Source organism: Sminthopsis crassicaudata, chromosome 4 (genome assembly GCF_048593235.1).
Source record: "Sminthopsis crassicaudata isolate SCR6 chromosome 4, ASM4859323v1, whole genome shotgun sequence".
Classification (NCBI taxonomy): Eukaryota; Metazoa; Chordata; class Mammalia; order Dasyuromorphia; family Dasyuridae; genus Sminthopsis; species Sminthopsis crassicaudata.
The window spans coordinates 322,608,641-322,896,998 of NC_133620.1; the positions used below are offsets into that span (position 1 = coordinate 322,608,641).

At 34.2% G+C, this 288,358-nt stretch overlaps 2 protein-coding genes and 1 non-coding gene across 12 annotated transcripts; all 3 read right to left on the reverse strand.

The window, feature by feature from the left end:
• Window positions 1-14,906: 14,906 nt before the first annotated feature.
• On the reverse strand, window positions 14,907-27,052 carry C4H17orf58 (chromosome 4 C17orf58 homolog). Of its 2 annotated transcripts, none has more exons than XM_074260548.1 (5): window positions 26,918-27,052; window positions 19,895-20,335; window positions 17,988-18,071; window positions 17,405-17,504; window positions 14,907-16,203 (listed from the first exon to the last, which is right to left on the reverse strand). In XM_074260548.1, the coding sequence occupies exons 1-5, from the start codon at window positions 26,994-26,996 to the stop codon at window positions 16,065-16,067; spliced, it is 843 nt and encodes a 280-aa protein (XP_074116649.1). In that variant the 5' UTR covers window positions 26,997-27,052; the 3' UTR covers window positions 14,907-16,064. The 2 variants fall into 2 exon arrangements, with proteins under 2 accessions (XP_074116649.1, XP_074116648.1); XM_074260547.1 differs by having other exon boundaries at window positions 17,313-17,504.
• A 9,404-nt stretch (window positions 27,053-36,456) lies between these two features.
• TRNAR-CCG (transfer RNA arginine (anticodon CCG)) lies at window positions 36,457-36,529 on the reverse strand. The gene has a single exon. It is a non-coding gene; the product is annotated as a tRNA-Arg (tRNA).
• A 31,378-nt stretch (window positions 36,530-67,907) lies between these two features.
• BPTF (bromodomain PHD finger transcription factor) lies at window positions 67,908-237,877 on the reverse strand. Of its 9 annotated transcripts, none has more exons than XM_074260550.1 (32): window positions 236,968-237,877; window positions 178,866-179,688; window positions 169,918-170,141; window positions 162,887-163,102; window positions 162,260-162,448; window positions 150,544-150,729; window positions 146,097-146,281; window positions 143,838-144,193; window positions 143,245-143,376; window positions 138,445-138,574; window positions 137,220-137,355; window positions 133,955-134,221; window positions 130,880-133,229; window positions 125,045-125,169; window positions 123,527-123,655; window positions 122,569-122,719; window positions 121,881-122,004; window positions 120,196-120,448; window positions 115,961-116,122; window positions 115,617-115,768; window positions 114,386-114,509; window positions 103,237-103,460; window positions 101,146-101,365; window positions 100,024-100,970; window positions 92,735-92,817; window positions 92,106-92,331; window positions 85,114-85,454; window positions 81,619-81,792; window positions 80,667-80,859; window positions 79,294-79,378; window positions 70,673-70,859; window positions 67,908-68,844 (listed from the first exon to the last, which is right to left on the reverse strand). In XM_074260550.1, exons 1-32 carry the CDS (start codon window positions 237,659-237,661, stop codon window positions 68,808-68,810), a joined length of 9,825 nt encoding a protein of 3,274 aa, XP_074116651.1. In that variant the 5' UTR covers window positions 237,662-237,877; the 3' UTR covers window positions 67,908-68,807. The 9 variants fall into 9 exon arrangements, with proteins under 9 accessions (XP_074116651.1, XP_074116650.1, XP_074116652.1 ...); XM_074260549.1 differs by having other exon boundaries at window positions 146,097-146,284; XM_074260551.1 differs by having other exon boundaries at window positions 67,908-69,643; window positions 146,097-146,284.
• Between the last annotated feature and the right edge of the window lie 50,481 nt (window positions 237,878-288,358).

Below are 288,358 nucleotides of genomic sequence, written 5' to 3' on the forward strand. Positions count from 1 at the left end.
AAATGGAGGTAACAATAGCACCTATTTAGTCCATTTGCCCCAGTTTTCTCAGCTGTAACATGAGGAAAATAGTAACACCTACTTCCCAGGGTTGATGAATCAAACAAGATAATCACAAGATAATTGATAATTGTCAGCACAGTAATCAGCATATCATAAGTGCTTTATAATTATTACTACTACCACCACTATCATCACAATCATCATCATCACCACCATCCCTACCATCATTACCATTATCATCATTCTCATTATCATCTTATCATAGTCATGCTATCCTATACATTTTAAGCCTTTTTCTTCCATTACTAAGGCTCAATTCTTATTTAACACAATTCAAGTACTTCCTACTAGAAAGCAGTTGTGTATAATTTTTTAGGCTTCTTGAATTTAAAATGATCCTTAAGTAGCAGAATTAGAGAAAGGTCAGTTTAGAAATTTAATTTAGAAGAAATTTAAATGTGATACTCCCTAGCTGTATGATCCTAGCAAGCTTCTTAACCTTTCTTTCCCTCAGTTTCCTCAGTTGGAAACTGGGAATAAAAATAGCACCTACATTTTAGAGTTATTGTAAGGATCAAATGAGATAATGCTTGCAAAGTGGTCCACAAGTTGCAGGCACATAATAAGCATTCTATAAATGCCATTTCTCTTCTCCCACTCCTATTTTATAGGCAGTTGCTTTAATTTTCCTATATCATGAAGAACAAAAGTAGAATTGAAAAAAAGAAATAGCAAGTATTTGAAATTATATTATTTTAAAGTTGAAAAGGACTTTGTTTCCTTTCATTGAAATTTTTGTTGTAATTATGGATTGATTTTCCATAGCTGCTACCTGCTGATATTCTTTCCTTCCCCTTTTTCACATATAATATTCAGCATTAAGTGTTGGCACATTATTTTCATTTATTGTATTCTGTTAGTTATACTTCATTATTTGCAACATCATTCTCTTTTTTATTTTATTAATTTTATAATTATACATTTTTGACAGTATATATGCATGAGTAATTTTTTTTATAACATTATCCCTTGTATTCATTTTTCCAGATTTTCCCTTCCCTCCCTCAACTCCCTCCCCTAGATGACAGGCAATCCCATACATTTTACATGTTGCAACATCATTCTCAAAGTGAGACTTTCAAACTTCAAGGATTCCCCTCTCAGAGGATCCTGGAGGTAAAATCTTTTAATGCTAATTTTGTTGTTTAATCTTTTCAGACTCTTTGTGACCCTATTTGGAATTTTCTTAGCAAAGAAACTGGATTGGATTGCCATTTCCTTTTCCAGCTCATTTTATGGATGAGGAAACTGATGCAAACAGGGTTAATAGACTTGTCCAGAATCACACAGCTAGTAAGTGTCTAAGGATGGATTGAATTTAGGTGGTATTAACTGCAGATCCAAGACTCTACCTGTTGCACCACTTACCTGCTTTTTATGCTAATACAGCTTTAATGCTGTATTTGGCTTTAATTCCAAAGGCCTTATTTGTCTATTAAAATACTCCTGTTGCCAGCTATCTAAATATGAAGCCAGATTTTCTTTATATACTTAAAATAGCATGATAACAGATTGAATGCAAAAGCAAATCTAAGAATCCAGCTGTCTTCTATTAAGCCAAATATTATAAAGATACTTACAAAAATATATTATTGTCTTATTAATTTAATAGTTTTAATTTTGTTTCATTAAAATTTATTGATATTTTATAATTTTATGTAAATTATAAATTAATATTTCTATTTAATTTTCATTTAATATTTATTTTTAATTCAGTAGGCTAAAAAATTATTGTAAAAATAATGCCACTCCTCACTTTTTTGTTTTGTTTTGCCATTTTATCAAATTAGTAAGTATTTTAAATTTTAATCAAATTTAATTTTGAACATAATAATATCAATTGATATAACCCACATAAATAAAAGCTCTTTTTGGTCTCAGTAATTTTTAAGACAATAAAAGGATCTTGAGACCAAGAACTCTGAGAACTGCCAATTGATACTATCCACTTTCTTTTTTTTTCTTATAGATTGAGATATCTTCAGCCTGAATTTTTTAACTGGAATCAGAACTGGATGTTAAAATCATTTATTCTTCATGTATTTAATTAGTTACTTAATTTAAACTCTGACTTCAGAAAATTGAGATTAGTTAACAGAATTTTAAAAATTGCTTGAATATGTTTACCAATAAACAATCATGTCCCAGCAACTACACTGAAGAGTACATTAAGAACATTATTGAAAGTTCTGGCAACACTATTTAAAAAAGCATAAAGCTGTTCTAAGTTCTTGATATGAAAAATTCCTTATAATATTTTCATCATAATAAGTACAGTTGTAAATAAAATTATAAATTTTAGAAAGCAAATTGTCTGAATTTTATTAGAATAAATGTGCTTTTAATTATTCTTAAATATTGCTTTTTTATGAATCAAAGTTCCCTCATCCCTTCCATATCAATTAGTTTGTATGTAGTTTTCATCACAATGGTGATGCTTCTATAAATGTCTTTTCCCCTGTAGCTAAAATTTTCATAATCTTTATTTGTAAAATATATTTTCAATCTTTAAGAATTTTCTAGAAAAATCATATTTATTATACAGTGAAGATTTTTAATTCAGTAGGCTAAAAAAAAAAAAGCATTTCTGAATGTCAAAAATAATTGTCTTCATAGTATTGGCTGCTTTCCCTCTGACTACTTGTCCTTGGTTGCTATCTACTTAGAGCTTCATCATTCTCCAAAATGTTCCTTTTTTTTTTTTTTTTTTTTTTTTTTTCTGTATTCTGAAGTTCTCATAACAATAAACTTCACTCTACAGCTTCTTGGAATTCAGTGTGTTAACCTATTGCAAAACAAAGCAAGAATCTGGTTATCTGAAAAGTTTAAATAAAATTAAGATGCCAAATGATTTTAGTCAGATTCTGTTGATAAGATTTAACATAAATTTCAGTCTTATTTGATCACAAATATATTCCAGGGGGCAAAAAGGAAACAAAATGAGCTCCCTTAATCAACATCAGATTATTTTATTATTGTGGCAGAACCAAGAAAACTTTATTGAAAGAGAGAAAAGTAATACTAGAATAAAGATAAATGGAGATAAGTTTTAACTCCATGGAAATGGCATATCTGCTTTTTAGTGAAAAAGTTGGTTTAAAATCACACAGAAAACTTTGGTTATATTTATTTATTGTTGAAAAAAAAAGACACTGTTATTGCTGCCTGCATTTTTCAGCTAATGATTTTTTTCTTAAAGAAAAAAATCCAGCCCTGGTTACATCTTATCTATTCTGTATCTTACTTATCATGAATTCTGTAAAGAAAAGTACAAGATCTCTAGATTGTCTTTTCTTTCAATGAAAGAAACTATTATGTATACATGGGCTTATAGAAATACACACATGTAAGAAACAAAATATCTTACCAAGAACTCCACTGACTCACTGATGAATGCAAGAAAAATTTTTCTTTTTACATTCTTGCAAGAATGGGTATATCCCAATTCCATAGAATGGAATTTATAGATTATAAATTAATTACATTTATAGAGGCCAGGTCAAGCCTTTTTATGGGGTTTAGTTAATCCTGCTTCTTCCTTCAGATTCCTGATTGGTCAGGATCCTTTCCAGATTACATTCTCCCTTATAAGGTATGTAACATACCCAATTCTAAGCAAGATATGACCAGAGCAGTTCTTCCTTTGCATCTTTGAATTCCTGCTTTTGATCAAGTCTCCACTCTGCCATTCATTCTTGTCTAAGAGGGAAGCTCCCTCTCCTTATGACATAGACAATTCCTGCCCCCAAGGAATTTACATCCTTACATTCTTTTGGGAAAAGAAACTGAAGGAGGGCAAAGGAAACCAAAAGTCCATCCATTTCTCACGGTTCCCCCCTTAATTTGTTTTCCACATCCTTTTCTAACCCCTCAAATTTGGCTACTACTTTTTACATCCCACTTCATAAAACTCTATTAACCTTTGCACATATCCTCTTACACAGAATGGATAATTAATCCCTCAATTCTCTGCTAATTCTTCTGACAGAGCTATCTTCAATCATAACATAGCTCCTTTTTTTTTTTTTTTTGCCAACAACTTGTCCAGAGTCATTTCATTTTCCCATGCTGTAATGTTCTCTTCTCTAAAATGTCATCGTTCTCTGGGAGCAAATTTTTTGGGGGAGCTTCTAGAGGCAGCCTTAGTTTCAGTTAAGTTCAATAATCCCAAATGCAGCCAGGAGTTAAAGTCCAAATTCTTTATTTTCTCCTTCAAAGTCTTGAATCTTTTCTTGGGGCCTGGTTAGCTTTCTTAGAAGCCTATCTCTCTCCTTGGTTCCAAGAGCTCTCTCAGAATGTCTCCAAATCCAAAAGTTTGTCCTTTAGCCTCCAGACAACTTCAGCCTCTCATCCTCCCAATGTCTCCAACCAGCACAAAGGTGGAAGTTGGAATGACTCTTGACTCCTTTTCCCAGAGAGTGGGCTTGTGGGTTTCTGTGGGCTTAGCCCTGAGAGCTTTTTATTTATATTTCTGCCTGACTTGTGAATCTCCTTGTTATATATGCTCTCTAAAGGTGTGAAGTCTAATAAATACTAAGTACATAATCACTTAGCACCTCATTTCAAGTTCTGGCCCATAACACCATGCTATTCTGCTAGTGGCATCTAATTGCAACTCTGGTATAATTTATCCAATAATAGTTACTCATCAGAATAGGAATGATCCAAGGTATTACCTGGTCTTCTTCCTTATTTGGTCTTATTTTCTTCTTCAAATGCCAGGGTAGAAAAGATAGCCAGATGTTCACTCAGTTCCCAGACAAAACAAGTTTGAATTGCTGCCTCTACAGTATGGCAAACAAAGGTTTGCTTGGGATATACTCATTTCTGAGAAATTGTGAGAGCTACCTGTAGTTACATTCCAGAATTGCCATGAGAGGCAAGCTGAGTGATTTTCAGAGCTGGGAAAAGGGACTAATGTAGCTTAGGTTATTCCCTCACAGAAGGGAAAGCAACAAAGCACTACAGTTTTCCCCAAGGGTATTATTTTAGGAACAGGAGAACCATGCACTTGAATTCCCTCTTATATTTTCTTATACCCAAAGGAAATGGTACTATCCAGGTATGGGACAACCTATAGCATAGGCATAGAAATTGCTTTTTTGTTGAAACTCTTTACAGAATACTTTACCAATCCTACCCAGGCATTGGTGTCTATCCTTATGCCTTAAGTCTTTGAATTGATTCTAAATTTTCCTAAGAGATCCATACTTACCATATCTATTCCCCAACTATGTTTGACTTATTTTTTGATCTGCACTTTCTTAATGTCCAGCCCTCCTAACAAACCAAACATTATTCCAAACTGGACAGACACATCCATAAAATCCTTTGGGGTATGGGGTGATGATCTCATTTTCTGAAACTACTTTCTGCTGAGAATGGGCATTGAGCTGGGTCATCTTATAGGGTCCAGTTTTGAAGGGTTGCTAAGCTGGAGCTGATTGAAGCATCCAATGGCTTGAGTCAGATCCCTGAAGCTAATTGAGACATCTATAATTGACTATTACCTAGAATAAAATAAACCTAAAGAGCAGGGGTTAGGGTAGCTTGAGATAGCAATATCAGTCTACAATAAGATGGATTGGAGAAGCCAATATAGATTGGCCAGCAGCTTTTCATATCAAAAGTTAGTTATTTATAAGAAAATATATTTGTGCCACTAAGCATATAAGACAAATGTGCTGTTCCTGCATTAGTAACAAACTTAAATAAGGTTGACTTTTCCATTGATGTAACAAAATATTATTTAAGTTATATCCTTTTTAGAAAACTTGAATACACTAATATTCTCTCCTCCAAACTGCACTAAAGATGTTTCAACTTTAGTTTCAATACTCAGTAACAGTTGGGTCCCACAAAAAGATGCATTAGTAACTAACTGTTTTTACATTTGAAAGATCTGAAGATGTACTTTATACATTTACATAAGACTTTATACAAATATACTTCTAGTAATATATATCTTTAGTAACAGGTAGATGATTAGGCTAAATATTCACTTACTCAATCATGGAAAACACTCATTTACCTAATGACTAAACATTTACAGTTATAAAATAGCAAGATTCTACACTTGAACTTTGCTCATAGTTTTTAAGTTGACCACTTGCTCTCAATAAAGAAATTTACTGGATTCAAACTCGAGAAATAATATTAATTATGGAATAACCAGCAGAGAGTACCAAAAGAGGGGAGGTGGGCAAATAATTAGTATATAGTTTTCAGTCCTAAATGCAAATATTTTCAGAAATTTCAAAACTATTTCACCTGCACAAGGGAATTTTATATCTAAGCAAGCTTTTTCTCTTAGAGTTGATAGCTTTGTTAGTAAAATGATTTCAAGAAACCTGGTAAGTTTATAAATTAGGGAACCTAGAAGAGGGGCTGAGTTTGTTTTCCCTGCCTGTTCAACCTCATCTTCCTTAGAATTGCTGTAGACTTTTCCCCACACATAGTAATTATCATTTTTAGGTTTCAATATTATGACAATAACACCAAATAATTTAATTAACAATCTCACACTTTTCATAAGTAAGTCAAATAGTCTTAAAATTCAGAAATAGCAAAATCTATCACAAAAATGGATAGGAATATCATGTAACTTACATGTAATTACACACACCACACATTTTAAAGTCAACTAGCACTTTTGCTTGTGAGCTTCCCTAAATTCTGTTCCATTCAAACTCAATTATCTCTTTGGTTGTTTCCAGATTCACACAAACTTTTTGAAAGAAATAAAAGAGTAAAGTGCCTATTTCCACCTCAAGAATGCAGGCCTTTGCACTTTGATATAGTCATCAACACAGTCCCACAAACTTGCCTTCTATTAATGCCAATACAAGCTTCTTGTTGCTCTTTTAATCTTATCAATTGCTTTTACAATCAAACTTTCTTTTCCCTTCTTTTTAAACCACTCTTCTTCTTTCTGTAAACTTCAACCCTTTAACTATATTTCTTTATTAAAGGGAAAAAGCAAGACAAACCTTAAGAATCATTATATAGGTAATATCTTAATAACTCCAGATGAAATTTCATAAAATTTATATCACATGTCCAGCAGGGCTGACAGAATTTTAAAGCATAGTTCATACAATTTTTACAAATCACCCAATATACAATTTAGAAAGCAACATAATATCTTTAATATATTTCATCTAACTAGGAGATACAAACACGTGACTTCTTTATGTAAGTTACCAGAGAACTTTGTTTTAATACCCTTTTTTTGGAGGGGAAGACTTCAAATCAAATACAGATTTACTTTTTTAGCAGCAATACTTCAATGTTAATACACACATATTTTTATTAATGCTTTTCTATTTTCAAAGCATATGAAAAGATAATTTTCAACATTCACCCTTGCAAAACCTTGTGTTCCCAATTTTTCCCTCCCTTCCCCCACTCCCTCCCCTAGATGGCAAGTAATGCAATATATGTTAAACATGTGCAATTCTTCTCTACATATTTCCACAATTATTGTGCTGCACAAGAAAAATAAGATCAAAAAGGAAAAAAATGATAAAGAAAACAAAATACAAGTGTTGGGGGATGAGACACCTTAACAGTGTTTGGGTGTCCAGGTCAGTGTCACAGGTTTTGCTAAAGAATTTGCAGTCCCAGTCTCCAAGTTAAGTTAGCAAAAAAAAAAAAAAAAAAGGTTTATTTTGACACTGAGAATTCTCAGCAGACTGGATTCCTGATTGGAATAGCAGCTGACTGAAAGACATAGTACAATTTTATTTAGTCTTCTGTAGCCTGAGGCTAAGGAACAATTTCTTGATGAATTAAGGATGGGGGGTGGTGGGCTGAGGAGTAATTTTCAGGTGAATTAAGGATAGAAGATGGTGAGTCAAAGGCAGAAGATTCAAGGTTCCTGACCCAGCCCCCCCCAAAGATCAGGGGACCAAAAAGTCCTATTACATTTTCCCCCCTTAAGCAGTCCCCCCAAAATTCATTTGAGGCATAGGAATGGAGGTCATCTTTTGGAGCTGCTTCAAGCTGACGAGGGTCATAGAGCTCTCCCTATACTCAATGGGGGTTCAGGCCAATAGGGGAAATGCGTGATTTGAAGATAGCAGCAGCAAAATCTAGGAGATGTGGACTGTCCAAGTCAGTTGTCCCATGATCTTCAGACTGAACCATTGAAAGTTCATAGTTTGGACCCTGGAGGAAACAAATTTCACAAGCAGGTTAAAAATGGGGTGGCATCCCAGAGATAGTGACATTTGGGAATGGGGCCTTGAAAATAAAGCATCAGGCCCTATCTATGGACCTGAGGATGCTGATGACCCATACAACAATTCTGAATGCCCCCATTGCCCATGGAGCTCCCTAGCCTCAAAGGTTGAGGAGTTACCACCAGCTAGGAGCCACAGAGTAAGATCAAGAAAGCTGGGGAGAAAATGCTAGGAGCAAAGTTCTCATCCTTGAAGTGGAAAATAGCAAGAAAGAAGATTAGAGTGAGAGAAAAAAAGGACACAGACAATTTTATCCTTCTTTCTCCAGAGTGTTTTCAGGGGTCCTGCAGAAAAGTAGTTTCAGGTCCTCTATGGATTCACAGGAATATTCTGAAATATATGAAGAAGAGATAACAGATGCAGTATTTTTAATCCTAGAAATGAGTCCATATAATCCCTTCCAATTTAAATGACATTGGATTAGTCGGAATGACCTTCTATTGTCCTTTCCATTTTATACTTAGAGGGTCAGTACCTTGAGGTTTCCAAGATTTCAAATGTCCATTTTTCCATGTCTCCTGGATTTACAGGGGTGGCAGTCTGAGTATAGGCACCTGTAGATTTAGGGATATGTTCATTTGTGTACTCAGAAAGGACTTTCTGGACTGCACCAAGCTGTGTGGCAAACTGAGTGGCAAGATGTTGTTCTGGATCTACAAGAATGTCAGAGGTTAAGAAGGGCCTCCCATACAGAAGTTCAAAGGGGCTCAGCTTAAAGACTTAAACAAAGACCAAAAGCAACTTGAAACCCCTGCAAGGGGGCATATGTGTAAAATCTTTTTGCCAATCTTCCCCTGGATATGTGCCCTTTCTCTGAACAGGCTTCAGGAGAGGGGAAGGTTTAACAGCTCTTTCAGGATTTATTTAGGCCCAAACTGGGTAGGCCTGGCAGACCCCTCTGATTGTTTCTCTCAGCTTGTGACCAGTAAAAATACTTTCTTCCCAAGTGGGTAGCTTAGTGAAAACCCAAAATAAGTTTCCACTGACTCGTCTCTGGGATTAAAAGTTGGCTTGAGAGTGTTTGAAACCAGCCAGAAGGAGAAAGAGTGTATCCCCTTTCTTCTGCAAGGGCTTATTCCTGTGAGCTATATGAAGGGGTGTAAGAATTAAGGAGCTGGGGAATTAAAGGTGCCATAGTCAGGGGTAAATGGGCAGCAGCTCCACCAGCTGAATCTGCAAATCTATTCTCCTTGACCTGAAGTGAATCTCTCTTCTGGGGTTCTTTACAAAATATGACTGAAACCTCTCTAGGTTCATGGACAATTTGTAATAATTGTAAAATTTCCCCTGCATATTTAATAGGACTTTTTGCTGTCCACAGTCCCTTTTCTTTCCATATAGCCCCATAATTATGCAAAATATGAAAAGCATATTTGGAGTTGGTGTAGATGTTCACTCTCCTTCCCTTCCCCTGTTCCAAACCTCTGGTCAGGGTGATGGGGGTTGAAGTCCCTTTAAGAATATCCAGGCCCAGCCTCACTATCAGCTCAGCTTCCCCTAGCCCTTACCTGATCTGAGCTAACTGAAAAGCCCGCCAGCCAACACATGGTATCCTTCCAACCATGTAAGCTTCCTGCCCGCTCAGCAGCCACCTTCAGCCCTGGGGTCTTTCTAACTGAGCTTTACTTCCAATTTCTACAATAAATCTTTTATTTATCAATCTAGGTTTTCCTGCCTGTAAATTCATTTTACAGGGGACACTGCGCCTCATGGGATTATCTATGCGCCGAGAAATGGGGTTCCCTCTTTCCTTTCCCTCATTAAGGGCAATGAGTTCAGCTTTCTGGGCAGAAGTCCCAGGTGGTAGTGGCTTAGCCTCCAGAATGCTATTGAGAGTCACTCCAGAATGCTATTGAGAGTCACTACAGAATAACTTGCCTTTCCCCATTTCAAGTAAGTCTCTCCAGGCCTTTCTGAAATCATTCTGCTGATTGTTTCTTATAAAACAATAATGTTCCATAACATTCATATACCATAACTCATGCAGCCATTCTCCAATTGATGGGCATCCACTCAGTTTCCAGTTTCTTGCCACTACAAAGAGGGCCGCCACAAACATTTTTTGCACATGTGAGTTCCTTTCTCTTCTTTAAGATCTTTTTGGGATATAAGCCCAGTAGTAACACTGCTGGGTCTTTGGATATGCATGGTTTCATAACTTTTTGAACATAGTTCCAAATTACTCTCCAGAATGGCTGGATCCATTCACAATTCCATCAACAATGTATTAGTGTCCCACTTTTCCCATACCCCTCCAACATTCATCATTATCTTTTAGGAATATAATTTTAGCAGCTATGTAAAAGATGGATTGGAGACTGAAAGCAGGAAAAATCAATTAGGAAGCAGGTCTAGATTAAAGCCATGTGAAAAGAGGAGAGAAGTTAGAGATGCTGAGGTGGAAAAAGTGGGCTTGGGAATGGAATAGAAATGGGGCAGCTAGATGGTGCAGTGGATAAAGCACTGACTCTGAAGTCAGTAGGACCTGAGTTCAAATCTGGTCTCAGATACCTAAGAGTATTGTGTGACCCTAGAAAAGTCACTAAAATCCAATTGCCTTGCTAATAAACAAACAAAAACAATTTAGAAATGGATCAGGAGGGAGAGAGAAATGTCAAAAATGAATCTCGTAGAACACTCAACAAAAACAATTTGAAGGAAAGACTGATTTGGGGGGGAAATCTAATGCATTCTGGTTCATTTGGCTTTAAGAGAGCAAGTATTTGATGCTTCCAGGAAAAAAAATTCAGAAGAAATATGAGCTTGGATATTTGTATATTTCAAGCTTCTAGAGGGCTAAAAAGATAGGAGTTTGCTGTGGTCTTCCAACTTCTCATCCATATTGGGATAGTAGTGTGGGGGTTGCCAAAATGCTTTTCCAGCTTTCTCCTTTTGAGGCAAAATGTCCCACCTTTTCAGGTTTCTAGGATGGTGATTGGAGAGGAAGGAACAAGGGTGTTATTTGTTCTTTCTGGTTGCATATCTGTGCTTTGGGATCATGGAACAATTACTGGTTGAGGGAAGTTAACATGAGAGTGGAATGTTTCCCAGTCTACTCCAGGTTGACTACAAGAGGAATGTAGAAGCTTTTAACTATCATACTAGATGTCCTGGGTCTCTTTGAGATCAGATGGACACATCTATGAAATTATATAACTGGGGAAACAGGGAAGGAAACCTCTTCTGCTGGTCAAGGAAGAATTTAAATAGCATAAGTATATAGGATAGTAACTAATTAATGGGAGTAGAGTCTTTCTAGGATAGGACTCCTTAAACTTTTTCTACTTATGACTGCTTTCTTGCCCAAAAAAATTTCACACTATTCTGGGTATATTTGCTTATAGCTACAATTTCATGACCCCTTCATTCATTTATATGACCCCCACGTGGGGTTTACAGTTTAAGAAGCTTTGGTCTAAGAGATATAGGAATGAGAATGGCTTTTAGTTGTTTGAATGACAGGCTCTCTGCTGTTGGTGCTTATGACTTTTTCCCTTTGGGATTCTATACATGAATTCTTTTTTTTTTAATTTAGTATTTTATTTTTCCCCAATTGCATATAAAAACAATTTTCAACATTCATTTTAAAATTGAGTTTCAAATTCTCTCCCTTCCTCCTTCATTGAGAAGACAAGCAATTTGATATAAGTTATGACATGTATAGTCATGCAAAACATATTTCCATATTTGTCATTGCCTGTGAATTCTACTCCTTTTATAATGAAGAAAAAAATAATCTTCTAAAACATAAAGAACCTAGGGAGAAAGGTGTCAGTGTTCAGTCCCTTTTAATTCTAGTGCCTTCCCTCTGTAAATTATTTCCTATTTATTCTTTATATAGCTTATTTGTACATAATTGTTAGCTTGTTGTTTCCTCCATCAAATTGTAAGCTCCTTTGAGGACAAGCACTGTCTTTGCCTCTTCTTCTATCCCCATCATTTAGCACAGTGCCTGGCACATCATAGGCACTAAATAAGTGTTTGTTGACTATGTATAAATGTATATATGTATATGGGTGTATATCTATATATACACACACATGTAACATATGTGTGTATATATACACGTATATATGTATACACACACATTTTACCCTAGCTATATCAATTACTGTATGTTCCCTAGGATGGCGAATTTCTACTTAGCAAATTCTACGTAGCAAACCTTTCTTTACATCAAAAAAAGGCCTTAGGAACCTCAAACCAAATCAATCAATCACCAATAAACCTTTTCTACTTTATGCCAAGTACAGTGTTAGAAGTCAAGGACAAGAAGACAAAAAATGAAACAGTTCCTGCCCTGAAGGAGCTTACATTTTCTGTATGTATATATGTCAGCATATACGTACAGACTATGAAATGAATTGCATCAATCTTGTTTTAAAGGCCCCTACAACACAATCCAGCAAAGCAGACCAAGGAGCCTGAGAGGAGGAATACCTGGAGAGACCAGTGTCACAAAAATTAAGAGAAAAAACATACCTAGTAAGAGAAATGATCAATAATGCCAAAAACTGCAGATAGTTGGTCAAGAAGTATGAGAACTCAGAAAAAGGTCATTAGATTTAGCAATTTAGATCATCAGAGGAGACAAAATAGTTTCAGTTAAGTGTTGGAACTAGAAACGAGAAGCCAGATTTTCAGAGATCTAGAACAGATTCTTTGAGGGGTATGCTAGAGTCGTTAGAGAAGAATAAGTTAACCATGCCCCAAATCACTTTGCTTATTGTGTATGATGAAAAGAAACCCAGACATCCCTACTACCAACCAGGGTTATTTCCACTTTCTCTTTTGCTAATATTTGCATTGGGCAATTTTGCTAGAGTGCTTAAAGGATCAGTCTGTTCATGTTTTCTAGTATTTTCCAACCTCCTCTGCAAGTCTTTCAGAAGGAATAAGTAATAGCAAATATTGTTCATTAGTTTAATGCTCCACTATGACTTTAAAAAAATCTATGATATTTCAACTCTGCACCAAGGCAAATCAACATTCTTCCAATACAATATAGACTCATTGAGGATTATAACTGTTTTCTTGGCAAAGATAATGGAGTGGGTTTGCTACTTATTTCTCCAGCTCATTTTACAGGTGAGGGAACTGAAGCAAACAACAAATATCTCTCATCTTCTCTCTTTTGACACTGCCACCACCCTGGTGTAAGCCCTCACATCTTGTCTGTTGAAATTATCATCAGTGAAAGGCAAAAGTTCATCAGGATATCTTTGTTATTATTATTTATACAATCTTAATATACTGTCATATTCAATCCAGGTATCTGATGTAAAGTGAGTTGCTTTTATCTAGACAGTTTTATACAGTCAAATAATATTCATCAAACGCCTTTTATGCTAGATACTATTGTATTTCTTGCAGAAGGTAGGACTTCAGCTGAAACTTCAAGGAAGCCATGAGGCAGAGATGAGAAGGGAGAGAGTCCCTTGCATGGGGAATAACCAATGAAAATATTCAGTCAGAAAGATGGAGTGTTTTGTATGGAGGTCATTAAGGAGGGTATTGTCATTAGATTGAAGAATAAATCAAAACTTGAAGAGCCAGGTTATAAAGGGCTTTAAAAATCAAGTAGAAGACCTTATATTTGATTTATATCTGTAGGTGATAGGGAGGCACTGGGGTAATTTATTGACTAGGGAAATGACCTTGTTAAATCTGCATTTTAGAAAAAAAAGGATAGCGAGGTAGTACGTTAGAGAGACCTGAAGTCACCTTTCTGAGTTTGAATCTAGCCTCAGACACTTATTAGCTTGCTCACTTACCTACTTGCTCTTACCTGAGCAAGAAACTTAACTCTGCCTCAATTTCCTCATTTGTAAAAGGAACTGGAGAAGGAAAAAAGGCAAACCCCTACTGTATCTTTGTCAAGAAATCCTCAAGTGGGGTCATGAAGACAATTGAAAAATGACTGAACTACAAACTAGGAAAATCACTTGATATCTGAGTGGTGGGTGGGCTGGAGTGATGACATCTGAGGCAGGGAGATTAACCAAAAAGTAATTTCAACAGACTAGGTATGAGGTGGTGAGAGCTTACACCAGGATGATGGCAATGTCACAAAGTAGAAGAGAGTATATCTCTCATACATAGAGATATCTATTTAATTAGAGATATTTATCTCATTAAATAAAGGTGGTAATGAGAGAAAGTGAGGAGTTAACAATGATCCCCTAGGTTAATGGGGGGATGATGACAGTAATAGGGAAGATGATGGGGAGGATGGTGACAGTAATAGGGAAATTAGGGAGAATTTGAAGGGGCAAATAATTAGTTCAGTATGGGACATGTTGATTTTAATATTGGCAGAAGGCTTCTGATTAATGTGAGTTGAAGAACAGAATAGTAATTTTTAAAAAATTGCCTTCAAATGATCCAATTGTTCTGGAGAGTAATTTGAACTATGCCCAAAGGGCTAAAAAAAAAAAAAAAAACTATGTATACCCTTTGATCCATCAGTCTCACCACAGAGTCTATCCCAAAGTCAAAGATGGAAAAGGACCCATCTGTGCAAAAATGTTTATAGTAGCCATTTTTGTAGTGTGATGTTTTACAATCATTAATGTAACACTATGTTTTTATTTAAATTTCTTTAATTATATTTAATACACTCAGAATTAATTTTTACCACTTTTGGAAAATCCGTTTAGCACAGATATAAATTATCAAAAGTAACCAAGTATGAAAATAAATCCGGTATGTTTTTCTTATCAGAAATGTTCAGGTAGATAAAATTCGTTTTTAAGTAAATCTTTCAGTAATCTCAAAGGGAAAAACGGGTGAAATTTAAATACTTATCCTAAGCACCAATTTCTTTGTACTTCTATCCCCAGAACCTAGGACATTTCTGGAACATGGCTGGTTATTAAGAAATACTTGATTGCTTGATTTTGGGATCTATAAAATCTAAAAAAATTCATATTTGCATTTCTTCACATATTTATTAATTAGAGAAGCAGGTTGGTAGAATGGTTAGAAGATCAGCCTTGGAGTTAGGAAAAAAAAACTAAGCTTCAGCTCTGCTTTTGAAAATCCTGTTTTTGTAATCAAGAATAAGTAATTTAACCTCTCAATGTCCCAGAAAACTCTTTAGAACTATAGAACTGCCTATCAATCAATACTGGTAGAAAAACTTCTACACTAGGAATTTCTCATACAGATCAAAACATAGAGATGAGTCTCACTCTCCCCAAAAAATATATTTTTAAGTGATGTTTTGGATAGAAAACTTGATAAGTTTAAGGGATTTACATAAGTTATGTCAAGAAAAAGAGCTAAACTTCGAGAATTCAAAAAAAATTTTTTCTGTGAATTATTTTTTCCTAGACAATCATGTTTAATTTAAAGCAGCAGAGCACATAATAAAAAAAATTAACCCTTAAAAATAAAGTGAATATGAAACAGTAACCCATGGATTGAGGAGACCAATAATCACAGATCTGTGAACCACTGCCTTGTACTATATTTGAATATCTGCATTCGAACTTAAAAAAATTTAGAGGCATTTAATATATTCAGAAATGACAATATCCTTAGCATTAGCAGGGCTGAAAAGAACCCTCTATTGACTCATAAGATCTGAGCTCAAAGGTTTCCAAGGAAGCATCGTGGACCCAGTCTAGTGAAAGGCAGATAGAGGTCCTTCAAGTCAATGACTCCTAACAGAGCTAGACCTCTGAAAAGCTCTGGAAGGGGGTTCAGATACACTTGGTATGAGCTGCCCTTTGGATTTTCTCCTCCCTTTTGCGGTTAAATCTTTTCACGTAACTGCTGCTGCTTCTGAGCAATCCATCTCCAGGCCTTAGGCGCCCTTGTAACATTTGCAGCAAAGCTGTGGAGAGCTGCCTTCTCTTGTGGTAGATGTGACCCATTACTATATACCTGCTGCCTGGAAAACAAAAAAAACAAACAAACAAACAAACAAAAAAAACAGCAAATGAGTCAGGCCATATATCAGCCAAATGAAAGATTGTGGGAAAGAGAAGGGAATATTGTAAAACAAGCTAATAACATGATGACTGATTTGTACTATATCAGTTGACTTCTCTAGTTTGTGAAGATCTCAAAAGGAAAAGACCTGCTTGAAACTCAATTTTGACCCCATCCCAATAGATTTTCTTTTGCTAGCAATGCTAGGAAGGGTGTTTTTTTTCATCTGTGGATTTACCAACTGTAAGAAAAAGAAACATTTGTCCAGATGATTTTTAAATGACACATACTTTCAAGCATATTGTATTTTATGAAGAAACTGCCCATTTCCCCATAACCATGTAGTAAGGGAGATAGTTTTCACTACTTGGAAATGTGGCTGTTCAAATCTTTTTCTCCCCACATTTCTTTATTTTACTTTTAACATATGGAATGAAGCAAGGATTTCTATAACATAATATAATTTTTTAAAAAGATGATTGCATATTTTTAATGCTAATATTGTACTGGAGTAGTATGGTGGCTAGACATTCAGCATAGCAGACTTTGATGAACTGAAAATGAATTCTTATACATAGAGGAATGGTGAAATCAGTGGTAGGGGTGAGAAAATTGTTACACATAACAAGTAAAAAAAAAACTTCTAAGAAAAATCAGAGTAAAATTCAAATCCAACTCTTGCCAACTTAGAAATGTGTGACCACTGGCAAGTCACTGAGTCTCTCTGTGGCAATCCTCAAAGTTCTATATGTGGATTTACTTCTATATGTGCTCTCAGTGGACACACAGTAAGAAAATTCTGAAGTTTCTCTCTTTCTGAATAATAAAATCCTGACATAAAGGAAAGTTTGGGCAGGAGGTGGCCAAGTGGATAGAACACTGGATCTAAAGTCAGGAAGTCTCATCTTTCTGAGTTCAAATGTAGTGTCAGATCCTTACTAGCTGTGTGACTTTGGCAAATCACTTAACCCCTCTAGAGCCTTTGCCAAGAAATCTCCAAAAGGGGTCTCACTTGATTGAAGCCATTCACACATATACACAAGGTCACCTTTAGGGGAGCCTTATTACCAAATTTAAAATCTGCATATGGTTTATTGCAGCTGGAGGAATCCAATACAAGCACATGTATTCGGAAGAAGAAGCCATCTGGGGTGACATACAGGCGGTTTGTCTTGTACAGCCCATGACTATTGACCAGCAGAGAGACCAGCCGGATGCCTTCACCAATTACTTCTACATCATGAACGATTCCATTCACTGCTACTTCCAAAAAAAAAAAAAAAAAAAAAAGTTTTAAGAGGTTAAAAAAAAGAAAAGCACAAAACTAATTTCTTCTTGCATTCCCAGATTTTGCAATGGCCTCAATTGACCTTTCTGATAGTTGCCTCTTTTCCCCTTGGTTCTGTTGGAAGACTAGACTATCTTAGGCTCTCTCCACTTAAGCATTCACTTTCTCATACTGGGAGGAACAGCGACTGAACTTACTTGAATCCCTCCTCTCACAGTGACTAATTAGCTCTGTTATGGTGGACAAACCACTTAACTTCCCTAAACTTCAGTTTCCTGTTCTAAAAAAGAGGGAAAATGCTGCTCCCACACTTTGTACACTTTAAAGTTCAATGTAAATGTCAATTACTATCACACCTAAAAGCAAGGTAACACTAGCTATAAGTTAACCTACTACCAAGTGCCATTTAGTGTAGGACCCTATACTGAAATCCTAGATGGGAGTAAACAGGTTACCAAATTCACTCATGCAATAAAATTCCTTTTCATCCATATCCCACTTGCATTCAGTCTCACAGATCTTCTCCATGTGACCAATACCTAAAAAGGAAAGAAGAGAAAGAATATAAAAACAAAGGTGGATGCAATTCTAGGCAGCTGAGTATTGAAAGAGTTATAATAAGTATGGGACGTAAAGTGAGAAAGTCCTAAGTACAAATCTCACCCCAGCTGTCCCATTTGCTGTGTGATCTGGGACAAGTACTTTAACTTCACTTTCTTTATCTGTCAAATAGGGCTTCCTCATTAGATACTTGTGATACTGAGATAATACATGTAAAGCACTGTGTGAAACATTTTTTAAATCATTTTTTATCATCCTTTTACTTATTATCATGCTTGTCTTCCCAAAATTGTATTCCATTTATATTTTAATCTGAAAAGTTTCCAGTTAGGTCATAATTAAATTTAAGAGGATGCTTCCAAAATGAATTTTAGATTCCTATAGTTTTAACTGCATGTAGGTCATAGAAGGATGAGAGCTTAGGGATTTACAACAGTAGGGATAAAAAGGATTTTTAAGCATCTCTAAACTCACAGATCACCACAAGTGCTGGTAATGAAGCAGCATTTGGAAGCAAAGGTGGGGGGAGAGACTTTATGGATGAATTTGATAGTAGATAAGAATAGGAAAAAAAATTATCCTTACAAACCATATAAAAACAGCAAGATATTGAAAAAACCCCTCAAAACAATTAGGGCCTGAAAATGAGAGAGAACTTTGCCACTTACTAATCATGTGGACCTTAAACTTAACCTAGAAGTTATATTGGACCTAAAAACCCTTCCAGTCCCTCCCTCTTATCTTACTAAAATGAGGGTCTGAAATGAAAAGTGTCTTGGGCAAGGTCACTTAGTTGGTGAAAGAACCAACACTGGAAACCAGGTCTATTGATTTTTTGGTGTAGAGGGCTTTCCACTAGGTCCTGCTTTCTGATTCATTTCCCCTCACCAAGTAGCACTGTTTGCATAACTTTATAAGATTGAATGAAGTGGAAATGGATCATGATTGTGTTTGTGCTTGTCAATCTATCAAGCAAGTAATAAGCACTTATTTGCTTTGCTTTCAATTGAGGTTAAGTGACTTGGCCAGAGTCACATAGTTCGGGTTAAGTGTTTGAGGTCTGGTGCTCTTTCCACTGCACCATCTAGAAGCTCCCAAGCAACAAACATTTAGTTATTATCTATCAAGTGCAATTACAGAAGTGTAATTAATGATTTCAGCTTCTGGTAATTAATTGGTTTTACTGCCTTGAGTGACCATGACAGAAAAATGGGTGGAATTTGCAAAGAGGTAATGAGATCTGAAAGATGACGGCATAAATGTGGGCTAGAGAAGGGAAGACTATGGAAGTGTACCAGAGTTTTCTTTGAATATCTGAAAGGTTTTTTTTTTAAGCTAAAAGAGTGTTTATCTTTTTCATTTTGGCTCCTGAGAACAAAACTAAGAGTGGGGGGGCATAGGAGAGGGGGCAAAACTGCAGAGAGTCAGATTTAGGCTAGATTTAAAGAAAACAAACAAATAAAAAAAGCTTTTAAACAATAACCAAAATAGAACAGGCTGCCTTAGGGAGAAGTATGCTATCCAGCCCTGGAAGTTTCCAAACATAGCAGTCACTAATGACATATTATCACTAATAAGCTGGATTTAAAAAATTTTTTTAAATAAAATATAAATGGAATACAATTTTAAAAAAGATTTTAAAAGGAATTTTTTTTGTGAGTTCAAGGTGGGCTAGTGATCCCAGAAGGCCCTACCCTCTGAGTCTGTAGGAGTCTGACTTATGGGGGAAGCTTTAGGTTAGATCTTCCTCTCCCCCATTATATGTACTTTGGGATCCTAGTGTAGACAAGGTATAGTTCACCTCTGCTGGGTGGGCGAAGGCGGGCCTGCTGATGGCTGAGCCAGGAAGCTTTTGATCGGTTGCTCAGGGGCACTCCCTCCTGGTCAGGACTAGTTCGTCCAGGAGAGTTGAGGTGCCCCTCAAGGGGTGGGCACTGGTCCTCCACCCATGCAGGCCCAGGACCAGAGAAGGGTGGCCCTTGAGCCCATGGGTACAAGAGCATGGGCCAAGTCACCCGCCGGGACAGGCGCCGCTTGTTCACACTATTGTCCAGTGGTGCAACTGCCATACGAGGTGGCCACGGGCTTCTCAGTTCCAAGGTTATGTCCTTTCGAGCACCTGTGCTGTTCTCCATCCGAGGCCGGGGTCTGGTCTTCCTCCACTTGTCCCTCCAGGTTCCAGGAGTGTGAGCTCCCAGAGATCCCTGAGCCCAGGTCTTCTCTATTGGATATGAGAGTGAATCTGTGGAGAAAGTAGCAAGACACACTGTACCTGAGAAGAGAGAACAGAGAATCAAGAAAGAAACTGTACTGGAGAAAAAAAATTAGTGAGAAAGAAAAAATTAGTGAGAACATGGAACCTGGGGGAGAAAATCAAGAAATTGGTGGAGGATAGAGAACCAAGAAAACCAAGAGTGCTGGGGAAGATCAAAAACTGAGGGGAATATTCTGAAGGAGAGAGAGCACCTGGATATTGTTAGGAAAAAGAAGGCTAAGAAAATAGAGAAGCAGTGTGGAGAACTGAAAACTAGGGGAGGCAGAACCAAAATCAGAGACTGTATTAGAAAAGAGATGACTAAGAGTCTGTAATAGTGAAGAGAGACAACTAGGAACATGTTGAAAAATACATCATTGTTAGTAGAGAGAGAAGAGATCTCTTCCAGGAGAAGGAAGCTAACAGAGGTCTGTTCAGGGAAAGAGAAAACAATCATTGCTGGGAGGCAGGGAAGAACATGGTTTTTGCAGAAAAAGGAAAGATAGGATTCTGTGCTAGGATAAAAAACAATTCTCTGAAGGGAGAGGAAAGGACAGAGAATCTGTCCTATACAATAGTGAGAATAGAAACGCTGTAGTGGAGGAGAGAAAAACTAAACTTCTGTGCTGAAGAGCAAATACAATTTGTGATCCAAGAAGGAAAAAAAAAACAAAAAAACCAGAAAGTATATTTCAGGGAGGGGAAAAAGAAAGAATATTTACTGAAGAAGAGAGAGAACTCAGAGTCTGTGCTGGAGGAGAATCAAGAGTCTTGTTTGATGCTGAGTGAAATGAGTAAGAACAAGAGATCATTATACATTTCAACAACAATACCAGATGATGATCAATTCTGATGGACATGGCCCTCTTCAACACTGAGATGAACCAAATCAGTTCCAATAAAGCAGTAATGAATTGAACCAGCTACACCCAGGGAAAGAACTCTGGGAGATGACTATGAACCACTACATAGAATTCCCAATCCCTCTATTGTTGTCCGCCTGAATTTTTTATTTCCTTCACAGGTTAATTGTACATTATTTCAAAGTCTGTTTCTTCTTGTGCAGCAAAATAACTGTATGGACATGTATACATATATTGTATTTAACATGTACTTTAACATATTTTTTTTAAAAGAGTCTTGTTTGAGAAGAAAGAATCTGGAATAGAGTATGTTGGAAAAGAGAAAGAAGACAGGGTCTCTGAAGGGAGAAGAAAACTACATAAAATCTGTGCTGGAAAAAAAGAAGGAACAAGGAGCTCTTCAAGGAGAAGAATAACCTGAGAATTGATTCAAAAGAAGAGAGAAATAAAAGTCTGGATTCAGGAAAAAAAGAAGCAGAAGATTTCTGAAGGGAGAGGAAAAAACAAAGAATTCTGCAGAATAAACAGAAAATTTGCTATAGAAAATGAAAAATAGAAGATCTGTGATGAAGAAGATAGTGATCATAGAGTCTGTAGGAAGAAGAGAAAATTGTACTGAAAAAAATGGATAACAGAAAAGCAAAAAGAGTTGATCTTTTCAGGAAGAAGAGAGAATAGAGTCTGTGCTGGAGCAGAAAAAGAACAAAGAGTTTGTGTGGAGAAAGAGGAGAGGATGGAATCTAAAGATAAGAGAGAGAGAATTGAGTCTCTATGAGACAGAAGAGGAAAGAATATGAATCTGTGCTGAATTAACTAATCAACAATAAATATTTATGATTGTACCAGACTGTGCTATATGCTGGGGATAAAAGAGAGAGAGAGAGAGAGAGAGAGAGAGAGAGAGAGAGAGAGAGAGAGAGAGAGAGAGAGAGAGAGAGAGAGAGAGAGAGAGAGAGAGACAAAAGACGGCCCAGAACCTGCCTTCAGGGAGCTTCAGTCTAAGAGACAAACAGACACATACTCTCATCTCTGGGCATTTTCTCTGGCTTTCCCCCATGCTTTAGAACTCTACTGACTTCCCTGGCTTCCTTTAAGTCCTCGCTAAAATCCTACCTTCCCTAGAAAGTGTTCCCCAACCCCTCTTATTTTGAGTGCCTTCCTCTTAATTATTTCCTATTTATCCTAAATATAATTCACCTTGTAATTTATTTGCATGTTGTTTGTTCTATTAAATTTCAAGGTCCCTGAAGGCACAAATTGTCTTTTGCCGCTTTTTATTTCCTCAATACTTAGTACAGTGCCTGGCATATAGCAAGTGCTTACTATATGGAGAAATAGAGATGGAGACAGAAACAGAAACAGCAAGAGACACACAGAGAGTCTGTGGAGAGAGGAGAGAATTATTTTAATAGTTGCAGGGAAAAGAGGGGATGGATAATATGTGCAGGGAAATCAGAGGGAACAGACTGTTTTGGAAAAGACAGGGTACAGAACTCTGTTGTATGGAGAAGGAAAAGAACCTAAAGTCTGTTCTATAGAAATGAGAACCTAGAATCTATCCAGGGAGAAGGCAGAGATGGATGTGTCTCCTAGAAAGGGAAGAAGTACCAAAGAGACAGAGTCAGGTATCTGTGGATGGAGAGGAAGAATTAAAGTTTTATGAGAGAAAAGAATGACAATTCAATCTTTATAGGAAAACAGATGGAGAAAGGTCTTTGGGAAAGAAAAGAAAGATCTAAGTTTCTAGTTGGGAATAGAAAAGAGAATCAAGAATCTATACCCAGAGAAATAGAAGCACTAAATCTGCTAGAGGAAAAATAGTGCCCACAAGAGGTTGTGAAGGAAGAAATAGGAGTCTAACCATTTTATCAATCAAAAAATAAGATCACTGAGAACTTTCCATAAACTGACACTACCCTACTCTATGTCATCCCAGCTAGTCAAACCAGACCACTATCTAGTCTCAAAACATATTTCTCCCCCACCTTTTGGACTTTGCATATGTAATATTACCCTGTGAAGAAGCAGCATGGGACAATGGGATTAGAGTTAGAAGCTCTTGGTGTTAGAAGTCCTATCTCTGATGCTCATTGTTTGTGGGACCTTTAATGAATCACTTCACTCTAAGATCCCTTCTAGTTCTAGACCTAGGACTCAATGCATAGAATTTTCTCACTTCACTTTTTAATCTACTCAGTAATATATTCTGATTAAAAGCCTATGTAAAAGGGACTTTAAAAACCTTCTCTGATAGCATCCTTCTTCAGTGCATACAAATCAGGAATGACATTTTCTTCCTTGAACCTCAAATGATATTTGCTGTTCCCCCTCCATCACCTCACCTTCTCATACAATATAAACTCCTCAAGAATATGGTCTATTTTTTTGTCTTTTTATTTTCCCATTGCAATTAATAAGTGTAAGTCAATTGATTCAACCCTCTAATGCAGTTATCATAATATTGTATATTATAGTCTGCCTTGCATATGATATATATATATATATGTGTGTGTGTGTGTGTGTGTGTGTGTGTGTGTGTGTGTGTTGTGTGTGTATATATATATATATATATATATATATATATATATTTGGTTCTCATTCCTGTATTCTTAGAACATAAGTTCCATGAGGGCAAGGACCCCATCTTATCTAACAATTGTATCTCCCTAAGTGCCTAACATAAGCGCTTAATAAATGTTTGTTGAAACACTAAATGAGACTTTCCAGATTCTCCAAAACCAAGAGCATTGTGCTATTACAGACTCCTAGCTCTGAAATTTTTTTTTTAATAAAATCTCACCCTTTTAATGAAAAATCTCACTGCTTTGGGTCCCTTCTTTTATACATTTTAGAACATCTGCCTCTCTTACTTATTGACAGTTTGTCCAGAATGTTCAAAGAATAAATGCCAAGGGCTGGGGGTGGGGAATAGACCTCTGCTGGATGGGCAGCAAACTAATTGTTTAAACACCACTGACAACAGAACTATTTGGTTTTCCCATCCCTGTTGACAAGGTCATTTGGGATTCCACAGTGTCCCATGCCCTCTGAGAAGTACCAAAAGGACCTCTACTGGGATTTTTGTATCTCTCTTATTCATAAACTATAGACCCAGAAAAGACCTACAAATCATGTCTTAACTATCCCTGAGACCTTCTCCCTTTTTTTCTTTCTTTAGTGATTGAGAAAAGGGCCTCCAATCATGTAAAATAAACACCAAAAAAACTAATGATTTTCACCAAACTTCATGAATAGATGGATGAGTAGATAACAGGCCAGCTCTGAAGTTGATAACCTTTCCTTGATTATACAACCTCATCTTCCCATTTTATCTGAGACTAGGCTGACCTAATATAATAAGTACAATAACAAATTTATTTCATTCTTTTTTTCTTTTTCTTTCTCTTCCTTCATTTCCTCCTTCCCTCCCTCCCTCCTTCCTTCCCTTCCTTTCTTTTTTCTCCTTCCTTCCTTCCTTTCTTTGTTTCTTTGTTTCTTCCTTCCTTACTTCCTTCCTTCCTTCCTTCCTTCCTTCCTTCCTTCCTTCCTTCCTTCCTTCCTTCCTTCCTTCCTTTCTTTCTTTCTTTCTTTCTTCTCCTTCCTTCCTTCCTTCCTTCCTTTCTTCTTTCTTTCTTTCTTTCTTTCTTCTTTCTTTCTTTCTTTCTTTCTTTCTTCTTTCTTTCTTTCTTTCCTTTCTTTCTTTCTTTCTTTCTTTCTTTCTTTCTTTCTTTCTTTCTTTCTTTCTTTCTTTCTTTCTTTCTCTCTCTCTCTCTTTCTTCCTTTCTTTCTTTCTCTCTCTCTCCCTTTCTCTTCTTCTTTCTTCCTTCCTTCCTTTCTTTGTTTCTTCCTTCTTTCCTTCCTTCCTTCTTTCCTTCCTTCCTTCCTTCCTTCCTTCCTTCCTTCCTTCCTTCCTTCCTTCCTTCCTTCCTTCCTTCCTTCCTTCCTTCCTTCCTTCCTTCCTTCCTTCCTCCCTCCCTCCCCTCCCTTTCTTCCTCCCTCCCTTTCTTCCTTCCTTCCTTCCTTCCCTTCCTTTTTTTTTCTTTCTTCCTTTCTTCTTTCCTTCCTTCCTTCCTTCCTTCCTTTCTTTCTTTCTTTCTTTCTTTCTTTCTTTCTTTCTTCTTCTTTCTTTCTTCTTTCTTTCTTTCTTTCTTTCTTTCTTTCTTTCTTTCTTTCTTTCTTTCTTTCTTTCTTTCTTTCTTTCTTTCTTTCTTTCTTTCTTTCTCTCTCTCTCTCTCTCTCTTTCTTCCTTTCTCCCTTTCTCTTTTTCTCCCTCCTTTCCCTCTCTCTCTCTCTCTCTCTCTCTCTCTCTCTCTCTCTCTCTCTCTCTCTCTCTCTCTTCTCTCTCTCTACTCTCTCTCCCAACTCCATCTCTCTCTCTCTTCTTTTCCTTTCCTTTCCCCCACTCTCTTTTCCCTTCTTTTTAACTACTATTTTTTTTTTTGTATTTCTTACGCCTTTAGTTTGAAATCTTAAGTGCCAAAGAGCTCCTTTGCAAACCTTGACCGTTTCTTTAAAACTACCTTTTCCCCAGAAATAATACTTGTTATAGTTCCTATTTTCCTAAAGGGTCTATTTTGACTCAGTATGTTAAATATTGTGCTAGGCACAGCTGAATAAAGCTTTGGTCTGTATCCAATTCCTTACTATCAACTATCACCATCTGTCGTCATGAGAAAGATTGATATTTGGGTTAAACGCTCCTGAACTCATTCAATTTCCATGTGGAAAAATAATCTAAAGTAAATTGCCCTGTGCAGTTACAGAAGCTATTTTTCCAGGAGACAGAGAATCAAAGGAAACATCCAAAAGAAAACAAAAACACCTTCCCCCCCAGAGACTGCCTGTGTCTGCCTTTATTGCCTGCATCCCATATTTTCATCTCATCCATGAAATGTGATTTTAAGGAGAGATGGACCCATCTTTTTGTGCCTCGGGTGTTCTCTGAGACCAACGGGAAGCATGAAGATGTTTCCGGATCTCTCGTGACTCTGCTCCCCTCCTGCTCCACTTAACCCCTGCTCCTGCCAGATTCTGCAGACTTTCAGAGGGAATTATTTTCCTCTTCCCCTTGGTAGGATGCTCCAGCTTCAGCCTGCAATCGCAGACACCTCTGAGGAGGCTTCCCTGCAGGCTCAGGTACAGCATCCCATTCTCAAGGCACGCTAGCACCCCGCGGCCAAGTCAGAGCCTGGGAGCTTAGCAGAGAGGCGATTCCGGACAGCTCCCGCAGGGCCACCACAAGCCGCCTGGAATGCCAGTCCTGCGTTTGCATTCTGTGCGCCTAGCCTGTGCAAAGGTCCCGAGAGGCAGCCACTCAGCGATCCCTTTTGATACATCAGCCTGCTGGCTCTCTGCTGATGGAGCAGCTACTTAACATGCAGGCTTTCCTCTAGCTTTCCCCACTGCTCTCTCTTCAGATCATTGTAGTGGCAAGCCTAGAATGAGCATCTCCCTCCTAAGAGGCTGCCGGGGAAAACACACTCAGAACACAGGCTGGGTTTCATTCTCAGAGGAACACAAGCCTGAAGTGAACCTGCCCTTCCTTCACCTCCTCTTAGATCTCCTCTCTCTCTCTCTCTCTCTCTCTCCTCTCTCTCTCTCTCTCCTCTCTCTCTCTCTCTCTCTCTCTCTCTCTCTCTCTCTCCTCTCTCTCTCTCTCTCTCTCTCTCTCTCTCTCCTGTCTCTTTCTGTATTTCACCCTTCTTACCTTTTCTCTCTGTCACTGGAGTTTCTGAGGATGATGAAATGAGCAGGCAGAGAAGCCAGAAAGCTCTCTCTGATGGCATTGTGAAGACCACTTTGGCAGTGTCTAAAGCTGAGCTTTCAGCCCTTGCTTTCCTCTCTCAATTCTCCACCCCCGTTCATGCTAATGAGGGGCAGTCTTTGGGGAAACTAGGAATCACTCACTGAACCGACCACTGGAAGGAGAGCAAAATGGAAAGTGACACCTCTACTTACCCTTTCTCCCCAAAATGATGGGGATGGGATCCTCTTTTCCCCTTTTATTTTCATTTGGAAGAATTAGATCATAGCCATGCTCTGAAGGAAAGAAGTAATCAGCTGGTTCTTTGCTTAGGTCTGAGATCTGCAGTCCCTGCTCCATCTGGAGCAATGTGGTTCTAAACCTCAATATTACACATTGCTCCTGTTCTGACATCTCTTCTACTATTAAACAGATAAACAGAGCCAGAAAAGGACACATGGAAGCTAGGGCAGACACAAGCTTTCTGGTTTCTAGAAATTCAATGGTTTCCAATCTCTCAGGAGTATAGGAACCTATAGATGTTTCTACTAAAAAGCTTCACACATCTTTGATCTGGTTCATGGAACTACAGGATCTCTCTCAGTGGGGAAGGTTCTACTAAATTCTGTGCTGTTCAGATCTCTTTTGTCCCAGGATCAGAGATATAGTGCTAGAAAGGACCAAGTCCAAACCCTCATTTTACGGATGAAAGGATAGGTGCAGAGAGGTTAAGTGATATGCTGAGGTAATATGGGAGAAGAGTTGTTTTAATGATCACCTTTTATCAGAAGTCTGTTGACATACTAGAAGATACCCATATGTCATCACCACAATGGTGAAAGATATTGAAACCTTCTCATAATAGATCAATTAATCGATGAATGAATGAGAAAACATTTGTTAAACTCATACTATGTTCAAGCATTGTGCTAAGCACTAGGGATAGAAATCCAAAATGAAGACATTCCTGGATCCAGAGTAGTCTATATGATTCTAATACAGGAAGATTATATATATATATATATATATATGTGTGTGTGTGTGTGTGTGTGTGTGTGTGTGTGTGTGTGTGTGTATGTGTGTGTGTGTATGTATGTATGTATATATGTATGTATGTATGAAAATGAGGGCCAGAAAGGCATGTTTTGGTTTGGAGGGATAGCAAGTAGAATCACAGGGGAGTCGATTGAAACATCTTTTGCAGTAATAATAATGGCAAACTTGATTTGATTAATGTTCCAGAACTGGAAAATAAAAAGGATGGGGGAAGGAAAGGGTAGGGGGCACTTGAAACACAAGTAGTAGTCAGGCAGATGGGGGCAGCAAATGGGGAGAGGAGAGTTAAAATAAAGCATGGCTGGAAGTTGGATAAAGTGGTGGGTAAATCGAGGTCCCCACCAATCAGTAAAGTACACCCTCCTCATCCTACCCTCAGAGCAGGAGTTCTGGAACTGAAAAGGGTAAGTCATCAGAGTATAATTTCTATTCCAGGTGTAAGAGAAGATAGTTTTGCTTGAAATAGTAAAAAGACTAAGGGAAGGTAGGTTATCTTCTTTTTTAAAAAATAGCTTTTATTTACCAGACATATGCATGGGTAATTTTACAACATTGACAATTGCCAAACCTTTTGTCCTATTTTTCCTTTCCTTCCCCCTCCCAGATGGCAGGTTGACCAATACATGTTAAATATGCTAAAGTATAAGTTAAATACAATATATGCATACATGTTCAAACAGTTGGTTTGCTGTACAAAAAGAATTGGACTTTAAAATAGTATACAATTAGCCTGTGAAGGAAATCAAAAATGCAGGTGGACAAAAATAGAGGGATTGGGAATTCTATGTAGTGACTCATAGTGATCTCCCAGAGTTGTTTCGCTGAGTGTAACTGGTAAAGTTCATTACTGCTCTATTGGAACTGATTTGGTTCATCTCATTGTTGAAAGTGGCCACATCCATCAGAATTAATCATCATACAGTATTGTTGTTGAAGTACACAACGATCTCCTGGTCCTGCTCATTTCACTCAGCATCAGTTCAAGTAAGTCTCTCCAGGCCTTTCTGAAATCATCCTGTTGGTCATTTCTTACAGAACAATAATATTCTATAATATTCGTATACCACAATTTATTCAGCCATTCTCCAACTGATGGGTATCCACTCAGTTTCCAATTTCTGGCCACTACAAAGAGGGCTGCCACAAACATTCTTGCACACACAGGTCCCTTTCCCTTCTTTAGTATTTCTTTGGGATATGAGCCCAGTAGTAACACTGCTGGGTCAAAGGGTATGCACAGCTTGATAACTTTTTGAGCATAGTTCCAAATTGCTCTTCAGAATGGCTGGATGTATTCACAATTCCACCAACAATGTATCAGTGTCCCTGTTTTCCCACATCCCCTCCAACATTCATCATTATTTGTTCCTGTCATCTTAGCCAATCTGAGAGGTGTGTAGTGGTATCTCAGAGTTGTCTTAATTTGCATTTCTCTGATTAATAATGACTTGGAGCATCTTTTCATATGGCTAGAAATAGTTTTAATTTCTTCATCTGAGAATTGTCTATTCATATATTTTGACCATTTATCAATTGGAGAATGGCTTGACTTCTTATAAATTAGAGTCAATTCTCTATATATTTTGGAAGTGAGGTGTTTATTGGAAGAAGGTAGGTTATTTTCATTTTTAAAAATAATTTTATTGTTATTTTTAATTTTCACTTTGTCCACGTCCTCCCTCTCTCCATCTCTCCTTTTCTCTCTCAAGAGTTTTCCCTCCTAACAAAGGTAAAGAAGCCTTTATTAGGAGGGAAAACTCTTGAAGGAAGAAGGAAAAAGTAGCAAAACCAATGAACACATTAAAAAAAACCCCTCAGATTATATAGTGTTTTACATTTAGACCCCTGCAATTATGCAAAAAGAGCACAATATATGTCTTCTCATATTCTTTGAGGCTTGGACTTCATAATTTTGAAATGTTTCATTTTTATTTTAAGGACTGTTTGCACACATGAGGAAGGAATAGACTTTTTTTCTCCCTGTTCCTCTCAAAGAGCAAAATTAGGACCTAATCCTTGAAACACAGAAATTATGTGACCATAGATAAATCTTAGAAGCTTTCAGTCTCAGTTATCTCATTTAAAAATTGGGAATGATAATACTTGTACAACCAGCTCCATAAAAAATTTTCAATTTAAGAAATATTTACTAAGTATCTTTTTTGTGGAAGGCTTTATGGAAGTTCTGGATCTATAAAGATAAAAATGAAACTGTCACAACCCCCAAGTAGCTTAAAAACCATATGTTCACTTGTAAAATGTTATATAAATATGAGTTTTTGTTACTACAAAGGACAGTGACCCTTAAACTCTAAAGAGCTGTGATTCTGCTAACCAGATCTCTGTTACATTTAATAAAACTTTTCTAACAATGTAAATACCTGGCTTCTGTGGTAATAGTGCCCCATCACTTCTGAATAATAAATCTGAAATAAAATGGCTCTGAGACATTTTAGGTGGGATCCCTTTGGAAAGTATAGTGTTGGAATAGATTTACCCTCAAGTCAATTATTCTAATATCTATCTGAGGTAATATTATCTGTTCTCTTTAAAAAAAAAAAAAATATATATATATATATATATATATATATATATATATATATATATATATGTATTTAATCAGTAGGCTGATTTCAGAAAGGCTTGGAGAGACTTATATGAACTAAGTGAAGTGAGTAGAACCAAAAGAACATTGTACACAGCAACAAGAAGATTATGAAATGATCAATTCTGATGGACTTGGTTTTTTTTTTCAACAATGAGGTGATTCAGGTCAATTCCAATAAAGTTGTGATAGAGAGAGCCACATGCATCCAGAAAGAGGACTAAGGGGCTGAATGTGGATCACAATATAGTACTTTTACTTTCTTCTTGTTATTTGATTGCTTGTTGTTTGTTTTTTTTCTCTCGGTTTTTTTTCCTGTTTGATCTGACTTTTCTTGTGCAGCATGATAATTGTGGAAATATGTATAGAAGAATTGCATATGTTTAACCTTTATTGGATTACTTGCTATCTAGGAGAAGGGGGAGAGAAGGAAGGAGGGAGAAAAATATGGAAGACAAGGTTTTGCAAGGATGAATATTGTAGTTGAAAACTTTTTTTGGTGGGGGTAGTTGGTGGTGCAGTGGCTAGAGCACTACCCCAGAAGTCAGGAGGACCTGAGTTCAAATTTGATCTTAGATACTTAACATTTCTTAGCTGTGTGACCTTGGGCAAGTCACTTAACCCTAATTGCCTCAGCAAAAAAAAAAAAAAAAAAAAAAAAAAAAAGAAAACTATCTTTTGCATGTATTTTGAAAAATAAAAATATATTATTAAAAAAATAAAATATATATGTATTTTAAAGTTTCCTGAGCTCATTCTTCATCCACACACATGCATAGTACTATGTACAGAAGCTTTTTGCAAATTATTTGTTTAGATATATTGATATTTTTTTAAAAATCAGCCCACAACTTAAGCTGTTTTATTCTGTTGTATATTTTGAGACTAGAATGGGGAGGCTTGGATGCTACCTTTCTTAGTTCCAGGTACTATTTTGGCACTTTCACACTTTGAAATGAAATGAACAAAAGAATAATGCATTTATTGGATGCTTCTCATGTGCTAATTGCTTCAAATAGTAATAGAGAAATAAGATAGTCCCTTCTTTCAAAGAGCTCACATTCTTTTTGTAAAATGGTATTTTAATTTTCCAAATACATATAAAGATAATTTTAACAGTCATTTCCCCAAAACTTTGTGTTCCAAATTTTTCACCCTCCCTCTCTTATTTCCCCTATCCTCAAGACAACAAGCAATCTGATATAGGTTAAATATGTGCAATCCTTTTTTTTTTAGCTTTTTATTTTCAAAATATATGACAGATAAGTTTTCAACATTCACCCTTGTAAAACCTTGTGCTCCAATTTTTTTTCTCCTTCCCTACTCTCCACCCCTCCCTTAGACAGGAAGTACTCCAATATATATTAAACATGTGCAATTCTTCTATACAAATTTCCACATTAATCATGCTGTACACGAAAAATTAGATGAAAAAGGAAAGAAAATGAAAAGAAAACAAAAAGTAAGAAAATAACAAAAAAAGGTGAAAATACTATATTGTGATCCATATTCAGTCCCCGCAGTCTTCTCTCTGGGTGCAGAGATGGATCTCTCCATCACAAGACCCTTGGAACTGATTGGAATCACTTTGCTGTTGAAACAAACCACATCCATCAGAATTGATAATTGCATAATCTTGTGGTTGCTGTGTACAAAGTTCTCCTGATTCTTCTCATTTCACTTAGCATCAGTTCATGTAAGTCTCTCCAGGCCTTTCTGAAATCATCCTGCTAATCATTTCTTATAGAATGAAAATATTCCATAACATTCATATACCATACTTATTTAAACATTCTTCAACTGATGGACATCCACTACAAAAAGGGCTGTTAACAAACATTTTTGCATGTGGCTCCTTTTCCCTTTGTTATAATTTCTTTGGGATACAGTTCTAGTAGAGACAGTGTTGGATCAAAGGACATGCACAGTTTGATATTAGCTCTATAGTGCAATCCTTTTTTTTTTAATGTAAAAATGTTTTCCAGATTTATTGCTTCCTTTCTGATCTTGTTTGTATTAGGGGTTTTTTTTTTGTTATTTTTTAAATTTTTAAAAAATTTTATAATTATAAAATTTTTTGACAGTATATATGCATGAGTAGTTTTTTTTTTTTTTATAACATTATCCCTTGTATTCATTTTTCCAAATTTTCCCCTCCCTCCCTCTACTCCCTTCCCTAGATTACAGGCAATACCATACATTTTACATGTGTTATAGTATAACCTAGATACAATATATGTGTGTAAATCCAATTTTCTTGTTGCATGTTAAGTATTAGATTCCAAAGGTATACGTAATCTGGGTAGATAGACAGTAGCGCTAACAATTTACATTCACTTCCCAGTGTTCCTTCTCTGGGTGTAGTTGTTTCTGTCCATCATTGATCAACTGGAAGTGAGTTGGATCTTCTTTATGTTGAAGATATCCATTTCCATCAGAATACAGTATTGTTGTTGAAGTGTACAGAGATCTTCTGGTTCTATTCATTTCACTCAGCATCAGTTGATGTAAGTCTCTCCAAGCCTCTCTGTATTCATCCTGTTGGTTATTTCTTACAGAACAATAATATTCCATAACCTTCATATACCATAATTTACCCAACCATTCTCCAATCGATGGACATCCATTCATTTTCCAGTTCCTGGCCACTACAAAAAAGCTGCCACAAACATTTTGCCACATACAGGTCCCTTTCCCCTCTTTCGTATTTCTTTGGGATATAGCAGCAAGTGCAATCCTTTTAAATGTATTTCCATATTTGTTATATTTTGCAAGAAAAATCAGACTACATGGGGGAAAATATGAAAAAGAAAGAAACAAAAAGGTGAAAATATTATGCTTCAATCCACCTTTAGTTTACATAGTTCTCTCTCTAAAATGTGATTGGAATTTTCCATCCCAAATCTAATGTAATTGTCTTAAATTACTGCATTATTGAAAAGAATCAAGTTTATCACCGTTGATCAACACATAAGCTCCTTGTTACTGTGTACAATATTCTCTTGGTACTACTCACTTCACTTAGCACCAGTTCAGATAAGTCTTTTCTGGCTTTTCTGAAATCAGCCTGCTCATCATTTCTTAGAAAAAAATAATATTCCATTACTTCCACATACCATAACTTATTCAGCCATTCCTTAACTGATGGGCATCCACTCAATTTCCTGTTCTTTGCCACTACAAAAAGGGCTGCTATAAACATTTTTGCACATATGGGTCCTTTTCCCTTTTTTATTATCAAAGAGCTCACATTTTTATGACTCAAATAAAAAATTCTCTGACTTTTGTGTTGAGGAGCAAGAGGTATTTTGTCATCCTTAAAGCTGTGGAAATGACCCATTTATATGACAATTTTATTTTTTTCCCAGTTAATTATTTTATGTCCTTAGCAAATCTTGAATGAATTTGGCATATTGGCATATTTGTCCACATTCCCAATTCTGTAAAATTTTCTCAGTTTCTGGGAAGACTAGGAGATTATAATGATCCTCAAATATAAAGTTATGGAAGTTCAAGAACAGGAGGCATTTTACAAAGCTTTTCAGAGGGTATCTATTACTTCATACATTAAAAGGGATTTTCCCAACCAAGCAAATAGAAGGAAAGAAAATAAAGTGAAAATGGGAGTAAAAGGAAATGCAAGTATTTTCACTGAGACCTCCAATCCGTACAACTCTTGATTCATTCCCATGTCATCACCTCTTAATTAATATTACTTTCTTCTCTTTCTCATTTTGATCTCCTGGCAAACTATAAATTCTACCTTGTCCTTTCTTTTCAAATGCCTGGTTTCAATTCTATTATCAATCTTGATCTTCCAAGCCTCTAGGCCTTGTATTACTTCCACCATTCTGTCTTACTTACTGGGTCCACCACATATCTATGTCATATAAACTGTCCACAACTGTTCCCTTATGGAAATAAGGCAACCACTTTACACATCTCTGATTCACTGTCAGATTCCCCAGAGAGGATTATCTAAAATTTTTCAGCTCTCTTCAAATCTCCTATGGCTCTCCCTACCCCAATCCTCTCAGCTGAAAACCTTACCTAATTGAAAAAATTGAGGTCATAAAACTATATTACAAAACATTGATCATTCAAAACCACTTGGTACTGGATAAATAATATTATCCAAATACTGAATAATGGATCAGTGGAATAGGTTAGGTTTATAAGACACAATAGTCAGTGACTATAGTAATCTAGTGTTTGATAAACCCAAAGACTCCAGCTTTTGGGATAAGAACTATTTGACAAAAAATTCTTGGCAGAATGGCAGAAATTAGGCATTGATCAATATCTAACACCCTATACCAAGATGAGGTAGAAATGAATTTGTGATTTAGACATAAAGGATGATACTATAATCAAATTAGGAGAACAAGGGATAGTCTATCTCTCAGATCTGTGGAGAAGGAAGGAATTTATGGCCAAAGAAGAACTAGAGAACATTATGAAATGTAAAATGGGTAATTTTGATTACATTAAATTTAAAAGGTTTTGCACATAAAAATGTTTGTGGCAGCCCTTTTTGTAGAGGCAAGAAACTGCAAACTGAGTGGATGCCCAGCACTTGGGGAATGGTTGAGGAAGTTATGGTATATGAAGGTTATGGAATATTATTGTTTTGTAAGAAATGACCAGCAGGATGAATTCAGAAAGGCCTGGAGAGACTTACATGAACTGATGCTGAGTGAAGTGAGCAGAACCAGGAGATCATTATACACAGTAACAACAAAGATTATGTGATGAACAACTGTGATGGACTTGGCTCTTTTCAACAATGCAGAGATTTAAGATAATTCCACTATCTCAGGTCAGAAAATGCCAAACTCATCCAGAGACAGAACTATGAAAACTGAATGTATATCAAACCATAGTATTTCCACTTATTGTTGTTGTTTGCTTGTGTGTTTTTTCTCATGTTTTTTCCCCTTTTAATTAGATTTTTCTTGTATAACATGACAAATATGAAAAAATATTTTAAAAGATTGTATATATTTAACCTATTTTGCTTGTCTCGGGGAGGGGGAAGGTTAGGGAAGGAGGGAGAAAATTTTAGAACACAAAGTTTGACAAAAATGAATGTTGAAAACGATTTCTTTTTATTTTTTTGACTCTAATAATGTTTTTATTTTATTTTATATTTTATTATAGCTTTTTATTTACAAGATACATGCATGGGTAATTTTTCAGCATTGACAGTTGCAAAACCTTTTGTTCCAATTTTTCCCCTCCTGCCTTTCCCCCCACCCCCCCATGGCAGGTTGAGCAATACATGTTAAATACGTAAAACTGCATTTTGCTGTCATGTCAAGTAGAAAGCAGAAAACTTTTTGTTTTCTTTTCTAGAAATCTTTTCCAGCTGTATTTCTGTTTTTAAGGTGGCACAACTCTCGTAAAAAGTTTAAAATGGAAAGAAATCCTCTGCATACTTGAGCTTCCCTGGAGGAGAAATTGGAAGTCAGATACTAGAAAGTTGGGAAGGTGTGTCTAATGAAATAGCTAAGATTAAAAGTTCACTGGAAAAGATAGGGTCACCTTGAAATAATCAATATCAGGTCCCAATTTAAAAAAAAATATTATGGATTATGTAAAATTCAGTTTCCTGAATCTCAAAGATCTCTTAAAGTCATAAGCTGAATTTTAATCTTTACAGCTAATTGTAGGAAGAAATATAAAAACAGACAGCATCACTGCAGTTTCACAAATCCGTATCTCCGATGACTCGCAGCCTTTCTAAGATGGTAATCGACATTCTAAGAACTCCTAATCTAAATGACATTTTAATCGGCTAAATGACGTTTTAAGAACTCGGACCACAAAGAAAAAGAGAGCGCGACCCAGATGGGACTCGAACCCACAATCCCCAGCTCCGGAGGCTGATGCCTTATCCATTAGGCCACTGGGTCACCACACTGCTTTCGGTCTTGCAGACACCCCTTACGTGACGCCGTCAGTTCTGTCCACGCCTCTTGACGTTTCGTTTCCGTTGGCTCTCAGGCTTTAAGATCTCGGGACCACCCTCCCCCGCAGAAGCAGTCGTGATGGGCGGGCGCTGCTGAGTCCCAGTGGCCCAGAACTACAAAGACCATCAGCCTCTTGTGCTGTCAATCTCTTCCGGGCTTCTAGATAGGACTTTGCCAACCCTTTCTTCCCCGGCTGAAAGCTCTTCTTAGTTGGCCCCGACTTTGTTTTAAAGGCTACAGGAAATGAAATATTGGAAATGTTTTGGCCCTCAAAGGGAAGCCTCGGCTCCCTCAGAGGGCAACGTCCCCTTCCCCGACCCTTCCATATAAGCTAGCCGGAACTCAAACTGTATTTGAGTCATAAAACCTGAGTTCAAATCCTGCTTCTGTCGCCTGGCACTGGGCAATTTACCTGGGAGCTCATTTTCCTCCCGTGTGACAGGGGGTGAGGCTGAGGTGATCTCGACGGGCCTTCCCACGCTAAGCCTAGCGTCCTTTCTCCCTCTTCATTTAAAAAATGGACGCTGATGTGGTTGTTTATTTACATCAGTGTAATTTCCTCTAGTATCCCCGCTTCTCCCGAGAGCCCTATATAAAAAATAGATTTTAAGGCAAAAACCAATGTTTTTTAAAGAAAAAAAGGGGGGACCCGCCTAACTGATGGGAAAAAAGACTGAAAATAATGTGCAGTGTATGTGGCACGTACACTTGCGGCCTCTCACCTCTGCAGAGAGGTCTGCTCCTCTCTCCTCTCCACTCTCCTTTCTTGTGATTGTGCAACATTTCACTTTAGAGCTTTTCTTTTCAATTTTTTTCTGTTTTTTTTTCCAGTTACAATGTTGGAGTTACTGTTTGCATTATTTTCTTGCTTCTCTTTGTATTATGAATTTCCCTCAGTTCCTTACTTTATCGCTTTTGGACAGCGGGCAAAACCTTTTCTGGGGTTCGCCATGGAGTCAATTGTAAGCCCATAGACACCCAGGACAGGTCCAGCTTCCAGAGGAGCAGACCGGACCGGACCAACTGCTGGCGGAGCCTCCGCTTCCCCGGAATTATTGGCTTGGTTTGCTCAGTTTTGGATGTTGGCAAATTTTTCTCACTCGACTCAGACCACGTTTCACATCCCATCCATCACCAATCCAAAAGGCCTGGTACATTGTAAGCATTTAATCAATGCTTATTAATCATCTCAGGCATTTTGCCATCTGTTCTGCAGCCTCTTTCTTCCATTCTCCAACACCCTTTCTACTTTGTTCTCTGAAGACAGTAATCAATAACATAACTATTACTCCTGAAAAGGTGCAAAAATCCGTTGTCTTACAGCTTCTCTCCTGGTGATTCCCAGACCAGATTCTTCCCCCTGCACACGAGATGTTTCTCCCTACAAGAGGTAGATAGTATCTATGGAAAATGCAAACCTTGAGGGCAAAGTCTTACTTAGTATTTTATTCCCAGCCTCTGGCACATTATAGACACTTAATAAGTAGTTTTCATCCAATCATTGTTTCACATTGGCGCCTTCTGTTTTTATAGCACAGGAAGTACCTCTCATCCTGCCTTTATTTCCCCAGCAAGTCATCCAAGCACAAACCCGTTTAGAGTCTGACAGTAGGGGAAATATTCCAGGCCTAGTGTTCCTCCTCTGCCATGTAAAGGGATAGGTGTATTTTCTTAACTCTTTGATTATTATATCATTCATTTTTGTTCTATTTACACTGTTTTAGTTATCTGGCAAATTGCTTTACATTGTCCATCAGTTTATATGTCTTCTCATATTTCTTCCTAAATTGCAGTAAGAAATCCCATTATATTCATGTTTTTCCACTGGATTTTGCTAGGCCTTCATATACAGCCTCTCAATTTTATGCCTAGTATTAATTTTATTTGAAGTGGAGGCTATCTGCCAAAACATACTCACAGACTCTATAGATACAATTATGAAATATTTTTTACACAAAATGGATCCACATAATTGGAGGAATATTAACTATGAAGTCAATTAAGTTACTTATTTAGTGCCATGATAATCAAAGGATTCATCTATTATATAGATCAAAAAGTAACAAAGTTCATCTCAAAAAACAAAATGGTGAAGAATTTCAAAATATGTAATGGGAATAAAGTAGGAAGTAAAGGAATCAAGCAATGCCAGATATCAAACTATAGTGTAAACTATAACAAAACAATTTAGAACTCAATTAGGTGTACAATGTACCAAAGCAAATTAACACAGTGCTGGAACTCGGTCTTCCCAGAAATCAGCGGGAGTCAGGATCACTAAACGTCTTTATTCTAGTTCTTTTACCATCACCTCCAAGGCCAGGTCACGAGTGCGAGAGAGCGTGAGTTCCACCATCCAAGTTTCTCCTCCTCCTCCCACACACGTCACTCCCCCCTCTTTGTCCCACCAATCAAGTCAGCACAGAACAGCTGGGGAGGGTCAACCTTCAAACAAGTTAATAGGGAACCGTCCAATTGGCAATTAGTCTCACGTGCTTCATTATCCAAGTGCATTGCTCAGTTCTAGCCCTTTACAACACAGAAACCGAGAGTTTGATAAAATCCAAAATCCCAGCTACTGGGGCAAGAACTTAGTATTCTGTAACAACTGTTGGGAAAATTAGAAAGTAGTATGGCAGAAACTAACTATAATTCAACATCATTATAGATAAGCTCCAGATGGGTACATGACTTAGTAAGGGTGACCTTATAAATTAGAGGAGCAAGGAAGAAATTACCCATCACATCTATTGATAAGAAAGAGTGTTCTTGACCAATAAAAGATAGAGAACTTTTGATTAGATAAAAAATAAAAATGTTTTTGCAAAGTAAAATCAATGAGACTAAAATTAAAAACAGGTAAATGGATGGAAAAACATTGAAACAAGCTTCTCCTCAAGGTTCTAGTGTACCTTGAGGAATTGTAAGTATTTTTCTTTCATCAGCATCCTAAGCCCCCATTGGCTGTGCTCTCCCTATTTTAGAGGGCAGTAACTAGCACCTCAGTTTCATTTAATTAAACATCAGGTAGCTTTTACAAAGGAACATTTACTTGGCAGATTTAGTAAGAACAAATACATAAATATTTCAATTTAGCTCATCTCTTATTAGTCCATGAACTTCATGTCCAAGGACAGCTTTTGTTGTGCTGGTATCCCAAAGATAATTTCAAATTATTGCTCTGTGTTCCTCACGATCTCGTGCTATGCTGGCTACTTAGTTTTCTGGATTCCCAGATTTCTATACCTCTTACTCCTGACCCTTGAAAATCTCCCAAAATCAGACTCTACTCTGAATCTATAATGGAAAAGAAAGAATGAAAAGGCCAAAGAGGCCTTGGGGGAAGTCGGGGAGGAATATAACTTCCATAGGGAGAGAGGGGGTGTCTCATCTAAAATACAAGTGCCTTTCCCCTAAGTCCTCTAAGATCCCTTCTGTTCTAAAGCAATGATTCTATAACTCAATGAACTCTCTACAGAACTTTCCTGATTTCTACAGCTATCATGCTTTCCCCATAGATCATTAACATTTGCATACATATTATTCACCCTCTCCCCATAAGATGTAAGTTTCTTGAAGACAGAACTGTTTCATTTTTGTCTTTATATTTGCAAAGCATTTTAAAAACCTGCCTTTTGAGTCAAATTAAATATCAAGAAATATTATTTCCCCAGCCTCAAACCTTTCCAGACTTTTCCCTTTAGGAAGGTAAAACAAAACAAAACAAAACAAAACAAAAAAACAATAGCTAAGATCTTCCTTTGACTTGGAGTAAAGGTGATAGCTTTTATCAAGGTGGTGAAGCCTTACCTAGAACAAAGCTTAAACTGTAGTTCACATCCCACAAAGGGTCATATAACTGAAAGTGGGGATTTCAAAGAATTTAGAAACACCAAAAGATATCAAATATTTTGTCAAGATTCAATTCTTTTTTATATATGACTATAAATGTCTTTAACTTCTTCATCTGAAAATGTTTTTCATTTAAAAAATGTAATAACTTTTTATTTTCAAAATACATGCAAAGATAGTTTTCAACATTCACCCTTGTAAAACCTTGTGTTCCAATTTTTTCTCCCTCCCTTCCTCCACCCTCTCCCCTAGATAGCAAGTAATCCAATATAGGTTAAACATATACAATTCTTATAAACATATTTTCACATTTATCATGTTGTACAAGAAAAATTAGATCAAAAAGGGGGGAAATGAGGGAGGGAAAAAAGCAAGCAAACAACAACAAACAAGGTGAAAATACTATGTTGTGATCCACATTTAGTCCCCATGATGCTCTTTCTGGATGGCTCTCTCCATAATAAGTCTATTGAATTTGACCTGAATCACCTTGCTGTTGAAAAGATCCAAGTCTATCACAGTTGATCATTTTGTTGCTGTGTACAATGTTCTCTTGGTTTTACTTAATGCAGTTAGCATCAGTTCATGTAATCTCCCCAGGCCTCTCTGCAATCATCCTGCTGATCGCTTCTTATAGAACAAAAATATTTCATTACATTCATATGCCATAACTTATTCAACCAAATTCCCAACTGAGAGGCATCCACTCAGTTCCTTGCCACCACAAAAAGTGCTGCTTACAAACATCTTTGCACAAATGAGTCCCTTTCCCTTTTTTATAATCTTTTTTGGGATACAGATCTAGTACAGATACTGCTGGATCAAATTTGATAGCTATTTGGGCATAGTTACAAATTGCTCTCCAGAATGGTTGCATCTATTCACAACTTCACCAACAATGTATGTGTCCCAGTTTTCTCATATCCCCTCCAATATTTATCATCTTCTTTTCTTGTCATCTTAGCCAATCTGAGAGATGTGTAGTGGTACCTCAGAGTTCTCTTAATTTGCATTTCTTTGATTAATAGTGATTTAGAGCATTTTTATATGACTATAAATTGTTTTAATTTATTTGTCTGAAAACTGTTCATATCCTTTGATGATTTATCAATTAGAGAATGGTTTTTATTCTTATAAATTTGAGTCAATTCTCTACATATTTTAGAAATGAAATCTTTAGCAGAACTCTCGTATGTAAAATCACCCCCTCCCCAATTTTCTGTTTCCCTTTCAATCTTGATTGCATTGGTTTTGTTTATACAAAACCCTTTCATTTTTATATGATCAGAATCATTCATTTTGCATTTCATAATGTTCTTCAGTTTCTCTTTGGCCATAAATTCCTCTCTTCTCCACAGATCTGAAAGGCAGACTATCCTTTGTTCTCTTAATTTGCTTATAGTATCCCCTTTTATGTCTAAATCATGAACCCATTTTGATCTTATCTTGATATAGGATATTAGGTCAATGCCTAGTTTCTGTCACACAATTTTCCAATTTTCCCAGCAATATTTATCAAATAGTGAGTTCTGATCCCAGAAGTTGAAATCTTTGGGTTTACCAAACACTAGATTACTATAGTCATTGACTATTATGTCCTGTGAACCTAACCTCTTCCACTGATCAACTATTCTATCTTTTAGTCAGTACCAAAATAAGCAAGCACATCTATCTCATGACTATGCAAATTTCCTTTCATCTTTAATAAATGACAAAATCATACATATTCTCTAAAGAATTGTTTTAAAATAAATTTCTTCATGATTTATTTTTGGCAAATGTTTGATTTTATATACCTATATTCCTGAGGTTGAGTAAAAATATCTTGAGCAAAAAAAGGATCATAAGTGAAAAGGTTGAAATTGTCCTGACTTAGAATGATAAAAGCCATGATCTGCCTGAGGAAAATATCTTCTCTTTTGAAAATCAAGCTTAAGATAACAGGAAGAAACTCTTAAGGGTAAGTAGTCCAGGAAGGAACTAAATAGTAACAATTCTGGAATATTAACCCCAAACTTCATTTTAACATATAATGATCTTTTCTTTGAATCTTTTCAAAATTTCATATAAATGTTACCTCAAGTTTTCTTATTGTAGGGTATGGGGAATGATGTCAATTTGTACATCTCTCTCCAAGCTGGAAATGACTTAAAGTTTGATACTATATTAAATAAAATTTAATTTTATTAAATTATTAATTTAATTAATAAAATTTAAAGTTTGGGGCAGACTTAAGCCTAAATCATATTAATATATTTTTTCTTCTTTAGCAGCATCCAGAGTATTAATAAGGTAGCAGAGTATAAAGTATATAGTTGGCATTTGCATCAGGAAGATCTAGATTCAAGTTCTGTCTTTGAAACATACTAATTTATGTGACCCTGGTAAGTGACTTTATCTCTCAGTACTTGAGTCCAGAGAATGTGCCAAACTGCCTTCAGAGAAGAAGTTTCCTTACTGGAAAGTTCCTTTTATAATGGAAACACAAGATTCTTCCCTTTTCCCCTAATACTTACCATAATACCTAGCTAATAAATGCTTAAAATGTTTATTGAATATTTCAAATAAAACATGGGCATGGTGCAATTTCTTCATCTTATTCTCTCCCTTATTCTCCATTCACTTTCCAGATTTGCTATCCAAAACCAGTCTCAATGAAAATGTATTGGTTTATACCAGAAATAGGCAGGGTAAGAAATTAGTTCAAATTTTTATGTTTAATTTAATTTAATTTATTTTAATTAAAGCTTTTTAATTTTCAAAAGATATGCATGGATAATTTTTCAACATTAACCCTTGCAAAATCTTGTGTTCCAATTTTTCTCCCTCTTAGCCTCTATCCCCTGTCCTAGACAGCAAGCAATCCAATATATGTTAAACATGGCAAAAATATATCACATTTTTTAAAAAGCAATTAGATAATTACTTATTTTTCAAAGGCTTTCATTGGTTCTGAATCTATACTTCCTAACATAGTATCTAATCTATACTATCTAACATAGTATTTTTAAACCCATGAAGTCTTTAAGAGTGGGAGATTTAATGCACATGATACAAAACTTCCTAATTAAAAACATAATTGCTATATAAAGGTTTGAAATATGGACAATGCACTGTTTAACATGTTATCTATTATTTCTACATTAGGTATAGTACCTTTTTCTGGAAATCTCATCAGAACAATAGAAATTTGTATTTCAAACACAAATTTATTGCTGAAAAACTTTGTGTTGGTTATGAGTTACTCCAAGATCACATTAGAAATTGAGTTTGAAATCTATGAAGCTAAATTATCAGTAATAGTATCAGTATAGTATGAGGCACTACATGACCACATTTTAAAGGGTGAGAGAAGAAGACAAAAATATAGGCATTGAAAATTTAGGGGAAAAAAGCTTTAATTAAGCCAGTTGTGCCCAGCGCTATTCTGGAATAACTAACTATAGTAAGAGAATGCAATTTAATCAAACATTTAGTAAATATCTACTATGTGTAAAACACTTTACAAGGAATGAAGGAACGATGGAATAGAGGGAAGAAGGGAAAGAAGAATTAGGGAAGGAGAGGAGGGAAGAAAAGAAGAAAGGAAAGAAAATAGGAAAGAAGGGAGGGAAGAAGGAAAGAAATTGTTGTTCACCCTTCATTTTGAAAGAGGACCATTGAAATCACTGGATGATGTCTTAACTTATGTGAATCGAGTTTGAGTGAAGCAGAAAGTTTTTAGCCTCACTTGCCCAGAATCATCAAAGTCAAGTGTCAGGACAAAAGTCAGCATGACTGCACATGGCCCAGAATGCAGTGGATGACCTTGACATCTTCAATGTCTGACCAAGCTCTAAGTGCTCTCAGTACCTGCTTCAGTTACTTTTATGGCTCTTGGAACAAATTGTTTTCCACCAGGGAAAGTCTTCATGTACATGGGAGTAGACATTTTCTTAACTCATATGTGGGCTTGCTTGAGGCTCAGTTATCTTCAATCTGATTTAGCCCATCTGTTGGGACAGTTTTACTGGGGTATGGCTCCTGCATATGCCACAGTTGCTTGGAGCCACAAGTGAGGGATGGGTGAAAGGTGGGCACCAAAGGTAGATGAGCAGTCTTGAAAGGGTTCAGTAAGCCCTCATACCAGAGGGGTTAGTTCTCCCTGAACACCCCACACATCTTGAGGAAAGAAATAAACATTTATGGAGTTCCTGCTATGTGCTGGGCATATATTATTTTTTTGATTGGATTTCTTCAAACATAGTACTATGCATGTTCTGGAACCAGGGACTAAGCATAGAAGGTTAGCTTTAGGAGCTAGCTTCCAAGAACAGAGCAAAGAACTTGGACTGAGGCTGCCAAACAATTATGTAGGACCTGAAGGAAGATATGGAAAAGAGTTAATCTATCCAACTCTTCACCTTCCCTCTGTTGGTTGTAAGAGCTCATATCCCCTCTCACTATGTTTTTGTTTATTTCTATTGACATAGAATTCATGGTCAGTCATAACTGCTTTGATCCAGAAAAGCAATGGTAGCTCTTTAACTTGAAGTTAATGAATTGTTTTGATTTTAGTAGTATCTTAGTAATTGTGTAAATTTCCCCAAAGCAGAATTTAAGTTGGACCCCAGATTTTCCTCTGCCATATACTAAAAGGAAGCTCTTACTTGTGGTGATTTTAATGAAATTAGGGGCCCCAGGCCAAATTCCAGCCTTGAATGGGAAGAGGAAGAAAGGATGAAATAGTGGAGACTAATGGTGGAGTGAGAAAGTCTCAACCTCTTGGACCACCAAATGAGAAGAGAAAAGCTTAGTCTAAGAAGAATCAGTCCCTTCCCTTTTTAAAGGGGAGAGAGAATAGAAGAGCAAGACCTCAGCCAGACCATCTCCACAGAAAAAGATAAGAAATCTGTTTTGAGGTATGTTGAATTTAAGCTACATGTTAGGTATTCAATTCCAGATATCCAAAAGGCAGCTAAAGATGTATGATCATAGTTCAGTAGACTGGCTAGAACTGGATATGTAGATCTGAAAATTATTTGCATAGATGAATTTAATCTCATGGGACTAAATGGGATAATTGAGCATATGAGAACTGATAAGATCACAGAATAAGAGAATAAAGAAACAAAATTAAAGAATTAAAGAAAATTAAAGAAATTAAAAAAGAGACAAAGTTTTGGAAGATGCCTCTGGTAGATGTAGTGTTCTTGTTGGTTTTCTGAAGGTCTCTGGGGCAGCCTTCTTTTCAGTGGAGTAATCACCATGAGAATAGCCAGGTGTTAAAGTCCAAATCCTTTATTTTCTCCTTTGCCTGGTACACAGCTAGCTTTCTCATGGCCTTCAGAGAGGACTTGGTTTCAGTGGAGAAAATGCAGGAGGAGGAAAGCCTGGCAACAAGAAACTGATGATCATATAAGCCCTGCCCGACTTATGTACTCTACACTGAGTATAAACCAATCATTATATCACTAGGAAACCATTATTTGTTGTAAAATTAAATCAATCATACTGAACTTAGAGAACTATTAAGCACCATGCTACACTAGACAACTATTGTCTTTATCAATTCCACTGAGTTAGCACCTTGTAAGAATCCTTGTTTCAAGTTCAGAGTTCTGGCCCATAACAGTTAGGGGTTGTAATGTGATGAAGAACCAGCAAAAGAGCTTGAAGAATAGTCAAACAATTAAGAGAATCAAGAGATATCTGGGCCACAATAACCCAAGAAGAAGGAGTATGCAGAAGAAGATGCAATGAAGGTTTGGCAATGAAGAGATTAGAAATAGCTTTGGAGAAAGCAGTTTCAGCTGTCTGATTAGATTGGTAGCCAGATTGCACAGGATTTAGAAAAAAGGGAGAGGAAGGGGCAGCTAGGTGGCACATTGGATAGAGCACCAGCCTTGAATTCAGGAGGACCTGAGTTCAAATCTGGTCTCAGACACTTAACACTTCTTAGCTGTGTGACCCTGGGCAAGTCACTGAATAAAACAAATCCCCAGGTTGACTAAATCAAAAAAATGCATTTCTTTTGATTTTAATTCTATTACTTTTCTGTGAGGTTGTGAATAGCATTTTTCATCATCAGTTCTGTGAAATCATGTTTTGTCATTACATTGACTTGCATTTTTGTACTATATAAATTGCTTTTCTATTCAGTTCACCATGCATTAATTCATAAATCTCTTCCCCATATGTTTCTCTGAAATCATCCTTTGCAAATTTCCCTCCAGTGTAATAATATTCCATTACTTTCATATGCAATAATTTTTTCAACCATTCCTCAATTGATGTCACTCCTTTAATTTTCAGTTTTTGGATGCAACAATAAATGCTACTATACATTTTTATGCATGTAAGTACTTTCTTATTTAAATTTTATTTTCAAATGAACATCTATATTTCCTTCTTCCCTCCCCCCCCATTACCAAACCCAAACCCTTTTCACAAACATGAATAGTAAAGCAAAAAAATATCTTCTTTGACCATATCCAAAAAATATATCTCAATCTGTACTCTGAGTCCATCACCTCTCTATTGAGAGGTGAGCAGCATGTTTCATCATGAGTCTTCTGATTGTGGTTGGCCATTGTGTTGATCAGAGTTTTCAAATCTTTCAGAAAATCCTATGGACAGCATTAAAATGCTAAAAGATATGACATCAGAAGATGATTCCCTCAGGTCTGAAGGGCCTGGAATTCTATGATCTATGATATCACAAAGAATTAGACATGACTAAACAACAAGAAAAAGTGGTATAGCGGGATCACAAGTTTGTATGTGCAACCCCCTGGTTACAATTCCAAATTGTTTTCCAGAGGTCCTGAACCATTTTATAGCTCTATCAACCACTGTTAATTCTCATTGTGCTTATCCTTTCTCATTCCCTCCAACAATTATTTTCCTTTTTGTTGTGGTTGTTTTTATCTTTGTCAATTGATATTAGGAGTATTAAAATTTTAAATTGCACGAAGATTTTTTTGGGGCATCTTGTATATACTTTATCACAACAAATAATTGTTTCACCAATAAAGGGACAATGTAGCTTTATCTATTTATTTATTTATTTTACAAAATTATTCATTGTAAAAGTGCTTACTATAATAGAGTTTTTTATTTATATATTTATTTTCAGTCTGGTACAGATATCTTTATATTACTTAACTGGTCCAGGAAACTAGCTTCCAAAGTAAGGGGTTGGGTTTAGATGATCTCTAAGAATCTCTTCCAACCAGAAGATGCTTTGTCTCTGTGTATAGTATGAGAATTTTTAATGTAAAGAATTGATAAGAAGACTAATTCATTTATGGAAACAGAAACCTAAAATATAGGGACATCACACACACACACACACACACACACACACACACACACACACACACATACACAAACCTTGAATATATTATATATTATAAAATAATGACATCATCTGGTGAAGTGTGATACTGCAGCCCAGAATCTTACACAAGTAGAGTACAAATTTACAATTATAAAAGGAAGAGAAAGCCTGTGAAATAGAAATGCTGAATCAGTGGATTCCAATGTCTAAAAGAAATTACTAGTTTTAAGTAGGATCTCAAAGAAAGAAGAAAGTTTAGGGAAAACGAATTCTTCAATAGCAACAACACCTACCATTGCTTGTAGATTACTAATGGACAACAGGTCATTGAATTTGTCATTCTCTTAGTTGTTCCTTTATTTTGTAGAAGTTTTTGTCCTAACAAACTTATCTCTAATTTTCTAATTAACCCCAGAGGAAAATAGGACTTGTTTTATACTGAATTAGGTGGAATTATTCTGGAAAGCAAGGAGTACTTGTGTTTAATCTAGAAAGCCCAAAGGCTGCTTTTTCTTTATCCCTTGTTGTATAAATGGTTAGAATGCCAATGCTGGAAGATGTTGAGAGGAGCTATGGGCCCCTAGGTGGCTCAGGGTACTACATCTAAAGTGAAGAAGAATTGAGTTCAAATGTAAACTCAGAGACTCTCTGAATCTATCCAATAAAAGAAAAGGAAACTTATTGTAGGAAATTATCCCTTTGGTATATACCACTCACAATAAGGTGACTTCATTTCAGAACTATTCCTGCCCCAAGCCCAAATTCCCACTAACCACAAATTCATCCCCAGTTAGTCCACAAAGCAGAAATCAAGTAATTTGTTGCTAATCCTTGAGATTCAACCACTCGTCTTTAATTAGGTATGACTGAGTCTCTAAATGCCTATAGTAATTTCTGACATCTTCCCTAGGGAAAGTCAGTCCTGGTCTCAACCTCAACAGTTTGATAGGGAAACCTCTGCTACAGAATTAAGATGTTTCTTCCACAAATATGTGTCCTGATAGAGACACAGATATACTAAACATTAGAGCTGATGATTGTGAATATTTATTTAAAGAGCTGACTCATTTGTTATCCCTTTACAGCTTTTCAATATTCTCTTAGAGAGTTTGTAACCTACTAATAGTGGGTTACAAATCCATCAGCTGAGAATGGGGAAGGGTCCATTTATTGGCCATCACTTTTTCTCAATCCTAATTTCTTCTTGATTTATCTCCTATATTTGACACCTTTGATCACTCCCTTTTCTTAGATATTCTCACCTCGCTGGGCGTTCAGGATACTGATATCTCCTGGTCCTCTCTTGTCTAATCTCAACTCTCCTATCACAAAGCCAAAAAATAGCCTTTTATCTATTTTTAAAAAAATCAATCAGTCTATATATCTGGAAGGAGAAAATCCTCAGAGTTTCTGGCTAAAATAGAAACAATTGCTTTCTGAGTCATCAAGACCTAAATAACGACCAAGGTAAGTTTGGACTGGGACCTATTGTTGGCCAATCAGTGAAAGTCAGAGTGATTTAGGTTTAAGGCATGGTGAAGAAGAAGAAGAAGAAGAAGAAGAAGAAGAAGAAGAAGAAGAAGAAGAAGAAGAAGAAGAAGAAGAAGAAGGAGGAGGAGGAGGAGGAGGAGGAGGAGGAGGAGGAGGAGGAGGAGGAGGAGGAGGAGGAGGAGGAGGAGGAGGAGGAGGAGGAGGAGGAGGAGGAGAAAAAAAGAAAGAAAGAAAGAAAGAAAGAAAGAAAGAAAGAAAGAAAGAAAGAAAGAAAGAAAGAAAGAAAGAAAGAAAGAAAGAAAGAAAGAAAGAAAGAAAGAAAGAAAGTCCATAAACCCCAAGATATCTTTCCAAGTTTTAGTAATCAAAATTTATATCCCTTTGGGCAGAATACCTGAAATTAGTGGTATGGTTTCCTATGTAGAGAGCAGGAGAGGAGAAAGAGAAGGGAAAAGAAAAAGAGGGATGAAGGAAGAAACAATTCTGCCCAACTGGAACTGGCCAGTTGGATCTCCAACGAGGCAACTACTCTTTCTCAGAATTTTTCTTTGTCCTTCATTTTCAAAGAGAACCACAGCATCGGGAAGGCAATGTCATGACTTGAAAGTGAATTGCATTAAAGTGAGGCAGGGCTGTGCAAAATCACCAGTTTCACTCTCCTGCGGGGCCATCTGAGACCAATGGCATAATATAGATTAGGATAACTAGAAGCGGTCCCCAACAGACAGAAAGGTGGAATAAGGTAGAAAACACTGATTTTCCTAATTTCCCCACAAACAATATAAAATAATTCTCCAGAGCAGACTTTAAGTGGAAGAAATAATTAAAAGTCAGAGTAAAGCAGTGTCCACCAAAGACAATTTGGGTGGACCTAGGAAAGACTTCATCTCTAATGCAGGATGAAGATAGAGGGAGGGAAACAGTCTGAAACTAAATGTAACAAACTTTTTTTAAATGTTAAAATTATTTAACTGATTTCTATTTAATAACCATAAAATGTCCTATTTTCAGTTTTTCTGTATTTTTCTTCCCATGTAGATTTTGTTTCCTTCTCACTCCTTTTTGTATCATAGTAATTGGTATTTTTTTGATCAAGTGGGGCATAAAAGCCTGGAGTCAGGAAAACCCAAGTTTAAATCTGAAGTAAGCTGTGTGACTGTAGGTTCTTAATCTTCAGTTGCCTCATTTGTAAAATGAACTGGATTAAGTAAATGGCAAACCATTCCACTATCTCTGTCAAGAAGACCCCAAATAATATCACAAAGAGTCAGACATGACAGAACAACAAATCTAACGAATTCTGGACATGATATATATTTAGATAATCTAATCTCTCATTTTGAGAACAATTTTCCAAAGGTTAAAGGTCATTTAAATTCAATTTAATAAACATTTATTAAATATCTATTTTGTGCTGACAAAAACAAAACAGTCCCTACTCTCAAGGAGCTTATATTATTTGAGAGGAATACAACATGTAAATAGCAAATACAAAGTATAGTCAAAGCAATGAGTACCAGAGCTTTAAGCATGCCCAGAGCGCTTTTTGTAGATTTCTGAAGTCTAGGCTATCTAAAAAAAAAAAAAAATTCCAGGTAGAGAAAGCCTAATTTTATTGAAGACAAGGTCCCACATACGTCAATGACTACTCTGACTTTTTCTACCTAACTCCCACAATTGTGTTCCCTCAATTTTATCCTTTATTATTAATGACAAAAGCACATTTACATATCTAATGAAATGGGTGTACTTGTTTATTTTTACATAAAGAATTAAATCTTGGTGGGTTTTTTTTTTTTTTTTTATATTGTAGGATGTAGAGTTTTCAGAAACCTTTTTAATGTCAATTTTTTTGTGATTCCCCCACATTCAGTTATGCAATCCCTTATGGAATCACAAACCACAACTGAAGAACCTTTGGCATATAGTACCAAGGTCCTACCGAATTTTAAATCCAAAGTTCCCTGAGCTTGTATCCTAGCCATTGGACTTCTCAGGGCTTCCCTGATAGGCTGACTGCAACACTCACCCTGTATATTTGTGCCCCCAAGGTTGCCAAAGCTTGAGTCTGGGTCCAGGGACTCTGCCTGCATTTAACACTAAAAAGGACAAACAAAATGGACCAAAACCTCAAGCCTATTTCTTGGGTCCATAGGTGCCAAGCCAATATGGGAAGTAGAATCAGAAATTAGAGCTTTGTCCATGTCCATGTCCTGTTCAAGTCATATTTACATAAAACAAGTTTACATTTTCTTCTTCTCCTTTCTTTAAATTCAGTTCAATTAACCAAACATTAAGCTCCTACTGTCCATAGAGTACTCTGCCTAAGGATAATGAGCTCAGATTTTATGAACTAGGACATGTAGATCAACTTCTCATTTCTCATGGGAACTCCATGTATTCCTGACAGATGGTAATCCTGATTATGGTTTATTACCCATAGTGACAAAATGTTTATTCCCACATGAGTCAAGTCCTTACACTGCTAGGCAGCCCTACTTTTTAGAAATCTTTCCTATTTGGAGCAAAGATCTGGCCAACAGATCTTTAGCGGTTAGAGGGTCAATCTCATTAATAACAATTCACATTTACAAATCGTTTAAAGGTTGAGCATATGTTTTTAAGCTTTTTAATAGCAGGGGCAGTTTTATCTTTAATAATTGTAGCTCCATTTATAATAATTGTATAATTGTAGCACCACAGTGTTTTGCAGTCAATAACATTTATTGAGAGTCTACTATGTGCTAGACATTGTATTAAGCACGGGGGAAACAAAAAAGGCAAAAGGAAAACAATATATGAAAAGACATTTGTGGGTATGATGAAATCCAGAGACCTTTATTAGTTATATGAGAGTCCATAGACATGAAACTTCATATAAGTCAGATTGTATACATTCAAATATATATATATATATATATATATGTATATTTACACACATACACATATGTATTGGTTTTGCCAATTTTTTTCCTTTTCATTAAAAATTTCTTTTTGATTATATTTTTATTCTTTTTATTATGTTTAATATGTATAATATAAATACTATATAAAAATAATACAAATTAAATATAATATATATTTACATATAAAAAAGGTTCTGAGAGAAGAATACAAGGAGAAATGTAGGTATAGATAAAAATAGATCACAATAAATTATTTTAAAAAAGAGAAACAAACTTTAAGTTATCCCTTGGTCTTCTCTAGGGTCATTTTCTTCTGTTATACTGAATCTAAGATCAGGCCTAATGATTTAATCCTTTCAGTTAAATTCTACCTTCAGAGCTGCTTTTATGATTGATGTGTGCCTCACCTGGTCTACTACTTTACCCAAGTCCCAGCCATATTTCCCTTTAACTATCTTTTCTCCATTTTGCCAGTTGACTTGCTTTGCTTGGATAACAAATCCCCCCTCTCCCCATATACACACCATTTTTTTTTCTTTCCTTGACTCCTTTTCCAGTCTGGAGTTATTCTCAAATCAACACTGCTATTATTATTTTGAAGAATATGTCACTCCATGATTTCATTGATCATATCTCTAGTTCTCCAAATGAACATATCCCTCCCTGGTAGATATGTCACCTACTTCTATTAAATGCTAGATTTTAAAATGTAAACTCCTTGGAGACCAGAACTTTTACCATTAGTATTTGTATCCCAAGCTTGGTACATAAAAAGAACTTGATAATGTTTTCACATTCATGCATTAGTTGATACTGCCTGAGAAGTTTCCATATTCTTTCACCATTCTGTTAATGACTTCTGGGCATTTTAAAATGTGTTCCCTTTTCTTCAGATCATGGGCCATGATCTAATTCTTCCAACTGAAAATAAAAGGGGAAAAGAGGGGAGCCCATCCCCATCATCTTAGGGAAAAAAGAGTAGATAGAGGGTCATTTTGCATTTTGCTCTTTCCAATGATCAGTTCAGTGAGTGATTCCTAGTTTTCCCAAATGCTGCCTCTTATTAACATAAATGGAGGTGGAGAATTGAGAGAGGAAAGCAAAGGCTGAAAGCTCAGCTTTAGAGACTGCCAAAGTAGATGCCATCAGAGAGAGCTTTCTGGCTTCTCTGCCTGCTCAAAAAAGTAGGAAGGGTGAAATGCAGGGGGGGGGGGGGAAGGAAGAGAGAAAAGGTTAAAAAAAAAAAAGGCAAAATGCAGAGAAGAGACAGAAACAGGGAGACAGAGAGAAAGAGAGAGACAGGAGACAGAGACAGAGAGACACAGAGAGAGGAGAGAAAGAGAGAGAAAGAGGAGACAGAAAGAGAAAGACAGAGAGAGAAGACAGAGACACACACACACACACACACACACACACACACACACACACACAGAGACAGAGAGAGAACACAGAGAGAGAGACAGAGAGAGACAGAGAGACAGAGAGAGATTAGAGAGAGAGAGGGGGGGTCAGGGGGAACCAGCAGGCTGATGTATCAAAAGGGATCGCTGAGTGGCTGCCTCTCGGGACCTTTGCACAGGCTAGGCGCACAGAATGCAAACGCAGGACTGGCATTCCAGGCGGCTTGTGGTGGCCCTGCGGGAGCTGTCCGGAATCGCCTCTCTGCTAAGCTCCCAGGCTCTGACTTGGCCGCGGGGTGCTAGCGTGCCTTGAGAACGGGATGCTGTACCTGAGCCTGCAGGGAAGCCTCCTCAGAGGTGTCTGCGATTGCAGGCTGAAGCTGGAGCATCCTACCAAGGGGAAGAGGAAAATAATCCCTCTGAATGTCTGCAGAATCTGGCAGGAGCAGGGGTTAAGTGGAGCAGGAGGGGAGCAGAGTCACGAGAGATCTGGAAACATCTTCATGCTTCCCGTTGGTCTCAGAGAACACCCGAGGCACAAAAAGATGGGTCCATCTCTCCTTAAAATCACATTTCATGGATGAGATGAAAATATGGGATGCAGGCAATAAAGGCAGACACAGGCAGTCTCTGGGGGGAAGGTGTTTTTGTTTTCTTTTGGATGTTTCCTTTGATTCTCTGTCTCCTGAAAAAATAGCTTCTGTAACTGCACAGGGCAATTTACTTTAGATTATTTTTCCACATGGAAATTGAATGAGTTCAGGAGCGTTTAACCCAAATATCAATCTTTCTCATGACGACAGATGGTGATAGTTGATAGTAAGGAATTGGATACAGACCAAAGCTTTATTCAGCTGTGCCTGGCACAATATTTAACATACTGAGTCAAAATAGATCTTTTTTGGAAAACAGGAACTATAACCATTCCTGGGGAAAGGGGGTTTTAAAAAGTAGATCAAGGTTGCAAAGAGGCCTTGTAGCACTAAATACTTAACACTAAGGGGGAGAGAATGCATTTTTTTAAAAGCCAAAAAATTAGTTAAAAGGAAGGGGAAAAAGGAAAAAAAAAAAGAAAGGAAAAGTAAAGGAAAAAAAGAAGAAAAATAAAGGAGCCAGTTCCCAAGACTGTTTGATCAGCCTAATCTCTGACATTAATGGAAAGATGAGATTGAGTAATTAAGGAGGACAAGTTGATCAATTTCATTGCCATCCTGTTGTTTGCTCATCAACTCATTCATAAGATTTGGTGAAAACTGTTAATTTGTTTGTGTTAACATCATTGGAGCCCTTTTTCTAAATAAGTAAAGAAAGAAAAAAAAAATAAGTCAAGGAGATAGATAGCTCAGGATAGCCAGGAGATTTGTGGATCTTCTCTACATCTATAGTTTATGAAGAAGAAGACATGCAAAAAATCTTTCATGCTGTTCAAAAGGCATGAGGGTTTGTAGAGTCCCAGATGACCTGGTCAACAGGGAAGGGAAAATCAAATAGCTCTGCTGTCAGAAGGTATTAGAACAATTAGTTTGCATTTATTATTTGAGTTTTTTAGACAAACTGTCAGTGTATAAGAAGAAATATTCTGCATGTATAAAAGAAGGGGCCCAAAGAAGATTTTTTTTGTACCAAAAAGATTAGAAAAGCAAGGAACTCTCAGAGATGAAAGTCTAGAACAATCTGATGTTCCTGGTTAAGAGAGGTTCCCAGGTTGGAAAGGTTCATTCATTCTTTCAAAAAAAATTATGTTAGGCTCTAAGTATTGAGATTTATCCTCACTAAAGTGGAATAAATTTTTTATGCACCCCGGAAAATTTTTTATGCATTCCCTCCTTAAAGGGAATAAAGTTGTTTTTTGGCTTTTTGTTTTTTGCTTGTAACTACTTGTAGTTTTACTCTTGGTCATTTAGTCAGGGCCAACATACTCTATTCTTATATTCTTTTTTAAAATAAGGCAATTTTATTTTATTTTATTTTGTTGTTTTTTTTATTATAGCTTTTTATTGACAGAGCATATGCATGGGTAATTTTTCAACATTGTCCCTTGCAATCACTTCTGGTCCAACTTTACCTTTCCTTCCCTCCACTCCCTTCCCTAGATAGGAGGCAGTCTCATACATGTTAAATATTATGTTAAATAATATTAAATGTTAAATAAATGTTAAAGATATCTTAAATACAACATATGTGTACATATTTATACAGTTCTCTTGTTGAACAAGAAAAATTGGATTTAGAAAAGTAAAAATAACTTGGGAAGAAAAACAAAAATGCAAACAGTCCACATTCATTTTCCAGTGTTCTTTCTTTGGGTGTTGCTGGTTCTGTTCATCACTGATCAATTGGAACTGAATTGGATCTTCTTATTATCAAAGATATCCACTTCCTTCAGAATTGATCATCATATAGTATTATTGTTGAAATGTATAATGATCTCCTGGTTTTGCTCATTTCACCTGGCATCAATTCATATTGATCTCTCCAAACCTCTCTGTATTCATCCTGCTGGTCATTTCTTACAGAACAATAATATTCCATAACATTCATATTCCACAATTTATTCAGCCATTTTCCAATTGATGGGTATCCATTCAATTTCCAGTTTCTAGACACTATGAAAAGGGCTGCCACAAACATTTTTGCACATACAGGTCCCTTTCCTTTCTTTAATATCTCCTACTGATGGATCAAAGAGTATGCACAGTTTGATAACTTTTTGAGCATAGTTCAAATTGCTCTCCAGAATGGTTGGATCCATTCACAACTCCACCAACAATGCATCAGTGTCCCAGTTTTCCCCACATCCCCTCCAACATTTGTCATTATCTTTTCCTGTCATCTTAGCCAATCTGACAGGTGTGTAGTGGTATCTCAGAGTTGTCTTAATTTGCATTTCTCTGATCAATAGTGATTTGAAACACTCTTTCATATGAGTAAAAATAGTTTCAATTTCATCATCTGAAAATTGTCTGAAAGAGAAAATATCCTTCCTGACTTATAAGCACTGAGGGAAGAGAATTTCAGGGAAGTTTCATGGAGAAAGTCCTTTTTACTTTAGTCTTTAATTGGAACATACTACTGAACAGATAAAGAAGCAAAGGGAGAAAATTCAAGGCATTTGGTTCGTTGATCTAGAGCCAGGAGGTACCTTAGAGGCCACAAAGTCCAACTTTCTCATTTTCAGAGAATAATTGAGTGATTTCTTCAGGGTTATACAGCAAGTAGGGATAAGAGGTAGGACTTGGGCTAAGAACTTCACTGCTTTATCCATTATATCTCATTACCTCCTCACAGAGTTACACAATAAGAAAAAGGGAAAACAGATACTTCCTTGGTGGTTAAAGTATAGCCTGGGTCAGGTGGAGTAATAATATACCATCCCCCTGGAAAGGCTGGGTATGATCAGTCTGTGGAAGGTTCTTAGTGTTCTTTCTTTCTTTCTTTTTTTAATGTTATTTTTTCCTGGTTATATACGTACCTTCATTTTTTAAAAACACATTTCCTTATGAATTATGTGGAGAGAGAAAAATCAGAACAAGAGGAAGAAACCATGAAAGGAAAAAAAAACAGCAAAAAGGGAAAAAAAAAGTGAACATAGCATGTTCATTTACATTCAGTCTCTATATTTCTCTCTCTGGAAGCAAATGGCATTTTCCATCCAAAGTTTATTAGGATTACCTTGGATCACTAAACTGCTGAGAAGAACTAAGTCTTTCATAGTTGATCATTGCACACTCTTGCTATTACCATGTACAATATCTGGTTCTGCTTGTTTCTGTCAATATCAGTTCATGTAAATCTTTCCTGGTCTTTCTAAAATCTAAAAAAAAAAAAATCAATTTTTTTATAGAGCAATAATATTTCATTACCTTCATGTACAACAGCTTATTTAACCATTCCAGAATTGATTTTCCAGTTCTTTGCTACCACAAAAAGAGTTGCTACAAACATTGTGCACATGTGGGTCCTTTTCCCTGCTTTATGATTTTCTTGGGATTTAGACCCAATGATGCGCTCTTATTTCTTATTTGATAGATAAGCTGATTGGTCCTCTATTTCTTTCTTTCTAACCTCTTATGATTCTTATTTTTCCCTTACACACTCTTACTGTTCCTATTTCTCTAGGCAAAAAATCTTAAATTTTTCTTTTCTCTCTAACTGACAAGTGATTCAACTCTCCTGGACAAACCAAGTCCTGACTAGGAGGAAGCACTCCCAAGCAACTGTTCAAAGACTTCATGGTTTAGCAATCAGCAGGCCCACCTTCACTTACCCAGTAGAATTCTGTAAGCTCCATGTAGTCTGCAGAAACTACCCAAGTGCCTAGAATGGCATCTACCTTTGTTTTTATAGTTCTTCTCTTCTTTTCTTTTAGATATTGGCCACATAGGGAAGACCTGTGAGACTGAATGCAAATGAGATATGGATGAAAAGGAATTCTATTGCATGCATGAATTTGGTAACATGGTTACTTCCATTCATATTTGCTCATCCTTAAAGTTATAGAATTACACAAACATCTAGGATTTCAGTGAAGAGTCCTACTTGGCATTTGGTAGTAGGCTAACTTATAGCTAGTGTTATCTTGCAAAGGGATGACAGTAATTGACATTTACATTGAGCTTTAAAGTGTACAAAGTGTTGCGGACGTATTTTCCCTCGTTTTTAGAATAGGAAATTGAAGTTTAGGGAAGTTAAGTGGTTTGCCCACCATCACAGAGCTAATTAGTCACTGTGAGAGGAGGAATTCAAGCAAGTTCAGCCTCTGTTCTTCCTAGTAAGGAAAAGTGAATGCTCAAATAAAGATAACCCAATATTGTTATGGGCCAGAACTTTGAACTTGAAACAACAGATTCTTACAAGGTATTGTCAGTGGAATTGATAAAGACAATAGTTATCTAATTTAGCATGGTTCAGTATGATTGCTCTGATCCTACAAGGAGATGCAATGGGCCAGAACTTGAAACAAGGTACTGAGTGGAATTGAGGAGACAATGATTAAATCTAATTTAGCACTGATTTAATCCTACAACAAATAATGGTTTCCTAATGATGCAATGATTGGTATGTACTCAGTGTGCAGCATATAAGCAAGAAGCTCTCAGGGCCAAAAAGGACAAGTGGACTAGAAGCTCTCGGAGCCTCAGGCAGGATTCAGTTGAGGAGATTCAGAAGCCAGAGCTCAAGCTCTTGGAACCAAGACTACAGAAGGCCTCTAAGAAAGCTAACTGGGCCCCAGGAGACTTGGAAAGAGACAATAAAGGATTTGGACTTTAATATCTGGCTGCATTTGGGGTGATTACTGAACTGAAACTAAGGCTGCCTCCAGAGGAAACCTCAACAAGAGAATATTACATTTTAGAGAAGAATATCACACAATATAGGCTAGTCTTTCAACAGAACCAAGAAAAGAGAAGGAAGGCAACTGTCAAATAGCTCAGGCTGTTTGGGGCCATTTCAAAATCTGGGATTGCAAGGAGAAATCAGTTTTGTGCTTTTTCCCCCTTCAAACTTTTTTTTCCTTCCTTCCTTCCTTCCTTCCTTCCTTCCTTCCTTCCTTCCTTCCTTCCTTCCTTCCTTTTTTTCCTTCCTCTTCCCCTTTTCTTTCCCCTTCTCCCTTCCTCTTTCCCTTCCCTTTTCCTTTTTCTTTCCCTTCCCTTCTTTTCTTTTCTTTCCTTTCTTTTTCTTGAAAGTAGCAGTGAATAGAACTGTCCATGATATAGAAGTGCTTGGCAAAGACATCTACCTAGTCTCCCTGCTGGTCAAGAGTCATGAGCTGTACAAGATAAACTGCCTATATGTCACCCCAGATGACTTCTTCTGAGTCCATGTGCTTGTATTGGATTTCTCCATATGTGTAAATGGCTGAAACTCTTGAGTTAATGCACTGGAGTAAGACAATCGAGCACTCGAGGCTAATTACTGATTAGACAATACTCTATAAGAATATGCTTGGAAAATGGCTCATCTCACTATCCTGTGCTGGCCCAATCATTTGGTGTATATAGAGAATTGTGAGAGAGATGAGGCAGTGAAGTCACAGAGATCCTATGCGTCTGTCCACTCTCTTCATTTCTATCGCTAAAGACCTACAATAAAGATTTTTGCTTATCCTGACTCTGACTGATTCTAAGGCATCCAGGGTCCTAACACGGTCGCCACACATATGCAGATTTTAAATTTGGTAATTAAGCTCCCCAAGGATGATCTCATTTGCATGTGTATCTTACTTCATACATCTTACTTCTCAAAGGGAAAAACTTCAGAATCTTCTTTCTGTTGTGTCTACTGAGAGAACATGCTTGATATAGGAATTCCCTTCACCTAAATCAATATATAGAACTTAGGCGGTTGCTACAGAGAGACGCAGTGACTTGCCAATGATCACACAGTTTCTAAGTTGGTAAGAATTGGATTTGAACAACCACATCTCCTGATTCCAAATAGTGTATGTTAATGACAACTCTGTGTTTTATCATCTAGTTTTTGGTCACTTAAAAATGGGCAAGAGCTTTATAAAATGCAATATAGCGAGAGAATGTGCAATTTAAAGATTTTTTTTTTTATACTTCTTGGATGAGCAACATAAAAATAACACTAATTTGCAGATTTAAAAAAAAAACACCACCATTAAAAAAAAACTTTTTGCTTTTATTTTTTTGAATAATATTCTCCTCCAATTGCATGTGAAAACAAATTTCAACATTCATTTTCTTAAATTTTGAGTTCCAAATTCTTTCCTGTCCTCCCTTCTCTCCTCCTTCTCTGGAATAGTAAGCACTTTGATATAGGTTATACAGGTACAATCATTCAAAACATTTCCATATTAGACATGTTGTGAAAGAAGACAGACCAAAAGGGGAAAAAAACCCATAAAAACCAAATAAAGAATGTGAAAAATAGTAGGCTTGATGTGTATTCAAACTACATCAGTTCTTTCTTTGGAAGTGGATAGTTTTTTTTCATCGTGAGTCCTGTGGAATTGTCTTGGATGACTGTATTGCTGAGAATAACTAAGTCATTCACAGCTGATTATTGGATAATATTGCTGTTACTGGATACAATAGTCTGCTGGTTCTACTCATTTCACTTTGCATCAGTTTATTTAAGTCTTTCTAGGAAAAAGCACCATTGTTAGCAAAAGGAAAATGTATTGGGATGGGTTCAGAATTAAGTTTTAAGAAGTTCTTTTCCTTTTGAGGTCTTCATAAACTAGAGAATACCATTGATCCAGTACAAATCAGTTATCATGTTATTAACCTCTTTTACAATATTTCTTCATCCAAACCCTCATCTTTCATTTAGCTGACATCTGACGTGACTCATTTATATTCTGGTTCTTTTTTAGGCAGCAGGCATTTAATAAGGAGTTACATCTAACACAAGAAAAGTTCTTCACAGCTTTGCTGCAAGTGTTACAAGGTTGCTTAAGGCCTGGAGATAGATTGCTCAGAAGTAGTAGCAGTTATGTGAAAAGATTTAACCACAAAAGGGATGAGGAGAAAATCCATAGGGCAGCTCATACCAAGTGTATCTGAACCTTCTTTCAGTTTTCAGAAATCTTGGCTCTTTGAGTTTCATTGACTTGAAGGACATCTGCCTTCAGGCAGCCTTATCTTTCATTAGACTGGGTTCCCAGTGTTTCCTTGGGAACATTGGCCCTTATGAACCAGCACTGTGAATACTAAGGATGTTGTTGTTTCTAAATATATTAAATACCTCTAAATTTTTAAAAGTTTAATTGCAGATATTCAAATATAGTAGAAGGCAGTGGTTTACAGATTTGTGATAATTAGTTAATTCAGTTCATGGATTGCTGCTTCATACTCTTATTTTTTAGAGTTCATGTTTTTTTACTTTGTGTTCTTTTGCTTTAAATTAAACATTATGATTGTCTAGGAAAAATAATTCATAGAAAATATTTTCTTTTTGTTAAATTTAAAACACATCTATTTTGTGGCATAATTTATATTTATCATTAATATCACATAACATTCCATTTTTGAAGACTGGGCTCTCTCTTGTGTTTTTTTCTGTACAAGGCATTCCCAATATGGGGAAACTTCTGCCAATTTTTATTGATGAGCAGTTCTAAAATCTTAGTGACTTTTCAAGGGCATTGAAAGATTAAGTGACTTACTTGCTCCTGGTCATAAAGCAAATTTTTAAAAAGTAAGATTAGATCTTAGTTCTTTTAACTCCAAGGCTGATCTTCTTCACCACTCTGCCTCTTTAGCATTAAATATATTAGCCAAATTTTTTAAAACATGAAACTTCTTTTAAATTCTGCAGGTTTCCAATTCAAACAATCAGCCAAGTATTTCTTTTCTTTTCTTTTTTTGCTGAGGCAATTGGGGTTAAGTGACTTGCCCAGGATCACACAGCTAGGCATGTTAAGTGGCTGAGACCAGATTTGAACTCAGGTCATCTTGACTTCAGGGTTGGTGCTCTATCCCCTGCGCCACCTAGCTGCCCCTCAAGTATTTCTTAAAGGCCTATCATATGCCGTGTACTGTGTTAGGATCGGGGGAAATGAGTATATATAATTCATTGTTCAAGGTAAGTATTTAACCTTTAAAATTTTGGGGGGGCTACTTACATACATGCTGTCTTATCCCAAATCCCATCTTTGTTTTTGTCATTTCCTACAAATTAATATCCTATATCTTGCCTCCCTTTCTCACTTTCATAGTAAAACACCTAGAAAAAGTCCTCTACATTTATTACCTCGTCTTCTCTCACTTCTCATACTTAAAAGTTCGGTTTCTAATCCTTCCACTTGACTGAAACTGCCTTCTTCAAAGTACCTAACAATCTAAATGGCTAAATCCAATATTTATTATTATTTTTTTCCTTTCTGAGGCCTTACCTTTCTTATGTAATCATTTGCAGCTTTTTCTTCTACTGGGTTTACTTTTTTCTCTTGGTTTTTGTGTCATTGGCCTCTCCCAGAATTTCTCCTGTCTGATCTTTCCTCAATCTCTTTTGCTGAATTGTTTGTAGGGTCCCTAAAACTATACTGCAATTCATTTCATAGCATCTATATACATCCTATTGCAATATGTACATATACATAAAAACATAGTTTACTTTACAAAATGTGATTCCAAAGCACTGACATGGAACTACCAGTAATAGATAATATAAGTATTACAAATTGTATTTTTTCTCTCAAAAGGAGAAAAGCTGGGAAGCCATCTTGGCAGCCACCATTCCATCACCTCAATATGGACAAGGATTTGGAAGACTTCTGAGGCCTATGTAGAGATCACCATGCAGTATATTTTTTAATAAATCCCACTTGGACACAAATACTGAGTAGGATTTTTTTCCTATTCCCTTCACTAGTGCCAGCATGCTGCTTGATTAATCAGGATAGGTCTTTGGAACCAAATATAGAAAATGGACTGAAGTCCCAAACTGCTTCAGTGAATGGCTAATTCAGATCATCATCCATGTCTGCCACCAGAACATGAAAGAAACTAAAATTTTTTCCTGGACTCTCTTTTCTCCTTTGTTTTGATAGGCTAAGCTTCTAGGGGTTCACACATGATGACTCCTCCTATATGTGTGTGTGTGTGTGTGTGTGTGTGTGTGTGTGTGTGTATGTATACATATATATAATATATAAGGAAATTTATTTATATATATATAAATAATATAGTATTATATATATATATATATCTCCCCATATATATGCATATGTATTATCTCCCTAAAGCACAACTCTGACTATATTACTCCCATCTTTACTCAAGAATTTTCAGTGCCTTATTACTACCTTTGGGATAAAATGCAAACCCCTCAGCTTGGTATTTTAAAACTTCCAAGATCTGGCTCCATCAAAGAATTTCACATTTATTTCACATAACTCTGTTAGAAACACCATGCTCTGGTCAAACTTGTGTGACTTGCTGGAAACCAAACTTGGCATTCCATTTCCCATAATTATAACTTTGCATAGGCTTTCTCCCTTACCTTGGGCCCCAGTTGAGTTAGAACAGACTCAGTTAAAAGTCATTCAGTTTAGCCCTTGGTAGTACAGATGAGGAACTCAAATGTCCGAGGAGGTTGTGATTGATTCAAAGCCACATAGGTAGTGGCAGCTAGGATTTGAACCCAGGTTCTCCAGCACTAAACCAACTGAATCTCACTTGAAACATAACTTCCTACCTACTTCTTTTTTTTTCCCCCTGAGGCTGGGGTTAAGTGACTTGCCCAGGGTCACACAGCTAGGAAGTGTTAAGTGTCTGAGACGAGATTTGAACTCTGGTCCTCCTGAATTCAGGGCTGGTGCTCTATCCACTGCGACACCTAGCTGCCCAGTGTCTACCTACTTCTCTTCAAATCTTGATTTTTTTTTTTTTTCTTTCAAGTCAACTCAGGGGCTTCCTTCTCCAGAGGCCTTTCCTGATGCCCTTGGGTTTTAGCCTGCCTTACCTCTATTGATGGATCTTCCTCTTCTATTTACAGATCACATTCCCCAGAAGAATGTAAACTGTGTGACTGCAGGACCCATTTCCCAACTTTCTTTGTATGTGCAGTGCTTGTTGAACTGGACTGTACTTCATTTGGCCTTTCATAAAGCGATCTATAAGGTCAAGCTTGTCTAAATTGCCTGGATCGTTAAGAACTATGCCTCAAGAGTGAGAATATCAATGTATGGGGATCAATTTATTCTATTAAACAGGATGGATCTTGTGATGATATGTAGATACCATGATAAAATGGCAGGATTAATTGTACAGCAACAGGGTTCTGTCAATCTTATTTTAAGTTGGCCTTATCCCATTTTACCAGTGTTTCATCTTATTCCCCTCTGACCTAGCACACAAAGGATGTGGGAAAAGGATGACTAAATCTATTTCTATTCTCAATCCTTTATTTTTGTTTCTATGTTCTTTGAAGCATGTGCTTGTATTCCAAGGACTAAAAAGCATCATCATTAATCACTATTGAAACACTCAATAACCTTCATGTACGTTTTCTCTGTTTTTTGCTTATTTGTTTTGGCTTTTTCTGAGATGCAATTGAGGTTAAGTGACTTGCCCGTCGTCACACAGCCAGTGAGTGTTGTGTTTGAGGCCAGATTTAAACTCAGGTCCTCCTGACTTTAGGCCTGGTGCTCTATCCACTGCACCACCAAGTTGTCCCAGTAGTATTTTCTCAAGATTTAGAATTATGGATCCAGAGTGAGAAGAGAACTGAAGAGGTCATCTAGCCCAATCCTTAGGGCACTATAAAATGAGGAATCTTGAGTTCTAAGGGAGGCTGTGTCTTGCCCAAGATCTCACCGACAATTTCAGAAATGCAATTTAAAACTAGATCTTCTCACTCTGAAGCCAGGACTCTTCCACTATATTAGAAGGTTCCTATATTAACATGTATTTTGCTGGAACTAATTAAACATTTACCTTAAAGTCATTTTTCAATGTGAAATTAACTATGATTAAGCAATAACATAAGGTAAAATATTATGTAATTATATATATACATATGCACACATACACATACAATTATATGTATACATGTGATGTATATACACAGACTACATATTGCATAAAACTAAGAATTTTCTCTTCACCTTTATTATTTGAGATATAGTAAGACAAAATGAGAATGCTTTTTGCATACTGCATTTTATTTCCCATTGATGAAAAATGGTGTAAAGCTTCCTGTCTGAGCACCAGCCCAGCTGGGCTCAGCAAAACTGATTCCCAGGCTGCCTGCAGGATAATTTTTCAGCCACAGAACCTATCAAAGACCAACTATGCATATTAAATAATGGAGTAGCTGCTATGTATTAAATAATAGTGTTAAGGGAAGGTACTGACATTAAATATTGTTCATTTTCAATGGAACACTGTCAAAGTTGCATTCAAATGGTATATATTTGGATATGGTTCTAATTTCCTGTTCATCTCTGGCAAAATTTAGATTTTCCTGTATTATCCTTTTAGCTTATTCTTGGATTATGACATTAAATGGACAATCTGTAGAACTTGTCCATAATCAGTAGAATGATGTTGGACAGAGCCTTTGGGAAACTAGTTTTTCCACTGATTCCATGAAATAAAGTTCTCCTTGAAATAAAAGATAAAATAAACAAATAAAACCACAATCAACAACAAAAAAACCCTCCAAACCCTTAATCTAACATGTCTTCCAAATTATACATCCCCTCCTCAAGGGTTTCAGGATATTCAGACCACTGAAAACACTTTCATATTTAGTATTTTTCATCAAAATACTTAAAATAATCTTTTCTTTGATATATTTGTGCTCCCATTTTAGAGACTATAAACTCAATGTTCACAGACAAAATAGCTTTGGAATCATCTTAATGAGCACACACATTCCAATTCTACAGTACTAACTTTATTAATGCTCAGAAAAATTTAAAATATGGCTATGTTGATTCTGGCACCACAAAGCATATTAAGACCTTGGACTTGCCAAATGGAAAAGGAGAGAAAATGAGGGAAAGAAATTTTATTTTTAGATTCTAGAAGGGCAATACAATAATAACCTCCCCCCCCAAACCCAGTGTAAGTCTAATCCCAGTCCATTTCAAATTAAGTAAAAGTTTTACCTTTAAAAAATTTTTTTTGAAAATTTATAACCTACTCCATTTCTCTCTTTCCCCCAATCTGCTTTTGCCTGGTTTGCAGAAGAAACCTTATCAAAACTGTGAAAATCAACTTTATGAAATGGTTTGAAGATTTTGAACTTGAAAGCTGAGGAAGAAAAATATTTACTGCAAGTATTTAGTTAAGGAACTGTAATCATACAAACTGAATATTCACTATTCCCAAAGTCACAAGTAGAAATATGTCTCACAGGCATAGACTTCTGAGTATACATTATACTAACGTGAAAGATTGAAAACACTTTGTTTTCAAGAACATCTTGTTGCTGAATGGCAGAATACATCCCAGAGTACAATAAGAAAAGTCATTATTGTCACAAGTTCCTTGTGATTCTTTTAGATAACCAAATTTTTCAAAAATTTATTCGAAAAGACTAAAATTCTTGATAAATTCTATATTCTACAAAATGTCCATGTATTCTATGATATAAAAATTTTTAAAAAAGGCATTTAAACCATTAAATACATATTTGCTATTAATATACACCTAGTCCAAGGACTCCTGTGAAAAATTTGTCTACTATATACAATTTTTGGCATTATTGCCAACATCTACATAAACTACAACAGCAATCAATCAACCAGTGTTTCATTAGAAACTGCACCAAATCCAATGTCAAAAACATTACTTTATTTGTCTAGGATGAAATGTCCTATTAAGTACAAAAAATTACTCTTTAGAGTTTGCCACAATTATTAAAAACATAGCAATCTATTGCCTACGGGTAGGAAAGTTCTTTCCGCAACAAGTTTTAAGTGATTAAGTCCATATATATTTGTATATATATGAATAAATAGTACAGAAATACTGTGATGAGATGAGATGCAAAATAATTTCATAACATTAAAAACGTAGGGTTCTTGCATCAGCAAATGCATACAATATGTAGCATTTAAAAAGTCAGACAACATAACCTTAATGCAACTACTTTTTATCTGTTATTTTAAGAATCATAAACTTTGTTTTCACATTGAACAGTTTTCTTTAAGTGACAACATCTGCATAAACAAACAAAAAACAAATGGTCTAATAATCATTAGATAAAATGAACCCCAGAATAATCTGTACACCTGAGCCGGTAATAAGAAAGAATTGTGATCCATAGCTATGTCTTACACTTAGTTTTAGGGGACTAAGAACTGGAAAGGGTCTTGCATAGCGGGAGGGTGATATTAAACCTAAGGAAAGGCTTTTTAAAAAAATTATCAGGCAAACTCCAGATTTTAAGGAGGACAAAGCTAATATGAATTAGTGCAAAATCTAGTAATATTTTTGCAAGGCTGCATAAGCCGAACAGCAGATTTCATTACAGCTGTTAATATAATGTAGAAAAATGCAGTGTAAGCACAGATTATTAAAAGCAAGAAAAACTTGCATGGAGAACTTCTGTTGATTCACTTTCATTCTACCTTTCCTTCTCTGAAGAAAACAAACATAAGCTATTCTAGACTTAAGTAAGCAATCTTTCATTTCTGTGGGCTATTCTGCTTCCCACTATACAGAGCTCAAGCATTCACTGATGCAGCCGGCATGCCATCCCTGATGACTATTTTGAAGTGATAAGAAATTGGGAATGACAAAAGACAGGGCTACTTTCTGGGGAAAATAGTCATATTTAGGTTTTCTATCCTTTATTGCCCTTTTGGAGTCCCCTTCCACCCCACCAAAGCTTACAATCAGTATCACACATTCAAAGACACTTCCATCTGTGGGAGAAAAATTATCTCCATTTATTTTGTTTCATATACATCCATATTTTGAATTTTAATACAAAAAGAAAAAAATTAGAATCTGACAAATGTTTACAAACAAGATACCTTCAAATAGATTTTACTCATTTCAGTCTGGTGCAGAGTAAATGACAAATTGTACTGTTTTATTCAAGGCAACAGAGTCTGTAGTCCATGACCACTTAGCCCAAACCTTTATGCAAGCTTAATTTTTATCTAGCATGAACAATAAACTCATTGTTGATTCCCAGTTTTTTTTTTTTGTGTGTGTGTGTGTGTGTATTTGTGTGTGCACATGTGTACATAGCAGCTCCTTTCATAGAAAGAAAAGACATCTAGAGGTCTCTTGTACTTTTACCTACAGGAATCATGATAAGATACAGAATGGATTACATGTAACCGGGGCTGGATTTTTTTTTTTTTTTTTTAAGAAAAAATAATTAGCTGACAAATGAGGGCAGCAATAAAAAAAGCGTCTTTTTTGCAACAATAAATAAATACAGTCAAAGTTTTCTGTGTGACTTTAAACCAGCTTCTTCACTGAAGAGCAGACGTGGCATTTCCATGGAGTTAAAATTTGACCCCATTTATCTTTATTCTTGCTTTCTTTTTCTCTCTTTCAATAAACAAAGTTTTCTCGCTTCTGCCACAATAGTAAAACAATTTGATCTTGACAAGAAAATGGTGCTGATTTTGTTTTCCTTTGTCCGCTGGACAAAATAGGCCAAGAATATAATTTGACTGCTGTGACCAATAAAAACGAAGTTTAGGTCAAGTCTTGTCAGGAGAACCTGACTAAAAACATCTGGCTTCTTAATTTTAAACTTTTCAGATAACCAGATTCTTGTTGTTTTGCATTAGGTTAACACGCTGAACTCTAAGAAGCTGTAGACTGCAGTTTGTTGTTATGAGACCTGCAGAATACAGAAAAAAGGGAACAATTAAGCACCCTTCATTTTGGAGAACAAAGAGGCTCTAAGCCGATGCCAACCATGGTCAGTCGAAGGGGAAGCAGCCAATACTTTGGAGACAATTATTTTTTGACATAATTTTTTTTAAAGCATACTGAATTAAAATTTTTTACTGTACACTAAACATGATTTTTTTTTAATGGAAAATTCCCCAAGACTTAAAAATATATTTTACTAATAAAAGTTACAAAATTTTTAGCCATAGGGAAAAAGACATTTACAGAAGCATCATGGTTGTAGTTAAAAAATATGTACAAACTAATTTACATTGACATGGGATGTTAGGAATAGGGGAAATCTGAGATGTAAAAAAAAAAAAAAAAAAAAAAAAGAACAACATTTAACAATAATTAAAATCACATTTTTCTAATAAAAATTCAGACAATCTCCTTTCTAAACTTCACAGTTTTATTCACAACTGAAGTTAGTATGATGAAAATACTGTACAGAGTTTCCAGGACTAACTAAGCCAACAGACTTTATGTTGCAAGACTTTTTTTAATACAGTATTCCCAGAATTTACAATAATTTTTTTTTTTAATACATTGTTCAACATGGCTGCTAGGAAATGATTGTTTACTGCTATACATCTTTAAACATTTAAAAAATTCTGCTAACTAATCTGAACTTTCTGGAGGCAGGGTTTGAATTAAGTAAATGACATGGTACAATGAAAGAATGAGTGACCCCCAACATCCAGCTCTGATTCCAGTTAAAAAGTTCAGACTATAGATATCACAATCTGTAAGAAAAGAAAGAACATGGATGGTGTAAATGAAGAAGCATAACAAATAAAATGCAGTAATGAAAATAATGTGTAAACACTTAATGCTGGATACCATAAATGAAAAAAGGGGGGCGGGATGAGGGAATGCAGCAGATGGCAGCTTGGTAAATCACTGAAATCCACAATTAGAGCAAAAGTTTCAACAAATGACTAACTCCTAAAGTCCTTTCCAATTTTAAAATTCTATAATTCTACATATTGGTCATTTGCTTCCAATTTAATTCTGTTCATCCTCATAAAAATTAGATTAGTTGTCTTTAACATGTAATTAAATAGTGCTTGCAACAGGATTTCACATTTAGGTTTTTTTATTTCTGTTATCAGTGTAAAATTTCTCCAAAATTTCTACTAAACTTTTTGCTACTAAAAAATTATTACTAATTTTAAAAACCAGAAAGCACAAATAACTTTCTAATGGAAATGATTAAAACTAAATTGTAAAAATTAGGAACAAAAATAGTATGACTGAAATAATATAATTTTATTTATTTAGGTAGCATAATCATTTGATATAATACATGGTCAATACTAAATAATATCAAACTATGCTTTTACTGAAGGTTTGGAAACTCTTTACAGTTATTACTTTTTCCATTCCAAAAAAAAATACTAGATAAATTTCTCCAAAATAACCAACTCCAAATTTCCCATGAGGTTTTCAATTCTTAAATAAGAGTGCAATGCTAAACAGAAATCAAAATTAGAATAAAAGAGAAGGGACATCCAGGGGGAACACACTCCCAATTTAAAAACGGACCAAATTGAAGCTCTGTAATTTTTCAGCACTAAACTTTTAGGTTTACTAAAATTTAGTAGTTACCTGTATATCTTTAAAAAAAATCTATCTTAACTAAAAAGTATTGTAGGAGCCAATTCTTTTGGGAGGCTAAATTATCGGTTCTAAAGAACTGATTTAATTTTGAGTATGAACAAATCAAAACGGACTTGAAAAACTGTTTTGTTTTGTTTTTTTTTTTTGCTTACCTGCTTGCCTTGAATCCTTTTAATTTCTGTACAAAGAATGATTCAAGAACTTCTGCACATTGGTAAAAAGGGGAGTCACTTGGATTGTAATAACGACAATTATCAAAAATTTTGGTCATATCTGCCACAAATTCTGTCAGCTTTTTATAATAACGCTTCTGTATTCTTTCTTCCATGGTGGCAAGATCTTAAAAACACAAAAATATGAAATATTATTATTTTGAGAATTGAATATAATAGTTTTACAGTATTATCAAATATGGTTCTGAACATTCCTTCCAGATTTAATGTGATACATTTATTGCCTAAGAAGGCATAAGGAAAAAAAAGGGGGCTTCTTTTGTTTCCCCAAAAAATCAACTCCAATTGTTTTCTTGTAGTCTTTAGTGTGCTTTTGTAATACTGATTTCTCAACAGTTCTATTCTCAATAATCACTACCATGATGGCCACTTCCACATCTCCTAACATTCTGAATAAAAGATAAATTTCTGTACCAATGCTAATTTCAGATACTTAAGATTTTTTTCTCTTAAAATTGAGTAAATGAAAGCTCCTTGAGGACATGGATTGTTTCATTGTTTGTCTTTGTCTTCCATGCACCTAGTACACTGTCTCGTAAATAATTTTTACAAGACTTTTTAATGTCTGCTGAATTTAAATAAAATATCACTGCTTCAAACTTCTACACTCCTGGGAGCTTCTGTTTTTAAGATAGATTGTTCTTTCAGAAATTTGTATTGGGCTCAGAATTTAAATTTATTACATTGCAAAGAAGGTTCCTCCAAAATCAACTAGCTAGAGATAGACTCCCATTCTTCCCCTTTTCAACAAGGCTGATGAATAGAACTGATCTGAAAACTGTACTATGGATTTTTATAGCAACAAAGAAAATTAAGTCTTCAAAATTCAAATTGTGGACTATGTGGGAGAAAAGTAAAATCAGGAGGAAAAATTAGGTTTTTTATTCCTTATTCTGGTCAAACTACAAGATTTTAAGAGAAAACATAATTATTTGTACAAACCAAAAGTATTTTGATGCCAAAGATTAATTTGAACCTATTTTTTGTTTTTTTCTTTTTTCATAGCATTTTCCCAATTATACATCAAGCAATTTTTAAAAGATTTTAGATTCTAATTTTTTCTCCCTCTCTCCCCTACCTTATTCCTAAAATAGGTTATATTTGTGCTATCATGTAGAACATATTTTCATATTATTCATAGTTGTGAAAGAAACAGATCAAAAGAAAAAAAAAACATGGAAAAAGAATAAAATAAGTGAAAAAAGTAGACTTCACTTTGCAATCAGAGCCTATCAGTTTTTTAACTGGATATGATAGCATTTTCCCTCTCTAGAGTTTTTTGTACTGTCTTGGATCATTGTGATGCTGAGAAGAGTTGAGTCATTCATAGTTGATTATCACGCAATATTGCTGATACTGTGTATAATGTTTTTCTGGTACTCCTTATTTCACTTTGTATCATATATGTCCTTAGAGGTTTTTCTGCAATCTGCCTGTTCATCATTTCTTACTACACAGTAGTATTCCATTACATTCATATATCACAATTTATTCAGCTACTCCTCCATTGATAGGCATTTCCTCAATTTCCAACATTTTGCCACCACAAATAGGGCTGCTATAAATATTTCTGCATATGTAGGTCCTTTTCCCTTTTTTATGATAAAGTACATATTTTAAAAAACTAATGTGAAGAAAGTCAGAAACCAGAAAGCACAATAATCTTATAATTAGACACACTCTCCCAATATATTTCTACAAGGTCTGATTCTGATACCTCATCAAGATGGTAACTTGGTGCTCTTGAAGGCTAATAAGCACGTAGAGAGCAAGCTCAAATCTGTTTTACTATTCAGAAAAGCTTAAAATTCCTGGCAGAAGGCGATGTCTGTTTTCCAGCAGAGTAGTCTAGCTTCTAGCATGGAATGGTCACCGTTAGGAGGCAGCTGATTTGGTAACAAATTCTATATCTGATGGGCTGCCTTGGCCAAAGAAGAATACTCTCCAGTTTCCAGGTTTATCCATCTTCCCACTACTTCTGCAATGAAGGTGTAAGAATGGCAGGAAAGGAGGCAAAAGTGCTAAAAATCAGAGTTATTAGACTTCATATTTTAATGTTCGTTTGTTGCTGTTTTTGTTGAGTTGTTTTAAGTTTATTTGATTCTTCATGACCCTATTTGGTATTTTCATAGAAGAGGTACTAAGCTGGTTTGGCATTTACTTCTCTAATTCATTTTACAGATGAGGAACTAAGGTAAATAGGATTAAATGACTTGTCCAGAGTCACAGAGTTAGCAAGTGTCTGAAGCCATATTTGAACTTAGGAAACCTGACTTCAGGCTATCTATCCATTGTGGAATCAAGCTGTCACTGTCAATATTCATATATTGGTTTATATTCAACTATTTTTCCCCCTGAGGCAAATGGGGTTAAGTGACTTGTCCAGGATCACACAGCTAGGTGTCTGAGGCCAAATTTGAACTCAGGTCCTCCTGACTTCAGGGCTTTTGCTCTAACCCTGTGCAACCTAGATACCCCTATATTCAACTATTTTAAATAACAAGCAAGAATAAGAGAATTTTAGTGCCTAGATTATCTGAGAAAATTAAAGTCATTTATGGAAAAAGTCCATTTTTCCAATTCTCCCAGCTTCTCAGCATCATCTCCTTTCTGTTCCCCTCTTTTTATACAGAAGAAGAGTAATCCTTATTCTCACTCTTGCTGCCTCGTCCCTAGGTAAATCCTCCTTCCTTCCTGCCCTTGACATCACTCCCTCTCTCCTGCCTTTTCACAAACCTTGATTTAAGAATTTTTCTCTCTTTTCACTGGGCCCTATACATGTGCCTATCAACACCTGCAGAACTCAACACTTAAAAGAACCCTTCCTCCTCTGGCTTTTCTATCTTCCTCTTCACTGTCAAACTTATTTTTAAAAAGGTGAACACACAGCCTCTCCTTTATCTCTTGCATTCTGGCTTACACTCTCATCTTTTGATTGAAATGGTTCCTCCTAAGGTCACGAGTGACCTAATCGCCATAGAATTTTGTCAACATTTAATACCGTTTCCTCATTTTCTGTGTTCTATCTATCTTTTATAAGTTTTTTAAACACTTCGTGCTCTGGGTTTTATGATTAGAATGCTAAAATCCTTTCCTTCTGATGATTGCTTGTATTCTTTAAGTCTCCTTAAAGTAAGGGGCAGCTAGGTGGCACAGTGGATAGAGCACCAGCCCTGAATTCAGGAGAACCATAGTTCAAATCTGACCTCAGACACTTAATAAATACTTCCTAGCTGTGTGACCCTGGGCAAGTCACTTAACCCCAGCCTCAGAGAGAAAACAAAAAACAAAAAACAAAAAACTCCTTAAAGTGGTTCTATCCTTGGCTGCCTTCTCTCTTGGCATTCTTATGCATCAACTATCATACGTACATAGAAGACTTTCTAAAAATCTTGATCTATAGTTAAATTGAGCAAGTCTCCTTTTTAAAAAATCCAATTTTATTTTCAGCTTTGAATTCTCCCTTCTTTTATCTATTGAGAAAGTAGGAAAGACAAAGCCCATTACAAATATGTGCAAAGGAAAATAAATTTCCACATTACTAAATTATTAAAAGAAATGTCACACACACATATGTATGTGTATATATACATATATAAAAAGCTTTAAGGATGTAATAGTGGAGAGTCCTATATATTCAACACAAAATCTTGTAACTGTTTAATGTTATCTTTATGTTCATTTCAGTAAGTGTATTTTTGTTTTGAAGCTGTTTTATTCACTTTGAATGATTTCATGTATCTCCCATAATTCTCTGAATTTTTAACATTTTGATTTTTTCATATCCTATGCTTTATTCAATTAATCTCCAAATGTTGGTTACATATATTATTTTCAGGGTTTTTTTTGGCTTTTTTCCCCTATTAAAAATAAAAATATTTTTGTTCTGTTGAGCCTGACCCCCCCCATCTCCTACCCCCCAGTAAATAATATGCTATAGGTATAAATCTAATAGGATCACAGAGTTGAAAGGCATAGAAAATTTTGTAAATTTTATTTAGTTCCTCATTGTTTTTCAAGATTAAACTGAGTCACTGCTAAATTAATAGTGTAATATATAACCTATATCAGATTGCTCATTGTCTTGGAGAGAGGGGGAAATAAGGAAAGGAGGTAGAAAAATTTTATCATAAAATCTTACAAAAATGATTGCTGCAATTGTTGGTGGAGTTGTGAAAGAATCCAACCATTCTAGACAGCAATCTGGAATTATGCCCCAAAAGTTATCAAACTGTGCATACCCTTTGATCCAGCAGTGCTACTCCTGGGCTTATATCCCCAAGAAGTACTAAAGAAAGGAAAGGGACCTACATGTGCAAAAATGTTTGTGGCAGCCCTTTTTGTAGTGGCTAGAAACTGGAAGATGAATGGATGCCCATCAATTGGAGAATGGTTGGGTAAATTATGGTATATGAATGTTATGGAATATTATTGTTCTGTAAGAAATGACCAGCAGGATGAATACAGAGAGGGTTGGACAGACTTATATCAACTGATGCTGAGTGAAATGAGCAGAACCAGAGATCATTATACACTTCAACAACAATACTGTATGAGGACATATTCTGATGGAAGTAGATTATCTTCAACAAAGAGAAGATCTAATTCAGATCCAATTGATCAATGATGGACAGAATCAACTACACCCAGAGAAGGAGTACTAGAAAATGAGTGTAAACTGTTTGCATTTTTGTTTTTCTTCCCAGGTTATTTTTACCTTCTGAATCCAATTCTTCCTGTGCAACAAAAAATTCAGTTCTGCACACATATATTGTATTTAGGATATACTATAACACATTTAACATGTGTGGGACTGCCTGCCATCTAGGGGAAGGGGTGGAGGGAAAGAGGGGAAAATTCAGAACAGAATTGAGTGCAAGAGATAATGTTGTGAAAAAATTACCCATGCATATATACTGTCAAAAAAAAAGTTATAATTATAAAATTTAAAAAAAATTGCTGAAAAATATCCTTACATGTATTTGGAAAAATACTACTGAAGGAAAAAATTAACAGTGTATTATTAATTTGACATTTTTTTTCAGAGAGACTAACATTTAATTTTGCTATATTTCATTATCTTTGTCAATTTGCTAAGTTCACAGTGATAGTTCTTTCTCAGCAATGTTTAATGCACAAGATTTCCTTTAATCCTTTATCTTTACTCTTTTCCTCTCAATATACTTGAATTCAGATTTTTTTCTCATTTCTCCCATGTCAGAGCTGTTTAAAAAGCCTTTTTTGTACTCACTATCAAAGTTATTCTACTCTCCTCTATTAAAAAAAATTTTCCATTTTTTTACCTTGTTTCTGCTACATCTGCAAATGTCTTCCAGAGGTTTCTCTCATATTCTCCACTAGTACATGTTCAAAACTGAGCTTAGCATTTTTTTTCCCCCAAACCTCCTCCTCCTTTGACTTCATTATTTTATTGGTAGTATTATCACTATTCACACAAGCTTTCATGTAAAAAACTTTGTGGTTACCGCATTCAATTGGTGACTAAATCCCCTCCTGTTTACTTCTGTAATATCTTTTGTATCTACTCAGCAATAAACATCTCCTCTTTCCCTCTTTTCTCAGGAGGTGTTGGCATATATTCAGGGTGCCACTAATGCAATTCCTCATGTAGAAAAGGCAGGGCAGCTTTCTGTTGACTTTTGATGGAAGTATCTCTTTTCCCAAAGGGTGCTGATATATATGCAGGATGCTGCTGATGCAATTGCCCATGTAGAAAAGATAAAGAAGCTTCATGATGATTTTTTTTTTTTTTACGGAAGTGTCTTGGATATACTTTAGAGCACATATAGACATTCTGTAACTGTTTCCAATGTGCTAGCCAGGAGGTGGACACAGAATCTTTGGTTGGTTGCAGAGATAGAACCAGAATTAGGGGGGCTTTCAAAAAGTCATTTATTTTAGGTGTTCTAGGTGAAAAGATGAGGAGTCCTATTCCTTCCTATTGCAATCTTGGTACTTTTTAATATTATCTTCAGAACTAAAGCCATCCTAATTGATCTTTTCACTCTCTCTCTTTCCTTCTATTTATCCTCTACTCCTCTTTCATTCATCTTTCTTACATGAGTCATTCTTGTGCTCAAAAAACAAACAAACAAATAAAAAAACACTTCAGCAGTGCTATACTGCCTGAATAAAAGTCCAGGCTCTCTGTCTGGTATCAAGGGCATTCTGCAATCTGCCATGAGCTCACCTTTCCAACCTTTTCTCCCCCCTCTACACATTTTATGGCTCAGCCAACGTGGAGCACTGTCAACCCTTCAAAATGTCTTGAATTTTTCTAACTCCATGTTTTGGTTCATGCTGATCTCTGGATTTGGAATGTCTCCCCCCCTCACCCTTTAGACTGCTAACTATGATACCATTACCTCACAAGGACACGAGAAGAAAGAAGAGAAAAGAAGAATGTATTCAAGAGACTTTACAAAGGTTTTTCTTCAATGATAAACAACATTTTGGTAACAGATTGTATATGGGAGATAAAAGAATGAGGAGTAGAGGAAGACACCTAAGTTATTAGCTTGGGTAAAAATATGGTGGTACACTCAAGAGTAAAAGGGAAGGTGGTGTGAGAGAAAAGGTAATGGATTTAGTTGTGGACATGTTCAGTTCAAGATGTCTAATAGTCAAACGGATGCAAAACTGGAGTTTAGTAGAGAGCTGGTTAGGTATGGATAAGTAGAACTGAGAATCCTTACTACAGAGATTAGAACTAAATCCATGGAAATTGGTGAGACAATCAAATAAAGTACAATAGAAGAAAAAGGGAAGAGGGTTTCTCCAGAGTCTTGTGGGACACTCATCTATAGCAAAATATGACCTGGATGAAGATCCTGTAAAAGAGACTGAGAAGAGGTCAGACAGGAGGAGAATCAGAAGAGAGTGATGTTCTCTTTAGAGAGAAGAGTATATATCAAGAAGAAAAAGAGTGATTAATGATATTGAATGCTGTGGAATAACAAATAGGATAAGCACTGAGAAAAGGCCATTAGATCTGGCAATTAGATTGTTAATCTGGTGAAAATGGTTTCATTTGAATGATGAGGGCACAAGCCAGACTGTAGTGAGGAAAGAAGAAAATGAAAAGGGAAAAAAATGGAGGTATTTTCTCCAGGAGTTTAACCACAAAAGCAAAGAGAGAAGGGATGTCATTTTATAGGGACAGATGTAAGGAACGTTTCTTTGAGGATAGCATAGATGTGAGCATGTTGGTTGACATTAAAGAAGGGAGTAGAAAGCAAGAGAATGAGGATACGTGAATTGTTGTTAGGGGAGACAATCTGCTGGAGAATACAAGATGGGGATAGATTCCCTTGTGGACACAGAGGACTTGATTTAGCAAGAAAAATAGCCAACTTATATGTGAGACAGGGGAAAGGAGGAGAGAGAGAGAGTAGCAGGAGGGAAGAAGAGGGACATTTCTTGTCTCATAACCTCAGTACAAAGGCAAATTGTCAGCTGAGAGGATGGAGTGGACAGAAGACTGTGGAAGATTTGAGGAGGAATGATATGGTTTGGAAGAGCTGTTCTGGAAAGCAGGACAGTGAAATGTTAAGGGAAGCATTGTAGAGTAGGACTACCTAACATCATCAAGGAGCAAGTAAGGCTATGTAAGATAAATTTATTATGGACTCAATCAGGCATCATCTTAAAATACAAACACCTCTGAAGGGGGCCTGTAAACACATTGGCATAATATCAACTTTTTTTTTGTTTTCCTCGGGTTGAGAAGATATATTATATTGGAAGAAATATTATATTGTATAATCAACTACCTGCTTCTTTGAAGGCGAAAAAACATGAAAGCCTCCTCTTTTATTACATGGAAATGATTACAAACCTGACCATTTCTGAGTATTATTTGCTGGTAAATGTAAATTTCAGGACTTTTGTTGACTTTGAAAATCACTGTGATCTTTACTGAATTTCCCAAATCTATCTGAAATGTCTAATTCAACAATTGATAATATAATTGCATTATTTAAATTTAAGAGTGAATATCTCATCCACAATGATAAGACATATCTTCAGAAAGCTTTTTTTTAATTCTTTTTTCCTGAGGCAATTGGGGTTAAGTGACTTGCCTAGGATCACACAGCTAGAAAATGTTAAGTGTCTGAGGCCAAATTTGAACTCAGGTCCTTCTGACTTCAGGGCTGGCGTTCTATATGCTGTACCCCCTAGCTGCCTCCAAAAAGATCTTTTTTGAAGATGTTTTGTACAACCTTACATAGTGTCCCTGAGGTCTTTTTTTTTTAATTACCAATTTAAAAAAGACAATGGGAAGAAACTGCTATTAGCTATTTTATCTAAAAACAGAAAACAGAGATGAAACCACAGCCATTGCCACTTAAATATTAGGAAAGTTACAATCTATTCTAAATAGGTAGCATTGTATTTATTTAAATATAAATCAGGAGAAATGCTTCAGTTAACAGGAAATGCATGTGATTGATCACTTTTACAAATCAAAACATCTCCTGTAAGGAGTGAGGAAGATATTCATTGTCTGAAGTACTTACCCATTGGTTCCTTGATAACACCATAATAATCTGGTGCATCATTAGGATCCACTGGCTCTAGGAAAGGCCATGCCATCTTGTGAGCCTGGAAGGAAAAAGAGACAATATTATCAGAGGCAAATATTGGCCCCTAATTAAGTGAGAGCACTGCACTTTATAGATTGGATTTAAATTCTCAATTTGGCCAGACCAGAAATGCATTTGACCTGCTTAATTTTTATGATGAAGGATGCTTGTTTTATTCTGATCTTGCTGCCCTTCTACCCACTTTTCAGTTACTAAATAAGTAGGATCTAAAATATAAGTAGTATAAATTTTGAAAGTAAAGAGTTAAAATTGTATATAATGGTAGGGAAAAAAAAGATCCAATAGCTTGAAATATGGCAATCCATACTCTGTAATACATTTACAAATATGCAAGTAAATGTTCATTTTATAGGATACCAAAATTAGTAAGAGTCAATAAGAATATTTCTTAAAAAACAAAAATGATATATACTAATAAAGGTGTATTAGGAAAAGAATTAGTGTATGTTTGTTTCTAGAGAAAATGATTTATAGTTGATGTCATTTTCTGTTAATCTGTAAAAAATTAAATAGCATTAAAATATTTAGTTATTTATTATTTAATTGTTCTAATAAGAATGATCTTGCAAAGAAACTAAAAACTGTAATGTGTGTAAAAAAAAAAAATCAGCCTTGTAGATTTTATCTGGCCATAATATAGAACTCCATTCTTAATTTCTAAATATCTAACTTATTTCTCACTACCATTCAAAGTCATGAAATAATTCCAATTGGTTATGTGAAGCAGGTTTTGAAAAGACTTAAAGCATTCCGTAGTCCAAAGATGTTGAAAACACGAGATCCACAGGCCTTTTTGCCAGTGATTCTACTTAACGAAGCACTGAAAAGGTGTTTTTCCTTAGAGAGATAAATTTAGTTTCTGAATTCTACCCTTAAGCCCCGTTGTCTTCAGTGCTTTGTAAGTATACACTTCCCTAACCCATTATAATGTGCCTGCTTCAGATTATACTTCACATATCATCCATCCTGGACAACTTTCCATTTTAAGGCACATGCTGCATTTCCACCCTGAATATGTAGTCTACTCCCAATTAGGATGTGAGGTTGAAGGTAGAGAAATGTTTCCTTTTTGTATTTTTATCCCCACAGAAGGTCATAGTTGCTTAAAAATGTTCTCATTAATTCTCACTACTTCTATCACCAGCGGTTGGATTTAGTTATGGAGTAGCTTACAAACAAGCTGTGAGTTAAACAGGATGTGAGTGAGCAATATAGCATAGTTCTTTCAAATTGTATCTGTAGAATGAGAGATCTACTCTTGTGTAAATACTGCCTCTATTCCTCACCTGTAAGGAACGTAGCACTCGTTTTAATCCTTCATAATCTTTATCTGTCAACGGACTGAGAACTGTCATGGCATCCTCAGTTGACTGGCATTGTGGACAGACATACTCGTCAATAAGATCTGCTTCACTTTGCAAAATACCAACACAGCGCCCATGATACCAATTTTGACATCGGTCACAACCAATGTAAAATCTGTAAGATGCAAAACAAAAATGTAAATTCTAAGATGAAAAGACTACGCTTTTCACAGTTCATTTAAATGAATGAATAATATATATATATATATATCTGAAGACATACTAAACATTAGAAATATAATATAATTCTAAAATGGTTTTCATATTGGTTGAAGACATATTTAAAAGCATGTTACTTTAGTATTTCCTCTTCTAAAAAAATCAAGTAACTAAATTGTCAGCAAATAGTATTAGTAATATTGCCTTATGTTGAAGAATAGATTTAGAGAAACAATTTTGAATTTAATTGATTTTAAAGTTCAAAGTACAAAAGAAAGCTCAACTCTCTCAATAAGATATCAAATGGGAAGCTACTGCTGGTCGCCCAGCTGGCAGTCAGAAGCCCGTAGTCTAGTAACAGTCTCAAAGACTATGCTCAAATTTTAGTTTTTCTAATCTAGAGTAAAGCACCATTTCAAACACTAATAAATCCAAACTAGGCATTCTTTTTTAGTCTAGTTAATATATATTTAGAAAAATAAAATCTACCTTTTAAACCACATATTCTCAATACATCTCAAACATTCACTATAAAACAACATCAATTTTGAAAGGGGAGGGGAAAGGGAAGAGAAAAAAAAATCGGGAAGGAACTTGTCATAGGTGTATAATATAGGCAAAATATCCTTCTTTTACATTGGAAAATAAACAAATAACCAGTCAGAGCAGTTTGTCTTCCTAAATTATTAAATAAGATGCTCTTATCAGAACTCACTGTGACTCATCATAAGGTGTTCTGCAGATACAGTACAATTCCTCACTGCTGCCCTCTTGTGCCCGTTTACAATCATTACAGATGTACACATCCATTTTCTTAGCCTCCTTTTCTGTGATGCCAACACATTCTCCATGATACCAGTTAGTACAAAGATCACAGCCAATATAGAACCTAAAAGTATTCACAATGAAAATGACAATGTAGCTGTCATTTTGAGCTGCATGGCACTTTTATCCCTGTCTTCCCTGCTGCTGGATGCTTGCTCTAAGAGTCGGACCGAGCTTCCTGCCCTCAACTCTGGCCGCGGCGGGCCCTGCGTCTGGGGTGGAGGAGGCGCCCCCTCGCGGCGGGGAGGCCCGAGGCATGCTTTTCGGTAAGATGCGGGTGCCGGGATGTGGCGGAGAACAAGAACACAACAACGCACGCATGGGGACTCTCCTCGAGGAATGAGCGTGAAACGCTAAGAGCCACAACCCCGAGCCAAAGAATCAAACTTGCATCTCTCAGACCCATGCCACAGACGCCATCGCAAGGAAGGGCTATTTCTTAGACAGTTTGAAAATGTATCTCAAAGTGAAATGTAAAAGAGCAAAGCGCAAACACCACGTAAAAGAGACACTGCTACAGAGAACATGCAGGCAGCCGGCCAGCTGCGGGACGGACAGACAGAACATGACAGGGTGCGGAAAGGGGGACACGCAGCAGGTGAATTTCTGCTAATAATCTAAAGTGCAAAAGGAGTTTCATCTAGGTAGTCTAGGGCTCCTTCCAATAAACCATTCTTTGGAGAGCATTTTTAGATAATGCATGGCATGTAAATAAGTGCAGGTAATTTGCAACAAATGTGTAATGAAAATGAAGAGAATATAACAAAGTAACAGATATCATTTAAAAAACAGACGTGGTCCTTGCATGGAGTGGTGGGGAAGTAGTTATTATTGTAAGGTGTTTCACACTTGTTACAGGTACAGAACAAATTTGCACCTAACGGATGGTTACTATCTATAACTTTTTAGTATATTGATCCTAATAATGTATTGATTAATACTGGTGACTGGCAAGGTGTAGAAAAAAGCACAGCCAAAGGACTAAGTATAATTAAGGGGAGAAGGAGCACTTGCATGCACTGGACAAGAAGCCGGATAGAAACAAGTTTGGCTGAAACCAGTCACTGGCTTTTTTTTTCTTTAGTTGTAAAACAGGGTTAATAATCTCTGTTGTTAACCACTCTACAGGGCTATTGGAAGGAAAGATAAAGATACGATATGGAAAAAATGCCTTGCAAATTTTAAAGAGCTATATACATGTCAGCCAAGATGAGGTAACTAGTTCCTTGGGCACACTGTAACATGCCTTGCACAATATAACTAAAGGAAAGGAACCAGATATCAAACTCTGAAATAAGCTCTTTGTGAACTGAAGACAAAACTAAAAGTTAATTTTCATCCCTCCTTTTTTGGGCTGCTCTTCTCTTTCATTTGTACAAAGACTAACAAAGAATCTTAGGGGAACTGCTGGACAGGTTCTCCAAAAGCTAATTGTGTTGCTTCCTTGATACTTTGAAAAACTTATATTGGAAGCAAATTTATTTTTCAAACTTTTGGTTTAATTTTGCATTAAAATTTCCAATAAGCCTTTTGTCAAAATGATAATAAAAATACAAAATTTAACAGATAATGTTAATCCCACTAAATAAACATACTAACTCATTCTAACTAAAAAACAGCATGAGTGAATTTGGAATAGTTCAATGATCTTAATGACAAAGAAAAATGTGAAGTATACACACAAAATAAATGCAAAATGACCTTAAAGGTCATCATTACATTATTCAGATATACCTCATTTTATGCAATGCAATTCTGCAATTTTAAATTTAAATTGAATATTAAACTAAATATTTAAAATGCACAAAATGCTTTGCATGTATTTTTTGTATTCATTTATTCTTCAAAAGGTACAATAGTCTTACATTTTATATTTTGGAAATTGTTATCTATGGACTCAGCAATTTTACAGAAGACAAAGTTAAGAGCCACATAGGATGAAAAGGCACAATATGTTTGAGTACAGAAAGTACTGACATAAGGAAATCATAAAATGTATAAAAAAATTAAATTTTCATAGTTCATATTAATTGACTGGATTTGTTTAAAAGTGAAGCACATCTATACTGGACCAAAGGGACAAATTCATAGGATTTAATTTCTTACAACATACATCATATATCTAATGAATGAAGATAATAAACAATGAAGATGTCCACCTACTCTCACCTAAACAGAAAAGGGTTTAAATTCCAAACATGCCTAGCCCACAAGAATTTATGGCCTGTTCTACTGGGAAGAAGGGCAGAGGGAAAGAAAAGTGATCTAAAAAAAAGTATTTGTAATGTAGAGCTTTTACCTACTGGAGTAAAATCATTAGAAAGCATTACAAAAACAGCTTTTGTTTTCCATTTAAACATAATACAAAGACAAAACAAGTTGAAAAATTATTCAGCTATAAAAACTCTACTAAAGTAGAAGTTATTAATGTTAACTTGATTCTTAAAACCTAAAATGATTAAAATTTTTAGCATAACCAAATGGATTTGGAAGAAGAATGCTAATTAATTTTTGCTTAATGAGATTTGCTTGACATAATAAATTATTACAGACTTAGCAAAAAAAAAAAAAAAAAAAAAAAAATCTGGTCTACACAGTAGCAATCCTAGAAGAAAATTAAGATGTTTTTCTAAATGATGACAATTTATATTGCAGATATTAAGAACTTCTAAACTCATTCTATGTACCCCAAATTACAAGTTATATCTGTTCCCTTTTTCCTCCACCAACTCCTCCCCTTCCCTCCCCCAAACATCTTCACTGCCATTTTTCCAGTTAGAAATGAGAAATATTCTAGAATCTTTAATTTCATATCTTTGGGAATATAAGAAGGAACCATTTCATATTGTATTTGATAAATAGGAATTTTATAACAAAACAAAATTAAGTTACTAATATTCATTAATAAACAGTACCATTCCCTCAGAACAGTACCATCTTTCAACAACTATACTCTTGATATTAAATAAATATTAACAGACTCAATGCTCTCAATTGTGGGTGATCTCTATGAGGACTTATTGATTAATTGTGGAATTAAAAATTTACTTCAAAGGCAGAGACTTCATTATTTTCTAAAAAAAAAAAAAAAAAAAAAAACTTGATGAGAGAAAAGTAGAAAATAATAGATTGAATAATGTTGTTTTGTTTTTCCCAGAGAATGGAATGTGATGAAAAGACAAACAGGCTAAAAATAAGAATTGTAATATTTGCTTTTTTTTTTTTCCTACAAGATTTTGATCACTAAATGAAAAAAACCATACTGACAATTTCACTCTTTTAAATTGCCTTCAAATATACACTTATACTACTATCCCCAACTTTTAATAACCACAGGTTAAACAGATACTGAAAAAAAAAATTTCAAAGAACTAGACCTACTCACTTAGACTCATCATAAGGCGTTTTACAGATACAGTAAAGCTTTGTGTCCTTCTTAGTTTCCTTTGAGGTAGTGGAAATCATTTTCTTTTTCTTGGATTTGGAAGCTGAAGACTCTTTCTCATCATCTCTTTTTCTTTTCTGGGAAGATACAGGTATGGGCAATGTCGGAGTTGATGTGACATTGACCGAATGCTGTGGTGGAGGTGGTAGTGGAGGAGGTGGTGGAGTTGGTGGTGGAGGTGGTGGTGGTGGGGTTGCTACTGTAGATATAGCTGCAGCTGCTGCAGCTTGTGCTTTCTCCTTTTCTTTCCTAATTTTATTGAGGTCTTTCTTTAGTTCTTCCTATAGAAAATGAAACAGAACAAAAAAGTTATTATGATTATTTGAAAAAGATAAGAGAATACTCCATCCATAATCTTATTTGATTCTAATGTTCAAATGTTTTGGTCCAGGAGGAGGAAAAGTCCCTTTTTTATATCTTCAATGTAATTTAAGTACATTTAAAACTACTGTAAAATCATGAAATCATTAGAAAGAGAAAAATAGTATTAAATAACAAAAAGGTTGTTGGCAACATCTAAATAATATTGTCTATGTCTATATGTCTGGAACTGGATTTACAGGATTCCTAAAGTCTTCATATCCAAGTTTTTGTGAGAAAAATTCTGAATAAACTCCATGCAGCTAGGTCCTGATTTGTGAGAGTAATGAATTCCTTGAAATAGCCATATTATCCTAATTCAAACAGCATATTTTTAATTGGGTTGGAACTAATGGCCTCATTTGACATAATTATGATTTCAAATAGTATAAATTCAAATACAAGCAGGGGATTCATTACTTGTGCCAAGTAGGGACCTAACCCTATGGCTAAGGAAAGAGGAGAATGTAACTTGGCACTATTTTCTCTACTGACATGGTTTTTAGGCAAATATGAGCAGGCTCTGCTTTCTGTTCAGAAGCAATCCTAAAGCAGATAGTGCCTCTTTCCCGAAATTATTCTGTATTTATTTGGTATATCCTTCTATGTATACATGTTATCTCTTCCAATAGAATGCAAATTTTTTAAGGACAGAGAATGTTTCATTTTGGCTTAGTATCTATCTATAGGGTCCTTGATGGTATTTGGCAAATAGTAGGCACTTAATAAATGCTTCATTGATAACAAATCAGGATTATCATTAAATGAATTCAGAGAAACAAGATAAGTGAAGGTTATATTTCTGATCTAGAACTTAGTATTATTAAATAAAGAGGTATGACCAGTAATGTCATAAAAGCCAAGATAGAACTATAAACTTTTATAATTAAATATGTATAATTACTCCAAATCCTAATAAAATGGATATAAATACTATATATATTGATCACATGAATAGTTTCAAGGCATAAAGTACATCAATAGTACATGAACAAAACAAATCAAATGTATCATAAATTTGACCCATCCAAAATAAATATACATCCTAGAACCAATATTAATTTTATTTCTTTGGGCTGGACTTATGTTTTCATCAGAGTTCCCTCTATCTATGCAAATTAGCTGGTAATTTTAGAGTCTTGAGCTGCACTGAAAGGTTCATTTGTTCATGGTTTCCTAACCAGAGACAGGCATTAAACCTAGGTCTTTGTAATTATAAAGCTGGTCCTCTATCCATTACCCTCAAACTACCTTTCACTTATTACTTAAAATGTTTAAATAAAAATCCCCTGAATTTAGAGAAGTAATTTGGATAGCACCTATCATTTAGCAAAGTTTGAACTGATGTCTTATTTGTCTCTATCTGAAAAGTAGAAGAAAATTGAAGCAGCAAAGAACTGGTCAGATGGAGAAGATCAAGGAAAGAACAATGCCTGGGAATGCTAAAGGAGAGGACGGTATTCAGAAGGCAGTTATGAATAATGCCAATTGCTTCTGAAAAGTCAAGAAGGAAAAAAATTCAGCTTTGCAAAACTAAAAAGCAATTTTGGAGAAAGGGGTATCCATAGAGAGGCAGGGATGGAATTTGCAATGGAGAAGGCTGATTAAGTTAATAATAAGCAAGTGTATATTCTTTCTAGACATCTAGCAATGAAAGTGATGAAAGACATGATGAACGATAGCTTAAGGGAATGATAGCATTGAAGAAAAAAAAAAATCTATTTTTAGAATAGTTGAGAATGTTTGTAGACCCAAAATTTTCCCCTGGCTAGAGCCTGATGAAACTATCTCATATAGTAATGTTATTTTTAGTATATTCTATATATCCTCCACTAAAATCTTAGGATAGCAAAGCCATCAAAAGTATGGGCCTGGTGAAGATCTGCATGGATGAGGATCAGCTTACACAAATTGAATCTGCTATAAAGACTTTTTTTTCCTTTCTTTTTTTGGCCACAGCAATAACTAAGTTACTAAAAAGCTTCAATCTGTGTTGATATATATATACTTTTAAAGATCTCATAATAGGGATGTGATTTAATTTGTAAGAGGTCAAAATTTCAAAGGGGTCAAAAAAAGAGATGATATTGATGAGGGCTGAGGGTACCGAAGAAGAGGTTAAGTGGAATGTGTGAGGTTCTGTTTTCACCAAGGCTCCAGTTCACAGTGAAGGAATTTTGCTAAATCCAAAGGCTATGATAAAAGCTTTATTGTTAAAGAAACACCAAGAGGGATTCTTTTGGTGGGAATATCATTCTCAAGAGAGAAGTGATCTGCAAAGGGTCATTTTCTGAAGACCCATTTTATACACGAGTCTAAGAGAAGTCCCAAATGGATGTGAAATCTTGCCAAGGTCATGACTTCCTCTAAAAAAGCTTATCTTGCTTCAGAGGATGCTCTGAGAGACCATTTGGGTTTGTAGATCAAAGGAGACATTTTGTTGATGATTTTACATAATTTTACAGGGCTGACTCAGATCAAGCAGAGTTTTAGGCTCATCAATATGGTAGCTACTTACACCAGATGGCATAGTGGAAAGAATGATGGACCTGGAGTTAAGAAGACTTTAATTCAAATTAGATTCATCATCTTAATAGCTTTGCAATCATGAGCAATTCAATCAATCTTTATTACCATCCTGGATTTTCCAATCCATTAAATGGGGATAATAGTACCTACCTTTAATCACTGTTGTGAGATTAAAATATTTATAAAGTGCTTTGCAACCTTAAAAAAATGCAACATAAATATTACTATATAGAGGATTTGACAAAATAACCATCTTTTTAATTTATCTATTATGTTTCTCTCCTCCTTACCTAGATTAAGAACAGATGATAAGTGCCGAAAGCAAGAGTAACATTGCTTTGGTGACTGAGGGTGTTTATGGGCCTATTGTATTGTGTCAGATGGCATTGTTGATTCCTCTCTCTCATCCTCCACCCCCTCCCCCATACCCTCACTATTCAATCTGCTGCCGAAGGCCTGTTATTTTTTACCTTTGTAAGTCTCTCATATATACCTCTTTCCAGTGACACTGCCAGCACTCTAGTATAGCCCTTAGCACTTCACACCTGGATTTTTACAATAGACTAATGGCGAGTTCTTTTTGCCTCAAGTCTTTCACTATAGTTTATCCTCAATTCAACTATCAAAGTAAGGCATGAAAGACAAATATCTTGATCAACAAACTCCAGACTCACTGTTACCTCCAACATCAAACGTAAAATCCTCAGATTGGTCTTCAAAGCCTTTCATAAACCACCACCTCTTTTGTTCCTTACCCTTTTGACACTGGTAATAACAATAACAATTCCTTGCACAATACTGTACATTTCCCACTGGCTGTTCCTTCTTTCCCTTTCCCTCCTTGTCTCTACTTCCTGGCTTCCTTCAAGTCCCTTATGTTCTGCAAGAAGCCTTTCCTAATCCCCTTTAATACTAGTGTCTTCCCTTTGCCGATTAGCTCCAATGTATCCTGTCTATAACTTATCTATAGAGAATGTGTTTCATGTTATTTCCCAAGACTTTGAAGGACTAACTTGTCTTTCTTTGTATCATCCTAGCCAGATTACCTAGCATATACTAATCATTTAATAAATGTTTGCTAACTGCTTGCTGCTTCAACTTTTTCCTTCTAAGTATGTCCTCAAGATTCTGGTCTTCTGTCCTTTATTCCTTCCCTGTCCCTAGATGGTCTTTTTAGTTTCCATGCATTCAGTTATCATTTCTATACAAACAAGTCTCAGATGTATATTTCTAGCATTATTCTTTTTTTTTTACAAAACTACCAGCTAGAATTCTCTACTTACATGTTCCATCTAGACTTTAAATTCAAAAAGAGCATTCATTATCTTACCCTCTAAAGCTTCTCTTCTTCATAAATTCCCTATTCTATTGCTGATCCCACTATCATCACCTTTCAGTTTTCTTTTCCCCCCATTCTTCATATTCAATGCATTATAAAATCTTAGTGAAAATGATGGGGGCGATAGCCCCTTTAAGATTCCTTGTCTGATTTCCAACTTCCTTTGGGACTGATCTTTGATTTCAAGATCTAGTCAAGCCAGTTTGGGCTGTACCCAGCTCCCACCGGATCTGAGCTGGTTTGGGTTTTCAGCCCCATTCTAGTGATCCGTTTAGATAGCTCAACCCCCATCTGGTGGGTTCTGGCTATTTAGGAATCAACCTGGGCTCCACCCAGATGCCCCTTCAAGCAGATAAAACAGCCAAGGTGGAATCATCCCTTGGTGGAGAGTTGAAAAATGCCAGCAACCAACTCTCCGTCCCGCCACTTGTGGTGTATGCCTTTTACTAACCAGACTTTTTAACCTTGCTTCCAAACACTGCAATAAACCTCTTTTTATCATCTAGGTTTTCGGGCCTGTAAATTCATTTACAGGGGACTCTCGCTGCCACTAGACCTGATTTAACTTTGTATCCTTGTGCCGAATTCTAAGGGGCTGCAAGGGAGCTCCATGTGACTCCCTGTACCCCAATCTTGTCATTAGACCTCAATTAATCCTAATCCTATTGAGATATATATCTCATCATTAGGTATTTACCTCATCAATTCTATCTCCACAATCTCTCTTGAATCAGTTCTCTTTCCTAATTTATCACCTTGTACATGGACTATTGTGATAGCTATCTAACTGGAATCTCTACTTTTAGTCTTTTAATGCTTAATGCTATCTGTTGTATAACTACCAAAATAATCTTCCTAATATACCAGTTTGACTATGTCAGTTTTTTGTTCAAACTCCTTAAATGTTCATAGGATCAAATACAAACTTCTTATCTAAATACTTAAGATCTCTACCATTTAGTTCCAACATAGTTTTTCAGCTTTTCTTTCATGTATTCTAATTTCCAGAATAATACTACTAGCTGATCCCTGAATATGTTCTTACACTGTGCTTATTTATGCAGGACATCCCTCATATTTACAATTATTTCCTCCTTATTTTTACCTATTCCAATACTTTTCTTCTTTCAAGATTCTGCTTAAGTATCATCTCTTCCATGAAATCTATGCTCATCCTCCCAGGTGAAATTGATTTTTCTTTCCTAATTTTTAAAAGTACTTTGTTTATACTTCTCCTTCATTATCACATTCTATCTTGTGTCATAGTTATGTACATGCCATTCCTTCCATTAAATTGTAAGCTTATTAAGGGCAGGAATCAGAAGATTGCTCATTTTTGTATTCCTCATGTTTAGCATACAATAGGCTCAATATCTGCTGACAATAAGAGAAAGGATTCATTCAGTTTCAAAGTAGAAGTGTCAATTTACTTTATACTAAATTGTTTGTCTCTAGACAAACAGAATCTAAGAATATTTTAGAGGTCATAATACACAGACTTGATGAATGAGAAATTTTCTGAAAAGAAAAAAAATTAATTTCAAAGATCTATCTAAAATTAAGGAAGATACTTAGCTGATAAATCTGAGCAATGGCCAAAGACAAAGTGACATTTTTTTGTCCTGTAAATTTTCACCTTGACCTTTCAAGAAAAAAAATTCACTAATAAATAAACTCTTAGAATCATGATAAGGATATGATCTTAGGAACTGCTGATGTATGAGCATTTAAGATGCAAGGCAAATAATCGTATTTCTTTTCTTTTCTGAATCTAGAAAGGAGGTATGTGGTTTAAATGATAGTCAAGGTAGAAAACAATCATTTTTTATCTTTGTGGCAATACCAGGCCAAATATCCCAAAGGCAGGAAAGAAAGTTGTATCAGAACCAGTTCAATTTTCACAATGTATAAGCCAGGGGTTCTCAAACTACGGCCCACGGGCCACATGCGACCCACCAGATTACGGCAAATGGGCTGAGGGGCGGAGAAAGAATGTGAGCTTTTGTTTTTACTATAGTCCGGCCTCCAACAGTCTGAGGGACAGTGAACTGGCCCCTATTTAAAAAGTTTGAGGGCCACTGGTATAAGCTGTTGATATATTGTATTTTGAACACACTGCCATCGACATGTTTAATCAAATGTAATTCCTCAAATTTGATAGAATATATATTCATTCCGATAACATAGCAATTGCTTAAAACATTCTGGAAATGCCTTCAACACTGATATAATAACAATGTAAGAAAAATCAATTTGTTATTTTATAGTCATAACTTGTTTTTCACATTTAATGCTATTACTTACAGCCAACCTAATTTGGTTTCTTTTTGAACAACAGCTTTTGCTTAGTTTAAAAAAATCAAATCCACCATCAAAGAGCAAAGATTTGCCATCAATAAGAATACTGAATAGAATGTGTCAAAGACTCTCAAAAGAATTCAGAATGTTTTGACCACTTCAAACAGAATTTCTTCTGACTTCAATAAAACAAACAAGATAATTTTGCAGAGTGGCTGAAAGTCACTGGAATCCATAAGTTTTGGTTATATTGATTAAAAACATAAAATTATTTATAAATATACCTCTTTAAAGACTTAAAAGTTAATTTAAGGAAACACATGTTAACAAAAAATTCAAGGTAATGATTTACAAAACGTATAGATATCTTAATATAAAAGGAAAATGAAATGAAATCTCTTCCTACCTGCACTTCTATTTGAAGGTCTTTATCTAGTAGTGCTCTCTTTTTCAATATTTCAGCTTTGAGTTGTTCTTTATGTTTGAAGAGCAGAGCGGATAGCTTGGTAGCATTTTGCTTGCTACGCTTCTGTTCCACACTTTCTTCCCGTTTTCGTTTCTTAGCTGCCTGTTTTTCTTCTTTATCTATCTTATCCAAAATAAACTTCATCACCTGGTTACAGACTATCATTCTAAGAAAAAATATACAAGGTACATAATGCTGAACTGATGATCTACTATAGTAAAAATGCCTAAAGTACTTTATGTGCTTATAGATAACATTACCTTAAAAACTAGATATGGAAATATTTTAATATGTCTAAAAATATTCTTCAATAAAGCAAAGTTTATGTTTACTCCAAATATCCAGTCATTTTTTAAAATTATTGCAACATTTGATTTTATTAGTTTATATTTTAAAAAAAAGTTCACAGAGCATAGCAAGAGGAATACAATGAATTTCAGTCCAAATACAGAAAATATTTAAAGACTATGGAATAATCAGTTTATTTCCTGATATGCTAGTTAAAAGGGAATAAAGATGGTTACTTTAAAAGAGTAACCTTTTCTAATATTATAAACATTTCTTCCTACCTCTGATTTTCTTCTCTTTCAGCTGGAGTCATAGTCTTTTTTTGTTTTAAATGTTCTATCACAGCATTATGTTTCATCACCACCTTGAAGACAGCAAAATTCAAAGAAATATTACATAACTTGTACTAGAAAGCTGAAGCACATTCTTTTAAAAAAAACACTGACTTTTGTATAGATATATTTCATGTAAACATTAATTTATAAACATTTAAGCCTCTTCTCACATAAGTAAAGATTAAGGTTTAAAATTTACTTGTTGAATAAAGCTAAAAAATCAAATGGCAGAAAATCTGATACTACTTTTTGAAGAATCATTCTCCAATTTTATGTAAAAAAAAGTTACAATAAAATTTGCATTTAATATGTACCTTTGCAGTAAGAGAAAATGTTTTTTCAAATTAAAAAGATCAAGCTACATAATTAAGCAAGTAAATTATACAAGTAAATACCCCATAAAATGTCTGAAAAGTGAAGGAACAAGTTTCAAAAATACATAGGAAAATGACATATTTGTTTTGTCTAGATATAGGATGCACTTTGTATCCAAAGAATCAGAGTGAGAGGTGATGTAGCATGTATGGATTAGGTCCTGAAGAAGAGCTGGGTTCCAATTTTGCTTCAGCTACTTAGTAGCTGTATGACTCTGAGAAAGTCATGTGCCTTCTCTGTGTCTCTGTAAAATGAGAGGACTGGATTCAAAGGCCTATTCCTAAAGTCTTTCTCAACTCTAAATCTATGACCTCACATTATTTTGAGTGAAATTGATAACTGTATTCTTAGAACCAGGCTCAGCTTAAGCCTCAATGATTTATCTCCCTGATAACTTCTTTGAAGGCTGCAGAAGTCTGGGAAGAGAGAGGAGGAAGAGGAGAGAGAAAAGGAGAAGGAGGAGGAGAAAGAAGAGGAGGAAGGAAGGGGAGGGAAGGAGAGAGAGATGATGATCCGAGGAATAAGATAACTGAGAATAATTCATATATGTTTAGCACGCTCAGTCACAAAATACTCAACTTTCTATTATGTCTACTATCCTCAATTTCCCCACATTCCCATGATTTCCTTTAATTTCTGATACTTTGAATTTTTGTAAGGTGGAAACACATTTCCTAAAAAACTTTTGATTATTTTCCCTTCTTCATAACAAGGTTGTGAGGGAGATAGTACAAGCATGATTATCCATATTTTACAGATGAAAGAGAGTGTGGCTTAGTGGACAGAATGCTAGTCTTGAAGTCAGGAATATCTGTGTTCAAAATCTAACCTTTAACACTACTTGTGATTGTAGGCAAATCGTGAAACTTCTCTGAGACTCAGCCAACTCTAAAATTTGTCTGCCAAAACAATCTGAGAAACAACAGATCCCTGATAAAATGAGCAATAAGGAAACTGACGTTGAGACATTAAGTTGAGACTTGCCTTTGGCCATACAACTATCAGGTGGGGGAGGTGAGATGTGAATCCAGTTTTCACAACCGTTAAGTCCAGTTCTCTTCTCAATGAACCATGGTGTCTCTTTCTCCCAAACAGGTCAATTAAGAGGTTTGATTTAATATATATGTTATAGTTCCCCAGGAGGTTTCATTTTTGGAGTGTAATTTTTTTTAGCTGCACTATTAGCTTGGCTTATACTATAAACTGTTTATAGGAGATAAGGTAGCTTCTGCCAACATATTTACTAAGTTTTAAAAGATTCAGAAATTCTTCTATGAACCATTCTATGATGGTTCAGCATATAATTATTTAAAAATGGGCTTATTTGTCTTTACTTGAATTAACTTTTTAGAGATTGACTTAATATTAATGCTCAAAAGCAAAAAACTTAGAAAAACAACTACCTAAAAAATTTAACCTTAAACATCTTTTAAAGAAACTGACATAAATGAAGAGATATCTACCATAACAAAAGAACCACTTTTTTTTTTTTTTTTAAACTTTTTAACTTTCACTTCAGCCCAAGATCTCCATACTGAATCGGCTTGCCTTTCATTATAATTCTAAATTTTATTCTTGGGAGTGCTCATTAACCAACTTCATCTTAGACCTCTTTTCCTTACATGATTCTTCAATCTTCTGGCATTCAGATATCTGGATTTCCTCAGAACAGTCTGCCTCTCTAGCCATTCTTTCAAGTACTGATTTCACATTCTCTCCTGTCACACTCTCTGAAGTACTTCATCTAATCCCATGAGTTCAATTTATCATATCTAAACAGATAACTCCCAGATCTATATCCTGCCCCCTTCTCTCTCTTTTGCTCCAGTCTTCTATTATCAAGTTTCCTGACTGAGAACACTGAGTGCTTCACTATCCTACACTGTGTCAAGTACAGAGTTTGTTTTTTAATAAATCCTTGATGATTGACTGGGTATTTCTCAAACTCAATCTGTCCAAAATAGAACTCATAAATTATTTCTCTTTTTTAAAAAGTTAAGTAAAAACAATATAGTTTCTTGCCTGTTTTTAGGAAGGAGGTATATTTCTATTACTTATTTTCTATTGCTGAGGAAACTATCTTCTCTTAAAATCCACCTCTTAGAATTCCAGGCTTCCTTCACTCAATTTAAATGTCACTTGATTAATGTAGGATGCTTTTTCCTGATCAAATTTACCTTGTATATAATTTGAATCTACTTTTATAAAAGTGTATTTCCTCAATAGAATGTAAGCTCCTTCAGGGCAGGAATCATTTTCTTTCTTTATCTATATCCCCAGTACTGAATTTATAAGAGTTATTTAAAAAATGCTTATTGACTAACTGAAAGTTAGATCAAGAAGTCAAATAGATCACAGAATTACTGATGTGCCACTGAATGTACAAAATCAAAGGAATGAATTATCTAGAAATATGTTTAAGTGAAATCTTAAAGTAGAAGCCTTTTTACAAAGGAAGGGAGTTGGACTTGAAGAGTGTTAAATTTCTTTTAATGCTAAATCCCATGACATGATCATTCAGATATCAAAAGCCAATAGCAAAGATCTATATAGCTAAACAGAAATCTCATTCATTGAATAAAATGCTGTATAAGATGGGGGGTTCCCTAGTTTTCTGTGATAATGTCTGTGTGTTACAAAGGTTTTGCCCCCACCCAAAATTTATTCCTCTATTTCATCTCTGTTAGTAAATATAGTAGGGGTATTAGTCATACTCTTGAGTTTATTATTATCCATAAGAATTAAAAACTTCTAATTTCTTTATATGATTGCAATATTATCATTCCATTTCTAAGTCTTACTGCCATCCTACACTTAGTCTTCTCCCTCACTTTTATGCTCAGATCACCATATTTAACTTCATTTTACTCCATTCCTTATTTTGATTGGAGAATTAAACAGTTTTATTAGACTATTTTCTACTCTCAAAATTCCCTGCCTTTTTATCTTCATTAAGATTTAATTCTGAATTACATCTATCAATCTCTTTTATTTTCTTCTACACATGTGCTATGAATGAAGCTGGAGGAAATGATGCAACTAAGATGACTTGTCCATTACAAATTTATATTATCTATTCTCAATCAGATTTTCATTATTGAAAAGTAATTTTAAAAATCCTTTCCAAATGATTCTCTATCACATTCCCTATAGAAGCTGTTACAAATCTGCTCCTGTCACAAGCTTCCCATACAATTCCCCCACATATCCCCTAAGCTGAAGACTTTATCTTATACTTTAATCAGAAAAGAATCCATTTCTCTTGTTTTCTCTTTTCCTGTCCCTGTATCTCAAAATCCTTTGACACCAACCTTTGTTCTTTCCTTCTTTCTACACAGAGTCTTCATTGATTATCATCCTTTCTTTTCTAAGGTCAACTCTTTATGTATCTTTGATCCTATCCCATGTATTGTAGCAGATTTCCTTTAAAATTACCAACCCATTCTCATCTTCAAATAATTCCTTCCTTGCTTTCTATAAACATGCTCAAGTCAATCCAATTCTGAAAAAAGACACCATTACTTTATCTTGTCATTCCCTCAAGTTATTGTTTCATGACTTTCTTCCTTCCTAGTCAACCTCCTAGAAAAAGTCATTTCTTTCTTCTCTCTTCATTTCTTGAGCCTCTGCTCATTACTCAACTAATTTCTCTCTCCCACGTATGATGTCTTAAATGCTAAGCCAGATGCTCTTTTCTCAATTCTTCTCAATTGCTAGATGTTATGAATACTCTCCTCTGAGAGAGAGAGAGAGAGAGAGAGAGTGTGTGTGTATACACACACACACACACACTTTTTTTTTTTTAAACCTTTCTTGCTTCTTTTGCTGGCAGCCAAACTTCTGAGTCTTTCTTGCTTCTTTTGCTTGTAAGACTGCCCCTTCTCTTTTTCTTGATTAATCATTCATATCCTATCCATTTAATATGGGTGTACACCAAGCCTTTGTATTGAGCTCTATTTTCTTTTCTCTATAATGATTTTGTAACTTCATCAACTCTCAAGGGCTCAATGATCAATATTATGTAGTTGACTATTACATCTTTATATCTAGTCCTAGTCTTGTTCCTGAGCTTGTTACATATCTCCAAATATTTATTGCACAGAATTCATTATCTTTTCTCCTAAATGCATTCCTTTAAGAGGATTACTTATTTCTGTCTAGGGCACATTCAACCTTCCAGGCACCTAAATCCTAAATCTCAGCATTATCTTCAACAATGTCACATTTCCTCTTAGTTATGTAATATATCTTTTATACCCACTTATATACATACATATTGTGTTCTTTGACAGAATATAAGTTCCCTGACGGCAGGGAACTTATTTCATTTTAGTCTTTGCATTCCCATGGTAAGAATACAGTAAGTCTAAATTTGCCATTTACTTTTGTCTACAATTTTTAGATCTTTATGCTCCCTTATAAAATAAGGAAAACTCCATTAAAGGTTTTTTAGCTTTAAATTACTTGAACTGAGGTAAATTTTATCAGTACTTATAATATGCACATCAGGTTTCTAATTGCTTTGGGAATAGAAAAATACTTTGCAATAGGAGGAAGCAATTCAGTTTGCATTTCACTAATCCACTGAAGAAGAAAACAGCAAACTACTCCAGTATCTTTGCCCATGGGTAATATGGTCTATAGGATAATGAAGAATCAGACATGACTAAAAATGAGTGAACAACTACTAACTTTAGGCAACCATAAAAAGTGATTTGGGATAGGGGGGGAGGAGGTAGAGAGGCCGGGGGTAGGGAAGTTGGGTCTCTTAATTCTCCCAGGCTGGGAGTACAGGGCCACTCATGGGTTTAATCCCATTGATAATTAGTATGGAAACTTTGATTTGCTTTGTTTCTCATGAGGGTCAATTTCCCTCTTTTGTTAGCTTGGTAGCCCACAATTCTCATTTTCAGAGGCTAGATTTAGTGAAGACTTCTGACAGGCTCTAGACCTATTTAGTTCAGAACTCTCAAGCTCAAATGATCCTCAAGCTTCCACTCTCCCCATTAACAAAATTATATGTATGTGCTACTGTCTGGCAATGAATACTAAATTTTGGATTCTTAGGAACAGATTTTTTCAGAAAACAAAATATTTTGAGAGTTGGTTCTCGAAGTTTTTAATGGTTACAAGATAAAGAAAACAAGCCAGGGAGAAGAATGAACTTGAAAATGCTCAGGCAATTCAAGAAGTCATAGATAGGATGCAAAGTATACTATTGAATCAATCCTTTTAAGAGCCATTGAAGAACTGAAACAATGGGGGTTTGGAGATAAAATGGTATTTTCCTCTGTTTTTCAAAAATTCTGTTGGTTCCCACCCATCTTTTTTCTTCCCCTAATTTTAGTTTTTTTTTTTTTTTTAAAGCTTAGTTTAATACTTTGTATCTTTCTATTTACTATCTTCTTATGCTAAATGTTATAAAGATAAAAATCATATGATGAAAAAAAAAATCTGGTCTTACTGCTTTGTTTGCAAGACAACTAGAACTCTGCAAAAATTTTATTTCAATGTCTCATTGAAGTATTTAGGTGACCTTTGATTCTTGAGAGCTAAATCAATAGAGCACAAGTTCTGGTAGTCCCTGATAATCTAGAAAGAATTTTTTTGTATGGGCTTGGAAATAAACTATGCATCTGTTGTCCAATCAAAAACTGCATTTGTTAAGACTCAGAAGTTTAGCTGCCAAGTGATGAATGATTTTTGACCACAATAACTAATGAAGACCAAATAAAATAGAACCAAGAGAACTATCATTAAATATAGAATTTTATTATCTTTCTCTCTATGCATACATACTACAATAATGTAATTGAAAACAATTCTAAAAAATTTTAGAATTCAGATTAAATGCAAAGCCTCTAGGCTTCAGAAGACAAATTATGATATATTCTTGGTAAGGAGGAAGTAGATTAGAAGTATGGAATAAGGCAAACATTTATCATTTGTGGATGACAGAACTGTTTTGTTTTTCTTAGGAAGGATTTTGTGGTGGTGGTGGATTTTTGAGGAAATTAAAAGGATATAAATCAATAAAACATTTTTTAAAGACATGATTAAAAATCTAAGTAACTAATTTTTTTATAAGATGCTTGGTGGAAATATATGCTTCAGCAAGACAAATTTAAACTATTTCAAAATGAAATGAGAGAGGATATGAACTGGTTTCTAGCCACCTAAGCAGTACAATAAACAAAGAATATTGGAGCTGGAGTCAGAAAGACCTAAATTCAAATTCTACTTTAGGCACTTATTAGTTGTATGATATTAAACAAATCACTTAATCGTTGTCTGCCTCAGTTTCCTTTTCTGTAAAATGAGGCTAATAATAGTACCTACTTCTTAAAGTTGTTGTGAGAATAAAATATTTGTAAAGAATTTTAAACCTCTTATGTCTCTTAAAACCAAAATTCAACCTTAAAGTTCTTTATTAATACTAATCAATTAAATGTTATAAATATTGTATAAATCTCTTCTTTCAAATCATCCATCTTCTTAATTCTTAAAAATGAAGCCGTTATTTTCTGATAATACTGAATGTGCATATCTAGGCATGGTTGCAAACAGTAACAGGCATTTGTTCGCTATTTTTAAGTAATTCAGCAGCTCACCCGAGGTTAAAGTATCTTGTATTTCAAAATGTTTTGGGAAAAGTTGATACTAATAACGCTGATACATTTAATCTCAAGAATATAATATTACAGGACTATAATTCATACCAGTTTCTTTGAGAAAGGAAAGAAGGGAGGGAGGGAAGAAGGGAAGGAAGGAGAGAGGAAAGAAAGAAGGGAGGAAGAAAGGAAAGAAGGAAGGAAAGAAGAAAGGAAGGAAGGAAAGCAAGTAAACATTTGTGACTGTACCTGTTTTTGGATAATTTCACTTTGATTAGAAGCTTGGAGGGTATGTTCACGTTTAATTTCTATCTGCTGCTGTTTCTTCTTTTGTTGTTGTTCCCTGAGTTGTTGAACCCTCTGCAACTGTTCTTGTACACTGGCTGCTTGGACGGTGACCACATTCTGGATCTGGTGAGCCTGTACAGGACTGGTTTGCTGAATCTGAATAGGTAACTGAAGTTTGATTTGCCCAGGAACAACACCCTGCTGAGCCTGTATCTGAGCCACAACATGTGATTGAATTTGAGAGAGAACCTGGACTTGTTGTTGTAGCTGAGGCACAGTAATGACTTGTGTTTGTGGCTGTTGGATTTGTAGCTGAGGTCGGGATGGGGAGGTTACAGTAACTTGATTCAAAGTTTGTGTTGTTGGGAGGGTCTGTATGGAAGATTGAAGCTGGGGCTGTGATGGCTGCTGTACTTGGGACTGAATCTGAACCGAAGTATGTGGCTGAATTTGAACTGGCTGTGAAGCTGTTGTCTGCACCGGGGCTTGACATACAGTGGGTCCATTAGATGAAGCTGGTGGAAGTACTCGAGTTTGAGGTGGGCTTTGGACTCGAACTGGAGACTGCCCTTGGACCTGGCTTTGAGACTGACATTGTATTGTGATTTGAGTCTTATTTGAATGTGTTGGGACAGGCTGTGCTTCAGAAGTGACAGGGGATGAAGCTGTTGCTTGGGTTTGGACTTCAGTGTGAGTCTGAGCCTCAGGCTGAACTTGTGGTTGGGGCTGAGCTTGGCTGGGGGACTGGGGCTGAGTCTGAGTTGGGGTCTGGGGCTGAGCTGAAGGTTGAACGGTCTGAGGTGGGGCTTGTGGCTGACTTTGACTTGGTTGCTGAGCTGGTGGTAGGGCTTGGATGGGTTGAGGTTGGGTCTGAGCTGTCTGTGTGGTTTGTTTCTGCTCAGTTGTAGCTGTGAAAAATCAAAGACCAAACATTTCCATTATTCTAGGCCACACATCTGCAGACAATGTTAACTTTAAAAAGGTATTTCTAAGATAAAGCACTCTCAGTTTTGGTTTTAAGAGCTACCATTTTTACTTAATTTGTAAGATGTGCAGGTAGCAATTTTAAATATTTTATGTTACCTGATGTTGAGGTGGAAACTGTCGTGGTGGTGCTTGCTGCTGTAGCTGTTGTAGGCAAAGGGGTGAAAAGAAATCGTTGAATTGTACCATTTGGCATTGCAGCTTGCATTAATTGTTGGCCTGGGCCTGGAATTACTGTTACTCCTTGAGGGATCAGCTGTAGTTGTCCAGTAGTTTGCCCCTGTCCTTGAATTACCACAGTCAAACCCTGACTGCCACCCTATGAAAAAAGTCACCATATAAATGTATATTGTTCCAAGAACAGGTTAACATGTTGATCATTTAGGTTAATGGTATTTTTTGTCATCAAAAATACAAACTGAGGGTAGCTGGGTGGATAATTGTGAGTGTTAGTGGGGAACTTTAAGAGGAAAACAAGATGAACACAAAATGGCTTAAAACTATCAGCATCACACTTCCATACATATACAAATAATATATAAAAATAAATATAAAAATGTTCATACTGGAAAAGCTCAAATAAGATATATCATATGACTCAGATTATAGACATGGAATTCAAAACGTCAAATTCACAAAGAAAGTAAATATACTAGATCCAGCAAGTATTCAATAATGATTATATATCAAGGACTATGGACTAAATAACTCTGTCTTATAACTGTCTCTTTATCCTAAAATTCAGCAGTCTTACATTTTTTTACCTTATTTTACATCACCGAAAAATGAAAAAGAAGAAAGAAGAGGAGGAGGAGGAGGAGGAGGAGGAAGAAGGAAGAAGGAAGAAAGAAGAAAGGACGAAGAAGGGACTCCTGCACAATATAGATGATTATATCTATGCATTAAAGTGCCCAGATTTTACTTGTAAGAGAGCTAAGCAAGTTCTCATTTGGAATCAGTTTAAAAGAATTTTACATACAATTTTTATTAGGTTTACTTAGGTTTTTAAGACCATGATAAATTTTAAACTACAAAGAGAGTGAGGAGAGGGAAAGAACCATGAAAAGTAGATAATGTGATAGCAGCAGAAAGATAGTTGACAGCAGTGGGAAGCAGAAATAATATAAAAAATAGACTTAAGAAATTAAAAAACAGCAGTGGGGACATTAAAATAAAGATAAATGGCCCAGCCCTATAAATTTTTAGTAACATATCACCATTTCAGCAGAATACAATGCTTATAATGACCCAGGATCATAAAGAAAGTGTTAAATTATGTTCAGTATATCATGCTTAAGTATACGGCAAAGAGAACAATGCATTTCAGAAATTTGTTTTTACTAATACCAGAAAAATACTGCTTTGATTCAACCAGCTTTTGCCATGCTCTGATTATTGCTATCAAAACTTGCTTTATCTTCTGGGGCTTTATCTTTTTAACTGATGAGAATACACTCTCTTTACCCAGCCTGGGAGTAAGTAGAATCAATATTCTTCCCTGTAAGAGGCTTTGGGCCAGTACTCCCATGGTTAGCCATCAATCCTTTCTAGGTGTTGTTTCTCTCTTCATAAAAATGTAAAATCATCAAAGTCAAGAACCGATGATTCTCTTTTGTTTTATCATACCCGGTACTTAGTATTGTTCATACATTTCTCTTCAATTATTATATAAAGTGATGATCATAATAAAATTTAGCTAAAATATATAAATTTTGGAGTTTTCAGAACACATGCTGAAAAGTCTATCCTGATGACAAAATGTGGTAACTTTTGAATTAATTATCCGAAGAGGCAAACAACTCAATTATTTCTATTCTAGAATTAGGAATTGTGGGCGAAGGGATTGACATTTTTTGAGGGGATATTCCATATATGTATTTATTTAGTTCCTACATATAAAATTCCCTGGGTTTAAGGAATATACTGTTGTTATCATCATCATCATCATTATCATCATCATTTTACCATATTATACAACTCGAAATGAAATTCTATACCACTTAAAAGGTCCACAAGATCCCACACATACCCTTTTCCTCTCAGACCTTTGATGCAGATACTCTACAAATGAGAAAACCTCAACTTACGGAGGTTGGCATGGTGCGATAAGCATGCAACCTGGGGCTAAGAGTAATAACATATAAGGCACACTTAAAGATTTCATAAAGTCGTTGACTTGACATTATTTACCTGGCCTTGTGTTAATTGAGTGAGCTGAGCCATTGTAAGTTTCACTTGTCCTTGCTGAGGCCGAGGAGGCTGTGGGGTGGAGGATGGAGGTTGTATATGTGGAACAGGGGCTCCTGATGTTACTACCTTTTGTCCTGAGCTTGAAGATGCTGCACTAGGGGTAGACACTGCAGTGGAAACAGGCTGACCCCTGATGATTTGGGTTACTACCTGTTGAGTCTGACCTGTAGAAACAACACAACATTAAGGATGCTAGAAATACACTCTAAGAATTCTATTACTGCAAGACCATTCCACAAATTAGATTACAGGCATTTCAATCTTCAAATAAAATGAATATAGATCATTCGCTAAGAAATGAAAATAGTGTTTTAACTGGATTCCCCTATGCCAACTTCCCCCTTAAATGCCTAATTCATTTAAAGTCTCTCTCTTTCCACCAATTATTGTGTACAACCGGCGTCTATATATTTAGGAATGAGGAAACATTCTCCATTAGTACCATTTAGCCAATTCAAACACATTTTCAATATAACTTTCTTATGGCATCCTAGGCCCCCATTTCTTATTCTTAAAAAAAAAAAAAAAAAAAAAAAAAGTCTTTTGATTGACCTTGTTTTATATTCCACCTTCATATTACCCCCTCTCCAGTTAACCATCTCTTATAACAAAGAATAAGACAAAAAAAATCAGTTCCACCAAACTCATTAGCACAACAAATGTATCTGAAATATGCCATTAGGGTATCCACTTAGGCCCTTTTGCCACCAACACTGTCTTGATACTGAACCATCTGAACCAGCAGATATAGGGGAGTGGACCTCTAGAATTCCTACTCTAGGCCTAGAATCTCTCCAGTGAGTATAAACTTTCATTATTAAAGTTATATAGTTTTTTTCTTTTTTTGTCTTTTCTATTTATATTGTTGTAGTAATTATGCAATGATATTGGCAAGTCACAGGGCATATATACAGTTTAACGATTTGAGTACTGCTTTCCAGAATGGCTGAATTAATTCAAAGTTCTAATAACAATCTATTATTAGTGAGCCTTTTCTTTCACATATCCCTTACACTATTGTCACTTTTCTTTTTTGTTATCTTTGCCAATCAGACAAACTTGAATTTTCATTGTTCGATATAAGTGATATTGCCCACTTTTTCATGATTGCTGAGAACTTGACTTTCATCTTTATGGAACTGCCAGTTTATATTCTCTCACCCTTTAACTAGCAGGGGCTGTTTTTTTTTTTTTTTTTCTCATTAGCACCAATTTCCTATATATCTTAGGTATAAGCCCTTTTTTCAGAGAAATTAACTACAAAATTCTTTCTCTAGTTAACTCCTTTGCCCCCCTTTTAAATTTATGGAATAAAATAAACACTTCCATAACATAGTAGTAGTAATAATAATAATAATAATAATAATAAAAGATTGCACATGAAACTGCAAACCTATTATATGCAACTTGCTATTCCTTTTAAATATATAACAAAATTATTACTTTTTTATCTTCCCCTCTATCTCACCCCCACCCCATCCCTGGCCCTGGAATTGGCTACAATTAGACACATATATATACACAATTATTTTATACCTACTTCTATGTATTGTTCTTTCTCTATATGCAGATAGTATTTCTTCATCTGTTCTTTATTTTTAATTTATTTATAACAGCCAAAATGACCGCGTTGATCAAAGTCATTCTTAGAACAATACTGCTATATACAATGTTCTCTTGGTTCTGCTCACTTCATTCTTCAAGGCCTGATTTTACTTCTGCAGCACTTCTTGAATATCCCCTTCTTTTCTCTGACACTGACACTACTGTACACAGGCCCTCACAATCTCATGCCTTGATTATTCAAATAGCCTGTTGGTGAGTCTGTTTGCTTCAAGTCTCTCCCCTCTCCAATCTATCATCCATTCAAGTCACCAAAGTAATTTTCCTAAAGTGCAGGTCTGATCTTGTCCCCACAAACTCTAATGATACCTTACTGCCTGCAAGAGCAAATACAAAATTCTTTTTGGCATTCAAAGCCCTTCATAATCTAGACCCCTCTAATCTTTCTTATATGTCTCCTTACATGTTATTCCCCAATACATACTCTTTGATGCAGTAATAAGTCTCTTAGCTGTTTCACAAACAAGATACTCCATCTCCTGGTTTCAGATATTTTCACAGCTATCTTCCCTGCCTGGAATGCTCTCATTCCTTCCCTACAAGTACAAACCTTCTAGATTCCTTTAAAGTAAAAGCTTACCTTTCATAGGAAAGCTTCCTTAACATCTTGATTCCAGTGCCCTCCCTTTGTTAATTATTTCCTATTGATTCTATATAAACCCTTGTACAAAAATCCTGCATAAAGTTCCTGCCTTGTACATTATTTGTCTCCCCCATTAGATTGTAATCTCTTTAAGACAAATGCTGTCTTTTGTCTCTTTGTGTGTGTGTATTTTTATATATGTTTATCCTCAGAACTTAGTGCAGTGCCTAGTACCTAGTAGATAATTAATAAGTTTTTATTGCTTTGAGCATTTGAAACAGTGGGAATTCCTGAGTTTTTCAAACATTATCCTTCGTGTTCACTTGCTTCTGGATTTTATATACTTATTCTCTTCAACTGAACTGTTTTTCTAATTTTTTTTCTGTTGTTGCTATTCAGTCATGTCTCACTTTTTGTGACCCCATATGTATATGGGGTTTTTCTTGGCGAAGACATGGAATAGTTTGCCATTTTCTTCTCCAGATTATTTTACAGATAATGAAATGGAGACAAATAGAGTTAAGTGACTTGCCCAGAAGCACAAACTACTAAATGTCTGAGCCTAGCTCTCTATCCATTGTGCCAACTAGTTGGCCCTTTTCTATTTTTAAATGAATACTATATAGTTCTGACGATTACTGTTTTGTAATATAGTTTGAGATATAATACTAGTAGGTCCTGTTAATTTCCACTTTCTAAAGTGGGAATCTCCCCTTGAGATTCTTGATCTTTTGTTCCTCCATATGAACATCATAATTTTTTCTAGTTCTATAGTAACCCCTTCAGTTAGCGTGGCACTGAATGTGTAAATTAATTTGCTTATTACTTCCATTTTTATTATATTAGCATGGTCCTTTAATTAAGTAGGTCAGTATTTCTTCGTGTGTTTTGTAGTTGTATTCATATAATTCCTGTGTGTCTTGCAAGCTGGATTCCCAAATATTTTATATGTTTTACAGATAATGTGAATGGAATTTATTTTTCTTTTCCTGTTGGTAATATACAGAAAAGTTGATTTTTTGGGGGGAAGGAGTAAGTTTATTCTATATCCTACTGTTTCAATTAGTATTTAAGTTAATTTTTTAGTATATTCTCACTAAACATTCATATCATCTGCAAAACTGATAATTCTATTAACTCTTTGTCTTTGCATATTTCCTAAATTTCTTTTAGTTTTCTTAAGACTATAGTATTTCTAGAGCTATAATAACTAATAACTTTTATAATAAGAGTTATAATAAATAATTGTGGCAATAATAGATATCCTTGCTTTACCCACGACCTTACTGTAAAGGTCTCTAGTATTTTTCCATTACAAATAATGCTAGCTCTTGGTTTCAGAGATTTACCATGTTAATGGAGAATCTATTTAATCTTAAATTTCTTTTCTTTTTCTTTTTCTTTTTTTAAATATAAAGGTATATTGCATTTTGTCAAAATGTTTTTTCTTCATCTATTTGATTTTTATGATTTTTATGGCACATGATTTTTATGGTTCTTATTTGTCTTATAAGAGCATTTCTTCATTATGCAAAGACAAGTGGATTGTGAATTCAAATCCTGCCTGACACTTACTGTGTAACCCTGGAGAAGAATTTAATCCTGTTTCTTTATCTGTAAAACAAGTTGGAGAAAGAGATGGCAGATCAGCTCTTAGTTTTTTTGAATCAAATTTGGCTTTCAATTTTATTTTTTCTTTTGATTTTTTTTCAGACTGTTTATTTTGTGGGATTAGTTTTTAGAATCATACATTCTCCTCCTTCTTTCCCAACTCTGGACTGCTTTGGTTACATTCCAAAGTTTTTGTTATGTGGTCTCACTGATGTAATTTATTTTAATAAAATCATGTTGTCTCTATATTTGTTCTTTGTTTTAGGATTATTCAGTTTCCATTTAAATTTCAAAATCTCTTTGCTGGTTCTAATTTTTATTGTTCAGTAAGTGAGGATAAATATTTTTATTATTTCCATCTTTCTGTACTTTGGGGTTTTATGTAGCAAATTTTGTAAATGTACCATGTACAGCTGAGAAATATGTATATTTCATTCAGCAATTACCAAAGAGTTGCCATTTTTAACTTTTCCAAAATCCTATTAGATTTCTAATTAGTTTTTGATTAGATCTGTTTAGGCCTAAAAAAAAAAAAAAAAAAAAAAGCACATCAAGGTTAACCTCTTAATAGTTTTGCTGTCTATTTCTTACTGTAATTTGATTATTTCTCCCTTTTAGTACTTAGTTATTGTCATTTTGTACATATATGTATTGTTAATATTTCATCATCTATGGTACCTTTATGCATAATGTAATTTCCCTTATGTCTTTTAAGGAAGTTATTTTTAATCTTTACTTGTCTGAGATTGTGGTTTCTTTGCTTTTTAAAATTCACTTGACGTATAATGAATTTTGTTCCAGCCTTTTATTTTTAACTGTGAATCTTTATGTTTTAAGTATGTTTTTTGTAAACAAAATATTACTGGATTTTCCTTACTAATACACTGTTATCCTCCTCTGCTTTTTGGCTGAGTTCATCACATTCAAATTTAGTTATGACTGCTAATTGTATATTCTCTTCCCCTCTACCATCATTTCCCATTTTTTCCTCCTACCAGCTTTACAAAGAAAAAAGGGGTATTATGATAAGCACTGTGATTAATAGTAGTAATAGAAGTGGTGTGTTTTTACTTCTCTTGTTTTATTGAACCCAAACCCTGAAATGATTGTTTATTCTGTTTCCATCTCCTTATTTATGACTGATTTGCTTATGACTCCCACCAATATAATCTTTTATATTACCCCTTCCTCTTTTTCTGCAGCCGATTTTGTCTAACATATTTCTGTTTTAAACTGTGTGTGTGTGTGTGTGTGCTCGCACACACGTGCAAGTGCATGTGTAATTCTCCTTACTTGGCTTAACAAAAAGTAAGCTTCTAGGATACCTGTTCCCCTGCCCATTCTTCCATGTTTCTCTATTCTTTTCTCTGGCACTCCATTTATAAATAAAGTAGTCATTTTCTCCTCCTTTCTTCCTTGGTATATTCATTTTACTTTCCCCTTTCTTTTTTTCTTAAAGCCACAACAGAACAAAACCAAACACAAGCCTTTCCATAACCTTGAAGATAATAGGATTTCAAAGAGACACAAATCCCTTCTGCCTCCCATTCTAAATGGAAGCATTTCCTCAATTGGTACTTTGAAACTGTCCAAATGTATTAATATTATTTAGGTTTCTTGATTCTTATGTTTATAATTCAGAATTTTTACTATCATATTTTCAACAAGAATTCTTTAAAGATTTCTATTTTGTTTGGGGTGAATGTTGAAAACTATCTTTGCATGTATTTTGAAAAATAAAAAGCTATTATTATTAAAAAAAAAAAAAAAAAAAAGACTTCTATTTCACTAAAGTTCTATTCCCAGCCTATTCCTATTCCCAGATATTTCCTACCCCCAGTAGAATTATACTTAATTTTTTGAGTAAGTTATTTTTTTTCATATGACTTATCTTTGTAAAATGTTATATTTCAAGATGTTTTTCTCCTTTATTACAGCTGCTGCAAAGGATAATATAATCTGTGATTCCTTTTCACATGAACTCTTCCTAATTGAAGTATTTTTCTTAGAGTGAAGTTCTGGATTTCTGGCTATGAAATTCCTGGGTGTTTTCAGTTTAGTTCTTCGCTTCTTCTCCCAGAAGATAATTGGTAGACTTTATTTTTGATTTGCACTTTGGTTCTAATAGATCTGAGCATTTTTTTCTTTTATGATTTCTAGAAATAACCCATTGAAGTTTTATTTATTTTTTTTAAACCAGGCAAAGAAGTAGAGGATTTTGATGAGTTGGTCACTGTATCCAATGATACTATTTATTCTTCCAATAGTATATTTCCCAACTATGTCATCAATTGTACCCAGCCCTGGACATTTTCTTTGTCTGTTTCCATGTCTGAGACAGAATGCTCTCTTTCTTCAACTCCACTCATTGATCTCCCTGAACTCCTTTTTAAGTACCAACCAAAATCCCATCTTCTAAAGGAAGCTTTCCTTAACCTCTTAATCCCAGTACTTTCCTTCTTATTTCCTACTGCTCCTGTATATAGCTTCCTTTGATATATAATTGGTTGCATGCTGTCTTCTACATTAGATTGTAAAATCCTTAAGGACAGGGACTGTCTTTTGCTTCTTTAGCACAGTACCTGGCACATTAAAGGTACTTAATAAATGCTTATTGATTGATTTTCTGTGGCACGCTCATATCCATGTACACTGTCTTTTTATCTACTAATAATTTTAATTCTTAGATCATATGATTATTAGTCTATTAACATGTCTAGAAGAATACTGTAAATTTAAAAGGATGAGGCTCTGAATCAGGAAGCAACTTGGCCTTTTTGAAAGAGAGTGAAATTTTCCAAAAAATCCAGATTACTCTTGTACTCTCTTAAATTCTGAGCATAGAACATCCTTGATGCATAGTGTTTGTCCAAATGCCTTAAAAGTTACTCTACAATTGCCAGTCACTATCTGGACAATAGGCATTCTTCATCCAATCGATCCTTTGTGGGTTAGGTTCTAGGTTTTAAGTAATGATGGCCTTTACTGAAGAGGACTTTTAAAATACAATCATCCCTATATCATGTGTAAACAGGAACATCTTAAAGACTTTAGCATATATAAAAGAAATCCATTTTCCATCTGGAATCTGTTCAGAACATCTTTTATAATTGTGATGAGTGAACATCTATGATATATGTTTGTCTTTCTATTTTAATGTTTTGCTTAATTAGAAAGGGATCAGTGAACAAAATTTTGGGGTTGCATTTATCAAGGTATCTTATTATTAATGGATACATGGGAGACATTTGTTGTTGGAAAAGACTTTTAAGGCTGAATTTTGCTGTAATGAATCAAATAATACAAAAAGAAAACAACAGATATAGCAGGATACTGTATTTTCTATTCAAGTTCAATTGATGTAAAAAGGACCTGCTCTAGAAAAACTGTGAATGTTACTTCTCATATTTTTATCAAAATCAGGAAGATCTAAGCTTTGAATGTCACTCAATTTGCAAGCTGTGTAATGTTGTGGGGTAAGTTCCACGAACTCCTATCAGTTTTAATATCCTCACCTATAAAATAAAGTTAATAACAGGACCTACCTCACACAAGCTATGAGTATCAAATGCAGTAATATATGTTAAGTGATTTGTAAACCTTCATGAATGTTATGTAAATGTTAGTGATTTAGTTAGTGAATAGTGATTACTATTATTATTATTAAATTTTTTTTTGCTGATACTTTCAAAATCCTTTAGAGATGATCAAGTAAGTCCTTTTCATCACTTCTGGGGTGATGTCTTTTTCATCACATTTCTTTTCCCCACTTGGGTATCCTTCTCTATTACATAATTTGAAATCCTAAGGGTCTAGAAGCAGTCCTTCCCTTTCTATTCCCCACCTACTTCCCAGTTCTCACTAAGTGCTGAATTATCTTTCTCTAGTAGATTCTGTCACTGCTTCTCTTCCATTCTCCTTCCTCACCTTTGTCAATGTCCCATTCTTGCTTGGGGTAACTCAGAGACCTGTTTCATGGCAACTCTTGGGCCTACTTCCCACTTCTCAATAATCACTGCTCACAATATTTGAATGGCATAAAATTAGAATCCTTTCAGTTAAGATGGTGAACACAATTGGCCCTTACCCTATTGCTGTACCTTCTAAACCACTGGACTAGACTCTGTAGCTGAATTCTTCTATATATCTCCTAATTGACACACAAAGGCAAAACCTGTCTTAATTTTTTATTTTTAGTTTTTTAAACACCACTTGGCACAATAGCAAATAGACTTATATGTCATTCCTTCTTTTACATATCTTGAAGAATCAGTCTTTCAATGCTTTAAGAACTATGTATCCTTGCCCATCAATTGGAGAATGGTTGGGTAAATTATGGTATATGAAGGTTATGGAATATTATTGCTCTGTAAGAAATGACCAGCAGAAGGAATACAGAGAGGCTTGGAGAGACTTACATCAACTGATGCTGAGTGAAATGAACAGAACCAGAAGATCGCTGTACACTTCAATGCTGTATGAAGAGGTATTCTGATGGAAGTGGATATCTTCAACATAAAGAAGATCCAACTCACTTCCAGTTGATCAATGATGGACAGAAATAACTACACCCAGAGAAGGAACACTGGGAAGTGAATGTAAATTGTTAGCACTACTGTCTATCTACCCAGGTTACTTATACCTTCGGAAGCTAATACTTAATGTGCAACAAGAAAATGGTATTTACACACATATATTGTATCTAGGTTATATTGTAACACATGTAAAATGTATGGGATTGCCTGTCATCAGGGGGAGGGAGTGGAGGGAGGATAATTTGGAAAAAATGAATACAAGGGATAATATTATTAAAAAAAAACAAACAAAAAAAAAACTATGTATCCTTTAAAATGATCTTCTTTTAATTGTATTTGGCCTGGTCTAGATACATTTCTGATTCTATTTTAGGTGCTCTCCCTCACTCTCAGAATGTAAGCTCCTTAAGAGTACAGATTGTTTCATTTTTTATATTTACATAAATAGCAGCCAACAGAGGACTTAAGATAGTGTGTGCTTAATAAATGCTTGCTGACAGATTAGATCATATAATAACAAAGTACTAAAGTATTAATCTACTAAATATGGTAATTCTGATACCACAAAAATGAAAGGGGTTCATGATGCAGAACTAATCCATTTTTTTGTTTATTTCAATTCTTCCATACAGTTCTACCTATTAGTATTTTTAAGATATGGCTTAACTGGGTCTCAGACCAAGCTTTTTATAGATTATCCCTTGCATCATTTTTTGCTGTTCTGCCAATTATACTACTTATGTATTCTTCCACCATTATCTATTATAATGTTTTGCAAGTTAAGTCTATATTCTAAATGTTTCCTTTTTAACTGCCAAGTCTTTTGCTTGTTTGATGTAGTTGTTTGATAGTAGTGATTACATAGGTTAAACATTTATAGAAAATGGTTATAACTAGTTTCACTGATTTTTCTCTTTAATTCAGGACTTATATTTTCAGCATCAATGTCAAATTAGAGTTATATGCATCATCTTTTCATCTTTACCCTTTTTAAAAAATCTGGATTATGATTCTCACCGGAATAACAAGTATATTTATGAGTACATATAGATACTTGCTTCAGAAATGAAGTATTAATCAACTGTTTTATCACATTGTCAATTTATCATTATGTGTTTGGTGTTGAAACTTCACGTGTACATAGCTTCAAACCTTTGACTTCTTCCTTTTCTTAACTTTAAACCATCTTTTTCAACATTTTCCAGTGTCCTTCCTTGTGACCATCTTTGCTATGAAATGATCAAGTATTACTGTCTACATAAATCTGTTTTGGAGTATCCTGTTAATAAAATTTCTCTACCTCTTCACCCTCTTAAATGGATCACGGAATCATAATTCCAGTACTAAACAGGCTGTCCAGGAGAATCTAGGAATTACTCTTTTACTTAGTGGCAACTTACAGCTATGTTTTCTGGTATCAGAAAGAACAAAAATGCCAAATTGCTATGTTCTACTTTTCCAGTTTTATATAAGCTTGTTGTTAAGCTCTCACTTAAAGTAGCAAAAGAACTTAAGAAATATGAGATTCTTAACTCTTCATGGCTTCTTTCCTGTCACTTACTCTGCCAACACCACTATGAAAAGACTACAGAGGCTAAGCATCATTTTGTGGGTTTTTTTTTTTTTTTTGTGTGTGTGTGCTTCATGGATTCTCAGGACTTATTAATTACCCATTGGTCAATGTGCTAATAACAAAACTCTTTGTAATTTTCTAATTTGGCCTCAGAACACAGCTATATTTATAAAAGTACATTAGGAGCCAAAGTGCTTGGGAAGTAATCTAACCTGATTCCCACTTTATACAATGCACCCAGCCCCCGTTTTATATATAAAAGAATGGAGGCTCAGACTCAGATTAAATGACTTGCCTCAGGAATATAAAATAGTAACTAGCAATCTATCATACTATACATGAATTGAAGGTTTTCCAGTTTGTTAGAACTTGCCAGAAAATGAGCTTTGCTAGTACAGTTTCAAGGATCAAGGGTTAATCAATGATGATTTCAGAGTAAAGAATGTCAGAGAGATGGTGAACCACAGCTGGGGAATAGGGGAAGCATTGGGAAATGATAATGTGAAAAAGGAAAAGACCAAATATACAACATTTAAAAAGGGGAAAAAAAGAACAGCAAAAATGGAACAACAACAAAAAATAATCTAGATTCATGCCCATGCTTCCATGACAAAATAAAGCACTGGAGTAGGACTGTTGTGGAGGCCTCAGGAATAGCTAACTAAACAGATAATTTAATTTTTATAATCAGTTCACACAAACCTTTAAATTTAGCTAGCGTGAGACAGTAGATTAACTAAGTTTAACTGGAAGTTTCTTCTGGTTCTACTGCTACTTTAGCAAACATGAGTTCAATAGGAGTAGTTGCTCAGTATCCTTTCACATATCACTGTTGCCCCGTTCTTTCCTTTTAGCTAGAGGAGATGGCAAGCAGGTAATTTTTTTCCAGCATTGTAATTAATTCTGAAACTATTTTATATTGGTAGATAGTTTATAAATCTTTTAATTCATTACAATTTACAACTTACTAATTATCATTTAACAGTACTTCATTTAATATCAAAATTTTGAAATTTATTAAGTCAACTTTTTTAAAAAAAAAATCACAGTAGAAGCACTTAATAGAGAAATATTAATTCTAACTTGTAATTTTCTATTATGGAAAATGATCAGTAGTACAGAATATGACGGACTTCATATATTTAAAAATAAAAATGAACCTACTGGCTGGAAGAATACCTTGCTGTACCATCAGAGGTGTTCGAATAATTGTCTTTCCTAGGGTTGATTGTTGGAGTGGAGTTCTAATCACTGTCATACCAGGACGGATCTGAGTCCCTGTGATTACCTATCAATGACACAAAGGGGATATGAATTCAAATGTTTTTCAAGACTCAAGTATGTTGATTTTTGAACTCAAGATCTTCAACGTATACTATGTTTGGTAAAATGTGAGAAATCTCTGAAGAAATGTCAGGTGTCTCCAAATATTACATTAATTTTTATTGAATACATTTGAATAACGCTTACATTTTTGAAAAAACAAACAAAAAAGAAACCTCACATTAAAAAAAAAAAAATTCTTCCTGATAATGTGTTTGATTCTGCTGAGGATAATCTCAAATTTCCCAATTAAAAAATATTTCATAGAAAGTTCTTTTGGCACCAAGACACACAATAGTCTAAAGAAAAGTTGCAAGAACCGATGAAGGCACTGCTTAAAACTACTCCTAGCTTTTAGATACTATGGAAAAACAATATGTAGCTCTCATTTTTCCTCTGACCAATTTATAGCTACCAGTTAAAGGAATAAGAGAGTAAATTAAGAAATCAGATGTTCCTTTATAGTATGAAAGAAGAAACCACAGAATGTAGTAATTTGGTTTTGTAGTTAGGTTCAGAGAATTTTTAGACAAGTGTGCCTGATTAACCTTCCTGTCCCATAATTATCACTGTCACAAAAAATGCGCCTGATATGTATGCATAATATATAAATATCTATATATCTGTATACACATTTGTATACATCAATTGCTTAATAAAATATAGAGGTTGTGGGTTATAATTTAAATTGTTTTATTTTTCAGATTCTTACTTGCCCACAGCATGTTTTAAGCACCGAGGGTCCAGTGCAAATTTGCAAGACTATAATAAAAGGAAAATTTTCTTTTAAAAATTCCTTATTTAACACTTACTATTCAGAGGAACATACTTACTGATACTAAATGAAAGTCCATCTGGTCAATTGCTAGTGTTTAACTGTTTAATGATTAATGTCTCACATTTTAGAAATCTAACAAATAGAAGAACAGATTTTTCAGAACAATGTTTTTTCATAGATTAAGTAGTAATAGGTAAGGGAAAATGAAAGCCTGGATTAGGCTACTCTGAAAAACCCAACCCACTGTGCTTGACCACATTTCAAAATGAAGTAACCTCAGAAAAGAAGTCTTACCTGTGAATTACTTGTGGTACCTACAGTGCCTGGGGTGTTTGGTCTAATAGTGACTGTAGCTGTTCTTGGTTGGAATGAAGTAAAGGTTTGCTGACTTGCACCTGTACTTGATGGAATGATACCCAGGACTTTCTGCTGAACCTGAACAACACCTTGAAAAAAATTAAGAATTCATTAACAATGCACTGTTAAATGCTGTTAGGTCTCTCTGGAATAATTACAAATCAGGAAGGTTACGATGGAATACACGATGAGACCCAACAACACAGAACAGAGGGAAGAAAATAAAGGCAAAACTATTTTACAAACACGAATTAAAGGTCTTCATGACTTTTCTTCCTTACCTCCTTGTGTTGTTGGCACATTTACAGCAACAATCTTGCTATTTGCAGGAAGCGGTAGTTTGGTAATTACTTTTCCTGCCATAGTAACTGGACTGCCTGTAATTTGGAACGTCTGACCTGTGCTGGCAATGGTTGTAGCAGATGTAGCAGCTGTGCTGGTGGCTATTAGGGTATAAGACATTCAATAAGTTTTAGATTTAAGACAACCAGCAATATAGTCACTTCTAGGAAGAAGTTCCAAGGCATAAAATGATGTTATTGTATACTTACAAGAATTTCCTGCCCTTTTATCTCTTTAAATATACCTTCTATTTCAATTTTAAATTTCATCTACTTAAATATTCCTTCTATTAAAGGAATCTGGGATTTCAAAGGTTATGCTTGAGAGTAATACTCAAGCATAAGAGCTCATCCCTGGTGATAATTAAAAAACAAACTGATGAAACTGATAAAAATATGGTATGGGATTTGAAATTTTCTTTTTTGATTATTCAGAACTCAGGGCAATTTTTCTTACAAATTTTGGTTAACTCAAAGTCTGCCTCCTGGTAATAGTAACCCTCTCTGAATATAATCTGACTCATGAAATAAGGAAATATGGCTTGACACATCATACTGAAGGCAAACCAATTTAATTATTTCTTAGCCCTTCTAGTTAACTGAGAAAAGGATTTCTCTGACACTGAGTCTTCAGGTTTGGTGACATGTAAATATTCTCTCTTAACCAGTCTATCTGTGAAACTTTAGTTTAGTTTAGTAGTTTAATTTATAGTTTACCTATAAAGTTTGTTAGTTGAAATTTGTTTCCTTAGGGGGCATATGAGATTATAACTTTGTTCCACAAAGTTTGTCCAACTCTTATGACATTGAAGGAAGTACAGAATTATGGATCTTTCTTCTTCTTAACTTTTATAGGCTAAAAGGCCCCTACAAGAGGCAATATGTGAAATAATTATTTCTCTATCATTCTAACCTAACCTTGCCTATAAAAGAACTTATGAGTCTCTTAGAAGTGGTTCAGATTATTTCTGAGGTCTGACCTTATGCTTGAGCATAATAATAAAATCTAGGTTTTTATCTCTATGATTTTTATATTGTGGTAAATATATTTGACAGCAGTTAACTACCACATGAACTTAAATAGAAAAATACTTCTTCCATAACAAATACAAGGCTCCAGATCCCACTTGGCTTCTTTTACTCTTGCAGTGGGATTAATAGCAGAAAGTTTTCTAAGTATCCTACTTTTTAGACAGTTTACAAAAATTAATTCAATTGATAATATTTTTAATTTGACTTTGTGTAACAATGAAAAACCTTATATAAAAGAGAACCAAATCTTATTAGTAACAACATTCTCACAATACATTAAATTAGAAGCTACAAAAAGTTACGATTAAGTGAAAAGATGGCATAGAGGTTTCTCCTGAGAAAAGGGATTATAATAAATTATATGTTTCATCATATGACCAAAGGAACAAGAAACATTATTTCGTGAGAAACTTAAATAATCTCACTTTGCAAGCCGCAATGATTATGAGTGCAAATGACAAGTCACTATAAAGATTACTGCTACTAGAATGTTTGTGGAAGCCCTCTTTGTAGTGGCCAGAAACTGGAAACTGAATGGACGCCCATCAATTGGAGAATGGCTGAGTAAGTTGTGGTATATGAATGTTATGGAATATTACTGTTCTGTAAGAAATAACCAGCAGGATGATTTCAGAAAGGCCTGAGGAGACTTACATGATCTGATGCTGAATAAAATGAGCAGGACCAGGAGATCATTATATACTTCAATAACAATACTATAAGATGATCAATTCTGATGGACGTGGCCCTCTTCAACAATGAGATGAACCAAATCAGTTCCAATAGAGCAATAATGAACTGAACCAGCTACACCCAGCGAAAGAACTCTACAAGATGATTATGAACCACTACACAGAATTCCCATTCCCTCTATTTTTGTCTGCCTGCATTTCTGATTTCCTTCACAGGCTAATTGTACAATATTTCAAAGTCTGATTCTTTTTGTACAGCAAAATAACTATATGGACAAGTATACATATATTGTATTTAACTTATACTTTAACATACTTAACATTTATTGGTCAACCTGCCAATGGGAAGGGGTGGGGGGAAAGTTGGAACAAAAGGTTTTGCAATTGTCAATGCTAAAAAATTACCCATGCATATATCTTGTACATAAAAAGCTATAATTAAAAAAAATTTTTTAAAAAATTACTGCAACTTACATATCAACATATGTGCTGAGAATAAAATGTTATATAGAATATATATAAGAATATAACAAGCTCCCTCCAATTAACTAAACACAAAATTCAATTCTTGGCAACACTGAGTAAGGGCAAAGGGATAGTTGGTAAAAATGTGGTACATATTACTTCAAAATTCACACATGCTCTCTCTCTACACACACACACACACACACACACACACACACACAGACTTTTAAAGAGAACTGAAATGTATTACATGAAGTGAATACAATCTTGATGAAAATGTAAGAAGAGAAGGAGCAGTCTTTCCTAAGATATTCTCTACAGTGGACCACTTTTACAATCACACTCATGACTGAGGTATAGAAAACATCCAGTGATATTTGTTGATTTTAACAGAACGTTTGATTTAGTAGAGCAAGATGCCTCATACACAAAAATCCCTAAGAGATGTAATGACAGAAATTGTCTTTTTCCAACAACACCACACCAGTTCTGCTTGATGGAAACCTGAATGTTCAAAAGCTAGGAAGCTGTCCTCTCAGAAAGTTCAACAAAAGGATCTTTCTTGATGGCAAAGGGTTCTAATATTCTTATTTGTATGAATTAAGACTAAATCTCAAACCCAAAGGAAGGCTCTCCTGGTGAGTGCAAAGAGGACTGCCTACCCTGTTAGTATGTGGATCTTGGCTCTGACATTTCCTATCTACATAACCCTGGGCAAGTTATTGAATTATCCTGTTGCCTTCTGTATCTATGTCTGTAACATAACAAGATTGGGTGGAATGATTCTTGTGTTCCTTTTAATTCTAGAACCATGATGCTATGAATAATCCCAATAGAAAAAGTAGTTGAAAACACAGAGCTATTTTTTAATTGAGATTTTAAAAGTAGTGGGATGGACAGAAGAATATATACTCTGGAAAAGTAATATAGCAGATGATGAGGTAGAAGTGATCAAACTAGTTTGCATAGGGGAAATAAGCATAGCTTGATACTGCAAAAGCCAATTTTTCCTTTTAAGATTGTTATTATTTCAATAATGTGAACCATGGTATGGCACAATCTCAGTAGAAGCAAGACTTCAAATTTTAAAAATCAATGGTACAATGATTATGTAGACAGGCTGCAGCATCTTAACAATGAGGCCCTACATGACACAACTGACTTAAAAGATAGTAAAAAAAAAAAAAAAAGGATATGGATGGGAAGAAAAAGAAATAACTTGATGTAAAGAGAATGAAAAATAACCAATGGAGAACTAACCCTAAAATATCAAAAGAACAAGAGGAAGGCCTTTAGAATACTGGCAGATTCTCCATGGAAAGTTATGAGAAATAAAGAATAGAAATCAGACAGAGTTAAATTGGCTAAAGTCTATATTGCTGCACATAGAATACACACTTCTGAAATCAAAGCTCAGTGAAAACAAATATGTTGGCAATGTTGTCAAGGAGAAAGACCAATGGGGTGAGAGACCAGGAGAAGGTATGGGGGTAGAGTTTTATTTCAATTCTGTCACTGATCAGCAACATAATTGTAAGTACTGACACTTAGTCTAATCAGACTAATTTGAATTAGTCTGAATCAGAATTCAGAAGATACTTCATTCAAAATTGTGTATATATAGACATACAGGCTTAGTTAGGTTAGACTAGTTGAAGGAGAACATTAAGATAAAAGCTCTGGATTAGGAATTAGAAAACTGTTTCTCATTTAGGTTTATAGCTACATAGATGTGTGATCTAGAACCAACTTCTTAAATTCTCTTAAAATTAAATCTCTTAAATTAAAAAATTAAAATCTCTTAAAATTCCCCCCAGATATAACATTAAATGATTCAATGTGTTATGAATAAAACAGTGAAAGGGCAAGAGAATATTTGAGAGATTAATTATGTTGGTAGGATATAAGCTTTAATAGGTGTTAACAAGTTCAGAAACATGTTTTTCTGAATTAAAATCAATTCTTTACATAATGACAATTATTTACCTGAATTTGACTGGCCTTGTTTAACCCAAGTAGCAAATGTCTGATGGAAGTTCTTGTTCTGCTGGAATGTTACTGTAGCTGGAGATCCAACCTTAGTTGTGAGTACCACTTTGGTTCCAGTAGTAACTGGGCCACTTATAGGGGCTACCACAACTTTCTGGGGGGTGGAGACTGTGTTGGTAGTACTGTTTGTTGTGGTAGTAGTAGAGGCTGCAATTACTGCCGGTAGCTGTTTCTGCTGCTCCAATCGTTTCTACAAAAGTTAGCAAAGGAAAAAAAATAAATAAATAAAAGAGTTTTCTAAATTAAATTGGGTTTATGTGTCCCCAAATTAATTTCCTTCTTAAGCTAAGAAATTCAGTTCAAATGCTCCTTTTTTTCCCAAAACATTAAACACCTGAAAATATGACCCATTTCCTATCTGATCCTGGCTATATATCTTGTTTTTAATAAGTAAGGTCTACCTCAAATAGCAAGAAACTCAAATGGCAGAAATTTTCTCTCATGAATAAAATCTTTCAAGTTCTTAGTCTAAAAATACCTATTTAAAATTACAAGTGGCTTTAGTAATCTTATAGTTGACTTTGAACATTCTACTGTTTATTGATGGAATTTATAGAAGGTATCAGATGACTGCAAATCGTATTCATTTAACTTCCATAATAATTTATCCAATCATAAAATCCATAATATCTAGAATTACTAATGCACAGAATAAATATGCACTCAACTTAAGTGAAACATATAAACATCATTTATAGATTTCTTTGTGTTCAAAAATCACTTTTAAAAGTGATTAGAAACACAAATAAATGTCTGTTTGCACTAAATACTGTGGTGGTGCTTACATTCTGATCTTTCAGACTGTTGGATCAACCAAAACAGACTTGTTACATCTTAGTTACAAGGAAATGTTTAAAGTTTCTAACTTTTTGTAAACTGGTTTATGAATTCTTTGTTGATACTTTGTTAAATATAAATGTGTCCATTTTCAAGGTAACTATTGTATATAAACTATTATATTATGATAATTATTTTTAAGGAGATGCTAAATATATACAAAACTAAGAAGTAAAGAAAAGAATGTTTTCATTTCAAAAGACAAAACTTCAAAAGGCCAATAAATTCTGTTGGGATAGGCATATGTATCATTCCTGCTAACAAACACTCTTTGGACATACTGAATATTCTCATAGTACTAATATTGGCTGATCAGTGTTGATAGTGATCTTGTAGTGAGAAAATGTTAACTGATTTAGTAAGATTTTTAAGAAGCTATTTGGCTTACTAATCTAGGATCTCCAATAAACTATAGAATTTTTCAAATCTGGTATGGTAATTTTTGCATGTTCTTTTCAGGCAGAAAAATTACCTTAGAATACTACTAAAAAAGATCTTTATAAAACTAGCAGGTGAAAAAAGAGAATTAAAAAAAATTCTGATTTTGTACGTTATTCAAATAGATGGATATTAGTAAGCCAACAAACTTTAATTCATCCCAAGGACTGTGAATTTCAGACAGTGAATCTGAGTGTTTCATTTGTATAAACAAGTGGCATAATATATAACACTGCTTCAAATCACACACCATAGCTCCAATACTCAATGTTGTAGAATTTGTATGCATGCATTCTGAGTAATGATGCAATTTCGTTGACAGGTGGGACTAGTAACAGCTCCCCCACCTGCTGGGCAGCCAATCGTTGTTGTTTTAGTTGAGCCTCCATTTGGGCCTTGAACTCCTCGGCCTTCTTCTGTTCACTAACCTTAGCTTGCTGCTCAACTGCCTGCGCCTTTTCCTTTTCCACTCTGAAGAAAAAAGGGAAAAAAATATCAGATCATTATATTTGTAGACTTGTAACATTAAGTACTATTTGGATGATCATGGAACAAATTCACCAAACAATAAAGGTTTTTAAAATACTATACAAATTTAAAATAGTACTTTCATCAAAAAAGAAAATTTAAGGGGCAGCTAGGTGGCACAGTGGATAGAGCCAGCTCTGAAGTCAGGAGGACCTGACTTCAAATTTGATCTCAGGCACGTAACACTTCCTAGCTATGTTACCCTAGGCAAGTCACTTAACCCCAGCTGCCTCAGCAAAAACCCCCAAAAATAGAAAATTTAAGACAAGTAGATAACTTGAAAGTATAAGCTCTTAAAAAACTAAATATATGTAAATACCTACTATTTCAAAAATAAATGGAATAAATTAGCAAAAGGTATACTTAATTAAAATTATATATATATATATATATATATATATATATATATATATATATATATATATATATATATATATATATGTTTGCAAAGTGAGAAGATCTTTACATTAAACACATTTTGTGATCAATATGTAGTTATCTATTTACCTTTCAGCAAATGCCCGGATCTCCCATAACTCCAATTCCTCTTCTGCTACCCAAGTTTCAATTATAACAGGGCCTGTCTGCTTAGGTGTTTCTGGTCTCTTTGGTCTCAGTGCACTTGATCGAAGTCCTTTCCTCTGAGGGGTAGGTGTTTCTTTGGATGGAAAAGAAATCAAGACAAATTTAACCATTTAACTTTAAACATTGTTAGTGGATCATTTTTATATTCCTATTGTAATACTTTTGTTCATTTTATTTCAGGTTTTCTCCTGTAATGCCCTCCCAAAATATTTTCAACTACTAAAACCATCCCCAAATGAACTTCTGAAGTCTTCACTTATTACCTCCAAACAGATATGATCTTGTTCTAGTACTTTAATGTTCTTTATTTATTTATATATATAATTTATATAATATATATATATATATATATATATATATATATATATATATATATATATATATATATATATATATAATTTATATAATAATTCTCTTTAATGTTCTTTAGTAAGTATTTCTGTAATGTGACTTTCATCTCTTCTGACAATCCCAAATATATTCCCATCTCTTATAGGTATTAAGATTTGATAAAATTTGACAATGATGCATATTATCTCATCTTTGTTGACTTATTAGTATAGTGAAATTCTCTGTATCTTCCATAGAGCCTGTAAAAGCATTTGTACACAAATGTTCAAAATTGTTGTCTGGCTGATATTCTTCTGTCCTGTTAGGCTCTATACATAATGGGAATTCACTATAAGAATTAAAGCACTTACAGGCATGTAAAATCATTTCTTTTTGTGTAAAATCCTCTTAAGAGTACTTATAAATGAAAGAATTATACAGAAATATTCATAAGAGAGACAGTGGAGAAAAGTAGAAAAAAAAAATTGAGGGAAGTTAGGCTACTCAAGTACTTACGTTCATTTGTTAAAAAAAAAAAAAAATTCCTCACCCTTTGGAGCCTCAGGAACACCAATGGGGCAGATAATTTTCCTGATACAATATTCTGATCGAATACCATATGGACCAACATCTCGCCGTTTAATTATTTCAGTTGTTGTAATTTCTGTGTCTGATGTTTCTATGGAGTGAATGCAGGTAAGATTAATTACAATTTAAAATATATGGAAAGTATTGATTACTAAGAAGTCATCTCTGTCTAGGTTTTGAAATACTGGATTAACTGTCAGGGTTGTTGTGTAAGTTGTTTTTGCTGAGTTCTCTTGGTCTTTGTTACAGGGAAAAGTTCACTAAAGAGGGGACAAATACATCTGGAAATAACTATGATGTAAAAAGACAACACCTATATTTTCTTGTTTTGTTTTTGTTTTTGCTGAGGCAATTGGGGTTAAGTGACTTGCCCAAGGTCACACAGCTAAGAAGTGTTAAGTGAGGCCACATTTGAACTCAGATCCTCCTGAATTCAGGGCTTGTGCTCTAACCACTATGCAACCTAGCTGCCCCAAGGTCTATATTTTCTAAAGAGAAAAAAACAATACAAAGTCCAAAGAAGAGGCATCTACTGTGAAAGAGAGCATTGAAGATCAGGGAAAAGTGGGGATAAGCTAAAATACCTGACAGAGTCATTATATGCTCTTAGTCTACAGATGCTGATGCCATAATAAGGCACTTCAAAGACCCTGAGGAAAAACAATATTTCTGTGAAATGGAACTATCATATATCAGGGAACCCATCAGGTAGTCACATTTGCCTATACATTGAATTCACCTCAGTACTCTATCAATTCTATTATACCAATCAATCAAAAATCATTTATTAAGTGCTTACAATGTGTCAAGGCATTACCTGGCACTGGAAAAAAAAGTTACAAAAACAATCTCTGACTTTCAGGAGATCAATATTTAATAATGGAGATGTATAAATAACTGAGTCTACACGAAAAATATACGGAATCCATGGGAGCTAGTTTAAGAGGGAAGGTACTAGCAGGTGGAGGAATGGGAGAGGATATGAAAAATGCAGTGTTATGTTTAAGGAAAAGCACTGGATAAAGTTTCTCAGGATATTGAAGGGTCAAAAGGAAGACTCTTTTGGAATAGTCATGTGAAATGTTATTCAAAAAAACCTGTGTATTATGAACTACTTGAACAAAGGTACAATGCTACATGCAGACCAGTTCCCAATTCCTCTTTAACGGTGATTGGTAGCACTGAGGGAAGTAATAGAAGACTTTTGGCAAAGTGAGGTCTAAAGTGGGGTATATCCTATTCTATAGACATTTCTCTATTCACATCATTCTGTACATCATAAATGCTTCACATGACAATCTGGATATAGAGAGATCTAGGATCAGATGATACAATGCAAACTTCAGTTTACAAAACTCAAATACTTTTTAAATGAATAAGCATTTTAATTTTTAAAACAAACAATTGACATGTTTAAAATCAAATCACACTGTCATTTAACTTTGATACTAAAGTTTAAGCAAATGTATGAATATACTACCTGTTCGAGTAGTCCCTCCCCCAGGAGGAGTTTTGGCTGCCATATCATCCCACCTTAAACTTGCCCAGAGTAACCGCAACATAAGACTTACTCCAGCCAATGATTTTACTGTTTGAAGTCTATATCTGAAATAAATGCCAAAAAACCCACAATAGGTAAATTTCATAAAACTAAAGAGTTCCAGTTCTTCCTTGTTTCATTTAAGTAACTCTAATATAGCTTCTTAAACATTCTGGGCAGTAAGCTACCCTAGATGGCAAAGAGAATGACTTCTTTGAACTTTAATATATTTAGTGTAATATAAAACACTTTCATACTCGGTATTTTATCTATGCCCTTGTCAAATTCTTTCCTAGGTAATGACTATGAGTTAAAAAAGATAATCTATTATCAGTGACTCATATAAATCAGATGATCAATAAATGTTATCGCAGGCATCAAACTGATCAGGAATAGGCAAAAGGGTTCACGAGAATATACAGATAACTTACATAGATAATTCAAAATGTTAACTACCAATGCCAGAGACTTATGGTCCACATGAATTGATAAATCTGTTGTACAGTTGACATGATAATTTTATTTCATATTAAGATTTTACATATTTAAAATGAATTACAAAAAACTCCAAACTAAGAAACAAGAAGACAGGAAAATTTAGAAGAGCAAACTCAAAGGAAATACATGAATTTAGATTGGACAAAGGTAACTAGAGTGGGAGAATGAAACTCTCATTCAAAAAGGTTGTCCTATACAAATTTCTAAAGCCAATGAATTTCAAAGATCTACAGACATAGAATTGATAGCCCTCTATTACTTATCAACTGTTGGATACGAGAGAATCCTAATACAACATTTATGAAACATTAATGTCTTGAGAGAGGATCATTACAGAAATATTAAACTGGTTACTAATAATGGTGATCCTTATTCAAATTATTATTTGTAAGCAAAATAGCTAAACATTTTAGGAAATTCTAATATGAATATGAATTAAAGTATTTCCTAAAACATTTATTTCAAAATAAATTACTATAATGAGCTTTATATAATGAAGATAAAGAGCTTAAAAGCTGTAAACTGAATTTACAGTGCTAACTTTTGTTCATTTTCTCATTTTATTAAGCCCAATGTTGAATTACTTTGTTGGCTACTGACATGGTACAGCCTTTGGTATAGCCTACCAAAGAAAACACTGGAAGGGAAAAACCCATACTATTTCCATTCCCACTATTAAAAAAGGTAAATTTGGAAAGCTTAAAGAGAGAGATCAGCTCTGTATTAACATAGTTTGTTGGGAATAGAAAAAAATTAAACGATGAATGAATCAACCAACCAATTAACCAACATTTATTAAGTCTACTATCATCTACAAACTGGGCACATTCACTATGTACTGGGAACACCAAGACAAAAGTGAAAGTCTCTGTCCTAAAGGAGCTTTCTTTTAAGAGAAACAAGAACTTATATAAGTGTATGCAAAATAAATATAAGATACATTTATTAAGTCTACTATCATCTACAAACTGGGCACATTCACTATGTACTGGGAACACCAAGACAAAAGTGAAAGTCTCTGTCCTAAAGGAGCTTTCTTTTAAGAGAAACAAGAACTTATATAAGTGTATGCAAAATAAATATAAGGTATATTGGGAAGGAGTGGGTAGGGGAAAGGAGAGAGTAAAAATTAACAAAAGTCTAGTGTAAGATGTGGCATTTTTGAGCTAAGCTTTGAAGAATACCAGAGATTCTAAGAGCCAGAGAACTTAGCAAAGCACTTTGGCAGGTAGTTTGTGCTAACATGTTTGTTGATTGATTGAGATGAGGAGGGAGTGCATTTGAGGCATGGAAGACAGCTTGCGCAAAGACACAAAGAAAGGTATAAATAGGAAAAAAATGCAGTTTAATTTAAATCAGATCTGCCTAGTCTAGTTTCTTTATTTTACAGGAATAACTAGACTAGAATAGTTAACAGTTTTTCATAGATGGCATATTGTCTTCATTTATTCCTTCTTTATCAAGGTGAATGTGTCTGGGAAGTTTCTTTATATAGGGGATAAGAATGGAATTGATCACTTATCAGTGGCACTTTCTTTTCTTCCCTATTAAGAAGCTGCTTCCATGTAAAGCTATTAAAATTCATTAGTAATAATGGTTGATGATGTTTAGGAAAAAGAGGTTTTATTCTTCCTCAGTATTTCCTACAATGCTGTATTATCTGCTCCAAACAGGCCTTTTTAAAATAGAAATACTCCTGTAACTTTAACACCCAGAACTTTAGTGAACAATAGAGAATAGGGATGCGTGTGTGTGTGTGTGTGTGGGGGGGGGATAGATTAGCTATTGACATAAAAAAGGCACACTGGAATGGGAAGCAAAGGATTGAGTCTGCGAAGGAAAAGGGCATTGACAAGCTGATAAGGCATTGATGTTTTATTTGCTCCACCGTTGTGTATAGGTCTATCCTGACTATGCCAATCACAATAACTTTATACGCCAGCACAGATGCTAGAGGTTACTAATGCATATGTATGTGTGTGCTTATATGTATATACTCACATATCAACATAAGGATGAATTTCAAAATCAACTATTATATTTGATTCTGCTTCATCTCTTTGGTACTAATACCTCTTTTAACTTTAGGAAGTGAAATAGTATTTCACAGATTTCATTTGTCACAGAACTTAGGATAGATAGAGACCTCATGGCCACTTAATATACTCTATACTACAAAGAAATCATCACTAAAACCTATCATACAGCCTCTGCTACAAGATCTTTAAGGAAAGTCATTGCCTCTTAAGGCAGTTCTTTCTGTTTTTGGACAGCTTTGATCACTAGCCAATTCTTCTTGACTTCAAATCTTGATTTCTTTGCAACCCACCGCTTCTAATTCTGCTCTCTGGTGTCCAAAACAGCAAGTCATATCCCTTTTCAACATGATAAGCCCTTAAATACTTGAAGATACCTATCATGCTCCCCCAGTAAATCTTCTCTTCTCCAGGCTAAATAAATGTCATTCTTTCCATCAAGCTTCATATGAAATGGACATTAAACCTTTCACTATCTAACATGCTCTTCTGAAAGTCTCCAGCTTACTCATATTCTTTAAAAATCTTTTAACAATATTCCACAGGCAGTTTAACTGGGATAGAATACAGTTTTCCTTATTCATGGATATGGTCTTTATTACTATAGTCCTAAATCAACCACCTCACAGCCCAATCATATCACATATAGACAAATTTCCATTATTTCCTGTTTTTATTATTCTGATTATGGTATTCTAAGCAGCAAAGGTGTATTTTGCTATTCAGCACACGCCTTATACCTTTTCATATTGCTTTCTCCAATTAACTTTCTTAGGAGAGATTTTGAAGAGAAAAAGATTCCCATGTTAAGCTCTTGACAGCCATGTCATGGAGGGTCAGACAGTTATCTTGACTGATAAGTGCACTTTCAGACCACTGAAATACAGAGATGTTTTTTGGACAAATTGCTATCTCTATCACCTTGTAGTAGTGAACTTGATTTTTTTAAATTAGGATATTTATACTTATACAAGTGTAATTTATATTTAATGGATTTCATCTTATGAAATTCATCTAGCCTGCTGGATCTTTTTGGATCCTGATGCTGTCTCCCAGTGTTTTAGTTATCCCTCCCAATTTTGTAACATTTATATATATATATAAAAGCATAAGATTATTCCCTTATCCAAAGCACCTGATGAAAATGTAAGGACAGCACAAGGCCAAGCACAAATCTCACAGTGTATCACTAGAGTTCTCCTGCAAAGATGAAACCAATCCCAAAAGCTATTTGAGTCTAACTATTCAGCTGGTTCACCTAATTATATTTATCAACTGGACCAAATCCTTTTACTATTTCCCCATAAGAATAGCACAAAAAACCATTACCAAATGCTTTGCTAATATCTAAGTAAACTTTATCTACAGATTTCCCTGATTTACCAAGCTTATCAAATATGAAAAAATTAGTCTGGTATAACTTGTTTTTAATTTAGGAAATATTTAAAAGTGTACATGTCTCCTAATCACCTGGAGAGAAAATGTGAAAAAGATTTTCAAAGGTGATAAAACTTGCATAAATGAATATCAATTATCCCCACAATTTGTATTTTAATATAAAATAAGGCTCTCAAAATCTGGCAACTAATGGTACTTATTTTGGGGAACTAAGAGAAATAGCATTCCAGCAGATCCTAATATTCATCTATGAGATTAGTAAGAACAAAGTTTTGCCTTAACAACTGCCAGGTGGTCATTAAAGAAAAAAATTTAAATATTTGTACATTGTAACTTTTCCAGTGGGAAAGAGGTTACCTGCTGGACAGTCAAGGATACATTTTTGAGACCGTTCTCAATGAAGACAGCTGAAAAGTGCAGAGTAATCTTACAAATCCATGAATTGTAATGAAGCTTTCCTTGATTCCCTGCAGGATTCTGCAAATCCTTCACTGCAGGCCCTGCAGAAAAATTGTACTTTTCAGCTGTCTCTATTGAATGTGTAATGGAGTGATGATATTTTAATCCAAATCAAAAGATAAGCTATAAAAAATTTGGTCAAGTATTACCAATTAATAAAAAATATTAATAATGAAATAAACTATAATTGCACTTATAGAGCTCTGATATGCACTTATTTTATGCTACCTCATTTCAAAGATCAGTCAAGTTCCAATGAGAAAGGAAACAATACTTTAACTTCTGAAGGAGAAAAAACATTTTTTATAGATAGGAAGCCTGCCTCTTAACTTAACTCAAGTAACATTTATAATTAATGGGAGCATAGGAGTTATGTACAAAAGCTTCCAAATGGCAACTAATACATATCCTGGCATCCTAGCATGTCTAACTGAACAACCAAAACTACATGAGAGTTTCCATTATTTAGACTCTCTACCCTTCTGATTTTTTAAGAGAAGGGAAAAGGAAAAAAAGCTCAAAGGCATGGTATTTGACAAAGGAAAAAAGCACAGCAGCCAAAGTGAAAGGGAAGAGCAGGTGAAAGGGTAAAAGAAAGCCCTGGACTGGGAGTTAGAAGAAAGGGTAGCTCCAGCTCTACCACTTATTAAACATTTGACTTTAGGCAAATCACCCAAATTGGCCTTAGTTTTCTCATCTTCAAAATGAGGGTATTGAACTAAATGAGGTCATTTAAGATCCCTTTCAGCTCTAACATTTGATGAGTTTATAAACTTCAAAACAATAATGCATGGCATTGGCAAGGCATGCAAAACAAATCTTAAGAGTTGTTTTTGAAAGTAAGTATTGAAAAACCTGAATGAGTGTTTACTGTGCAAAAATCTGGGTCTTACCATTCAGCATACTGATTTTTTTTTTTAATGATTCAAAAACATTTCAATTTACTTTCATCATTTTTTATGCATTACTTAATGGAAATAAAGTAGCAATATTTCAGAAATGTATCATAATCTGATTCCTTAACAATAATTTCATCACAGTGCAAAATAAATGGCAACAACCTGGGAAATTAAACCATGGAAGCAACTTAGCTTGACATTTCTCTTTTACCCTCCAAAAAATGAAGTTGAGATTAAATTTCCATTAGTTCCATGTTCCATTATATCCATAGTTGAAAATATCATGACCCTTCAGTAATTCTTTTCTCTTATAAATGTTAGTAGTTTTTTGGGTTTGAATTCTTTTAAATTACATTACATTAATATTTCTACATTTATTAATTAAAATATAGTTCTGCAGTCTAATTTTAATAATTCATTTATACAAATGCATTTTAAAATCCCCACAATTACCAATTTCTTCAAATGTTTTTTAAAATACATACCTCCATGTGATACCAAAAGTAGGTCTTGGAGATGGATATGGCCATATATCCAAAGCAGGTTTTGCATTATAATTAAAACAAGGCACCTCTCGGATGCCACCTTTTCTGGCCAACTTTTTCAAGTCATCATTAGGTAAAACAAATATGCTCTTTTTGCTGCTCTTGGTAACAAATTTCCTATAGGATGGCAGAGCTGTGCCAGAACGAGTCTTCTTAGGTCTGGAAAATTTCATTAATTTTACTTTGTCTTTTGTAGAATATTCTTTACTCACAGTCATTGATGTTACTAATGTGCCCCCTGGAGTGGTCAGTGAATCAGTGACTGTTGTTGTAACAACAGTTTTACTGTGCTCCTTCACAGAGATGACATCCACATTACTGCCAGTAGTGGGTGTGCTCAGTTTTGTCACAGTAGTAGTGGTGGTGGTTACAGTGGACATTGCACAATTTTCAGTAGAAGAGACAACTGACTGCTGATCACCTTGAGAGGCCAATACTTCTGCAACTTTAAAGACAGTTTTTGATTCTGTGGCCACTGTTGATGTTGTCGTAGTGACTTCTGTGATAACTGTTTTTCTTGTAGCATTTCCATTTTCCATTTTGTTGGCAGGCAGAAAATTCTGATCATTAAAGTCACTACTTAGATTAGACTCTTCACCAGAAGTAATGGGTGAAGGGGGAACTTTTTTAACTTCTGAGGTGTCAACCTCCATATTTTCTACTTGATTAGTTGAGCTGCTTTCTTTACATGATGGTGAAGGTGCTATGGAAGGAACATCAACAGAAGCAGCTTTTTCAACAGAATGCTGTTTTTCAACCAAATGTTGCATACTCTTGGGCCCTTTGAGTGATGTTTCTTTCTCCATGTCACCTTGGTATTTACCATCAATATCTGAAGAACTAAGTAAACATGATTTTGTGTTCAAGTTACTTTTTTCATTGAAATCTTCCATGATGACATCGCCATTCATGAATGGCTTTACAGGAGTTTCCTTAGCAATTAATGGCTTGATCTCATGTTCAGGAATTGTTTTAATACTATTAACCTTTGGTTCAACATTGGTAGTTCCTATTTTACTATCAGAGATCTCTTTCATGTATTCATCTTTTGAAAATACCTTAAATTCATTATCTTTACCATTAATCTGAAATGTAGTTGCTATTTCTTTCTCTCCCTTTTCCTCAGTATCTCCATTTTCACTATTCTTTTTGTCTATTATGTTCTTTAGATGTATTTGATGATGACATTTATTTACTGAACTCTCTAATTTCTGCTCTTGACCTGGTTTTTCACCATTAGTTTCAGTTATTTTATAGTGTAACATGTCACCACCAGCTTTTTCTCTGGGTAAGTGTTCAAGAGTTTGCCTTTCAGAAGACATGTCTGAAACTAACTTTAGACCTTCAAGAACTTGTTCCTGATTCCCTATGGAGCATTTCAGATTACTTTTATGGCTATTCTGAGCAAACACACCATCCTCCTTATTGTCCTGAGTGAATACGGATTCAGAGCTCTTTTCCAAAGTACTATTATTTTCAGAGTCACATGCCTGTTTCCCACATTTTTCTCCCAAAGTTGTTGCTTCAGAGGTAGTTGGAACATCTGTGGCACAGGTACTTTCATGAACCACTGATTCTGAAACACTTTCAGGAAGAGAAAGAGTGGCACTTAATGGTAGGAAATTATTTTCCTTTTTAGCGGCCAACATACTTTTCTCATCTTGACTGACTAGTTGGTCATCCACATTGAGGATATCATGTTCTTTTGTTTTAAGCTTGTTTTGTTCTTGACATTTATCAATAATTGCAGGTTCAGATACATCACTGATAACAGAATTTTGTTTCTGGAAGTTTGGTTCTGGACTCTGATTGGAATGTTTACTTGTATAAGTTACATCACAGCCACTGATCTTAATAGTAGAGTTTTCATTATTTTGTGAATATTCTTGAATCAGATCTTCTGTTCTATTATTATTTGAAACTTGTGTTTTCTCCTGGTCAACCAAGTTGGCTTGACTCCCTTCTTTTGCTTTCATTAATACACGTGATTCAGCCATGCTTTTCAGGGGACCCACAGAAGTCTTTCCTTCCAACTTCATTTTTTCAAGGCGCTGTTTTTCTTCCAATGTAAACTGCTTAACTCTCCTTTCCAGTAGTCCATCTAATTTGGATGATTTTACTTTCTTTTTGTAACTAGTCCTTAGATGAAAACCCTCACTGACATTAATTACATCTGCTTTAAAAGAATTTTCCTCACATCTTGTAGATGAATCTGTTTTTACTTCATCTATCTCCATAGGTTCTTCCTTGATAGACTTATCACTTTCAGAATTAAGTATTCCTTTCTCATCTGTGAACCCAAAAACACATATTAATACAGTTTCAGTATTAAAATGTATAAATAGTGATATTTATGGATACAGTTTATTTTTTTATATTGCCTTTTCATTCTTGTGTGAAATAGGCAACATAAAAACTATACATTTTCAAAATATATATTTCAAGCCTTTGGCATATGAATACAATGTAGAATTTGGAAAAGCAAACTTTCCAATAATTTATTAATCTACAAATATATAACTTTAGTCAAGAATCTCACAGTTTTAAAACTTTACTGATAAATTACTACATCACATATTTGTGGATATAAAGAACTACTGTCACATAATATTTATAAACCAACCTATAAGCAGTTATTAAGAATTTACAATGTATTAGGCATCATACTAGGAGCTGGTTAAAAAGATTCTTTTATCTTAAATTATCTTCAAGATCACATAATACTTTAAGAAAAGCAATATTCTCTCTCTCTATATATATATAAATATATATGCATATATGTGTATGTATGTATTTCACAGACAAAGAACATACACAGCCTCATAGATCTCAAAACAAGGTTGGGTTCATATTTTGGCTAAAGTTACTGAAGACTGACTATTATAAATAACAAAGATAGGATCTGCAATGGTGCAGGAGAATTTGAGGAATAAAATAATATATTCTTGAAATATATTTATGTATGCATGCATACTTAGATGTGAACATTAAAAATATAAACAATCATTGTCATACCTTTTCCTTTTGTAGCAACTACATCTGAAGATGTAATATCAACTTCAGGTTTTTCTTTAAGCATTGTACTTTCTTCCTTAGTTTGGTCTTTCTTCTCAGAAATTTTTGTAGTTTCCATTTCAATTTGGTCTATTTCTTGTAGCATGTCTGAATCATTTGCTTTACATTTCTGAGGACAGGTCTCTAATTTTACTTTTGTTGGACTTCGTGTTAGACTTTTTCTCTTATCTAGTTCACACTCATTTTCACCAGTATCCAGACTTTTGGCTAGAAAGAACCAAATATTAAAATAATGAGATACTACCAGTATTTTAATAATTCTACACATTTGTTTTTGTATAGCTGATATAGTGAAATGTTTCTTTTTCACTGTGAAACAAAACCACTTACGTACTAGGATCTCAGTATTTAATAATACATTAAAATATACTATAATCTTAGTATTAGTTATGGACATGATAAATTTATTTTTATTTTTTTAATTTTAAAAATTTATAGCATTTTATATTGATTAACTTATTTTGCTCAAAAAAAGGGTCAATTTTTCTTTTTTGTTTTTGTTTTTAACCATCTCCACCTCCCCCAAAATCTATGACTCAGGCCAGACTTTAACACAAGAAGAATAGTAGTGACAGACTACTTGGTATCATTTTAGAAATCTTCTTCTGTAGAGTAACTATGGACTGAAACTGTTTAACTACAAATATTTTCAAGATTTTGATCTCCTATTTAAATCGAAACACACTCTAGAATAAAGTGATTAATCATATATGCTGTAGTATAAAAATCCTAATGATATTGTTCAAAGAATAGTAAAGTAAATTTGGATTGTTTGGGGAGAAAGGGGAAAGAGACAAGATAAAGGGCATAGAAGAGAGAGGAGATACCATAAGAACACCAGGAGTAAGGGTAAGGCATTAGTGAAGGGAAGAATGGAGAGAGAAGGAGGAAGATAGGGAGTAACAGCCTTCAGGTAATTTACAATTCTGTGTAAATAACAATTGATTTGCACCAATAATTTATGCTAAAGTGACATATTTGTCATAGGAATATTTTTATTTAATCTTAAATTATTGAAAAACCTCCAAATTTTGTTATAGAGTGAGCTACTTTTGAATCAGACTATCAAAAAATGTCATTCTGGGGGCAACTAGGTGACGTAGTGTATAGAGCACCAGACCTGAGTTCAAATGTGACTTCCGACACAATACTTCCTAGCTGTGTGAGCCTGGGCAAGTCACTTAACTCCAATTGCCTCAGCAAAAGAAAAAAAAAAGAAAAAAGTTATTCTGTCAAATGAATTTATGGTTGGTTGATCAGCATATATAAATTTTTTTTAAAAGTCCCTTCCTAAAATCTAAAAATGAAAGCATATTCTCTCTTTTTTTCCTCCTTGTGTTCTATACACTTAAAAATTATTGATTGCTTTGGCTATGAATAGATAACTTCCCAAACATACAAATAAACTCCATTATAAATATTAAGTAAATCTGTTAGTGTTTATATCATACAGTAATTGACTATCCATCACAATGGAAATTTAATAATATATGACAGAAAAAGGGTACTGCCTCCTTCACCACTGCTACCTCTACAGCAGCTCAGTTTGGTTTGTTCCTTTGAATAGCTTCCACATAATTGATTTATCCAATGATGCTACCCCAGGAGAAGTGGTGCTGGGTCAAAGCATAAATGCAAAGAATGTCAAAATCCAACTAGATAGCACTATTCCACTACTGGTTATGGAAAGTGAAAGAGGGAGAAAAGATATCCTGGACAATCTTGAATAAATAACCAGTTTATTATATAAGTAAAATCTCATTAAACAAATACATTCATAATAAAACATTTCTTTATAACAAAAAAAGAATATTTCCATGTGTTGAGTGACATACTGGAATAGCTATAAAAAATTCCAATATAATAAAAGAATTTGGATTATTCCTTAGACTAATTGATTACAATAAAATATTACACATTCACTACTTAAAAGACTTTTGTGTCATTAAATAAATTATAAAGACAAACAGATTATAATATTTCGAACAATGCTACATATAAAATCAAACTATCCTCACAGTTTCACCATTTGGTCCCTCAGAGCCAATTTAGTAGTTAGAGAATAAACACTGCACTGATAACATCCTACCGGCTGTTACACGCCCAAAAGAACTGAATATCTTGTAAAATATTTTTTATACATAAATATTAGCTAATTACATTACAGAGGCTAACAATTTAGTATAAATCACATTACATAGAAGTGTTTACTAGGCTGCCACTAAAATAGTCACACTTTATTCAGAATGTTTGGAGAAAGAATGGTGATGTATATCAGGTGTCAGAGTGCTACACTTTAGTCATGGAGACCTAAATTCAAATTCTGTTCACTTAGCTGAGTGACCTTGAATAAGCCACTTACAATCTCTCAAAGCCTCAGTTTCTTCATCTGTAAAATGGGAGTATTAATAGGAACTACTTCACAGGGCCATTGTGAGAATCAAATTAAAGCACTAGTTTTAGGTTAAATGTTAATCCTTAAATCTTAGCTATTATTATTAGGCATTACATAATTCTTACTCCATATTCTAGAACTTCATAATTAATTGCTTTGATGGAAATTTTCCTAAAACACTTTAGATACTTACCTTCTACCTAAATATTATTTAATTTTTTCAGTGGCATCATTATAAACGTTTATTACCATACCATGCTACAACATAAGACTAAGGAGGTGTACAGAGATAATGGCTCCTGTCTACATAAATAAACTTCAGGCTCTTGCTTCTCTACTTCACTGTCAGTTGTCCCTTCTTTCCTATTTCTAGCACTCTTCCCTAAAATACATTACAGATTTTGTCTAGAAACAAACAAGCTTGATAGAAATAAATGGGGTCAGTTTTTGATGGGCTCCACTGTAAGTAAAGTAAATAAATGAACTTATGCTATTATAGTGGCATAGTGTTTGAGAAAAACAGCATTGGAATAAAAGAAGTGTTTGGGGAATTTATAAACGTGAACAAATTTTGTTTAGGTGATGTGGTCTCTAGGATACCTACTTATTATGAAGCTGTACTATTTTCTGACTTTCCTTATTTCTTACTTAATAATTTTTTATACTTTATGAATAAAATAAAATACATTATTTAAAATAGGTTTTATTTAGAAAGTAGGAGAAAAAACTTTTTACCTAGGAAATGGCTAATGTAGTTTCAATAAATAAGAAATTAAAAACAGAGGAAAAAAAATAATCTGAGATACTTACTATCCAATATTTTCCTGTAATTCACATTTGTGTTTCCAGGCAATTTAGGGACAAACCTATGAACATGTGTTTTACTAATCCAACTCCAACCACCATAGCCCGTTACTCTATATTCTTCTCCTTTTTGCTTCCAAACCTGTTAAAAAAGGGAATTATTTTAATTAATATTAATGACACATTTTATAAAGTATTTTTATGTTTTATATAAATAAGATCATATTCAGCCAGATAGCTTCATCTAATAGTTCTTTCACTAAGGATAAAAAAGGAAGAATATTACTTAGAAGCCATAGGAAAATGAAAAGGAACAAATTCTTTCTCAATGACAGAAAAATAAAGATACAAGGAAAACAAATAAAAAGTAATCTGCTTCTATCTTTGCCGCAGGCAAAATAAATAAATATATATACTATATATAAAAAACTCTTCCCATATGTAAAATGTTACATTTATAGTTATCCCAACAAGTTAAAGAATTAACTTTTATGAGATTTACAATTTGTTTAGATAAAAAAAATTTAAGTGATCAAACAGCTATATGCAAGATAATTAAAAAGGACAAAATATAGTTATTTCTGTCAGTAAATGAAAGGACATTACAAATTTCTTAAATACTCAAATTACAGAACAGAAGGCTCCTAAACAATTAAAAATTTTTTTACTGACTTTACTATTTATTATTATTGATTTTATAATTTAATAATTGAACTGATTTTCTATTATACTCCAAAGAGGCTGTTCTAAACCTTTTTGCTTTAAGCACTCCTTCTTTCAAAAGAGGACCTCATACAAGACCAAGAAAATGGAGGCCATTTCACCATGAGCTCTTCTTCCCTACTCTATACCTCAAAACCTTTTTGGATACTATTCCCTATTTTTTCTTTTTTATCCAGTCTGATCAACTGTATTTGTACTTTCTTTTTACCTTTTCCACTTACAATTCCTGGTTTCTTTGAAGATTCAGCTACAGTGATAACTCTTCCAGATGATCATTTATTCCTGATCTCTCTCATTGCTAGTGCCTACTCTTAATCCTGATCTACCTTGTATTTACTATTTATAGATTTGAAGATGCATGTGTTGTTCCCTCAGATGTAATGTAAAATTCCTTCATTTTTTTCAAATTTTTTTTTCCCTTCTTTGTATCTCTAACCTTAATAAATTGACTTAGGACAATTAATAAATGCTTATTGACTGATCACTAAAAGACTTTTATGAAGATTACCTGATGCTTGATTGGAAATGTATATTTCACCCATGTGGCTTGCTGCATTGTTTCTTCCTCCTCCTGTTTTCTCTCTTTTTTTTTCACTTTTTCCTTTTCTTCTCTTTCAATGGATGTCATTCTGTGTAATCTAAAAAGAAGTATAGCATTACAAAATACCTTTTGAAAGACTTTGGTAGTTTACATATTTGAATAACAAGAATTTAAAATGAACAATTTATCAGGAATATTATCCCATTAAAATACAATTATTTCTGAATGCATAATATTAACCTCCACTAAAATCATTGTATCATAGAGGTGGCGCTGGGTTCTCAAAGACAATGTTAGTAGACTATTATTTATAGTAAATTCTAACAATCCAGAAACATTTTGGATAAGATCCTCGTTGGTAATAAATTAGACTCTTAATCTAAAGCCTGGTCCTTGTCATAGGACTACTTAACTTTGGAGAGGCTCAAACTTTTGGAGTATAGAATTTCTCAAAGATTAGATTGTAGGAGAATCATAATGTTTCAGAGAAGAAAGTATTACTGTTGGTTAAGTTAGTTCTTGAAGTATTTAAAAATGCTTGAGTAAAATATTTTTCTAAGTTAGAAATAATGGACAGGTACAAGTATTATTATACTTATTTTACAGATGAGGAAATTGAGGCTAAGTGGTTAAGTTATTTTCTTAGGGACACACAGCCAGAAAGTACTGGAGGTAATATTTGAACCTAGATCTCTGGTATTTCCAAGTCACTCTTTATGCTTTTCCAGAGTATTATGATCTCTGAATTTTGACTTGGGGGCCTGACCCTGAGGGCAGAGATAACATCTAGCTGACACTTACACACACACTCTGTCTCTCTCTCCTTCCTATGCCATTTTATAGTTAGCAAGGTATATCATTACCACTTAGTTTCTCTTTTCCCATCTCTGAGGAAAAGACATTATTAATTCTCTGCTAATGCTAATTATTCTAATTGTGCTCTTGATCCCCTCCCTTCCCAAGACATTGCTGTAGGAATTAGAGCCTTTTTAAAATTCTCTACTACCTCACTTACCCATTTGTCTACAAACATACTCAGTTCTTCCCATTCAAAAAACCTCTTTCCTTGATACTGCTATTTTATTTATCATTAATCCATTTTCTTTAAAAGACAAACTTCTTAGATAGATTAGAGATAAATCTAATGAACCTATTTCCTCACTAATCATCATTTCACTGACTTCCCCTACCATATAATCTCCAAAGGCTACTAGTGACTGCATTTACCAAGCCCATCAACCTTTTCTAGGCATTATTCCCTTGATTTTTCTGCAGTATTTGTCACAATTGATAATACACTTGTGCTAGATATGCTAAACTATCTCTTTAGCCATTTCTTTAAGGTCTCATTCACCCTCCTTTCTCCAATTCCTCAGGATAGGCATTCCCCATGGTTTTGTCCTTAAATCTCTGAAGTTTCTTTTGTTAACATATTCTTTTTCCTTAGTAATTTCATTCGTTCCAAAAGCATTAACTCTTAACTGCCCACATCTAAAGATTTTCTAATCTAAATCTCCAGTTCTTATCTTTCTTTTCTTGTTTTTAAAATAACTATCTTTATTATGATGAACCTAATAACTATCAACCAAACATGGATACTTTTATATACATAATAATCATGTGAAATGACAAAATTCTATTGCATAGTTTTTTTTAAAAGGTATATATTAAATTTTATGGGGCAAGCTAGGTAGCACAGTAGATAAAATGCTAGACCTAGAGTCAGAAAGACCAGAGTTTAAATGCTGCCTTAGATACTTACTAGTTTTGTGACCTGACCCTCTTTACCTCAGTTCCCGCATTGATAAAATGAGCTGGAGAAGGAAATGGTAAACCACTTTTTCTTTGCCAAGAAAATCCAAAATGGGATTATAAAGAATTGGAGAAAACTGAACAACAAAAATTAACACAACAGCAATAAAACTATCCTGTTTGTGTTCTTCTATATTTGCATCTCTATCATCATCCACTTAACTCATGCCATTTTCTCCTCACCCTCACCCTCCAACCCCCAAAACAGATTTCCTTTGTAAAAAATAAGCCTTTCTTCTAAGTTCCAAATCTGTATCTCCCAGTGGCTAGAGGAAATCTCCATCTGGATGAGCCAGAGTATCTCAAATTCAGTGTGTCCAAAGTTGTGCTTAATTTTCCCCTTAAATGTCCTCCTTCTGATTTTACTTTTTTTTTTACCAATGGAATCTATATCTATTTGCTCAGTCCATGTTTAAAAATTTAGCATTAGTTTTGATTTCTTTCTCTCCTATCCAATCAATAATTAAATCCAAAAGATTCTATTTTTGTAGTACCTCTTGAATCTATACTCTCCTTTTCATTTTTAGTGCCATCATTTGAATAGTTACAAATTCTCACCTTCTACTCCAGTCTTAACAAAACCATGTTATTCCTCTGCTCAATATCCCTCAATGAGTTTTATATTCACCGGCCATTAAACCTTATATGGCTTAGTCTGATAATATTAAAAGCTCTCCAAAAACTGGCACCACTCTAATAATAAGAATAACTTCATAGTTAATAACTAGTAATACTTTAAAGTCTATTAAATGCTTACAAAGTTCTTTCTTCACCTCGACTTGGGAAAGGTAAGATAATCTCTTTCATTTCCATTTCACAGTTGATAAGAATGAAGCTAAAAAGGATGGAAGACTGCCTAAGGCCACACAGTCAATAATTAGGCGAATGGACACTCAAACTCAAATCTGTGAATTCAAGACTCTTCACGGGTCTATTTTTTGATCCATTTCTCTCCATCTTTCTGTAGTCCTTTCTGTAGTTTCATCCATCTCAAAAGTTGCAATTATATATAGTTACTGTGTCCATGACTCAATTCTATAGTAAACAATTCATTATACTCCCAAACACTCTAGGATTTTATGCTTTGTTTAATCTGTGCCTACAATAACTTTCTCTAAATGTTAAATTCTTATTCATCCCTTAAAATTCAAGGACATGTTAAGGAAGTCTGTTTGATCTCAGTTGGTAAAGAACTTTTTTAACCACAGATCAAAAAAGGATTTAAGAGGGCAGTAATGAATTACAAGTATTACACTGACGTGTTATGTGACTCAATGAGCTTATAGATTGATACCATGTTTTAACTAAACTTTAATCTTCCTCAGAACCTAGAGCAATGTCTCTGAACATAAGATGCTTAATAACTGCTGAATAAGGTTTCCAGAATCACTAGAATGGAAAGGTTTTAAAAACAAAAACAAAAAAACAAAACAAAACAAACAAAAAATAACAAACCTAAGATTCAGGCTAGTTTAAATCAAAGCTTCTTAAATGTAGATTGCAACCCCATATGGGGTCATGAAAAATCTGGCAAAACTAAAAGCTACCAAATATTACACCAGTATTTAATTCTTTATGTAAAAATAAACAAGCATATTCATCTCCTTAGTATGCAAATTTGCTTTTGTCTTTAATAAATAGTAAAGTTTATTATATATATATATATCTATATCTATATACATATATATATATAGATATATATATATACACATACACCAAAGAATTGTTTTAAAATACAATTATTTTTTTTAAATGATGCTTATCAGTAGATATTTGATTTGTATACCTATTTTATATACCTAGAGCCATGTAAAGGATTGCAAATGGAAAAAAATTTTAAAGTCCTGATCTAGATGACACAAACTGAAACTCAACTTCGGTTCTCAAAATAGAGATAAATGTCTGCAGAAGTTTCCTAAGCTCCTCTAAAAGAATTTAAGTTCCTTAAGGGATGAAGCTCTTTTCCATTTTCTTTTCATAGCTCTAAAACATAGCACACAACAATAATTGTTTGCTAGATTAGATCAGCAAAATGATAAAATTCGAGTCATAAGGTCTGAATATGGATTCTGGCTCTGTCATTTTCTACTTAAATAAGTCACTTCCTTAAATAAATTCTATGAACCTCAGAGTTTCATCATTTGTTAAATGAAAAGGCAGCTCCATTTAACTTTTGGAAAATTTTAATTTTTAGTAAGGTTTTCTTCACATAAAGTTTAAATCTGCTCCTCACCAACTTCTACTAATTACTCATTCCTATCCTTTGTTATCAAGAAAAGTAAATGAAAAAAAAAAAAGAAAAGAAAATATAATTTCTTTTTCACATGACTTATCAAATGTAATATTGCATTTCCCCTTCCCTACTAATCTTTCCAATGGAAGAGGTTAAGCATATTGATTTGGTGACCATTTTTATTATGTTTTTGAATTATTTTTAAAATTTTTTTTTTTCTGAGGCTGGGGTTAAGTGATTTGTCCAGGGTCACACAGCTAGGACGTGTTAAGTGTCTGAGACCAGATTTGAACTTGGGTCCTCCTGAATTCAAGGCTGGTGCCCTATCCACTGCGCCACCTAGCTGCCCCTATTTTTTAATCTTTAAATAAAACATAGCACATCCAATTATAAAAATCACTCAAAAAACCCCACATTTAAAATATTATATACATATAAAATAAATTTAAAATCTGAATATTTCATATCACAATAATTTAAATATTTTTTAAAGAGTGCAAAATATTCTGTGGCTACTTGGATTAACAAACAATTTCTATGGGGGCAAAGGGAATGCCAATTTGCTAATAATTTATTAGTCTTAAGCAACTAGCATGATTTAAGTATCCATATAAAGAAGACATTTCCCCCTCTCAATCATATTAATGTCCAATACTGACTTATCAGGATTAAAACAGAGAATAAATTATAATTCACATATGAAGACAGGATTTTTTCCTTACCTGGTATGTCCTAAAGATTCTCGCCAGATTGGCAGCATGACAACTGGTTTAATGGCACATTCCAAAATGGCCAAAGCCAAAGCAAATTCTCTAGGTTTGCTACACATCTGAACTGCTTTTATCCAATTTGACCTATGTTTTATAAATAAGACAAACAGCTGTTATCAGTTGAAATTTTAAATAGCATATTCATAATCTTATATAATGAAATAAGCATACTTCCATTTAAACCTTTCCGTTAAGTTGTGCAAAAATAGTCTCAATGGAAGTTTTGATTATATGACATATTATCTAAAAATTACACTCTGTTGGCAATCTGTTGGCCAATTAAAACTCGGGTAACATTTCTAAGTTCATTTACTAACATTTGCTAAAGATGCTTCATAACCTTTTTGTGTGTCATGGACTCTTCTGGAAGGCCTCAGAATGTTTGCTCTCTATTTCATAACTCAAGTAAATATTAACATTTAATTCAGGTTAGTAAAAATATAAATGATTTTTTTTTTTTCTAGTCCAAGTTTAAAGACTCCCTGAATCTATTCAGACCCCAGGCTTAGTATGGCAGAAAGTTAGTTGACTTGAGTCTTTGTTACCTGTGAGAGGCCCAATTGGGATGCAGGAATGGTGCTGGGATGTTGTTTTCCAGTTGAATGATGGTTAACCTCAGAGTGGATATGGTAAGTACTTTGGACCCATGTACAGAACCATTCCACTTGAATTCTCCCGCTGGAGTCAAGCAAAATTTATGTGAAAGATGCCTTCTCTTATCATGGTCCTCTCTATGCTGGTGTTTATTCAGTGCAAAAGAATTGGTGGTGTACTGATTATGGTAGACACGATACTTCCCCTCTTGACCCAGCTTGAAAAAATTGTTGATATTTCCTTTCATAATTATCTCCTTCTTGGTGCTCAATCGTGAAATTTCTCCTTGTGAGTTAACTACCAGCACCTACTCAAGGAAACAGATATATTAAAAAGATTTAATTAAAGTATACAAAATATCAAGTGAGATTTGACAAACTTTTTTTCCTTAAAAAAGTCATAAATTCCAATCAAATATTAGGTAATAACCTATTTTAAATTAAGCAATAAATATAAAGCAGCATTTTAAACTATTAAATGTGTACTTTAGGTTAGAGGCATCAAGCTGTCTAGGGAAATTTCTCTGTGGTAATTACCACCTATAATTCTTTCTTGGTAAATTACTTTGCCATACCTACACCTGAGAATTACAAAGTCTTAAGAACTAGAGAGTACTGTGGAAGTCATCTAATATAAAATTTTCATTTTATAATAAAGAAACAAAGGCCTACAGAACTAGGTTATTAATTTAGCTGGTTAGCAATAGGGCAGGGACTAGAATACAGGTCTCTTGACTCTTTAATCCACAGCTTCTAAGAGTTCACAGTTTTTAAGAATATATTAGATCAAACTCATAGGGTTGTTAGATAAGAAGAATTTTTTTAAAATATACTAGATCAAATATAATATGACCAGGTGTGGTAGCCCAGCCTGAGAGGCTAAGGCAGTTAGATCACCTCAATTCAAGAGTTATAAGTAGGACTAACAATAATCAGGTGTCTGTACTAATTCCACTATTAATATGGTGAGCTCCATGAGCAAGGGGCTACCAGACTGGGTAAAAATGGGTAAATCCACTGAGATTTGAAAAGGAGCACAGTTGATGCTTCTGTGCTCATTAGCCGTTTGGTAGGGCCTGTGAACAAGTGCTACACTTATAGCTTGGATGATATAGGGAAACTCAAAAAAACAAAACAAAATATTACACACACACACACACACACACACACATTTAAGCAGAGAATCATTACTCTTAATACCATGATGACATCATAGAATGTCACAGTATATATTACTTCAATGGCATGCTGGTAAATATTTTAAAACTGTCTCTTAAAAACAATGTGTGTGACATACTTTTTAAGTTTAATCTGCTTTTATTAACATTTTCTCCATCACTTTAAATCTAGACCATCAACAAAACAATAAATCAAGCCCTGATTTATAGCACTTGCTGTAATTAAAATGTAACAATAGACTTTTATTCCATTTAAAGCTGGATCCAGCACACTCCTAGTTCTATTCTCCAAGTATGTTTTAAGCTACCTTACAATCAATTTCCTCAACTACTTATCCTCTACCTACACAGATCATAATCCTTAATGATTCAGTCATATTTCAGATGCTGCATTAATGGCCCTCTTATTGTACGAATAATTTAGGACAGATTGTTTAACATATGAAGTTTTCTGAACAACATGATGATCATCCCAACTTATTATACTGATGTTTTGTGGCAATTTAAGTCACTAGAAAACCAAAGTAAATTCTAAACCATAAATACTTTAAGTGGAATACGGAAAATTAAACTAATTTGTAAATGAGATGGGATATTGAAAATACAGATGGATTAGAACTATATTTTCACTGAAAAGCTGGAGGTAAGGAAACCTGCTCTACCAATATAAGCTGGCACCTTCTCCACAACTTTCTGTTACAGGATTGCTGAGAGTGCTGAAAAACCTTTCAGCTTGCTCATGGTCACCTAGGCAGCATATGCCATAAGAAAAACCTGAACCTGGTCCTTCCTGATTTCAAAGTTATTTCTCCATCCACCTTGCTAAACTGCCTCTTTTGTACAACAAGTCTTATGATAAACAGCACTTTTAATCTCATAGAAACTGAACTTACTTAAAGGTGGGAAAAACAATTTTAACAATAAATCTATAAAAATCTGCAGAAAATTTTATTGTTCTTCCATTTTTCAAATGATAGCATTAAACTGAGAAATATTTTAAATTACAAAAATAATTTTTTATGAAGATTCACACCTCTCTGCCTTCCTTAAATAACTTATTTGCTTCATGTGCTGCAGCAGCAACCTGTTGGCTCTTCAGCTGACTCAACTTGCTGTCTGGATTTCGTAATCTGGTGACCATCCGTGTTGAGCCAGGTGTTCCTTTCCCTGTTCCAGGGGAATCGCTTCTTTCTCCATTAGATTTTTCTGATTTGAAATCTGCTAATAAAAAAATTAAGTAATTATATCTGATAAAAGTGAAAAGCAGCTGATATTAAAGATAATTAATATAGTAAAACATTACCTATCTAATACTGAACTATCTGACACAAAACTAATAAGAAAGCAAATAAAAAAGAAAAAGTAGCCAAGAAAGGGCATTAAGTCCATACACAAAAACTAAAGGAATTTTTTCACAGGCAAGACCCTTACTCAAAGGCTCTTATTTTATACGCAATTCTAAGAAGCCTGAAGACCTGATTTCCAAGCTGAATGCAGATTAAAAACAATTAGAAATTGTTCAAATTTAGAATTAGAAATTCTAATTTTTATTAGAAAATTAGAAATTAGAAAAGAGGGCATGGAAAGGCATATTGTCAGAAAGCACACCTACAAAAGCAAAAAATGGCAGCTTGAATCAAGAATACGTAGAAAAATCTATAAAGAAGAGGTGAGACATGGCAGAACAGGAGAGCACAGTATAGTGGCAGCATTCCCTACGACTTCTTCAAAGTGATGAATAAAAATGTACCAGACCATGTCCTGACTGAGAAAACCAAGGGGGAAAAATCACAATTAAACACCAAAATAGAAGTTCTTAAAATTAGAGATTTTTTTAAAAGGAAAGAAAAAAATGTTGAACAATTTGACTTTAAAAAAAAAGAGGAGCCAAATTACTATATAAAAAAATGAAAAAGGTAATTTCAGAACAAATGAAGAAGTAAAGAAATAAACAATTTGCCCAATTGTATGTCAATAAAACCAACAATATAAATTAAGCAGATAAACTTTCACAAAGATATAAAATGCTTAGAATAGCACCAGAAACTGAAGAGAATTCAAATAATCTTGGAGGGGAAGAGGAGGAGAATCAACAATCTATTAATGATCTTCCAAAGAAAAAAGCTTTAGGACTAGATGGAATTATAAGAAAATTCAATAAAAATTGTAAAGAAAATTTAATTTCAATATTACATAAGCTGTTTGGAAAGACAGGAAAAAGAAAAATACAGATATAGTCCTGATACTTGACCTAGAGTCAACACAGAAAAAAAACTACAAATCAATATTTCTAACTAATATGGATACATGAATTTTAAATATTAGGAAAGAGGTTAGAGTAACTATGTAACAAAGACTATATACTACAAGCAGGATATATTTATACCAGGAATGCAGGATTGATTCATTATTAGGAATACTATACACCTAAGAGAATATATCAATAACAAGAACAACAATAAATATGATTATTTCAAAAGCTACAGAAAAAGTTTTGGTAAGATACAATACCCATTCCTGTTGCAAAACATTGCAAAGAATAGAAATAAAAAGAATCTTTCATTAACATGAAAAGTAGTATTTATCTAAAACCAAGAACCAGCATTTATATGTAATAGAGACTTTTCTAATAACATCAGGGACAAATAAGGAATGCCCAACACACTACTAAAAATTGATTCTAGCTAGAAATGCTAGATATAGAAATAAGGCAAGAAAATATAGACATGGTCAAAGAAGAAACAAAATAATTGCTTTTTATAAATGACAAAATACAGAGGACTCTAGAAAGTCAACTAAAAATTAATTGAAACAACATCAGCAATGTTGCAGGACATGTTGAAACCATAAAAATTATCAGCATTTCTGTGTATTACTAGCAAAAACACAATAGAAAAAAACAGAAAGGGAAATTCCATTTAAAATAACCAGTGTCTATCTGTCAACATAGAGGAATTGTATGAAAAAATACAACTACAAAACAGTCTTTATGAAAATAAAACCAGATCTAAATAATTGTAGTGTATTATTTTCTTCTGTTTAGGCCAAATCAATATAATATAAATTATAATGCTATCTAAATTAATTTATTATTCATTGGTAGATCAATCAAATTACTAAAGTTTTACTTTATTGAGGAATAAAGAGTCAGAAATCTTAAGGGAAAAAAATGGAAAAAAGTAAAAAAGAAGGGAAGATTAATAATTCTAGATTTCAAATTACAGAAAACTACAAAATTCATCAAAACTATTTGGAATTGGTTAAGTGGTATAATAATAAAACAGATAAGATACACAATATACAGCAACAAATCAGAATGATAGTCTAACATTTTAAAAAACGTAAATTCCAGCCATTGAGGTAAAAACTCACTATTTGAAAGAATTGGTTGGAAAAGTATTCTGGCATAAATTAAGTATACAGTAGTATTTCACACTGCATCCCCAAATAAGTTCCAAATGGGTACATGACTTAACATAAAGGGTAATGCTATAAACAATTTTAGAAGAAAAGAAATTGAGCTTGGATAAGGGGAAGAGTTCATGACTAAACGACGGATAGACAGAATCATAAAATGAAAAGTTGCAAATTTTGATTATATGAAATTAAAAAAAGTTTTACATAAAAACACTAGTGTAGCTAAAATTTAAAAAGCAGGTAAATCAGAAAAATATATGACTTAGACCTCATTTGTAAGAAAATGATTCAAGTTGATGAAAATAATAGCTATTTTGCAGTAGATAAATGATCAAAAAATAAAAGGCAGTTTTCGAAGAAAGGAATCCAAGTAGTCATGAAAAAAATATCACAAATTGCTAATAATTAGAAAAAAAGGCAAACTGAAGCAATTCTCAAGTATTACCATATATCCATGAGATTGGCAAAGCTGACAAAAAAGAAAAATTAGAAATGCTGAAGAAGCTGTGAGAAAATGGGCACATTATGGTGGAGCTGTGAATTATTAGAACCATTGAAAACAATCTGGAATTATATATGAAAATTTATTAAGTTCTGCATAATTTGACCCAGTAATAAATATCACTACCAAATCTATACCCCAAAGAGATCAAAAAAAGATGAAAAGAACCTATATGTAGAAAAGTGTTTATAGAAACTCTATGGCAAAAAACTTGAAATTAATGGAGCACTTGTTAATTGGGAAATGATTACACAAATTAAGGCATATGAATGTACTGAAATTGTCCTAAGTGAAATGATGTAGGGGATATTTTCAGAAAAATCTGGAAAGAGCTGAATTAACAGAAGCAGTGAAATATGAAGAACCAAAACAATTTACATATAATACAAAATAAAAAATTACATGCAATACAAAATATTGTAAAAACAAATAGATTTAAAATATATAAGAACTCTGATGAATGCAATAACCAACTATTATGTAAAGGACTTATAATGAAACATAATACATACTTACTGGCAAAAAGGTGATGGATTCATAATGAAACATTTTTTGGACATGGCTAAGGTAAGAATTTGTTTTGCTAAGCTATGTATGATTGTTACAAATGTTTTGGTTTTTTTCTTCCTTTTTCTTTTCTTTTAAAAACATTTTTACTTTCCCTTTTTTTCTTTTCTCAAGGTGGGGAGAAGAGGGAAGCTTTCATTAACTGAAAAAAATACGATTTTTAAAAAAAGAACAGATAAAAGAACTAAAAACACGACAATAATTGTATAGAGACTCAAGAAGCTCTATATACTTCAAGTGATCCTGAAGGAATCCTGGTATTAAAGCATATGTCATATGTGTTTTACTTATTTAATGGGATAAAGCCCATGAATTATTAAGTAACCTTGTTATGTGCCAGAACTTGAAACAAGGTACTAAGTGGATTTGAGGAGACAATGGTATATCTAGTTTAGCACTGATTTAATCCTACAATAAATAATGGTTTCCTAATGATATAATGATTGGTGTATACTCAGTGTAGAGCATATAAGCTAGAAGCTCTCAGGGCCAAAAAAGACAAGCGCACTAGAAGCTCTTGGAGACTGAGACAGATTTATTCTATTGTCCACCTTTGTGGTGACTGGAGGCTGAAGCACAAACCTTTGGATTCGGAGAGAAGGCAAAGTACTGGCGGTAGGAGCTTAAGCTCTAGGAACCAAGGAGAGAGATAGGCCTCCAAGAAAGCTAACTGGGCCCCAGGAAAGGAGACAAGATTTTGAAAGAGATAATAAAGGATTTGGACTTTGACACCTGGTGATTATTGAATGAAAAGAAGGCTATTCCCAGAGACCTCCAAAGAAACCAAAACAGAGAACATTTCATAACCTAAGGCAATTATTCTTTTCTTTGAAATCCTTACTTCCATATGTCAATTCTTCAGATGATTTCCAATCTCTGTATCATTCTCCAATTAACCCATAAATTAACTATTTTCTACATTCCAAAAAGGGAGATGATGCTGTTAATGACTATCTAAAAGTTTAGAATAAACATGTTAATATACTCTTCTTACCCATTTCTTCTTGAATAGATAAAGGTGTATGAGATTCCCTTTCTCCATTTTCAGGATCGTCAGATGTTTTAGGGAAAGATTCACTCTGGGAGGAATTTAGTTCACTGCTGCTGTTACTGTTTTCAGTGTAAGGTGGGTTGGGGACAGTTGCAGTACTATTGTCATCATTCAACTTGGTTGATTCTTCTAAAAACAGAATAAATAATTTTTAGATTGTGGAATACAGCAACAGTAATACTCAGAAGACACCCTTAAGTTTCTTTTAGGGTCCCACTACAAGAAGATTAAGAAAAGATGATTAAATATGATATAGGTACAGCATTTGAATAGAAACTCTAAAACAAATGATTAACTTAAAATGTTTGCCTAAAAATTCTAATTGTATACAAGGTTAGTTCACTGTAAAATTTTCTTCATAAATGAACAGGTACATGCAATATGAATGTAAAACAGAAAAGCATTCATTCATGAATAATTCTTATTTACAAAAACATGACCAACATTCAGAGAAGCAAGAGTGAGTAAATGCCTAGAGAATTAATTTTGAGCCAATATAACATGCTGGTTTCTTTGCAAAAAATTATACTAACAGTTCCAGGATACTGGAAGTCATTCTATTTGTTAGTTTGCAGCTTGTTAGTAATACTCTAAAATATTTTAAATCAATGCCAGTGATTTAAATTCAGTGATTTTTAAAAGTATGTATATATTTTTCTGTTTTTCTGCAGTATAAGACAAAATAGCCAAGAACTTATTTTGAGATTAAAAAATGACACATGCCACACAATACATAAAATACATGAGGTTCTTCAAAAATGATTTAAGTGCCAATTATAATCCATTAACTGCTAAAAAAATTAATCAGACTTTTCACAGTTTTACTAATCTGACATTATAGGACATACAAGGGCAAAGATTTTTTTCTGGACCAGGCTGATAAATTCCATTCATGTGGATAGTTTTCTTTTCCAATAAAGATCACCCTTGTCCTCTTTAGCAGTCGAAAACCTTTGGGGCACTGGATTAAGTAAGTGCCTCTTCCAAGTTCATATTGTTACTATGTAGTCAGAGGCAAAATTTGAATTCAGATGTTAAGTTTTCTGTGGCCAGCTCTGTCCAGTATTGGATACTGCCCTTCAAGTTTTTCTACTTTCATTTAGTTCAGTCTGGGAATTAGACTGGAGTGGGAGAGATTTAAGTTAGGGAGGCTAATTAGAACACTACTGTAATAATAAAGACAAGAAATGAAGATATGCTAATTACAAGATTTATCAACAGCTATATGAGAGAGTGAGCATTCTATTTCTTAGAAACCTGAGACACTGAAAGGATGGTGGTGACTTATGATAGAAACAGGTAAGTTTAGAAGAGGAAAGATTTTAAAGTGAAAGACAATTGAGTTCAGTTTTAGCCATATTGGGCTTAAGATGTCTTTGGGACATTCAGTTTGAAACATTCAATTTGATGATATGAAACTTAATGAAGATCAAAGGAGAGAGAGGGGCTTGATATATATATCTGAGAATCACTGCCACAGATGACAATTAAAACAATGGGAGCTGATTAAGGAAAAGAAGAAGAGAAGAAAGAGTAAAGATGGAAAAGAAAAAGGCCCCAGATAGAATTTTGAGGAATACCCAAAGTAAGGGATGATGAGCCAGCAAAGAAAAATGAAGAGTAATCAGAGAAAAGGGGAATCAATAGAGTGGTGTTATAAAAACACAATAGTACTTTTTAGATGTACTGTTACTGAAGTTCTTAAATGTCTCTTTGGGAGACATTCTAGTGTCGTAGAAAAAACAATAAATGTGAGGGTAGAAAAAGTATTGTGTTTAGAATCATAGAACTTAGATTCAAATCTTTACGTTATATAATACTACATGTAATACACACACCCAAACATATTGTGTTACTTATTACACATTTTATTTTTTAGGGAAAATCACATAAACACTCTGGGCATCAGATTTCTCACCTGCAAAAAAACCAGGATAGACTAGCTGATCTTCCAACATGAAATCTATGACTTTATGATCATAGGACCCTGAGAACTATGTCCACTTAGGAGCTCTGTGAGACCCAAGACAAGTCATTAACATCTAAATCTGTTTTTGTTTTGTTTTGTTTTTTTTGTCTGAAAAGTAGGATAATACAGTACTCAACTTACAGGGCTGCTATAGGATTCAAATGAAGTTAAGATGTATAAAGTGTTTTTTGCAAATCTTCAAAACCCACATGATGTGCTTAATTTATCAAAGCTTTTTTAAAAATCCCATTTTCCTTGCTATTTAAACAATGAAAGGCTGAGCATTTCTAGCTATATGTTCTTATATTTCACTTTTATAGATGTAGTAATTTTTTAAATGTCCAGAGGACATTTCATGAACATCGAAGGATACTTTGGGGAAATTACATCAGTTTTATTATGCTTCACCTAGTACTCTCAAATCCCACATGAACTTAGAAAATCGACATGCTATATAGTGTGACTGACACCTGGAAAAACTACATATACTTTCATATTTTCTGGGAAATTAAGAAAAACAAAGCTTTTGTTAGTATTTTTAAATATACATCCATCAAAAAAGTTTTTGGTTTAAAAATCTAAAATCCAACATTAAAAGAATAGAACCTGAGTGAGGTCTGTGTTTTTCATTATTATAAACCAGAAGAAATAATTACGCAGTGGGAAGATTTCAGTTCCAGTCTTGCTTCTGATCTACAATGGCTATATAAGCCCTCTCTGCTCTAGGCAACTCTATGAATAGATATGACAGAGAAGGTGCCAACTATATACTGATGGAAGAAAGTTCTTCACACTTAAGAAATCACAGGCCCAGTTCCTGGGTCCTATAAAACTGATGTTACTCAGGTTAATTCTATGCAGAGGTATTTCTCACTTTGTAGTTTAAGTCTCCCTTTCCCCCCAAAAAACTGAGCTTGAATATAAAAAATACAAAATTCAAGTATTGGACATTAGGGAATTAACCATCAAAATATTATATGCTAACTTTCCCCAAAAACATTATTCTAGCTTTCATCTTTAACTCCTATCTTTCAAGAAATATATTTGGTTATAATTTGAAATCTGAAATCAGTTAATTTTTCTTTCCATAAGAGTTTTGTGTCATGATTTCCCAATTTTTTCTTTAGGACAAAAATATGTAATAAGTTATTAAATCCTAACAAATTAAGATTTTAGAAGGTTAATTTTTAAAAAGCCTATTTCAAGAAAATTACTTAAAAATTCAATTATACCATTAAAAGATGCATCAGACCTTTATCAAATTGCTTGCTTTCTCAATGATGGGGGAAGAATAGTGGGAGAAAATTTGGAATTCAAAAGTGTAAAAAGAAAAGGCTAAAATTTGTTTTAGTATATAATTGGGAAAAAATAAAATTTGTAATTTTTTTTTTAAAATGTGTATAACAAACAGGGTTTTTAGAAGTGCCTGAATGATCTAAAATATAAAATTTTGGAACTGCTTACTGGGAAATTTAGATTACCACTAACAGGAGGCATCACTAAGACTATTCTACATAGAAAATATCTTAAGATTCTTGATGCTTTTAAAGATATTTCTAAGAACTTTTGTCTATAAAATTTGTCTAAAAAAATATAAAAATTCACATAAGGATGAACATATTAGAAAGAAACTTGTGTACCTTATAATGGAGGTCTTCTTCGGTCCATTTTACTTAAACATGATGAAAAATTACTACTCCATTCAAATTTGGTAAAAAGTTATTTATAATACAAAAGACTTTTTAAAGGTAGAAGAGAATAAGAAAAAACCTATGCTTTAGCTTGGGAAATGCAGTGAAGAAATTCTAGAGCACAGGAAAAGAATAATTAAGATTATGTAGACATATTGTGCATTCCTTAATAAAAAACAATACAACTATTATACTCAAGAATTTAAGAAAAAGTCACAGAAACACCAATGGTGACAAGGAAGAAGCAGTAATTTGTCATGTACAGAACTAAGTTACTCTGCCCTATGCTTGTTATTACTGCCTGAAAATAAAACAAAATCTCACTCTCTTATGGGAGCAATCACTATTATTATTTTTTACCCTTCACTACCAACCGATCCAGTATGAGTCAATACTAAGCTCCAACACTGGCACCTTCCAGGGACTGCATATGAAGGCTTCTTCCCCCTCCCCATGTCCAGAATCTGGTGCTGCATTGAAGTACAACTTATTCCAGATGGTTTGGGGGAGGGGGGAGGAAGACGGGGAGAGAACAAAAAAAAATTTTAAGCCATTGACATACCCACCAAGAGTCATGCGGTCAAGGACAAATCTAGGACTAGTTTCTCAGACACCAAGTCAAATCCATGCTCCTGTATGTTCTGAATCTGTCAACCCCCCAACATCTTGGTGTGAGGCTAAGGAATTGGCTTCAATGGTACTGGCCATGAAATAGAAGTAGCATATCAGTGAAATAAGTTAGGTACATAAAACATAACAGTCAATGACTATAGTAATCTAGTGTTTGATAAACCCAAAACCTTCAGCTTCTGGAATAAGAACTCACTATTTGACAAAAATTGCTGAGAAATTTGGAATACAGTATGGCAGGAACAAGGCATTGAGTAACATCTCACATACTAGACCAAGAAAAGGTCAAAATGGATTCATTATTTAGACTAAAGGGTGATACTATAAGCAAATTAGTAGAGCAAGGGATAGTCTACCTGTCAGATTTGTGGAGAAGGGAAGAATTTATGGCCAAAGAAGGATTTAAACAACATTATCAAATGCAAAAAGTTATAGGCAGAATATTGAGAGATAAGGAAGTTCAGAAATGACTAGCAACTAGCTGAGAGAATTTTCCCTTATCTTCTTTTCCCTTCCTTCCCAGGTGTTTTGCTCTTCCTCCCTCTTTCCATTTTTATTTTAAGATCATCAAGACATAATAGAATCACTCTCAGGACTTCTAATTAATCTACAACTCCTGACAATAGGGTTCAAAGAGATATATGTATCATCTCCCCACATTAAAGTTTAAGCAGTTTAACTTTACTTAGTCCCTTATAAATATTTACTTATGTCTACCTTTTTGTGTTTCTTTTAACTCCTGTATTAGGACTTCAAATTTTCTACAGAGATCTGATCTTTTCACTAGCACTGCTTTGAAGCCCTTGATTGTTATGGGCCAGAACTTGAAACAAGGTGCTAAGTCAGTGAAATTGATAGAGACAATGGTTATTTAGCATGGTGCTTAACAGTTCTCTAGTTCAGTATGTGTACTTAGTACTTTAGTTCTACAAGATTCACACCTTTGATAAAAGACCATATAAGCTTAGACAAGTTCAGCCAGAATCAGGAGGGAAGATAAAGAAGTGGTGGTGGCAGGCTGTCCTCTTTCCCTTCTCTCCTGAAACCAAGCTCCAGAAGGCCTCCAGCAAAGGATGAGACAGATTCATTCCATCTTCTACCTTTGTTGTGGCTAGAGGCTGAAGTACAAACCCTTAAAAGTCAGGGAAATTCAGAAGCCAGAGAAGGCAGGTTGGGAGCTCAAGCTCTTGGAACCAAGGCCTGACTGAAAGGCTCTCCAGAAAGCTGCCCAGCCTCAGGAAGGAGATAATAAAGGATCTGGACTATAAGAAAGCTAACCGGGCCACAGGAAAGGAGAAAAGACTTGGAAAGAGATAATAAAGGATTTGGACTTTAACCCCTGGCTGTAGTCTTGTGATTAATGAACTGAAACGAAGGCTGCTTCCAGAGACCCCAAGAAAACCCCAACAAGAGAATATTACATTTTACAGAGAATATAACACTTTAATATTTTAAAGTTTCATTTTTTCCACTGTAGAATTATACTCAATTTTGCTAATAATTTTGGTTCTGAAATATCATATGCCAAACTCTCCTTAACCATCATGACTGCTAAATTTTTTATAATCTTACTACTCTTCAACACTTGAATTCTTTCTTTTTTATTGCTTGCAGGTTCTTTTTTGGTCTTTGTACATCCAGAACCTAGCACAACATATCTAGCACATAATGTTTAACTGACTGACTGCTTACAAACAAGTCCAAGTCTCTCCTATTTGTAAACCTGTATTTGACCTGGCTATCTTCTCAAAGTATTCTTTTATATTTCTTTAAAAGACAAACTCTGAGAAAAAGCTGTTTGTACCCATTTCCTACAGTACTTCGTCTCTTATCTTCCAATCCCTTTCAATATGACTTTTGAGCTCAATGAATTGGTTTTGACTTTTTACAAGCCAAGTGACCAAGGCTTATCTTTCTAAGTTCTACTTTCTTATCTGTAAAATGCAGCTAATAGCACCTATAAGACAAATCCTTGTAGGTTGCTGGCTGGAACTATTTTAGAGCATGATATTAATTATTATCATTATTATTTTCCAAATGGACCACTGTAACAAGTTAACTTTGCCTCTAGTCTCCCCCCTCTCTAATACATAGTTTTAATTCTTTCTAAGGCACAAATATTATCATGTTATTCTCTTGTTTAAAAAATTCTCAGGCACATATTACTGTCTCTAAAGGAAAATAAAGATTTCTCAACCTGGAATTTAGAAGCTATATAGCTTAAGCTTTCCTATATATGCTTATATAGGAACTTCATTCCAGAAACTGATTAAAATATCAAACAGGGCCAGAGACAGAATCCTAGGCACATCAATAGAAATGACCATCTGGATTACTTCATCTTTTCAACAGGAATATTATGGAGGAAATTAAATGACTTACTACTATTCATATATACTTTGTCTACTATCATTTTATGATAGTAATATTATCAAGACATGAAATGAGTTTAGCCTGACATGACTTCATGATGGGGAAGCTAAAATGACTCTTAAGAAATTCACCCTTCCTTAAGTGTTCATAAGACAATATGAAAACATTTCAATTACTTTGTGACAAAATTTTTCAGCTCACCAATTTACATTTTTTCAGAATCTATCTTTTCAACTTTTTGAAAACTCAGTTATTTGCTTTTCTCTAGTCTTTTGGAATCTCTCTAGTTTCCCCAAAGACCACTAAAAATACTTCAATGACTACAATGTCAAGTTCTTTTGAAACCCTGGAATATAATTCACTCTGGCCAAGTGACAAACTGAGAACTTTTAAGATGCTCTCACTGCCTCCTCATTTATCTTGGGTTCAACTAACTTTTAAACACACCTTTTTTCCTATCTTTTTTGGTCTAAAGTTTATTTTCTTTGATGAAAGAAATAGAAGTAAAGAGGATACTGAATAAGTCTGCTCTTTCAGTTATGCTTTTAACATACTGGGTCATATATCCCTATATAATAGGCTTATTCATTACAAATGCAACTCAAAAAGTTCTTTCAGAAGTAAAGATGAAAGAGTAATAATAAAGATGTCAATGAAGTTAAACTATTTACATTCCTAGATGAGAAGATAACACATGCAATTCCTAAGAATTTTATCATTACTAGAGCAGTTAGAAGGAATTTACATAGAAATGGGATTATGTTAGAATTATCGCCAAGAAAAATGAAAAAGGGTACACTGAGAGAACAAGGAAGGAACAGCAGAATGGGAGAAGGCGGTGATTAGAAACAAAATAAACTTTTGAGAAGGGACAGGATAAAAAAAAAAGAGAGAGAAAAAAGAAAAAATACAATAAAATGCCATGGAGTGAAATACAGTTAATAATCATACTGTAAATATGAATGGGATGAGCTTACCCATAAAATAGAAACAGAAAGGAGAATGAATTAGGAATCAGAATCTAAGCTGTATGACCCTGGACAAGTCATTTAACCCCAATTGCCTCATGCCCTCTCCCCCCCTCCCTTAAAAAAAAGAATCAGAATCTAACAACATGTTTAAAAGAGACAACACTTGAAATAGAAAGATAAAGGACAGAGTTAAAATAATGGGTTGGAATAGAATAAAAAAGTGAACTTAAGCACTAATTACAAAAGGACTACATTTTGCTAAAAGGTACAAAAAATAAATTTCTACAGCAAGTTTCTCTGATAAAGTTTCGTTTCTCAAATATGTAATGAATATAAAACTGCCTCAAATTTATAAATGGTCAAAAGATATAAATAGGAACTTTCCAGAAGAAGAAACCAAAGCTATTTGTGGTCATAGAAAAAAATGCTCTAAATCACTATTGATTGCAGAAAGATAAATTAAAAAAACCTCTGAACTTACCACCTTTCTATTAGAAATAAAATACTGAAGGGAATGAGGGGAAAATAGGTATGCCAATACACTGCTAATGAAGGAGTAAAGTGGTCTAATTATTCTAGAGAATAATTTGGAACTAGATTGAAAGGGACTAAAACTTTGCATAGTTTGGCCCAGCAATACCATTACTCGGTTGTATCCCAAAGAGATCAAAGAAAATGGAAAAAGACCTCTATATACAAAAAATATTTATAACGGTTCCTTTTTGTTGTTGTTGGCAAAGAATTGGAAATTGAGAAAATGCTCATCAACTGGGGAATGGCTGATCAATTTGTGGCACATAATTGTGATGAAGTACTACTATGACAAATGATGAGTGGGATGGTTTCAGAAAAAATTGGCAAGACCTATTGAAACTGCTGCAGAATAAAAGGAGAAGAAACCGGGAGATCACTGTGCACAGTAACAGCAATGCTGTAATGGTGATCAACTGTGAAAGAACTCATGATGAAACTTCTGGAGAGAGAGAGAACTAATGAATTCTGAATGCAAACTGCAGTATAATTCCCCTCCCACACCTTTACATATATATATTTTTAAATATAGCTAAAATAGAAATATTTTTTACATGATTTCACATATATAACTGACATAGCTTTGCCTTCTCACTGGATGAGGGAGGAGTGAAAGGGAAAAATAATTTGAAACTTAAAAATTAAAAAGAAATAATACTAAAAATAATAATTGGAAGCTGTTTTTTAAAGAAGCCCTTTTTAGAATATTTTATTCGAGTTACTTGCTTATTCAGTGTCTTAGCCTTTGTGTATTTTTATTTAGCTATATGCTTTCTGTCTGCATCTTGTGAACATACATTTCTAGAATATTTAGCTCATGTAAATTGGGAAACTCCTTGTCAAGCTTCTCCTTTTTCACTAGGATAATTGTCAATTGTATTTTTAGAATTATTTTGAGAATTTCTTTCTCATCTTCCTTTCCCAGACCTAAAATACTTTTTTTCTGAAGTTTTAAAAGTCTTCTTTCCTAAGTCTAGTACATACAGCATGTTCCAAAGTCTTAAATAGCCTGAAACTGCATTAAAACTTTGAAGTCATGTATAACCTTTTCCTTTTTTTTATTATTAAGAACTTTAAGAGGACAGTCACTTTCATCCAAGGAGTCTACCATTTTGACTTTACTAATAAGTAAAGTTACTACAACAAAATTAAACTAAACTAAAGTTTACTAATGAGTAAAGTTCCTTGTTATTTGGAATTAAGGTCTGGAGTACACATTTTATTTAGTATCCTATTTAAATTCTGAGAAGGGAAAGTCTCAGTAAAAGTAAAGCAAAGCAAGCATTAACTGATGCTGTTTTTAGTGAAGAATCTCTTGTCATAGATATATGAGGAGCTTATGAGCTTAATTAAGCATCATGGATTTAAATCTGGAATATATCTTCAGTTATCTGATCCAGTTCTTTCATAGAGAAAACTGAGGCTCAGAGAGTGCCAATTTGCTTAGACTGTAGAGGTAGTAAGTAACAGAGCCAGGATTCAAATCCAGTTCTTTGGACTCCAAATTGATTACATTTTCTATATCATGATACTTAATTACTCAGTTTGCTTCCGTGTACATTTTGTTGTCTGTCCCTTCCTCTAGAAAATCAAACACGTTATATAACACCATTTTGACCATTTCCAAGAAAATAAGTAAAAGACTTACTATTTCAAAAAGCTAATTTTAATAAATACTTATTATGTATCTATTATGTAAGCAGTTGACATAGCAGAGAAGACTTGGGTTTAAGCTATGCTTCTGATATAGTACTAGTTCTAATTCCATGACTCTAGGTAATTTTATTAGTTGGGAGAAAAGCTGTTAATCTGCATCAGTAAAGAACAATTCTTGAATGAATTACTTTCTTAAATGAAATCATAGTTTTCAGTTTTTTAAAAAAATGTACAGAATACTATATTAGCAGATACAAAAGAAAAGACACTGGTAGAGAAAACTATTTATAAAGTAAACAAACTGTCTTCTTAATACTGGATATTAATTAAAATTTGTGATCACTTCTTTTTATACATGTCTATTAAGTATGCCCTTATTAATGTTCTATATTTTTTGCCAGAAAAAAAAAAGTCAAGCTTATAATCCTATGGTTTATAGAAAACTTTCATTTTTCTGGAAATTGAGTCATTTGTCTTTTTCAAAGTCCTGTGCTTCTTTCTCATATTACATCATTTTTTCCTATATCACTGAGAAAAGGGCTCCACAACCACCCCTGCCAAATCTTTCAGTACCTTCAGTAGATTATTTAGGCCTAGTCACCTTACCTAAGAAAAATCAACTTTTTCTAACTTCCTATTTATCTCACATTTTAAATTCCTATTTGCCATTTCTGTTTCTATGCTTTCTAGATCAAAAATATTCTGCTTGACAAAGAATTTAGAGGCAAAATAGAGAGATGGTAGATAAGTGAAGTTTCTTATAACTACTCTATCATGTCTCCTAACCAGGCTTACGATATGATTTCTTCTAATTTCTAGTTCTGTCCATTCTAATGACAAAGCTTTTATTACTGCTTCTGTTAATCTTTGACCCAACAATTTCCACCATCCTCTTCTTTTTTCAGGTAATGGATTTCCTTAAACAAATACGGCTTATTAAACAATGCTGTTACTCCCTGTTTTAACTATTCTGTTTCTTTTGTGTAAGGTATACCCTTCTAGAACTTCATTCAAGTCATGGATTTCCCAAGTTTCAGTGATGTCTGAGAGCTAGTTACTTCCAGTTATAATGTCTTTTTACTTGTCCATTTGCTTGTTATTTCTACTTTGTGTATTTGTGCAGCCTAGATTCTATCTAGGCTAATTCTATCAAGTTAATCCTATGAAAATATGTATATCACATTTTCTCCCCCACACTATAAGTACGTTCTATGCTGTCTACTCTGATAGAAATATTTGACAATGAATTTGTGAAAATAAATATTTTAAGTGTGATAATTATATAGCAGCATAATTCCAATGATAAAGGCTTAAAGTAGTGGAAAAGTCATACATCTTTTCCCAGACAGTTAAGGACTCTCTAAAACTTTAAGGTATTTAAAAAAAAAAAAAAAAGTCTGTGATATCTTAGGATTTTTCTACTAGTATCCTGGTTTTAAATCTTAAAAAGAACTGTCTAAGCACATGCAGACACAAAATTTATTAGTATATAAAGAACTAAAAAAATTAAGTTATTTAACATAAAACTATTAGTATGCCAATGACCACTTTGATGATGAAGGAATATGTAAATGATTATAAAATTAAAAATTAAAATCATAACTGTAGTAAACTTTTAAAAAGCATGAATGGCCATAATAAATTTCAAGCACTAATTATAAAGATATTATTAAATTCTAAATGTTAGGTGACAACATAGCAGTCCAGGATGGCACTATAAACAAAGAGCATGAATAAACAAGTTCTATAAGTGCTTTTTAGATGACATTCAAGATGTTTATTAACCAACACCCCTCTCCCCTCCCCTTACAGAGGCACTGATACATTGCCCTCTGTACCTGGTACATCCTGGGGTAGCTCAGGAGCCACCTTCTTCTCTGCCATGTTGTTGCTATCATGAGTTTCTGAGGGGCACCCCACTGTGTTCTTCCCTTCAGGGGGACTAGTCTCTCCTGAAGAAGTATTTGTTGTGTTGTCGCCAGTATTTGTTGACACAGAGTTACCTTTATCCCCAACATCTTTTGGCTCTATAGTAAAATGCACAACAAAACTTTAAAGAAATTCTTTAAAATTCTTTTGGTAGGACTGGCCACACCTAAAGAAAATCAATTGCTGAAAAATGGAATATCAATGATCCACACAATTCACCATTGACCATTTTGTGGCAATTCTGTTGTACAGATTATTCACATAAAAGTCAACATATACAAGAGTAAATCATTAATTCAAGGAATTTTGAGAAGATACATTATTATATTTCTATACTACTCACAACTAAATATTCTACTAGAAAAACTTAAAATCTCTAAATTCCTTCAATATAATTTAATTGGTTATATGCTCTAAAAATAGCAAATTCTTTAAAAATCATTCAGGTTTTTAAAACTATGTATAATTTATTGTTCTAGAGTTTATATATAACACTTTTTGATAGAAAGCTTTTTAAAACCAAGTAGTTTATTTACCCTCAGGTTTTCCTTTCTCAGAATCACCACCAGATGTTTTTTCTTCTTTGTTTTTTTCCTGAGGTTGATCTGAAAGTTCTTCTTTGCTTTTTTCAGAATCTTTTTGGCTATTATTTTCAGATTCATTTTTGTCCTTGTCTGCTTCTTCTGGAACTGGACTTTTAGCATCTTCAATGTCACCTCCTTTTTTGGATTTGTTAGCTTCCAAAATTTCATCTATATAGAAAAGAATTGAAAATTTTAAGCTAGCTATACTAAGCATACATAAAAATCACTGAAGGCTTAGTTGTTGTTTTTAGAAAATGTAAAGAAATCACCATAAGAAAAGCAACTGCTAAAAACTGAAAATCACTGCTACAAATCTGCTTATGCAATATTTAATGAGTGGAAACTCTCATGTAAATTACAGAAAGGGTAAAATAAATACAAAGTCTATTAGTGTTAGGAAATGACAGTAGTTTTCAGTAAAGAAGAAAAAAATATAAATGTCCATATACACAGTGTCCCAGAAAGTCTTAGTACAGCTTAAAGTTTTTAATTTTTTACAAGCTAAAAATTGTACTAAGTTTTTTGGGACACCCTATATGAATGTGTGTGTGTGTGTGTATATACATATATGCACATATACAAACACACATATACATAAAAAACAGTGTTAGTCTTTAAAAGTACAATTTAATTTAGTTAACACCTTTCTGAGAAGATAAAGCATTAATTATAAACCCTATTTGCATTGGGAATAAAATTGTCTGAAGATGACATTACTAATTTCTGAAATTGTGACAAAAGGGTATATTTGAAGGTGTATGTTCAAACTGTCAGAACATAAAGAATAAAGACTGGAACAGGAGTAAACAGACCTTGGTTCCAATTCATCTGTGACCTTATGTAATCAATAATCTCTATTAATGTCACTTTTTGTTTTTTAAATACGTAAAATCAGAAGTTCGGACTAGATCATCTCTAAGGCTCCTGAAGGAATTCTAAGTAACACTCTTAAATGATTTTTCTAAACATTTAAAATATCACTAGTATTATTCTATTATGACAGAGAATTCAGGGGGTGACTAAAAAATTAAAAGCCTTTAAAGTCCTCAAAGTCAGCCCCTTCATTTTTCAGAGAAAGAAACTAAGAACTAGAGAACTCAAGTGACTTACTCAAGATCACATGGCTAGTACATACTGAAGTAGAATCTGAATCTAGGCTGTCTCCATTCCAAACTTCAACTTCATGTATAAAGCCCAGGAAAAGAGAGATGAGTAAGAAAATGGCTAATTATAATTCATTTTTCTTCAATAAAGGTAAAGCAAAGATCATCTAATGAAGTTAGATTGTAAGCTCCCAAAGGCACTGTCTTTTATTGATTGCATTCCCAATATTTAGCATTGTGCCTAGCATAGAGGAGGTGCTTAACAATAAATACTTTTTGGATTGGCTTAGTTTTGATGGAGATAAAGATCTTATTAAATAGAAATTTTTTCGCTTTTAAAGCACAATCCTAGGTTACAATGATTGATTAAAAATTAATGTCCTTTCTGCTTCAGCTATTAGAGAAAACAAAATAAAACTACAAACTATATTCATCTATATTTGTAAGACTATCCTAGAGACCTTACAAATAAATAACCAATAATAATTTTGATAAAACAAGTTAGATTGAAATTTCTATAGAAAATCTGCTGAGGCAGCCTATTTGCTGATTAATCTAGTCACATGTTTCACTCTAGCTTTTCCTAAAAACCTACAGAAATAAAAAGTTCAATGCTATGATATTTAAACTTTATTGTATGTATCTATTACCATTTCCCAAACACTGTAATCTAGGAAAATGTCTACTCAATTCATTCTTTTTGGGAAAGGCGTAGTGAAGAGCAAGTGGGTTAAGTGACTTGTCTAGGATCACATAGCTAGTGTCTGAGGCCAGATTTGAACTGAGTAATATGAGTCTACCTGACTCCTGGATTGGTGCTCCAACCACTGAACCAACTCGTTGTTCCTTAGCGCTGTTTAAATAAATTCTAACACAAATATCTCAATCTGATTGGGGTCTCCTCAAGACATCCTACCATTCTTTACTCTCCCCGAAAAGTTTTTAGCAAGCATGAAAATTGGTAAAAGCACAATTTTTACAAACGAGGCAGATTCTTATTTTAGGATTTTTCCTCTTAGATCGATCAATTTCATCTAATGCTGTTTTACCTTCATTTATATCAATGATTCTGAAACTCAATACAGGTAAAATTCCAAAGGGGTCAGAAGGTCTTTAAAATGACCACCTAAACCTAAAAGCCACCCAAATAAACCTACACCTGATTTTTTTTTTTGACAGTTTCAGTCTCAGAATGTTGATACTCTTTTCTTTCTCTTGCTTCTTCTTACCTTCTGACTTCCTTCTATTTATATTATGCTAGGTTCATGAACAGGCAAGTCATGGTTTCAAACTCAAGGAATTCCACAGAACACTAGAATTCAAACTTAGGAGACTGGTTCTAGTACTAGATCAGCATAATGTTCACATGTGTTTGCTTGGCTTTATTATTCCTCCTGACATCTATCTCACTGTTACTTCTTTTTGTCTTGTCCCTTTATTTTTTTAAATCTAAATACCAGTGGGATCTAGTTATAGATCACTTTGTTTTTTCCTACAATTTAGAGAAATAAATATAGTTCAATGCTACAATGACTAAACTTTACTGTATCTATTACCATTTCCCAATTTTAATAGAAAAATGCCTGTTTGGTTCATTCTTTTTTCAGATTTTTTTTCTTATAACAATCACCATTCCTTTCCCTAATTGATTACCATAGTTAAAGAAAAACTGCAAAGCTACAGAACTTTAAATATGCAGGATATAGGACATAGTGCAAAGAGGTGAAATAGGGTTAAAACTTCTCATATTTCTATGCATACTTATATATTCTGGCTAGAGACTTCCTAATGATGACAACATTTTCTGGATTAAGAGATGTCAAATTAAAAACGTGAAGTTGTATTTTCTTAATCTGTAGCATCTGAATTGCTAAAAATTTCAAGATACTCACTAGTTTTTGAGAGAACATATGAGTCTGAGAAAAAACTTCAGGAATATTATCTGCTAAACCTAAACCAGAACCTAAATGAATACTGTGTTAATAGCCAGTAGTGAAGATGTTAGTGGATACATGGGGGAGGGGAAAAGGGAAGGCAGTAGTTAACACCAAAAGAAAGAGTGGAAGTAAGGACATGACAAATGTTTGTTTTACTGTAAGGTACTGACAGATGGTTGATTATTAAAGAATATAGACTACAATAAAAACTCATTATTTTAGTTAATGCTTCTAAGAGAGTTAATCCTCTCTAAGAGAAGAAGAAAAGTTTAGTAACCAAAGGGCATACCTTGGAGACAAGAAGACCTGGCTTCAAGCTCTGCCAGACCAACACTGGAAACACTGATGGTGTAATCATGGATCAATCACTTTAACACAACAGTATTACAGGCAACCCTCTTACACCATGAATTACAAACAAGTCTTTTATTATTAGTAGTAGTAGTAAAAGGATTCAGATTCTCATATGATTATAGGTCTAGGTGCAAAAAAAAAATTTTAATCACCTGAATAACAATTCCATGTCCCCATTTTCCAATGCTTCACATTTTGTGCATTGAATGATTCCTAAAAAGTACTTATGTTTTTGCTGAGTCAAAGGGATAGTAGTTCATATCAAGTTTCCTTACTTACTGGGACTTCCAACTATTGATTTAAAAAGGTAGTAATTTCAAGCTACACAGGAAGAGAAAAAATTAATATCTGTATTTTGACTTCAACCTGATTTCTAGGAACACATTTTGGTGGAATCTAGAACCACTTTTTTTTTTTTTTTTTACTGTTTCTGAATCTATTTAAATGGCTATTTTCATGAACCTATTCTACATTCAATATTGATTACTGTAACTGAGAAGCCATAATTTAACTTTTTCAGGTTTTTAATAACTTGGTTTCACTAATCTTGTTTTGTTTGTTTTGAAAAATCAATCCCAAGAGTTCTGTATTCTTACTTAAAATCAAAACTCTTCAGAAGTATCCTTTAACACCAAACAACATTTCTTTTAAGTTGCCAAAGCAAAATTTTCAAATATTCTGGTTTGGATCAAAGAATTGTTAATACCAATACAAGTACTTTTTATATCTTCAACTGATTTAGGGAGATCACCATTAGAACTAGGACCTAAAACAACACATGATATAAAACTGGTGGTCAAAAATTTTATCAATAGAGCACCAGCCCTGAAGTCAGGAGGATGTGAGTTCAAAATTCACCTCTACTACTAGTTGTAGGATGCTAGGCAAATTATTTAACACTGATGGCCTGGGGGGAAAAAAATTCAAGGGGCAGCTAAATAGCACAATGCTGATAAAACATCAGCCCTAGAATAAGGAGGATTAGAGCTTGAATTCAAACCCACATACTTAATAACCTGTGTGACCCTGGGTAAGTCACTTCACTCCAACCCTCCCCCCTCCCATAATTCTATCAGTATCGAACCCAAATAAGAAGACTCAATATTTGTGAAAGAGCATGCTTATCTGTAATTCAAAAAAATAATACTCTCTGGTTTTTTAAATATACAAATTATCACAATTATCCAAATTTAGTTGTAAATATGTTCTCAAATGCCAAATCAATTTCTACTTGCTCCTGTGAAGTGAAATGGATGAAATGGAGAAAAGCATTAGTTAAAATTGGAGGCCCCAAAAAGAAAAAATAAGGTAAACATTTGTTTCTTGATGCCTAAATTCTAAAGTCAGAAAGAAAATTTTCATCCTAAAAGCAATGATTATTATCCTCACTTCACCAAAGTAAATTCAAATGTTAAATTATTTGGTTAAAAATAAATATAAAACAAGTTCTAATTCTCAGAATGATATTATGGAGATAAAATTATATCATCACTGAATTTGCTGATGATTCTAAAACTAACCCAATGTGGGTGACTATATCATACAGGGTAAAAGAGAAATTAATCTGGAATTGAGGACCTGGGTTCAAATTCCTCTTCAGACATTTAGTAGCTGTGGAACTTTGAGCAAGATATTTAGCCTCCATGGATTCCTAGGGCTTTATTATTGCATAAAATCAAAAAAATTGGACTATTTGGCCTCTGAGGTTCCTTCCAACTTCTAGGTCTATGACCTAGGATAAAAGCATTTGCAAAAAAACAAAAAACCCCTCAAAATAAACAATAAAAACCCATTTTAAATATTTCACAACAAAACTAGTTTATGTTTGACAATTTTCTTTTGAAAACTACTAGTATAGGGGCAGCTAGTTGGTGTAGTAGATAGAGCACCAGCCCTGAAGTCAGGAGAACCTGAGTTCAAATGTGGCCTCAGTCACTTAACCAGTCTTGGCTGTGTGACTCTGGGGGCAAGTCACTTAAACCCAATTATCTCAGCCAAAAAAAAAATTTTTTTTTTTTAAAGAAAACTACTAGTATACTATCAGCTCTCTCTCTCTCTCTCTCTCTCTCTCTCTCTCTCTCTCTCTCTCTCTCTCTGTCTCTCTCTCTCTCTCTCTCTCTCTCTCTCTCTCTCTCTCTCTCTCTCTCTCTCTCTCTCTGTCTCTCTCTGTCTCTCTTTTTAATAAGCAGAGAAATACTGTCTGGTTACTCTGATAGATGTTCATCCTGAAGGACAACATGGAACGGAGATAGTGTAAGATTTTAAGAGTGTCTGGAGTGCTAAGCTTTCACAACTACCTGACGATGACTTATGGTCATGGGAAAATCATACTGTCCTGAAACCCAGGCTCCATCTGTTAAACAGGAATAACTCCTTGAACTAGTGCAATGCACATTTATATATGTAAATTATCCGTACAATTAAAATTATAGTTTTTTGTTCTTTTCATCAAGGCATGAAACATTATACATGTGACAATCACAACAAGCATTCTTTTAAAGTATCACAAGCAACAGAGTTCTTTCCAGTTAAAAATGTTCACACATCATCTCATACATCACCATAGTCTTGTAAGACAGAATATAAAAATCTGAAAATGTTTCACTTTTTCCTACATCTAGTCTTTTAAAAAATGTAAGGAAGCCTCCTATTACCACTATGATGGAATAATAATCAACTTGACAATCAAAGATAATTTAAAAACTCAGAATAAATCTGTAATACAATAATTTGGCAAAAATGAATTTTCAGGTATGTCCTTGTCTTCTTTTTTTTCCTCCCCTATTTAAAGAAATTTCATTTTACATATATAATATAAATTCAGAGGTAGCCTCTATTTAGAACAATATAGAAGTAAAATATATTTTATAGATTAAAGCTCTTAGAAGTTAAGTTGTTGTTGGTCTCATAACTACTGAATAGCAGAGCTAGAACTTTAATCTGGATCTTCTGACACCAAAGAAATACTGGGAGCAGCTATATGATTCTGGTGATGATATGAAATGAGGAAAAAAAATAATAAAACCACTCAGCAGTAGAAAAAAATTCAGAGATAGTTTCCTTAGAAACATAGTTATTGAAATTCCATATGTAGTCTCTTTGCCCTACCCCCAAAAAAGTCATAATATAACTAAAGAACACTGTAGCTCATTCTACTGAATGAGTAACTAAATAAATTTTAAGAAATAAAAGATCAAACTGTCCCATCATAAAATGTAGTCTAAATATATTATCTAATTTTACAGCAATTTCTATTTATCCCCTAACTAACTCAATGTTAGTTGCTAAGTATACATATGAACAGCTGAATTGAAACAGGTTTTTAAAAAAATAATCTCAATCTTTCACATAACCTTTACCTATATTTTAAAATAATAATTACAATTAGAAACCATTTATAGAGCATCACTAACTACTAAAGCATAACACAAGATACAATTTTATACATCTCTAGTCTACATTGTTAACAAAGGAGAAATGCAGTCATGTGGTGAAACCCTAAGTATTTGGTGTTTCTTATACACTTACAAGTTTTATAATGATATTACATTATTAGTAGGTTTCAAGTGTAACATACAAATTCTCTTACCATTTGCAGCAGCCAAGAATGATTTATTACTTCCACGTGCTTTATTAGTCAAGTCTTCAGTTATATCCATATGTCGATGAATTTCTTCACGCATTTCTTCTAAAGTTTTACAAAGCTCAGCTTCCCAGTAATCTTTATCTAGGCAATCAATTAATTCTGCCAACTGAACTTTTGTGCTATAGTACCAAAGTTTCTTATCCTTTTCATTTTCTGAATCTTCTTCTCTGTAAGGAAAAACGTAAATACTCTCAACATATACATTAACAACATACTTATGTGGTAGTTTACTCAACTAGCAAACTTCATCTATCTTTGGAAAAAGTGGAAAGGAAGCAAAAAAAACAAAAAACAAAAAAAAACAAAGCTGACTCCAGTTCCTTACTCAAAATTTTTTTTTATTTTTACTTTACATACAAATCTAAACAAGCTTGAAAAATACTTTCCAAATCTACACAAAATTAAAGTCAAGAATAAGCAAAAGGAGGGAAGATAGAAGAAAGCAAAGCAAAGCAAGAAGACTGTCAGTCTCTAAAAGCCTGATAAAATCCTAAAGAGATAGACAAAATATGCTCCAAGCCCCCCCCAAAAAAACCAAAAAACCAAATCCCCCACAATAAAAAAAAAGCTCTTAGAAATCTTCTATGTACAAATAACCCTATACATGTCAACAATCTACAATGTTTCTAATAATCCTAAATCATCAAAAATAGTTAAAAGATGATCTGAATAAAAATAATTAAAAATTTTAAGGTTTTGGTAACATAAAGAACAAGGAAAGAGTTATTTGAAAAAAGAAATATAAGTGAAACTCTTCATTCACCAATGATTTTGTATAAATATACATACACACAGTAATATAAAAGGAGGGGTGGCTCTCACCTTGGGATAATAGTATCCATCCCTATAAGCACATACAGACTTTCTTTAACAAAGTAAATTACAGTCTTGTGCCAGATTCAGAGAAGCATTTGCAAAATATTTTCTTCTTTTCTGTGGTAGGAAGGTAGTGAATAAAAGATTATTTAGAAGGTCCTCTAGTTTAGATCACTCAATATTTTTTGGAAATGAAAAATGGATTAAGTCAAACATTAAATGAAGCAGTGTTAAAACTCCAAAAGTGTTAAAATTCATTAGCTTAACATTGTAAATTAGCCAAATTTGTTTTTGGCTAAATCAATACCCTCTGGATTTTCTCCTGTTTTCCAAATTCAGTTTTTTTTTTCAGTTAAAAAAAATTCTTTTTTCTCCAACTGAAAAGACCCTTGGCTTAAGGGTCTTTTTAAAGGTTGTTTTTTGTTTGTTTGTTTGTTTTTTTAAGAGTTGAGAAAATGTGCTTTCCTTCTCTTCAGTGCAGAGGTGAGGACCAAGGATATAGAACCCTACATATATTGGACAATATATTGTGGTTGGTTTTGCTAAGTTGTTTTTCTTCCTTTTAGAATCTTTATTATAAGAGAATACTTGATGGGTTAAAGGACAGAAGAGAGAAATCTAGAAATAAACGTGATAAATAAAAAAAAAAAAAGAAACAAAAGCCATCAATGACTAAAAATGTATTATTCTAACCTTCTGCTCTGTCTCCCCCCCCCCCCCCCTTATTTATCATTCTATTTCCTGACAGGTATTCCCAACAAGCTCTTTACAACTTAGGTGGGATTGACAATAAGGTTAATAGAGTGACTAGTCATTCTTATATTACCATTAGTAATCAATTACACAAGAATAATTTTATTCCTATCCTAACTATTAGCTCATGACCAGCCCTTTTAATCATTTAGATATACTTCAAGATTTAAAAAAGTAATATCTGCAGTTTTGCCAAGTTGTCCTTATCAATCATAGAATTATTCAATTTATTATGTTTCGCATACGGTTCCAAGACCTAGTTTTTAAAGTAAATAAGGAAGCCAAGGATAAAACAATATATTCTATACTTAAAGCCTTGCTTATAGAAAATCAAAAATATTCAAAAAATAATTAGAGTGAGTGCAGTGTAGTGGGGAAAGCACTGCAGCTGAAGAGAGAGGGCTAGGATGGGAATGCCAGCTATATCATTTACCACCTACCTGTGTGACCCTGGGCAAATCATTTACTGAGCCTCAGCTGTCTCATCTGTAATATGAGATGGCTAGAATGGGATCATCTCTAAAGTCCCTTCCAATTCTAATTCTATGATACTATGAATCAAAAAAAAAAAGAGTATGTAGGTAAGTGGCCAACAACATTAAATAATTATTTGTTGAAAATCTAATCTACAGCACCGCATCAAAAAAAAAAAAAAAAAAAAAAAAAAAAAAAAAAAAAAAGGAAAGAAAAGAAAAGAAAAAAAAGAAAGAAAGAAAAAGAAAAGAAAAGAAAAAAAACAGCCAACCAATATACAACTAAAATCACAAGGTTTAGCCTGATTTATTTTAACATTCAAAGACAGAAAATTACTAAATACTATGTGGAAAGAAAAGTGTCATTGAATTAAGGATGAGAAGGTCTAAGCTCTAGTCCGTACAAGCTATATATTTGGGTAACTCATTTAATCTGAGACCTAGTTTCTTTATTTATAAAATAGATAATATCAACCAAATCAAGTTTAAAAACATATACAAAAGAGTTTAGGAAATTTGAAATTGCCATGAAAAGTAAAATTAAGCATCAAGTATAACACTCTGCACACTCTATGCACTTAATAATGTTTACTCATTTGAATTTAATGAATGATATAATTAGGTAAACTATATTTTCTCAAAGTTCCATATTTTTCCAGTATTAAAAGGGGGGAGGGGAGAGGTACACAGACTTCAAAGAAACAAGTCCAAAAAAACCTTTAAAAATCAAGAAAAAATTCCGATAGAGTATTGGCAATAATCATGGTTTTATCTTGTGAAAGACAATTTTCAAAAAAAACTTTTAATTTTCTTCAGACTAGGCATTCAGTATAATCCTATCACTAAATTTTTAAAGGTCTAAATATAGATATGTGGCCTTTAAAATATATTTGGAGACAGAAAAGAGAAAACTATGTTTAAGTATGTTTTTAACTTTAAGCATTCTTTAAGTTGTAAAATGATCCTGCAGCATGAATTTATTCATAAGTTTTTTATTTCCACAGTTTATAAAAATCTATTGAAGAGAATATGACTACTATTAATGGAATGTCTAAATATCAGGATCATAGAGGAAAAAAAACACTCAATAAAAGCATTAAATAAACATTTGATCAATGCTTTCTAGACAAAAATTAGTAGGAATATTGTTTCTGCCTTTAAGATTACTAACTGTATTGAATGGTCAAGGGGAAAGAGATATATGAGATTACATTAAAGTTGCCTGGAAAAATGATACTACCAGTAATAGAAAAAAAGAAATGGGGAAGGAAAGCAAGTTTGGGAGAAAAAGTTCCGTATTAGATATTCTGATTTTGAGAAGAATGCAGGACACATCCAGATGGAGATATCTAAAGAAGACCTGAGTACATTTATAGGTAAAAGGGAAGAAACAGTATAACAAAGAAAAGGAGAATGGACTTGGAATCAGAAGACATGACATGACCTTGAGGAAATCATTTCATCTTTATTGATGCTAGAAGGAATAACTGCTGGGGTTCCTTTTAGTTTCTAATAGCTCTATTTTATTTTCCATATTACAGATGATTGCCAGCAAAGGGAACTGGAAGGTGAAAGAAAGACAAGCGATAACTCACAGGAGTTCTTAAGAAAGGAAAAAGGAAGGCATCAGGGGCACAAGTACTAATTGACAACAAAGAAAGATGCAAAAATATTAACAAAGGAGACCTGAAACACTTATTTCAAAGTTAAGTTGCCTCTTCAAAAAACCCAAAAGTACCTCAAATGCCTTTAATCAAATATTTCTAACAAAAAGGTTAAGGTTTGTAACTTTATTATAAATGCTTCAAGGGTCAGGACTTTATCAACTTTTGTACACCAAACTATTTACAGATTTAGTATTACTTAAAACAGAAAGAAACAAAATTGTGGATACCTAATTATACCAGAAAAACAGAATTATTCTTCAGATGTTCCATGTATACATTTTGTATAATTTAGTCAAATTGTCAAAGGATGATAGATTTTTTTACTTCATGCCTACTACAATTCTGCATCCAAAAGTAGATGTATTTTAACAAAGTTGTAGAATAGCATAAAGAATAAATTGGAGAATATTAAGCACAGTAAGGAAATTTAAAGATCCACTCCTTAATTTTACAGATGAAAGACCAAAAGTCCAGAATTTAAGAAATTTGCCAAAAGCCACAATATTTATTTTATTTTATCTTACTAGATAGGCTCTCCTATCTCCCAGGCCAATGTCCTTTCAACTGAATTAAGTAGCAACAATGGATAACTTTACTAGCTTTACATTTACAATATTATCCTCATGCACTACTGTGTTCCATGTAGTCATATCTTCTGTAATATTATTATAAAAAGTTCTGGAATCCTATGGATTTGAATATTTCTTCCAATAATAAAGATCTCAATCCATCCCTGTCTTTCTATCCTGTGGAACTATTGCCTCTGTCCTCTCTTAAATTCAACATTAGGATCCACCAATATGGCAGGGGCTCTCTTGCTTTCTCCTAATACCAAAATGATATGGGGCAGGTAGGTGGTGCTGTGGATAGAACACCAGCTCTAAAGTCCTAAAGTTAGACCTAAGTTCAAATCTAGCCTCAGACATTTAACACTTCCTAGCTGTGTGATCCTGGGCAAGTCACTTAACCCCAAATGCCTCAGGGGGGAGAAATACTAGCAACTTAATCTTGTGATTAGTCTTTTTTTGCGAATACATTTCCTAGATGACATATTTTATTCTGTTTTCCTTTGAGTTCTTCACTTCTTTTATAGTTTAATCAAATTTACTATGTTTCCTCAATATTTAACTTCCTCAGAGTTTACTATGTGTTTCATATCTTATAAGAAAAGTAGGAAACTTGTGCCAAAAAGGAATTATCAAGGGAGTTTTGCAATTTCATCCTCCTACTAAGTTTTTCGCTCAACTCAGCCATTCATATGAGACATGACTGATTGACAAACTGTACAAATTATATATTTAAATGCATACATCACAACCTAGGCAATAAACCTTTTTCAACTATTCAGTTCTCCCTGGGTGGATAGTAAGGCCAAACTTTATTATGGTGATTATGGATCTCTTCCAGGAGGTAGCAATTAGATTTGACTAAGTATAGATAAATGAGATCCATGAGAGAAACAAAACAACTTGGAGGTAGGGGAGGAGGGAGGCATTGAGAGACTGAATTCACAAGGAGAATATAAAAGGGGGTGGTGAAAAAGTTAATGGAAAAAATATTAGGCTTTAATACCAATAAACTTTTTCAAGAAAATACCAATGACTACCAATAGGAAACAGGAAGGTTTTCACAAGAGATATTTAACATGGGATCACATCTTTACCATCACACAATTCCCTAAAAGATTATTAAAGAATTCTACCACTTCTTAATTATTTAAAAAAAAAAAATCACCAAAACATTTGATTTGGTTGAGCAAAACGCTTATTTTAAAGGTCCTCTTCCAACAGGATGGCTCTCATTCATGATTATTAAAATGATCTAGCAAGATAATCTTCAACAGATTTCAGATACTAAAAATCAGGTGAGGCCAAAGAGTTTGAAAAAATAATGGAAAAAATCTTAAGTTGAAGAGAGATTTTCAGTTCTGGGTGGTACAGTGGGTAGAGCACTGGCCTTAGAGTCAGGATGACCCGATTTCAAATGCTGCTTCAAACATGTACTAGCTGTGTAATCCTGGCAAGTCACTTAATCCCAAATGCCTCCAAAAAAAAAAAAAAAAAAAAAAAGAGATTTCTTATGAATTGTGAGATCCTCCAACCAACCAACAAGGGCCTATGTGCCAAGCATGATACAAAAAAAAAAAAAAAAAAAAAAATGTTGTAGAAGATGCTGTGCTACTTTCAAACAAGTTCCAGAACAAAAGGAAGAATTATTAATTCAGTCAAGTTTATTTCATTTTAGACAGATTGGACCTATACTTGCATCACAAATTTTTATTTTTTGCTTTGGGCTTTATAGAACTCTTAGACTATGACATAAACTTGTTTGTATACAGATACTAAAGAAGAAAAGTATCCAATGTGCTTCCCCACAGTGATGGCAAATATCCTAAATAATTCCGTTTTAAAAAATATTTACCCTAAGGGTATTTAGGGTGCAATTTTTAGTTTTAATTGTTATTTTGTAAAACATTCAAAATCCATCAATCTGGGCATTAACTATCACAGAATTAAAACTGGGTTATTTGATGCCACATAGTTAATAGACTATTCAACACAATACCTAAACAAAGAGAAATAGTAAACTGAAAATTATACAATTTTTTTATTGTATGGTTAGAAAACTATTTTTAAAAATCAATATCTACATTTTAGACACAAATTTCTCTTCCTAAAAACAGAACATAAAGAACCTTTCTAAAAATAGGAGACAAAATTTGAATTTAAAATATTAGCTAGCATATAAATGAATTCTTTACTAGTTTCTTCTACAATCCAATAATCTCTACCAGGTTAACTTCAATAAATGGTTATCATAAATTAATTTAAAGCTGCTTAGGTATATTTATTATTAATATATTATTGTTATGCAGGTATATATTATATAGCTGCTATAGGTAACTTTTTTAAGCCTATATGAATTATATAATCACAAAAGTCTGAATTTACCTATTCAGTTGAAATGTTTCATTATTTCATTTCTCTTGCTTTGTTTAGGGATGGTTCATTTTTTGGTTTTATAAAGGAAGTGTCATTTTCCTGAAAAGTCTTTTAGTTCATTTTTGCTTTCTAAATATATTTTAATTGAAAATTTGAAATATAATGCTAATATGAAAAGAATTAAGAGTACAAACCTTACTTTCTAATTTGTAAGAAATGTTCCTTTTAAATTATTTTAAGTTTTGAGCAATCAATCTACTACATAAGCAATAAGCCATGAAGAATGGAAGATGAAAAATATTAGGCTGGATTCCTTAACAAGAAAATTACTGGGGCTCCATATGTACTCCATTTTAATCATCCTTCCCAGCCTTTTCCAATTCCCTTAGTGGTTTCTAGCAAACTGCAATGGGCATTCTTTTAGAGTACTACTATTTTAAACATTATTTGCATTCTACCCCTTGAAATGCCTTAGAGTATAATGTTTAATAGCTATTGACTCCAAGACAAACAGAATCATAGAATTCTAGAACTAAAAGAAACCCTTAGATACCATTTGGTCTAACCCCCTCATTTTATAAAGGAAAGTAGCCCAGTAGCAAAGAGACTTTATGGAAAGTAACAAAAGTTACTAAATTAAGCACTTTATTTATCCTTAATTATCCTCCAGGGTAATGGAGACAAAAGGAGAACACAGAAAAGGGACATTTGGGACAAGACACAAACTTGAACTACTTCAAAAATTTGCTTCAGGTCAGCTTGTATACTTGCAGCTTTCTGTAGAGATGATGAGTATGCATGGAGAGAAACATTCAAAACTTAACAATTGGCTTTTTTAGTAATCTCCCCTCCCCCCACACACATATACACAGAAATCAGGAAGATTAAAAAGGATTAAGCATACTTTTCTTGCCATTTGTAATAACATGGCCATATACCTATAATGAAAATTTTATTTCCATTTTCTCTATGCTTTCATTTTTAATCTATATTGGTTTCTGTTATTAGTAGCTTTAGCTAAATAAATGTGGATCAAGTGATATTAATATAATTTTCAGATGAAGAAATTAAAACCATTTTATAGTCATACAAAAAATGCTCACTATTGATTAGAGAAATGAAAATTGAAACAACTCTGAGGAACCACCTCACAACCTTATCAGATGGGCTAAGATGACAGGAAAATATAAATATTGAGAACGATGGGGGGAAAACTGGAACACTAACGTACTGATACGTGAGTTGTAAACTGGTTCAACCATGCTGGAGAACAATAGAAAACTATGCCCAAAGAGCTATCAAATTGTGCATACCCTTTGATCCAACAGTATCACTATTGAGTCTGTATCCCAAAGAAATCATGAAAGAGGAAAAAGGACCTACATGTGCAAAAAAAATTGTAGCAGCTCTCTTTGTAGTGGCAAAGAATTGGAAAATTAATAGATTCCTATCAGTTGAGGAATGGCTGAATAAATTATGATATATAAAAGTAATGGCATATTATTGTTCTATAAAAAATGTTGAACAGGCTGATTTTAAAAATGCTTAGAAGATTTACATAAACTGATGCTTAGTGAAGCAAGCAGAACCAGAAAAACATTGTACACAGCAACAGCAGGATTGTGTAATGATACATTTGGTTCTTTTAAACAGTTCAGTGATCCAAGGCAATCCCAATAAATTTTGAATGGAAATCCAGAGAAAGAATTATGGAGACAGAATGTAAATTAACAAATTTTACGTTAATTTTTTTTTTTTTGTCCTTTTTTCTCATGGTTTTTCCCCTTTGTTCTGATTTTCTTTCACAACATGATTCATATGAAAAAATGTAAAATTTTGTTTTACATGTACCAGGGGAAAATTTTAACAATTAAAAAATATAAATAAATGAAAAATTAATAGATATGAAGACTGAACCAAGAACATCTTTTTGTCACTCATTTTTTTCTTCACTCCAAAAGGAAAAAAACAAAACGGAATATTTTTTATTGTTGAGAAAATTAAATACAACTAAAAAAAGTCAAACAAAATAAACACATAAAATTATTAGCTACAAAAACTACCATTAAAAATCCGCATAGCCCTTGTAAATTAGAAAACATTTAAAATAATACTAATGATTATTATACATTATACCACAACTTTGAGTCAAAAAGGAAAATGTAATTTTATACCAAAGCCTCTTATACAAAAACAGCACTATTGTAATTCAGACTACACCTACATAGAAATATACTTACATAATGAGTCTTCTGTTTAGAAACCAGTATTTCCTCCGACTTCTGTCATATCCAATAGGTTCATGTCGAATATATGGTTTATTTTTTTGGATTTCAGCAACACAGTCAGTTACACCAGGTACCTTGTGTGCCACACAGACCTCACACTGCCATTCATCCTCTGGTACCTCCTCAAGAGGTGGTTTCACACATTCTAAATGGTATACAGCTGAGCAAGTTTCACAGCAAAGCAAATCCCCAAGTTTGTGACAAACCCTACAGTGGTCATCATATTGTATAACCCCTTCAGACATCAATTCTTCACGAGCAATGTTCGTTGTAAGAAACTGATCCACTAAAAACTGCAGAACTTTGATTTTATTTTGTACTGGTCCGTAAGGATAGTCCTCTGCTTCTTGATAAGGAAGAACATGATGGTATTCCTTGTCACTCTCACAATACACCCGCAAAACCTCTGGCCATGTCATTCCATCTATGAAATATAGTGTGGAATTGACACTATCTTTCAGGTCAGCAGGTCCAAAGGTAGTATTTGAAGTGTCTTCTTCACGTAAAACTGCTTTCAAAAGCACTACATGCATCTCTGCCATAAGAGTGCACTGCTCTTGACTTACAAGAGCAGCACAGAAGTCCTCAAAACGAAAAGGAGATAAGCGTAAAACGGTGCCAAAGTTCCGCAGGACTTCATAGATGGCTATAACATTCATTATATGCTCATTAGGCACCATTAAGTCCTCAGAGGATTTAGGAAATTCAAGAGGTGGGATATCTTTTTCTTCTAATATTGGAGAACGAGGGCGATGTACTTTCTGTCTTCTTCTACCTGTAAAAAAAATTTGTATAGTTACAACTCAATGTATTATACATAACCTAAGAGCTAAGGATCTTCCAGGTTCCAAGTTATTACACTGAAAACAAATTAGCTTTCTATTTTCTAGTAACTTCAATATTATAAATAAGCAATAATTTATTACTCTAACTTGAAAATAATATTTATTAAAAATCTAAAATCAGAATTTACAGATCCAACTTAGAAATAAAAATTTTAATTAACAAGCAAATGGTGCTATGTAGGCACCTTTTATAGCTCACCATTATCTCCTAGCCCCACTTCCCTCCCTCCTTTCTGGTGCCTTCTCTCTGATATTACTTCCCATATATTTTGTATGCACATAATTGTCTCCCCATTAAACTGTAAACTCCTTGAAAGTGTAGACAGTCTTTTGCTTTCCTTTCTGTTCCCAATTCTGAGCACAATGTTTGGCACATAATAAGTACTTAATAAATGTTTAATGATTCAGTGAATATGATAAAATAAAACTATAATCAAAATTATTTTTAGATGAGAAAATGTAAATTATTTCCTGCACCAAAACAATGTGTCACGAGATAGTCTTCTATGAAAGGATTGATGTTTAATAGATATAATCATTTTCCCATCAATCATAAAGTATGTAGGGGAAAAGTCCTCATTTGATAAAACTTGCTGAGAAAACTGGAAAGCCAGCCCCAAACTGGACTTAGACTATTACACTATTTTCTACAATACTGTCTAAATGGATATGAGATCTTAATATTAAAGATCATATCACAAAAAAAAAAAAAAAAATCAAGAGAAACAGGTCATATACCTCTCACTTCTGTGGGTAAGAAGTATTCTTAACCAACAATAGAGGTAATTACAAAAGATAAAATAGATAACTTTGATTATACAAAACAAAAAAACTTTCTATAGGTAAAATTAAGGTACCTCAGATATAGAGAAAAATGGTTGAATAGGAAAAAAATCTTTTCTATAATACTTCTCTGATAAGGGGTGTGTGTGTGTGTGTGTGTGTGTGTGTGTGTGTGTGTGTGTGTGTGTAAGAGAGAGAGGGAAACATACACATATCCACATATGACTTAATAGCTATTCTCTAATAGATGGGATTTGAACAATTATCAAAAGAAAAAATTTTACGTACTTGTAACTAAATGAAAAAATGTTTTAAGTCACTATTAACAACAGAAATACAAATTAAAACAATTCTGCAAGTTGTTTTACTGCTTACCCTGCAAATTGGCAAAATTAACAAAAAAATGGCACTAACATGTTAGAGGGGTCATATGATTACAGGTACATTAATACATTTGTTGTTAGGGCTGTGAAATACTCCAATCATTTTGAAAAGCAATTTTAAATTATGAAAATAAAATGCCTAAAATGTCCATATTCTTGGAACTAGAGGCTTCATTACTGGGCTTCTAGCTCAAGGAAACTAATAAAAAAAAAGAAAATACCCATGTATACCAAAATATTTATGACAGCACTATTTGTGATAGCAAAGAATTGGAAACATAGCAGTTATTTGGAAATAAAGATTGTAGATTGCTAAGTGAATTGTGGTACATGAATGAAGTTAAGTATTACTTTGTTGTAAGAAATTATGTATATGGATGAATACTGAGAAGCACTTAAAGACCTACATGAACTGATACAGTTAAGTAAATGAACTCCCCTTCCTCACAATAAATACAACAGTATAAATGCAAAGAACAGTCACACTTCAAAAAATGAAAAGTGAATACAACAAAACTATAAAAATAAAGCAAGACTTAAATGAAAGTAGATGAAAGAACATTCCCAGTCCATTTTTTCATGGAGGTGAGAGAACCACAAGTATTGAACATTGCACATGTTTTCAAATTTTTTCAATGTATTGATTAGGTGTTGATTTTTTTTCCCTCCTTTTTTTTTCTTTAAAAAATACTATTTGTTACAGTGGGTAGTTCTTTTAGAGGGTTAAAAAACATATAGTAGGAAAAATTGAAGATTTTATATAATTTTATATATATATACATATATGTATTTATATATATTTATAATTCTACATGTGTGTATACACTTACACATACCACATATAGATGGTTATTTATAAAGTTATCTTACTTTCCTTTTGCTAAAGGTTGGACCAATGTATATAGTTACAATTTTAGAAGAGAAATGGAATGAGATGTTCAAAAGATAAAACTTAAGTAAAGATCAGGTTAAAAAAAAAAAAAAAGCTGCAACTAAAACCTTGGATTAAAAAACAAACAGGCCCCACAAAGAAAATAAATCCTTTATGGTACTATTTAAACACATTTTTCTTCAACAGAAAGAAACTTTCTAATTTCTGAAAAACAAAACTTCTAGAAACTTTAAAATCATTAAATCATACCAGAGCTTTCTCTTCTCTGGGATAAATAATCTTAGTACCTTCAACTTTTCTTTATATAGATCTGATTTTCAAAATCTTTAATCATTTTTGTAGATTTCTTCTCCTAAACTTAAAATTATGACATTTTACATATATCACATAAGGAAATGAATAAATTCATATAGAAATATAACAGCAATTCTTTATTTTTCTTCTACCAACTAAAAAAAAAAAAGTCTTCCTTCCAAATGACAAACATAAACACAAATATTTTCCAAGGAAATCACAGTTCACTTTATAAAGGACAGACTAGTAAAAGGGCTAGTTTTAAAGAACCTTAGTTAGAAAACTGGCTGTGTCACTATGTGACTTTGTCTAAGTGAGACAATTTCCTTATCTATAAAATGAGAAGGTTGGGTCAGAAGGATTTCTTCCATATATAACTAATGATTTTAAGTCAGTATAGGGAAAAAACAAAATACATATTTCTTAGAATCATATATTTACAGCTGAAAAGAAACATTTAGTTTAACTCCTTCATCTGACAGATGAAAAATGGAGGCTCAGGGAAACCATAGGACTCATCGCAAATCATCCAGACAGTAGCTGCTGCAGAGCTTATTAAACCCAGGCCTTCTGACTCTACATCCAGCCTTTTCCCACTGCATCATATTGCCCCATCTCATAAACTAATAATTGTATGTTAGGCCCAATCACAAGAAATCATTCAACTGTATCCTCCTAACCCTTTCTCAATAAATAAAAAAGGAAAACCTTTTTTCTCCTTTGCCTTTTCCCACCTTTACTTAAGATTATTCTTCCTAGCTCTTCTTCAATTGGACATACCCCAAATTCAATCCTCAATCCTATTACTTTTTTTTTTCACTCCTACATTTGTGGCTTCAATGCCTAATATAAAAGAAAAAATGCTGGATTTCTAGTCAAAGGATGTGTATTCAAGTTCTGACTCTCTTTGTGAGCTTTAGATAAATCACTTAATATTCCTGGAGTTTCCTGAACAATAAAAATAAAAGGTTATTCTGGATCATCTCTAAGATACTTGATACTATGCAGAATAACTCCCATGTTTTTACCTCTCTCCTCAGCAGTTCATCCTCTCCAACTGCCCCCTAGGCATTTCCATGTGAATATCCTGCCATGATCTTTTTTCCCCAAACTCTTTTCTTCTTCATTTCTGTCAAAGATGCTATTATCTTTCCAATCATGTAACTCAATAATCATATACTTCATATATATGTATATGAATACATATATATACTTTTTATCTACCATATATAATGCAAAGAACTACAGATACAATGATAAAATAAGGTAGATTCTGCCCTTAAATAGCATATATTCTACTGGAATTGAATTCCAGACCCCAATTCTAGCAAATCATTTTCAAAACTATATTTTTATATGCCAAGTCTCTTAAATTCAAAAAGTAGTATAGTGCTTGATAAACCAAAAGATTTAACAATTTTTTTTTTTTGTAAAGAGAAGACTTGCAAAAATGGCAAAGTAAGAAGCACTACAAGCTCTCCTCTACAACTATCCAACAAAACAGTAACACCAAACAAAACAGCAAATGGGAAATCCAAGAAAAAACTAGTCAGTCATTTTTCCAGGGCAGGTCAATCTATAGAAATAGCTACAGACAGTCCAGCAGAGAGCCCCCTAGCTATGTAGGGACTGGCTTCCATCTGCAATTATATTTAACAACAAGATGGGGAGAAATGGGTACTAATTCTATGTAGTGTCCAGGTAGGTAGAACAAGTGCCATCCAACAGCTGTGCTAGTTAACTCCTAGGGCTGAGTGTTAGATACAACAAGGAATGAGAAGGAAAAGTGTGGCTAGGAATAACGATTAGGAGTTCCAATTTGGACTGAGGCAGAGTACTAGAAAAAGAGAAGGAACAAAAACTGGCAGCTGTGGCACTAACTTCAAAGTAAGATCCCCAATCCAACTTATAGCTTTTGAACAGAGGAAATCAATTGAGTTTTGCCATAGGTAGGAGATAGTTCTAAGGAATAGTCTCCAAACATGTTGCTCTAAACCTATAGAGCTTTCTGTTAGCTCAAGGCATCTACTTGAACTCCAAAATACACAAGTTGTGTCACAAGATCCAAACCAGGACAAGGAATTTACAAAGTTCAGAGAAAAAGATCAGTCTAGAACAGATACCATTAATGTGCACTGAAAGTTTTGAGTTCCCCAATTTAAGATATCTCTGAGATGCTTGAAGATCACAATACTCCAAATCAGATTCAACCAAAGCTCTCCAACATCCTCTCCAATGCATTAAATGCACTAAGTCTGGACCAAGACCCAATCTGGAAAATAAGGCTGGAAGAATAAGGGAAGAAAGGAGGGGAGGGAGGAAGGAAGGAGTATAATAGTGACAGAGTCACCCAAGATACAAATGCAAATGAAGAGAATGATTCCAAAATATGTGCAAGTGACATCTCAAAGAAAGATGCTACTTGGATTTTTAAAAAGTTCAAGTGTAAGTCATTCAAAGGATAAAGCAAGAATTGGGGATGGGGGTGGAAAAAATGAGCTAACAATGACTTTATAAACAAAATGAAAGCACTACAGAAAAGTACTGGAAAAGGAGAGAGCACTGGAGGAAAAAAAAAAAAAGGAAAAGAAACAAAAGCTATGGGAGGAAAAACTGGAAAGAGAATTAACGTGGCACAAGAGCTATAAAATCTTTCCCAAGCAAGAGATTTCTTGGAAATGAGATTGGAGGGGCAGTTAGATGGTGCAGTGTAAAGAGCACTGGCCCTTTAATCAGGAGGATTCAAATCTGAATTCAGACATTAATACTCTCTAAGCTATATTGCCCTAGGCAACTTACTAAATCCCAACTGCTACACACACACACACACACACACACACACACACACACACAAACACACGTGCACACGCAAAATGATAATGGACCAAAGAGAAGTTAATGATTCCAAAAGACAATAACAAATATTAAAACAAAGTCAAGGCAACAAATATGAAGTACTTCATATTAAAAAAAAATTGATTTGGAAAACATCAAAGACAGATTATTTAACAATTTGTGGATGTTAACCTGATAACTGAATAAACTAACCATCTTATTTAAAGAAGTCAGAAATAACACTGTCTATCTTTAAGAACCAGAGGGAAAAACAGAAATAGAAAGAATCCACCGAACACTTAGTGAAAGAAATAAAATTAAAGACTCTCAGAAATACTAGAGTCAAAATCCAGAGTTTTCAGGTCAAAGAAAAAATACTACAAGAAATTTGAAAGAAGAATTCAAGTATCAAGGAATCAAGATCATACATGATTTTTAAAACTACACAAATCTATTACAAGAAGAAAACAAAATGAAAATAGAAGAGTTTACTATTCACTTTCTAAAAGAAACTCCAAAATAGAGTTTGGGCAATGATCTTCTAAAAGGCAAGGGATATAGCCCCATCATCTGAAAGTAATGTAATCTATGACAATTGAGTATAATCTTTAAATGGGGAAAAATGTATTTTTAATGAAATAGAACATTTCCAAACATTCTTGATGAGCTGATCAATGCTGCATAGAAACTTTGAAATCAAGCAGAAGAGACTATACTAAGATGAAGTGTTTACTTTCTAAGAAAGGGAAATAAGTTTTCCCTTAGAACTTAATGTCATAATAAGAGGGGACTTGAATGGTTTTGCTGTTTTAATGATCTTAAGAAAGAAAAGGATAGGAAAAAGAAATCTATTAGGGAAAGTAAAGATGAGGCAAATTTATTTTCTCATATAATACCACTTTCAAAAGTAGAAGACTATACTATGAATATGGAAAAGATAAGGAGAGTGGGCATCACTTAAATGTCACTTTCATTTGGACTGGTCAGCGGAAAGCAGAATAGATTAAATGCTTATTGAAAAAAAATATATATTCAACTCACCAAGGTAACAGAAGAGAAGAAAGAAAAGGAGAATAAAAAGAAGAATTTCTCTCCTCTCAAGGAGGAATTAATCGTAAACAAGACAAATTCTTATGGAAGGTAGATCAGAAAGAAAAGTTTAAGGGGAAAAAAAAGTCAAGAACATAAGACGATGGGTAGTATATGGGGCTAAAGAGAGCAGGGAAGAGAAAGTAGATTGCTTCAAGAACAGTGCACACTTTTTTCAACACCACTGCAAAAAGTAAGGGAAAGCAAAGAGGAAAAAATAGGATGAAAGGAAATAGACAATAATTATAACTGTAATTGTGAATAAGATAAACTCACTCAAAATGGTAGGATAACAGCATATTTTGAATATATTTTCAAGAAATATACTTGAAAAAAAAAAGAAATATACTTGACATATAAAGATTTATGTAAAGATAAAATAAGGGGCTGTATAAAATCGATTATGCTTCATGTAAACAGAAAAAAGCAGAAATAATAATCATGATTTCAGACAAGGCAATAACAAAAAATCATTAAAAGAAATGAATATGGAAACTATATTATGATGAAAGGTATCATAAATAATGAATTAATAGACATAATGTGTATGTGTATTTGTATATATGTTAACTAAATGCCATGTCATCTAAACATTAAAAATGAGTCACATGGAGAATTAGGAAGAAAAACCATATTGGTGAAGGACCTCAATGTGCCCCTTTCAGAACGAGACAAAAATAAGTAAACAAGTTAAGAACATGTAAAGAATTTCTGAAAACTCAGACATGGTGGGTTTTCTGGCAATACTGAGTAGAAATAGAATGGAATACACACACACACACACACACACACACACACACACACACACACTCTCTTTTCTTATTTGTGCACAGCACTTTAAAAAAAGATATCTATTCTTACAAGTATATGCAAAAATATTAACTCCATCTTTTGCTATCTTCAATGCAATAAAAATTATATTCAAAAATGGGCCACTGAGGATAGGATTAAAAATTATGTAAAAACCAAATAACATCCTAAAAAATGTTTGGGTCAAAGAACAAATCATAGAAACAATAAATAGTTTCATCAAAGATAATGACAACAATGAGAAAACATACCAAAATTTTTGGGATGCAGCCAAAGCAGTCCTTAGCGGAAAATTCATATCTCTAAACACTTTCATCAATAAAAGAGAGAAAGAACAGATCAATGAATTGGGCATCCAACTAAAATATCAACAATTGTTTAAAAACCGAATCAACACTAAAATAGAAATTCTGAAAATCAAAAGAGATTAATAAAATTGACAGTTAAGACAACTAGGAGCTGTTTTGTTTTTTGTTTTTTTAGAGGGAAAAAGAATTATTAGCTAATTTGCTTAAATAAAGAGTAAGATCAAATTACCAGTATAAAACCTTTTTTAAAAATTACATAAAGAATCAAAGGAAATTAATACAACTATCCAAAGTACATGCCAACAAAACTGTCAACTTAAACGAAATGGATATTTAGAAAATTAGCATATGCCCAGATTAATAGAAGAAATAGAGAATTGAAACAACTCAATCTTGGACCAAAAAAAAAAAAAAAAATTGGACAAACTATGAATTAACTATCAAAAGAAAAATATCCCAGGATCAAAGGAATATAAAAGCAAATTCTATTAAATATTCCTAGAATTTTTATTTCTAATTTACATTAACTTTACAATAACAAGAAAGGGGATCCAAATATACCTCTTCTATTTTATAAACACCTAAACCAAAAGGAGTCAAAATAGAGAAAGAAAGCTATCCCTAATGAACAATAATTAAAATTATTAAATATTAGCAAAGAAATGACAATAACATATCACAAAGATCAAACACTATGATCAGAATGGATTTATACCAGAAATGCAAGATTAGTCCAATGTTCAACAACTATAAATATACTAAACTATATCAATAATAATAATAAATTGTATCTACAGATATAGAAAGTTTTTAACAAATTACATCATTGATTTCTGTTTAAAAACAATGGAAAACATAAGAATATATAGATCTTTTCTTCATAAAGTAAATAGCATCTATCTGAAACCAAGAATCAGCAATACATGCAATAAAGATAAATCAGAAACTATCCAGTAAAATCAAGGGTAAAACAAGAGTGTCTATTATTACCACTTCTATATGATAGTAATGCTGGCTGGATATCTAAGAAAAAATAAATAAATGCAAAAAAAGAAAATTACATTGCTTTCTGGAGACAATACGATTTGGAGAACAAAAAACAAAAAAATAAATAAATAAATAATAAAAAATAAAAAAGACTAAAAGGAATAACCAGCAAAACTGAAAACACAAAATATATCCACATAAATCCTTAGCATTTCTTTACATTATTAACAAGTTCCAGCAAGGAAAAAACAAAAAGGAAAATTATATTTAAAATAAACATAGCATTCTATCAAAATATATAGGAATTCAAAAAATTCATCTACCAGTCATCCTGAAGAAGAAAAACTGTACCTCATGTATCTGGCAGGCCCAGAAAGAACTCAAGACTTAAGTCTACCTCTTCAGATTACACCCTCCAAACACCAAATCCTCTCCCTTTAACTAGCCCTTGAGTTCTCCCAAGAACATTAGGGTCACCTGAATCAGGCAAACCCAAGGCTGAACAGAGATCCAGAACCAGACTACAACACCAACTAGAGCTGTCAGCCAGAGATCAACTTTCCACCACCTCCAGCAACCTCCCAAGAAAGGAATAATAATCTCAAATCCAGTCTAGTACTCTGCAAAATATTTTGAAGATTGTGAGCTTCTGTTCCCATCTATCACCTCCTATGATTCTTTCTGCTTCTTCTGCTAATATTCCTATATCCTATAAGAATGTCTCAGAAATTATTTAGGAGAAATTATCTTCTGCTCCCTTTTCCATAATCTCTCATACCCATGCCCCTCAATCCAACCTCCCTCATACAACTCTACCCAATCTTCCACTGTGCCCTCTTGAATTCCTATTCCATAGAAGACAAACTATTCTTCATCCTGGATCTCTTTCAAACTATTAATCTACTTGTCCTCCATGTATATAGTGCAACTCTTCACTGATGGTGTCACATCCCTTTCTATTCTCTCCAGCATAGGTTAATTTTCTCTCACACTCCCAACACCTGGTCCTAAAAGGGGAACTGGAATACTTCTTGTTCTCAATTCTCATTTCCAGATTTTCCTTTGGCCTTCTTCACTTGGTAATATTTCTTCTTTTGAAGTACACATAATTAAAATATTTCAACCAATACAAATAGATAATATAGATAATATCATTTCAATTCCCAGGTCATTCTTACAGCTTTAATTAATTCAGCATCTGTTTTACTATATTCTTCCCAATTACTATACCTATATTAGGAGAATGTAATATTTATTTAAATGCTCACTTAACTGCCCTAAATCTCTCATTTTATTAACTTGCTTAAATTCTAAGAATTACTTCTTCATTCCAGCTCAATCACAAATAGAGATAATCATAAATTCTTGCAATTTTCTGATCCCCTAAATGAGTCAGCTAAGTGACCCAAAAAATAAAAATAAACTACTAGATCTAGAGACCAGATGATATGAATTTAAAACCAGCCTCAAACATCTTCCTGCTGTGTCCTTGGACAGTTTACTTAATTTATTTGCTTCAGTTTCCTCATCTGTAAAATGGAGATAATAACAACACTTATTTCCCAGCATTGTTGTAAGGATTAAAAGAGATAATAATTGTAAAGTGATTCATTAGCAGAGTGTCTGGCAAATATTAAGAACTATATAAGTGTTAGCTATTATTATTATGATTAATTAGAAACTCTTAATTTCCTCAGCTGATCATAGTCTCTCCTTTCACTTCACCTCTCCCAATTATTCATTTTTCTTAAATCTGTATTTGCCATCAAATGGCCAATCCCTCCACCCTCATTAAGTTCTTAGGCCATCCCTCCTGCTCTCATTTCATTTTCTTCCTACCTCTGCCTAACTTTTCCACTCTTACCTGACTGCTGTTCTCTCCCCAACCTCCGATACTTGTTAATCCTAGATTTGTTCCTCCATGAACTTCATCTGCTAAGTGTGACCAACACAACTAGAAGAAATTCTATTCTATATATTTTCATATATCTTCATTTTATCCAGTCTCACCTAAGTCCTCACTGCTACAAAGCATCTTTTAATTCTCCCTCACCTTGCTACTCCAAACCACACTATTTTGCCATAAAAACAACAAGAGGGATGGTTTCAGTAAAATCTCAGAAAATTCATATGAACTGATACAAAGTGAAGTGAGCAAAACCAGAAAAACAATGTACAAAGTAATTACGATATTGTAATGATGATTAACTGTTAGGTTCTTACTAAGTGTTAATGATAAAATGAGATATTAGGTTTTTACTAAGTGCTAAGTCTGTACGGGCCTTTAAGGGGAGTTTTACCCCTTTGAACTTCTGGGGAGGAGCTTACATGTTTAAGAGAAGCAAGTTCATTGGTTGAAGTATTTCATCCACAAGCCCCTGAGTTATTCCACTCCATTCTCTGGGAGGATAAAAGAAGAAGTTAAGAGTCTGAAAAGTCAGTTCTGTATTGGATCAAGGAAAAGACGTCCCGTGTATTCGCAAGTATAGAGGATAGTGAAAAAGATTCACGGAGAAAAGAAACCTCCTCCCAGAGAAGGATTACAACTGAGAGACAATCAGAACTTTACAATTTGGCACTCAACGTGGGGCAAGGACTTTTGCTTATCCTGACAAGGACTTATTCTGAGCCCTTCAGTGGAGCTAGACCCGGACTTTGTATTTTGGCACCCGAACAGGGACTTGAACCCTGGACCCTCAGATATCTCAGATATGGACCCTAATATCTCATTATCTCATTAGCACTTAGTAAGAACCTAACAATTAATTATAAAAGACTTAGCTACTTTTACCAATGCAATGAATTATTTGCAATTCCAAAGGACTTATGATGAAAAATCCTATCCACCTTCGGAGAGAGAATTAATATACTCTAAGTGCAGAATGAAGCATGTTGTTTTTCACTTTCTTTTTGGCAATATGGCTAATACAGAAATGTTTTCCCTAGACATCTTCAGGTACAAAGAGAAAGCATTTATTTAATCCCTGCAGGGAGAGGCCCAGGCACACCTGGGAGCCATTCCAGCTCCTGCCATGTGCTCCTGAACTTGGCCAGCTTCTGGCTGTCGAGGACTTAAAAGCAAAAGACCAGAGCCTTCTCATTGGATAGGCTAAAAGGATGTAACCATCCTTGACCAATGGTTACAAACACATTGTCTGCCTCCCACAGGTCACATAACTTTCTGCAACTTCAAGGTCTGGGAACAGGCATCATGTGAAACCTAAGGCTCAATCAGGTATAGGGATCATGTGATTTAGGCCTACTCTCATGAACTTGAGAAAACTTCATTCAATCAGTTCCATTCAGCAACATACTGTCTGTCCTCTCAATGGGTGTAGGCTAGGAAGAAGAGAATTTGAAACTCTAAATTTTAAAAATGTTAAAAAAAATTTTTTTTAAAGCTGCTCCAAACTCTCTTCCCTCCTTTAAGCCTCTCACATCCAGTTTTCTACCTCTCAGCTAAGGAATTTGTTTTGTTTTGTTTAATATGTAGGAAAAGTGAACCCATTCAACATATTCTCTCTCTTCTCCAGTTCATCTCAAAACCTCTTGGAATCATCTCCCACTTTGCTCTTTCCCCTGGTCTCTGACAACAAAGAATTACCAAGGCCAACTGGCATCCCCTACATGTGCATATGATCTCATCCCCTCCTATCTTCTCCAGTAAACTGTATCTTCAATCATCTCCTCCCATTACACTCTTCCTATCAACTGTTCATTCTCTACAGCCTCTCAATATGCATGTTTCTCTCATCCTTAAAAAACAAACAAACAAAAAAACAACTTTACTAGGTCCTACAATTCTGCATTCATATTCTTTCTCAAACTGCTTAAAAAAAAAAAAAAAAAAAAAAAAAACTTTCTTTTTTCTAAGCCTCCACTTCCTTTCCTTTCACTCACTTCTCAAAACTTGGAGTCCGGCTTTTCACCTCATCATTCAACTGAAACTATTTTCTCCAAAGTTGCTAATTACTTCTTGGATTCAAAATCTGAAGGTCTTTTTTTCATTCCTAATCCTCATCAATCTATCTGTAACCTTCCCCTCCAAGATAATAGGTCTTCAACAGGTGTTTTTTTTGGTTTGGTTTCGCTGCAGAGGCAATTGGGGGTAAGTGACTTGCCCAGGGTCACAAAGCTAGGAAGTGTTAAGTGAATGAGACCAAATTTGAACTCAGGTCCTCCTAACTTCAGAATTGGTGCCTTCATCAGGTTTTTATGATGCCACCCTATATAGGTTCTTCTACCTGACTGCTCTTTTTTAATTTATTTTGCTGGCTCTCACTATCATGGTACAAAACTTTGTGCATTCCCTAAGATTCTGTACAATCATGTAACCTCATCAACTCCCATAGATCTATTTATTGCTTTTAAGCTAATGATTCCAGAAGCCCCAAAGCTTCTAGTCCTGTATAACCAAATGTTTATTGTACATTTCAAACTACATGCCTTGAGACATATTAAACAAAACATGTCTGAAACTGAACTCATTACTTCTCTTCCTAAAACCTTCCCTCTTCCAAACTTCCCTATTTCTAACTATGGCATCACTATCCTTCCACATTTACAACAAACTTTGACATTATTCTGGACTGTTCACTCTTCCACAACCCACTTTTTCAAACAATGCCAAATCCTGCTATATTTATGGCATCTCAAACTCACTCTCCTTTCTCTCCACTAACACAGTTACAACCTTAGTTCAAGCTCCCATTACCTTTCATCCTCTTAACTAGTCACTCTACCTCAAATCTTTTCCCATTTCAGTCAGCACTAAACATTGGTATCAAGCTAATTTTCCTTAAATACAAATATGACCATGTGACTTTACCAAATTATCAACTCACAAGCTTCCCATTACCTCTAGGATGAAATATAAACTCATGTTTAGCTTTTAAAGCCCTATGCAAACTCCCTCCAACTTATCTTTCTATATTCAGTGGGCATTATGATCCTTCCCACATTGAAATCTAACTGGCCTTTTCTTTGTTCCTAACTCATGATACATCACCTCCTGGTTCTTTGTATTTGTACTGGCAGTCACCCAAGTCTCAACTGCACTCCCTCTCTACGCTCCACCTCAGAGACTTTTTTTCTTTCTTTAATACTGTTTTAAGAAGCTTTTTACTGATCCTCCCCCTCCCCTTACCCTGCTCCAATAGCTAGTTATAGGTGTGCTATATGCATTTTTATGTTTATTTATTATGTATCTCATTAGAATGTTAGTTTATGATTAGTGGAGACTATTTCATTCTTTGAACATGTATCCAGAGTCAAAGACAATGCCTAGTATATAGTAGGTGTTTAATAAATACATGTCATTTGAGACTGACTGAAGACATGAACCAGAGCCATATGAATACACCTATAAAACACTTTTTCTAGAAACAGACTCAAGTAAATGGAGAAATAGTAATTGCTCACAGATAGGATGTTCATACATAATAAAAAAGTCAATATTATATATTTTTAATCTATTCACTGAGAGTCATACCAATAAACTATCAAAGGATTTCTGTAACTAGAAAAAATAGTAATAAAGTTTACGTGGAAGAAGGTCAAGAATCTCAAGGGGACACAATACAAAGTGGACAAGGAGGAGACCTATTAGAACTAGATGTCAAATTGTATTACATAGCAGTAATTATTAAAACAATTAAAAATTAGTAAGTTGATAAGAAAACAAAATGGGTTCACTAAACAAAGAGACTCAAGTGAACCTAGCAGTCGAATAGTTAATGCACTCAAAAGACTCCAGATACTTAATAAAGTATTCACTATTCAACAAAAATTGAATAGCAGTTTGGGTGAAATCATGTATAATCCAACATCTCATATCACATAGCAAGATAAGCACTAAATAATGATACAAATCTTAAATGGTTACATAATAATGAAGAGGAGCAAAGACATTACCTTTTAAAATGATGGATACAGAAAGAATTCATGGCCAAACAAAAGGTTGAGGGCATTACAGAAAATAAAAAGGACAACTTTGATTACATAAAATTCATACAACTAAACTTAGGAAACAATTTACCTAGGAAGAAAATCCGAGACAAATTTCTTTGATAAAGGTCTCACATCCAGGAGAAAAAAAGCGAATTCAAACTTATCAAAACAAGAGTCATCCTCCAATAGACAAAGAATATAAACAACTAGTTTTCAAAGGAAGAAATCCACACTACCAACAATGAGAAGAAAATATTCCAGAATACTAATAATCAAAAAAAATATATAAATGAAAGCAATTGTGAAATTCTACCTCATGCCTATAACATAAGCAAAGATGACAAAAATGAAATGACAATTGCTGAAAGCTGTGAAGAAATCTGACAAAATAATACAAGGTTGAAGATGATGTGAATTGGTCCAAGTTTTCTAGAAAACAATTTGGAGTCATGCCCAAAAAGTCAGAGAACAAAATCACTATGGATTTGTGCTCAAAAAGATCAAGAAGAGAAGAAAGGGACCTATGGGTACAAAAAATGTTTATGGGAGCTTTTTTTTTTTTTTTTTTTGAGGCAAAAGTCTGAAAATTAAGATAGTAGGTATATTTGGAATTACCCATACAATTTACCCGTCAATGGCTAAATAAACTATCTATGTTATATGAATAGAATGGAATATAACTGCAATGTAAAAAATGATGTCAAAAAAAAGAGGAGGAAGAGGTAGAGGAGGAAGAAAATTAAGCATCTTTTTTTTAAAAATGCACAGAAAAAAGGAAAGTCAGAAAAAAAGACAATTAGGGCATATAAAACATTTGCATATTTAATTTAAAATCTGGAGTTTTACATATAATCTTCTGTTATAATGTAGAAAAATTAAAATGCTAATTTTGTTTAATATTTCTTAAATTCAAGATCTTTCTCTGTTATGGGCCAGAATTCTGAAACAAGGATTTTTACAAGATATTAAGTCAGTAGAATTGATGAAACAATGGTTATCTAGTTTAGCCTGGTGCTTAACAGTTTTCTAGTTCAGTACATGTGCTAAGTACTTAATATATAGTTCCACAAGATTCACACCTATGATAATGGAGTATATAATAGCCAGCAAGGACTAGATGCGATTCATTCCACCTTCAGTCAAGCTCCTGGTGGCTTTCCTGGAGGACTGAGAGGCTTGGAGATAGAGCCAGAGAAGACAAGCCCACTGGAGGCGGGAGCTCAACCTCTTGAACACAAGGAGAGAGAGATTCATTTCCATCTTCATTAGCCTCGTAGTGACTGGCCTGATCTCCTGCATTTTCTCCACTGCAACCAAGTCCCCTCTGAAGGCCATAAGAAAGCTAGCTGAGCACCACTTCTAATATCCAAAGGAGACAAAGACTTTTGGACTTTAACAGCTGGTTATTTTTGTGATTACTCTACTGAAACAAAGGCTGCTCCCAGGACCTCCAGAAAACCAAACAAGAACATTACATTTCTCCATACTGCTTACATCCATCATTTTCCTTTCTATCATTAATGTGACTTTCATTCAAGCCCTTATTGCCTCATTACTATAAATTCTAAATGTTAGTGACATGTCAATCTTCAATATTTTTCTCTCTCTTATCCCTTCATCCATAGTCATTTTCCATGGGTTCCCCAATGTAAACTAGACAAATTCCGAGCTTCTAATATCCAAAGCTCTTCTATAATCTAGCCCCAGTTTCATCTGGCAGCTTTTATATTGCCTTATAAATGTACCCATGTCTTAAGTTACAGTTTTCACAAACCCCTCATTTGACTGGTCCATGCCCATTAGCAATCCTTTTATATTTCTCCTCCCCTCCATAGCAACTATATGATTTAAGGGACAGAGTGGCATGGAGTCAGAAAATTGAGTTCAAATCTAGCCCTAGACACTGACAAGCTGTGTTTGGGCAAGTCACTTAACCTCTTGTCAAATTTCAACTATAAAATGGGGGTAATAATAGCACTCCACCTCCTAGGACTGTGGTGAAGACAATAGGATAGATGTTATTTGTAAAGCACTTAGCTAGTACATTGCCTGCGACTTTCCTCCTTCCCTTCCTTTTTTCTTTTCTGCCTGGCTAAAATCCATGAGATCATTTACAACAGGTGCCACCACTTTCTTTTCTCTTCAGATTGCTTTCTCCAAAGTTAGCAATAACCTTTAAATTGCAAATCTAACAGCAACTCTTCAATCCACATTCTCCTTGACCACTCAATAGCCTTTCATAATGCTAATACCTTTTTCTCCTTAGGACTACTCTCTCTATCTTCAAAATACTGATGCATCTTGGTTCTCTCCCTATCTATCTATTCTTAAGGTTTTTCTTCTTTGGAGTTTTGTTTTTTTCTGGATTTCCATTCAAATCTCACTCACTAACCTTGGGTGTTCTCCAGAGGTTCTGCACTGAATCCTCTTCTCTTGGTAATGTTAGGCCCCATGGATTAAAATACCTTTTCCCCAACTTCCCCTTTTCTTAAACTTCCCTATTACTATTATCAATTTGATTTTCTAAAACTGTTAAGCAAAAAATATCACAAGTCCATAAGACACTGGGTTGCAACTAGATTTATCACAAGAGAAATGAATATACATGTGGAATTCAAACCAAAGATTACATATTTATGAAATTAACAAAGAAAAAAGAAACAGATATCTCCACCTAAATGGGAGTAAAAAGGGAGGCGAAATCATTAATAAGTAAGATGGCAAAAACAGTATTCTTTTCTACTGAGAACTGCCAGACTAAGATATGATGGTCTGCTTATCTATAAAGGTACCAGCTGCAAAAATAGTTTCCCAGTCCAGTGAAGACTGGTGCTTCTCTTGACTTCCAAGTACACATAGGTAGTCCAGGTATATCAGCTAGGGGTAGGGGGTGGGGAAGGGGTTGTTCATTTTGGACAGGTTCACTGCATATTCCAGGTCCAGTGTAGTGTTTCTGGAAAATATAGCAACTCAAAAAAGACTAGTTTTGGGGACCCCTTATAAAAGCACAGTCCTGACCATGTCAATCTCCTACATTCTATAAAATCCAATGCTCCCTAACACTTCCAAACTCAAATATAAAAAAAAAGTATTTAAAAAGTTTTTAAAAAGTCTTTTATAACCTGGCTCATCCCTACCTTTTCAGTCTTCTTACAATTTACAATTTCATTTCCAGAAGACTGATGATGAAACATGCTAACCATCTACTGTCTTAGCAGTGATGGACAAGGAACAAAATGAAACATATTTTTATACGTGGTCAGTGTAAGATTTTGTTTCTGACTGACCATGCAAATTTGTTACAAGAGTTTGGAACAAATATTCCCTTCAATTGCAGATAGGGGAGAGTTGAAGGGATAAGTTAGTAAATAAATAAAAAGAATGAAAGTTAAAAAAAAAAAAAAAGGTCCTTGATATTTCTTAAAGATATAGAAAAGAATAAGTGGAAGACCAAAAAGAGTCAAAAACAAGTAAGCTTTGAAAGTTGGGTGTTGAATTATAATAAAGAAAAAAATTGCATAAGAGAAATCCACAAGTTTTTGGCAATTTTCCTTTTATTCATCTAGACACATACACACATATTACCTACTTATAAAAACTGAAATACCCATTTTATTTGGTGTTTGCAAAGTTCAGGAGAAAAAAAAATTTTTTTAAAGCAACTCCTATCTCCAAGGGGATAAGGAAAGGAACTGAGTGTCGATCAAATATTGGATATTTTTTAATACAACTCCCACATTAAAAGGTTCTGATTTTCAGTGGTGTTTTAAATCAGTTAATAAAATGAGTTTTACAGCAATTCATTCCAAGTGGCCTGGATTTCAGCAACAATGATTATGTAATATATGTTCAAATAAGATCAAATTTGAGTTAGTATGTGCTGAATCTCAAGGTGGGCGAGATCTGCCACCATAACTGTGATTTGGCATAGATTTATAACATGAATGAGCTATTATTGTTCTGTTTACTGTATCTGAATGTTTGAAGGTTTAACTTAAAAGTTAAAAATCTCCCTTTGAAAATTAAAAGTACCATAACATATATTTCTCAATATCATTCATTTTGGTAAATACAATTTAAAAAAAAAAAAAAGCTAAAACAAGCAACTTTTTAAAAAAATTCAAAATTTCCAGCATTTAAAATCTCCTTAATTTTTTCTTTAATTCTTAAGTGAAATATCCCTTTCAGATACATAAGTACACAAATAGTTTAGAGAAGAAATATGAAACAAAGTAAAAAAAAAAAAAAAAAAAAAAAAAGGCAACAACAAACCACCAAATCTAAAAACCATGATACACTTTTATCAATGGGAATTTGCACAGTTACTGATGTTAAAACCTGTTTACTTTGTATGATTGCTAATGAAATGACATCATACAAATGTACATGAAGAGCACAGACAAGAATTTTTCTAAAGAGAATTATAAACTTTAAACAAGCAAAAAGGCAACTTAAAAATGTGACATAAAAATGACTAATTGGTTGCAATAAAAGGTTGCTTATAGGAAATTCTAAATTAAAAAGCCTCATTGGACCCAAAAAACATTGGTACTATCTGTAGATATCAATATCACTGACATAAAGTGATGAATCATTTGCAAGGCAAATTTCAATGGTTCTACTTTTAGTAATATCAGTAGTAAAATTGACTATATGGCTAAAAATCTCTGATCAATTAAATGAGATACTAAAATTTTCCTATTTTCTGCTGCAAGTAGTTGAAGAAATTCATTTGATTTTCTGTGATCCATGTTGTTGGGAAAGATATTTATTTTGCAATTATTAATGGTCACATATCAAGAGAAACTGTTAATATAATAATAATTTTAACATAGTACAATAATATGAGAAAACTGAATTATATTGTATTAAGCTCCACAATGACAGAGCTTGATATCAATCAAAATGACAAAAATGTCAGGACAAAATGAAACTCCACAAGGACTGGTTTAAAATATGACCCTTGGGGAGATCTATGTATTCTTTCAACATTTATAGAAATGTTTTGTATAACTTCACATGTGATTTCTTAATTGCGAGTAGGAATAGGGGAGAAAACCTAGAACTCAAAAATTTTAAAAAACAATGTAAAAGAAAAAAATCTTGTTTTTCAAGTAACTGAATTATTAACTATTGATGCTAATAATTATATATTAAATAAATATTCAGATTAATTATGATTTAAATTAAAACATTCAATAAATATTAAGTATTAAATAAATTTTAAAAATTTTAAACGGTACTATTTCTTAAGAGTTGAATTTTGTGGCTTTACAGTACAAATTACAAATTCACTTCTTAAATTGTTTTTGCTTTTATCTTAAAATTTCATATTGTATGACTTTTGTTAATTGTATTTCATACTACTATTCTATTATAAGAGGTAATTTCATCGTGTGATCTGCTTTCTAAGTTATGCACTGTTGAAACAAATATTTGGGGATCAAATAGCTTACTCTTCTAGGAAATAAAATCAATATTAATTAAAAAAAAAAAAACCTTTCCTGCAGTTTGGATATACCTTCACACAATTTGGACATAATGTATACTTTGCAATCACTTATAACGAGAGATACCAGCAACTTATCAAAATTTGAGTGTCAAATTTATAAAAAACAATAAAAGATGGGTTCTTAAAAACATTTTTTCTGAGGAGAGGTCCATTAGTTTGTTAAAGTTTAAGAATCCCTATGTTAAAAGGAAAGTTCTTTGCAAAATTGTGTAACAATTGATAAAAATTGATAAAATAATATTTTAACATCTTTCCTAATTTTAAAAATACATTACTTACAAATGAAATACAAGAAAATAAAGGTCTAATTGCTTCACTGAGCTACAGAAGCAATATGTGTTTAGCTTTTAAGACCTAAATAATTCTAAGTATAAGTATGGAGATTATCTGCCATGGACAAATATGATTGATACATATATAGTCTAACTTCATTTCAAAGTTATTGTCTTGGATAGAATGTTAATACAATATTTGACTGCAAAAACTTGATTATTACTTGGCTACAGATAATACAAGAGTTTTCTGGTTTGTCTAAAAAACCACATTTTACTATTATTAGCAAATTTTTATTTCTATGAAATGGATTTTTACTGCTCCCCATTAGTAATTTTAAAAACATTCACTGGACTTGGAACTCTTCTCAACAGTACAGTAATTCAAGGCAATTCCCATAGACTTGAGATGGAAAATGCCAATCACATCCAGAGAGAGAACTAAGTGCAAAGAACTAAATGTATGTACATTGAATTATTTTCACCCTTTTGTCTTTTTCTTTCTTATGGTTTTATTTCCTTTTGATCAGATTTTCTTGCACAAAATAAATATGGAAATATATTTTAAAGGACTGCACATATTTAATCTTTAACATATTGCTTGCATTCTTAGGGAGAAAAATTTAAAATACAAAATTTTACAAAAATTAATGTTTAAAACTCTTTACATGTATTTGGAAAAATAAAATACTATTTAAAAAAAAAAGAATCACAAGTCAATGACATCATTCTTTGAGAAAATGCACTTAAATAGCCCACCCATAACATTAACAATATTGATTCTTATAAAAAAAAGATATCCAAGTCTGCTTGTTTCTCCACATATATCACCTATTAACAATGTCCTTGATTAGTATGTAGATGACTCTCAGTCAATAAAACTTATAAAGAGCCTACTGAAGAATTGCACATATTTAACATTTATTGGATTACTTGCCTTCTAGAGGAGGGAGTGGAGAGGAGGGAAAAAATTTGGAACATAAGGTTCTGCAAGGATGAATGTTGAAAATTATCCACACATATGTTTTGAAAAGAAAAGTTTTAATTTAAAAAAAAAATTGCCATATGCCAGGACTGGTGCTAATCCCCCCAAAAAAGGGGGAAAAAAAAAGGCCTCAAAGAGTTCACAAACTAATGACAACAAGCAAATACAACAAGATATATAAAGAACAAATAAAAATAATTAAGAAAAGGAAAACAACAGAATTAAAAAACATTGTAGCCTTCCTGTAGAAAGATGGGATTTCACTTGAAAGGAAGTCTCTCTCATATACTGTACACAGTAGGCATAGATTAGTTGGAAGTAATGGATAGCTGGTTTTTTTTTTAAATGTTTTCCTAGTATTCCTAGGGAATACTGAGATTCCCTTTCCTCCTCTGTTTTTGGCATCTAACCCTTACTCAGATACCTCTGAAGGAGAATAGATAAACAACATTCATTAAGAAGATGCATGATAGAAAGAGATGATTTGGAGAGGCAATGGATGACAAGTGTAAAGTCGGAGTCCATTCTTCTGGTATCCAGATGTCAGAAAAAAGCAAGGAAGGCCTCCAGAATAACATGTTAGGTGGACCTCCTGTAGTGAATTTAAGAGAAGACATGAATAGACAAGATCCATACAAGTACAACACAGCAATGGGTTATAATGAACAATACTGAAGGGAACTTCCAATATAATGAGACCACAAATCCATTTGACTATCAACATAAAAACACTAATTTATGAATAGATGTGAGCAAAACACATCATTTTTTGTTGATATACTCAAGATTAATTTGTTACAAAAACTATAATAAACATCACACCTAAGAAGAGCAATGGAAAGTTTTCTGGTTTGGAGTTAGGAAGACCTGAATTAAATCTTGCCTCAGACACAGTGGGAAAAGTCACTCAACCATTCTCAGCCTCAGTTTCCTCATCTGTAAAATGGGAATATTTAACAGCACTTGCCTCACCAGGCTGTTGTAATGATCAAATAAGGTAACATATATAAAATACTTTACAAATATGAAAGCACCATGTAAATGTTAGCTATTAAGTATTACTATAAAATATTTTAAGTGATTAAAATATGACAAATTATTTGGAGTTCATTGTCTTAAAGGAAAATTGGGGGGAGGGGTAAAAATTATTTTGTAAAAATGCAAGGCCATCACTACATAAAGTTTGAAAACCATTGCACTAAACCCCAGCCAATAATTCATCCCACATAACTCAGCTGAGCAGCTCCCACTGACTGACCATCCTCTGCCAGCTCAACTCATCAGCTGCCAATCTACTGAGAGCTAGTGAGCTTATTCTACAGATTCTAGCACAACACGATCTATTTCTGTGTCACCTGGATTTAATTATAAACTAATACTGCCTTTCTAACCATTAAAGACATTAATAGATTACTACAACTTTCACACATGCATGTTTGAGAGATTAGCTAAACCAGTTATACTCACTAAAACTATATTTTAATATAAGATATATCATGGCCATTTGGAAATGAGTTTGGAGTGTAAAAATATTGTCAAGAATCCTGCCCACCCTACACATACATACCAATTTCACTGCAAGTCTAGATAAATATTGTAAAATGAGGTAAATTTAGGTGGTGGTTAAGTAAGGTTTGAAGAGTATATCTGGTTTCTTATAAATTAATTTAAAACTACTACCCCAACTCATAGGAATCAAATCTAAAGCAAGGAATCATAGCAAAGTTATTTATGGCTATGGTACAATGTAAAAAGCAATGGTTCTGGAATCAGAAAATTTTTATTTAAATCCTACCTAAAACACTATTTGGGTGATTTTGGATTAAATCCCCACCACTCTAGATCTAGTTTCCTTAAGTGTAACATAAGGATGTTGATCTAGGAAGTCTTGAGATTCTTTCTACCAGAACTAACCAGATCTATATAACTGATTAAATTCTATTTCCCAAACTTTTAAGCATGACAAGAAAAACCTTCTAAATCTGTTAAATGTTTTAGACTATAAAAGTTCACAAAATTCTCAAAGTCATGAAAATCTTGAAACATGTAGTAAAATTTTCACATTAACAGTAAAATAAAATACATTACTATTAGTCACAACAAAAGCTATTGAACCAGAAAGTTCTTGATGGAGACCTATGAATAAATAGTGAGAGTTTATGTCCCCAGGTACATAAGAGAAATACATAGTTTAAAATTTATGTACAATACATTATATTGTATCCCACTGTTGTCTACTCTCCTAGTTCTTTTTTTCCTTTGTGTTTTGCCTTTATGCTTATCTGCTCTTAAGTCATAGCAACAAACAAAACAAAGTAAGGAAGTTACTGGACTTAAGACAACACTCACAACTATAAAAGACATTTTGTGATCTTATGAATACAAATTACTTTTCTACTCTCAAGTAGTGGTGGGATTAGTATCCAAGTAGATAAGGCAAAACCCACTAATTTTGGGATGCTGGGAGATTTATAGTATAAAGATATCTATTCAATTTATCAAGATGGGATTTTTGCAGTTAAACTTCTGATGACCGTAACAACTAGTAAACTTTTCACTTCCTCCTCCTCGCAGATTTGCTGCTGCTACACTGAAAGCTCTTTGAAAAGACACTCTATTTTGGGTCCCACATTCCCAGAACCAGAGAGAGTGTCACTTAGTAAACCCTTACTGACAACTCAGGGATTTCTGTTGTAGTACACACAGCATCCTGTATCTACATCTGATACTGAGGGACCAATTTCTGCACACAGGAGCTACTAATCCAGCCTGCCAAAGCCTTGCCTCCATACAGCAGACTTATTCTGGGGCCCACATAATGGTTTTTAAAAATATTTTTGTAATCTTATTTCAAAATAATTGATTTCATTTTTCAATTCTATGTTATTTTATCTTATGCATCTAAAAAGATTATTCTGAGAAGGGCTTCACAGGATTACCTAGAATGCCAAAGAGCTCCATGACATAAAAAAGGTCAGAATCCCTGATACGAAGTTTTTTCTTTTAAATGTGTTATCTCTTTTGCTTTTACATCAGTTTCATTCCAAATATCTTGATGTGTTTTAACATTTCATGAATTCCAGATACTATTATGTTATTCCATACTCTTGCTATATACTTATGCCACCTCCTTTTCAGACTATGCATTTGCTGGATGATATCCTTTCTTATGTATAAATCACCACTGGTAACAGTGCTACAACAAAATTACAGTCACCAGGCATTTCCCAAGTGTCCTCTGACTCATACGTAATATTGAACTTTTGGAGATTGTGCTATTATCATTCACAGACACATAACATCATCTAAAGAACATTGTTAGACAACTGTACACCAAGATATGGTTAAAATGGGTTCATGACCTAGGCATAAAGAATGAGATTTTAAACAAATAAGAAGAACATAGGATAGTTTACCTCTCAGACCTGTGGAAGAGGAATTTATGACCAAAGAAGAACTAGAGATAATTATTGATCACAAATTAGAAAATTTTGATTATATCAAACTGAAAATTTTTTGTACAAACAAAACTAATGCAGACAAGATTAGAAGGGAAGAAATAAACTGGGAAAACATTTTTACAGTCAAAGGTTCTGATAAAGGCCTTGTTTCCAAAATATACAGAGAATTGACTCTATAAGAAATCAAGCCATTCTCCAATTGATAAATGGTCAAAGGATATGAACAGATAATTTTCAGATGATGAAACTGAAACTATTTCTAACTTTATGAAATTATGTTCCAAATCATTATTAATCAGAGAAATGCAAATTAAGACAATTCTGAGATACAACTACACCTGTCAGATTGGCTAGAATGACAGGGAAAGTAATGCAGAATGTTGGAGGGGATGTGGGAAAACTGGGACACTGATACATTGTTGGTGGAATGGTGAATACATCCAGCCATTTTGGAGAGCAATTTGGAACTATGCTCAAAAAGTTATCAAATTCATTCCCTTTGATCCAGCAGTGTTACTACTGGGCTTATATCTCAAAGAGATTTTAAAGAAGGGAAAGGGACCTGTGTGTGCAAGAATGTTTGTGGCAGCTCTTTTTGTAGTGTCCATAAACTGGAAATTGAGTGGATGCCCATCAATTGGAGAATGGCTGAATAAATTGTGGTATATGAATATTATGGAATATTATTGTTCTGTAAGAAATGACCAGCAGGATGATTTCAGAGTGATGCTGAGTGAAATGAGCAGAACCAGGAAATCATTATATATAATCAACAACAATACTATATGATGATCAATTCTGATGGATGTGGCCCTCTTCAACAATGAGATGAACCAAATCAGTTCCAATAGAGCAGTAATGAACTGAACCAGCTACACCCAATGAAAGAACTCTGGGAAATGACTATGAACCACTACATAGAATTCCCAATCCCTCTAATTTTGTCTGCCTGCATTTTTGATTTCCTTCACAGGCTAATTGTACACTATTTCAAAGTCCGATTCTTTTTGTACATCAAAATAACTGTATGGACATGTGTGTGTGTGTGTGTGTGTGTGTGTGTGTGTGTGTGTGTGTGTGTGTGTGTATAGTATTTGACTTCTTCTTTAACATATTTAACATGTATTGGTCAACCTGCAATCTGGGGGAGGGGGTGGAGGAAGGGAGGGGAAAAATTGGAACAAAAGGTTTTGCAATTGTCAATGCTGAAAAATTACCCACTTGTAAATAAAAAAGCTATATTAAAAAGAAAAGAATATTGTTAGAGAAGATTACTAGATCTTTTCTCCTTTTAAAATGATTTTTAAGACTTTTTGAAACAATGAAATAAAAAGGATGAAATGAAAATAGAATATCTTAATAGCCAAATTCCCAGAAGGAAAATACATATTAAGTAATTTTTACATATTTATAAGTATTTAAAAGGGAAGATGAATAAACCTTTAAAATAACATGCCTTGGGGCAACTAGATGGTGCAGTGGATAGAGCTAGAGCACTAGCCCTGAAATCCTAGGACCTTAAAACAAAACAAAACAAAACAAAACAAAACAAAAAAAAACAAAAAACCCTGGAATAAGGGAAAGAAAATGTTTCAAGTTTTCTTGTTTACATTCTTTACATTGGATATCTGGCATTGCTTATGGGCCCTGATCTGAGAAATGATCTAATGCCAATCAAAGAAAAGAAATATGGCTACAGACCTGCACTTACCCCACAGCTATATCCTAACTAGAAATAGATCTATCTCTTTTTAGGGGTCAAACGCTCAGGGGGAAGGCTCATTAGTTTTGTATACAATCAACACAATATCACTCACCAAAGGGCCACAAGATAAAAATCTCTTTCCTTTCCCTCTTCTATCTATAGTCTACATTGGGCATCCTTCACGGCAAAGACTTCAAATTCTATCTCAAGCCACATACTGATTGTGTGACCCTGTAGAAATCATTGAGCATTTATTTGGAGCGTCAGGCAACTCCATTTTATACTGTCAGCTACTTGGTTTACATTTCACCAATCTCTGTGCTAAATTATAAATTGTTAAACATAATTATTTAGGTGAATAAAAAGAATTTCCCCACAGGAAATGACATAACAATTTCATTTTGAAAAAAATCATCACAATACTTTGCCTTGCTTGTTACATTTCTTGACCTTTTGCAAAAGGCCTTATTGCAACTCCTTAGAGATTCTAAGTATAAGAAAGACAAAAGGGCATGGTGAATCTCATAGAACTGCATTCCTTATATATGTGCTGTCATGATAACCTAGGAGATTAATCACATGACAGGCCAGTCCCCTTTTTACTTCACAACAAACAGTGATGCTTCAAAACCCCAAAAAAGAAATTCTCAAAAGTAGGAGAAATAAAGTTAACACCCCAAAAGCAAAGTTTTAAGTATAAAGGGCCTAGAAATTGAAATCAATCTTTAGGCTACATTGCCTATAGAAGCTTCATGCTTTTCATCTTCATCAATATGGGTCCTCTGCAAGGTCAGGAGATAATGTCCTTTAGGGAACTTAAAACATAAATCTGAAGGGCAAAGGTAGCTACAATTTATCAACAGGATTAGCCGAAGGTGAAATATGCAAATCTTTAGGTATTACAGAGTAATTTTTTTTTTTTAAAGAAAAAAGAGTGCATGCTACTATTTCTGTGTTTAGTATAGGAAGTATAATTGATCCAAGAAAATTACAAAACACTGACAAAGGAAAAAGCCATCCTCATTCAGATAAAGAATTGATGGACTCCACAGATTGAAGCATCCTTTTTTCACTTTCTTTATTCTTTTTTGTTTTGTTTTTTTCTTTTGATCTGTTTCTTCTTCCACAACTGTGACTAACATGGAAATAAATTTTACATGATAGCACAAGCATAACATATATCAAATTGTTTACCATTTTAGAAAGAAGAGAAGGGAGGAAGAAAAATTTGGAATTCAAACTTTTGTAAAAATGAATAGTAAAAAAATTGTTTTGACATGTAATTGGAGGGAAAAAAAAACTAATAAAAGAAGCATAATTTTCCCCTGAAATATAGACCTCAATAAGAAGAACCAAATCTTGCTCACCAAATTGAGCATAGTGGCTGCTGTTACATGATCTTGAGACCTCAAAATAAAGAGTTTGTTATTAAGAGCTCAACTGTGGTAGTTTTACTATCATCAATGGTAGTTCTAAAAAACATTAACACACTATCTTATGTTACTCTCCTTCCAGATTCACCTATAACTGTTTTTGGAAATACCAGGTCTCAAAACCATGATTTTGTTGATTTCACCATACTCTACTTTTTGTGAACTGATATAGATTGTAATCACAGATGTAATGTTGGCAAAGACCTCTGAAGGAATTAAATCCAAAAGCTAACATTTACAAATGGGAAAACTGAGGCCCTGAAAGCTTAAGAAATTTGTTCAAAATTTTGCAGATAAGTAGGAGAATCTTTACTTTAGCCTGGATCCTTTGGTTCCCAATTCTGGTCTGTACTGTGCATTGCACCATGCTACATCTCTATTCTTCTTTGTAACATCGACAAATTAGTTTATAGCCAAACTGGATTTGCTCTTGACTACAAAGTCTTTCCATGTGTCAAGAAAAAAAATCATGCATCCAATGTAATTGCTAATTGAGGGGGTTCCTAGGTTATTTTGGCCTCCTTGCAGGAATTATTTTATGAATTAAATTTTAGCAGGAAATAGTGATTATGTTTCAATGTCTTTGATCAATTTTCTACATTTTTAAAAACATATTTTACATGTTTTTCTACATCAACAACCTGCTTAAACAGGTGAGAATAAACCTGTTGTCAATGCATGCAATGTCTTTTTATCTTTTTTCTTTCTTCTTTTCTTCTAATTTGATGTTGATTTTGACCTCTGTTGTAACAAGCTGATTGGTTTACTGCACACACACAACTAGAATGAAAAAAACCTCCCTTACTTGGTACCCAGTCATTTTTTTCTGATAATACACAGTCAGTTTCATTTTTATCATGGTATTAATCCTTCCTTTGACTAGCATCTTCTCAATTTTCTTGTTGAAACAAAATACTTATGAAATATAGGCTAGAGATTTCTAAATAATTATGACATCTTTCATATGCTGATCATAGATTTAAAACTCTGTACCTTCTACTACAAATATACTAAAATTTTATAACTTGGATCCATTTCTTGAAAATGTTGACTAAATTACCTTTCTGTAACACGGAGATCAGCTAAATTGTTCTACATCTTTAGAGATGTCATGATTGCCTTCTAATATAGCTGCCCCTAAAATAGGTTAATTGCAAATATTTAAGGGGTGAGAAAGAGGGATGCACTTGGGAGAAGAGGGAAGGGAAGAGTAAGAATTGGGAAAACTATTTCATATAGGAGAGTCACACAAGGAAGAACTTTTTCGGTAGAGGGAAAAAGGAGATAAGGATTGTGTTGGGCAATCTTCAACTCCTCATCTGAATTGATTCAAAGAAAGAATAAGATATAGATACTCAGTTGGGTTATAGAAGTCTTATCTTACTAAGTAGGAAAGTAGGAGGGGAATGGGATAAGAGAATGGATGGGGGAATAGAAAGGCAGGCAAACTAATGGAGCCAGTGGTCAGAAGAAAATAGATTTTTGAGGAGGGAAAGAGCAAAAAGAGAGACAGATGGCTACAGAGGGAAAAATGTAGGAGGGGGGCAGTTAGGTGGTGCAGTGGATAGAGCACCAGCCCTGAAATCAGGAGGACCTAGTTCAAATATGGTTTCATATTTGCAAAAGAGTCTCATAATCCCAATTGCCTCAGCCAAAAAACAAAAGAAAGAAGGAAAAAAATAGGATGGAGGAAAATATATCAGTAATAATCATAATTGTGACTGTGAATGAGATGAACTCACCCATAAAATGAAAGCAGATAGCAGTATGAATTAGAAACAATTAGATCAATAAGAAGTATCCAAATTCTTTTTTTTTTTTTTTTTTTTGGTTGAGGCAATTGGGGGTAAGTGACTTGCCCAGGGTCACACAGCTAGGAAGTGTTATGTGTGTGAGGCCAAATTTGAATTCAGGTCCTCCTGACTTCAGGGCTGGAACTCTAATCACTGGGCCATCTAGCTGCCCCAGGGCCCAAATTCTTGAAGGAAAAGTTAAAAGAATTACAGGAGGAAATAGGGAGTTATATACTAGTGGGAGAACTTCAACCCTATCAGAACTTGATAAATCAAACCATAGCATAAATAAAAAGTTAAGATGAATAAAATTTTAGAAAAGATATTGAAATTAACTGGAAGCTAATCTAATTAAAAATTAATTGGAAACTAAATAATCTATTTTTTTAAGGAAGGGAATATTTATTAATTACTGAAAAACATTTTCAATAGTAGTTTCTTCTAATTTAATTCTAAGCCCAGTTCATTATCCACATGCAATGCCCATCTAAGCTGTGGCTATCAAGAGACTAAATCAATGGTGGTCCATCTAATGGAAATACATATTCACTTACTTTTTCTTGTTTTGATTTAGTGGGCAATACTCTAAGTTTATTTTCTAACTACTCAGTATTTGTGTCATATATTCTAATTTATAGATGTTTCCTCCATTAAAATATAAGCTTCATGAAGTCACGGACTATTTTTACTTATTTTCTTATATCCTCAGAGTCTTGCACATTCATTAAGCATGAATGATTGAGTGACTGATTGACATGAGCTCTTAATGATTGTTGAATGACTGACTGACATGAGCTCTTTGAATAGTCATGAATCTCATTTAAAATATATTATTTTCCCAGGTTTATTTTAATAAACATTAAAATATTAATCATAATCCTACCTTATATAGCACTTTATTTAACATTTCTGATATGTGAGATACTATGTTAAACTCATTAAATTAATATCTCATTTGAAACCTCACAGGGGGGTACTATTATTATCTCCATTTTATGGATGAGGAAACTGAAACAAACAAATACCAACAACAACAACAACAAAAAAAAGGTTACATATCTAGTGTCTGAGGCCAAATTTGATTTTAAGTTTCCTGACTCCAGACTCAGCACCCTTTCTTCTATATCACTTAAATATACAGTATCTTTTATAAGTAGATATATATAGAAAACCTCTACATCCATTGATAAACATTCTTGGATTTAACACAGGAGAACTTCTATGATACCGGGAGACATAATGGGCAAGCGTCTCCCTGATGTATGGTTTGCTTTATTTTGAATCTTACAGTAACTTGAACAATTTAGTTCAATTCTATAATATTTAGTAAGTCCCATCAATGTGCAAAGCATTATGGTAAGCACTGGAAAAATTAAGAGAGAAAGCATCATAGTCCTTGACCTCATAAAAATTAAAATATCTTGTATATTCTTTTTTTATTATAACTTTTTACATATAAAACATATGCATGGGTAATTTTTCAACTCTTGCAAAAATTTCCATTTCAACTTTTCCCCCTCCTTCCCTCTATTCCCTCCCCTAGATGGCAGATTGTCCCATACGTGTTAAGATATGTTAAAAGTATATGTTAAATAGTACACACACACACACACATATTTATACACTTATCTTGTTGCACAAGAAAGATCAGATTTTGAAAGAAAATAAAAATAACCTAAGGAAAAAATAAAAATGCAAGCAAACAATAACAGAAAGAGTGGAAATGTTATGTTGTGGTCCATACTCATTTCCCAGTGTTCTTTCTCTGGGTGTAGCTGGTTCTGTTCATTACAGGTCAATTGGAACTGATTTGGATCCTCTCATTGTTGAAGAGAGACACATCCATCAGAATTGGTTATCATGTAGTATTGTTGTTGAAGTGTATAATGATCTCCTGATTCTACTCATTTCACTTAGCATCAGTTCATGTATGTCTCTCCAAGCCTCCAATGTCTCTTTCATCCTACTGGTCTAAATAATCTATTCTTAAAGAATGAGTGAGTTCATCCAAATCAATTCCAATAGACTTTGGGTAGAAAATGCTATTTTATCTAAGAAAAGAATTATGGAGATTGAATGTAAATAAACACATGCTATGTTCACTTCTTTTTTCTGTTTTTTTTTTTTCCTTTTTTTCTCTATCTCATGGTTTTTACCTTTTGTTGATTTTTCTCTCCCAACATGATTCATAAAACAATGTTTATTAAAATAAATGTGTTGATTTATTTAAAAAAAGAATGAGTGAGTTAAAGAACAAATCATAAAAACAATCAATAATTGCGTTAAAGAGAGTAACAAGACAAAATACCAGAATCTATGGGATCGGCTAATGTAGTATTTAGAATAAAATTTATGTCTAAATGCTTACATCAATAAAATAGAAAAAAAGCATATCAATGAATTGATCATGAAATTAAAAAACAAAGTATTAGAACAAATTAAAAATCTTCAATCCTAAAAATCAAAGGAGAAATTGATAGAATTGAAAGTTAAAAAAAAATACAAAAACCATTGAACATAAATAAAAGTAGGAACTATTTTTATGAAAACAACAATAAAATAGATAAACCACTAAAGATAATTTGATTTTTAAAAAGAAACCAAATTACCAATATCAAAAATGAAAAGGGTGAATGTACCACCAATAAAGATAAAATTAAAACAATTATTAAAGCTATTTTGCCCAAATATATGCCAATAAATTTGATAATCCAAGTGAAATGGATGAGTATTTACATACTATAAATTGTGCAGATTGACATAAGAGGAAGTAGAATACTTAAATAACTCTGTCTTAGAAAAAAGAAATTGAACTAATCAATGAGCTCCAAAGAAAGAATCCCCAGGACTAGATGGATTCACAAGTGAATTTTTCCAAACCTATTAAGACTAATTAATTGCAATATTGTATAAACTACTTGGAAAAGAGGCAAAAAAGGAGTCCTAATAAATTCCTTTTATGACACAAATATGGTTCTAATGCCTAAAGTAGAAGAAGCAAAAACAATGTAAAGAAAAAAAACAAAAAACAAAAAAACAATTTCCCTAATGAATATTGATGCAGAAATTTTAAAGTACTAACAAGAAGATTACAGCAATATATAACCAGGACTATACACTAAGACTAGTTGGGATTTATACCAGGAAAGTAGATCTGGTTTAATATTAGGAAAACTATCAGTATAATTAACTACATCAACAACAAAACCAATAGAAATCATAAGAATATCAAAAGATGCAAAAAAAAAGAGCTTTTTGACAAAACCAAGCACTTTTATTTAAAATAATAATAAAAATATAGAAATAAAAAGAACTTTCCTTAAAATGATAAATAATTTTTACCTAAAATCATCAGCAAAGCATTATCTGTAATCTAGAAATCTTCTCAAAAAAGATCAACAAAGATCAGGTTAAACAAAGATGGTCATTATCATCTATTATTCAACATCATACTAAAATTGCTAGCTATAGCAATAAGATAAGAAAAAGAAACTAAAGGAATTAGAATAAGCAATGAGAAAAGTAAACTATCCTATAAATGATAGGATGCCATACTTAAAGAGAATCCCAGAGAATCAAACACTAACTGAAACATTTAAAACTTTAGCAAAGTTACAGGATATAAAATAAGCTCACATAGATCATCAGCATTTCTATATATTAGCAACAAAATCCAGCAGGAAGAGATAAGAAAAAGAAATGACATTTAAAATAACTGCAGACAGCATAAAATACATGGGAAGCTTCCTGATAAGACAAACACAAGAACTATATGAGCATAATTATAAAACACTTTTTACACAAATACATATCTAAACCAGTAGAGAAATACTATTTGCTCTCAGGTAAGCCATGCCAACGTAATAAAAATGATAATTCTACCTAAAGTAATTTACTTATTCAGTACCAATACAACTACCAAAAAATTATTTCACAGAGACAGAAAAAAATTATAAAGAAATTAATCAGAGGGGAGGAAAAAAATCAGCCATATCAATGAAAAAGAATGTGAAGGAAGCCAGCAATACCAGATTTCAAACTGTATTACAGAGTTGCTACTAAAAACAAGCTGGTTATGAATAAGAAATAAAGTGGTAGCTACATCGAATAGATTAGGTAAATGATACATAATAGTTAATAACCATAGTCTTCTGATGTTTGATAAATCCAAAGATCCAAGCTTTTGGGACTCTTATTCATTTGTTCAGTCATGTCTAACTCTTCATGATTCCATGATTCAAAGGACACTAAGTCCTTCTATACTTCATTATCTTCCAAAATCTGTCCAAACACATGTTCATTGCTTCCATGATACTCTCTCTCAATCTCATCACCTGCTGTCCCCTGTTTAGATTTTTTTCCAGTTTTCCATGGAAATTTTTCTACCTACAATTTCCAGAAAGTGATGGATCTGGTTGCCATTATTTTAGTTTTTTTCATGCTTTGCCTTCTTCTCTTTTACTCTCATTAAGAGACTTTTTAGTTCCTCTTCATTTTCTGCCATCAGAGTGGTATTGTCTGTATATCTAGTATTGTTGATATTTCTCCCAGAAACCTTAATTTTGACTTTTGATTTCACATGATGATATATTATACATATAAGTTAAATAAAGTGACAAGATGTGGCCTTATTAAATTTTTAACTAATCAGTTGTCCCATGCTTGGTTCCAAACGTTGCTTCTTGACCCTCATCCTGGTTCCAAAGGAGACAATTTAGATGATTTGGCACTCCCATCCTTTTGAGGAATTGTCACACTTTGTTGTGATCCACACAATCAAAGGTTTTAGTGCAATCAATGAAGCAGAAATAGATGTTTTGTGGGATTTTTCCCCTTCCTGGAACTCCCATGCTTTCTCTAAATGCAGTGAATGTTGGCAATTTGATCTTGAGATCCAGTCTACACTTCTGTAAATCTCTGTTCACATAATACTGAACCTAGCTTTGCAAAATCTTAAAACAAACTTACTGGAGGATAAAATGAGTGCAATTGTTTGGTAATTTGAATATTCTTCAACATTGTCCTTTTTTAGTATTAGGACATAAAATGATCTTTTCCAATCTAGTGGCCACTACTGAATTTTCCAAACTTGCTGGTATATTGACTGCAGCACTTTAACGGCATCATCCTCAAGGATTTTAAACAGCTTAGTTGAAATTCATCACTTCCATTTGTATTACTGTTAGCAATGCTTCCTAAGGCCTACTTGAACTTTATTCTCTAGGATGTCTGGGTCTGGGATCAGTAAACAAAGCACTGTGGTTGTGATGTTAAGATTTTTTTTTTTGGGGGGGGGGCATACTATATATTATATTCTGTATATTCCTGACACCTTTGCCTTTTTTATCATGCCCATTTTTTGCATGAAATTTTCCTTTGATATCTTCTTTTCTTAAAGAGATCTCTTTCTCATTGTGTTTTCTTCTATTTCTCTGCAATTTTCATTTAAGAAAACTTTCTTATCTCTCCTTAATTCTCTGCGATCTATATTCAGTGGATATACTCCTTTCTCCTTTGCCTCTCCCTTTCCTTAGGTATTGGTAAAGCCTCACTAGATAGCCAATTCACTTTCTTGCTTTTTTTTTTTTCCTTTGAGATATTTTGTGTTGCTGTCTACTATACCAGTGGATCACTTTTTGTCTGAATTCTCCACTATGACCTGTCCATCTTAGGACCCTGTACAGCATAGCTCATAGTTTCATTGAGCTACACAAACCCCTCTGCCACTACAAGGCAGTGATCCCACAGGAGAGTTTTTAGGATAAGATCTCATGACTTATAAAAATTGCTGGGAAAACTGAAAAGCAGTTTAGCAGAAACTAGGTATAGACTAACATCTCATAACATATACCAAGAGAATTGGAGAACAATTTTTTTTTTTTTTGAGGCCGGGGTTAAGTGACTTGCCCAGGGTCACACAGCTAGGAAGTGTTAAGTGTCTGAGACCACATTTGAACTCGGGTCCTCCTGAATTCAAGGCTGGTGCTCTATCCACCGCGCCACCTAGCTGCCCCAATTGGAGAACAATTTGCAACTATAACCCAAAGGGCTATAAAACTGTGCTTACCCTTTCATCCAGCAATACCACCATTAGGTCTGTATCCCAAAGAAATCAAGGAAAAAGAGAAAGGGACAAAAACATTTATAGCAGGTCTTTTTGTTGTAGCAAAGAATTGAAAATCAAGGGGGATGCCCATTAATTGAATAGGTCACTGTATATGATTATGATGAAATACCATTGTAAGAAATGATTTCATCATAATCATGAGCAGGATAGCTTCAGAAAAAGCTGATGAGAGCTATATGATTTGATGCAAAGTGAAGTGAGCAGAACAAGGAGAACACTGTATGTAATAATAGCAATTTTGAACAGTGATGAATTGTAAGTGACTTGGCTATTCTGATCAATGCAAAATGATCAGATTTTTTTTTTTTAATTACACCATTCATCTCCAGAGACAGAGAACTGATCAAGTCTGAATGTAAACTGAAACATAATTTTTTTCACTTATTTTTCTTACTCTTTTTGCAACTTGGCACACTGGAAATGTTTTGCATGACTTCACATTTATAAATGATATTACATTTCTTGCTTTCTCAGTTGGATATGGTAGGAAGGGGGAAAGGGAGAATTCAGAACTCTTTTAAATAAAATGTTAAAATTTTTAAAAAGGATAATTTAAAAAAAGAAAGAACTAGTTTTATCCTATGCCCAAAAGCAAGAAGAACTGATTTCCTGAGATTAGATTATCTCATATTACAATGACAATGATTAATACTTGCAAAAAGTAATTGCAGCTTCCGTAACAACATTAGTGGAAAGGTAAATAGAAAAATTCCCATCAAAAACATGAAAAAAGATCCTCCAAATTAAATCAATATACATTTTAACACATCATGACTTCAATTTAAAAGTAGATATAGTTAAGGATGTGAGAAATGGGTTAAAGATGGAAGATATGGATTAGGAGGAATAAAAAATGAGAAAAGTCAAAAAGTAGAGTACATAGAAATTCTATGTCTTGACATCGTGGCCTCTTGATTTGAGAAAAGTAACAATAAGCAATGGATATATTTTCACAGACAGAAAAAAAGCACATTATGGATGAAAGAAGTGTCCCTGAATCAGTTGTATACAGTCAAATGAATATCAAAATTACCATAAAGGTAAGAAAAAAAGATAATATGCAACTGAAACAACTTAACCTTTACCTATTTAAACAAGTTTCTAATAATGAAAAATAGATAGCTGGTAACAGAAATAATACTGCACTGTAATTCTTTATGCAACTTTTGATAACATAAATCACCTGCCATAACAAGAAAAACACCTTAGTCAATAAATTGTTCACTTAATCACAAAGAAGAGACAACAAAGAAAGACAGCACTAATTTAGAATATAAACTAATTTGCAGAATCTTACAAAGAAGGCTGATGGAAGTTGTTAAGAAACATCATTTTGTAAAGCAAACAGATGCAGCACAGCAGTTTACAAAAATTTGGAAAGAGAATCAACAAAGTAAAGTCATTTCCTGGGAATTTATGGATGAAAACAGGACAACAAACAAAAAAAAAATGGACAAGAGCTATAAAGATTTTTATAATAACCACAGACAAAAAAGCCAACACAGTTGAATCCTAATGTGTTTAGAAGAAACTGACCTTAATGAAAAGAAAAAAAGAAAAAAGAAAAAAAAAACCGTGACAAGGCTGGTGGATTAAACTAAGTAAGTATATGCTAAGAAGATCTACACTAGAAGCAATATAATTGTGAAGGCACTGAACAACTAAATTCAGCATTATAAAATGGCTGCAAAAGATGGAACACAGTCTCAACACTAGAAAATGTGCATCAAATAGTGAGCAGTGGAGAGAGATGCTGGTAAGTAAGCTGCAAGTGTTACAAATGAAGAACCTCAAAAAACAGGGGGGGGGGAAAGTTGTCATCAAGGGAATCTACAAAAAGAAAACCAAATGAGATGGTCATATACCAAACATGAGAAATGAAAGGACAGCCCAAGTGCTCTATTATAACATCAGAAAACAAAGAAACAAACAAAAAAACAAGGGACTCTAATACTCTTCATTCCAGAAAAGCAGACCTCCTGCAGTAAATTTATGGGAAAACATGAGAAGTAGTGCAGTTGAGAAAAATGAGTATTAGTGTCTGGGCTTAAGTTTACATCCTCACTCTGTCACTTAATCTCTGGGTGTAGTTGGATTCATCACTCCATCTCTCTGGGTTCTCAGTTTCCTAAATTATAAAAATAAGGAAAAGTTTGGACTATATAGTCTATAAGATCCATGCTTCTATTGTGCTAAAGGCCCCCATGGGATGAACAATTATGGATGGGTTGCTTGCAGTCTACATCTTTGAAGGGAGTATCAAATGGCTCCGAGATCACCAAATCATTGAGTATTAAGAAGTACAATTATTTCCCTTGAAAAGAGTGTTGGATTAATGGGAAAATTGGCTATTGGAGTTTGTAAGCTGCTTTGTTGTTGTTATTAAACTGAAGTAATATTTTAAGTTCATGTACACCGAATTTGCACTGGCCCTCTAGTTGCAACACCTCCAATTCTTGAGAGTAATTCAAGAGAGTTTTAATTTTATTCTCCAATTATTCACATTTTTGAAAAGGATATGCAAGGATGGCTATCACTACCTAACCAACATAACACATGGGAATTTTCAAGTCTTATCAAAACTCAGGTTTTGATACTGCAAGTCTGACCAAAAGAGAAGACCTGTGAAATTAAAATCAACTTCACCTCACAATATTAGATGATATAGAACAACAACTCTAGAAACATTACATTGTAAGGGAAGTGTTTAGTTTTTTAAAGTCATTCATGGGGAGGCAGTTAGGTGGTGCAGTGGATAGAGCACCAGCCTTGAATTCAGGAGGACGGGAGTTCAAATCTGTTCTCAGACACTTAACACTTCCTAGCTGTGTGACCCTGGGCAAGTCACTTACCCCCAGCCTCAGGGGGGAAAAAAAAAAAGTCATTCATGGAAAACCATGGGTTTTCCCTGGACAAGACATGGGTAATATTGTTAAATATTTAATAAAAGACAAGTGATCATTCTGATAAAATCAGGCTCCCTGATTCTTTCACATAAAAACAAAATATTCAATATCAAATCTCAACTTATTTTTGGTAAATCCTTAATAGATATTCAAAATATCCAAAATTTCCTTTTGAAATTTCACAAACTTAAAAAAAAATGTTATCAAATTAAACAAAAGGGGAGGGAGAAATAAAATCTAGGCTACATTTAATACTAGAAAAAACTTTAAAAACTTATTTGCTATGCAAATCTTTTCAATCTCCAAAACTTCATTTTTTTCTTCCTCTGCTTTTAAAATCTAAGTGCTCCAATAATCATATCTAAAAAACATTTCTGAAACTTAACTTGAAATTTTATCACTACTTTAATGAAGAAAAATTGATTCTTCTTGAAATGGCATAATTTGTATATCAGATTCTGAGATAACATTTTCACTCTTTTTGATGTTTGCTTGCATTTTGTTTTTTTACTCATTTTCTTTCCTTTTTGAGCTGATTTTTCTTGTGCAATAGAAAATTATATAAATATGTTTACACATATTGGATTTAACATATATAACATATATTGGATTGCCTGCGATCTAGGAGAGGAGACAGGAGGAGGGGAAAATATAAAACACAAGGTTCAATGTTGAAAAATTATTTGTGCATATATTTTGAAAATAAAAAGCCTGGGACAGCTAGGTGGCACAATAGATAGAGCACCAGCCCTGATGTCAGTAGGACCTGAGTTCAAATCTGGTCTCAGACACTTAACACTTCCTAGCTATGTGACACTGGGTAAGTCACAAGTCACTTAATCCCAATTGCCCAAGCAATAAATAAATAATGAAAAATAAAGAAAAAAATGAAAAAAGATAAAATAAATCTACAGCAAGGTTCTTAATCTGGAGGTCCAGTACTTATTTTTTTAAAAATATTTTTGATAACTTATTTCAGTATGCCTGTTTTCTTTTGTAACCTTGTTTTATTTAATGAATTTAAAAACATCATTCTGGGGGCAACGAGGTGGCACAGTGAATAGAGCACCAGCCTTGAATTCAGGAGGACCCGAGTTCAAATCTGGTCTCAGACACTTAATACTTCCTAGCTGTGTGACCCTGGGCAAGTCACTTACCCTCAATTGCCTCAACCAAAAAAAAAAAAAAAAAAAAAGAATTTGGGCTCTATGCTTCTTAACCCCAGCCTCAGGGGGGAAAAAAAATCATTCTGAGAAGGGGTCCACAGACTTTATCAGATTGCCAAAGTAGTCCATGCCACAAAGTTTTTGAATCACTGACCCCAAAGTCCAAAGATGGACTACTGAGTTTCAAAAGAGAAAGAGGAAGTCAAAAGGAACTGGAATTAATCCCATTGTTTAGACATCATCTTCAGGGGTTGGCTAATTTGGTTTAGGAAAAGCAGATATGACTCAATCTCCTTATTTTATAAAGGAGAAAAAACAAAAACCAAGACACAGAAAGAGCAAGATTATAAATTCAATTCAATTCGACAAGCATTTATTTAAGTGCTCATAAAGTGTAAGATACTGGTAGGCCTGGGGATACAAAAACAAAAAGGAAACAGTCCTGGAAGACTTGCAGTAAGTCTTAGCCAAAAAAGGGAATAAAGATACAAGTATAAATGTAAATACAAAGTAATTTCAGAGAGAAAGTGCCAATAACTGAGGGTGAGGAGTAGCAAAACATAGAAGACAGACCACTTAAGCTATGTCTCAGAAAAAACTAAGGATTCTCTGAAGTGGTAAGAAAGGAGTACAAACTAGACATAAGGGACCATTTATGGAATGGCCGGGAGGTTATAGATGGAATGTCATGGACAGGAAATAACTAGAGAATCAGCAGGAATGGAATTAATTGTATTCAAAGGGAAGTCATATGAAGTAAGTAGGTAGGAGCCAGATTATGAAGATTTTAAATGCTAGGTTGATGATTCTGAATTGTATCCCAAAAGGAAGAGGAAGCCAATGAATATTTTTTGAGGAAAGGGAGAGTGACAGACTTGTATTTTAATAATATCAATTTTTGTGCAGGATAGAAATCCTTCCATTGAGAAGTGATTAAGGGCAATAAAAGAATAAGGATAGAAATTGTGTAAATAGAGAGAAAAGAACAGATAAAAACTGCTGTGAAAGTAGAAATGAAAAAAAGACCATTAATTGGTTGAGCATGGGTAAGAGTGGAAAGAATCAAGGATAAACTACAAGGTTACAAAAGTTAAGTGACTGAAAGAATGGTAGTGCCAATCAACTGATATACTAAGATTTGGAGTATTGGACGGAAAGGGAATATGAGTTTGGAAAATGATACAAAGCTATTTGATACATCTGGAACTAAAATGTAAATCTGGATGCAGACAATTCTATACAAGGATTTCAGTATTTTTATCTTCTCAGTATGAACTATCACAAAAGTCTAATCTATGGCTAGGTGGCATAGTTGATGGAGGGCCAGGTCTGATATCAGGTTCATTTTCTCCCCCCTCCTCAGTAAATTTATTTATTTATAATACACATTACTTTTATGAATCATATTGGGAGAGAAAAATCAGGGCAAAAGGAAAAAACCATGGGAGAGATTAAAAAAAAAAAAAAAAAAAAAACAGAAAAGAGAAGTGAACATAGATAGCATGTGTTGATTTACATTCATTCAACCTTCACATTTCTTTTTCTGAATACAGACAGCATCAAGAGAAAAGAACTACAACAATTACCTGGATAATTTAGGTCAATATGTGTGTGCACCTCAAATATATAGATGCAGAGATTAGGAAGAAGCATAAAGGGTTCATGGTTTAGACATGTAGGGTGATACTATAAGCAGATTAGGAGAAAAAGGGATAGTCTACCTCTCATATCTGTGGAGAAGGAACTTTTGGTCATTATAAAATGCAAAATGAATAATTTTGATTATATTAAATGAAAAAGGTTTTGTATAAACAAAATCAATTACAGCCAAGAGTAGAAGGGAAGCAGAAAACTGGGGGGAAAATTTACATCTAAAGGTTCTGATATAAGTCTCATTTCTAAAATATATAGAGAACAGACTCAAATTTATAACAGTACAAACCATTCTCCAATTGACCAATGGATCAAAGGATACAGACAATTTTTCAGATGAAATTAAAATCATTTCTAATATGAAAAAATGCTCTAAATCACTACTGACTAGAGAAATGGAAATTAAGACAACTCTGAGGTACTACTACACACTTCTCAGATTGGCTAAGATGACTGGAAAAGACAATGAGGAATGTTGGAGGGGATATGAGAAAACTTAAGACACTAATTAATACATTGTTAGTGTTACTGTGAACTGATCCAAGCATTCTGGAGAACAGTAATCCAGCAATGTCTCTACTGGATCTGTATCACAAAGAGTTCGTAAAAAAGGGAAAATAAGTTACATGTGCAAAAATGTTTGTAGCAGCCCTTTTTGTAGTGGCAAGGAACTGGAAACTGAAAGGATACCCATTAGTTGGGAAATGGCTGAGTAAGTTTTGTTACAGGAATGTTATAGAATATTATTGTTATTTTAAAAACGATCAGTGGGATAATTTCAGAAAGAGACTTCCATGAACTGATGCTAAGTGTAATGAGTAGAACCAGGAAAACATTATACATAGTGGCAACAAAATTATGTAATAATCAACTCTGATAGATGTGTTTTTTTTTTTTTCAACAATGAGGTAATTCAGGCCAATTCCAATGGACTTGTGAAGGAGAGAGCCATCTGCATGCATAAAGACGACTGTGGAAACTGAATGTGGGCTACAACATAGCTTTTTCACATTTTTTGTTACTGTTGGCTTGGTTAATTTTTTTTCTTTTTCTCATTTTTTTGCCCTTTTTGATTTGATTTTTCTTCTGCAGCATGATAAATGTGGAAATATGTTTAGAAGAATTGCATATGTTTAACATATATTGGATAATGAGGAGGTAAGTGGGGAAGGGGGGAGAAAAATGTGGAACACAAAATTTTGTGAGGATGAATGTTAAAAACTATCTTTGCATGTATTTTGAAAAATAAAAAGTTGCTGTTATAAAAAACAGAAAGAAAGAAAATAGGAAAGAGGGAAATAAACACCCTTTTGCTGTTGGCTTATTTTCTTTCTTTTATTCCTTTTTGATCTGATTTTTCTTGTACAGCATGATAAATGTGTAAATATGTATAGAAAAATTGCACATGTTTAACATATATTGGATTATTTGCTGTTTTTGGGAGAAGGATAGGGAAAAGGGAGAGAGAAAAACTTGGAACACAGGGTTTTGCAAGAGTGAATGCTAAAAACCATCTTGGCATATATTTTGAAAATTAAAAGCTATTATTATTATTATTTTTTAAATATAGCTTTTAATTTACAAGATATATGTGTGGGTAATTTTTCAGCATTGACAATTGCCAAACCTTTTTTTCCAACTTTTCCCCTCCTTCCCCCCCCACCCTCTCCCCCAGATGGCAGGCTGACCAATACATGTTACATATGTTAAAGTATAAGTCAAATACAATATTAGTATACATGTCCAAACAGTTATTTTGCTGTACAAAAAGAATTGGACTTTGAAATAGTGGACAATTAGCCTGTGAAGGAAATCAAAAATGCAGGCGGACAAAAATAGAGGGATTGGGAATTCTATGTGGTGGTTCATAGGCATCTCCCAGAGTTCTTTCACTGGGTGAGCTGGTTCAATTCATTACTGCTCTATTGGAATTGATTTGGTTGTTGAAGAGAGTCATGTCCATCAGAACTGATCATCATATAGTATTGTTGTTGAAGTATATAATGCTCTCTTGGTCTTGCTCATTTCACTCAGCATCAGTTCATATAAGTCATTCCAGGCCTAAAAGCTGTTATTTAAAAAAAATAAATAAAAAAAAGATCTAGGTTCAAATCTTGTCTCTCACACTACCTAGCCATATAATCTTCATCAAATTATCTATCTTTTGAGCCCTAAGTTCTCTTACCTGCAAAATAAGGTTAATAATATCTATAGTACCCATCGTTGTCTGCTGTGAGATCAAATGAGCTTATGTACTCAACTGCTTTACAAACTTTAAAATGCTATGTAAATGTCAGCTATCAGAAATACATAGGGAATTAGGGAGTTTTTATTCTTTAATTAATTCTATATTTTGCTAATACAGTGTAGACTGGTCCTTAGAGGGGAAGAAAAGCATTTCATTGATTGAAAAACTAAAATATGTGAAAAACTGTTTGGTGTATAAGTTGGCAAGAGTTTAGGAAAAAATACCTTTTAAAAGCTAACCTTTTACTATGATGCTACTATGGTAGAGAATGAGAATATAAACGACATTCTCCAGTGCTATTACTATTTGTATTCCAAAGATACTTGTTTCATTTAAAGAATAAAGTATGTGATAGGAACATTTTCATCCCACTTTTTAAAAATCAATTATATAAAAATTCAAAACTCATAGAAATTTGAATCACTACTTCATTTTGCTCTAATGTACCAATTTATATTTCGTTCCAGGTGTATTAATTCAAAAATTCAAACATTCAAATGTAGAAATGGAATAAAGACAAGGTTCCTTAGTAAAACTTTAAAGAATTTAACACATAATATATTAACAGGGATAATTCTATAGAATACATATTATTGGTCATCACATAAGTACATCTTTTTATATGAATATTTTGTATCTAACAATTTGACCAGAAAGGCTGGAGAAAGATTTTGTAACTGAGAAATAGGAATATTTGATTAACTGGATAAATTTGAAGCATACTGGTATCTTAAAAATCAATTCATAAATTGAGTTTAATAGTCGTTCAACCTAGGATTCTCCTTTAGCATCTTATTCAATTTCACCAACCTCCTGATTTTAAATGTTGTATTTAATATATATTTAACTAATTAATATTATAAAATTTTTATTAATTATATATTGATTTTTTTTTGTTTTCAACAGCACATCCTGTTTCTCTCACTCATCTACACACAAAATACCCATTCTCTCCTATTGTAGGTCTTTATACCTATGTATGCATCAGCAGATCTATGCTCATGTCTAAACTATAGTTCTCCCAGACACTATTGTATGTTGCTATTCCTTATACCTATCTCCTCTTTTATTCCTGTTTCATTTAAAACTTCAAAGAACCCTGCTTCTAAGCCTTGGGAATTAACTGCCCAAATGAAAGTGTAAGCAACCAAGATAAATCACAGGATCATAGATACAGAGCAGGAAGAGATCTTTATAAGCCAGTTAGTACAACTCATATTTTTCAAATAAGGAAACCGAGGACAAGAAAAGGGAATGGGGGGGGGGGGAGGGAAATGCTAAGTAATTTGCTAAAGGTTACACAGGGATATAAATGGCAGAGACTTGATTTGAACCCAGCTTACAAACTCCTGAGCCAATATACTATACAACCACTTCCCTCTGAAATATAAAAATATGGAAATAACTGGTAATAAAATAGAAGAAAGTGGGTATTAACAGCATCATTTTTGAATTGTACTTAAGTGGCCCATCAAATAATTTTAACTGTCAACCTTTTCCCTCTCTCAAATGTTTACATTTGAGTCACAGCAGGAATGAGAGGCAACACGGCACCTCTACCATGAGCAGAGAGCTGACCTGGATGAGTTCCAGTCCTCCCCTGATATATACTGGCTGTATGAGCCTGGGCAAGTCTCTTTTGCTCTCAGTACTCTGGGCCTAAGCTTCTTAAAACTTTTTCTACTCTTGACCCCTTTTCAATTGACAAAGTTTTACACAACTCCATGTATATATATAGGTATACAAATCAAACATTTATAATAAATTATGATTTCATACCAGTTCCAATGGTCTTGTGATGAAAAAAAGCCATCCATACCCAGAGAGAGGACTGTGGGATCTAAGTGTGGATCACAACATAGTATTTTTCACACTTTTTTGTTATTGTTTGTTTGCATTTTGTTTTTTCTCATTTTTTTCCTCTTTGGATTTTTCTTGTGCAGCATATTTGTGGAAATATATATAGAAGAATTGCATTGGATTACTTGCTTTCGGGGGGGGGGGGTAACGGAGGGGAAAAATTTGGAACACAAAGTTTTGGAAGGGTGAATGTTGAAAAATATCCAATCCATGCTAATGTTTTGAAAATAAAAAAGCTTTAACTAAAAAAAAATATATATATATATATATATATATATATATATATATATATATATATATATATATATATATATATATATATATCAATTGATAATTCTGTAACCCTCACATTCAATTACAAGATCTCAATGTGGGATCATGACCAACAGTTTAAGAAGGTAGGTGCTACATGGCTCGGGCTATTTCTAAGTTGCCATGAGTTGCCCATTTGAACTGATGAGCTTCCTAGGCCAATGACATCAGTTATAGATCCAGGACCTCTCCCTGTCCCAAACAACAACCCACATGGATTCATTTGAACTTCAGCTTCTTTCTCTTCAGTTTAGTATTTCCTGAAAGTGCCAGAAAACAATGAAATGGTCAACTGGGTCAGAAATTTAAATGTAGGATTGAAAAGGACAACTCTCAGTTGTATCTGAGAACACCTTAAGTCCATAAAAGGAGAAATGCTAGGGAAGATATTTCAAAAACTGTTCTGTTTTGGCTAGAGAGTAACATTTTCCCTTTTGTTCACTCTTCAATGAAATAACAAACTTTGCAAATCTTTGACTCCCATGTATTTGAATATATGTGCATAAAATGTCTACCTCATCTATCTATAGATATGGAAAAAATAGAAGATAAATTAATAAAACAAAATTTTAAAAACATTCACTGAAGTTAAATATTGTATTAGTCATGGAGCAAGCTGCTGGTGCCTACCATACCACCACCTGCTTGCTTGGCAATATGGAAACCAAAAACCTATACTTGACTCCAGGTGCAGAGATCTAGAGATCAGAGAGTAGAAATTCTTATACAGAAAATGTGGCAGCTGCAGAGCTAGAGGAAATTCTTTCAAGTTCCCCTGGGACAATCAAAGAAGATAGATTTCTTGACAGTATGGTGGCTCAAAGAGTTCTACTCTATTTTAGGTTAAATCCCAATACTTTACAGTTTTATGTTTGGGTCAAATATTAATTGGAAAAAAACTAATAATCATAATCATAAATGTGAACAATCTATTAAAAACACTTTCATTTCACATTTTCTTCACAATCTGGTGAAGTATCCCATATAATCCTTTCTACTATACTATGGATATGAAAATGCACCTTGGTGCTGAAATTTATAAAACTTTTTAAAAACCACCCCATATTATTAACCATCTCCTTAAAACCCTTTTATTTCTGAGTTTTCCTGACACTCTTCTCTCCTGGCTGGTCTCCTGCCTGTCATCTTCAGTCTCCCCATGCACATCCCCTTTCTGGGGATATTCCCTAAAGTTCTGCGTAGGGCCTTCTCCCTCTCTAGGAAGAGTTCTTAAACTTTTTGTGTCATGGAGCTTTTTGGCACTTTGATAAATTCTAGGGATTCCTTCTCATTATCACAAACATAATGTTTTCAAAAGTATAAAATACATAGTATTGTAAATAAAACCAATTTATATTTAAATAAATCAAATTTCCCATCCCAAGTTCGAGGAGTCCTTGAAATATCTCCAACAGAATCCTGGTTAAGAAGCCCTACTCTGGGTTCTCACTATTAAAAAAAGAGCATCAACTCTTATCGGTTTACCATTATCTATATGCAGATGATTCCCTTATCTCTAGTTCCAGCCTCAGTCTCCCTTCCAGCTTCAGTCTTATGTTACCCAATTGGATATTTCAAACCAGGTGATCCCTGAAAACCCAACATATCTAAAACTGTTACCTTTCCTCCTAAGTTCTCCCCACTTCCAAACTTCCCTATTTTATCTAAGGCATCACCATCTCTCTGGTGATTTCCACGTTTGCTACAAACTTGGCACGATTCTGAACCTCTTCCATAGCCCACATATTCAAACAATGCCAAATCTTGCAATCTAACTTCACAACACCTCTAAAATCCACTCTTCTTTCTCTCCACTTACACAGTTACACAGGTAGTTCAGGCTTCTATCATCTTTCACCTAGATTACTATAGCAGTCTCCTCATTGTCACCCTATCCCAAAGTCTCTCCCCAATTTTCCTTAAGGATCAGTCTAATCGTGTGACTCACCAAACAGCTTCAACTCTAAGGCTTCGCACTGTATGTACGATAAAATATAAATTCCTATCTTTAATTTTTAAAGAAAGGCACACATCAGTGGTGTCAAACTCAAATAGAAACAGGACCACTAAATTGTTAGATTCCTGCAGGCTACATACTAACATTATATTTTGTTGCATTTTTATTTTGTTAAGTATTTCCCAATTACATTTTAATCTAGTTCAAGCAGGGAACACCCAAGAATGCTGTGGGCCACCACTGCTACACATGTTTGACACCTTGGCTTTACAGAACCTGGTTCTAACCTGTCTTTTCAGACACACTCTTTCATATTACCTTTTGTCCTACCTTCTGGGATGGGAGCCAACCAAACAGGTCTTGTCTTTGTTCCTTACTCAAGACTGTCTTCTGTCTTTTCAATGACCATATCCCATGCCTGAAATGTATTCCCCTCCTTACTTCAAAATGATACTTAGGCAAGATGCCTTTCCTGATTCCCAAACTAGTTAGTGCCCTCCTTCCCAACTACTTTGTATTAACTATTTTATATTGGTGTATGTCGTATATATTCACATTTGTTATTAACAGATATTAAATATATGTGTGTATACATATCTGTGTGAATGTGTTTGAGTATTTGAATGTGTACATTCCCATTTGTATATTTTTGTACTTACTGACTCCACCATTAGAATGTAAACTCACTGGGAGAACAAGGCTGGTATATAATTCTATCCCCATTGCTAAGCACAGAGCAGAGTGCCTAGGTACCTGAATCAGAGTAGGTGCTTAATAAAATACTTGCTGACTGATGGATTAGCCCTTTTCTACCACAATGGAGCTTTCACATCTCTAATTACACAGAGATCTCTGTAATATTTTTTTTTGTTTCAGTAGTAATAGTCCAAATGATCAATAAGCACTTATTTTATTAAGAATTTATTATATGCTAAGCACTCCTTTTTTACATCTACCTAATTGATTTATTACCCTTCTTACTATAGGCTTTTCCAACAGTTTTCATTCTTCCTTATTCTTTCTCTCATGGCTTTCCCTATGATCCCTTCCCCTCCACTCCCCTCACCTAAGAGCCTTGTTTCATATTTCACTGAAAAAATTTAAGCTTTTTGCTAAGAATTCTCTCTTCTCCCCTCTTCCCCACTCTCTCACTAAACTTCAATCTCTCCCAACCTACTGGCTGCTTTCCTACTATCTATAAACATACCCGTTTTCCCTCATTTTCAAAAAACTCACTAGATCCATTTATCCCAGATAGCTATCATCTTATCTGTATCTCTCCTTCCTTTCATAGCAAAACTCCTTGAGAAAACCATCTAAAATAGATGCTTTCACTTCCTTTCCTCTTACTCTCTTAACTCTTTTCCATCTGTCTTCCAACTTCATCATTCAACTGAAATTGAATTTCAAGTCTCTCCAAAATTATCAATGCCAAATTTAAAGGCCTTTTCTCTGTCCTCTTCCTTTGAGGTTTCTGTATCTTTTGAAACTGTTGATCAACTTCCTCTCAATTATACTCTCTTCACAGAGTTTTCCTGATACTGCCGTTTCCTAGTTCACCTCCTATCTATCTGACTGCTCTTCTCAGTCTCCTTTGCTGGATCTTCATCCAGGTCAACAATTAACAATAGGCATCCTCTAAATATGAAAATATGTTTAGAAGAATTGCACATGTTTAACCTATATCAGATTACTTGCTGTCTAAGGGAAGGGAAGGATGGAGAATGAGGAGAAAAAAATTTTGGAACACAACGTTGTGCAAGAGTGAAAGTTAAAAAACTATCTTTGCATGTATTTTGAAGAATAAAACGCCATTAGCATATACAACAACAAAAAAACACTGGGCATCCTCCACAGCTTTTTCTGTTACTGGATTATCTTCTCTTCTCCCTCCATACTATTTTGCTTGATGATTTTATCAGCTCCCATGGATTCAATTATCATCTCAATACAAATGATTTTCAGAATTATTTATCTTCATATTTCTCTCTCTCTCTCTGTCTGTCTGTCTGTCTCTCTCTCTCTCTTTTTTTTTTCCCTAAGGCTGGGGTTAAGTGACTTGTCCAGGGTCAGACAGCTAGGAAGTGTTAAGTGTCTGAGACCAAATTTGAACTCGGGTCCTCCTGAATTCAAGGCTAGTGCTCTATTCACTGTGCCACCTCGCTGCCCCCTCATTTCTCTCCTTTCTCAACTCTCTGCTTTTTGGACATCTTGAGCTTGAGGTTCCATAGACACATGATGTCCAAAATTGAATTCATTAGCTTTTCCCTTCCTTAAGCCAATCTCTCTTCCTAATTTCCATAAAGCACACCACTATCATCCCATCCTTCCAGGCAAAGGAATGTAGGTGTTATCTTCGATTTCTCATTCTTCTCTCATCTTCTATATATCACCAAATTTTTGCCAAGACGTGTCTATTCCAACTCTTGTATACAACCTTTTCCTCACTTAACACTTCCACCACCCCAGTGCAAGCCCTCATTGTCTCATGCCTGAACTATTATTGCAATAGCCTGTTGGTTGATTTCCCTTTCTCAAGTCTCTTTCACTCCAGTCCATTCTCCACTTGGCTATCAAACACTTTATTAAATAAAATGTAGTAATTCCTTATTAGCTCCAGGATCAAATATAAAATCCTCTGTTTGGATTTTAAAGTAATTCCTATACTAACTCTTTTTCTACTTTTACAGTTTTCTTTCATTATACATTCCTCTCCACATACTATATGATCCAGTGAAACTGGCCTCCTTGTCTATCCTCAAACAAAACACTTCATATCCTGATTCTATTTTCATAGTTACAAACCATGCTTAGAATGCTCGTTCTCCTTGTCTCTGTCTCATCTTCTTTCATGTATCACCTAAAATATAACATTCTTCAAGAAGTCTTTCCAAGTCTTCCATAACACTAGTCTTCCTTTAAAGTTAACCTTTCACCTAAGATATATTATAAGATATTTAATATGTATGGGAATGCCTGCCATCTAGGGGAGGGGGTGGAGGGAAGCTGGGGAAAAACTCGGAACAGAAGGGAGTACAAGTGATAATGTTGTAAAAAAAAAAAAAAAAAATTACCTATGCATATGTACTGTCAAAGAAAATGTTATAATTATAAAAATTAATAAAAAACAAAATTAAAAAAATAAAAATTAAAAATAAATAAAGTTAACCTTTCTTCAGTTGATTATTTTGATTATGTTGATTAAGACCAAGATACTCCAATTTGGTGCAAAAGAATTAAATGTTTTGCTCAAGATCACACAGATACTAAGTAGCACAACTGAGCGCTGAGTATTGAAAATACCCTGCACCAAATTCCAAGGCCTTTCCATTACATAAATGCTGTCTCAATATAACAAATTACCTATGCCTACTATGTACAGGTCTCTGTGCTAGGTGCTAAAGGAGAGATACAGTTTAAATCTGTAAAGTACTGCCTTCACCAAATAAGAGGATAAAATATAGACAGAAGACATTATAGTAAGTGGCAAAGTAAAATTTAAACTATTAATATTTGAAGTCACATGGCCTGGAGATAGAGATAAGGAAAGAAGAGACTCAGATTCACAATCACTCCAATATGGCCTTGACAGGGAGTCACGCTTGCCTAGAGAGGGGAAAACCAAGTTATAGAGACCCTTGAATGTCAGAGTAGTGAATCTGAATTTTATTTCATAGGCTAGAGAATGGGGTTTTGAATGGAGAAGTTGTGTAATTAAATGAAAGATTAATATTACAATGGTGGTTTTAGCTTAGATGGGAGAGAAGTAGAGATTGAAGGCCAAAACACTACTCAAGAGGCTATTTTGCAATATTACAAGAGAACCAAGGATCTGTATATGACAGTGATGACAGTAGAATAAAAAACAAATAAATAACCTGTTATAAGATTTCTCTTGGAGGCTAAAAAACAAAACAACAACAACAAAAACTAGTAGAACAGATAGGAAAGACTTTCAAAATGATACACTTAAAATATCCATGGTGAATTTAGCAATAAATTTTGTAACAGATAATATAGAAAAGTAATATTATTTATTACATCTAAAATGAGCCTATGCTTTAATTTAGTAATTTTTTTATCAATAAGTAATATATGATTGAAGGGTTATAAAAAATTAAGTAATTATCTTTAAGTCTTGTACATTTTAATTATTTTTTCTTGCTTTACTTTGAATCATTGAAAAAAATTTTTTTCACATATAAAAATCCCAAAGTATTTCACCAAGTCACAAAGCTAGAAGGCTATTTAGAAATAATATAGTCCAAGTCCCTCATTTTATAAATGAGAAAACTAAGGTTTGGAGAAGTTAAATGGCTTGGCTAATGTCACACCAGAATTAAGCAGGCATTCAAAATGAAAGCTTACTTATTCTAAATTCAAAGTTTCACTAGTGTTTATTTATGATTATGTGCCTAGAATTGTACTAAGAATGGTAGAATAAAAAAAGGAAGGAGTCACACCTCACACCTTCCAGTAGTTTACAATCTCACTGAAAAGACCACTTAACACTAATTAAATCTCATAAAACAGTATATAATCTAGAACTGAATTATTTGTTTCCAAAGATAATTGTGAATGAAACTGAAGTTTACTGAAGAAAGTGACCAAAGTGGGTTGTATCAGGATCATAGAGGACCAATGAGAAGAATGAGACTCACCTGACAAAAAGATGTTGGCCCAGAATGTCCAACTGAAAATACTTTTTGGACAAGGCCAATGTGGAAATTGGTTTTACATGATTGTGCATACTAGTTACAAAAATTGTTTTCTTTTTTTTTTTTTTTCTTCCAACTTAAGGAAAACAAAGTGAATAGGGAAAATATTGCAAAAGCAAAAAGCAAAACAGATTGGCTACTGCAGTCCAGGAGGTATCACTAAAGAAATAGGTGACTGGACTAGTGCCCTAAAGGATTTAGTTAAGTAAAGAGCTCATTGCAGGTGAAAAGCCTTACATCTTTTGCTAAAACTTGGTTTTGGGGCTGTCACTCATAACTCCAGACAGAGCTCTGCAATCATAGGAAAACAAAGGAAGCCACAAGTGTGAACAGAGTAGAAAATAGAGCTTAGAACTCCTAATCAGAGTGCCCTGCACCCTTATGCAAACTCATATAAAGTCCTCTAAAAATAACTCTATATTTTCATAGCATTACTATCATGAAGATAGACACAACACCTTCAGAAAGGGCCCTTCCTCACCTCTAGAAAAGAGCTATTAATTTAGAGTTCATAAAGATATGACAATGGCTAATATATACATATCAGGTGTTCATAAGAACATAGATTTGGAATTGTAAGAAACAGTAATTATCAAATTCAATTCAATACCCTCATTTTACAAATGAAGAAACTGAGGCCCAGAGAGATCAAGTAGTTTGCCTCCAGTCACATTAGTAACTAAGTAGTGAGGAGCACAGCTTTTCAGACTACTCTTTCTACTGTACCATGTTGCTTCTTAACTTAATTACAAGTGTGGAGGCTCTGCAGCTCTGTGATTCTTCACTTTCCATCACTATCTACTTGTACCTTCTAAAGGGTTACTTCTTCAGAGACATAAAATAAGAACACATCTAGGAAAAAAAAGTACAACAAAAGAATCCATCCTATATTAATGTCTGGAGACATTAATTCTTGAGGGGACAAATACTTATCTTAGTATAATTCAAATTATGCAAATTATGAATTTAGTAGTATCTTGTAACTTCTGGGCTTAGACGTGATCCATAATTGAATAAATTTGGAAAAACAACTGGTTAAAACTATAGAGTATGAGTGTTTCCAAATTAGAAATCAATACAAATAAAGCTGAATCTTGCTAACAGCAAGAAGTCCCAATGCTTGCAAACAAGCTCCACTACCTAAAGAAAGTTTCTCAACTATTACGTCTTTTTATTATGGGAAATGAGTGTGGACCACAACATAGCATTTCCACTCTTTCTGTTATTGTCTGCTTGCATTTTTGTTTTCCTTCTCAGGTTATTTTTACTTTCTTTTTAAATCCGATTTCTCTTGTGCAGCAAGATAACTGAATAAATATGTACACATATATTGTATTTAACATATACTTTAGCATATTTAACATGTATGGAAGTACCTGCCATCTAAGGGAGGGGGTGGAGAAAAGGAGGGGAAAAGTTGGAACAGAAAGTTTTGCAAGGGTCAATGTTCAAAAATTACCCATGCATATATATGTTTTGTAAATAAAAAGCTATAATTAAAAAAAAATTTTAAGTGAAAAAAAAATCATGTTTTTTTGTTATCTTCCCTAAAAATTCAGATACTCTGAATTTCAAAATTCATTGTATGAATTTTCAACAACTCCAAACATACTAAGATAGAAGAAACATTTCATTTCAAATAGAATTTAATAAAAATCAGCTAGTGATTAAATTCAGAGTATGTTATAACTTTGCCAAATGCCTATGCAAAGTAGTTTTTATACAGCCTTACCGTAAAAGATGTCAAGTTTATTTTGAAAGTTTTCTACAGCACAGGCTAAGTGACCTAGTGTAGCAGAAATAGTATTCAGAAACAAAGAATTTGGGTTTAATTCCTAGCACTAGTACTTAAGTATCTGGATGACCTTGGTATCAGTCTTTCTCATTTGTAAAATGACGGAATTGGAATAGACCCTTAAAGGAACTTTTTCTCTCTAAATCTATGATTCTGGGGTCAAAAAGAAGCATGAATGTACCCTTACTTCTCCTGGCCAACATCATTTCTGTTTCTAGGAGTCAACAATCCCTCATGGAGACAAAATCCACATCAATAATAATAACTGGTACAGATGTATAGAAACTTGCTGTCTTCTATAAAAGAAAAACTCTCAATTACTATTACCAAGTTTGGGACTGGTGAATGAGAAAGCACCTCATGCAATTCTTTTGCACAAACTCACTACAAAACCAATTCTCCTGTGGATAACTGTCAAGTTACTTCCCATACTAACAATTTCTTCAAATGGAGTTTAGTCCCTAATTCTGTTCTGCATAAATGTTGCCTTCATTGATAAGTACCAAAAAAGTCTATTTCTCTTTTAGAAATTTTAGAAATACAATATAGATCTCAATCTCTCACCTATATTTCTACCAGTATTCTTAAGCCAGTTTTTCCAATAATCATTAAAGAATGCAAAAACCTGTCTACTTCTCCTTAGCAGGTAAAAGCAGTAAAATATGTAAAACCAGCCATTTAGCACAAACTTGACATACAATTACTCCTCCTTTGTAAGTGAATCATTGTAAACACTTAAAATACAAAATACACCATTTAAAAACCCTATTTAGAAATAACCTGCTTCAAATCCAAAGTATTAAAAATTAGATATCATATCCAAAAAAGGGAGAAACCTCTAGGAACATAGCAATTGTGCTATTTCAAACCACTTACTCATCAAACTTAATGTTAAAAACTAAAAATGATAATGGTATTTTAAAACATGTTTTCAAAATTCAAAACATATAAATTACAGGATGATGTAAGCTGTAAAATTATCAAAACTTTTATATTAACCAGACTGAATTATCAGTCAACAACTAATGCAGACTTTACTATCATATGAAAAGGCACATCCATGAGTTTAAGACAAAGTTAAAGTGGATAACATTTAAAAGTAATTAAAGGGAATAGATATAACTAGTCCTCAAAAATAAGAATTCAAGCAACCTAAAACTGCCTTGCCAAAATGTCTCAACTCTAAAAGAAACTTTCTTCAAAGGAGTGTTCAGTCTGCATGGCTCATTCAATTGTATGAAAAACTTGTATGAAAAAAAAAAAAAAGAAAGAGAAAAGAAGAGAGGGAGAGAAAAGGGGGGGGGAAGAGAGGGAGAGAGCCCAAGCAAACTGTGATTTCTTAAGGTGAATGCTATTATTCCAAAAGTGCATACCAACTGACAAAATTGAAAATTTGCACATCACTCACACTTTCTCACTTCCAGGCAATCCATGAAATTCTTTAGAGGCAATATAAATGTGTTGGATCAGTTGAACAGCAATATTCATAATTATCAAAATATCACAAACTGAGCAATAAAAATCTAAGTATAGTACTTGAACATTTTATCTATAAACATTGACAAATAAGACACTTTATTCTTTTAAATTAGTCACATGTTCTTAGGAAATTTACCAGGGGAGGGGTGTCTTTTAAAAAGATACTAATTAATTCCAATTGCCAAAATCATAGAAGAAAAACAAGACTGAATGCCACTAAAAGCTTTAAGTGCATTTTTCCATAACTGAATAAAATGCACATATATTTAGCACAAAGCTACAATTGCAATTTTTAATTAAATACATTTCAGCACTGGTCTAAACAAACTTCCTTGAGAAAACAGGAGATGATGAGTTACCACGGAGAAGCCTATTGCAGACTTAGAGCGAACTTTAAAATTCAATAACACAAGGTGAAAAAAAATCTACATTGAAATAAATTCTCCAGTTATTTTTTGAAATCGATCCAAAAGTTGATCTTCAACATTTACTTTGATCAACTTCATCTTCTGCAACAGGTGACACGAGAAACTCTACTCCCCAAGGAAAATTGGGGGGAAGGAAGGAAGGATGTTTCTAAGAAATCAATTGCTTATAAGACAGCTCGGGAGAGACTAATGTAATTTGTGATTTTACAAAACTGAATTTCAACCAACTGTAACCTTTTAGTTTGATTTTAATTTTTTTTTTTTTACAGCAGTCACCTAACGGCAACTGTTGCATGTGCCTATTAACACAAAGAATGAAAACAAACACACGTATGGCTAATTAAGGTTTCCCCCAACAACACAAGTGGTCCAGTTAATTCCTTGAGAAAATTTCAAAACCACACAAAGCAAGAAATGTGAAAGAAAAGAAGCAAGAGTAGAAACGACACTATTTACATGTTTACACCCTAAATATCGTTCTACGATCCCTTCAAAGAGATAATACACAAACTCTAAAGTGAATTCACATTAAACCAAGCAAAGTAGCTAGCTAGCTACGGCACTTCAAAAAAAAAAAAAAAAAAAAAAAAAAAAAAAAGCAAAACAAGTCTACTTATTTAAAAAAAGAAAGAAAGAAAGAAAACAACCATGGCTACGTGTATGCCTAAGCCTCAATCCAGTCTTGTGGAACACTGCACTGGCTCAAATTTTTTTTTTTTTTTTTTAGGGGGGGGAGAGAAAAGTGGTAGAGACAGACAGTGTGGCCTGCAAACTGCAACAATGCAATCTCCATTTTGAACAATGCACCTCTTTCCTCTTGTAAATCTAGTTTTTTGCCACTTGATGTGCAATTGCATTTCCCCTCTCTCAGGGGGTGAGGTGGGGGGTGGGGGTGACGCTAGAGCAGGATGCACAGTGCAAGAGAGAGAGCGTGTATGTGTATATGAGCGTGTGCGTGTATGTGTGTGTCTTCGGTGTGGAGGGGGTGAGGGGTGGAGGCAGTGGAGGAGGGGGAGAAGGTGGAGAGTGGGAAAGGCAAGCCCCTGATGCGGTCGGGCTGGGTGGATACCTGGGGTACTGCTGTAGGTGCTGTGGCTCCTGAAGCTGCTCTCGGTGCAATAGCTGGCATCGTCGTCGTCTTCCATTTCCTCGGGATAATCGGAGTCATCGTCGTCGTCGTCCTCTTCCATAATATCCTCCTCCTCCTCCTCCTCTTCGGAGTCCTGCGTCTCCTCGGGGTCCCCCTCTTCCTCCTCCTCTTCCTCGGAGACCATGTCCTCGTCCTCGTCCTCCTCCTCGCTCTCGTGGTCATCGTACACCACTTTGCTGATGCTCCTCCTGGACGGGGTGGCCCGGGCCAGGTGGCCGCCGCCACCACTACCACTACCGCCGCCACCGCCGCCGCCGCCGCCGCCGCCGCCCCCGCCTCCAGCTCTGCCTCCCCCGCCTCCTCTCCCCCCCCGGCCCGGGGCGCCGGCGCTGGGGCTGCTGCTGGGGGGGGCGGCCGGCGGCGGCGGCGGCTTCCTCCGGCTACCGCCGCCCCCCCTGGGGGAGCTCAGCCGCGCCTTGGGCGCCACCTCCGCCTGGGCGGCGGCCCACCTGCCCCGGCTGCTGCCTCGGTGCCGGGAGCGGAGACCCCCGATGGGCCCGGCCGGAGGAGGCGGTGGCGGCGGCGGCGGCGGCGGTGGCGGGGGAGCCGGGGCGCCGCGCTCCGCAGCGCCCGCCGCGGGCTGCTTGGGCGGCCTGCCCCGCCTGCCCCTCATGTCGGAGCCGAGGAGGGAGGGAGGGAGAAGGGAAAGCCGAGGGGGGGAGGGGGACCGGCCGAGGGGCGGCGGTGGGGAGCCGCTGGGGGCGGGGTGGGGAGCCCCGCGGGGTCGGGGCGGGGGGGGCCCGGCCGGCGGAAGCGGGTGGAGGGAGAAGGCTCAATCCGAATTGCCGGCGCCCCGCTCCCGATCGCCTCCAGCCGCCATCTTGTTTCTTCCCTCTCGCTCGGTGACTGGGGGAACCGACAGCGGCAGCAGGCCTGGAGCGCGGTCACGTGAACGCCCCCGCCGACGAGGCCGAGGCCGACGCCGCGCAGCCGCCTCTAGGGGGAGCGCGGGAGCCTGCAGCCGGGGCCCAGCTAGCTGGCGGGGGCGCGCAGAAGGGGGGAACCCAGGCAGTTTCGGGGCCCGGGGCGTTGGGGTCCCTACAGTACAGGAACAACTTAGGGAGGGATTCAGGGTTTTAAAAATGTGCCCTAACCCTCCTGGTTAGGAGATCAGGCCAGAGAGAGCTCTTCGGGACTATTGGAGGTCTAACCTCTCCTCCCGTTCCCCCACCCCAACCCTGTAGCTGAAAAACACGAGAAAAGGGAAACCCCAGAATTAAAGTGATGGAGAGACCCCTCCCAACAAAACTGGAGTCAAACTAGATAATGGAGTCGGCACTCTGGGAAGGACTAGAAGGGGAAAGAGGGAGGAAGTAGGAGAGGGGAGGAGCAGAATTTCAGCCTGAGTGAGACACTGAGGCTATACGTTGGGCAGCACCAGAGACAGAGACCCTGGGAGGGAATGCCTGCGGGAGGGAGAGAGCTTGCGTGCACCTCAGGGAGCGCTGGGTCCTGGAAAATCCTGTCATTGCACCCCAGGAACAGCGATACCGCCGCGGTATCTTCAGAAACCCCGCCCAGCTCGAGCCGGAGGGCTTGCTACAAAGTAGCATTAAAGGCGATTCCAGAAATGGGGACTGTATTTGGGAGGCACCACCGACTGCCCCAGTGAGTTTGACAGCTTCAATCTCCAAGTACCTTCCCACTGCAGCCGGTGCACGCCGTAACAATAACCCATATCGGTTCTCCTTCAGTTCACTATACACCTAAACACAGAGAAGTGATTCCTGAAGGACTCTGAAACTTCAAACAAACTTTTCAGTGCCACCTTTGCAATGCTGTTGACTCCAACATTTGAAACTGGCATTTTAAAAGACTGCCTCCTATTATTTTATTTTTAATTGGGTATATTTAGGACTTAGTATAATATTGTATCTTAATTACATTACAATAGTATTCTATGCCACTAGCTCTTAAGCTTAATCACGATAATTTGTAGGCCATTGAGGTTCATAAGAAGATCTGAGCCCTTTCTGAGGTAGTGGAACAAAGCTTAACATATTTACACACACACACACACACACACACACACACACACACACACACACACACACCCACCGATAGATCTGTGGCAAAGACATCCAAGCTACCCACATACACAAACCTACACTATTCTGTGAGTTGGCCCAATAAGCTAGATAGTGAGGAAACACCCTAACTTCTATGAGCAATGGAACAAAGGATGATTAGGAGGAAGGAAAAGACCCATGTTCCCTATAGGTTTCTCTTGAATTCCTGGTCTCCTTACAAGTCTAACTGCCCTTTAAGTTGCAAGCATTCATTTCTATGTTAAAATTTCTTAGCAAACATCTAAAGCATTAGCTGACATTCAGGAAAGAAAGCAAGAGTAGACTATAGGAGCCAAAGAATGCTGACTTTCAAAACACACACTTTACTGGTTTCACAGTTAATATTTTTAAATGATTAAGCTGCTGATTATGCCACTCAAAACTCACTTGACAAGTCATTTTTAAAACATTCTGGAACCACCATCACAACCATTAATAATAAATCAACCACCTAGAATCTACCATGCCCCTCAGACTGTGCTAGGTGTTGGGAATTGTTTCAAGAATTGAAATAATCTCTATTCTCAAGGAGTTTCTTTACTAATGGAAAAGACAGCATGTTCTTCTTCTAGGCCTCAGATTTGCAATGGGATCACCAAAGTGGTTTGGGGATAAACCTATGACTGACTACTACTATTGTTGCTCATGAAACCTAAGCACTATGTTTTTCATAACAATCAGCCATAGCAAAAATAGTTGGTGCAAAATATTCCTCCCCCCCAAAAACCCTGTAACACTCTCTCCAACAAATACACAGACTCATGGATGATAGTGAGGCACAAATTTAAAGAATAATAGTAGTGAGGTATACAAATAGGAAATACATATGCTAAAGCAACTCATATCTCTGGAATTGCAGGGACTTGATGTCATTTCTCTATTGAGTCCACACAAAATTCAATGGAATGAGATATTCATGAAGATTGGGATTCTCTAACACTAGGATTAACTGGTTCCCCACATAGCATGTCATCTGTGATGGATGAGTAGCTCAGTTAGTCTTGCTTCTCACAGAAAGTGACATCTAAAAACTAAAAATGAAAATCTACATATTTGAACAGTGTATTAGCTCCTCCTGGGGTGTGTGGAAAAATTAAAATTTGTTTAAAAGTCTGAATGGACCTGTAACTTCCCCAAATTCAGATTATCAGCCTTTTACCAGTTCCTGATATCATTCCTTGATAAGCAGCTGCGGTTTTTATCACCTCCAGCCTCATGCTTGATTGGAATGCTACACTATATATATATATATATATATATATATATATATAGTATAAAAAAAAAATTATATATATATATATATATATATATATATATATTTTTTTTTTTAGGAAGAAACAGAGGCATTTACCCTTGGATTGCCAGAAATCTCTATTTCTTCAGGTCATTGGCTCTGAGGTTTTCACCTCTCAGGAAGAAGGTAGAAGATAGCCAGAGGTAAGTGATAGGCAGCAAATTCTAGATCTCATTATTAAATGTGATCATTTATAACCCCAAAAGTAGCAGTTGATTTATTATCTAGACTTAAGTGATAGAAAAAAATTAATAATGCATATTAAACCTATATATGGAGCATTTCCTGTCCACCCCTCTCCTCCCACTCATTTATCTAACTCCACCCCCTTGCAAGATTGAGTTGTTGCAAAGTTTCTGGGAAGATGGCAGAGTAGGTCAGAAAAAAAAAATTTATATTACATTTTTTATTATAGGTTTTTTTTTATATACAGAACATGTGCATGGGTAATTTTTCAACATTGACCTTTGCAAAAACTTTTGTTTCAACTTTTCCCCTCCTTTCCTCCATTCCCTCCCCTAGATGGCAGGTAGTCCCATACATGTTAAATATGTTAAAGTATATGTTAAATACAGTTATCTTACTGCACAAGAAAAATCGGATTTAGAAAGAAGGTAAAACAGAATTCCCAATCCCTCTGTTTTTGTCCACCCGCATTTTTTATTTCCTTCACAAGCCAATTGTACACTATTTCCAAGTCCGATTCTTTTTGTAAGATAAGTGAAGAAGAAGATTTGGGACAGAACAGGAGTCCTCCTGAGATAATCAAAGAAGACTCAAGGAAAGAACTCAGGACAGGGGATTTAACCAGCATGCTGTATAAACACTTTTAGACTGGTTCCACACCTTTAGTGCTAATTCTACTTAGTCTGGGTCTACCTGAATTCTGAGGTATTGAAGGTAGCTTCAGCCTGAACCACAGGAATTAAACTTCCAGACAGCCTGGGAAGTCGGATCCAAGTCTAGGAAGACTAAGGGAATCTGCTGATTAGAAACTGTAGTAGTTGTGCTTCAGAGAGTAGGTCCTGGTCCAGAAGGACCCAGCACACTGGTTGAGACAGTGGAGCAGGGACACTGCTGTTTGCTGGCACTTATAGGAGTGGGAAACAGATGGGAGAGCTGAAGTAAAGCTAGAGGCACCTTCCCTGACTACCTCAGGATTAGAGATGCTTATACTAATAGTTCTCATTAAAATAAAATAAAATAAAATAACAAAGAAGAAAGAAACCAGTCTTAGAAACTTACTTTGAAAATAGGGAAGAATGGGTTTCATCTTCAGAGGAAGACAATGAAGTAAGAAAAAATAAAAACAAATAACCCTCTTTTATGAAATGTTAAATGGCTACCTGCCCAAAAAGAATTTATAGAAGAACTCAAAGACCAAATGAGAGAAATTGAGGAAAAATTAATAAATAAATAAATAAACCATCCAAGAAAAACAAAATGATGGGGGAGGGAGGAAGTCAACCAACTAGAAAAGAAGGTCCAGAGTCTTAAGGAAAATAATTTTTTGAAATTTAGAATTGGGCAAGAGGAAACAAAATGTAAAGAATGAAAAAATAGAATAGAATGTGTAACATAAGAAAATATTTTAAAAAGTAAGAATAATTAAACTACCTGAAAGCCATGACAAAAAAAAAAATCTTAACCTAATAATGCAAGAAATAATCAAAGAAAATAGTTCTAGAGTGATAGAACAGGAAAGGACAGTAGGAATATAAAAGTCCCCTGATTTACTGATCACAGCAGTGGAATGTGGAAAACACAGCAATATTATTGTCAAATTAAAAAAAACCCAGATCAAAGAGAAAATTTTGCAAGAAATAAAATCCAACAATAAATAAACAAAAAATTTAATATGCTGGATCTACAATTAAAATTGTACAGAATTTAATAGCAACTGTGATAAAAGACTGCAAGTCCTGTAATTATATATATATTGGAATTATATTATATTGATAATCAAAAGAACTAGGTCAGTGGCCAATAATATCATACCCAGCAAAATTGGCCATAATATTGAATAAAAACAAAAAGAACATTCAATGATTTTCAAGGCTTTGTCTCAACCAAACTACAGCAAGGATCAAGAATTTATTAAGGAAAAAACATAGTTAACATTAAACTCAAAGTCAAACTTAAAGATTCAATGAAGAGAGAAATCTGCATTATATATCAGCCATATTAATATTGTTTTAGATGCATGTTTACATATGTGTATATGTGGATATGTATGTATAGGTTTGCATGTGAATATATGTGTGTGTGTGTGTATGCGTGTGTACATATCTATGCTTAACTGTAGCCTCCTTGGGGGAAGTAGGGGAATGAAAGGGGAAAAAAAGGAATAAAGTAAAATGAACAACAGAGGACAAAAGAACAATAAAGAAGCAAAGAAAAGCTGGGCAGTAATGAATATAATCTACTTCATGGAAATTTATTGTTCTATATTTTGAATCCTCCCTGATGTTCTGCTGGACACATGACAATATTTTGGGTTTTTTTTTTTTTAATTTTCCTTTTCTCTCTTTTGTATTCCATTTTTTTATTTTGTATTTAATCAAAAAATTTCCATAAAATAAAATTTGTCATGTTAAAAATAATAATTTTAAAAGAAATTTTAATTTTAAAAAAGAACTAGCAACTAAATACTAAAAACACAATGCTGGGTATAGCCTTCCCTTTTAACCACTATTTCTGAATCAAGGCTTTGTTCTTTACTTGAGGGACTTCACCTTCAAAACCAATCAGTTTTCTTTCAGTCATATTTGATTCTGCATGACAACACGTTCATGAAGTTTTCTTGGCAAAGATACCGAAGTGCTTTCCTATTTTCTTCTTCAGTGTGTCCCCATTTTATAGATAAAGAACTGAGGCAAAGAGGGGTTAAGTGATTTGTCCGAGGTCACAGAATTTGCTAGTAAGTGTGTAAGGCCAGATTTGAACTCAGGGAAGATGAGTATTCCTGTCTCCAGGTCTAGCACTCTATCCACTTCATCATCTAGCTGCCCTGAGCAACAAAACTCCATTTCTATAGGTTAGACCATAATCATTTTATAAGCATGTAGCAAATAATCATCAAGCAGTTCTGGGGTTGAGGCATTCTAGTTTGAGGGGTTTTTTTGTTTTGTTTTGTTTTGTTTTTAGCTCTAGTTTCCTCCTATTAGTCCTTGGAATGAATAGCTAAGGAAAAGGTATTAGGTTAGATAATTTATGCCCTAGAGGGAAGTTCTTTGCCTCTGCTAGAGGTTCAGATACTTCCTGACTTTTACATATACAAAAGAGAAGTTCTAAGACTTCTTATTTTTTCAGAATTTTAGTGATCCTACTATTGGATCACTAAAGATATTGAAGTAATTTGCCATATCTTCCAGCTCATTTTACAGATGAGGAAATTGAGGCAAACAAGTAAAGTTACTTACCCAGGATCACATAACCAATAAATGTGTGAGGATTGATTTGAACTAAGGAAGATGTGTCTTCCAGATCCAGCTCCCCTGTACTACCTAGCTGCCTATTCAGACCTATAAGATGGTTCTATTGCATCTGAAAGACTCTTGCTCATATCTCATTTCAATCAATCAATCAATTAAGTAGATTTTTAATACATCTACTTAATAACAGGCACTGTGCAAAGCACTGGAGATCTAAAAAGAGACGAAAGATAATTTCTGCTCTCAAGGAAGTTACAATCTCATGGAGAATACAATGTGAAAATAGATGTACCTAATAAGCTACTTACTGGATAAATAGGAAATAATTAACACAGGGAAGGTACTAGAATTAAGAGGGGTTAGGAAAGATGGAATTTTAATTGAGACTTAAATAAACCTGGGGAATCAATCAGTAGATGGAGTTGAGGAGGGAAAGCATTCCAGGTGTGGGAGAGAGACAGAGGAAATGTTAAAAGCTGAAAGTATTTCATGGACATCCCATGTCTCTGCTCTGGACCCTCATAGTCTTCATTTTTGCTGTTGTCTAAAATGGTTATACCCTTCCATAAATATATAAGTAAGCATTTACAGAAAAAAAGAGAAAGGTATAAATAAATATAAACTAGTTACATAAAGATAGTTTGAAAGAGAACTTGCAATTGAGAGGAATAAAAATAACTCCATAAATGTTGGATTCTTTGCTTCTTTGGTCATCATTTACATAAAGTACTCCAGTGTTCTCAGTGACATGTATTAAGCACTAGCTCTTTCTAATTTTTTAAATAGTTTCTATAAATCAGATAATTTACTTTGTGCTTTCCTGGATAATTTTCTTTATTTAACTTTCTTGTGTGTCTGCTGTTAAGGATATTTGAAAATTGAATGATCTCAGACACATCTATCATGAGTGTTTTTTTCTTTGCAGAAATGTTTCAAATGCCTCTTTTTAATTTAATATCCATGTTTTTTCATTAATGATTAAGTTTGGATTTTAAGTGTATGTCATATTAAGTTGCATCATGAGATTCTCTGCTTTTCTCAATATGTTCTACCATTCTCTTCTATGGTTTCTGGTGGGTGAAGATAGTTTTGTAATTCTAATCTCCTTTCCTTTACATCTTAAGGTTTTTATTCTGTTTATTTTCTTGTCATTGAAATTTTTAAATTTAACCTTGGATTCTTGGAGTGTGAAGCATAGATTATTTGTTGTTGTTTTTTTCATGGAGTTTATATATTCTTTCAATTAGCTCTTTTTTTATATTCAAAAGTTCTTGGAACTTTTCTTATTTTATTCTTAGAATTTTGGGGTTCATGCTTTTTGACTTGTCATGCTTTTTGGAGGCTTAGGATCCATTTCTCTATAGAGCCTGTCTGAGAATTTGTATAGATAGCTTACATTCTTTTAACTTTATTTTTTTTGTTTGTTTCAGATAATCTTTTACTTCAATATATTTCTATTATTTACTCCCATGAACTCAAATTTTTCTCTTCTGCTAATTATATATGCTGTGTAGAACATACATTTTGCCTGCCTAACTTCTATCAAGATTCTGATTTCTTTCTTGCCTTTAGGGAATCAACATTCTGTTTAGTTTCCATGCTCCTGGGAATCCACAGAGGTTTGTGTTTCATCAGGCATTGTTTAAGTTATCTTTTCTAGCAATATTATTTAGGAATAGTTGGGATCTTTTAGCTATCTTGGTACTCATGTTCCCTTCTTATCCAACTAAATATCTTTAAATTAAAATTAAATCAAATATTTAGATGTTAATTAATTTTTTGAAATGAAATTTAAATTTAATTAAATCAAGAAGGGAAGATCTTCAAACTATTTATAGGAGCTTTAAGTCCAAGAATGGGTTATTAAATTAAAATTAACTTAAGATTAAATTAAAATTAATAATTTTGCTATCTATTTATCTTCTTAAGCTCAAAGCTTTTAATTGAATTCTTCCTAAGATCTTTAGTGGTTTTAATATTTTTCCTATCTTTTTCTATTTTTCCTGTTTCCCTTGGATTCAGTATTTATTCTCAGAGCAGGATCTCAAATCTATTTTGTTGTTCTCTCATATAGAGGGATTTAATTTTCGTTGGCCTTGTTCCCTGTGCCAAGAAAATTCTGAGGGGACAGACTTTACCTCAAATGGGTTTTAGTCTCTTTTCCTCTTTCAGTGTAGACCAACATGCTGGGCCCCTTCATCAGTTCCCTTCATGTTTTAGTTCTCTGACTGAACTGAATCGGTATCTACAGCATTTTTCAATCTTAGAGCAAGTCAGAATGTGGATTCTAGACTTTCGGTCACACTGGGATTTTTAATCAAGGAGGCTAGCCTAAATAGAAGATAAGTACTTCATACTTCCCATTGTTTGTAGATTATAGGGCAGAGTCAAGATCATATTGTAACAAGCTAGTAGAGGGCAGGGATGATTTTTGTCTGCAAAAAGGGAAACAAGTAAGTCTCAAAGCACAAGGTTGTAGAAGCTGGTAGAAAAAAGTGTTAAGCAAACTGAAGTTTAACATTCTCCATTATTAATTTATAAGGATATTACTTTGTTGGACTTCCTGCCAGTTTTTTTTTTTTTTTTTTTTTTAGAGTTTGTAGGGAGTTGAGAAAATGTTTAAGAAATTACTCCAGGACTAACAAAATAGGACCTAAACAGTCTCTAAAGAGCTAAGAGTACAGTCCCATCAAGAAGACCTCAATTTTCTCCAGCAATGTAAAAAGAGGATATACTTATTGAGTTTTAGCCCACACTCAGCAGTAAGACTGAGAGAGGCATGTTTTAGAAGAGAAATTTTATGAGAGACTTGAGAGAGGGAGACAACTTTTAGAAAGAGAAATTCAAAGGAAGATATAACTCTGTGGAATAATACAAAGATCATTCTCCCAGGTGAATTCCTGTATGAGTGTAGAAAGTTTTGTTTCTTGTTGAGGTAGTTTAGGAGGACAATTCCTGGTTCCAAATGATGTGTTTGGAATTTATCACTAAATGATGAGATTTAGGTGCCAAATGTTGGGGTTTGGTCATGTGAAGAATTCACAATGGCCATTCTCTTTGATAAAGGGTAGATTTGTTTAGAAGAGATTATAGACAAAAAGAAGAGATGCAATAGACACTAGGAGTAATAAATATGAAATAGAGTTGGGAGAGCAGTTAGCAGGAAAGGGATTTTAACAATTATTGATGGAAAAGACAAGTTCCTAAATGTCACTTGCAATTAACTAGGATCTAGAAAGGAAACATTCCATGAGGTTGGAGTATGCCCTTAGCTATCAGGCTAAATAGCAAAAGAGAGTTAGTTAGCACTTTAAAGGAGTTAGTTATAAGAAGGAGAAACAATAGAGGCATGGGGGGGGGAATGGTGTGAGAGAAGATATATCACATGGCATGGGGGAGAGAAAAGATACTAAGAGGCAGAGTGTTGGGTTCAGCAAAGATGTCATGAGTCATGGACAGATTTATAGAGAAAATGTAACCTTAGAAGTCTAACAAAACTTAGATTTCTGATTGGGCATAGCAAGGTGGGGCTGCCCACAACCTCTATAAAGGCTATGAGGCTAAACTGATCTCCATCAGTGCCCTTCCCTACTTGCCTCAGGGAGCAATTCCATCAATACTTCAGTCCTCTGCCAACTGCACCTAGTTATTCAGGACTTCATCATTGTGACCTACTGTGTTCTGGATGTAGTAATCAGATAGAAGCACCAGAAGCAGTTAATGCCAAGAAAATTAAAAGATGACCAAAAGGGGATCCTTTCACTTCTATAAAGGACTGCAAAGAGAAAAACACGGAGTAGTTCCTAGCAGAGCTGGTACAGAAAATACTGTGAAGGCTCTCAGTGATGAAATTATAAATCCTCTTGGAAAAATCCATTTTGAGATTTTTTTTTAACTTGGAGATCTGAAAGAAAACTTGTTCTTGATACACTATGACCAGATTTAATGGAATGAATTGGTGCCCTTAGAATTTTGTATTTGAAAATTGTTCTCCTTGTGCAAAGTTTGAAGATTGCTCCATGCAATTTTTGAAAATTGCATCCTTGTGTATTACACTGTAGTAGTCGTGGACTGGATGATGAAAACCTTAACTGCATCACCTTCAATTTTACATAGCATAAAATTAAATGTGCCCTGAAGAATGAAATTTTCTAAAGATGTATAATGTTCAAAAAACATTTTTTGTACCCTCCTCTATGCTGTTCCTTAAGACTAGTTTGTCTAACCCTAGTCCCAGGATAAGGCTGTCATTGAGTGAAATGAAAAAAAAAAGCAAACAAATCCTAATTATAATATAAGTTCTTCCACAAACATTCTAGCAGATAGCATAATACATAACCTCACAATTGTTAAAATGCAGAAATACTTTTTGGAAAAGTGTCACAGACTGAAACTTTGCAAAGTTGAACATCATAAGGCACAAAGACAGATATGTTGAATGAAATGTAAAGGGAAAGGCTGTTTAAGTATAAGGGAAGCATTTTGTACCTTAGAAAGGGGTATGAGACTTGAATATTTCCACTGCACATGAAATAGCCAAAGGCAATAAAATTGCTCCAAAGCACAAATTACGTCCAAACTTCTGTTCTCCCTTATCTGCTTTAAGAACCAAATGGGAAACTGGGAAATGTAACTAACTGGTCACAGTAGGTAGGGATGGTATCCTTCATTGGAGGAATCTTTATTTCAACCAAGAAAGAGTAGTAAACCAGAGAAGCTAGCCATCTCATCAGGTCCTGCCTGAAGGTAACAAACTTCAGAGGTAAAACCCTGAGGGAAATGAATAACAGGCTTCCACAAATCTTAGGGCAAAAGGTACTGCTTTTGCTGAGAAAGCACAGTAACACTCCAATTAAAAAGATTAATTGCAACATGGAAGTTTTACATAACACAATAATATCTAACTAAACTAGAGGCTGGAAATGATAAGACTACAGATTCCTACTAAAGAGCAAGCTCAAGAATCCAGCAGAAAACTTATCTAACAGAGATGCCACACCCTGCTAGGAGCAAACTCAATTGAGCTACTCATCCAATAGAAATGCCTTTTTCTGGGAGGAGCACAATCCTAGTAGCAGAGAAACTTTTCATCACTGGCACTCTCCACATTGAAGACTGAAGAAAAAAATGAATGTTGAGACTCTGATTAGTTCTAGAATTAGGACTTGCCTTGGTTACATATGTTCCCTACATGTGTGCTTTGCTATTATTATATTTCAAGTTCATTCCCACATGCCCCCACTTCTAGGCTCTGAGTATTTTTATGGGAGCATGTGCCCCAAGTTGTTGGGAGAAGTACTTTATTCTTACTATGATTTTGGAATTAACATATTTATTTATTTATTTATTATTGTTTTTTATTTACCAGATATATGCAAGGGTAATTTTATAGCATTGACAATTGCCAAACCTTTTGTTCCAATTTTTCCCCTCCTCCCCCCCCCAGATGGCAGTTTGACCAATGCATGTTAAATATGTTAAAGTATAAATTGAATACAATATATGTATACATGTCCAAACAGTTGTTTTGCTGTACAAAAAGAATCGGACTTTGAAATAGTATACAATTGGCCTGTGAAGGAAATCCAAAATGCAGGCAGACAAAAATAGAGGGATTGGGAATTCTATGTAGTGGTTCACAGTCATCTCCAGAGTTCTTTCGCTGGGTGTAGTTGGTTCAGTTCATTACTGCTCTATTGGAATTGATTTGGTTCATCTCATTATTGAAGAGGGCCACGTCCATCAGAATTGATCATCATATAAGTATTGTTGTTGAAGTATATAATGATCTCTTGGTCTTGCTTATTTCACTCAGCATCAGTTCATGTAAGTCTCTCCAGGCCTTTCTGAAATCATACTGTTGGTCATTTCTTACAGAACAGTAATATGGAATAAACATTTTTTCCAAAAGTTATTTAATTTTACTGGCTATCTATTCAGGGAAAGCACCCTGGTTAGGACTCATGAGCTAGGAGTAGTTAAGTAATTTACAGGATTGCTCCTAGAACCCCAGGCAACAGAGATCCTTCTGAAGATTCATCTTTCAAATAAAAATTCAAAAGGAGAAAAGGGGAGTGATTTCAGAGAAGACCCTTTAATCCTATTGATTAAATAGAATTGTAACAAGTCTAATTGAAGACTTGTAATTCTTCCATCTTTCAGTATTCTCCCAGGCTACTTACCTCTGCTCTAATTTCACTTTATTTACTTCCTGGTCCAATTCCTTACCTCTTGGTCCTACGCATTCTAAAACCCCACCTTTTGCCTTCTCTGTTCCTATTCATGTATTCTAAAATGGAACTGGAAAAACTCATGCAATAGAACCAAGTATATTCATTATGTATTCATACTAGAAAATTTCCATTGGGACCTTAATAGAGCAGGATAATTTTTTTTACAATTCTTTAAATTTTCTATTCCACTTCCTGTTGAAGCTGTCCAAACCTCCTCTCTTCCAAGTTTTCAATGCCACCTTCTTCCTGAACCCCTCTGAAATGATAATATGACTACTTTATTTTTTTTAAAGTTATTTTGCCCTGAATTCCATCTTCTTTTCTCTTTATCTCAAAATGCCTTTTCTCTTTTTTGAATTTTTTAAAATTAATTTTATAATTATAATTTTTTGACAGTATATATGCATGGGTAATTTTTTTTACAACATTATTGCTTGTACTCACTTCTTTTCCAAATTTTCCTCTCCCTCCCTCTGCCCCCTCTCCTAGATAACAGGCAATCCCATATATGTTAAATGTGTTACAGTATATCCTAGATACAATATATGTGTATAAAACCGAATTTCTTGTTGCACAGTAAGAATTGGATTTAGAAGACAAAAGTAAGCTGAGTAGAAAGACAATAGTGCAAATAGTTTACACTCAATTCCCAGTGTTCCTTCTCTGGGTGTAGCTGATTCTATCCATCATTGATCAACTGGAACTGAATTAGATCTTCTCTATGTTGAAGATATCCACTTCCATCAGAATATATCCTTATACAGTATTGTTGTTGAAGCATATAATGATCTCCTGGTTCTGCTCATTTTACTCAACATCAGTTCATGTAAGTCTCTCCAAGCCTCTCTGTATTCATCCTGTTGGTCATTTCTTACAGAGCAATAATATTCCATAACATTCAAATACCACAATTTACCCAACCATTCTCTAATTGATGGGCATCCACTCACAAAATGCCTTTTCTCCAACCAATCTTTTCCTCTACCTCTTTAGTAATTGGCTTGCTGCCTATACAAGAGACTATGCTCTGGAGAAACTTCTATTTATTCCTTTTCTCATTCTTAATTCTTCTTGACCTTCCTGCAGGAAACCTCTCTACTATTCTCTTTTCCTGGTTATCCTCTCTTGTGTTTGTGACTACTCTTTCTTGCTTCTCCTTCTGCCAGTCAAAGCAGTTCTCAGTATCTTTTGCTTATCTATTACTCATATCATACCCTCTCACTTTGGGTGTTCCCCAAGGCCCTATCCTAAGTACTCTTTTTTAAAATCTGTACTTTCTCACTTGGTGAACTCATCAACTCCTATAAGGCTTATCATCTCTAAACAGATGACTCATACATCTATATATCCAGTTCTAGGATCCATCTTGAGTTCTACTTGTGTATTTTTAAAAATTTATTTATTTTAATGGTTTTTTTTTTTCTTTTTAAATTTTGACTCCCTTCTGCATACCCTCTCACATTGAGAAGGCTAACAAAATTATATCATTAATTTTGCTCGTTAAGTAATGCAAAACATTTCTCTATTAGCCATATTGGAAAAGAAGGAAAGACAGAGAGAGAAAGAGAGAGAGAGAGATAAAGAAAGAAAGAAAGAAAGAAAGAAAGAAAGAAAGAAAGAAAGAAAGAAAGAAAGAAAGAAAGAAAGAAAGAAAGAAAGAAAGAAAGAAAGAAAGAAAGAAAGAAAGAAAGAAAGAAGGAAGGAAGGAAGGAAGGAAGGAAGGAAGGAAGGAAGGAAGGAAGGAAGGAAGGAAGGAAGGAAGGAAGGAAGGAAGGAAGAAAGGAAGAAAGGAAAGAAGGAAGGAAGGAAGGAAGAAAAGAGCAAGGGAGGGATGGAGGGATGGAGGGAAAAAGAAAAAAGAGAAAGAAAGAAAATTATATTTTAATTTTTATTGAGAGCTCCTCAGTTCTCTCTCTGGAGATAGATAGCATTTTTTCATCCTGAGTCATTTGGAATTGTCTTGGATCATTGTATTGATCATACTAGCCATATTTGATCACAGTTGATCATCCTTACAACATCCTTACTGTGCAAGGTGATCCCTTGGTTATTTTCACCTCACTTTGTACCAGTTTATATAGATCTTGCCATCGTTTTGTGAAAACATTCCCATTATCATTTCCCACAGAAAAATAGTACTCATCATAATTATATGCCATATGTTTTTAAGCCATTTCTCAATTGATGAGCATTGCCTCAATTTCCTATTCTTTGCCAACCCTAAAAAGAGCTGCTATAAGTATTTTTGTAATTATAGGTCATTTTCCTTTTTTCTTTTTGTTCTATGTGAGATACAGACCTACCAGTAGAAACGCTGGGTCAAAGGGAATGCATAGTTTTATAAATTTGGGGACATAGTTCTGAATTGCAAAAGTAATGGTTACACCAGTTCACAACTCTAGCAACAGTTGATTAGTGTACCTATTTTCCCCTATCCCCTTTAGCATTTATCATTTCTGATAGGCATGAGATGGTAACACAAAGTTGTATTAATTGTCATTTCTCTAACAATAGTGATATATAGCATTTTTTTCCCCAAATGACCACAGATAGCTTTGATTTATTTTTCTGAAAACTGCCTGCTTATATCCTTTGACTATTTATCAGTTGGGTAATGGCTCTTATTTTAACTCTGTCTGTCTTTCCATTTCAAGTGTGTCTCTTATAAATAATATTTTTGAATTCTAGTTTTTAATGCATTCTGCTATCCACTTCTGTTTTATGGATGAGCACATCTCATTCACATTCACAGTTATCAATTACTAAAATGTTTATTTCCCTCCCTTCTATTTTCTTTTTAAAATAATAATAACTTTTTATTTTTCAAAATTCATGCCAAGATAGTTTTCAACATTCACCCTCCCAAAATTTTATGGTCCAAATTTTTCTCCCTCCCTCCCCATCTTTGCCCTCCCTACCGAGCAAGTAGTCCAATATGGCTTAAGTGTATGCAAATTCTTCTAAACATATTTCCACATTTATCATGCTATACAAAAAAATCAGATCAAAAAGGAAAAAATGAGAAAGAAAAAAATTAAACCACCAATAACAAACAGATAAAAAAAATTGTGTTTTGATCCACATTCAGTCCCCATAGTCTTCTCTCCATCACAAGTTATTGTAATTGACCTAAATCACCTCATTGTTGAAAAGAACCAAATCCATAACTAAATTTGTCACTCTGTACAATGTTCTCTTGGTTCTACTTACTTCATTTAGCATTAGTTCATATAACTCTCTCTAAGCCTTTCTGAAATTATTCTGCTGATCATTTCTTTTAGAACAACAATATTCCATTACATTCATATACCATCACTTATCCAGCCATTCCTCAACTGATGGGCATCTATTCAGTTCCCAGTTCCTCGCCACTACAAAAAGAGCTGCTACAAACATCTTTGCATATGAATCCTTTTCCCCTTTTTTATGATATTTTTGGATACAGACCAAGTAGAGACATTGCTGGGTAAAAGGGTATGCACAGTTTGATAGCTCTTTGGGCATAGTTCCAAATTGTTCTCCAGAATGGTTAGATCCATACATAATTCCATCAACAATATATTAGAGTCTCGGTTTTCCCACATTCCTACCAACATTTGTCATTATCTTTTCCCATCATCTTAACAAATCTGAAAGGTGTGAAGTAATACCTTAAGTTGTCTTAATTTGCATTTTTCTAATCAATATTGATTTAGCCTCTCTCCTATTTTCTTATTTATTCTTCTCTCTCTTTTTTATCCTGTCCCTCCCCAATAGTCTGTTTTGCTTTTGACCATTATTTCCATTGATTCACTATTCTCTTTTATCATTTCTCTTCCCACTCCAATCCTTCATGTCACTTGTCCCCTTATCCTGCTATTCAACTATTGGGTAAAGATAGATTTCTCTATACAACTGAGTGTGTATATATTCTTCCCTCTTTGAACACATGAGAGTAAAATTCAATCATCTTCCATCATAATCACTCCCATTTCCCTTCTTCTATAAATGTTCTTCCTTGTAAACTTTTTTTGTGAGAAAATTTTCCCCATTCTACCTCTCCTTTCTCCCTTTTCACAATGCACCTCTCTTTCTAACTCTTACTTCCTTCCTTTCTTCCTTTCTTTTTCTTCCTTCTTTCCTTCCTTCCTTTCTTCTTTCCTTCCTTTATTTCTTTAATTTCTTCCTTCCTTCCTTTTCTACTCCTTTCCTCTTTCCCTCTCTCCCTGCCTTCCTTCCTCTCCATTTTTGCTTCCCTTCCTCCTTCCCTCTCTTCCTACTCCTTTCCTCCTTCAATGTCTTCTTCCTGCCTTCCTCTTTCCATCTCTCCCTCCATCTTTCTCTCCATCTCTCTCTGTTTTGTTGGAGATCATCCAAACATAAATTACTCACCTTCATGCCCTCTGACTATATAAATTTCTTCAAACTGCCATAAAAAATGACAAACTTTAGAGCTATATCTTATCATCTTCCTAAGTAGGGATGTAAACAGTTTAACTTTATTGAATCTCTTGTAATGTCTTTCATGTTTATTGTACCTTTTCATGCTTCTGTTGAGTCTTGTGTTTGAATGTCAGATTTTCTATTCAGCTCTGGTCTTTTCATCAAGAATGCTTGAAAGTCCTCTATAGCATTAAATATCAATTTTTTTTCCTCTGAAGGATTATACTGTTTTTTTAAAATTTGTTTGTTTTTGAGAGACAATTGCCCAGAGTTATACAGCTAGTAAGTGTTATGTGTTTGAGGCCCAACTTGAACTCAAGTTGTCCTGACTCCAGTACTCTATCCAAAGTGCCATCTAGCTGTCCCAAGATTATATTGTTTTGTTGGAAAGTGATCCTTGGTTGTAATCCTAGCTACTTGCTTTCTGGAATGTCATATGCTAAGCCCTCTGTTCCTTTTATGTGGAAGTTACTAAATCTTGTGTGATCCTGACTGATTGTTTGATTGTTTCTTTTTGGGTGGTTCTTCATGACCTGGAAGCTCTGAAATTTGGCTGTAATATGCCTGTAAGTTTTCATCTCTTTCATGAGGTGATCAGAGGATTCTTTCCATTTCTATTTTATCTTCTGGATGTCAGGCACTGAGGCAGTTTTCCTTGATAATTTCTTGAAAAATGGTATCTAGGCTCTTTTTTTTGATCCTGGCTTTCAGGCTGTCTGATACTTAAAAGTTATATCTCCACAATCTATTTTTCAGGACATTTGTTTTTCTGATAAGATATTTCACTTTTTCTTCTATTTTTTTCATTCCTTTTACTTTATTTTATTGTTTCTTGATGTCTCATGGAATCACGTTTACTTATCCAACTCTAATTGTTAAGGAATTACTTTCTTTAAAGAACTTTTTAAAAGTTTACCTCTTTTCCATTTAGCCAATTTAGTTCCAGTTCTTTTCTTCACTGAATTTTTGTGCCTCTTTTAGTATAAGCTCAATTTTGTTTTTTAAAGTGATATTTTCATCAGATGTGTACATGTGCATGTGCATATGCATGTGCATATTTACACATCTGTTTTTCAAAACTGTCAGTTCTCTTTTCATATTTTTCTTCTATCACTCACATTTTTTCCCATTTTTCCCTCTACTACTCTTTTCTTTCTTTATCCTAGGAATTGTTGTTGGGCTTGGCTCTAATTAGCATTTTTCTTTGAGACTTTGTAACTTTTCACATTGCTGTCTTCTTGTGAATTTGTGTCTTGGTCTTCCTTGGTACTGTAGTAGCTTTTTTATGATTGATTTCTTTTTGGTCTTGTTGTTTACTCACTTTTTCAACCTATTCTTTACTTTGAATTTTATGTTAAAGTTGGGCTCTGCTCACCTCGGGGTGGGAAGGTACTATGCCAAACTTCTGGAGGTCTTCAAGTTTATAATGTTTCTAAGATCATGTGATCTATGGAGAGATGTGACCACCTCTTTTCTGGTCTGCTGTCTGGTATTTACCTAGGAATGGCCCCATGTGTCTCTGCAACTGCAAGTGTTTTCATTCTTCTTGGCTCTAAAACTGTGACCAAGTCCCCTGCTTTCTTGTATTTATATCTCTAGTGCTTCTTTCCTTGGAACTGTGACCAAGACCTTTCCTTTGTGACTGACTAGAAGCTTTACTCTACCCTAGAACTATGACTAAGAACTACAAATGGGCAATAAATTTGCCAGTGTCAGCTGCAACCTGTCTTAACAAAGAATCTTCTGAAATCTCTTTCTGACCACTTGTCCAACCCCCTTGACATCATTGGAAGAAGAAGTCTGCTGCTGCAGCTATTGCAGCCACCTCTAAGTTCTGCTCCTGGTGCTGCCACACTGCATTCTGGGTTGGCCCTCAATCCTGGTATTACATACCACTCTTGTTGACCTCCTAAGTTATGTTGGGCTGCAAAAATATTTTACCTGACTTTTCACTGATTCTGCCTTCTGGAATTTTATTTGAGGCATTGTTTAAAATCATTTATGGAGAAATGTTGGGATAATTCAGCTGGGTGGCTACCAGTGTTCTGCCATCTTGATTCTGCCCCTAATTATGCATTTTCAATTGCTTATTAGATACGTCACACTGGATATCCTAATCTATTGAGTGGAAACCTGCCACAAATCTTATTATCTTCCCCCAAAAAACTTTATTCCCTTCCTAAACTTACCTATTTCTTTCAAAATCACTCTTTTAGGGCACCTAGGTTTACAACATCAGCATTATCCTCAACCTCTTACTCTCCCTAAACTCACAGATTCAATCTCACCAAATATTATCATTGTCATTTCTACCATTACAATATGTTTTGCATCTGATCCCTTTCTACTCAAATGAGCTATCCTTTAATTTAAGCCCTCATCACTTCTCAGCAAAATTATAGCAACAGCTTCCTGATTCATTTCTCCGTGTCAAGTCTCTCCCCTCTCTAGTGTCTTTTCCATACATTTGTCAAAGTGATTTTCTTTAAAGAGAGATTTGACCATGATACTCCTTTACTCAATATATTCAATGTTTACCTATTGTCTCTAGGATATAATATAATCCTCATGTCCTTTTAGATTTAAAATCCCATAATTTGAACTCCACCTATCTTTCTAGCCTCATTTATATCCTCCTCACATACTCAACAATCCAGTCAAACTATGTCTCTCTATTTCTTACATATGATACTATATATTCCATTTCTATCTCTTGACTTGGCTCTTCCCAATACCTGGAACATAATCCCTCCTCACATCTGCCTCATAAAATTTCCCTTTGCCCTTAAATTGCCACTCAAGCACCACACTGCATTGTTGTTGTTCATTTTCAAAGAGGACCAATGACATCTCTGGGTGATGAACTGGATTTAAGTGAGGTAAAGTTGTACAAAGTCATCAGCTTCACTGCTTATTGAGTAACAGATAAAAATCAAGATAACTGACTGTGGCCAAGGATGCAGTGGATAACCTTGACATCTTTGATGTCTGATCAAGCTCTAAGAATTCCACAGTACTTGCTTCAGCTGCCTTCATGGCTATTGGAACAAATTGTTCTCATTTACCCATTCTACTGAAAGGTCCACACATGCTTGGGGTAGGCATCTTCCTAACTCACTGACAGGTTTGAGGATTATCAATTATCCTCGGCTTGGTTTAGTCCATCTGCCAAGACAGTTTTACCAGGATATGATCCTCATGAATACCACAGCACTTTGAATTCATAGGTTAGAGTTGGCTCATGAGTGAACACCAAAATTAAATGAACAGTCCTGAAAAGAGGGCTCTCTCACAACCAGAAGTGCTGTTCTTCCCTAAATATTCCATATATCACTGCATAATCTTTTTCAGATCCTCATAATTGCTAGTCCCATCCCTCCTTAGCCAATTTAACCAACTACCTAAATTTCTTTTCTTTTTATTTATTTTGTATATAGTTATATACATATTGATCTCCCCCCACCAGAATGTAAATTCTTGACCCAAATGGAAATTTAAAAATGAAATTCTAAATAATGAAGCGATAAAAGAACAAATGATAGAAACAAAAATTATATGAAAGAAAAATTACAATATGAAACAACATATCAAAATTTCTGGGATGCAGCTTAAGTATTCTTCAGAGGAAAATGTGTCCCTAAAGACATGCCTTAACAAAATATAAAAAGATATGATTAATGACTAAATATGCATTTTTTAAAAATTAGAAAGCCAACAAATAAACAAATCCAAAATAAGAAGAAAAAGAGGAGAGATATACCTGTATCCTGACAATTTTCAAGTCTATCTATCCTACTTTAACCTTTCTGCTGACCTCCAGCCACACATCTCCAGGCATCTTTCGGACATCTCAAACTGGATGTCCAATAGAAATCCTTAATTTAGAATATCCAAATTGTAACTCATTATCTTCTATTCTAAACCCTATCCTTCACCTACTTTTCCTCTTATATAAAAGGCAACACCATTTTCACAGTCTATCAAACTCAAAATATAAATGTCATCCTCATCTTCTCACTCTCTCCCACCTCTCATATCCAATAACAGGTCAATGCCTGTTAATTTAGCCTTTGCAACATTTCTTAAATAATCACCTTCTCTCTTCTGATATTACTATAAGCCCTTATCATCTCACACTTGGATTTTTTTCAGTCTACTGATGTGTCTGCTTCTCTCAAGTAAGTCCAATTCATCCTCCATTCAGCTACCAAGGTGATTTTCCCAAAACAGTGATTTCTCCTTCTTACTCAGTAAACACCAGTGGATCCCTATTGCCATCAGGATCAAATACAAAATTCTGTTTGGCAAAACCCTTCATATCCTAAACCATTTTTGCCTTTTCAGTCTTCTTATACCTTCGTCCTTACATAAACTCTTCAATTTAGGGACATTACACTCTTAGCTGTTCAATCAAAAAGACACCACTTCTCTTGGCTCTGTGCATTTTTGTCCCACTGTTTCCCAGACCTCCAATGTTCTCTCTCTCTCTCTTAATTTCTGCTACTGGCTCTTCCTGGTTCCTTTAAGTGCTCACTAAAATCTATCCTCTACAGTAAATCTTCCCTAACCCCTCTTAATACCTTTCTTTTTAAGTAGATATCTTCAACACAGAGAAGAGCTAATCCAATTCCAATTGATCAGTGATGGACAGAATCAGCTACACCCAGAGAAGGAACACTGGGAAGTAAGTGTAAACTGTTAGCATTTTTTGTTTTTCTCCCCAGGTTATTTTTACCTTCCCAATGCAATTCTTCCTTTGCAACAACAACAACAACAACAAAATTTGGTTCTGCACATATATATTATACCTAGGATATACATATACATATTTAATATGTATGGGAATGCCTGCCATCTAGGGGAGGGGGTGGAGGGAAGGAGGGGATAATGTTGTAAAAAAAAATTACCTATGCATATGTACTGTCAAAAAAATGTTATAATTATAAAATTAATTTTAAAAATAAACAAAAAATACCTTCCCTTTTAAAATTATTTCCTATTTATGCTCCATATAACTTATTTGTTTGTATTTGTTTGCTTGTCCTCTCCATTAGATTGTGAGCTTCTTGAGGGCAAAGACTTTATTTTGTTGTTGTTGCTTGTTTTATTTTATTTTGTTGTTGTTGTTGATTTTCTTTAACCTCTTTTTTGTACCCTTTTGTATTTGTGTCTGGCACATTAAGTAGACACTTAGTAAATATTTGTTAACTGATTGAATGTTGAAAATTTAAAAAGAACTAGATTAACTGAAACCAAAAAGACTCTAGAAATGATACACAAAGCTAAATGCTGGTTCTTTGAAAAGAGTAATGAAATAGATAAACCTTTAATTAACCAACTAAGAAGAGGAGGGGGAAAAATCAGATCAATAAGATAGGAAACAAATCTAGAAGAAAGAAAAAGAATTATGTGAACCTATGATATACAGTTATATGCTAACATAATTAAGAACACCCCTAAAATAGAAGCATATGTTTAAAAATATTGAAATACTCAAACAAAAAAAAAAGACAAATGAGAAATCTTAAGAAATTAAATAAAAGAAAAGGAAATAGAACTAGTTATAAAGGAGCTTCCAAAACAGAGGGGGAAACTCCTGGTCCTGATGTATTCCTAGGAGAATTGTATCAAACCTTTAAATAGCAATTAATCCCAACACTACACGAAATTATTCTCAAAAATTAGGAAAGTACACATTCCTTTTATGAGACAGAACCCTAATTCTATAGCAAAAGGAGAACTATAGATCAATATCATTAATGAAAATAAATTCCAAAATTTTAAATAAAATCCTGTCTAAGAGGGTCCAGCAATTCATAATCATTCATTATGACCAAGTTGGCTTTATATGAAGGATGCAAGGATGGTTCAACATTAGGAAAACAATCAGCACCATTAGTCATATTACAAACAAAAATATCCAAAATCACATTTATCTCAGTGGTTGCTGAAAAAGCCTCTAACAAAATACACGATTCATTTATGCTCATAACCTTGCAAAATATAAGCATAGATGGAGCTTTTTTTAATGAAAGTTTTTCATTTTTCAAAATATATTCATGGACAATTCTTCAACATTAGCCCTTGAAAAACCTTGTGTTCCAATTTCCCCTTTTTCCCCTATACCCTTCCCTAGATGGCAGATAGTCCAATATTTGTTAAACATGGTAGAAATATATGTTAAATCCAATATATGTATACATATTTATACAATTATCATGCTGTACAAGAAAAATCAAATCAAACCAACAAAAAAATGAGAAAGAAAATAAAATGCAAGCAAAAAAAAAAAAAGAAAAAAAGAAAATTCTATGTTGTGAACCACATTCAGTTCCCACAGTCCTCCCTCTGGGTGTAAATTACAGAACAATCGGAACTGATTTGAATCATCTTATTGTTGAAGAGATCCACATCCATCAGAATCGATCATTATATAATCTTGTTGCTATGTATAATGATCTTCTGGTTCTGCTCATTTCACTTAGCATCAGTTCATGTAAGAGAGATGGAGCCTTAAAAATAATAAAAAGTATTTCTCTAAAACCAAGAACAAACATCATATATATTTGATATCATCCTAGAAATGGTTACAGTAGCAATAAGATAAGAGAAATAAATTAGTGGCATAAAGATAGACAAAGGGAAGATAAAAGTGTCCATATTTTCTGATGACATGATAATTTACTTAGAAAATCTTAATAGAAACAATATCATCAGCAGTTTAAAGATACAAAATAACCAGACAATTAGAAAACCACAAATCAACATTATATGTGTTATTGTATTTTCATTTATTTATTTATTATTTATTCCATCATTTATTTATTCCAAACCATCCTCCATTCAGCTGCCAAAGTGATTTTCTCACAACACAGTAATTTCCCCCTCTTACTCAGTGGCTCCCTATTGCAACAAATAGCATCATTATATAACAATTTTTAAAATCCAAGAAGCGATGATAGAAAGAGAAATCTCATTATCAAAAACTGCAATATGAATGAAATACTTGAGGGCCAATCTAGGAAAACATATGAATTACTTCTGTAAATTACCAAATGCTCCTTAAGAACAACTTAAATAGCTGGAGAAATATTCAGTGCTCATTGTTGGATTATACCTAATATAATAAAAATAATAAGAATACTAAAGTTAATTTAAAGTTTTTATGCTATACCAAACAATCCATAGATTTGATAAAATAATAACAAAATTCATTTAGAGATACAAGATCTTGAGTATTATGAGAAATATTTTTTTTAAAAAGTAAAGATAAAACAAATAGCACCTCTAGGCCTTAAATTATGTTTCTAAAGGAGACTCATCCCAAACCATTGTGTATTGGTTAAAAAATAGAGAAATACTTAAGAAATTCTTATTAGAATTTTTCTTTAAACTGCTAGGAAAATTAGAAAGTTATCTGGCAGAAATTAGGCTGAGACTAAAACCTTACACTATATTCCCCCCCAAATTTAAAATGGCATATTACCTTAAAATTTAAAAATCATTTAAAAATATAAATGAAGCATGTTCTATATTTTTTCACAGTTACTGATAAGAAATATATTCTTAACCAAGAGACAAAGGCAATTATTTTTAAAAATAGACAACTTTGATGGCATGAAACTGAAAAACTTCTGCACATACAAGAAAATTTATGTGTTTATCTTAAGGGAGTAAGTAATCAAATGGGAGAAATCTTTGCATCAGATTTCTTATATAATTTCTTTTTGATATTACTCAAGTATGTCCAAAATATGTAGATCAGAAATATCAAACTTGAGGCCTAGACTATACAATTCTTTCTAGTACTTGCTTGAAATTAAAATGTATTGAAAAATGTTTAACAAAAATAAATGAAAATAAAACAAAACATATAATATTGACTTGTGGTTTTCTAAATCAAAATGCAGCTTTTAGGGATGTATGTCTGAGTCTGACCCCACTAATATAGACATCTAAAAGGGATATGTAAGACCAAAAGTTATTCCCCAATAGATATTCATATCTATGCCTTTGTGTACAAAGAGAAGTTTCCAAAAGAAAATTGCAAATTATTGGTTTTTTACCTTTTGTGGGGCAATTGAGGTTAAGTGCTTTGTCTAGAGACACATTGCTACTAAGCGTTAAGTATCTGAGGGTAGATTTGAGCTGAGATCCTCACTTCAGGGCCAGTGCTCTATCCTCTGCATTACCTGCATGGGGGCATCCTCTGCCCCCAACACTGCACACTATTAACAACCATATAAAAGAAGGTCCTGTAATGTTCAAGCTAGCTTTCTATATGTCCTCCAGACGGGCCTTGGTCTCAGCAGGATAGTGACCATGAGCACAGTCAGGAATAGAGTCTAAAGTCTTTATAATCTCCTTATTACAATTACATCATTGCAGCATAGTGAGTATGTGTGAACTAGAGAACTATTACATCATCACACTAAGTACTAAGTATATGTAAACTAGAGAATCATCATCATCTTATCAATCACACTGAGTTAACACCTACCTTGTTGCAAGTATCCTTGTTTCAAGTATACTTCTCCAGAGTTCAGGCCCTCTACAATGCCCCAAATAATAAATTTTTTAAAATGAAAATCAAAACTACTCCTAAAGTCTCACCTCATACTCAGAAAATTGAAAAGGAACTAATAAATGTTGGGGTGTCTTTTTGTAACAGTACCCCTGATATAAGGGATTCCCTCCAAGAGTGTATAGTGTTCCCCTGTTGTTTCTTCTTTTACAACTCTAAGCACTATGCTCTTACAATGTAGATGCAAGGGCCAGTAAGTTAAGTCCTTGTCCAAGAACCCGGTTTATATTTTAAGGGAAGCCCATCAGCCAGCCAAAGATGTTAAGGAAAAGAACCCTTAATGAGTTCAGATGCTAATAATAATATGTAAAATAGGAATCAGTTCAGTTCAACGCTTTATTGGCAAGCAATAGAGAAAAGAGGTCAGGGGAATGAGAAGGGAATCTTAGATAAACTGAGTCACACACACTAAAATAATTAATAACCCATATAAGGGCAATTTTTTCTTTGGGTAGCACAGAAACACAATTCATTCAGCTGGAAAGGTATGCTCCAAGGTGCCTTTCTGAGAATGAGATACTTATACCCTGATTTTGCTGGCTACCTGAAGCTAACCGTTTTGCATGTCAGGGTTCAGGGCACACAGGGGATTTGGGGGATACACAGGTGTAGAGGAAAACAAGCTAAGTGTTGGAAACATATTATTTTTGGATACACAGCTGCACAAACATTAAAAAATTTTATTGCCAGAATTTTTCCATGCATAGACTTTATAAGGTGTAGTTTCCGTTAAGAGAAGACTGTTATGGAGACCATTAGAATTAATCTTATAATAGAGTAGCTATGAGATGATAAACACATATGACAATGCATTTCTGGTAAAGTTGTGAATGATACAATCATTCTGGAAAGCAATTTGAAATTATGCAAATAAGGTGACAAAAAAGTCTTTTAATCTAGAGATTACACTACTAAATTGATATTCCAAGGAGATCATTGGAAAGAAGAAAGCCTTCATACATAACAATATACATTTGTAACAACACTTTGAGGGATAGTAAAGATATGGAAACAAAGTAGATTAAGAGAGAAATTACAAAATATTCAAAGGAGTGTTTTTTAAATGTAAATTCTTCATGAGTGGGAATTCACTTTTTAAAATTTAATTTTTGTTTCCAATCAATGAAAATCCCTACACACACATCCCACCTGAGAAAGAAAGAAAAACAAAATTTCTAATATGGACATGTAAAATTAAGCAAAACCAAGTTCTTCATTGGCCAAGTCTCCCCCCAAAAAAGTCTTAATCAGTGCTCTGAGTCCATTCCTTGTCTGTAAGGAGATAGGTGACATTTCTTACCATGAATTCTTTGGAATATGGTGATCATTATGCTTATCAGAGATCCTAAGTCTTTAAAAGTTTTTTGTGTTTGTAATATTGTTACCATTATATAAATTGTCCTCCTATTTCACTGACTTTATTCTAAAATCAGTTCATTCAAGTCTTCCACATTTTCTTGGAAACACTGTCCTTCCTTATTCTTTTAGTACAATAATATTTAATATACCATCACATCCAGACAACATACTTAGTTCAGCCATTCCCCAATTTCATTTTTTTTTTTTTTTTTTGCCACCAGGAAAGTTGCTACCAGTATTTTTATGCACACTAGTCCTTTTCCTCTTTCTTTGATTTTCTTGGGGGATATATCCCCAGTAGCAGGGTGTGGATAAATTACCTACTCTATACTATGCTTATAGAAAGAGTACCTTTTGGACTGATTATTCTTTTAGGGAAACCCTAAGCTAGAATCTATAATTAGCAATTTTGCTTGGGAAGTCAGATGGTAGTGGTGATGAGTCAAAGAATGTGAGAATTGAGAAAACAATTTCCCTACAAAGAAATCCGGTTTCTCCCAAGAGTTGAACACTAGGTGAACTTCTAATGACTGACAAAGGACAAGATAACAGTCTCTGCGCCCTCAGCTAAGTGATACCTAGCTAGCCATTGGGCAAGACTTCCTTTCCTTTCCTCTGTTGGTCCATTTTCTTGTTGGTCCTCATGTAAAACACTTCATCTTTTCTCTCTGTGCTTTTCAACTCCTTTTTAAGCTTTTAAAGTTCTTTGAATGCTGAACCCAATCTACCTTTCCAATCTTGTTATTTTTTTTTTTTCTTCTAAATTTTGTGTTCTATTCAGACTGGTCTTTTTTTTTTTTTTTTTTTTTGCTATTCTTTTTATGGCATATCTCTCTTAAATGTCTAGTGGGACAAGTTGGGGCCACAGTTGTTGTACACTACCAGCTCATCCCATGCCAGAGTCTTTTCCTTTAGCAACCTGAAGAAAGGCTGGCCTTTCTTCCCAAAGCTGTAAGTCAGAAGCACCTGAAGTAATTTGAAGCTTGAGGAAAGTCTGGAGAATATATAGACTTCAGAGATCCAAATCTCATCAACTCTATTCTACCCTTCATCAGCACAACACTAAGGAGACAGTCTCATACCAATTGGCTTTGAGAATAGGATTATTTTTCTAATTCTTTGCTACCACAAAGAAAGCTGTTTTGAATATTTTAATTTGTATTGAACCTTATTTTTGTCTTTTGCTGCCTTAAGATATATGTCTGCTAGTGAGACTTTTGAGTAGGAGAATATGGGTGGTTTAATTATTTTTTCTTTTTAAAAATAATTTAAACTTTTTATTTTTCAAGCAACAAATAAAATGTTTCTATCTCACTACTTACCCCAGTAAGCAAATTAAACAAAAAATAAGTTCTTTACATATCTATGTAATCCACCAAATTCTCACATTGGCCATGTCTGAAAATGTCATGTCTCTTTTTGCATTTTTAGTTCATTACCTTCCATCAGGTGTTTTTCACCTTAATTCTTTTGGACATTGATTTATCATTTTGTTGATCAGCTCTAAAGTCTTTCAAAATTGTTTGTCTCTATAATATTGTCATTGCATAAATTGTACTTAAATGCGTTGTTCTCATTGTGTATCAGTTCATAATGGTTTTCCTATTTCTCCTGAAATTGTCCATTTCATCATTTCTTATACTACAGTATTTCGTTGTATTCCATAATATTTGTACAAAATTATTTTTGGCCATTCATTAAAAGGAGTACATCATTTTGGAATTTTTTGCTGTTATAAAGAGTGCCATAAATGTTTCTTTGCACATATAGATTATTTTCCTTTTCCTTTGACACCTTTGTGGTATAAGTCAAGTAATAATACTTGCTGGGTAAAGTATATGCAGAATTTGATAATTTTCTGGTATAGTTCCAAATTGCTTTCTATAATGGCTGAACCATTTTACAACTTCACCAACAGTGCACTAGTGTATCTGTTTTTTCACAAATTCCTTCCAGAATTTGTTATTTTCCTTTTCTGTTATATTAACCAATCTAAATGAAGACTAAAGAAGTTAGATCAGAAAAGAGAGAAATCCTTTTAGAAATCTTTACCCTGCCCCCCACATAAAATCCCTGAAAGAGTTATTATCTTCCCTATTTTACAGATTTAAAAAAAATTGTAGCAGATAAAAGCTAAGAACTTTCCTGGCATCACACAGCTAGAAAGTATGTAAGGTTGGCCTTGTACTCTTGTCTTTCTGATTCCAGATCCACATAAAACATATGTTTTATCTACCATACCACCTAGCTATATGAGAGCTCCTGGAACAAGAGATGCTAAATGACATACTATCAAACGAGATAAGCAAGGAAATTATGTTTTCCTCAAAGACACTATATCACTATATATATATATATATATATATATATATATATATATATATATATATATAGTCTAATAACACAGCATCTAAATATTTGTAGGAAAAGTTAATCAAATTTGAGAGAGAAATAAATAATAATACCATAATTATGAAAAATATTAATGTAGTTCTTTCAGATCCAGACTAATCTAACTAAAAGTTTAACAAGAAAGAAGTCAAGTATCTGAATAGAGTTTATTAAAGTTAGACATTAGAATTTGTTGGAATCTCTAGGAATTACTGAATGGGGACAGAAAGGAATTGGCATACTATTCAGCAGCATATAGTACTTTTACAAAAATTGACTATACATTAAGGCATAAAGGTCTCAGCAAAAGGAAGAAAGGGTTTAATTTTTTGAGTTTTCAAAATACATGCAAAGATAGTTTTCAACATTCAGCCTTGCAAAACATTGTGTTCCAAATTTTTTTGTCTTAAATTTTTTTCCACCTTCCTCCCCTAAACAGAAAGTAATCCAGTAAATGATTATTTTTTCTAAACATATTTCCTCATTTAATCATACTGGATGAGAAAAATTATATCAAACAGGAAAAAAAGAAAAAGAAAAAAAAAGCAATTTGCATGTGTTTTAAAAATAAAAAGTTGAGCAGCTAGGTGGTACAATGGATAGAGCACCAGCCCTGAAGTCAGGAGGACCTGAATTCTAAATCTGACCTCAAACACTTAATACTTCCTAGCTGTGGGAAGGAAGGAAGGAAGGAAGGAAGAAAGAAAGAAAGAAAGAAAGAAAGAAAGAAAGAAAGAAAGAAAGAAAGAGAGAGAGAGAGAGAGAGAGAGAGAGAGAGAGAGAGAGAGAGAGAGAGAGAGAGAGAGAGAGAGAGAGAGAGAGAGAGGGAGGGAGGGAGGGAGGGAGGGAGAGAGGGAAGGAGGGAGGGAAGGAGGGAGGGAGGGAGGGAGGGAGGGAGGGAGGGAGGGGAGGAGGAAGGAAGGAAGGAAGGAAGGAAGGAAGGAAGGAAGGAAGGAAGGAAGGAAGGAAGGAAGGAAGGAAGGAAGGGAAAGGAAAGAAAAGAAAAAGAAAAAGCTATTACTATAAGAAAATAAGATATGATGAGCAAGATGCTTTCAGAAAATGTGTCAAAACTTGCATGGACTGATGCAAAGTGAAGCGAACAGAACCAGAACACTGTACACAGTAACAATAATATTGTATGAAGATCATCTGCAAATGACTTAATTATCTTCAATAATCCAATGATCCAAGATAATTCCAGAGGATTCATGATGAAAAATGCTATGTCTCCAGAGAAAAACCTGAAAGAGATGAATCCAGATAAGGTATTAAAAACAATCTTTATTTTACTTTTTTTTTGTTTGTTTGAATTTTCTTTCACAACATGACTAATATGGAAATATATTTTGCATGACTGTACATGTATGATCTGTACAAACTTGGTTGCCTTCTTTATGTGAAAGTGGAGGATAAGAAGGAGGGAGAGAATTTGAAATTTAAATGAAAAAAAAAGAATGTTTAAAAATTAAATAAATAAATAATATTTATTTAAATAAATAAACATTAAAATAAATAAATAAATAAATGAAATAAAACATTACAAAAATGATTTTTAAAAAGAAATCAAAAAATAATTGAAGATTAAATAATATAATCTTAAGAACTATTAGGTCAAAGAACAAATTATTATTATTTCTAATATTTTTTCAAAATACATGCAAAGATAGTCCTTGTAATACCTTGTGTTCCAAATTTTTCTCCCACCCTCCCCATCTCCTCTAGATAGCATGCAATCTGATATAGCTTAAACTCAATTTCCAATTCCTTGCCACTACAAAAAGGACTATATAGCAGGTTCTTAATAAATGTTTATTAACTTTTTGAACTATTGACACTCCTAACTATTTTAGAACTTCTGTAGAGATTTTGAATTGGATTTCTTATTGGGTTGTATTGAATATATGTTTATCTATCTATCTATACATATAAATATATAATTTATGATAATTTTTAGTTGAATCTTTAGAGCTTTCTAACCATGTAATCATATCATCTGAAAAATGCCCTAATTATGTTTTCTTTTTGCCTATTCTTATTCCTTCAATTTCTTTTTCTTATATTTCTAAAACTAGTGTTGCTGATATTTTAAATAGCAGTGGTAATAATGAACAATGTTGCTTTATTCCTGATAATATTGAAAAGGACTATTGCTTTTTTCTGTTTCCTATAATCTTTGCTCTTAAATTTATTAAATACTATGCTATATGAAAAAAAGGTCCATTTATGCTTATGACTTCTAGAATTTTAAAGAAAGCATGCATTGGATTTTGTCAAAAGCTTTTACAATATCTATTGATAAAACTATACTTATATTAACATAGTTATTATGTTTATGGTCTTCCTTATGTTAAACCAATCCGGTATTTCTTATAAAATACCATCTGATATTGTATAAAGTATTCTTATATATTGCTGTAGTCTTTTTGCTACTATTTATTTAATTTTTTTTTACCATGTACATTTGGGTACTAATCTGAAGTTTTCTTTCTCTACCTTGTCTCCCTTGATTTAGGTAGCAAGATCATATTTGAAAGGTGCTTTTTCATACCATTTCAAAGAGTCGCATAGTACTGAAATTAATTGTTCCTAAAATGTTTGGTGGGATTTATTTGCATGTTTTTTTTTCATTTTAATAGTATTTTATTTTCCAAATAAATTTAAAAATCTTTTCCAACCTTAGTTTTTGTAAGATTTTGTATTCCAAATTTTTTCTCCCCCCTCCTTCCACTGCCCTTCTCCCCAAGACAGCAGGAAATCTGACGTTATGCATATACAATCCTCTTAAACCTATTTCCATGTTTGTCATGTTGTGAGAAAGAAAAAGCAAACAAACAAACAAAAAAAGATTAAAATACTATGCTTCAATTCATATTCAATTCCATAATTCTTTCTCTGAATTCAGATAGCATTTTTTAACCTAGGTCTATTGTAATTGTCTTGGATCACCACATTGCTGAGAAGAGCTAAGTGTATTATAGTTGATCGTCATATAATCTTGCTGTTACTGCGTATAATGTTCTCCTGATTCTGTTCATTTTACTCAATATCAGCTCATGTCAGTCTTTTCAGCCTCTCCTGAAATGTCTGCTCATCATTTCTTACAGAACAATAATATTCCATTATATTCATATACCATAACTTATTCAGCTATTCTCCAATTGATGGGCATCCACTTAATTTCCAATGTCTTGCCACTACAAAAAGAACTGCTATAAACATTTTTGTACATGTGAGTTCTTTTCCTTCTTTTATTAAGGATATGCAATTTTATAGCCCTTTGGACATAGTTCCAAATTGCTCTCCAAAATGGCTGGGTTAGTGTATAACACTATCAATAATGTACTAGTGTCCCAGTTTTTCCACATTCTCTCCAACATTTATCATTGTCTTTTCCTGGGGCAACTAGATGTCATAGTGGATAGAGTACCAACCACAAAGTCAAGAGGACCTGAGTTCAAACCTGGCCTCAGACATTTAACACTTACTAGCTATGTGACCTCAGTAAGTCATTTAACCCAGATTGCTTCACCAAAAAACCAAAACACCTTTTCTTGTCATTTTAGCCAACCTAATAAGTGTGAAATAGTACCTCAGAGCTGTCTTAATTTGCATTTCTCTAATCAATAGTGATTTAGGGAGGTGGAGCCAAGATGGTAGAATGAAAACAAAACTTGACTGAATTCTCTCCTAAACCTTTCCAAATACCTTTAAATAATGACATTAAACAAATTTTAAATCATCAGAATCCACAAAAATATGGAGTAAAACAATTTTCCAGCCAAAGGTGATTTGGAAAGGTCAGCAAGAGGGATCTTTTGTATCAAGATGAGCTAACACAGCCCTGGGTCTCAGAAAACCAGGATCAGGCCAGGAGGCCTTTAATTTGGTAGCAGTGGCAACAATCTACAGACTTTCACCCAATAGAAGCCAAGGACAACTCGGCAGGAAAGGTTTGGTATACTGTGAGGGAAGTCCCAGCCCAAGCTCAGGCTTTGGGAGCTATTGAATTAACAGCAGCAGCAGTAGCCTATGACAGCAACCATGGAAGCAACTGTGTCTTTTAGAGATTTCATCATATAGATGGGGAGCTTGAGTAGTTGGTCAGAGGCAGATTGCAGGAACTTCTTTGCTGAGATCTGGGTACTAGTGCTGGCTTAAAATAAAGATCCCTAGAAGGATCTCTGAAAACAACTGCAGAAAACCCCTAAAGCTTGGGACATTAGTCCCTCATTCCTGGGAACAGAGCCCACTTTAACCAAAAGTTTAAAGTCAAGTAATAGGCTGGGGAAATGAGCAAACAAAAGAACAAGTTTCTGACAATAGAAAGCTAAATGTGATGATAAGGAAGATCAAAATACACACTCAAAAGATGATAACAAAGTTAAAGGTCCACAGCCTCCAAGAAAAATAAGAATTGGTCTCAGGCCATGGAAGAGCTTAAAAAGGATTTTTAAAATCAAGTAAGACAGAGGGGAAAAAAGGGAAGAAAAATGAGAGTGATGCAAAGAGAAATATAAAACTCTAATGAAAAGAATGCCTTAAAAAGTTAAATTGGCCAAATGGGAAAGGAAATACAAAAGCTCACTGAAGAAAATAATTTCTTAAAAAATACAATTGAGAAAATGGAAACTAATGACTGTCAAAAAACAATACAATAAATAGTGATTTAGAGCATTTCTATATGACTATAAATGGCTTTAATTCCTTCATCTAAAATTGTCTTTGACCATTTATTAAAGGGGGAATGACTTGTATTCTTATAAATTTGATTCAGTGCACTATATATTTTAGAAATGAGGCCTTTATTAGAAACACTGACCATAAAAGTTGTTTCCCAGCTTTCTTCTGGTTTGAGCAAAACCTTTTTAATTTTACTTATATTACTAGTCATTGATTATTGTGTCTCATGTACTTAACCTATTCCACTGATCCACTACTCTGTTTATTAGTACCAAATGGTTTTGATAACTGCCACTTTATAATATAATTTTAGGTCTGGTACAGCCGGGGGTGGAATTCATTGTGAAACCATGTGGTATTGTAGTATTTTTCTTTAGGAGTTCATTTATGTCTTGTTCAATTTCTTTTTCTGCTCATTCTGCTCATTTAAATTCCTTTTTTAATAAATCGGGACATTGTATGTTTTGTTAGTACTCCTTTATTTCCTATGAGGTACCAGATTGTTATCATGTAACTGAACAAAATAGCTTCTAAAAATTGTGTTCCTCAATTATTATAAGTTCTCCTTTTTTTATTTTTGATATGAACAATTTGGTTTTCTTCTCTTTAAAAAATTAAATTGTCTGTTTCTCTGTTTTATTAGCCTCCCATCCCCAACTCCCAGTTTTATCAAACAACTCAATAGTGTTTTGCTTTCAATTTTTTTTTACTATTTTCTGCAATTTTTGTGATTTCTAATCTTCCAATAACTTTCTAAAGAATTCTGAATCTATCTATGTTAGGATTACTAAGTGAGAACTCAGGTTGTCTGGACAGTGACAAGGTGAGAATTCAGGTTTCTGGACAATTACAAGGTGAAACTCAGGTTGACTTGATAGAGGGGGCAAGCTCATTGGCTGGGGTGGTTCTTCCCAGAAGCCCTTGCATTATCCCACGCCCATTCTCTGGGAGGATAAAAGACACAATATTGGGCCTGGAGAGCAGATCGGCCTGGAGAAGGATAAGAGCTGGAGGAGATTCAGAGCCAGGATTCAAGAAGAAAGACTCTGCATTGCATCAGGCTTGACGGGGCTCTTTGCAAGAAGGGAAGTCACTTCTAAGGACAAGAGTTAACAGCAACTGCCTGGAGACAACGGTTCACTACAGGAAGAAGAATCTGTCTGAGAGATTTGAGTAGACACAGCAGATCTCTTCCCAGAGAGTGATCCGGCAGCTTCTAGAGACGACAGCTCGTTACATATCTTTATATCTTTGACTTGATTACTTAATTCTTTGTTTGCCCTTCAAAACCATTATGGAAATTTTTAGAGTTGCTATATTATCATTTCAAAATTCTTTGAAGATCTGTTGTGTTATATTTATCCTTCCTAAGACATTTTTACTCTGTTTCCTTCCTTATAAAATGTTTGTCCACTAAGATGAATCTATTCTTTGAATGAATGTTCATTTCTCCTCCTCAATCAACTTTCTTAGCTAATTTTTCTATGATGCTCTTACTTAAAATATGCTCAATACCATTCTTTTCACTAGTGTCCCATTTCTTTAATTTTCTCTCCCCTTGTCCCCATCTCCTGGCTTTCCTGACTTCTTTCAACTTCCAGCTAAACTCCCACTTTCAACAGGAAGTCTTTCTTTTTTTTAATTTTTAAATTTTATTAATTTTTATTTTTTGACAGTACATATGGATGGGTAATTTTTTACAACATTATCCCTTGCACTCATGTCTGTTCTGATTTTTCCCTTCCTTCCTTCCACCCCTCCCCAGATGGCAAGCAGTCTTATATACATGTTAAATATGTTATAGTATATCCTAGATACAATATATGTGTGCAGAACTGAATTTCTTTTTTTATTATTAATTTTATAATTATAATTTTTTGACAGTACATATACATGAGCAATTTTTTTTTACAACATTATCCCTTGTATTAATTTTTCCAAATTCTCCCTTCCCACCCTCTACTCCCTCCCCTAGATGACAGGCAATCCCATACGTATTAAATGTGTTACAGTATAACCTAGAAACAATATATGTGTGTAAAACCAAATTTCTTGTTGCACGGTAAGAATTGGATTCTGAAGGTATAAGTAACCTGAGTAGAAAAACAATAGTGCAGTTTACATTCAATTCCCAGTGTTCCTTCTCTGGGTGAAGCTGTTTCTGTCCATCATTGATCAACTGGAAGTGAATTAGATCTTCTTTATGCTGAAGATGTCCATTTCAATCAGAATATATCTTCATACATTATCGTTGTTGAAGTGTAGTGATCTCCTGGTTCTGCTCATTTCACTCAGCATCAGTTCATTTAAGTCTCTCCAAACCTCTCTGTATTCATCCTGCTGGTCATTTCTTATAGAGCAATAATATTCCATAACATTCATATGCCATAATTTACCCAACCATTCTCCATTTGATGGACATCCATTCATTTTCCAATTTCTAGCCACTACAAAAAGAGCTGTCACAAACATTTTGGCACATACAAGTCCCTTTCCCTTCTTTAATATTTCTTTGGGATATAAGCCCAGTAGTAGCACTGCCGGATCAAAGCACAGTTTGATAACTTTTTGGGCACAATTCCAAATTGCTCTCCAGAATGGCTGAATTCTTTCACAACTCCACCAACAATGCATCAGTGTCCCAGTTTTCCCACATCCCCTCCAACATTCATCATTATTTTTTTCTGTCATCTTAGCCAATCTGACAGGTGTGTAGTGGTATCTCAGAGTTGTCTTAATTTGCATTTCTCTGATCAATAGTGATTTGGAACACTTTCATCTGAGTGGAAATAGTTTCAATTTCATCATCTGAAAATTGTCTGTTCATATCCTTTGACCATTTATCAATTGGAGAATGGTTTGATTTCTTATAAATTAGAGTCAGTTCTCTATATATTTTGGAAATGAGGCCTTTATCAGAATCTTTAACTGTAAACATATTTTTCCCAATTTGTTACTTCCCTTCTAATCTTGTTTGCATTAGTTTTGTTTGTACAGAAGCTTTTTAATTTGATGTAATCAAAATCCTCTATTTTGTGATCAATAATGATCTCTAGTTCTCCTTTGGTCATAAATCCTTCCTCCTCCACAAGTCTAAGAGGTAAACTATCCTATTTTCCTCTAATTTATTTATGATCTCGTTCTTTATGCCTAAATCATGGACCCATCTTGATCTTATCTTGGTATATAGTGTTAAGTGTGGATCCCTATTTAATTTCTGCCATACTAATTTCCAGTTTTCCCAACAGTTTTTTTCAAATAATGAATTCTTATGCCAAAAGTTGGGATCTTTGGGTTTGTCAAACACTAGATTGCTATAGTTGTACACTATTTTGTCCTGTGAACCTAATCTGTTCCACTGATCAACTAGTCTATTTCTTAGTCAATACCAAATGGTTTTGGTGACTGCTGCTTTATAATATAGCTTTAGATCAGGTACAGCTAGCACCTTCATCTGATTTTTTTTTCCATTAATTCCCTTGAAATTCTCGACTTTTTGTTCTTCCATATGAATTTTGTTGTTATTTTTTCTAGGTCATTAAAATAGTTTCTTGGGAGTCTGATTGGTATAGCACTAAATAAATAGATTAGTTTAGGGAGTATTGTCATCTTTATTATATTTGCTCAGCCTATCCAAGAGCACTTAATGTCTTTCCAATTATTTAAATCTGATTTTATTTTTGTGGCAAGTGTTTTGTAATTTTGCTCATATAATTCCTGACTTTTCTTTGGTAGATGGATTCCCAAATATTTTATACTCTCAACAGTTATTTTCAATGGAATTTCTCTTTGTATCTCTTGCTGTTGCATTTTGTTGGTGATATATAAAAATGCTAAGGATTTATGTGGATTTATTTTATATCCAGAAACTTTGCTAAAGTTGTGAATTATTTCTAATAACATTTTATTAGAATATCTGGGGTTCTCAAAGTATAACATCATATCATCTGCAAAGAGTGACAGTTTGATTTCCTCATTACCTACTCTTATTCCTTTAATCTCTTTCTGGACTCTTATTGCTGAGGCTAGCATTTCTAATACAATATTGAATAGTAATGGTGATAGTGGGCAACCTTGTTTCACTCCTAATCTCACTGGGAAAGGTTCCAGTTTATCCCCATTACATACGATGCTTACTGACGGTTTTAAATATATGCTCCTGACTATTTTAAGAAATAGTCCATTTATTCCTATACTCTCAAGTATTTTTAGTAGGAATGGATGTTGTATTTTATCAAATGCTTTTTCTGCATCTATTGAGATGATCATATGGTTTTTGTTAATTTGATTATTAATATGGTCAATTATACTAATAGTTTTCCTAATATTTATTTTTTTTCCCCTGAGGCTGGGGTTAAGTGACTTGCCCAGGGTCACACAGCTAGGAAGTGTTAAGTATCTGAGATCACATTTGAATTCGAGTCCTCCTGAATTCAGGGCTGGTGCTCTATCCACTGCGCCACCTAGCTGCCCCAGTTTTCCTAATATTAAACCAGCCCTGCATTCCTGGTATAAATCCTACTTGATCATAGTGTATTATCCTGGGGATGATTTTTTGAAGTCTTTTTGCTAATATCTTATTTAAGATTTTAGCATCAATACAGAACCGAATTTCTTGTTGAACAGGAAGAATTGGATTTAGAAGGTAAAAATAACCTGGGAAGAAAAACAAAAATGCAAGCAGTTTATACTCATATATCAAAATCTGCACTTTAGGAAGATCACTTTGACAATTTGTTAAATTTTGGACTGGAGTGAAAAGAGATATGTGGTAGGCAGACAACAGGCTCTTGCAACAGTTTAAGAGTGAGGGGATTAGGATTTATACCAGAGTTGTAGTAGTATTGGATATTGGGTTCTGGGAGGAGTAACATATATTTGAGAGATGTTCCAAAGGTAAAAGGAACAGAAATAGATTGAATATGGAAGTAGCAGACAGAGTGAGGAGTCAATGATAATACCTATGTTGTGAGTCTGGGTGCCTGGGAAGTTAGTGGTGCCTTTAATGATGCTAAGAAATCTTGGAAGAGAGGAATATTTGGGGGAAAGATAATGACTTCAATTTTAGACATGTGGAATTTAAAATGTTTATAGCACATCCAGTTCTAATGTGTAGTGGGCAATTGCAGATGCAAGATTGAAGGTTAGCAGGGAGATTGGAGTGGATAAGTGTATATAGAGATGATAACTGAATCCAGAGTAGCTGAAGATTTCAACAAGTGATATAGTTTTATAGAGAAAGTGGGAAGAGGGACTAGGAAAGAATCCTGTGGCATACTCATGATTAGCAGGTATAACCTAAATCCAACAAAATGAGATTGAGGAGAGTTCTGAAAGGTAGGAAGAGAAATAGAAGAGAGTAGCATCACAAAAATTTTAAAAGTAGAGAATATCAAGGGAAAGAGAATGATTAACACTGTCAAAGTTGCAGACAAGTCATGTGTGAAGATTAAGATGAGGATGATGAGGATTATCTATAGTGTTTTTGAAGAGAGTAGTTTCATGATGAGCAGGCTGATTTCAGAAAATCTTGAAAAGACTTAAATGAACTAATGTTAAGTGAAGTAAGCAAAACCAAGAGATCATTTTATGCAATAACAAAAAAGATTGTGTGACAATCAATTGTGATGGACTTGGTTTTTTTCAATAATGAGATGATTTAAGTGCCATCTACATCCAGAGAGAACTATGGAGACTGGATGTGGATCAAAGCATAGTATTTTCACCTTTTGTTGTTGTTATTGTTTGTTTGCTTGTTATTTTTTTTCTTTCTCAGATTTTTCTAGTGCAGCATGATGAACATGGAAATATATTTAGAATAATTGCACATGTTTAACCTATATTATTTTGCTTCCTTTCTAGGGGAGGGGGAAGGAAAGAAGAAGAAAAATTTGGAATACAAGGTTTTGCAAAGGTGAATGTTGAAAACTATCTTTACATGTATTTGGAAAAGCAGAACATTATTAAATTTTTTAAAGATGTAATTGTGAAATGTTTAACAAAATAAATTAAAAAATAAAACATACACGCATACACACAAAAAAAGAGAAAGTAGTTTCAGTTGAATGATGAATTTGGAAATCAGATTGTAGACAGTGAGAGTGAGAGGAAAGGAGAAAGGCATCTCATGAAGTTTAGCTCCAAGGGCAAGAGAGAGGTGGGATAAGTTAGTTAAGATTAATGAAAGTGTTTTTTGAGGATGGAGGAGACAAGAACATTTTTGTAGACAATAGGAAAAAATTAGTAGACAGGAAGAGGTTGAAGCTAAGTGAGAGACTGAGGATGATAGAAGAGGCAATTTGTAATTAGAAATCGCTTCTGCATGTAGAAGTTATCCTTGGCACAGAGAAGGTACATCTCTTCATTTAAGAAAACGGTGAAGGAGGAGATAATTTAATAAAGCATTTGGATGATGTGAAATGAGGAAGAAGGGAGAAGTAACTCTCAGTAAATTTTCAATGTTTTCAATAAAATGTGAAATAAGGCTAGGTCTGTATCTCAAAGAGATTTAGAAAAAAAGAGGGAAAAGACCCACATGTGCAAAAATATTTGTAGCAGCTTTTTTTTTTAAGCAGCAAGGAACTGGAATCTGAGTGATGCCCCTCAGTTGGGAAATGACTGAATAAGTTATGGCATATGAATGTAATGGAATATTATTTTTCTCTAAGAAATGATGAACAAGCTGGAAAGACTTACATGAAATGATGCTGAGTACATTTAGTAGAACTAGGATAAACACAGAAAGATTATGTAATGATCAACTCTGATGAATTTGGTTCTTCTCAGCAATGCACTGATTCAAGACAATTCCAATAGACTTGGGATGGAAAATGCCATCCGTAACTAGAGAGAGAACTATGGAACTGAATGTAGATTGAAGCATAATATTTTCACCTTTTTTGTTTGTTTATTTACTTACTTTTTCTTTCTCATGATTTTTCCCCTTCTTGGTCTGATTTTTCTTGCAAAACATGACAAATATGGAAATATTTTTTTAATTATAAGAACTTTCTATTTTTCAAAATACATGCAAAGATAGTTTTCAACATTCACCTTGCCAAACCTTGTGCTCCAAATTTTTCTCCTTCCCTTCCCTCTACCTTCTCCCCTGGACAGAAAATAATCTAAGTTAAACATGCACAATTCTTCTCAACATATTTACACATTTATCATGCTGTATAAGAAAAATCATATCAAAAAGGGAAAAAAACAAGAAAGAAAAAACAAGCAAGACAATAATAAAAAAGTATGCTGTGATACACATCCACTCATATGAAAATGTTTTTAAAAGGATTGATATGTTTAATCTATATCAGATTGCTTACAGTCTTGGAGAAAGGAAAAGTAAAGGAGGGAAGAAAAAAGTTTGGAAGTTCTGTAGAACAAAGTTCTATAAAAATGAATGTTGAAAACTACTTTTATATGTATTTTGAAAAATAAAATGTTATTGAGGAAAAGATGAGATAAGGTTCTCAGCTGAGTTGGGGAGGGGTGAATAAGCAAGAAAAATTTGAAGAGGAATGAAAGAATAGAAGACCTGTGATTAGTGGCATAGTGAGTTAAGGAGGTTAATATAAAAGGATTGATTTATAGAAGTGAAAACTCAGTTGAGGTTATATAACATATTACTTATAGTGGATGCAGTTAACATGGTTTTGTGATTTTCTACACCTTCTTCAGCAACACATTCATAGGAGCAAAGACAGTGGGTGTGGAATTGATCCAAGGCTGAGGCTTTGCAGGGCATTGTTGGTTATTTGTTAAGGGAGCAAGGGACTCTGGAGAAGAGTGCATTGTATAACTAAATTGGTCCATCAAGATGAGAAAAGGAAGAGAATATGGCTAGTTCCAGAGTGATAGTCTGAGAGAGAATTTTAGGTTCAAGTGATTGGAGGTCATAGTGTGGACAAATATAAATAATGTTTGGAGTTGAAAGACAGAGTTGAAATTACAATAGAATTCAATAAGGGAATTTCAGAATTCATGAATATGGAAATAGTGCATCTACAATGGTCAAGAGTATGACCATTTTTGTGTGTGGCTGAGATGGGGTGGAAATGAGTAAGCTGAGGAACTGCTAGGTTAGAACATTTGAGGGCATCAAATGGCTATCAAATTGCATACCCTTTGATTTAGCAGTCTCACTTCTGGGTCTGTATCTCAAAGAGATCATAAAAAAGGGAAAAGGATCCACATGTACAAAAATATTTGTAGTAATTCTTTTTGTAATGGTAGAGAACTGGAAAGTGAATGAATGTCCATCGGTTGGGGAATGGCTGAATAAGTTATGGTATATTAATGTAATGATATATTATTGTTCTTTAAGAAACAAGCAACAGAATGATTTCCGAAAGTCCTGGAGAGATTTACATGAACTGATGCTGAATGAAATGAGTAGAACCAAGATTATGTGATGATTAACTGTGATGGACTTGACTCTTCAATAATAAGATGATTCAGGCCAATTCCAATGGATTTGTGATAGCAAGAGCCATCTGCCTTCAGAGAGAGGACTATGGAGACTAAATGTAGATCACAACATAGTATTTATACCTTTTTTTTTTACTATTGTTCTTTGCTTTTTTCTTTCTAATTTTTTTCTCCTTTTTGATCTGATTTTTCTTGTGTAGCATGATAAATGTGGAAATGTTTAGAAGAATTGCATAAGTTTAAACTATATTGGATTACTTGTCTAGAGAAGGGGGAGGTGAGGAGAAAGGGAGAAAATTTTAGAACAAAAGGTTTTGCAAGGGTGAATGTTGAAAACTATTTTTGCATATATTTTGAAAAATAAAAAGCTATTATAAAAAAGAGGATATTTGAGGGCATATCGATATATATACTGAAATCTCCTAGCATGAGGGCACTATTCCCTTTTTCCACAAAGCCATTCTAGCAACTAACCAGTACATGTCAGAAAAGCATTCTCTAGAGGAAGCTACCTTCCTTTTGAGCCCAATTAAACTTTGGCTATGCCTTTTTATGCTTTGAGTGATTAGGAATCCAAGAAAATATTCCCAGTTTTTTAAAGGATAACCATTACTCACATGGTGCTGGAGTTGTTGCTGATATTTTAGTTGCCTAATAACACCAGGAGTTGTTGCTGAGGGAGAAACACAAAGAAAGGACAAAAGGAAAAGTGAAAGGGAAGAAAGAGGCTCCAGTCACTTTTACACTGGGTAGTGAAAAGAGAATAAGAACATTACAGTCTCCAAAGGCACATAGACTTCTTGCCAGCTGCTCCTTCCCAGTGACAGTCTTAGAGTCTTTTATAGGCAGATCTCAGAGATACTGAGGGTTTGGTTCCAGATCACTGCAATAAAATGACTATCTCAACATAGAGAGTTGCATGAATATTTTGGTTTCCTTGTGCCTATAAAAGTTATATGTATACTATAATGTAGTTTATTAAACGTGGTAATATTGTGTCTTAGAAAAATGTGAATATCTTAATTAAAAATACTTTATTGCTAAAAAGCACCAACTACCATCTGAATTTTCAGTAAGTTGTAGTCTTATAATAGTAACAAAAATCACTCATCATAGACTACCATAATAGATGTAATAATAATGAAAAATTTTGAAATATTGTGGGAATTATGAAAATGTGACATGGAGACACAATATGAGTATGTGCTTTTGAAAAAAGCACTATAAAGCAAAGTGTAATAAATTATATATGCCTCTATTGCTCACTTTTCTTCCAAAGGGAACAGCGTCAAAGAAAGTAGAACAATGTATATGTAAAGCATATATATAATGGTAGGAGCAATATATGCTTCAAATATATATGGAGCATACCATTATATATATGTTTTACAATGTATATATATATATATTGCAAACATGGCTAGAAGCAGGCTCATCAAGCCTCCATATTTTCCATTGGAACCAGAGAGGGAATATTGAACATAGTGTGTATGATCTACCATGAAAGGAAAATGCAAGCATGGTCTAAGGACTAGATCTTCATTGACTAGTCCTCTATGTATATAGGCCAGCTAGGTGGCATAGTGGATAAAGTGCCATCCCTAGAGTCAGGAGAACTTGAGTTGGACGTGACTAATCAACGATTGGTACAGCTAGGTGGCACAGTGGGTGGACCAGGCCAAAAACCAGGAAGACTTATCTTATTGAGTTCAAATTTGGCTTCAGACACTTATTAGGGATGTGACACTGGGCAAATAACTTACCCTGATTTGCCTTAGTTGCCTCATCTGTAAAATAGCTAGAGAAGAAAATGGCAAACCATTCCAGTATCTTTGCCAAGAACCCAAATGCAGTCACAAAGAGTCAGATTGATACAATTAAATAACTACATATATACAATCAGTTTCATTGATTGTCTTTTCTGTTTTTTAACCAGCACCAAATAATTTTGGTTATTACTGCTTTGTAATATAATTTCAAACCTTTTAGGCTTCCTTTCCAAAAGCTCGAATAGCACCTTTTACATGAAGTCTTTTCTGATCTTATTGTTAGTGCCATTCCTCTAAAAAAATCTAGATAATTACTTGATACGTATTCTTAATATATTTACATAATATTCCTTCTGGCAAGGCTTGCCTATCCTGTGAAGGGGCTCAAGTTAGTAAAGACCATATTAGTTGAGTTTTTTCCCAGCATGGGAAAAGAAGACTATCTTAATATCATAATTGGAGGATGAAATTTTTCACTACAATAGTAGTTGTTTTTTTTTTTTAATCTCTCTAGAGAAGGATAAAGGAAAAGTGTGGGAGTGAGAATTGGAAAGAGACATTAGGCAGGAGCAGTGAGAATCAGGAGTAGCAACAGCAGCAGATGGAGGACACTTCCCAAGAGACTGAGGCTTGTAGCAATAAGAATTTTTCTTTTCCCTGCCTTGAAATGTCTCTTATAAAAAGAATTCAACAAAGAGTGACTGAATTCTGATTTCTTAGAGAAATTACTGAAAACAATGGTGAGTCTATGCCATTCTCTTTTTCTCCCTTTTGTTTTATCACCTGGCACAACAGTCAGAAAAGTTCATTACTTAAGAATTTTTTTTTTTTTTTTTTTTTTTTTTTTGCCACTTAAAAGTTTTATGTACTGGTTATTTATATTATTAAACAATGGTTTGCTGGATAAGATAATATTAATTGCAGCTTGGATTTGTTGTTGTTTCAGATAAAGTGGGACCTGGGAAATTACCTAAATTTAAAAAGGCCAAGGTCACACACACTGCATGTTTTTGCTAAAGTAAGTGTAATGAGAGAGAGGGAGAGCTCTGTGGATAACTGATTATACTCAGTTTTATCTAGCTGGGAGATAAGCCTCCCAGCCTGGCAATCAATAGAAGTGCCAAGCTTCTTATGATTCTTATTTGCAATTTGTGTTTTTAAGAGTTTTATTTTGTTTGTTAGTTTGTTTGTTTGTTTGTTTGTAGAGGAAGGAAGCCAAGTAGAACTGGATCCTAGCCTAAAACCCTCATAATTTAATCTCCTTATCTCTAAATAGACAGAGAGCTTCACAGCAAAGGCTTTTTTTTAGATTTTCCTTCACCCTCTGAAGGGTAAGAAAAGAAGGAATAGAAAATTCAAGAGTCATGCCTGAACCAGTTGCAGTTAATGGAGACAGGCATGGTAAATTTTCACCCATTTTTACAATGTGTAAAATACTCCCCATCGTAACTCTTCCCATTTCAGTGATTCTGAACTCCTAATTATCATTGTACAATTCCATTCCCCACTTTAGCTCCTTTACTTCCATACTCTATTCCAGATTAACCTGCCCTTGTATTGTGCTCTTTGGGATGTCTGCTCCATACTTTAAAAATGTGTTTATCATCTGGTAAATAAAAACCATTAAAAAAAAAAAAACTTATTTATCTAAAATCTATTCCCTTAGGTGGCACAATAGATAGAGAAATGTCCTGGAATCAGAAAGATCTGCATTCAAATTTGGCTTCAGATACTTAATAGCAGAGTGAGCCAGGGCAAGTCACTTAATCTCTATTTGCCTCTGTTTTCTCATCTGTAAAATGGGTATAATAACACCACCCACAGTCTTTGTGAGGACAAAATTAGACATTAGGGTTTAGCATACTCCCTGGCACACAGTAGTTGTTATATAAATATGAACTATTATTATCCATCTTTGCCTCTCATAGAGAGCTGACCCCATCCTCATGATATGGTAAGGCTGACTACCATTTTTAGTATTGGATTCTCTTTAACTCATATGCTCTGGCTCCCTCATCTTCGTGAGAAAAATTGAAATACTCCTCATTTTCCATTGCCAATTCCAGACTGTTCCTCTACCACCATCATGTTCCTCCTTTGAAATTCATTTAATCCAAACTAATTAACCAATCAAGATTCTGGTAATTTATCTACTGTCTCCCAGGACATTCTCTTTTCTTCCTCAAAGCCTGACTCACAGTTATTCTTTCCTTCACAAATTCTGCCCTCAGATTGGAAGCTGAATATACATATCAATATTTTCTCAAATACTCTAAATTTCTAGTTCCTCAATCTACTGAATTCCTATAACCTACTAATCCACTCCACCTCAGTTTCACAAAATGAGAGTCAAATCCTTGATCTTGCCATCACCATGGAAGTGTTACTCTTCCATGTTTATGAATTTGAAATTCTTTAATCTAGTTATTATCTTTTATTATTTCATTTTTCTCTCTGCCTTTCTATCCTTAACCCTGTTCTTCATCCTCACCATAATGAAATCTCCACTTCTTTCTTGTGTCATCACCTCTAAATTGGCTACACTCTTCTCCCTCTTCTTGATCCCTTGGTGAACTAATTTAATTCTACACTATCCTCTACACTCAAATCCCTGGTTCTCTTATCTATTGCTTCTCATGGCATGTACGGTCTCAACCTCTTCTACTATCTTCATTCCTGCTCATGACTGTTGGATAAAACTGGAGAAAATCATGAAGCCATACTAACAAGATTTACTGCATATTTATGTGTTATAATCTTATCTGGACCCTCACTTCAGTAAGGAAATCCTTTTGCAACTATTTTATCCACTCATGTTTTGTTTTGTTTTGTTTTTGGATCTTTTCTCAAACCTTTCATAGCACCCTCTTGCCCCCACCATTGCATCTGATGATCTTGTCTCATAATTCACAGAAAAATCGAGGCTATTCTCTGAGAATTCTCCTCTTCCTTATCTCACATTACTCAGACGCCTTATCTCACTATTACCTCCTTTATTCCTATCTCAAATGAAGAGGTAGCTTCTCCTTTACAAGGTTAACCCCCTTACATGTAGCTTTGACCTTCTCTACAGATTGCCCTTTCTATCATCTCTATTCTCTCACTAATTTTCAATCACTTCCTAGCTACTTCCCTGATACTAACAAACATACCCCAAATCTCATCTACCCTTTTAAAAAACCTTCACTTGGTCCATCTTTATTAGCTATTGTCCTAAAACTTTCTTCCCTTTCATGTCTAAATTCCTTGAGAAAATCATCTACAATCACTGCCTTCACTTTTCCTCTCATTTTTTTCTAAATGTTCTGCAATCTGACTTCTAAATTCATCATTCAATTGAAATGGTTCTTTCCAAAAGTACCAACAATCTTTTAATTGCCAGATCTAATAATCTTTTCTCAATATTCATACTTGCTGGAACTCTGTCTTCCCAGAAATCAGCTGGAGTCAGGATCACTAAATGTCTTTATTCTTGATCTTTTTAGGTCAAGGTCAGGGGGTTAGGCCTAGCAACCTCACACACACCTTCCTCCCTCAAATGCCTGGAGAGACTGAGTCAGCTTCTGTGTCTCAATTCCTCTTCCTCCTCCTACTCCTCCCACACACGTCACTTCTCCCTCTTTGTCCCACCAATCAAGTCAGCACAGAACAGCTGGGGCGGGTCAACCTTCAAACAAGTCAATAGGGAACTGTCCAATTGGCAATTAGTCTCACGTGCTTCATTATCCAAGTGCATTGCTCAGTTCTAGTCCTTTACACATACTTCTTGATATCTCTGCAGTCTTTGATATGATCAATCACTTTCCTTTCCTGATACTCTTTTATTCAGATTTTAATAATTCTGTTCTCTTCTGGTTCTGCTCCTACCTATCTGACCACTCTACTTTCTTTGCTGAATCTTCTTGATTCACACCCCTTAAATATAGGTGTCTACTAAGGCTCTATCCTGGGATTTCTTCTGCTCTTCATCTATAAAATTTCACTTGGTGAAATATCTGCTCCCCTGCATTCAATGATCATCTTTCTACTGACGATTCTCATCTCTACTTATCTAGCCTTAATCTCTCTTTTAATGTCCAGACTCATATCACCAACTACCAATTGAATATCTTGATTTTAAATCGGAGACATCTCAAACTCAATAAAACCAAAATGGAATTCATTATCTTTTCCCTCAAATTATCTCTTTTGAATATTCCTATTACAGTCAAGGAGATGCTATTACATTCTCCCAGTCATCCAGGCTAGCAACCCAATGTGTCATCTTCAACTATTCATTTGTTCTCATCCCACATATCTAATCTGTTGCAAAGTATTATCTTTTCTACTTTCACAATGTTTTTATTATAAGTTTCTTTCTCTCAATTCATACAACAATTACTCTGTATAGATCTTCTTGCCTTGACTATGGCAATAGTCTTATAGTTTTCCTGCTTCAGGACTCTCCTCACTTTTGTCCATCTTCCACACATTTGTCAAAATGGTCTTCTTAAAGTACAACTCTAATTATCTTCCTACTCAAATTACAGTGCCTCAGCATTACTTCCAGAATCAAACATAAATTCTTCCCTTTGGCTTCACAACTTAGTTGTTCTTCACAACCTAGACCATTTCTACCTTTCCAATTTACTTGTACTTTACTCCCCTCCATATATTCTACAATCAAATGATAATGATCTTCTTTCTATACTTTACATAGAACACATTCCATCTCCCAAATTTGTGCCTTTTCATTGGCTATCTGCCATCTATACCTCCTGGCTTCTTTTGAGACTCAAGTTGAATCCCACCTTCTTCAAGAGACCTTTCCTAATTGGTCTCCTCATCTCCCTCTCCACCCCAAAACTGCTAGGGTCTTCTCTGAAATTACCTGCTGTTTTCAAAATATAACATAACATAATATAATAGTTGTTTCTCCTATTAGAATGTGAGCTTTTATTTAAATATTTTATTTTTCCCAGTTAATAAAACATTTTTTAAACATTTGTTTTTAAAACTTTGAATTACAGATTTTCTCCTTTCCTCCTTCCTCATTCTATTCTCATTGGGAAGGCACATGTAAGTTATATAAAACATTTCCACAAAAGTAATATTGTGAAAGAAAACATAGATCTCCCTCTCTATCCCCCCAAAAAAATTGTAAAGAAAAATAGTTTTTTAAAAAAGTATGCTTCAATCTGTATTCAGACACAATCAGTTCTTTTATTGGGTATGGATGGCATTTTTCCTCTTCTCCCCCTCTTCCAGTGCATTGTAAAAGTTTTTTCTTATGGCAGATAATTTGCATCATTCCCTTTCTCCCTTTCCCTTTGTGTTAATAATCCTCTCTCAAAGTAACACCAAGAAAAGAAAACAAAACAATAAAGGAGAAAGAAGAAAAGAAAAAGAGATGAAATGAAAGAAAAGGAAAAAAAGAAAATAATCTTAATCTCTTGTTCTTATAGATGAATTTTGTCACTTTTTTCAGTTTTATAATTTACAGAAGTAGAAATGTATAGCTCTATGAATTAATTAATTTTTCTAAGAGCAAATATTACTTTAATCAAAACCCAAACCAAAATTCTTTCAGTATTCATAATTTACAGTTTACAACAAAAAGGACACTTATACACAATACTTACAAGTAAGTATTGTTCAAATATTCACTCTAGAAAGGGTAAACCTCCAAGGTTTGTGGTTTTTTTTATTTGATATTTGTAAACAGACTTGATTATTACTGAGATTTATCAAAAACTTGCCCAAACCAGAATGCTAATAAAACATTTTATATAACATACATAACAATTAATATTTAATAGGAGTAGAGTTTTCATATCTACCTTTTTTTAAAAGTACAAATTCAAGAACATTGCTTCTGAAGTAATTCTTTGGTGGTTTGTTTGGTATGATATTTTTAACAATGAAAGAGAAGATTCAAGAAGTCAAAAAGAAGGAACTGGAGAGCTGAGCATGAAAATAGCATGCTCAAAGATAAGTTGTGATAGTTTAATCAATTTGAACTGATCTTTGATTGTATCTCAGTAGATAAACTCTTCAGCCAATTATTTAGTGTCCTCTTCCCACAACTCTTTCTTTTCAAACAGAAGATTAGAGATCTTCCCAATTTTTGAACGATCTTAAAGGCCCCTACCTATATGATGTTTGTGTGCTCAGGATAGAATCCTTGCAAGAGAGGAAGCCTGAATTTGCTCCTCTCCTCCAAGGCTCTATAATGTTTGTATTATTTTTCCACTCTTTTCTTTGTAGTAAAATACTTCCATATTAGTAATTTTGTTGAAGAAGACTTGAATAAATGAAAAAAAGTGAAAGAGTGAAAAATAGTATGCTTCAGTCTGTATTCAAACAATAATAGTTTGTTCTCTGGAGGCAGATAGTGTGCTTAATCATTAGTCCTTTGGGATTGTCTTGGATCACTGAGAATAGCTAAGTCTTTATTTTTAATGTCAATTTTATTTTCAGTTTTAAATTTTCTACCTCCTGCAACTCCTCCCCCACCAATTAAGAAAGCAAGAAATACAAAATCCATTACAAATATGAAGTCATACAAAACAATTTTCTGCATTAGCTATATTCTCCAATTCCCTCTCTCCTCCTCCGTTCTCTCCCCCCGCCCCACCCCCACCAAAAAAGCAAGGAAAAAAA

Bases quoted from the DNA above. Each gene is read 5' to 3' on its own strand.
- C4H17orf58 (XM_074260547.1), bottom strand. From the start codon at position 26,996: ATGCCATCAGAGAGAGCTTTCTGGCTTCTCTGCCTGCTCATTTCATCA. The intron at 20,336-26,917 runs GTAAGAAGGGTG...CTTTCTCCACAG, and splicing joins TCCAGTGACAGAGAGAAAAG to ATTCACTCTCATATCCAATA. The intron at 18,072-19,894 runs GTGAACTATACC...TTTCCTTTTTAG, and splicing joins CCTTCGCCCACCCAGCAGAG to GTATTGGTCACATGGAGAAG.
- BPTF (XM_074260549.1), bottom strand. From the start codon at position 237,661: ATGAGGGGCAGGCGGGGCAGGCCGCCCAAGCAGCCCGCGGCGGGCGCT. The intron at 137,356-138,444 runs GTAATCTTCATA...CTTTTTTAACAG, and splicing joins CATTTCCAATCAAGCATCAG to GTTTGGAAGCAAAAAGGAGA. The intron at 120,449-121,880 runs GTGGGGGAGCTG...TAACTTTTGTAG, and splicing joins AACGATTGGCTGCCCAGCAG to AAACGATTGGAGCAGCAGAA.